General features: G+C 34.7%; 5 protein-coding genes and 1 long non-coding RNA gene across 36 annotated transcripts in view; 4 read left to right on the forward strand and 2 right to left on the reverse strand.

Moving 5' to 3' along the window:
- The first annotated feature begins 19,350 nt into the window (after positions 1–19,350).
- LOC115212798 (E3 ubiquitin-protein ligase SMURF2) lies at positions 19,351–136,493 on the forward strand. 3 transcript variants are annotated; one of them, XR_004999738.1, is made up of 19 exons: positions 19,351–19,506; positions 71,146–71,184; positions 73,986–74,094; positions 105,781–105,914; positions 109,519–109,687; positions 112,080–112,163; positions 114,858–115,225; positions 117,076–117,160; positions 118,352–118,516; positions 118,897–119,053; positions 121,252–121,355; positions 122,199–122,313; positions 123,915–124,093; positions 124,888–125,025; positions 127,560–127,680; positions 128,944–129,145; positions 131,017–131,101; positions 134,195–134,775; positions 134,845–136,493. XR_004999738.1 is itself a non-coding variant. In XM_029781499.2 (18 exons), the coding sequence occupies exons 1-18, from the start codon at positions 19,461–19,463 to the stop codon at positions 134,292–134,294; spliced, it is 2,400 nt and encodes a 799-aa protein (XP_029637359.1). In that variant the 5' UTR covers positions 19,351–19,460; the 3' UTR covers positions 134,295–136,493. The 3 variants fall into 3 exon arrangements, 2 of the variants coding, with proteins under 2 accessions (XP_029637359.1, XP_029637360.1); XM_029781499.2 differs by having other exon boundaries at positions 134,195–136,493; XM_029781500.2 differs by lacking the exon at positions 112,080–112,163 and having other exon boundaries at positions 134,195–136,493.
- Positions 136,494–138,879: 2,386 nt separating this feature from the next.
- LOC118763966 lies at positions 138,880–162,504 on the forward strand. Its single transcript, XR_004999739.1, has 3 exons — positions 138,880–139,010; positions 139,055–139,154; positions 162,461–162,504. It is a non-coding gene; the product is annotated as an uncharacterized LOC118763966 (long non-coding RNA).
- LOC115212799 (methyltransferase-like protein 9) lies at positions 142,881–156,435 on the reverse strand. Its single transcript, XM_029781502.2, has 6 exons — positions 156,195–156,435; positions 151,403–151,593; positions 149,775–149,875; positions 147,943–148,051; positions 146,251–146,435; positions 142,881–143,574 (listed from the first exon to the last, which is right to left on the reverse strand). The coding sequence occupies exons 1-6, from the start codon at positions 156,291–156,293 to the stop codon at positions 143,336–143,338; spliced, it is 924 nt and encodes a 307-aa protein (XP_029637362.1). The 5' UTR covers positions 156,294–156,435; the 3' UTR covers positions 142,881–143,335.
- Positions 162,505–174,606: 12,102 nt separating the features above from the next.
- LOC115212956 (60S ribosomal protein L14) lies at positions 174,607–185,894 on the forward strand. Of its 2 annotated transcripts, none has more exons than XM_029781809.2 (5): positions 174,607–174,690; positions 175,812–175,916; positions 177,617–177,811; positions 185,530–185,583; positions 185,760–185,894. In XM_029781809.2, exons 1-5 carry the CDS (start codon positions 174,688–174,690, stop codon positions 185,862–185,864), a joined length of 462 nt encoding a protein of 153 aa, XP_029637669.1. In that variant the 5' UTR covers positions 174,607–174,687; the 3' UTR covers positions 185,865–185,894. The 2 variants fall into 2 exon arrangements, with proteins under 2 accessions (XP_029637669.1, XP_036359928.1); XM_036504035.1 differs by lacking the exon at positions 174,607–174,690 and adding an exon at positions 174,716–174,738.
- A 10,021-nt stretch (positions 185,895–195,915) lies between these two features.
- Positions 195,916–199,766, reverse strand: LOC115212976 (60S ribosomal protein L23). Its single transcript, XM_029781840.2, has 5 exons — positions 199,690–199,766; positions 198,740–198,823; positions 198,065–198,193; positions 197,151–197,264; positions 195,916–196,026 (listed from the first exon to the last, which is right to left on the reverse strand). The coding sequence occupies exons 1-5, from the start codon at positions 199,700–199,702 to the stop codon at positions 195,944–195,946; spliced, it is 423 nt and encodes a 140-aa protein (XP_029637700.1). The 5' UTR covers positions 199,703–199,766; the 3' UTR covers positions 195,916–195,943.
- Positions 199,767–200,180: 414 nt separating this feature from the next.
- LOC115213074 (LIM and SH3 domain protein 1) overlaps positions 200,181–288,358 on the forward strand; it is a 170,360-nt gene continuing 82,182 nt past the window's right edge. For 4 of the 28 annotated variants that reach the window (XM_036504041.1, XM_036504040.1, XM_036504054.1 and 1 more), the window contains exons 1-2: positions 200,191–200,577; positions 269,090–269,184. In XM_036504041.1, the coding sequence (XP_036359934.1) occupies positions 200,509–200,577; positions 269,090–269,184 (164 nt within the window). In that variant the 5' untranslated portion in view covers positions 200,191–200,508. Of the gene's footprint in view, positions 200,578–269,089; positions 269,185–288,358 lie in introns of all 28 variants that reach the window. The other 24 variants (XM_036504037.1, XM_036504038.1, XM_029781991.2 and 21 more) reach the window with 16 other exon arrangements.

Consider the following 288,358-nt stretch of genomic DNA (forward strand, 5'->3'; position numbering starts at 1 on the left):
TTCTGCTTTCTCCTTATCTCTTTCTCTCTCTCTCTCTGTTCTTCACTCTCTCTCCTGTTGCTCTTTTCTTTATAATTATTAGTTGTTTTTTTCTCTTCTATATACATATCCCTTACTCACTCTTTCACTCAATCTCTCTCTCTGTTTCTCGCTTCTTTACTCTCTCTCTCTCTATCTATCTATTTTCCACCTGCACTTCCACCACTTCCATCAACACCATAATAACATTATCATCATTATTACCATCATCATTGTCACCATCACCATCATTATCACCATCATCATTACCACTCAAATTCACAAGCTTTATAATACCCCCCCTCTCTCTTCTAATGTACACAACAAACTGTAAATTTCTTTTTAATTCAAATGTGAATATGTCTTCTGTTGAAATGTTCTGATGCCTTTACGTATGTACATGCACATATGTGTATGCACACATGCATGTATTTGTGCACATGTTTCTGCATATGTGTACACGTGTCTATGCCTGTGTGTATATATGTGTATTCATGCATGTGTGTTAGTTAAAACCTATTGCTTTGTAATAAATGTTGAATTGTTAACTCCATCTATTTACTATGATTCAGATATACATACAAAATACATCATCTACAAACTGTCTCCATGGACCCAAATAATTTTTCTTGGTTTATTACAATTTTTTTTTCTTTTGTGGTGCTGGTGTTAGTCTTGATATTGGTGTTGTTTTATTCTGTTTTACTTTGACAATAAGAAATAAATTTTTTGTTAAAGAAAAAGAAAAAAAGATTGAATTTTAATTTGTCATGGATGTTTGCACAAAAACAACACAGCAGCATAAAGAAAGAAAACAGAAAATGAAAAGAGAAAAAGTAACAGAAAAAAAAAAGGAAGAAATATAACGTCATTTTGAAATGCAAAACAGTCTGAAATAACCAAATATTTGAATACTGTGGAAGGTATTCTTTAATGAATTACTTATCGATTCTAACATGTTCCAAGTAAAAGCTTCATCAAATAATTTTAACTTGTTCCATTACATTTTGCTATCCACATTGAGAAGAATTTTGTCTATTACACACTTGTTGATTATTTCTTTTTAATGGTCTTGAGAGAAACACCTATCTTTTGTATCCATTTACCATTTGTCATGGAGAGAGTATAGCCTGTCTATTTACTTGTGTGTGTGTGTGTGTGTGTGTTTACCATTAGTTTGTCATCAATCTTGAAGAATTACATCAATTTGGACTAAATTGCTATGGTCCTTCACACTGCCATTTGCTTAACAGCAGCCTTGAAGAAATGTTAAACCTTTAGGATGTTTACTATGTACTTAGTCTTGGCTTTGGATGATATATTAGTCATTGGTATTTATTGTACTGCTAGTACTACTATTACTAACATAACTAGTGCTTGCTATTACTGATACTGCTACCGCTTATGTTATTGTTATCTGTTACTAGTACAACTGCTATTACTACTACAACTAATAATAATAATAATAATAATAATAATAATAATAATAATAATAATAATAATAAAATATTCTGCTCAATACCACAGATTTGCTTGTCAGTTGTTTGACCTTAACCAGTTGAGCATGTCCCTTAGTGGCTGACGATATGTGCATCTCTGATCACGAGCAGAAGTAGTGGGGGAGCATCATAGCCATGTGTTGAGAGGGATTCTTTGGGGTTTGAATAATTCACCTCTGGAAACATGGATGGTTCTTTCAACATCCTTAAACAACCCTTATTCAGGGACCTTTCGAGCGGGATGGACTACTCAACCTGAAGAAAATTCTAACTGGGCCCCACCTGCAAGGTTATGTGCTGTTTATCTTGATATGAGATCACCATGTCGCACACATATGGTTGTGATGCATGTGCCTGGTGTACCCTTATCAGACGGGTAGTCATGATGGGTATATTGAGCTTCGTATATTTTACCCCAGTGTCACTTTGATGGCATGAACTGCTCTCTCACTCAATAATAATAATAATAATAACTGAGGCAGTACCAGGCAGTGGCTCTCATGGCTTCTGATCTTAACTGATTGGAAGTGTTATCATGTACATTGTTTTGTCTTGGTATAAAAGATGGGCTACAGCAAATATTCTGCTCAATACCACAGATTTGCTTGTCAGTTGTTTGACCTTAACCAGTTGAGCATATCCCTTAGTGGCTGATGATATGTACATCTCTGATCATGAGCAGAAATAGTGGGGGCGCATCATAACCATGTGTTGAGAGGGATTCTTTGAGGTTTGAATAATTCACCTCTGGAAATATGGGTGGTTCGTTCAACAACTTTAAACAACCCTTATCCAGGGCCATTTGAGTGGGATGGGTTACTCGACCAGAAGAAAATTCTAACTGGGCCCCCACCTGCAAGGTAATGTCTGTTTATCTCGATATGAGATCACCATGTCGTGCACATATGGTTGAGATGCATGTACCTGGTGTACCCTTATCAGACGGGTAGTCATGATGGGTATACTGGGCTTCGTCTATTTTACCCCAGTGTCACTTTGATGGCATGCACTGCTCTCTCACTCAATAGTAATAACAACAACAACAACAGCAATAATAATGATAATAATAATAATAATAATGATAATGATAATGATAATAATAATAATAATAATAATATAATAATAATAATAATAATAATTGTCAGGGGAGGTTATGAAGCAGATAGAAGAGATAGGCTATAAGTACTTGGGAATTTTGGAAATGGATAAATTGATGGAGAAAGAAGTGAATTTAAGGTGGAGTACTTGTGTAGACTGAGACTGATCCTTAAGTTGAAATTAAATGGATGGAATAAGATTGAAGCTATCAACACCTGGCTTAGATATGGAGCAGGGGTAATCGCATGCACAGTAGACAAATTAAACAGCTTAGACAGAAAGACAAGGAAGTTGCTAACTAGATATGGGTCACTCCATCCAAAAAGTAAAACAGATAGACTGCGTACCAAGAAAAAGATGGGGAAGAGGACTTATTGGATGCGTACACAGCATTAGAACAGAAGAAAACAACATAGCATGGTATGTAAAAAAATGCCACAGAACTACTATTATTAAAAGTAAGAAGGTCAGGCTTGTGTAGGATTGCAAAGATAAAAGATTGCAAAGATAAAGCACTGTACAAGAAACAGAAAACGAATGAAACTGAAAATAGATGGGTAAAGAAAAGAATGAAAGGTCAATTTCATAGAGATGTTGAAGATAAGATAGACAGAGAAAAAAGATGGCTGTGGATGACTAAAAGTGATTTAAAAATGGAAACAGAGGCTCTAATCTATGCTGTCCAAGAGCAAGCACTAAGAACAAACTACATAAAATACAGAATAGACAACACAGCAGAAAGTGATAAGTGCAGAATCTGTGGACAAAACGGTGAAACCGTATGGCATATTACCAGCCAATGTACACCACTAGCCCAGAAGGAATTTAAGAGATGCCACAACAATATAGACAGGCTTGTCCATTGGACACTTTGCAACAAGTATGGACTTGACAGAGCAAAACATTGGTATGACCACAAACCAGAAGGCATTGTTGAAAACAGAAATGCAAAGATCCTATGGGATTTTATGATTCAGTGTGACCATGAGATAGAGAATAGGAAGCCAGACAGAGTCTTAATTGAGAAAGAAAATGAACTATGCTGGATCAAATATATGCCCAGCTGACAACATGGTATGCGATAAGGAAGAAAGCAAAGTTGAGAGATATGACAGGTTAGCTTGGGAAGTTAAGTAGTAGTGGTCGATGAAAAGGTAGCAGTAGTACCAATAATTGTTGGAGCCCTGGGAACAGTGAGCAAAAATCTCGAGAAGTACGTGGAACAAATAGGGACTGCAATAAAGGTGGCGCACTTGCAGAAAACAGCACTACTTGGAACCACTCGAATACTCCGGAAGGTGCTCGAAAAATAAGATGTGTTACCTTAGTTCACTGGTAGTGAACAGCTGACACTGTAGCACGTCTCCAGCATTAGAAGCTGTGCAAAGGCAATGATAATAATGATGATGATAATTTTTTCTACTAAAGGCACAAGGCCTGAAATTTGACAGAGAGGGATAGTTGATTACATTGACCCATGTTTCACTAGTACTTAATTTATCAACCCCAAAAGGATGAAAGGCAGCCCTGATGCAGTACCAGGCAGATGCTTTCATGGCTTTTGGTCTTAACTGATTGGAAATGTTATCATGTACATCTTCTGTCTTGGTATAAAAGATGGGCTACAGCAAATATTCTGTTCAATACCACAGATTTGCTTGTCAGTTGTTTGACCACAACCAGTAGAGCTTAGTGGCTGACAATATGACATCACTGATCTCGAGCAAAAGTAGTGAGGGAGTATCATAGCCATGTGTTGAGAGGAATTCTTTGGAGTTTCAATAATTTGCCCCTGGAAACATGTGTGTTTCGTTCATGGTCCTTAAACAAACCTTACTCAGGGACCTTTTGAGTAGGATGGGCTACTCAATTTTAAATTTTAACTGACCCCACTTGCGAGTTCATGCACTGTTTACCTTGATATGAGATCACCATGTTGTGCACAAATGCTTGTGATGCATGTACCTAGTGTGCCCTTATCAGATGGGTATATTGAGTTTCATATATTTGTTTCCCTGCATCACTTTGATGGCACATGCTGCTCTCTCAATAATAATAATAATGATAATAATAATAACAATAATAATAATAATAATAATAATAATAATAACAACAACAACAACATTGATAATAATGATGATGATGATGATGATGATGATGATGATGATGATAGGTGCAGGAGTAGCTGTGTGGTAAGAAACTTGCTACCCAACCACATGTTACCAGGTTCAGTCCCACTGCATGGTACCTTGAGCAAATGTCTTCTACTATAGCCTCAGGCTGACCAAAGCCTTGTGAGTGGATTTGTTAGACTGAAACTGAGAGAAGCCCATCATGTGTGTGTATGTGTGTGTGTATGTATGCATGTATTTGTGTGTGTGTCTGTGTTTATCCCCCCACCACCATCACTTGACAACCGATGTTGGTGTGTTTACATCCCCATCACTTAGTGGTTCAGCAAAAGATACTGATAGAATAAGTACTAGGCTTACAAAGAACAAGTCCTGGGGTCAATTTGTTCAAGTAAAGGCTGTGCTCCAGCATGGCCACAGTCAAATGACCGAAACAAGTAAAAGAGTAATAATAATCCTTTCTATTATAAGCACAAAGCCTAAAATTATGTAGAAGAGGGATTGACCCCAATACTCTTCAACTAGTACTTATTTTATTGACCTAAAAGGATGAAAGGTATAGTCAGCCTCAGTGGAACTTGAACTTAGAACATAAAGCTCAAAGAAATGCTGCCAAGTATTTCATCTGGCATGTTAATGGTTCTTTTCTACTCTAGGCACAAGAGAGAGGCCCAGTTGATTAGATCGATCCCAATACACAACAGGTAGGCAGGTACTCAATTTATTGACCCCTAAAGGATGAAAGGCAAAGTCGACCTCAGCAGGGCATGTTAATGATTCTGTCGGCTCACCACCTTTAACAAATGTTTCAAATTTTGGCAAAAGGACAGCAGTTTCAGGGGGAATGGTGATGTTAGTCAACTACATCAACTCCAGTACATGATTGGTACTTCACTATATCAAACATGGAAAGATAAAAGGCAAAGCCAATTTCAGTAGAATTTGAACATTTGAACTCGGAATGTAAAGATCTGGAAGAAATACTGCTAAGCATTTTATTCAACACACTTATGGTTCTAGAGGAGAAGGAGGAGGAGGAGGAGGATACCAACAACAAAGGTTACAAGACATGATGATGTATACACACATGTATGCAGAAATATGCATGCTTGTGTATTCATACATACAACATATGCATTTACATACAAAGAAACATTTGAAAATCTGCACTGAATCGCAACAAATAGAGGTTAACTTGCTATAAAGCCATAAAAAAAAAACATGAATTAAGCTGTCTGGATCATCTTCAAGAACTGAGAACAAAGACAAAGTCTGAATCTAACATGCCAGCTGCTTTGTGTAACAATCCTCCTTTATGTCCAGTCTGTGGACTTGTCAGTAAATCATTGCTTACATTGAAGTCTCATAAGAGACATAGATATCAGAACTAAAAAACTTGGCTGTTTTTAAATGGCTGTTGGAACTTCTTACATCGAAATCAACAACAGAATCCATTATATATATATAAAATATACATTTTATTTATTATTTTGCACATTACTTAATCATCGGTATATTATTGTTATTTTATATTTAATATTTCTGTTATATGTAATTCTCTAGATGGTGTAATTTAATTGTTCATTTTGAATTGATAAATGGTGGTTTTTTTCTAATTTTTATGAAATTTGATTTAGTATTTCTAAATTGATGTTTTCCCTGTAAGTTAGAAATAATATTCCCTCAAATGATTATATATATATATAAATACATATGTAATCATCATCATCATGATCAACAACAACCTATATAACCTATATATATATATATATATATAGGTTATGAGAGGTAACAGTGTCAAGAAGACCCAAAGGTGTCAGGTAATGCTGAGTAAATGCTATGGACAGACTATAGTTAAGCTCCAGGTTCAGTGATCACGCGAATGAGGAGTCCAACATAGGTCATATATCAGCATGCGTATATATAAAAAATTAACAGAATGAGATAAAAATCCAAGGCTGTGAAAGATTTCAGAACATTTATAAAAGAGAAGGTCTTACAGCTGTTTCCAGAATATTTTATATATCCCTTCATCTGAAACGCTGTGAGAAAATAGTTAAGCAATAGTTATTCTAGAGAAGATATGAAATAGAGAATGAAGTGGAGGAATGAAAACAGACGTGAGATATGCAAGGATATTATTTAGGCAGAGTGGTATACATACAATTTTCCTGTACAAGAAAATTACATGTATACCACTCTGCCTAAATAATGGAACTGCAGATACAATATCCTGGGGCACTAAACCAGTACTTACTTTTAAAAGTCTGGTGCTTATTCTATTGGCCTTGTTTACTGTACCACAAAGTTACAGGAATGTAAACAAACTAACACCAATTGTCAAGTGGTGATGATAACAAACACAAGAAAACATACACATACATGTATATATGTACATAAATGTGACAGGTATTTTTTCAGTTTCTTTCTACTAAATCCACTCCCAAGACAATGGTCAAGCTAGAACTGTAGTAGATGACGGTTGCCTGAGGTGCTGCACAGTGGGGCTGAACTCAAAACCATGCGATTGCAAACCAAACTTGTTAACTGAATAGCCATGCCTGCACCTATATGTCAAAGACTGCCACATAAATCTTCTCTAACTCAATACTAATCAGAAGACAATATCCAAAATTATATTAATGACACCTAAATATTTTCATTGCTTTTCTTGCTATTTTTAACCTCATTCATATTAACGAAGTCCCAACACTTACTTTCGAAATAACATCACTTTTAATTACAGATATTGTGACAAGAATTTTCTCCTTCAATGCCCCAAGATAGTGAAATGTTCTTTTTGTTCATTTCTGGCTATCTAGTTTGATCAATATATTTAAACACCGTAACAACCATTTGTTATTCTGAAATGTCTACTTCCCTGACCCCCAACTCCACCACCCAGCCACATCTCTCTGGAGTCACTCGCATCAGTCACCATTCTTTGATGCCTATTGAACTGTAATCTATTTTGTTTTCCCATCACAACTGACTTTAAGCAGTTGTGTTAGTCTATAAATGTTGTCAGTCATTTATTTGGACGTGGAGGAATGAAGTGAGAGATAAATGAAATAAATAAATAAATAAATATAAAAAAAGAGAGGTTGGTGGGGGGGAAATGTGAAAATGTATTGCTTATAGTGTGGAATAAAGCATTTATAAATGCCTTTACTGAATAGAGATTTTGTGATTGTCCTATTAACAATGACAAGTTAAAAGTTGACAAAGAATAGAAATTAAGCAACAATTATCTGCCTGTCTAAAACTATAGACATTTAGAGAGTAAATAATTCAACACTCGTGCATGAAAAAGAAGTTTATAAACTATATAAATGGAACAAATATAACTGCATTGGTGCTCATAATTATCATTTTCATTTTAAATATTTACAACTATGCTCTTTATTGAAAATATTTTTTACACTCACATACACACGTGTTTCCTTCTTTTGTTCTTGTCCTCACTGTCCTTCTCTTTTGCTCTCTCTATATATATATACATATATATATATATATATATATATATATACATACATACATATCCTTTGTGTAAGCTAGCTCAATTCCATTTTCCTTCCCAGATTCAGCAAGTTTTTGAGGTGGGGAAGAGAAGACCATTTTTTCTTATCATTTTTAAGTGAATTTCCTCCTCCTCCTCCTCTGTCAGTTAATTCTAGTTCACTTCTTAGGAGACACACACACACATACATGTGCCAAAACACACACACACACACTTCTACATCTGCTTGTAATCTATTTGACTTCCACTTCTTCTTTCTCTTCTTCTTTTGACATTTCTTTTTATTTGTAGATCAACTTTCTCAATCATTCTTTTCTTTTTTTTTTCCCCCTTTTCTTTCATTACCATTTTTGCCAGTAGCTTCATTTTTCTCATTGTCTTTTCTTTTAATTTTTGTTTGTTTGTTTTTTTACTTATTTTATGGCAGAAATTTCAAGTATAAGTTGAACTAAGGACTAGAATTCTACCACATGTCTTTCTTTAGGCAATTAATTCAAACAGTGGTTCACCACTAAGCAGAAAACACTAAACAAATAACTTATTGTCCACTTCAATAAACACCAATTGTTTCCAAAGAATGGTGCTAACTTCAATATGGCTAACATTATATATCACTACACTACACTGCAAATGTACCAACCACTGAGCCTTCTCATAAGTTGGAAAAAAATATTTATTCATTGAGAAAACTAAGAGATAACAACACAACAAACATCATTGACAAAGAACATTACTTACTCTATTTGATAGCATAAAAGGTGCATGAGCCTATTAGATGCATTCTAATTTCGTCATCATGGATATATAGGCACAGGAGTGGCTGTGTGGTAAGTAGCTTGCTTACCAGCCACATGGTTCCGGGTTCAGTCCCACTGCGTGGCACCTTGGGCAAGTGTCTTCTACTATAGCCTCGGGACAACCAAAGCCTTGTGAGTGGATTTGGTAGACAGAAACTGAAAGAAGCCTATCGTATATATATGTATATATATATGTATGTGTGTATATATTTGTGTGGCTGTGTTTGCCCCCCCCCCCGCCCCCAACATCGCTTGACAACCAATGCTGGTGTGTTTACGTCCTAGTAACTTAGCAGTTCGGCAAAGAGACCAATAGAATAAGTACTAGACTTACAAAGAATAAGTCCTGGGGGCAATTTGCTCAACTAAAGGCAGTTCTCCAGCATGGCCACAATCAAATGACTGAAACAAGTAAAAGAGCAAAAGAGTATGTAATGTCTATTCTCCATGCTAGCATGAGTTGGATGGTTTGATGAGAGCTGGTAAGTTGAAGGGCTGTGACAAACTCTATCATCTGTTTTGGCAGGGTTTCTAAAGTTGGATTTCATCCTTCCTAACACCAACCACTTTAATGTATGTACTGGATGCTGTTTTTGCAGCACCAGCACCAGTTGGGTCACCAAATAACTTGCAAGATGAGACAAAGACCCTTTGACTGGGGGAGGGGGGTAGTATTGAAGGATGTGACTTCATGCCAGTCGATGAGAGGTTTAAAGAATGATAGAGGGATAGGTGTGTTGTTGTAGAAGCGATACAAGGATACCCCAGTAGGGGAAGAAAGGAGAAGGAAACTCTGAGAGAAAGAGAGATATGGAGAGAGTGGGAGAGATGGAGAGAGTGGGAGAGATGGAGAGAGTGGAAGAAATGGAGGGAATGGGAGAGAGGGGGATGGATTGGACTGGGTGGGTGGGCAGAGGTAACAGAAAGGAAAATTTCATAAGAATGTGAAGGAAGGTGATTTCATGGGATACAGGTAGCTGTAGTAATTGAAGGTGAAATATATAGGAGTGGCTCAGTGAGAGGGAGGGTTATGTTAGATATGTGAGGTAATTGGGGGGGGGAGATAGGTGATGAGAAAGGTTTTAAGGATAGAGTCTAGCAGAGGTGGGAGAGCATGGCCAGAGAAAGATAATGAGGAATGGAAAGTGTTCTGGGGAGGGGTAAGAAAGAGAAAGATAATGAAATGGAAGAGTGTGTGTAGCATGTGTCTGTTCTGCTCTCAGGTGATTATGGTAGCTGAATAATATCAGGGATAAAGAAGTGATGAGCGTTAGGGAATGAGTTGTGAAGGAAATTTGATGGGATAGTGAAAATGGAGGTGGGAGGAAAAACTTCACACTCCCTAAAGGATGAAAGGCAAAGTTGACTTTAGCAGAATTTGAACTCAGAATGTACAAACAGTTGAAATGATCCAAAGCATTTTGTCCGGTGTACTAATGTTCCTGTGAGCCAGTTCACCACCTTTACAGTGCAAGTAATAATAAGCCTGTTTTCATAAATATTATTATTATGGAATTAAACTAAATAGAAGAAACTGTCTGAACTAAAATTGGTCCATAGTAACAAACATCAGGAACAATATTAGCTTATTGGAGGCCCAATTTCGTTTATAGGGCTTAGGATGATTTTTCTTCTTTTTTTTTGAGACTTTTTTTGGGGGAAAAAGTGTCTTTATGCCATCAAATCTAGTGTGTTTTATGTTTTACTTGTTTCAGTCATTTGACTGTGGCCACGCTGGAGCACCGCCTTTAGTTGAACAAATTGACCCTGGGACCTATTCTTTGTAAGCCTAATATCTATTCTATCAGTCTCTTTCTGCTGAATCACTAAATGACAAATCGGTAGTTACGCGATGGGGGAGGGGGGCAAACACTGACACAAATAACAAATACATACATACATATATACATTTATACATATACATATATATATATATATATATATATATATATATACACAACAGGCTTCTTTCAGTTTCCATCTACCAAATGCACTCACAAGGCTTTGGTCATCCCGAGGCTATAGTAGAAGACACTTGCCCAAGGTGCCACACAGTGGGACTGAACCTGAAATCATGTAGTTGGAAATGAAACTTCTTGACCACACAGCCACTCCTGCACCTATGTATTTATTTTATAGAATTTACTTCAGAGGAGGTGGTGTGTCTACCTTAGCATTATCATCAACTTCATCATTTTATATCTGCTTTCTGTGCTGGCATGGTTAGATAGGTCAGTTCTAATTCAGAGTTATTGTCACACTAGACGAGTCAGAAATCCATGTCTTACTACCTGTGTGTTTCGTTTCTGACTGGGTTTCTACAGCTAGGTGCTATTTCTCTCACCAACCACTTTGTAGTGTGTACTGGGTGTATTTTATAATGATAGTAGTACTAGAGATGCTTTCATGTCCTCGCCGTGACTGAAGAGTCCTCTCAACCCAACATCATTTCTGCTCATTACAGAGAGGAGGCTATGTTGATAGAGCAGAGATTGAAGTGTATTTGTGATTAACTTCATACCAATCAAACAAGTAGATTTATTTTGGATGTGATCTTTGATGGCTGCATGAACAGTAGCAGTACCACTCCATATGTGAGAGTAGTGCATCTCTCCTTGTTTATCATTCATTCATTTATTATTGATCCAAGTAACACAACATGCTCCATTGTGAACCATGTAACTCTTATCACAAATTGATCTGTGATAACATGGGTTGGCAATCAATTAAAGATTCTGCTTGAACTGTAAAAGTGTGCTTCAGTGGACCATACACAATGCTTAGGACAACTAAGAGTCATGGAATAAACCCTAATAGAACCCATATGTTCTATTAGTCATTATTCACTAATTCATTTAACACAATGTTTTGTTTTTGTTTTGTTTTGTTCTTTTGGTGGTGGGGAGCCAAACCCCCTATGATAAACAAGGAAAGATGTATTCTCCTATGGATCTCACCTGACCTTTATACAGGGTTTGTAGTTCTAAATGGCTTAAATCTTTTCTGGGCTGGAACAGAAAGTACAGTTTTCAGGATACAGTTTTTGTTATGTTGAAGATGTATGTTTGTTAAAAGAGAAAAGTTGATCTAAAAAGGCTCTAGTTAAGGAGCATCCATATTTTGGATAAGATACAATAATGGAGAAGTTTTTTTTTTATATGATTATGTCATTGTAGTGGTGAAAGAGACAAGATTAGCCTCCAAATTGGAGGATGCTTCTAAGGTCTATGTTTATGAAATCAGTGCATGTTTAATGTGAGATATTGCATGTCAGTGACAGCTATGTGTAGGACATGAAGGAAGAATGAAAAAGGATTTCATCTATGCAGGAGTGGATGTTGTCCAAGGTGATGACAAGTAGGTTGTTGATGTACAGGAAAGTGCAGAAGACAAAATGGAACTTGGGGGTACACCAGAATTGAAAGAATTCAGATCAAAGAGAGAACGGCATTAATATGCGCTGATGTTAGATTCAAAAGATATGAAACAGACCAGTCCTATAGGTGGATGATTTGGATTAAAGATTGAAGACACAGTAAAATGCTTTAGAGCAGGCATATATAACAACATTCAATATAACAAAATTAAGTATATGTGTGTGTGTTTGTGTATCATCATCATCAACAACATTTAATGTCTCTCTTCTATGTTGGCATGGCTGGATAGTTTGACAGCAGTTGGTGCCAAGCTCCACATTACAGAATGGACACACACACACACACATTATTTGTTATTCATATAGGCTCATGAATTTACAACTGCAAAGTTTTCCTTGCATGCATGTAGGTGCACACACACACACACATACATATAAACATATGGTGGTGTGGTGACTGCAACTCAATTTCAAGTAAATATGGCCTTTTATTCCTGCTAAGAGCCTATACTCTTTTCACAGACATAGCAACAATGAACACCTCTTACAACAGGTGTTGAGAGAGCTTATCACCCATGCTGACCAAATGCCTTCATTCCATCCTGGAACTTTCATTAAACATTTTCCCTTCAGTTATGGCCAGCCATCACAGAATGCAACATATAATAGAAATGTTAACGGAGCTGTTAAAAATCAAGTAATACCTGTGTCTGAAATGTTTTAACCCTTTCGTTACCGTATTTATTTTGAGATGCTCTGTGTTTCTTTCAATTAATCTTAAATATAACAAAGAATTTAGTAAAATAACTTAATTATTTTAAATGTTAGGAACATAAATTGTGACTAAGGTTTGGTGGAAGGTTTTAATTCAAAACTTATTCAGCTGGGTTGGTATCGAAAGGGTTAAAGTGAAGGTCCTGCAAAGGGCCAATCCCACTTCCTAAACATATGCATTTGCCCCAAAAAAGAACTAGTCTACATCATTAGATGCAAACAAAGTTGCAGGTGATACGTAAGAATTTTTCTTCTCCTAGAGAAATGTCTAAATAAAAACTAGGGGGTCTATCACTCTCAACTGTTCAATGACTTTTGACTCAACTGAGTTCATCCAAACTTTGACAGGCTTTGTTTTTCATTCTGCAGGGTGTCCAACAAAAATCACCATCCTTACCAAATAGCCTTGGTAGGACTGCTGGTTTAGTTGCAGGCAGTCTGACCATATATATATCAGCCCTCACCGTTTGTTTTTACTGTTTTGTTCTTACTGTCCTATTTTTGTTACAACTTAAACCCTCTGCAAAACATCCCAAATTTTATTCGATTTGCTTTGCAGCAAGGATTGTTTTAACAAAGTCGTGTCTTGTCCATACCTTCAAAACGCGGAGAGATAAATCAAGGGACAACTGATGAAGGGAATGTTCTTTATATTGCCTGTTTCGTTTCTCTATTTCTTTCTTTAGTTGTTCGAAAAAAAGTTCGTTTATCATGCTTTTGTTTTTTAATGGTCTCGTTTCTCATTTTGTTAACGTTTTTTTGATGTCCTGTACCCATATATGCATGTATATATATATATAAATACATATATATATATAAATACATATATATTTAATACACACATATTATATAAATATACATTATATATATCGTGTGTGAGTGTTCAGAAAGTAACATCATAAGGAGAAGACTGAAGCCAGTTATTAATCTAACTTTATGTCGGTTAAGTGATTACAAAATTATCTATGATCTTCAGTGATATGTGGTGAGGCAACACTGTTAATCTATACCAGTAAAACGTTCATATAACTTAATTTGATGGCCAGGGGAGATGGCAGGTGTTCTGCAATGTAATCAGAAAGAGAGGCTGTTCTGAAAACTAAGCAGTCGTTTATATCTTTGGCTTGTCGTTGTTTAACTCCATGTTAGTTCCAACCTTTAGTTAAAGGCAGTTCCAGGCATGACATCTTGCCTTTCCCCCCCCCCACTAGACATATATACCTGGGAGTACATTATCCAATGCATCTTCACATATTTCTAAATGATACATTGTGATATAAGGGCGGTTTCATAGCTATTTTTAGCAGATCAGACTCCAATACTGATTTTCTGGTTATCTTGTCTGCAGGGATTGTTTTATTAAGCAAGGGTTTTCGGAGAAGGATACTGTCGTAGTTACACTTGTGGAGAGGTCCATCAGCAATTATTGCAATAAAGGGACCTGATGAAAATTTTCTAACAAGCGAATAGATCATAATGGCAAGTAGCTTAGATGTTTCTATAAAACTATGAAAGTTTCGATAAAAACTAGTACAGTGCTCACTGATGAAGGGAAAAGATTCAAAGTGATAGTGTTCTACAATTGTTCAATTGCCCTAAATATGTTGTTGTTGTTGTTTAACCCAAGGTCACCTCAGATTCAGCAGACTTATGATCAAAGGTAATCCAGTTATGACCATTTCATCATCTTTTTTTTTTTTTTGCAAGGAAAAATAGATTTAGGGCTACATTATCAGTTGCGTCCTTCCGTTTATAAAATCTGTAAAGTATGATTTGAAGAAACCTTTGGCTGCTATTTCTAGACTAAGTACAATTCCTTCCACAGTTACCTGGCAACTAGGGAGTTAAAACTGTGGACAGAGGGTACACATACTAAAATCTAGTATATTCCTAGATGTGAATCGAATTATGAAAGCTGGAGTAGAAGTGAAGGAGATATCTGAAGAAAATGCAGCTTATAAGCAGTATTGTCTCAAAACATGAGCGCACAGAGCAGCTGCCCAGGACCCGGTGGATCTAGAGATCAAATTCTAATCTACGTATGCTATGGGTTTTGTATGTAGTGTTCCTGATGTATTGATTTGCCCAAGGGTCCTAATGCTGTTAAGATACTTTTACTTATAAGCAGTCCATACGCGTACCTGTTGGTTATCGATAGACTTTGTTAGATTGGTTAGTGTTAATGATAACGTACAAATTTTCATCCCTTAAAGTGAGTTTTACGAATTCAGTCTGTGAGATAGTATAAGTTCAGCAAAACTTTCTAAAAAAAATTTTTTTAATAAAAAAAGCTTGGCCTCTACGAATTTATTTATTGGTGTCGAAATTTCGGTAAATGAATCCCGCTCCCACCCCACCCTCTGAAACTAGTTCTTGTTAGAACTTAAAAAGAAGGAAAGAGAAAGAAATAAGAAATAAACATATATATTGTCACAACGCTCAATTTACTCTACTCTTGTACAAAAGGACATAATTTTCTTATTTCCATTTGGTTTGGATGTTTGTTGTTAAACATACGAAACGAAAGAAAAAGGCAAATTTAAATTATTGAAATAGATTCCATTTGGTAAAGAAAGAAAAAAACCTCAGTCAGTGAAGTTTATTATCTTCGCCACAATTCATCTCTAAATTGCCTTCTCAAAAAAATAGAACTGTAATTAGAGATGCGCGGTAAAAATAAATTGACAAGTAAAGATAGAAACAATACTTAGACTAAAACAAAAACTATGGAAATAAACGAAAAATAGAAAGGAAAGAAAGATAAGTTACTTGTGTTACTGTTATTTCCTTGTTTATATATCTCTCTCTTGTGTAATTTATCAATGGAATTCATAAGATGCGTTTACTTATAAACAATAGCTCTTGTTTTTAGCCAGTTTATTAGTATGAGCGTGTATGTGTGCAAATGCGTATGTATGTGTATTTATACGTACACATACACACTTATACATATATTCGTACACATACATACATACATGCGTGCATGCATGCATGCATACATACATACATACAAGCATACACAGATACACACACACACATACGTGCATACTATGTGTATGCAAGTACGTGTGTATTTGTGCGTAAACAACAATGTGTTTTGATTCTAAAGTGATGAATGATACAAACAAAAATATATTACATATATAGTTGTTGTGATCTTTTTTTATCATTATTATTACTTAAGAGTACCATAATTTCTCCCTTCACCTTCGTCTTAAAACTCCCGGGCTTCATCTTGTAAAGCATGAAGCTACCGGCAAATCCAAATTGCGCCCGGGTTTCACTTCACTTATGTCACTAAGCTTCACGATGGTTTATTACATTTCACTTGCCAAAGACTAACGCATGAATGTTACATGATCCCGCACTCTCAGCCCCTTGCAAATCTGAAACTTCGTGCTTCAGTAACAAAAATAAATCTTGATATGTAAACCGGTTCGATTCCCGGATTGTGACATTTCAATTAATTTTACATTGCTAGTGTTCTTAGGGAAAAGGTGTCACAACCTCTTATTTCCGTTTCCCTTAAATATCTTATTCTTGACGTCAAAGGTCTTACATTTAAGCCCACAGGAGTCTTCTTTGTCTTCCTTTTCGACAAGTAGACTGATGTTAGGATTAGGGTGATGGATTGGTAGAATTGTTGAAGCATTATGCAATATTCAGTTACTACTTCTGATGTTCTGAGTTCAAATGTACACGAGGTCGACTTTGCCTTTCATCCTTTCAGAGTCAATAAAAGAACTACCAGTCAAATTCTAAGGTTGATGCAATCACTAGCTGCCTCCACCAAAATATCAGGCCTTGTATCTATGGTAGAAAAGATTATCATTATTATTGTTGGCAAATCGTTGGCACGCTGGACAAAATGCACAGCGGCATTTCTTCTGGCTTTTTCTTTCTGAATTCAAATTTCGCCGACGTCGACTTTGCCTCTCACTCTTCCGGGTTCGATAAAATATGTACCAGACATGCATTGAAGTCGATGAAATCGACTGGCCCTCTCCACTAAAAAGTGTTAGGCCTTGTGCTTATCTGTTGTAGAAAGAAATCATTATCATTATTGCTGGCAAAATGCTTAGCGGCATTTCGTTCGTCTTTTTGTTCTGAGCTCAAATTATGCGGAGGTCAACTGTGTCTTTCATCCTTTCGGGGTTGATGAAATAAGTACCAGTTGCACACTGGAACCGATGTAATCGACTAACCCCTCTCCCAAAATTTCAGGCCTTGTACCTATAATAGAAAGGATAACAAAATCGTTAGCATGCCGGGTAAAATGCTTTGCGGTATTTCGTCTGCCGCTACGTTCTGAGTTCAAATTCCGCCGAGGTCGACTTTGCCTTTCATCCTTTCGGGGGCGATTAAATAAGTACCAGTTACGCACTGGGGTCGATATAATCGACTTAATCCGTTTGTCTGTCCTTGTTTGTCCTCTCTGTGTTTAGCCCCTTGTGGGTAGTAAAGAAATAGGTATTTCGTTCGTCTTCATTTTTACAGTTCAAACGCCGCCGAGGTTGACTTTGCCTTTCATCCTTTCGGAGTCGATAAAATGAATACCAGTGGAATACTGAGATCGATGTAATCAACTTACTCCCCTCTCCCGAACTTGCTGGCCTTGTACCAAAATTTGAAACCATTAAACGCAGCGAGCTGGTAGAATCTTTAGCACGCTGGGCGAAATGCTTAGTGGAATGTCGTCTGCTGCTACGTCTGAATTCAAATTCTGCCAAGGTCGACTTTGCCTTTCATCCTTTCGGGGTCGCGACTATCCCTCTCCTCCAAATTTCAGGCCTTGGGCCTATAATGGAAAGGATTATTATTATTATTATTATTATTATTATTATTAATATTATCGTGCTCGTTCAAACCTCGCTGCAGTACATTTTACCTTTTACACCTCGGGATTGATAAAAATAAAGTAGAGTCATGTAACTAGAGTCGATATAATGGATTAAACCACCTCACCCTAAATTTCAGGCTTTGCAACTCTATTAGAAAAAAGTATTGTTAGTTGGGTCAACAGAATCAGTGGAGCATCAAACAGAATTCATTATTCTTCGTTCCGAGTTCAAATCACGCCAAGGTTGACATTGTCTTTCATCCTTCCGGGGTCGATAAACCAAAGCACTAATCAATAAGCGTAAACTTAATCCGTCGCCCGGTTTAATACCATCAACTGGTCCTTAGGGGTCGTTAACGGGCAGGGCCTTTAGTCAAAAAATTACGTAAACCTGCCAGTCACCTAATCCTTAGGCAAAAGCCACGGGCCTCACTCTTTCTTCTCCGACAAGTTCACAGAAATAGTATGTGACGGTTTAAATGACTGTCTCATCTCCGCCAGAGTTTGTGGTCTTGTATTACGAATTATTTTGGGAAAGTAATCTCAGAAAGCAAGTGAGCTCCCATTTTACGATTGTATTTCGATCCTTGTTAGAGTTGTTTCGCTTTAAAACAAAAACAAAACAAAAAATCATGATCCTAATGAATCTAGTCGCTATGGTGGTTGTTGTTGTTTGGCCCTCTGTGTCCTGTTATAATTCCATTGACATCTAGGTTTCATCATAGATAAAAATACAAATCGGCTCCTTATTTTATCGAACTCAGAAAAATGACAAAGTTAAAACCTTGACGGGATTTGAACTCAGAGCGTGAAGGGTCGTAATTAAATATTATCGAGTTGATTTCCGATCAAAGACATTCCATCCGAATGCTAATGCTCACCAATATTTTTCTTCTTTTCCTTTCTTTTTTTTTTTTCCGCAATAGTGTATCAAAAACTTAATTACGTTCTTCCTTTCCTTTAAGAATATGATTTTACGGAATTTTGACTGTTATTTCTAGTAAGTTGAGCGACCACGTAGAGTCTCTTTCGTTAGCTCATGAAGCTAACTGTAGTATTAATAAGTGAGTTTTCAACTGCAGTAGTTCTAGTAGTTTTATGTTTCTTCTTTCTTTTATCCGTTCAGATTCCGTTTCTATTTATTCACTCAAAAACATCGATGTTTTGTGTGACACAAACCGTTTATTTCCTAAACTTTTCGTATCCTCGCTAATTTGCATACACGAGAGGTCATCAGTCCGTGTCACTACGGATTTGCATACGCGAGAGGTCACCAATCCGTGTCGCTTCTCATTTGCATACGAGAGGTCATGTAGCAGGCCCAAACGAGGAAACACACAACACCACGCGCAGTAGTATATAGTGAGGAAGGAAGGATATGTTCTCTACGGATTTTCTCCGCTATCATGGCTAGTAACGGACACAGTGGCCCTATGAAAGTCAGACTTACAGGTAGGTTTACTTACATTTACTCTGTCCATCAACAAATCATATTAGCCTGAAGGTATGAAGCACTAAGTAGTCAGTCTAACTTACAATGTGTTATATTAAGTGCCTACCACCACGCATATGTATTAAAAATATGGCCGCCGCTTTTTTTTTTATTATTAGGGATAGCCTAAACTTATAACAACGTAAGACTACTAAATTTAGGCCAAGAAAAATATTAAAGGGGGAAAATTATAGTAATTCATCATTGCTAATTTTCTTTATTAGATCTCAGTTTTTATTCTACATGAATAAAAGCATATATATATATATACATATATATATAAATACGCACACATATACCCCGATCTGGTGTTCTTTTGAGGCTCTAAAAGAAAGTTCTTTGTGCCTTATTCTGTTTCCATTTAAATGAAATGGCTAAAGTGTATTGTTTATCTTAATCATAATGCTACTATTAGAAGTAATGCTAACAATAAGGTGCTTTAGGAGATGGCTTTTAACTAGTCTGTATTGAGATTATCTGCGATCATATTTATTCTTAACATACACACACACACACACCATCGTGGTTGTCTTAGTTTATAATTTCTATGAACTTACACACCCCTTCTTCACGGTTGGTAATTAGATACGTGGGTGAAAGTGTGTCTGTGTCTGTGTAATGTGTTGGTTTAGTCATATCCACGTTTGTCTCAGACAATCAGACTGCAGAAATCACATATGTGTATCGGTGTAGGTATATATAAATATACATGTATATATTTATAATGTGTAACTACGTGCGAGTTTACAAACAAGAGGTAAAAGTACGAAATATGTAAGAATGTGTGTGTGTGTATATATATATATATATATAATTTGTTACTACCCGAAGTTTTAAGATTAGTGAAACTCGGAGTATAGGGAGTGTGCACGTAATATATACATACAGAGGAAGCAGGTGTGTATGTGTGGAGCTGTACACACTAGTACTTTCTTTAATTGTGATTAAAATGAAAATTCTAATTATCTTTTATATAGTTTATCATTCATGTTTTATATCGTCTTAGGAGTTCAGATAGATTTATTGTTTTATATATATGTGTGTGTGTGTGTGTGTGTATTCTCTAAACAAGAATTTAGAATTTCTTCGGTTGTTTTTAATGTTTTCCGGCTAAAAACAATAATGCAAATGTATATGTGTGTATACAGTATCGGTGATTTTCTTTTGAAGTAGACAGATCAACATCTAAGATCGAGCTTCGAGGGAGCCTCTGCAGAGTCGCTCGATTTGCTAAATGCAGCTGCCAAATATCCCTCAAAGTCCATCTTACCGCCTTAAAAAGGAACGTTAAAGCATTGCAGTCCCTGGTGTATACAAAAAAAATTTTTTTTTTAATGGAATGGTCATGGGTGGGAAGCCTTTGCTTATAGGTTTATCTGTTCGATCAGAGTTCAGTTGGGGGCCAAGCAACAGCAAATAGATCAAGGAATAAGATTTGCCAGACCAACAAACAACAAATATTAACTAAACAATATTAATGATCCTTCTAAATTAACCGCAATTAGTAGTACATGTTCAATCAATAAACTACTTTAAAACTAACTCTCTCTTTCTGTCTGTCTCTCTCTTTCCTCTTCAGAGTTCTTAAATTTGACTTGTTACATTATATGCAACTCTTCCCTACATTTAAGGGTTCTCTCTAGCTTGTTATTACTGCTGTCTCTTCTACCATTATGTCTCTGACAAACTGCTAGATTACGATGGTAGCCTTTTGTTTCGTTGGTTTGAAAGTTATATATTATATATAAATATACATGTGTATATTATATATATACATATATATACATACACACACACAAACATACGATGTGTGTGCATAAATATATACATATATTACATTTACGTGTTTACACTATGTATATTTACGTGATTATACTCTCTATATATTTACGTGTTTAAACTGTATATATGTGTATATATATATATATATATATGTGTGTGTGTTTAAACTGTATATATGTGTATATATATATATATATATATGTGTGTGTGTGTGTTTAAACTATATACATATATGTATATTATATATTTGTGTTTACACTGTATATATATTATATATTTGTTTATGCTGTATATGCATTATATATATTTACGTGTGTATACTGTATATATTTAATAGAGGCAAATTATTTAATCTCATATGAACATGTGTTAGAAAGAATATTCTCTTTTAAATAACCTATTACATATGTAGTTATTTCAAGACGCATGCACGCCTGCAGTTGTGTGTGTATATATATATATATATATACATATATATACACACGCACAAACATACGATGTTTGTGCATAAATATATACATATATTACATTTACGTGTTTACACTATGTATATTTACGTGATTATACTCTCTATATATTTACGTGTTTAAACTGTATATATGTGTATATATATATATATATATATATGTGTGTGTGTTTAAACTGTATATATGTGTATATATATGTGTGTGTGTGTGTGTTTAAACTATATACATATATGTATATTATATATTTGTGTTTACACTGTATATATATTATATATTTGTTTATGCTGTATATGCATTATATATATTTACGTGTGTATACTGTATATATTTAATAGAGGCAAATTATTTAGTCTCATATGAACATGTGTTAGAAAGAATATTCTCTTTTAAATAACCTATTACATATGTAGTTATTTCAAGACGCATGCACGCCTGCAGTTGTGTGTGTATATTATATATAATATATATACACACACATATATATGCTCACACATTACGTGGATATATATACGTCTTATCACCTAAAACCAACCTTTCACTTATGGTTTATATTTTGTTTGTCTAATGGGCATGTCCGCTATTTCGCCTATTCATTATTCTTTAAATATAGTTTGCAAAATACTTTGTAAAATAATAACTGTGATTTATCTAGTCACTGCTTTAGTCTCACTTTGATGATGATGATGATGGTGGTGGTGGTGGTAGCCGCCGTGTTTTTATAGACAATGTGAACATTATAAACACTCGTGTTTTGTTTGGCGTTGCCGTGTACTTTCTCACCTTTTACTATCTGTTTATTCCTCAAAAGACATGACTGCATTCACACACGCTCACACCCATCCATACACACGTCAGTAGTCAACCAGTCTGATCAGTCTTGGCTATTATTATATTAGAAGTCGATTTATCTTGCAGTCGTTGCTGCTTGGCCTCCAGGTCAGCTGTAATATGACTGGACCTGTGATCAAAAGCCTTTTTGGCCATGACCATCTTGCCTTGTTTTCAAACGTAGTATGGAGATAGCTAGGACTACATTTCCTAGTACATGTGTTCAGGTTTCTTAAAACTGTCTGCGGATAATTTTGAGAGAGATTTAGCTGTTGTTTTCTGTATGTCGATTGATCAAATTCATTTATACATCTATGTATGTATTTATATCTACATAAACGCATCTGCTTGTAGCTACGAGGGTACATGATGAAATTGGCATGCTAGAAATAGCAGCAAAATTCCCCTCGAATTATGCTCCACCGTTTTGGAGAAGTAAAGGAAAGTAGTCCTCCACGTACCCATAAAAAGACAAGATGATCTCGGCCGGAATGTTTTTGATCTGCTCGTCAGGGCTAAACTATGACGCGTCCAGTCACCTTTATTCTTTACAATTCACACATAGCTCGGTGACTTTATAACTTCCCCCACATACCTACTTCTTCTTTCTATCCATTTTCTCCCACTCACTTTCTGTCCATTTTAGCTAACTACTTGGTGCATTGCATTGATCTTTGTTTACTATGATGTATTTTCATTGTGCTGATCGACAGCTGTAAAACTCAACTCAACTCAACACTTCCTTCCCAGCTCGCCATTCAAAGACGGGGATTGGCTACTACTACCACGCACCCACCGTACATTCACGCAGGCTTTAAATAAATGTGTGGGTTTTTCTTAACTCTTGTTTATGTTCTCTTTTGGCAGGGGTTTATATATTTTTTTATTACGACACTAATTTCCATTTCATTTATAATTACAACTTCAGATTTGTTAAAGTTTTAAAATTGCTCGCAAAACTTTTTTGCTACGTTAATTATATTGTATGTATTACATGTTGAACATGTAATATACTTATTTCAACGTTATACCATCTTTCCACCTACATTAGTAAGAAGCTACATTTTATTCTTTTTTTCTTTCTTTTTAACCTTTTGATGTTTATACAGTCTCTTACTGTCGTGGCAACAGATTTTTGCGAGAGGGAGGTTGTGGTGTACGCTCATTTTTCAAGGATTTAATTGGAGCGAAATAGCTCTGAATTTTCTTTAAATCTGTAACGTTCGTTCATCACCACCTTTTCTTGTTATTTAGCTCGAGATCAACACTCATAGAATAGAACAGTTATAGTTCTATATTATTTTCCAGGCATTCCAGCTTGCAATACTATCTATTTAATCCAATCGAGCCTTGAAAGATATGGTTGCTATTTCTAGCACAGAAAGCCACTAAACGTATGCTTCCTCGTTAACTCAACATTTCAACGTTTTCTCGATGTTTTGGTTGGCTCAATTCCATTTTTATTGTGGTTGGGGTTATTTTCAGTTGACTTCATTCTCGTATGTTTGTTGATAATTATTTCATGAGCCTCATAAGTTCGAAATGCAAAGCTCCACGCTGAGCAGAATATTTTGAGGACAGTGCCCCGCACGTCCACAACATACTGGTTAGAATCGGTAAAAGAACCCACAACTTTTAAAACAGAAAACTATCAGATCAAATGTTATTTAGCGTTTTCTCTTCCCTCGCCAATTCTAATGCTGCTAAAAGTATAAAATATTTTTCTTTTTCAAAAGTAGTGTGTGTGTGTGTGTGTCCACAGATATGGCTGTGTGGTTAAGAAGCATGTCCTGAAATTGCGCGGTTTCGCGTTCAGTTCAACTGCATGGCACCTTGGATAAGCGTCTTCTTATTACAGACTGGCCGATGCTTTGTGAGTGAATTTGGTAGACGGAAACTGTGTGAAAGCCCATCGTATATATGTTGTGTCTTTGTATCTGTTTCAGCAAAAATGAACCAATAGGATAAGTGCCAGACTTTAAAAAATAAGGACTAAGGTGAACTTGTGTATGTGTGTGTGTGTATATATATATATATATATATATATATACACAAATTAACAAAGTGCTTAATTCCCATAATGTGCTTTAAGAAAGTGTTTATAGATGCATCAAGTCAACAGGTTTCTTCTTTTAATTCTGAACTTATTGTATATTCAGAAAGGAAAGAACTGCAGCTAGTTTGCAGTTCATCTTAGTTGTATAAATTTACTCAGTCTCAACCTGTTGGCTCTTAGAATCATTCAACTAGCAACTCGTAGATTCAATAACATGTTCTGTTATTTTTATTTTACTCCCTCTTCCTGTATAACCTTTGTAAATTAGAGGCACAAACAAGCATCGTTCTAATTGGAAATAAACTCGAAATTTCCAAATTTTTTACTTGGGTTTTAGGACTCTTCATTTTGGACATATTGCATGCTTGGATTTTGAATTTGGATTACTCGTATTCAGTTCACTACAGGACGAGGGCCTTAGCATGTTTTGTCCATCAGAGAATGGCTTTTCTGAGCCTACTCAGTCACTCTGATTGATGGCTTGGCAGAGAGATGCAGTTTTTCTTTTCTTTTTTTTAACTCATACTAGAAGTATTTAAGTCGATTATATCGACCCCAGTGTTAATTGGTACTTATTTTATCGACACCGAAATGATGAAATGCGAAGTCGCCTTCGGCGGAATTTCAACTCAGAACCTAAAGACGAACGAAGCATTTAGCCCAGCTTGATAACGATTCTGCAAGCTCGCCGCCTTATCGCATGCTTATATATTCTTAAATTGTGGTATACACTCTTAGAATATTTGATTGGTGATCATTTAACTTTGAGCCCAGCTGCACGTTACTTAGTTGATAACTACAAACAACTTCCAGGCTAAAGAAACTTTTAAGAAATAATTCAATCGTTCACCTCTTCAGTAGTTTTATTTCGAAATCATATGGTCTCCTATTTTGTTTATATTTTACTATAACTACTAAATGGTATTTTCTTCTATCTGTCCTCTCTACATATAATGACTACATTTAGAGTCTTCTACAATTTTTAAGGCATGTCAACAACTAAATAGGAGGTAGAAGTTGTACTGTCTGGCAGGTTTCCGGAGTCTGTCCTCTACCCTTCACATGCATATACATACACTAGGAGCAACTATTAATAATTCTTAAACACATCTACTCACATTATTATTATTATTATTATTAAGGCTTCACACATACAAATAGATCACTGAAATACTTAAAGCTACTAATTTAAGAATTAACAAATCAGATATTCAAGACCTCCAGTTCTTGATATTTAAAATTAAGCATCAACTGTCTTCGTTCTCCCTCTACCGCCTACTCAACAGGATTAATTAATGACTAAAGTAAAAAAACTGCCCTTTTCCTTAAACAGTATCACACAGAAGCCACTAAAATGTTTAGTATGACTAGACCTTCAAATTCCTCCCTCTGTCCTTACACAAATGTTAGTGTAAATAATTATTCCCTGGATATTCAATGAATATTCATCTACTCTTCCACCATAACCATCAATCAAGAACTACTGGGGTTTATTGTAAAACAAATAAACCATATCTATAACATATGTATTATTTTTGTATGTATATATGTCTCTGTTTCTATGAATATACATAAACTATACACATGTATGTGTGTGTGTGTGTGTGTATATATATATATATATATAATATATATATATATATATATATATGTGTGCCTGCATATACATTAACCGATGATGACACTTACATACACAATTTTGTGTGTGTGTGTGTTTGTATAAAACTGTGCACTCATTGCTTTTAAACTGTACTACTATCTGAAAGTACAGATATGTAGCTCAGTAAAATACTTTCCATCTAATTTAATAATTTTCCTGAAGGAAAATGTTATTCTTATGTTCAAAACCTTTTATTTCTCTAAACAAAATAAATTCCTTTGGTTCTGAAAATGTGAATGTCATTCTTTTGTCTGTGTTGTAATTTTCATCCGTGTACATTGATGTTGTTGACTGCACTGTCATGAGCTTTTAAAAATTCACATTGAAGTTATTTTTAATCTCCAAATCACCTGCTTCAATGTTTCATATCCATCAAAAGATTGAATTCAAGTCACTGCAGCTGTCTGAATTTAAGGGATTAACATTTTAGAAAGATGGCAGTGTGTGAGTAGTATTTTAAAGATTCAATAGCAAAAGTCAACTTTTATATTTATTTTGTTTTGCTATTGTAATTATGACAATGTTGACATACACATTATAATGATGATTGTGGTTGTTTTAATATGGATTGCAGAGATCTATATCATTTCCTCATTTAAGCCCAATATTCTGAAGAGTAAATCTAACTGCTTTAATTCTCCTGCAAGGTGTTGTGACTAATTCATAATATTTCTTACCCTGCATGCCTCAAATTAACCTGTGCCATCCACATGCCACTACATAGTAAGCATTTATCTTCTGTAAGTCAGCTAATACCTACTGGGGCTAAACTGCAAGTGAGACCATGTGGATAAGACACGGTTCTGGTTTCAATCCTGGTGTGCAACATTCTGCTATAACCTTGGGTTGACCAGTACCTGGTCAGATAAGAAAGAGTGAGTGAATGTACATGCCTTGACAAAATTTTTTTTAAAATACCAGTAGCAAGAAAACCAATATACCAGTACTTTCAAGCAAAAATACCTTGTGGTATTTGTCCACAAGTTGCATAAGCACACACCAGTAACTCTTAACTGTAATTAATCAGTGAGTGAGCCATTTGTAAACTGTAACCAAATGACACTATTATTCACTGAATGCAATGTAAAAAAGTAAATAACTTCTCTCCCAAGTTAACAAGGCTCGTCCGGCAAAGCAATTGTAGGTTCCCTACCTTCACTGGCGATATTCTAACACTATACAACACCACACTTCTTATACTTGTCTTTTAGTTTGCCTTTATGAGAATTCTGATGCAATTCTTTGCCCTAGACTTCTGTGTACTTCAAGCCTTAGCCACCACACTTTCCTTACTTCTACTTCCTGTGCTACTTGTCCATATTTCACTAGTAGAACTTATCCACTAAGTCATCTGAGCTACCTAAGGGCTTAAATTAGCTACCCCATCACATCAAGTACATCCACAATTATTGTAAAGCTTTAAGTATAAAATGTACTCTCACCCCCACCCCCCCAACCTCCACTAAAATCACAGTTAAGATAAGAAGTACATTTAATACATGATCTGCAAGCACCTCCTACCAACTTTTTATTAAGAAAAGGACAATGTAATAAAGCTTTATAGTTTTATATCACTATATATATATATTATTAATAGTATTTTATAAGCGATCACTGCACAATGACTAAAGAAAATAATCTAATAATGGGACATATAAGCCCTTGACGGAAAAAAGTAGGTTTTTCCCGTACACATGGGACTCGAACCCACACCTCTTTGTTTTCCTGACAAGAATGCTACCATTACGCTAGTGCACAACAAAGAGGTGTGGATTCAAGTCCCACACGTATGGGAAAACCTACTTTTTTCCATCAAGGGCTTATATGCCCCATTATTAGACTATTTTCTTTAGTCATTGCATGGTAATCGCTTATAAGCTTTAAGCTTATAAAATACTATTATTATTATTATTATTATTTACAGAATTGTAAAAATTGACACTGCTTAACAAAAACTGTGTGTGTGTCAACAAAATGAAATATTAAAAAATATATTAAATTTAAAGTAGATTATCTGTTCTTGCAGCAGTTGTGTGTTCTGAGATTTCTAAGACAATTCAGGCTCAAAAGTCAAGAGATATATTATTTTACGTGAACTTTTATGGTATACTTTCTAATCAGTCTGTCTATGATTCCACTGTCCTTTTTTTCATATACTTACAATTTCCTCCCACATTAACTGAATCCATACCTCTTATTTTCCTGAGTATTCTTGAAGACAGTTTCTTTAATGCTAATGGAATTTTGTAGCTGTTGATTAGGAGTTTAGTTTTAATTTTGTTGATCTGTTTAAATGTCTTTATTAGACAATTCTTCCAAGTGTTGGATGTTATTTTTAGTTGAATTGAATCTCCAATGAAAATCCAAGTGGTCATTGTTCTCTAGGAGTTCAACAATCTAGTCCTGGTGGAATGCAGGACTAACAGAAAGAAAATGACAGGGTAGATTTCTTTACCCATGCCCTCATGTGCCCACTTTCAATTTCATTGTAAGCACATCAGTCTTGATAAGTCATTGGCTCGGAAATTCTTGTCAAGTGAGGTAAAAGGAATAACTCTAAAATTAAAACTTAATGGAGATGCAGTGATAATTACAGTAAGAACTCTGGGCATATTTTGGTCTTATTAGCATACATGAATAACTGTGGGAGGATATCGTTTTTGTGTGAAAATTATTTCCTGTCATATATTAGCCAAAAACCTTTTACTGTTATCCTAGTAGAAATATGTCTGTGATATGATATCATATCTCCGTGTACATCCTATCCAATCAAACCAATAATTTTGCTTTGACTCTTTGTACTGCTTTCAAAACTTAATCCATTAGCTCAAAACCCCATTTATAACATCCCTCTGACTTTCCCTCCTTCTCCCCATCCTTTTGTTATAGTTTACAATAATATTGCTAAATTACAACATATAAACTATCTCCTTGTACATGAGCCAACAAGAGAACTTCTACTTGGTCACTCAACCTGTTAGAAAAAGCATTCAAATCTTCCTCAAATCATGCCCTGTTGTCATGAAAAATGAGGAACATATTGAACATTCCTAGAATGGTATAGTCACCTCTGAAATGCTTTTAGTTTTACATCTGCTCAATCAGAGCTGACTTAGATTACAATAATAACTCTTTACACAAGCCCCTTTATCAAAGTAAATGATAGAATTCCTCTACTTCCAGAAAATCAGTGATTAAGCAGGATACCCTCAATTTGATTTTAATACTATTATGTCTAATTAATTAGTTGATTTTTAATTAGGATTTTAGTTTTTTTTTTATCTTGTGTGAGAGGAAGTAGTTAGATCAAATATCAAGAGCTATATTTTAGCAGAGCATTATAAGAATTATGCTGGGAATATATATTTGATGGGATTTTGCTTAGCTATTTCAAAAGTGCTTTAAAAGGTTATAATATTTTTACAAATGAAATTACATGCCTCAAGTCATTTAGTGCCTTTGGTTGTCAAAGACCAATTCACATTGAAAATGAATATTCTATAGTTTCAACTTCCTTGATGTGTGCATGCATAAAGGAAAGGCAAAATCTGCTGAACGTTACAAGTGGATTTCAAACCTGTGACCTTGGATCCTTTCCATTAGTGCTTATTGCTTATAATTGTTCATTTACATGAAAGCACTTTGCCTGAAGCTTAGTTTCTGTTTGAAGCCCAGGTTCCACCAGTTATTCATCGTAGTAATATCTCTGAGAGAAGTAGGAAGAGAAGCAGCAGTTGAGCAGTAGAAATAAACCTAGCAGTGAGATTGAAAGCCAAGTATAAATTATCAAAGATGGCAGAACATGTGAACATGAAAATAATAAATGTGTAAACTTGGTGTTGGGTGGGGTGGGGTGGGTGAGGGATTTAAAGTATTATTTGAAAGTGTATGTATATGTGTGTGTGTGTATGTGTATGTATGTATGTATGTGTTTGTGTATCCAAAACCTTTCAATATGATTGATATAGGACCCAACAGACATCTAATGTCTAATAAAATTAGATGTGAATGAATGATTACAAGGTCTGTGAGATTCATCTGTGAGGTTATTTAACAAATAAAGTAGATAAATTTCTCCAATGAGGATTTAGAATGTATAGACTAATACTTCATTTTTGTCTTTTCACTCCAAATGCTTCTTTTACAACTGAATTCACTACTGCATGGTAGATGTTCTCACTTGGTACTGGACTGAGAAAAGTCTGAAACCTGGTAGATAAATAGTTGATTCGAATAAATGGCTGGAATTGTTTTAGTGATCAAAACTATGTAGAGAAGAAATCAACAGGTTCTGAAAAGAAGCAGTAACCTTTCAGGTTGGTTAACTTATAACAATTACTTGTGGCATTGTAAGCTCTTGCAGAGACAATCTACATCTGAAGTCATTTTGTCTGTAGTAATAAATAGCTCAGTAAAAGTAATAAATTCTTTTTTTACTTGACCTCATTTCTCTTAGCAATTGATTATCTGGATATCCTAGGTTCTGTAGTCTTCAGTGAAGTGGTTCTTAAACTTGGAAGTTTCAGGATTCCACTAAGGGAATTATATTTAGGTTGAAAAATTCATTATCAATATCCACACATTTTTCTTCCCCCCCCTACTAAATTAAATTTTCCTTTAATGCATGGCTGTTACTGTTATGAAGGGGGGAAAAGAAATCAGAATGGTACGTAAAGGAATTAAGAAACACTGCTGTAGGAGTATTAGGGAAAGTTATTATTGTTGTTCAGTCCTGATTAAGTACACCTATTACCAAGGGCTTTTCAATCATGGGTTTTGTTTTGTTTTTTTTGTCCAACAAGCCTTTGATATTTAAACAGCATAGCTTTGGCTGCTATTTCTAGACTGTCAAGTGACTGCATTGAAGATTCTTCATTTGCTCAAAATATAGAGTTGCTTTTATTGTAGCTGTTCTCTCTCCTTTATCTCTTTCGTTACCTCTTCCCTCTACTGCTAACAACCCAGAAATATTGTGTACCATGCTGATGTGAGTGAGATTGTGTAGAAACAAAGGTTGAGGATCTTCAAAAGCTCTATAGAGAACACGTTAGACATGTACAATATACCTACTATAAGAGATAGACTGACTGAATCTGTGTCAAGAAAGTGCTTAATAATTAAACTTCAAATGTGAGGCAAAAATAAATCTTGGGTGTTTATGATTAGAGGAATTGGTAGAGACTTAGAAAATCTTGGAATGATGTGGTCCAGACTAAAGTAAAATAGAATTCCAGAATTTGTGATAAGAAATAACTAAGAAGGGAGTCAGTCATTAAGAAAAATGCTGTTCTGCATAACTTATAAACTCATGATAGCATAATTGTCATAAGTAAAATTTTGTAGCCTCTCAACAACAACAAAACAAACAAATATAAAAAAAAAAGCTAATGGAATGTGTAGACTCCTTGTACTGATACATTCAGTTGCTAAAGAGCTCTCTTAATGAAGCATTTTAATCTCAACAAAAGCTATAATACCTCTTTCTACTGAATACTACTAATTTAAAGATTGGCTTAATCTGTGCTTGACTACTAATCAGTCAAAACTTTAGTTGTTAGATGAAAGGTCATTAGTAAATGATCAGCTTGTATTTTGCTTTGTACATGTGTGTGTGTATCTGTGTGTGAATATATGCATGTATGTGTGTGTATATTATGATACTTTATGGTAATTATATATATATTTTTTGCCTGCCTGATGTTTTTTCTCTTTAATATCCATATATTTGTTTTACACAAGAAAATGGTATTTTATCGCTAATAGGACATAATTTATTTGCTTTAATGTAGTGATAATTGTTTGCCATTTCATTCCCAAACTATTATGTATTTGTTTTTTAAATTGTCATCGTCATAGTTTTTGATGTCTCTATTACTATGGTGCTGCATGGGTTGGATAAAGGGTATATATAAAATATATGTAAATATTTTAGTGGTGCCATAGAACTTGGTGAACAAGTGTCACATAAAGTGTGATGAAAAATTGATAGCACTAACTTGCTGAAATAATAAACTAATAGTTATTTTGTTGACAAATGTGACTCTATCAAAGCGTAGTTTCAAAACAATAATAATTAAAAAAATAATAATGATAATTTTGTATATTTTTATATTAATTTACATTTTGGAAAATGATAGTTTATTTTGTTGATAACAGAATTATATATGGTTATAGTGAAAATATCTTATTTCACAAGACAAGATTTTTTGCTTTCATTTCATAATGAGCCAACAAGGGAGCCCCTTTGTGGTCATGCTAGTTCTACTTATAGTCAAGTCTCCCACAAATCATTCTCTAACTTGTTAAAAAAAAAAAAGAAGACATTTTTGGGAATCTAGTCATTAGTACCCAAAATGGAAGCAAGATTATCATAACTATTATATAGTTACTTGAAGTGACTCACAGTAACTTTCTGGTGCCTTCAAGAAGAGAAACAAAGCTACCTCTCAGATTTGAATGAAGAAATGCAGGTCATGGAATTAGAAAGCATAAAGTATCTAGTCTGACATTACTAACACTTGTAATAAGTTCTTTGCTTTTGCAACATTTAGAATCATCATTATTAATTTAATATCTGTTTTCTATGCTGGCATAAATCAGTCAGGATCCAATGAGCTGCAAGGCTGCATCAATCTCCATTGTCATTTTGATGTGGTTTCTACAGCTGGGTGCCCTTCCTAATGCCAATTATTTTATAGTGAGTGTGTACTGGATGTTTTTTCATGTCACTGTCACTAGCCGTCATGTAATTTGCAAGAATGAAAAAGGCTCCCATTGACTAAGTAAGTGGGTGGGTGGCTTTATGGCAGTTGTTGAGAGATTAGAATATCCATAATAAAGTTATTGTAGCTTATTGTAATGAGTGGCAGTAAACGCTATTGTTGTTCCAATGTCAATGCCAAGTACATAAAATACTTCTTGTTCCAGTTGAGCAAATATCAATTTACATGAAATGGAAAGCAAATTTTGAAAGGATTTACGGTGAATCTGAACACAAAATTTTCTTTGCTACAATTGAATAAATGAAATAATGTGTTTGTTCTTTGGGTATGAATCCATTTTTGTGAAATACCTAGAATTACAAATGACTGCCAGTCTGGCTTTGCAGAGATAATCAACCATTGGCAGGAATGAAAATTTGTGAAATTTGCCAGAAATTTTTTTTTTTTTATCATTAACTTTTAATCTAAAGGTGATGGATTGACACAATCATTAGAGTCTCAGACAAACTATTTTGCAGTATGTAGTTATAGCATTCTATATTTGGTGTTCGTGTCCCACCAAAGTCAACTTTGTCTTTCAACCTTTCAGTATTGGTAATGTAAATTATCTGTCAAATACTGGGATTGATGAAATCAACTGTTCCCCATCCTCTAAAATTTATAGCCTTGCACTTATTTTAAAAATCATTAAACTATTAACTAAAGGCTATTTTCCCAGCATAATATAGCTGTCCTGGAAGGGGCAATTGTTACTGTTGTTAGCTCCCAGGAAACATCGTTTCCAACTGGCTATATGGCACAATATCTGTGTCGTTATATTTTCGAACTGGACACAGATATTGTGTTTGTATAGCCACCTGGAAACGATGTAACAGTCATCCCTTCCAGGACAGCCATATTATGTTGGCAAATAAGCCTGTTACTGAATATCTCTGAGAGATTTAGAAATAATAATGTTTCCATTATACTTTCCTCTTTTAATTATGGTATCTAGAAGGTAAGCAAGCTGGCAGAATTGTTAGCATGCTGGGCAAAATGCTTAGCAGCATTTCATCTGTCTTTACATTCTGTGATCAAATTCTGCTGAGGTTGACTTTGCCTTTCATCCTTTCAGGGTCAACAGAATAAAGTACCAATTGAGCATTGGGATCAGTGTAATCAATAAATAGCACCCACACACACACACACACACCAATTCCCTGAAAATTTCAGGCCCTGTGCCTATAGTAGAAAGGAATTTTGGTATATAGTCATTCTTTCAGTGTTATACTATGAGATAGCAGTTTAAGATTATCTTAGATATATTAGGATACTCTTAGTCCTTCAGCTGAACTGTTTGACTTTGAACTACATTCATGTTATATTTCCTGGAGGATATCGCGAGAACTGATCTTGTTTTGTTAATATCAGTAACAGTTTATATCTTAAATGCTGTTAAGCTTCCTGAAGTACTTCCTGAAGGTATCATTTTATAATTTCATTTAATTCAATTGTAATTCAACATAATTAATTTACTGTGTATACAGTGTTTGACTGACTTTCACAGGATGTCCAATTTTGGGAAAGCTGTTCTTGTAAAGTATATCATATGTAAATATGTAAAGTTATTTTAAATGCTAAGAAGATATTGCTGCTGAAATGTACCTATTAGATAAGCTTTAGCTTTAAATACACTTTCACTAAGATCACTAAATTGTTCTTGTTTTTTTTTGGTGTGTGTTTTTTTTTTTTTTTCTGTTAATATTGGCTAGAATTTTATACGGAACTTAGATATATATTGCAAGACTGGCTTAACTCATTCATAGATATATGAACTAGCTTTAACAACCAGTCTGAGAATTTGATATGTTTTTTAGGTAGATATACTTTCATCACATCTACCTTACTATCATCCTACATAAAGTTGCTGATGTAGTAAACAACGCTATATATAGTTTTTCATGCTAAAATTAGAGGAAATCTTTTTCTTGTACAGCTTTCAATAGACTTGTAAAATTTCAACTCTAGTTCAGTGATATTCTCCATTTTGTGTTTGAGGATATTTTTAATGAATTAATTTTGTTTTTCTAAGCTGTTTTAATATTAGTTTTTCTGAGTTGTTTCTTTTCGTCTTTGTTTTTACTTACTGTTCATTAGTTTAAGTTGCTTAAAAGTAAGGAACTAGATGAGTTAGAATAGATCTTTCTTTCAAAACTAGTGTTGCTTAGAGTAGGAAGGAAGTAGTTTGCAAAAAAAAAAAAAGAAAACTATCGATTGAAGGAGTTTTAAATCAAGTGAGTGATTACCTAACTATTTCCCATTCCTGTTGATGAGAGATTTTATTGCAATCTCCAGCTGTTGACTTTCTACTGGCATAAAACTTCTTATGATGTACAAATTACCACCATATAACTTCGCTTCAGTCAAACCTCATATCAGTTATCAACTTTATATATTACTTATTATGCAATATGTCCTTTTAATGTCCATGTTGCATACTACAGCAAGGAAAATGGAACAAATACTCATAATTCAACAGCTTTCTCAGACACAAAACACTCCACAAAAATGTACTTTTTTTTTTTTCTCACATTGATGCAGGATTTGACATATAATGATAATAGCAATAATCTCAATAAATTAATGTGGCTACATGCTTTAAACCATGAAAAAATGGATAGGTTATAATTGGGGCTTAAGGGGGAGGGAGGGTCCATCTCTCATTAGTTGGCATTATGTGTAGCCAATATTTGTTATTTTAAATTCTAATCTATTTCTTTCTGTCCCCATCTCTCTATCTCTGTCTATTTGTCTCTGTCCTCTATCATTTTTTATAAACTTTTTCATGTTGTATTGTTTGTTCTCTCTTAAAATGTATTCTAATGAAATATGCTTTCTTTTCTTCGGTATTTGTTTGATATTTATATTTCTTTCTGTGTTCAATAGTGGCTGGGTGGTTAAATTTGCTTCAACTGCATGGTGGCCTTTAAGTTGTGAATTACAGTATTTTAACGTGTATAAGGAGCCCTCATATATCAGGAACCTCCTAATTTTGGGGGTTTAAAATTTAGAAAAAAGACTTTGTAAAGGATTATTATACTATCCATGTATAAGAAACAAAAAAGGGATTCTTTATACACATTAAAATACGGTAAATCTTTGAATTTGCTTTGTGTCAATAAGTAGAAAATATTGATTTACTTAGACACTACTTCCCATTCATTGTTAAATAGTTTTCAATTTAAAATAGTCTGTCTCTCTAAAATACATACCTCAATAGTAGATTTCTAATGTATAAATTCATAAAAACTATTCATAACAAAATGAATCTGATGTTGAAGTCATTAAAATCTTATGTTTAAAATTAAAACTAATAGCAATTCTCTAGCTTGTTACTAAATGGGTTTTTTTTTTCCATCATTATTGTTATTTTGCTATCTTTAAGAGTTCTGCTAAAAGCTATTTATTTCAGTGTTTTTAAAGAAGACTTAGAGCTATGACACCAAAACTTAACATTAAAAAACAAAAAGTTAATCAGTATCATTCTATACTAGTAGTATTTAATGAGTACATCATTGTGAAGTTGTTTGAATAAACCAACAACTATATATGTCTGCATGGTTAAGAAGTTGGTTTTGCAATCATTTGGCTTTGGGTTTCACTCAGGGATATGGCACTATGAGCAAGGGTCTTCTATAGCCTCAAACTGTGCAGAAACCTCTCTGTGTGTATGTGTATGCGTGTGTGTGTGTGTCTTTGTATTCACACTTTCACTAACAAAAATGTTTCTTGTCTTCTGTGTATGGTTGTGGAATAAAGTTCCTTACTTGAATTTTGTGTGTGTGAGACTCTCTTTGTAACTACTTGGTTTCGGGTTCATTCCCAATGTGCTGTATGTTGGGCAAATGTGTTTGTGTTTGTTCTCCTTCCAGTATTTGACAACTAGTGTTGGCTTGTTTACGGCCACATAACTTACAAGTACCAGACTTTTTTAAAAAACTGTAAGCACTAGGGTTGATTTGTTTCAGTAAAACCCTTCAGGGCAGTGCCACAATATGGTCACACTCTAATGACTGAATCAAGTAAGACAAAATGATTATTTGTACACACACACAAACACATATATACATATATGTGTGTGTCTGTATATAATCAGTATTTTATTTGATCAATTTTAAGGAGAGAAATTCTAGCCAACAGTCTGTAGAATTAAAATTAAGTGTAATGCTTAGTGCAAAATTCTTGATAGGAAATATGGCACAAGTGATATAAGAGAAGATTCAGCTGGTAGAATCCTGAGAGACTATCCCAGCCCTAAGCTAGGCAAAAGTTTTAGAATGTCGAGGTTTTTGATTTTGTGTGACATTATCCACCTGATCAATTCCTGCTTTCTTTGCTTAATACCGTGCAGTGCCTTCATAGTTTGGAGAAACTTCATTGGATAACCATGTCTCAAACTACTAGAATAAATACGAGAGGGGTCCTCTTGTAATATTCTGGTAATCTGCACTAGAGTCTTGGTTACTTTATGTCTATTAGTTATTTGCATCACTTAGTTCTTGTTAATGTAAAACCAGTCTCCATTGTTTTTATTTATAAGGCAGTGAGCTGGTAGAATCATTAGCACATCGGACAAAGTGCTTAGTGGCATTTCTTCCAGCTCTTTACATTCTAAATTCAAATCCTCCCTTGGTTAACTTTACCTTTTAATTCCTTCGGGGTCAATAGAAAAAGTACCTGTCAAATACTGGAGTTGATGTAATCAATTTACTCCCCCTTCTCTTAAAATTGCTAACCTCAAACCCTGCAATGCACAAATACCCCATTCAGAAGAGATGTTGTAATCTCAGTCATATATCATAGAAACTAAGTGACTGGCCTTATGAATCCTTGAGCTCCAGTGAAAAAATGATTATTGCAATTTAGCTCCATGGTCAAAAATATTCCACCCATGAGCATCTCATCTTGTTTTCAAACCTTTTTATATCGAGGACTACATTATCCAGTATATCTTTTATTGAAGGTAGTAGGGTGTGGGTTTACCAGCAAGTTCAACAACCACTTCAAGGCCTCTTTTTACTCATATTTGAATTATAATGAATTTCTGATTTTTTTTCTTTGATTTACATCAAACAGTAATAATGTTCTTTTTTTGTTTATGGTTGGTCTGTTTTGTAAAGCGGGGGCTACAGTTGATGTAATGGATTCCTAGTATCTTGTTCAAATTCATATTATCAAGTCTGAGTGGATAAAAATTCAAAATGGTTTTGAATATATTTGAGCTTGAAAATGTCACCATATGAATTATCATGATTGGTAGAGTGGTGATGGACTAAATCTAAAATCCCTTGCCATATTCAGTCAGAACTCAAATCCCATTGGTAGGGTAGTTCTCAAACTGACAAATTTCAGTTCCCCTTCTCCTCTTCCTTATTCATCAAGAGACAAAAAAATTTTTTTTCATTCATATAATTCTTCATTCTTTGCTATGGTCTTTAGATAAGTTTGAAACTGTCCTAATTTTATTAAACATGGCAATTTGTCTGCTTCCTTTCAATCTTCACAGCACTCCCTGTCTGTTGGAATTCTTCCCACCCCTTATGAGCCACTGCACTAAGCTCGACTATGCCTTCCATTCATCCTTTTGGGTTAATAACATAAGTGCCAGTCAAGTACTGGAGCTGGTTCAATTGACTATACTTCTCTCTAAAATTTTCAGAGACATTGTGTCTACTTTACAAATTCTTTGAAAGATGAGCAAGTTGATATAGACATGCAAAGTAATGTAGATGACTGGATAATAAAAAAAAATTTTTTCAAGAAAAACATTGAGAGGGTAGTTATTAGGTGGTATATAAGGTAGAGACATAAGGAAAATAATTTTTTTAAAAAAACATCTCCCAACCAGATAATTGAAAGTTGCATGCCACAAATGCTGCTTTTTGTTTATATATATATATATATATATATATATATATACATACACACACACACATTAATGAAATGTGCTTCTTTGATATCTGAAAAAGTATACAGGAACTAGATTGAGTCTAGTACATGTTGAATTATGAAAGCATTTAAAATGTGGAAACCATTCCAACAAAGGGAACCTATTTGTAGTCATTCAACCTGCTAGAAATAGTAGATTGATTTCATTCAACACCTTGTTTTCTTTAAAAAAGAAAAAAACTTATATGTAGTCCTAAGTCAGTTATGGCAACCAACCTGTCAAACTTTTAATTTCTTTAACTCTTTTGTTAGCATATTTCTTTTGACACACACTGCATTTGTTTCAGTTAATTTTGAAAATAATTAAGAATTTAGTAAACTAACTTAGTCATTAAGCTGGTGTTTGGAACATAAATTAAGTTGAAAAATCTGATGGAAGGTTTTTAGACACTTGGAAACAAAAAGCTGGGTGGAATTTGGTGGGGGGTGGGGGTCCAAAACTCCATGTGTTAACTAAAAAAATCGCAGCATGTCATGTCACAGGTTTACATCCTAGGTACATTATGGAGTAGGGAGAGCCATGGGATGGTCACAGCTGGAATGCCTTTGAGCATAGATCTGCTCTGTTAACATATGAAAAATTCATGTTAAACAGATTATAATATATATAAATTAGACAATGATGTTTCAATGTTTCATTAAATAAGTAAATTAATTTTTTTTTTTTTAATGTTAAAATTAGTGTTCCTCTAGTTGCTGCACTTTATTAGTGTAGATTCTTTAAATTATTCAAAATAATGTATAAATCCAAATTACAGAAAAATAATTGCCTTTATTTACATTAGCAGTGCTTAAATAGGTCAGTTACCATTTTGTGTGTGTGTGAGTGAGTGAAGGTGAGCCAGAGAGAATTTGCCTGTTTTTGCAATCTAGTTTGTCAGAATTTACTTTAAACTGAATATTTCCCTTGGGCGTTCTCTACTTTATGTAATTTAATGTTGTCTTTGTATCATGTAGTTTAAAATTAGGCCTAAAAGACTGAAAGGTTGCACAAGTAAAATGTTTTAATACTTTATTGTTCAGTACATCATATCTTTAAATTGAAGTTTTTAGAGCTGTCTCACAGTTGGAATTGTGATAAGAAGTTTTGGTGTAGAATTGGTTGGTACCTGCTGGTAATAAATATTGAGCTTATATTTCAAACACTATCTAGGTCAGTTTAGTCTTTCATCTCTTTCAGAACTATATTGAAATATGTAGGAAATTCACTAGAAATTGATTTAAGTTGAAGGATGGAAAAACTATTTCATGTTCCAGCCGTGCCACATTTGTTGCTATAAAATTAGTTGTGGTTGAAGGTTACTATACATTCTTAAGCATTTTCATGCACTATATAAGAAATTCTTAAATGTAATGACATAAATATTCTTTCTTTTATTTCATTTCCTTGAAAAATATAAATATAAATGAATATATTCAAATATTTTGGATATAAATAAACTGATACAATTCCTTCATTTCTGATAAACATTATTACCAATGCACTATTCTGTACACCACCAAAAGCATTTTATTCCTATATATGTACGATTAATAGTAACAGAAACTGTATTAATATCAAAAGGTAATCTATGTCCAACTTAATATGGACATTTTGTTAGAACACTGAATACTGTTTTATTTACCTTGAGAGGACCATTCATGGACACATGGTTCATAAAAGCATTTGTTGGCTGACCAGAATTATCTACTATGGTCGCCAGTACTACCAGATCGTGATTTAAACCTGCCCAGTCTCCTCAGTGGCAGATGTCAGGTTATGACATAACAGCCAAATCTCACTGTCAACAATATAGAGAATTTCAGTGTCTTTTCAGGCATTGCTGTGGCAATAGCCATGAGGCTTATTAAAAAATAATTGATAGTAATAGAAGCAGAATTAATACCAAATAGCAATCTTTATGTCCAACTTAACATGGATGGTTTGTTAGAACACCAAATACTGCATTATTTATGTTATGAGGACCTCTCATATGGATGCATGGTGCATAAAAGCCTTCATATATATATGACAGTTTTGAGAAGTTTGCTTTGCAACCACATGATTTCTTTGGCTGAGTGGCTCCTGTTATAATCCCAGGCCGACAAAAGCCTTGCGAGAGAATTTGGTTGGTAGAAACTGAAAAGAAGCCTGTCGTATGTGTCTATAGCTATATAAGGAGTGAGTGTGTTTGACCTCCTTGTCTTGACCCCACATGCTATCAGTAATCAATATCATTTAAGCAGGCTATGTAATTTGTTTGCAATCTTCCATGAAACTTGTCCAAACTCAAAGAAAATATACCTTGCTTGGAAATGAAGAGCATCCAACCTTTGAAAATCTGCCTCAGTGAATCCTAGCTGATCTATACAATCATGGAAAAGTGTCATTAAAATGATAATACATATTAACTGATATATTATCTACCTTTTCTATGCTAGCATGGGTTAGACAAGACTTCTTGGGGCAGTATTCTACTGGTAGATGCCCTTCCTTATTTCATAACCCTTATATATTCTTCAGTTAGGTACTTTATTCTATGCCTTTGCATGCCACACTGCTGTGAAAACCAAAATACACACACAGATATGTGAAGACATGTGACCTAATGGTTAGGATGTTAGACTTCTAATCAAAAGGTAGTAGGTTCAAATAATGGACTGGATGGGGCATTGTGTCCCTGAGCAAGATATGTAACTTCATGTAGCACTTATCTATTCAACTGAAAATGAGTACCAGCTAACTGCTGGTGTAGCCCTTTCTCTATCCAGCTGTTACATCTAATGTGTTCCACTGGGTCAAGGGTGTAAAAAAAAAACCAAGATGCTGTCTCGATCCACTCGCATAGGCATCTAAAAGAATTTGTGAAAGTGTGAGACCAACTCCCAAGTCATGGCTTAAGGTTTTACATACACATATTTATCTGAACTGCACCTCCATTGTAATATTTTCATTTGGTTTTCTGGAGCCTTGTTTCTGGTACTAATCTTGTGTGTGTTTCAGAGAGGAAGGAACTGATCCATAACACATGCAGGTTGGTATCAAAAGATTTACTATTAGAGAAACATAACTAAGGCTGCCTCTGCTGCTATAATACAAAAATACTCACTCTAAAATTTCCATATTAATTAAAATCTTTCTTAACTTTATGATCTAAAAATCAGCTTAGTAATGAAAAGTTATTTTCCTAAATCCTTCCAAATCCTTGATTATTTTCAAAATTAATTAGAAACATATTGGAAATCTTGTTTATGGCTACAAAGAAGGTTCATAACCATTTGAAATTGTTTATAGTTTCACATTCATAAAGGGCTGTGAGAAATGGTGAAAAAGAAAATTCCAGGGTAGTGTGGTTCAAAAAAGAGGATGCATATAGTGAGTCCAAACAGCAGTAATGGGCTTAAATGCAATCTGAGAATTTGCAAGAATGGTAGAAGTACAAAGTAGCTTAGATGTTGTTTAGACCCAAGTCAGCTCTAGTCAAGCAGATCAATGTATTCATTGAGGGAGGTCTTGTTGCTATTTCTAGCCAGTTGAACAATCATGTAGAGGCTTGCTCATTAGCTTGTAGTCCATCCAGATGTTTGTTGGTAAACTTTGGTCATTTGGTTAATGGTATTTCTTTAGGAAGTGAAAACAGTGAGTCAGAAGTTGAAATCTTATAACACAATTTGACCCCACTATTCATCTTTTCAAGTATTTTGAAAAAGTTACAATTGCTTTCTTTTAACCAAAGTTTTTGTCTTTTTATATATTAACAAACCTCTTCCTGTCCTACCTACTATGCTTAAAGAATCAGTTCCTTATCAATTCAAGAATTTTTAGTACCTCCTCCTTTAATTTTCTATTGCATTCATTGTCTTTGATCTGAAATGATCTTGAACACTTGACAACATTTCCTTCCTTTGACTAATTTGCTCTTGAAATTTTTCAGGAATCAAATTGAGACACAGTTCAATGTTTCCTACATTGTTTCTATTGTTGATACAGTTCTCTGCCTGTATCTTTCTCTATGAACAAAAATTAGGTCCCATCAGCTCATTAAAGAACCAATCCTAAGCAGTTAAACAACCTACGAACTGGCAGTATTTAGTTACATCTCTGTACATCCTGAGGTCACCTATTTTTCACCCTTCCAGTGTCAGTACAAGTACCAGTCTATAAGTGTTGGGATTTGGGTTGATTAAATCTAACCTATTCTTAAAGGTGATGCCCCAGCATGGTCTTATTCCAGTGAAACTTGTGAATATTGTGTCTATCTATTCCTATTGGTTTTATGCCAATCCTTCATTGATGTTAAAGAGATGCCTAGCAAATATTTTATTTTTAATGTGTGTGTGTGTGTGTGTATGTATGCATGCATGCCTGATCTCTGTCGAACAAGCGTCTTCAAAAGTGCAAAATACTATCCATGTGAGTGCTACATTTTGTCAGCTACCTTTGCTCATGTAGTACAGTTGATCAAACCAGCATCACTTTCTTCATATCTGACTATGGCAGTCTTAGATTGAAAATATCTGTCTAATGTGTTTTTGAGAATGGTGATTTACATTTTCAATGTCCAGACGTTGCATTTAATTTGCATTAACTTACAATCACTTAACCTTTTTGACACCAACCCACCCAAGTCTGCTTCTGACTCTGATACAAAACTATCCATTTTGAAGTATTTTTGTAGTAAGTCTTTTAAGTTTTTATGTAAAAATGTTCAGTTTTTTTTCAAAATAAATTGTAATAGATAGGAGTAAATTTTTAAGTCTTGACTAAACTTGTTGGTATTTAATAGGTTTCAACAGCTTTCAATATTTCATAGCAAAGTCAGATTGCATAAAAGATGCACAAGCATATTAGATGTGCCCCAATTTCAGTAGTGCATATTCAGGAGGAAAAAAGTTTTAGTGCATTAAAGCATGTAATATAGGACCAACTTTGAATATACGGTCCAGGATGGGTTTTTTGAAACACTAATTTTTCTGTCTTATATGCCATCAAATACTATTGTGTTTAAACAGATAACAGATGAGCCAGTTTTCAATTTGCTAAATATAGCAGCTAAAACTTCTCACATTATACTGAATCAGTTAAAAATCAAAACAAAAAAAATAGGATGATCACAGCTTAAATACTTTTTGATCACTGGTCTCTTAAATCAGAGCTGACCTTGGACTGAACAGCATTTTAAGTTTCCTCTTCGCATCCGTCACTATCACTATCAATTTCTCTTGTTATGTCTATCATTTGCTTCTTGCTACTGAATGCATTGGTATGTCATAATTTCTCATCTGTAATTGTTGCATATAGTGAAGACACATGGCTCAGGGGTTAGAGCATCGAGCTTACAATCGTGAGGTTGTTAGTTCGAATCCTGGACTGGGCTGTGTGTTGTGTTCTTGAGCAAGACACTTTATTTCTCATTGCTCCAGTTCACTCAGCTGTAGAAATGAGTTGCAATGTCACAGGTGTGAAGCTGTATCGGCTGTTGCCTTTCCCTTGGATAACACTGGTAGCGTGGAGAGGGAAAGCCGGTATGCATGGGCGACTGCTGGTCTTCCATAAAAACAACCTTTCCCAGACTTGTACCTGGGAGCCTAACTTTCTAGGTACAATCCTACGGTCAGTCATGACCAAAGGGGGTCTCAGCAATTGTTGCATCTTGTGAAATCAGATTCTGGACAAACAGAACAAAAACTTAAAGCTTTTTTTTTTTTTACGACTCCTCTCAGTGAAGAAAGAGCACCATCCATGGTCCTTTTCAGGGCCTCTGAGACTAATGGAATAAAGTTATGCTCAAACTGGAAACCTGGCCCAAATGCTTGCAACAAAGTGACTTGAATGTACCCAAAGGCCAAGTAGTGATGTTAAACTGGATAATAAATTATGGTTATTGTTGATTGTGACATTCATTCCAGCTCTTTACATCCCAAATTAAAATCCTACTACGGTCAAATTTTACTTTTCATCTCTCCAGTCTTGATGAGGTCAATTAACTACCTTTCCCTAAAAACAACTTGCTTTGTTCCTCAATCAGACACCATTGTTGTTGTTATTTCAAATTCTGCCTAAGCGAGCAGGCCAATATATATATATAATGTGTGCGTGTACCAGAAACATCTTGTTGCTCAATTTTAATTTCATTTAAAAGACAGTAATTTGTTATTGGCTCTTTAACATCCTTCGAACCTTTATCTAAAAGCAGCAGAATCTAGTTTCAAACAAATATAAAGATGTGCAATTGCTTTAGATGTTTAATAATAGTTGAATGAATTATTAAAGATAAAATTTTGTCACTCTAATTAACCTTTGATTTCTGGTAGATGCTTTAAAGATCAATAATGTACTATTGAACTTTACAAGACTGAGGCTTCTACCAGATATAAAAGATTAATGGAAGTTGAATGCCAATACGAAGTGACATTAAATAGTCTTAACATATTTTTGTTACGTTTTATCACAAACATCTCATTTCATTTCTGATCAACTATTATATTCTAAATTATTGCCTACAGATGTGTTCATGAATTATATGAAATCTTTGGACATAACAATTTGCTTGCCTAAAGTTTCACACCTAATTGGGAATTATTGTTTTTCTTTTCTTTCTTTCTTTTTTTAAATACTATTTATAATGGCAAGATCAATAGATGTTTTGCAGACAATATACCATTAGATCTCACAATATTTAGACAAACCAACAACAGTGCCACTGTGTGGTCACTAGACATACTAGAAATAAGTCAAATCTCTCTTACAGGACACATAGAATAATATAGGCTAGGGTACACTTAATATTTTATAAAAAGTGGAAAGGTCACCACTGGAATATGTGATCATAAGTCTGTTTGATAAGGGCTGACTTACTACTACTAAAACTAATTTAGATGAGCCAATGCAGGAGCCACTATGTAGAATTAGCCGCCAAATTTCTCTCAAATCATACTGAACTATCCTGAGAAAGGAAAGGATGCATTGAATAATGTGATTGTACAAACCCCTAAAAAGACAAGTTCATCATAGATCTGCACAATCAGGCTCACCTAGGACTAAACAACCATCACCACAGTATTCCTTTTTTTCTTTTACTATCCGTTGACTCTCTTTATCCTCTTAGTTCATATTCTCTTTTTTCAGAATTGGATTGTTGATGTTGCTTAGCAATAGATCAATTCTGATTGGACAAACCTATGTCCTTCCTATCATGCCCATCTCATTTTTTGCAAAGGAGTGAATCTAGGACCAAATTTAACCATGTCTTTTAAAATGTTGGGCATGTGATTTGAGGAAAATTTGGCTGCTATTCCTAGCAGATTGGTTCGTCTCAGAAGTGGGCTATTTCAAAATGATAAACTCCTCGTTATTAAGTGGTTAATGAAGATATCAGATGAATTAAATAGCCAGACCACATTCTGAATTCAAAATCTACAACTGTTGTCTTTTTGTCTTTTAAGCTGTTAAAAGTTAAACTGAGCTAAAGGAAAATAGCTTAAGTGAACTAATGGTATGAATTTAGAAAAGGGGTGATATAGACAGAATAATAAAATATGGTGTGATGCAGAGAAAATAATTTTCAATTATAACTGAAATTAGCCTCTTGGTTCAGAGAAAGAAAACAAAATCTTAGTGATGAAATAATAAAGAATTCATAAAAGTAACATAGATGCTTAGGGAAAATTTCTGGTCTTTGCTGACTAAGTTACTGGTAGGTTTCAGTTTTATTGGCCCTCATCATCTAAACATTCTACTTGATTTTGCTTTAACCAGTTGACTCAGGTGAGCCTATGGTATAAGGGGTGATGCAATGAATGGCTTGTAGGTGTAGTATTGCCAAATGGTTAAGAAGTTTGCATCACAGCCACAAGATCTCGGGTTTGATCTCTTTGTATGGCATCTTGGATAAATGTCATTTTCTATAAGCATTATGTTGATCTTTACCTTGTGGGTAAAATTGGGTAGATAGAAACTGTATTGAAACCTGTTGGGTAACTAATTCAGAAAAGTGCAACCTTGTCATACACTGTGTTACACTGATTCTGCCTGGGAATTATGTTAAGAGCACATATGTCTGTAGAATGGTCAGCCACTTACATGTTAATTCAGGAACAGATAATTCAGCTGGTTGAACAAGCCAGTCCTCCTCATCAAATAACAAGGATTGACTTAAGCAAAAAATTTTAATGAATTGAAGTTTACTTAGTTGGAGAAGGAAACTCTCAAATAAAAAGGAGATAACAAGGCAATGCAATGCAATGCTGATGCAGTCCATTAAAATTGAAAAATCTGTCGTGTTTCCTTTTCTTGCAAAAAAAAAAAAAAATTCAGATTTACCTCTAAGTATATTGATTATTTTTGTGAATTTAATTGTTGACTTCTTGAAGTGGTGTCACATTTTCTTTGAGAGTCACTAGCACTTAGTGCTCTTTTTTTTTTTTTTTTTTTTTTTCCCCACATTTAAAAAAAAAAACAAATTTCAGTTACTTGAAAATATTTTGTGTACATACCAACTTAATTTGTCTTATGTATCAGTGGGTTGATTATGAAATAGTAATAAAATACACATAGTCCAAATTATAAAAAAGGTAGGGAAGGGGGTCCAATTGTCATAATCCCCACTTGAAAAATCAAATATAAAATGTTAATGATAAATGAATGAGTTGATAAATATTAAATACTTTTTTCTTTTTCTTTTCTGAGACAACTGAAATGTGAAGGCTACTTTAACCCTTTCATTACTGTATTTATTTTGAAATGCTCTGTGTTTCTTTCAATTATTTTAAATATAACAAAGAATTTAGTAAAATAATTTAATTATTATTAAGCTAGCATTAGGAACATAAATTGCGACTAAGGTTTGGTGGAAGATTTTAATGAAAAACTTATGTAAACAAGACATTTGTACTACAGAGCCAGAGCTGGTTTTGGCCGGGTTGGTAACAAAAGGGTTAAGCAAGAATGATTAAAGTAATCTATATTATTATTCTGCTTGCTGTGAAATCCATGTGTTTATTAACACTGTAAACAACCTTAACTACAGGATAAAATTGAAGACATAATTAAAATGCTTAACATAATGGAGAAGTATTATAAAAACCTAGAAATTTATTTTTCAAGATGAAGATATGATTTACAAAGCATGGAATTCCAGTGAGTCAGTTTGTAATTATAACTGAGAGACACAATGGCTGGTATGTTCAGGTACAGGTTTACTGGGTTATAGATTACAAGATCATATCTTTGTTTCAGTCATTACATTTCAACTATTGGAAGAAACTTCTCAATTTGACGAGTCTGATAAATAGGCTCCATGCTTAATTAGCTTAGTTTAGATGATAAAAGGAAAAACAAATAGTATAACAGCATATCTGTGTGTGTGTATGCATGTGTAGTGCTTGCTTTACACATATGAGGAGAGAAAAATTTACCACAATTTTCTACTTGAAATTGGTTTCTAAGTTAAGATTAAGGTACTACTCACTTCCTTGAAAGTTTGTTAAAATATCTAATACTTTATCATCAAAAAATTTTTATCTTTGTTTCTGGAGCATCGTATAAAAAACTGAATTTAATCACTTATATCTAACCTTAATTTGGGTTATTCATCATCTTTAGATCCCTAAACGTTATCTTATTGTCTTGTTTCTTCTAAGCAACCTTAATGTGTACTTTTATATCTTTTATGATGCCACCTCGCAGAGTAAGCTTTGTGGTGGGGGGGGGGGTACAAATTACATGTTAGTATTTCTTTTTTAAAAAAAATTATAATTACTTCTGCCTTGGCAAAGGCAGAGGTATTGTTTTCAGTCATGTTTGTTTGTCTGTGGACAAGATATCTCAAGAACCACTAGATGGATTCAGATGAAACTTTCAGGAATGTTTAGATTTTAGAATCGATCCTGTACCAGACAGGGATTTGGGATTATTTGTTATATTTACTTTACATGAAGTTGAAGTATTGCAAGTCTTTCTTGATTATCTTCTTGAAAGCACAATCATGGCTTCCACATAATTTATGGCGGTGTTGCTGTTGCCAAAGTTTTCTTTTCGTTTCTCTATTAATTTTACTCACATCTCTTAGTAGAAACTGGTGGATAAAGAAATGAAACTACATAAACAAATGGCAGCAAAACTATTCAGAAATTAAATAACACTAACATATTCAGTAGCAATAATAAATTTAATTTATCTTTGACAATTTTTAGTTTTACCAATTTTGAATATATCGTTTCTGTTTAAAATCTCTTACCTAATTGACAATTGCATTTCTAACTCTGCCTTGAAGGAAGCTTTACTTCTTGGACTCACGTTTTTGTGCGCAACGATGTTGCCAAACTTCCGTTAACAGCACTGTATGCAGGTCCTTTCTGTTTTCTTTCACGCACAGATAAATTTTTCCCTGTAGACCTTAATGGTCGTAAAGGCACTATATCAGTGGATAGGCTAAAAAAAAGCCTTCATAGAGAAATCTTGCCAATGTTCTCACTACAGACAACACACACACAGCATTACAAACACGGCCCACACACCCACCTTCACAATCCATGACTACCAATGGAATCAATCGGATACCAAACAAGGGTTCTGGGTTATTTTTCCAGTTTTTTACTTAACTTTTGAGAGTGGTTGGGTTCATTTTTAGTATATCCGTTTGTGAGAGCAATCAAGTTTATTTCAGATATTCTCATTTTAAAAATCATCTCCAGCTAATCGTTTAGAGGATGTTGGTATTGTCTTGATGGAAGTTTGCACTCTATGAGTGCTCTTGTTCTTTCTGATTTCATTTTGTTTGTGAAGAAGTGTTTCTCTATATGTTACTATTAGTTGTTTTAATCCTTTAGATTATTTAGCCCTTTTGATGTCAACCCATCTGAGACTATCCCTGGTGTTATGATACACCTTCATGTTTTAACCCTTTCATTACTGTATTTATTTTGAGATGCTCTGTGTTTCTCTCAATTATTTTAAATATAACAAAGAATTTAGTAAAATAACTTAGCATTAAGCTAATGTTAGGAACATTAATTGTGACTAAGGTTTGATGAAAGATTTTAATTCAAAACTTATACAAACAAGGCATTTCTACTACAGAGCCAGAGCCGGTTTCAGCCAGGCTGGTAACGAAAGGGTTAAAATAGTCTAAATTAAAACCTTCCATCAAAATTCCAAGTTAATTTATGTTCCAAACACCAGCTTAATAACAAGTTATTTTTTCAAAATTTTTCGATAATTTTGAAATTAATTGAAACAATTGCAATGTGTATTTTAACAAAAATATAGTAAGAAAAGAGTTAAGTCCACACAGCTATGGCCATACTTCAACACCACAATTAGTGGTGCTTATCTCTTGTAATGAATTAGAAATGGATAAAATGCTTTGCCGTTTTTACTCTCTCTCTCTCTCTGCATTCAAATACTGCTGAGGTCATTCATCATTGCTTCCATCTTTTGGCAGTTACTAAAAATAAATTGTACCGGTCTAGTATTTAGGTTGATCTTTCTCTCTCTCTCTCACACCCACACACAAATCAAATAGTCAGATATGAAGAAGGATGAGCTTCACCAAGTTTATATGCCCAAACATGCCATGTGTCTTGGCAGTGCTGCCTCAATTCCATCAGAAGTTGAAGGCACAAGCCATCACTGTTTTTTATTTTAAGTTATGATTTTTTTTTCCCCTGTGGATGTGCATATGTATGTTATCTAAACTTCTAGCTTTTTCGTATGTGAAAGAACAACAGAAATCCATTGATGATAGTTGAAATAGTATTTTACTGTTTTTCTTTCTTTGATTTCTAATTTCCAAAAAGCCAGTTCTAATAAAGTAAGGCATTATTTACTTTTAACTATTTTCATTGCTACCAAACATGTCAGAGGTGTGTGCCATACTCTTTATGTGGATCATAAGTTCTATAGAAACTTTCACCACCCCCTCATTTAAGCAAGCAAATAAATAAATAGGTTTTTATTATGTATTTTCTCTGCCAGACATTCAACTATGCCATTTTAGGAGTGGTTATTGCTCATTGAAACTTATAAATTGAACTCATTTCTCAACAATTAATATGAAATTCTCTCTCTCCTCTCTCTTTATTTTTGTTTTATTCATTCACAAACAGTGTATAATAGTGTCTAATAAAGTAATTTAGTATACACATTTGATCATTTTATCCAAATAATCTGCAATGGCTTAGAAATAAATGCTTAAGCAAAAGAAAAGTAGTTTCATAATACATTAAATAAAGTAGTTAATTGCCAGGTGTCTCTGTGTATGTATGCGTGTGTGTGTACATTTATATATATTTGTGTGTGTGTCTGAGTTTTCTATTATCACCAATTTATGGACAAATCTATTCACATTCAGCTTTGCCATATTAAACATTAAAGAGACAAAAATTGGAGAGCAACCATTTTTGCTCTTATCCATATCTGGTTAAACCAGTGCAGTCATACTTAATGTACTGAGCTGTGTGTGTGTGTGTTTTTTTTATTTTTGTGGCCACCCCTCCTCACTGCTGTTAGGATGGGAAACATTAGCTGAATGCTAAACTCTAATCAAAAAGACAACTCCGAAAATCCTAATTAAAACCAGAATAAGGTATGTGATGATAGAAGAAAACATTTGCTTCATCAAGGACAGTGATAAATAACTCCAGAGATGCTTCAATTTAGTTGGACAGCTATAGCAAAACATAGCCATTTTGGAACTTGCTGTATTAATGTACATAAGTTGGCTTGTTCAGAGAGTTAATTTCCATGTCATAATGTTATCTGTTTGTCTACTTATTTGTATGTCTGTCTTCATATTCATCTGTTTACCTGTCTACCCTGTTTCTGTCTGTCTATCCATACACTCATACAGATTTAAAAGGTTTCATTTGTTTACAATAGCCCAGTGTGGGTGTGTATTCATGTAGACAATTCTAGAATATGCAGAATATGTGTGGATTCAACATATATTTCCTTCAGAATATTCATAAATTGAAATATAGCAATTGTGACTCAGTTTTACGCTGGAGCAATCTCCAAACAACTGTTGTCTAGAAACTGCTCCAGCATGTAACTGACTCATAACTGCTATACAAATTACTAAAAACCTTCTTCCCCTTGTTTTCATTTTCTTTTTTCTCCCCATGCACCAACACACATATATTTGTGGTGTGCGCACACATACACATACCACTAAAGAGATATCAGAATCAATTTATATAGAAAAAAAAACTGTTTATATGCATTTCTTTGTTTGCTTTGGTTGGAGAATTATTCATTCATATTAATTATTTTACTGTTGAATGCCCCTTCCGAATGTTAATTACTTGGCTAAGAGGTGGGAGTCAGCACCTGTTTTCATTCAGGTTTTTCAGAGCCTAGGTTTTATCATATCACCTACTACCTTAACTACTCTACAATTATATTTCTGTGAAAGAATTTGTCTTAAGGAACAATGTTGCTGCCTATATAAGGCTATAGTCTCAAACTTTCCTTCAGGTTAGAACTGCAACTGGTAGTAGTGAATAGTCTTGGACTTTACTGCTTAATGGCTCATATTAAGTCACCACTATTGCTCACTTTCCTTGTACAGCTAATGAATCTATTAGGTTCATTAACTGTATACACACACACACATTTGTGTGTTGATAAACTTATGTATTTTGTGGTATGTTTGAATGTTTTAGCATAAAAACAAGGAAAGAATGTTTAATACAAAATATAGTGTTTATTAGAAGCTGAAAACATCACAAATTTTTACTTTGAAATTCTTGTTTCTGATAGGAATGGCTATAGCCCAAAGTTGACCAAAGCCTTGTGAGTGGTAATTAGCAGATGGAAACTGAAGGAAGCTCATATGTGCATTTATTTCCATTTTCACATCTAACCCATGCTAGCATGAAAATATGGACATAACAAGTGATATATATGTACGTACTAGCTCTCCAGGTTTATTGATATCTAAAATATTATCATCTGGATCCACTCTCTGTTGGAATAAGTTGGAATAAAACAATGCTGACAATCTTCAATTGGTTAGGGAATGTTGATTTGCTCAGAATTTTTGCATCCACGTAATTCAGAAAAGATGATTATGGTTAAACTTTATGAAAGTGGATAAATAAATATAGAATCTAAAGTAAAATTTTAGATTAATTATTTGTCATAACAAGAAGTTTGCTTTCCCAACCACATGGTTCTGGGTTCAGTCCCACTTCATGGCACCTTGGACGAGTGTCTTCTGCTATAACCTTGGACAACCAAAGCATTGTGAGTGGATTTATTTGACAGAAACTGGAAGAAGCCCATTGTGTGTATGTGTGTTCGTCTTTGTCCCCCACTACCACTTGAAAACTGGTGTTGGTTTGCTTACATTGCCCATAACTTAACAGTTCAGCAAAAAGAGATCAATAGAATAAGTACCAGATTTTTTAAAAAAAGTACTGGAGTCAACTTGTTTGACTAAACCCTCCAGGGCAGTGCCCCAGCATGGCCACAGTTAAATAACTGAAACAACTAAAAAAAAAAAAAATAAAAGATTGTCTTTTACCAATGTCTCATTGCAGCATTTGTGGTTAACCAATATTACTTTTCTCTCTGGAGCTAAAATCAACAAATTTCTGAAGATACATAGAGTATGACTTTCTTTGAAAAATAGTTTGGTTTTTGCAAAATTTCAGCTACCTAGGTCCAAATCCGTAACCTAAAACTTAAAACATGCATGCAGACTCATATCCATATGTACTTAGGATTACAGCAGTCTTTTTCAGTAGTTTTGGACGAGGTCCTCATGTGCTTAATTCCAATACAAGAGTTAATATATATATATATATATGTGTGTGTGTGTGTGTGTGTACATTATTTATATATATTATATTAAATTAGAAATAAAACCACTATTAGGCAAATCAAACAATGAAAAACTTAAGCCAATACATAAAATTAATTAATTTATATTATTTTAAATATATATCAAAAGTATTAAAAGTTTAATAAAAGATAATGAGTAAAACACTACGATCATTTGATGGCTGTCCAATTCGTAATAATTCGAGTTATGGTTACAGTCAATCTTCAGGTAATTGAAATATTTATCTTAGCGAGGTTTAGCTAAACCTCGCTAAGATAAATGTACAAGTAGATGGAAGGGGTACTGGAGTCTAGTTTGAAATGCTCACTGCAGTCTGAATTCTTTAAATGACACTCAAGTCCAGGTGGTGTGTTATGTCTTTTGTATAACGTTGAAGATTTCAAGTGGTGTTGCTATGACATAACCTATTACAAGAGTCACTTCCCCATAAAAATATGGTATGTGCCTAATTGGGAAGAGAAGCAACAATCTCACTTTAAAATCAAGTTACTTGCAAAGGCAGCAAGCTGGTAGAATTATTGGCATACTGGACAAAATGCTTAATGGCATTTCTTCTAACTTTGCTCTGAATCCAAATTCCACCAATGTTGACTTTACCTTTCCTCTTTTCAAGGTCAATAAAATAAGTATCGTTTAAGCACTGGAATCTGTAGTAAACTATCTTCTCCCACAAAACTCCAGTCCTTGTGTCTACAGTGAAAAGAAAGGAAATAAAAATTAGTAACTTGCCAAATATGCAAGATGTTCAATCGGCTTTTAAAATATTAGAAAATAGACACACCTGTCTGCTAGGGACAATGGAAACCCAATAAGAACAGATTCACACATTATATTGTCACATAAAAAGTAGAATTTTAAAAATTATTCTGTATTAGTAGAGAGAAAGAGAGAGAAACCAACAAGATTACTATGATATTTATCAAGTAACAATAGTTGAATTAAAATTTTCACTTTTGTCTCATTTTGCAGGTGGGTTTCTTAATATTTAGTCTTTTGCATTACATTTTCAATTGAAAATCGCAGCAAGTGCATTAACATTGCTTCCTGTTGTAAGATAAATTGAACTCTTAAATGGATTTATTCTTTTTTTTTCTTTTTTATAGTTTTTTTATTATGTTTATGTTGAAAGTAACTTTACTAAATTCCCATAGTTTATGTTAGGAATGATATATCAGAGTACATACTTGTACTCTGATTTGAATGATAAATCTTTGATTTCATGTTTCTCTTCATTTATATCATCAGTTTACATCCATTTTTCCATGCTGTTATGGGTTGGAAGGGGTTTGTCACTCATGATCCTTTTTTATTTTGCGAATACAGCTTCAAAGAAAACTTAAATATTTTTGTTGAATCCCCTCTTATCTACATCACCTCTATTCATTCCTCACTTTCATTTCTGGACTAATTTTTACCTACATATATTATTACCTTGCTGGGAAGCAAGTGAGGGTTGGCAACAGGAAAAGCATTCAGCTGTAAAAAGAAAAAAAAAATCTATGTCGTCAAATTCCATCTGACCATGCAAGCACAGAAAAGCAGGCATTGAAATAATAATGATGATGGCAAAATTAAAAGCTTGCAATAAAAAGCCTTTACTAAGAGAATCATTTGAACATCACTGATATTTGCTTCAATGAAAATAAAATAGTACATCTCATTTTACATTAGACTGAGTGGTAGTAGTGTAAGGAAGGGGAGGAATACATTCAATTGTAAAAAGAAATACAGCAAAAATGTCAACTACAAACAATATGTATGTGAAGAGGACCTCCCCCTCCCATCTGTTTTTTTCTGTTTATCAATTTTATCATATATGAGCCTTTTCCACTCAAAATGTATGTTTGTTATTACTTTATTTTTATTACTATTAATGTTTAAGTTAAACCATTTCGAATTTTGGTATGACAGACTCAGACTGGGATAATTGTTAAAACTTCAGATGTGTGTTTTCCAGATGGTTGCTTACACTCCCTGTGGGTATCATAATTACCTTTAGAGGTGGGAGTTCAAAAACATATTCCCTTAAGCATGATATTCTAAACCAGAATTTGAAAAAAAATTGTATTTTATACACAAAAGTAAATGCGCTTTTATTCATCTTTATCTATGTAATCTATGTGATATGAATAGGTTTGGTAAATAAAAGGATAGGTTGTGTGAACTTTGCAAACCTCTGCCTGAGAATACAACATGATAGATTGAAAGTGAGCAAAATTTGAGAACAGAAAGCTGTAATAGTACTTGGGTAACTACAATATGAATGTCAAAGAAAGGAATGTAAAAAAATAATAAAAATGTTGATCAAAGACAGGCAGGTGGTGTCTACAATATTAGATAGACACCATTTTTATAAAGAAATTAATTTTTATGACAGCAAATTCAAGTTTGTGGGGAGAAAGGACCATATATCTGCTATCAATGGCTTATTATTGTCTGTATTTATGTAACTACAGTCTGCTCCAAAGTTACCTGCCATGAAGTAGGCCATGGGAATACTTTGAAAAGAGAAAGTTAGGTTTAGCAACAAACAGAATCATCAAAAAGAAAATGAAAATAAGCTGGCAGTGAAATTAAAAGCCTGATTCATCATCATCATTTTAATGTCCACTTTTCTGTGTTTGCATAAGTCAGATGTAGTTCGTTGTGGCAGATTTTCTATAACCTGATGCCCTTCTTGTTGCCAAACCTCACCTATTTCCAAGCAAGGTAATGTTTCCTCATAGCCAGACATGGTTTTCAGGAACAACATTGCTTTTATCACAGTGATGCTCTTTTACAAAGATGATGTTGAGGCAAAAGTACACACACCACACATGCACATATACACATACATTGGGCTTTTTTTCATTTCCCATTTACCAAATCTACTCACAAAGCTTTGATCAGCCCTGGACTTTAGTAGAAGGCACTTGTCCAGTGTGTCACATTGGGACTGAACCCAAGACCACATGGATGGGAAGCAAGCTTCTTAATTATGCAGCCATATCTGTGTTTAATATATCTATAAAGCAATAGACCGACAAAATATGTGGAATTCATTATATATATATTCTCTTGGTATTAAATTTTCTACTAGTGCCAGATTTCCATTGATTTTTTTCAAATTGCCAATATTGTCAATTGATTGCAGCCCCTAACAGAAGTGTTATTTTCCTTGTTTCTTTTCTTTTGATGATGATTGGATTTGAACTCAGAATGCACAGAGCCAAAACAGATACTCCAAAGCATCTCCTCCAATGGTCTGTCCTTGATAGATTAATTTTTTTTCTTTTTTTTTTTTTTCAATCATCCCTGAAAGGAGAAAGGGCAAATTTAAACTCTTAGTACCATGAGACAGTCTGTCCAACACACTGAGTTTGATAGTTTACCGCATTGACTGGATAGATAAGTAGTATGCATAAGATTGAGTCTTGTCAGAAAAAAGAAAGCTATTAGAGTTGATAAACCATACTTATTATTAAGGTCACAACTGCATAAACAACATAAACTGAAATTTTAACAATAAAAGTCAAAAGTCTAGCTAACCATTCTTGTGTTGTATGTGTGCTTAAAAGTTCTGAAGTACAATTAGAAATAATAATAAATCTACTTACAAAATTAGGTAATCAGATCATGTGTAGTTGTAATCCTCAAAGATAAGCAATTAAACTCTATTGTCAATTTTGACAAAGGCAAGGGTTATTTGTGCACTTAAGAGAAACTGTAACGTTAGATTATATGAAAATTTATAAAAATGGAGGTTTTTTAAATTTTTTTATAAGGTTTCTTTTTAAACAACACAATATGTGAGTTAGTTTTGATACATGAATGCTCAACCAATAAATACTATACTTTTTAATGGAACATTTTCAGAGAAATTTCCTGTCTTGTAAATAATATATTCCTTTCTATAGAAGAGAAATTATTCAAGGGTTGGGTCATAAAAAAAAAAATTCATGTCTGAAAATGTTAAGAGGCTGGGTCAAGTTCAGCTATCTCACCTCTTGACACTCTTCTGAGTGCAGGTTTGGATATTTATAGTAACTCTTGTAATCAAAACTCTCCCAAAGTAAGAACTGGGGAAGAATGTAAAGTCAGTGAGGTGATTTCATGTTCTTTTTAAGAAATCACTACGATGATACATAAATGTCTGTTATCTGGGTTTGGTGATGGAAAGAAAACCAATCTTCTGTTGCTGATAACAAATTAGTCTTGCCACATCTTTCTGCCTCTCTCTCTTTCTCTCTCTCTCTCTCTCTCTCTATATATATATATATATATATTATATATATATATATATATATATATATATATATATAAACACTCGATAGTCAATTGCATCTTGAACAAAAGAAAGGGTTATTTCTTTCTTTTAGCTTCTTTTTTGAAAAATTAAGATACTTCAGGATTAAAACTTTGAAGAGCTGCTTTCCACGCAAAGCTTGGTTGCTAGAAATGTATGGAGAGGAAATATATATGTATATAAGGTTAGGTTAATGAACTTCTAATTACAGTCGGGCTAATAAAAAAGTAAAGTACTTTGGTTTTTCATGAAAAAACAGTTCCCTTGGTGGTAAACTAGTTATGTCTTTGTTTAAATTGTTGCAGACTACAAGATAATGAGCAAAGGAAATTTGAAATACCACAGGAACTGGAGGAAAAGAAATTTAAAATACCTTTTTTATTCATTTACTTGTATTATAGCCTCTACCTTGGAAGATTTTTGTCTATTATTTCAACCCTTATATTTTGTCTGCTAGTCATTTTATTGATCTCATTAAATAACTCAGTGGGAGACAAATGCTGGAAGGTATTTCTTTTAATGTGCCAGTTTTGTTCACCTCAAAATTAATATAAATATACACACACAGCTATGCGAGAATGAAAGACAACTCAGAATAACAAGACCCCGAGATATAAAAGATTTGCAAGCGAGCATATCAAACAGTTTTCATTTTCAGCTGCTTAATGAATATCACTACAGTTTTGACCCCTGGGCAGTACCATTTACACACACACACCACACACACACACACACACACACACACACACACACACGTATGCTTGTGTCCTCTTGTCTTGACATTTACATACTGATTGTAAACAGTCATGATTCGTTCAAAGCATGCCATTTGTTTATACTCTTCTGTGAAAACATGACCAGCCATTCAGTTGGTCATTGTTTGAAGAGCCAGGGTATTACCTTTCCTTGAAAACAGGTGAGGATTGGTGACAAGAAGAGCATTGGGCCATAGACAAATCTATGTCAACATGTTTCACCTGACCAATGCAAGCATGATAAAGTGGGCATTAAAAAGGATGAGGATAAAGATATATATATATATATATATATATATATGAGACAGGCTCAGTTTCTTACTATCAAATTTCACTCACAAGGTATTGGTCAGTCACAGGTTATGGTAGAAGTGAAAATGAAGTTGAAATTATGTGGTGCAGTGCAAACATTTTAGCCATACAGCTTTGACAACCCCACTTATCAACTTTTGTAAAATATTTTGCAATCACTGCACTCTTTTTTTCCAGAATTATAATGACTGCTATATTTTTTACCCAATGTTGTAAAATTGGTTTTCACTGAAGAAAAGAAACACCTGTTTATTTTATTGGGTTTCTAACAAACGTATGAAGTAATGCACAATATAAAATCACAGTATATATATATATAAAAAGAGGTCTGAATTGAAGAATTCACAAGGCGTTTTGATTTTAATCATTTTCAAATCCATATATTACTAGATAGGATCATGTTAAAAATGTTCATGTACACTTACTTACTGAATCTGATGCCTATATAGATTAGAAAATTGGAGACTACAAATAATTTAACTCAGTGTTGTATATAAAGGTAAAAAAAAATAGTGTAGAATATTGAGAAAAAAATTACTTCTCAGGATTGTGCATTCCAAAAATTCTTTGTTTATGTAAATTCATGTTTACACACGCACTTGATACAATCATACATACACATATCTGTACATACTCACACAAACCAGACTTACTGTCTACAGATAAAAAGCAACAAATGGTTTCTTTATTATAACTTTTAGTTATTTATTCATGTATTTTCACACAACAATTTCTATTACTGAAAGGTTTCAAAATTAAATTCATTTATATATTGACTTTCACTGATACAGAAATAGATGTTCTAAGTGATTCAACTGATATAATGCATTAATCAGGCTGGACTTTTTGAGGGGTTTTTTTTTTTTGTTGTTGTTATGATTTTGTTTTCTGTACCTTGACTATGTGAGCTGCTGCTGTTTTTGTTGTTGTTGATGATTTTTGTCTCATTTCAAAAATACATTAAGAATGTTCTTCATAACTATTTCTGTCAGTGATAAGTACCTTAGAGTAGAAGTAAATTCTTTGTAAAGCCAAGTCCATTTCATTTCAGGTTGTTAATGCCAGTGAGAATTACTCAATTATATTTATGATATTGAAGGCTGAACCAATGTTTTTTTTTTTTACCTTTGAACAGTGATGTCATTGGTTACAGTGTTCTCCAGTAGACCAATGACTGAATCACTGATGGCAAAAATGATAATAGAGTGTGCAGTTTCTGGCTCCTAAATTCCACTTACATGATATTGGCCAAATGCACAGCTATGTCCATATGAAAGTGAAACCTGTTTATATACTGCATGCCAAGTGTTCCATGCTTGAATAAAGTAGTTTTCATATTAGTGAAAAAAAATAGTATGTATCAGTGTATGTATGTGTATGTAAAGATGAAGATGTAATAATAGTTTGGCAATGAATATACTTATTCACAGATAATCTGTTCACCAGCAGTGTCAGGAATATATTTTGCTTTTAAAAAAAAAAATTCCTTTTTAGTCTCTATCCTCCAAGCTCTGAGTTTAATATTGTTTAGTCATAGAATAGTTCTTTGGGATCCGTCTTTGAACTTCTCATTTATTTTAGTTTAGCGATAGTTATGATAGTTAGAAAGTAATGATAAAGCATCATTTCTTTTGACTTACTTAGAACTAGTGAACCCTGAGCAGTCTGGTTTATACATGTATGTGAATATAAAATACATACATACATGCATGCACATACAGTATCATTCAGATGAAACAGTATTCCATTGTATGTCCTACGTGGGTTTGTAGAGCCAGTAGTTGTTCAGAGTTGAAGTATTTATTTTCTCTTTGAAGAGGAAGGCTAGTCTTTAGGATGCAGTTTTTGCTATATTATGACTGTGGAATTGTCGGTGACTGATACCTAATATATATATTAGCAGAGTTGATTGAAGTGCTACTGGTGACAAATGAATTTCTCTTGCTGAAGCAGAATCTATTAGGTTAGGTATGAATAAGGAGCATGATGTTCTCTGAAAAGTAAGGTAAGTTTGGGGAGTCTAGAAGCATTGCAACAGCTGGGAAATGTGAGCTGGGTATGTTTTACATACAAGACTTTTAGCATGTGGTAGTTGGAAAGTAATGAAGTATTGCTCCTGCCTTTATAAATACAGTTTTTATCAGCCAGAAGTGCAGGAGAAATTGGTTACATGCCAATGGAAAAGATTGTGAGTTGACAATGGAGAACAACTGATACAAAAAACAGGCCAAAGAAGCTGAAAGAATTAATAAAGAATATAAATATGACAACAGTTGAATGTGCAGATGAGATGATAATACAATCATAGAAATTAGAGATACTCTGAGTTATTATCATTGTTTCATCTCTATATCAAATCTTTTCAATTTTTTTTTATTCAAGTGTGTGTGAAGTCTTTGCCTTCTCAACAAGGAAGAGATACAATAATGAGCAAATTAACAAGTGACTCACTGTTTTTGGTTGTCCCACAATTGCAGAAATGAGGTTACCTATGTTCACATTCCATTATTAGTATCTCTGGTTAGACCAAATCAAACACGAGTTCAATTAAAAATTTCCACTCCATGCCAGCTTCTAGTCTTTTGACAAATTCTCTGCTCGTAATTATGCTCATATCACCATAATTCTTTGTAGGTAGATTCTTTGGAATGGTGGACATTATATAATTTTTTTTTTTTTTATATCTTGATTTTAATGTCCTTATTATGAACGTCTTATATAAAACATTCGCTGGCAATAGATTTTTTTTTTTTCCCCCTCCAGAAGTTAACCTGTGATCAAAACTTGATGTTGAGTTTTTGATTTAGAAGTCAAATAAGATTTGGTATCAATTAACACTATTAACCCTTTCGTGCCCAAAGCCGCCCGAAAAAAATTTTGGTTAATGTGACCAAACCGCCCAAACCCGCCCGTATTTACCTATTCATATTTAAATGAGAATATCAGAGCAAATCTCTTTAGTACATTCGTGAAAACACGTATTATACTTCGTAAACAGTTCAACTACAGTTTTGTACAACAATCGAAGTGTAATTTTAATTCCGTGAATTTTGGGAGATTTTTTTCCGAAATTTGTTCCTGTTGTGTTTTCAAAATTTGTAATTCTGACAAAAAATGGATACGAATTTCATTATATCAAGCAGCGAGTCAGAATTCGAAGGATTTTCTACTGAAGACCTTCATAAATCTAACTCTGTGACTGAAAAAGAAAAGCACGTGGTATTTGATAATGAATCTGATGTTTCATTTTCCAAAAGTGAAAACAGTGAATCCGAGAGCTCCGACAGTGATAAAGAAAATGAATTGGCACCTGAATGGAGTGAAAATTTAAGAACTGTTTCTTTCGGTGATTTTTCTGAAGAAACTGGACCAAGACACAGACTTTCCCAGGAGAGTAAAGTGATAGACTATTTCTTTTTACTTTTTCTGATGAGTCTATTTGAACTCATTACGGCGGAAACGAACCGTTACGCTAAATGTAAACAAAGCGAAAGAAAGGATAGTTTGTGGTTCCCACAACCTTAAATGAAATTAAGACTATTTTGCCATAAATATTATTATGGGTATCAGAAAGTTACCCAGAATAACAAATTCTATCGTAAAATTTTGTTGTATACCCAATTGAATATTAGCTAATAACCCATTTTCTATAGCGATGTTTGAACAAAATTTTAATAATTTTATATTTTGGTGAATTTACCTGTATCTACCTGCAATTAGAGTCACTTTGTGACAAAAATTATAGTATAGAATTGGTTGAGAACATTTCATTAAATTATCTTCCAAAAATCACTAATATATTAATAAATAAAAAGTTCTAGTTGTTTAATGAAACCAGACTAAATTTATGATTATGTTAGAAATTAATTGAAACACATAAGGGGTGTATTTTGGTCAGAAATATAGTAACGAAAGGGTTAAGGACAGAGAAATTGGACAGAAATTAGGTTTCAAGTAAATATGGTAATTGGAATGGATTTGACAACATTACTGATGGTGATTTCTTTGAGGATTGGTGTCAACGATATTGGCTTAGATGCATGTTACACAATTTCTTACGTCTAATACAATTTACAATTTACTTATTAAGTGTTAAGATTACCATCAATCTAATATTAGCATGCACACACACGCCAGCGTGTTTTACTTAGTAGTATTGCATATATACAGATACACAATATATACAGACAGATATAACAATATAAATTTTCGATAGGCATGTCTTACCTGTTTCTGACTAATTTTGACACTGGCGTTTGTTTCATCATAAACTAAAAATAGCTCTAGAGATTTCCAAACTTTCTTTAGGTTTCCTTTTGCCGTGTTTTACCTTTTTTTTTCTTTATTTCTTTTTCTTTAACTGATAAAGCAACTTGTTTCGGAAGTACGTAAACTAAAAAAGAAATTAAAAGTAAAAGCAGAAATGTGGTGATTTTGTCAAAAACAGGAAATAGAGTGGGGAGGGATTTTGTTTTTATTTACTAAAATTTTAACTAGTTCTGCTTGTAATGTTAACTCTTAGAAGATAAGATTTCAACATGTTTATATTTAAATTGTTTCAAAATCCTTTTCAGTTTTGGTACTGCCATTTGAGATTTATGGTCCCTAATGTTTCACAAATACACTTTTTCTTGTTATGCTTTTTGTTTTGCTCTTTGTCCCATTTTCTTTGTTTTCCTCTCAATGGTAATTTCTGTAAAACTTTAGGAAAGTAGGCCATGTGTTATAAAGCCATTGTCAGTTGATGGATTTGGTGGGTGGCATGTATTTTTGGGGATTTTTAAAAATTTTAATTGAAAGCTTAGCTACTTGTGTAATGCAATCAGCTCTGATAGTAGCCAATGATTCAGATAAGCATTGAGTTTAATTTAGCATGTAAAACATACTTTTTTAAAGCAGATTTTTTTTTCCATTTACTTAGTAATTTTCTTTTATTTATTTACTTTCAAATGTAGAAAGGATTTTAATGTGTGTATATCTAAGTTTGTAATTCTCGTTCTATTTTGCCAGTGTAAATGATTTCCTCTTGAGATTTTTTTCCTTTTTTTTTTCCTTTTTTTCATTGTAAATTAGTCTTTCTATTGGTACGTGCTTTATTTAGTTTCATTTGTAAGAGATAAAGTGATTGAAGTAGTCGGGGTGTGCAATGGGATAATCATGGTAAAAGTAATTAAATAGAAAACTACCCTTTATCTTCATATGCACCACAGGCAGAGTTGTGAATTGAATAGGACTGCTTGTGCATGAGACCCTTCTGCAAACTACCTCAGTGACTTCATTATCATGGCTGGCAGCTTCAACATACATGTTGGCCAACACAATGATAGCTTCTGTAACATTACATGGAAGCTATGGATGTGGTTGAAGAAATGAGGAAAATGTAAGCTCCTGGAATCTATGATGCAACTGACCTAGCAATTTGCAAGCTAGTGAATTAAGTGTCAGAGTTAGGTAGACACAAAAGAAAATGTGATAATATAGAGAAGCAAGATATGGAAGCTAATAGGTCAAGTATTTGGAAATAGGTTTAGAGAAAATCCAGTTCATATGTGGTAGAGATTTAGAGATAGCATAGATGACAACTGGTACTTCTACAAAATAATTGATTAGGATTACAGATCAGACATGTGATTATGGTAAACTCCCAACCAAACTGAAAATAGCATGGTGGTGGCATAACATGGTTGATAGGGCAGTGTGGGCTAAGAAACTGGCTTGAGAAACCTGGAAATAAGATGGTAGTAGGGAGCATTATTAAATGGCTAGAACAGCTGAGCTACAGGTATACTTGGCCATGGGTAAAGCAGAAAGGAAAACACTTGTACATGTCTTGCAACATTAGGTTCAGAGGCATAAGGTGTTCCGGATTGCAATGTTATAAAAGAGACAGAGAACCAGGATGTCATTGGTGAGAAACGGTTTATTCAAATTGATGAAGGCATATTTGCCATTGATATAGAAAACAAGGAGTGTGGGATAAAAAAGAGCTTCCTCATGCTGATGCTATTGAGAGACCAACAGTTCAAGTTGACAATAGCATAGTACATAAGAATTAAAGACCTAAAGAGAGGGATAGTTGCAGAGATACTTTAAATATCTGAAGTACAACACATGATAACCACCTGGATAGTTAATCAAGATATACAGAAAGGAATTGTATCCAATGACTGATGTGGCAGTATCATTGTAAGCTACTACAAAGGCAAAGGAGATGCCTTAAATAGAAGAAATTATAGAGGAATCAAACTACTGTATCAACTTAAGAGAGAATAATAGCACAATTGATTTTTAATAGAGTTGATATAGTTTGGTTTTGTTCAGAACATAGCTTCCAAATGTGGCAACTACAGAGAAATACTTGGTTAAGAGTAAATCACTATTTCTGATATTCATTGACTTGGAAAAGGTATTGACAGAATATTATGTTCAGTAATTTAGTGGTCACTAAAGAAATTAGGAATAGACAAATGGCTGGGGAGGGTTGTACAAGCTAACTACTATGTAGTAGTAAATAAGGTGAATGTCAACAACAATTTCAGTGATGGATTTAGCAAAAAGATAGGCATCTATGGAGGTTTAGTCTTCATGTTCATCGTAGTCTTACAGCATTACAGAAGAGTTTAAAACTGGCTGTCTATGTAAGAGAAGTCTTACATACTGATGACCTATTTTTTATAGTTGAATCTATAGTGGGGTTAGAGAGGAAGTTTCAGGAAGACCTTGAATTAAGAGGAATTAAAGTAAACTTAGCAAAGATTAAAGGTTTAGTCAACAGAAAAGATGGAACCCTGCTGTAATTTAATGAGTAGAACTGTATGCTTCACTGACTTTTGATACCACTCACCTTTCTCACTACTCGGAACCATTTCATTTGGTATCCGTCTTGCATTCTTGATACTTAATGTTTACCAATTCTGCCATGCCATCATCACCATGATATTTACACCTGCTATTTCTATGCTGGCATGGATTTCATGTGGCTTCTTGAGGCATTATTCTATAACTGGTTGCACTTCCTAACACCAGTCTTTGTTTTGATGTAAGGTATTTTAATTTCACTGGTCTTCGTATACCAAAAACACATGTATGGAACATAAAGAAATATTACCACCACCCACCCAGGTTCATGCATGCACACACACACACACACATGCCCATATATATATATATATAATGGTCTTCCATACTGTTTCCATTTTCCAGATTGTACTCAGAGTATTAATCACCCTAGTGCTATATTGTAGAAGACACTTGTCCAAAAAGTCACTCAGTGAGACTGAATTTTCCTCAAATATTATTTATCTCTACTCATTCATAAAGTAGTTGAGGTAGAGGTGTGGTGGGTACATTTCTAAAAGGTGGGAAGGAAGGAACTTGCTGTTTTTTAAAGGATGAATCATTAGTGAATGAATAGGCTGTTTGATAAGTCGGTTCCTCTATAGCAATCTGTTTATTTTTTCAGGCTACCAGATATTAGATATCTCCCTAAGTAAGTTGGGTTTAATGAACAATAAGATTCACATGGTGTGTATGTGCGTATATGTGTGAGTGTGTGTGTGTGCTGCAAAGAGAGTCCTCTTCAACTGTCTGTGATTTGGCTAATCTACACTCTAAAACCACTGGCTGGCCCTTTGTCAAATCTCTCTCTCTCTCTCTTTCTCTCTCACACTCACACACAGTTTCTGCTATCCTTTTTAAGCTTTCTTTAACTATACATCATTTAATCTCCATATAAAACTGTAGCCTACTTAGAACATTGAAAACTAAGCAAAAAAAAAAAGAGAGAGAGAGATAGGGAAATACATATATAGAAGAATTTGAGCTTTTAGACTCACATGACTATTTTAGGCTAAACATGATCAATGAAATAAGCAGAATGGCAAACCAAGAAGGGAGGCACTAAATGGTCACTGTACCTTCTCAAACCAGCAGCCAAATCTTATTCAAATCACACTGTAGTCTTAAAATGAGAGACTTATTGGGTAATGTGCTTAATCCTAGATATATTATAACTGCAAAAAATATATGACTGGTCACAGCTGGAATGACTCTTATTAACCTGCTTGATCAGGGTTAAACAAGGACTGAACAATAAGTAGAAATACTTACAGGAGGTCTAGTGGTTTTTAACCTGAGTGGTAGTACTCCTTTGGATATATTATGAGCTCATAAGGGGGTACTGGGTGTTTAGAAGAATTTTGATTTTTGTCTTAGCACTAGAATATTTGAATCGAGTACAATTCTTATATTTTAACCCTTTTATCATCCAGATTACTTTGTCAAATGTAATGCTTATTTATTCACATTGTTTGGAATTAGTCATGGCTTATCTTGTAGCATCAAGATTTTGTTGATGTGATTGTTTATTTTAAAATTGACATATTATAGAGTGTGTGATATAGACTGGATCTGGCCAGTTGGGGCCTAGTGTGGCTGGTTCAAATGCTAAAGAGTTAAACAGATTACAGACCACACTTCTTGTGTGACAGTGACATTTGTTTCCAGTTAGCATGTGATATTAAAACAAGGAAACAAATGCACATCTTTACATATGCATACACTCATGCATTACACAACATAGCAGTTTTCTCAGTTTTCACCTAAATTCTCTCAACAGCTTGGTTACCTTAGGGCTGTAATAGAAAACACTTTGTCAAAGTGATGTGTTGTAGGACTGAACTCAAAACCAATTTTGGTTTCCAATGAACTTCTTAACCCCCCCCCCCCCAGCATATCTGTACCATTAGTGTGTATTGCTTATCTCTTATCTTTTACTTGTTTCAGTCATTAGACTGCAGCCATGCAAGGGCACCTCTTTGAAGAATTTTTAATTGAATGAATCAGTGCCAGCACTTTTTTTAAAGCCTAATACTTATTCTATCAGTTTCTTTTTACTGAACCACTAAGTTATGGGGATCAAAACACTAACACCAGTTATCAAGGAGTGGTAAGGGACAAATACAGACACACATACATACAACAGGCTTCTTTCATTTTCCATCTACCAAATCCACTCACAAAGTTTTGGTCAGCTTTCAATTCCACCAAGGTCAACTTTGCCTTTCAGCTGTCATGGGTTGATGAAATATGATACCAGTTAAGAACTGCTGTTTGACAAAATTGTCTTATGCTTCCTCTTGAAATTGCATGCTTTGTGCCTAAATCAGAAACAATTATTACTTTATTTATTAAGGTGGTGAACTAGTTGAATCATTCGTGTGTCAGAAAATGCTTAGTGGCATTTCTTCTGACTCTTTACATTCTGAGTTCAAATCCCAGTGAGGTCGACTTTGACTTTCACCCTTTCAGAGTTAATAAAAATCAAGTTCCAGTCAAGTACTGCAGGTGATGCAATCAACTTAACCTTTCCTCTAAATTAACTGGCCTTGTGCCGAAATTTGAAACTATTTTTATTACTATCATTATTGAAATAGCAATCACACCATAATATAACTGCTTTAAGTGATTATGTAAAATCTTTGAAGATGTACATTGTTCAGTTAATGTCACCAATGCTCCTAATCTTTTTATATAATCTAAACTGTCTGTGGAAACTGATAACTTTTGACAAATCTGAAGACAGTTTGTTAGAATTTTTCCGTGAAGCCTGAAATTGGAAGTTCTTAAACATTCTGTTGCTCAAGAATCAAGCATTGAAGTATAAAAATAAAACTGATAACTCTAATTGAATTAAGTCAACTTACAACTTTCAATGGTTCTGCTTATCTTGTTCTAGTTTACCATTATAGGAATTGGAAGATTGTGTTATTTTCGTCAAAACTGTGTTTCTGTTTTCATTTTTGACCCATCACTTTTGAATTGCTACGGTTCTACCATCCAAACTAATATTTATATGCATTAGATTTTATAACTTTTTATGCTGAAATATTATTAAAAGAACAAACAGTTAACTTTTTTTTTTTTTTTCCTTTTAATCTTTTCTTAACTAAATGGTGTTGTTAGTCGTTCCTGAAACTAGAACAAATAATTCAGATTACACATTTATCTGCTAACTGCAGTGTAATATATTCTTGTCTACTATTCAGATTTATTTAAGAAATATTAACTTTTTGTTTTATTTTTTTCTTGATTCCTGTTGAGTTTCTACTACATTTACTACTGAAACAGATGGAATTGATAATTCTGGAACATGCCTAAACTTTTTAACCCAACCATATAATACATCACAAGAGCTCTTACTCTTTAGTCAGTGAACAACATGTTACTCTTGTTCCAATTTATCTTTCATAACATTACATAGAAGAGAATTTAAATCTGGCCTTTTCAAATATCAACAGAATTAAAAACAGTTATCCAATTCAGAAAATGTGTCTTTTAGTACCTTACTGTTGACATTTTACAACAATTTGATAATTAAATTTGAGTTGGGTTTGCTGCAACAACTGCACAGCAATTTTCAGTTGACATATTTTTTTTAAAACAACATTTCAAGAATAGATGTATTTCCATTCCATTATAGAAATCTTCTGAGTGTATTAATTTTCTTGATTTTAATTAAATATCTTAAATAGAGGTTTTAACTTATTTGACATTTAATTTGATTATCTAATTTGGATTTGCAATTGCGTAATAATTATTTGGCTCCCTGGTATAATATAAAAGATAATATATACTATATAAAAATAAAACAAAAGTGAAATAATATGAAGCTAGGTTAATGCTTGTGTAAATAATGGAGAAACTAATGTTAATCCTAGCCAATTTACTGTTAGTTTTTATTTAATTCCTACTTTTACTAGTTTACACATCTCTTCTTGTCAAAAGTATGTTTAAATAGAGAAGTTTACTATAAGAAAAACATTTGTTTATTTACTCTGTACTATAAAATCATTGTTAGATCATGCTGATATAATCCATTCCCTCAGTGAGTCATTCAGAAAAAAAATTTTATTTAGGTTTCATTTAAGTTCAGCCTACCAGAGTAAATATTTGCAATCATAAATATTATGTTTTTACTTTGATCTCCAGTTTTTTTGGGGGGTGGGGGATAACTACAATATGTCACAGATTGCACACTAAATAGTTGCTGTTGTAAGTACTAAAGTATCCCGTGAAATCAGGTCTGCAGTAACTTTGGCCTACATAGAATTAAAATTTTTCAAAAAATGACTTATATCTAGGGTTAAATGGCTGTCTCTGGAATAATGTATAGAATTTAACTGTGGTTCTTCATTATTTTGGCTTCTCTTTATAACCAGTTGGCTACTTTGTCATGGTGAATAAGTATTAGATAACATTAGCCAGGAGTAATCATTCTTCTATATAATCTGTTTCTGTTAGCACTCTACCATTCCATCTGATAGATAGCAGAATGGTGAAACCTACAATTGGCATTACAATTAAGCATTCCCCCCCCCCCCCATTTTTAATCAGTTTCTCTAGAAATTTAATGCTATGATTTAATGAGATTTGTTCCTTGAATCTTAGTTTATTCCTTAATATGTTTCTTTGATAGTTATCAGTCTTGTTAACTGCCAAACACTGCATTGATTTGATGGACAGTAGAATCCTATAGGGTTAATGTACAATAGGCATGTCAAACAGATAAGCAATATGTCAACAGTTAAAATGAATATATATATATATAAATGCTATATAAAGGGCTTCCATTTTCAATTTGAATATCTTCCTTTTCTGTGTATAATTAATCAATATCTGTTACAGACATTTTGCAGACTGCAGCTTCTTTTAGAGTCAAAGATGTTTTCACGATTATAGATTTTTGTCGTTTTAAACCAAGCATTTTTGGAGACTATTTGGATTTTGCAAGTATGATGGTATAGCTAGATAATGTTACTTTACTGAAACTAATATGAATACCTTACATTTAATAATCAATCTATACTGTTTTATATCACCATGTTTATCTTGCTTCTTTTTGTCTTTCTTTTTCAGTTCTCTGTTCTAAGAACCTAGCTAAAAAAGATTTCTTTAGTAAGTATTTTCTTTTTCTTTCCTATTTATCTCTCTCTGTCTCTCTCATACACACACAAGTGAAGAAATATTTCTATTGATTTTGGTTTTATATAATTTGGTTTACAATTTGTTTCTTATTAGCTATTTTCGGACACCAACATCATAAAAGTGCAAATGAATTGAAACTTCAGTTTTCCCCTCTTTAGAGAAAAATTTTTTTAATCTATTTGACAACAAGTATTATCCTCATATTTATATGATTATTGAACTGGAAAGTTGCAATGTTTATGGCTTTCCCAGATTTCTATGGGAAATTTCACTTTATTCTGATCTATTTTACTTCAGTCTGAGAAAGGTGAAAATATGTTAGCAATTATACCTTGGAAGAGCTATTTAACCATCATTTAAAAAGAAGAGAAAATTTACTTTCCATCTATTTCTAGAAAAGACAAAAATTTTGTTGCACTACTCTGACCTCTCTGGCACTGCCATTGCAAGTATCCAAGACAGTTCTAGATATATTTTGGTCTTCTTAGACGTTCCTCATGCAATGACTTCACTGTACTTGCTGAAGTAAGTGATAAGACACTGCTTAATCTTAGTAATCTGAGGGAAATTTGTGTTCATTATATGACCTTCAGTAAACTGATAAAATTGTTGTATATTCAATTGTTTGTTTATATCCATTTTGTTTCCATGCTGGCATGGGTTAGATGAATATATTATTGAAACTTGTGCCCTTCCTGTTGCTAACTCTTATCTTTTTTTTTTTTTTTTAAGTATGAGATCTCTTATTCCCTACATCTTAGGTACAGAGATAGTGAATGAGCTGTTTGATCAGACAAAGTCAGTTTGTAACTTATTTTCAGACGAAAGCATATGTAAAACATACTGATATGCATACCACACGCATGTGTGTGTATGTGTGTATATATGCTATAGATTACATGTACCAAATCCATTCACAAAATTTTGATAAGCCCAGGATTATTATAGTAAAGCCCTTCTGGCCAAAGTACCTTACATTGAAACTGAACCTGAAACCACATGTTTAGGAAGCAAACTTCTTAACCATACAGTCATACCTGTACCTACTATATACATATATATGTAGATATAAACAGATCATGAATATGTTGAATGCTTGCATATACGTAAAAATATTTATGAAAAAAAAAATGAACAATGAGGTTCCATTGTGCTCAGCCACTGTTTTAGGGTCACATCAGCAAATGTTCAGTTGGTTACATGTATGTATTTAATGCTCATATAAAGAATTCCTTTGATGAGATGGACAAAAAAATGGGTAGGGGGAGTATAAGCTATGAGATTCAGTCCTACTTTCAAAAGTAAATACCAATGTTGAAATGTGACTATAAAACACTTAGATACCAATACAACAGACATAATGTTATCTTCTGTAGTTATGGTTCCAAATTGTTTTTACTTGCAGTACACTTCAGAAGAAATAAAAATACTTCACTGCACTCTAGAGCAAATAAAAAATATATCAGAGCACTTTGTACAAAGAGTTAAGAGAAAATTTATTTATTCTAGCCTATATATAAACTATTTAAACCATGCAAAATTATTAAGCACTTCTTAGGATAAAAAAGTGAGTGTATTTATTTATGTATTTATGCATGCTGTGTTGTGGCCAATTGTTTTGCACATATGTATTTGAAATTTTTCTTAGGAGTTCATCTTTGCAATGAGAAAGTCATGAGCTGTGTGACTTTTAGGTTCTGTATTTGTAAATTTAGCCACATAAAAAGTACCCAGTACTCTCTGTAAAATGTTTGGCATTAAGCAAGGGTATCCACCCATAGAAACCACGTCAAAACATAATTGGGGCCTGGTGCAGCTCTCTGGCTGGCCGGCTCCTGTGAAACCATCCAACCCATGCCAGAATAGAGAATGGACATTAACTGATGATGACTATAAACCATCTTCTGAAGTGCCTGGATGCAACACAGTTTTGAGTGAATCAGCAATCCCAGATCAATGGAAAGATTTTCAACACCTTTGTAAACAAGTTATCCAAGATATATAATTGTTAGAACTTAGGACAAAATACTTTGCAGTGTTTAGTTACATAAAGCTCTTTACAGTTTTGTGTTGAAATACTGTCAATGTCAACTTTTTCTTTCATTTCTTAGCATTAAGAATGGAAGGCTGAATTCAGATGGATTTAGGCATGGCTATGTGATTAAGTTCACTTCACAGTAATGATTCTGAGTTCAATCCCCCTATTCAGTACCTTGGGTAAGTGTCTTCTAGCATAGTCCCGGGCTGATCAATAGATTTGCAAGTGGAGTTTACAAGAGGGGAATCTGCAGAAGCCAATGGTGTAAATGTGCCTTTCAGTGAAGGACAAAACATAGTTGATAATCCCCCATCACCACCCTAATAAAATGCAGTGCTCTGAAGCCTTTTGAAATAGTTACAGGCACTACTGTTTCAAAAAACACTCAGAAATACATTGAACTGTGATTGGTTCGTTGGAAGTCTATAACCAACAGTACTATTGCTTCCAAATTGCAATGTGTGTGTGTGTGGGGGGTACTCACACACATTTACATTCACACAAACAAATAAATCACTTTAGGGAGCTAGTGAACAAAGTATACCAGTCGTGTACTGTTTGATTCAATTGGCTTCATCCTTTCTCTACAAATCTGCGACCTACATCACTTCCCTACAAGAATGTTGTGGCCTATATATCTTTCTTATGAATTTTGTGTCTCAGTATCAAAGCTAGATATCTTTGTGTTATTTCAACATATTAGTAGCAATCTTTCTTTCTTTTTCTTCCACAGGGTTACCAGATCCTTTTGCCAAAATAAGTGTTGATGGTTCAGGGCAGTGCCACTCAACAGAACCTTGTAAAAATACTCTTGATCCTAAGTGGAATCAACATTATGACTTGTAAGCATATGCATGTATTTATTACATTCAATTTTCTCCCCAAATCTACCCCTGCTCTCACAATGAACTTAAGTTGCCCACCCCCTCCTTTTTTTTTTTTTTTTTTTTTTTACTCTCCTCTGAATCCAATCTGCCCCTAACCTAAATAAGCTTCCTATTGAAGTATTACATTATACTTCAGGTATTTACTGTTAAAACTGGGTCATTGTTCTTGTCCTCTATAAGTAACTTTAATCCTCCTGTTGACCTAAATTACCTTCTGCCTAATACTATACAGATAACCCCTTTTTAAGCCTGCTGCATTAATTATTAGAATTATCAGATTTCTGTTCAAAACAAATAAAATATAAAGGGGAAAAAAGCGAAGTTTTTCATGACTTGCTTTTGGTAATGAGGACGGTGATAAAACATTAGAGGTATTTGATGGTTAGGCCACTAATTTAAATTTATTAACAGTTTATGTCTAATCCTATTTCAGTGGAGGAGAAAAATACATGAAATTACATCTTGAAAGTTTTTTTTCAATATTTCTTTTCATATATATTTTATCAGTTACTTGGACTTATAAAACTTTCTTATGAACTACAGAGAAGCCAAGCAAAAGTTAAAAAGAAAGTAATATATATGAAAAATAAAAGGAAAAAAAAATCAACGGTTTCAAAAACATTTGTATAGATGTTACTATGTTTTTACTTTTAGAATAATATTTTAAAAACAAAAAACAAATATTGTTAGGTTTGTTATGTATTTTTGCTTGTTTCTTTATCTCCCCCCCCCCATTTCAATATTATTTTCAGTTTTGATTTCTTATAACTTTTCTTTATAGACACCTGAGTAGCTTTTATATTTTGCCTCTCTCTCTCTCTCCCCCCCCCCCTGTCGCCACCACCATGGAAATAATATATTCACTCTCACACTGAACAAAGAGTTTTAGTGTACTAACTGCTGCAACTATGCCATTGGTTTGAGCCAACCCCTAAAGTTACATAGGCACACATACTAGAACCATTGTCAACAAAATTTTAAGGTCAACAGGTTCTTTTTTCCCTATAACAGTTTTCATTGAGAAATTTAACTCTTAAAGTTTGGAGTGTGTAGATGTTTAATTTATGTTTTTTAAATTTTTTTATTTTCTTATATATGTTCATTTTCATTCATCAGATGCAATAAACAAGCTTAGTCACTCTAGAATGATCATTTGTAATATTATTTAAACAAGAGTAAAGGTTAATCTTATCAAAATTAATCCAATGCAGCTTCATTCATTATACTATTAAACTCCTTTGTTCCTTCAGATCAACTTGGCATTAAAAAAAAGAAAAAAAGAAAAGTATATATTCATCATTGCTAGTTTTTAGAGTTGGGTGTAAGACATTTACTCTGAATATTCACACTAACATCTGAATTTATGTAGCCATCTTAACTATACTAGCAAGAAAACTAATATAAGTTTAGTATTATATGTGCAATACACTTTTACTTTGAATTTAGCAGATGGCATGTATTTTATAAAATGTTTAGGTTTCCATTATCATAGTGTTAAGTATACCTTCTTCCAGTTATAATATGGCAGAAGAAAATACCTTCAAGGATCACATATAATAGGGTCCTGCTCATATTTGTAATATGAGCTGAAAATATTCACTCATCTATGATTATCCTTGCAATTAATAAACAAAACTCTCTCAGGGAAGTGTTTAACCTCTAAAAAAAAAATAAAGGAGAACAAACACAGAAGATAACTCTAATGAAATCATTCAAATTATTTTTTTGATAAATATCATAATCAGGTCGATGTGATTGTTTAGTACCAAAGATACTCTACTAGTAAACATTGAAGAGAACTTTGCTTTATTTTTATATATATATAAAAATAGTTTTGTGTGTGCATGTATTTGCTTTGGCTTGGGTCCTCACCTCATGATAGAATCATAGGAGTGCCATCATGACATGATGTGTGTATGACATTTTTAAGCTTGGAGGAGTCTGTCCCTCTCTGGGTTGGATGACAGCTAATTTCTTCCAGAAAGTGAGGTAAAGAAGAGAATCTACCCTAAAGCAGGAATGGTATATAATTTATCAACCCAGAAATGATGAATTGCCAACTGCAGAGAGCTGGGTTGATTACCATAAAGCAATCTATCCAGTGCTCTGTTCCTGTCAATTGTCAGCTTGTGCGTGTATATTTATCCAGAGTGAAGGCACATGGCCTAAATGGTTAGGGTATTCAGCTCACATTCATATGGTTGTGAGTTTGATTCCCAGTGACGCATTGTGTACTTGAGCAAGACATTTTATTTCACACTGCTCCAGTTCACTCAGCTGATGAAAATGAGTTGTACCTGTAATTCAAAGAACCAGCCTTGTCACACCATGCTGAATCTCCCTTAGGACTATGTTAAGGGTACACATATCTGTGGAGTGCTCAGCCACTTGCATGTTAATTTCACAAGCAGGCTGTTGTTATGTTGATTGGATCAACTGGAACCTTTGTTGTCATAACCAACAGAGTGCCAGTTTTTTTAGTTTGATTTATCCAGAGTTAAGCTTAAGTTTAAGACCTTGGTGACACCTTGTTCATTAGCAACAAAAAGCAACATTTAAAATTCTCATAATATACACTCTGAAATTATTGTTAAAGTGAATGTTTCCAACTCGAGCCATGCCAGGTTCATGAGGGCCAGTTTTCCAGTTTCCATATATTCCTCACCTGGACAGGGCGCCAGTCCATCACAGGATTACTCATTTTTGCCAGCTGAGTGAGCTAAAGTAACACAAAATGAAGTGTTTTGCTCAAGAACACAACACATTGCGATCACAAGTCCAACACCCTAACCACTAGGCCACGAGCTTCCATTGTTAATGCAGCCTTCACAAAATGGAAATGTAACAATTCAGAATGTGTATGTGAATTCCTAATACTGAATTCAACATTTGAAGTTCTAAATTTATGCAGGAACTTTTTTATACACTTTAACTAAATTTGATATTCCATATTATACAATTTTATTATGCACATTCATAAAAAGCTTTACGAAAGTACATCTTGATGTATTTTGAGAAATATGTTATGAATATGCCTGTGTTCATTTTATTTCCATTTTTTTTTTTTTATACTAGCACAGTTTAGACATGTATTATTGAGGCATTCTTTTACAGCTAGATACCCTTTTTGTTGCTAATCCTTACTTGCTTTTCCAGCAAGTAATATCATATTTTATACATCTTTAACAGTGCAAGTTGAGCAGGTGATTTGTTGGCATACATGGCAACAACAACTCACAGTGAACAGCTTCATTAAGCACAAATGTAAGCAAACACAGATATGCTGACACATACACACAACAGGTTTTTTGTCAGTCTCCACATACTAAATTTCAATCACAAGGCTTTGGTCAATCCAAGGCAATTGTAGAAGACACTTGCCCAGGGTACTGGGCTGTGAGATTGAGCCCCAAAACCATTTGGTTGAGAAATGAACTTAACATAGCCATATCTGTGGGAAGAGGGTATTTTCTGTAATAGTGGGCAGCCAGTTTTTGGTATATGTATAAGCTTTTAAAGACCAGTTGACTTAGAACAGAAGGTAGTAAGCCAAAATAGGTGTTTTAGGATGATATCTATATTTGTGTCTTATCACATAATGGCTGGAACTCAGTCTCATGTACTTGCCAAAGAAAATTCTTTTTCTGATACACAATCTGGCTTCCATGGTGAAGAGTAAATGTAGTTTTAGGTGTTTCATTATTAATTTACATCCAGTCTAAAGCAAAATTGTATTGAACTTTTTTCTTTAAGATTCTTAATCAAAGAGTTACCTTTTAACTATCTGTTTTTTTTTATTGTGCAGTGGTTCTGAGACTGTCAAATCTCAGTTGTCACCAAAACCCTACTCCTCCACAAATCAGGATTTTTGCCCACCACCTGTTTATTAATGAGAGAACAAAATATAGTTGGCATCCATATAATTCTGTCTTGTGTTGTTGGACAGGTTTTAAAAGTTTAAGACTATCTTAGTTTTATTAAGTATGACAAAATGTCTACCTCTTTATCAATCAACAGTGCCATAGTCTTGTCATATCTGCTTTGTCACTCGCTCACAACACCTCCATGACAACAAACACTTTTCCAATCGTTCCTCCCCTGGGATTTCAAACTGAACATTAACTACATTGATCAAACATCTCCAATATAAGAGATAAAAATGCAACTCAGACTGGTATTCAAAAAAATGACTTTCAATTTGTTGATGAAACATGTTACAAATACATTGATTCTGATTGGTTAAATCTGGTGCAGTTAATTAATAGAAATTATTATTTGTATATTTTTAAAATTTTATTTAAAAGAAATTAAATATTTTAATAATTGCTGCCAGAAGAAAGACTGGGTTTATATTTTTTACAAGTTTCTCTAATTATCAGTTTTCACTTTTTTTCATCTCCTTTTTTTTAAATCAAAATATATCTGTAAAATATAAAATATCACATGAAATATTTTATCATAGCCTGTCATCTATCACTTAGTTTTTGTGATAATTATAATGATAATTCTCTAGACTAGTTGCATGGTAAAAAAACAGCTGAATCTATGACTAGATTGATGCTCTAGAAATGAAACTGTATGAATGAGTTTGAGTGTATTATCACAAGTATTTTCACATAATGTTATGAAAGTGAGATTGACAAATTGAAGAGAACATTGAATTGACTGCTGTTCAGCTTAGAACTGTCCAGTGACCTACAATGAAAATTAACTGAGAGTAACTTGGCTTGCAAAAACATAAAATTGGCAGAACTGTAGGGAAGAAGCCTTGCCAAAATAATGATAATAATAATAAAGACTAAGCAAAATTAACATGGGGTAATTGTCTGTAATTATTGCTTTTGGCAACTTCAGTGACCTAATATTCCTTCAAAAATGAATATCTATTCAGAAGCACCGACTATTTCAGTTTCCCATCAATTTTGGGTTCTACACAAATTTCAGTCTTATTCTGTAGTTATATTAATGAATTCTTCTGTTGGCTCGAGGCCAGCACAAATTTGCAGTAACAGAGAGGGGGTGGTTGAATGCATCAATTCCAGTATGTTACTGATATTATTCTTTCTTTATTGGGTGCCAGAGGAATGAAACGTAAATGAAACCCAGTAGGATTTGAACGTAGAACATAGAAGGGACCTAACTGAACATGGCAAAACATTTAGTCTAATACTCTGCTGTTTCAGTCTATCTATAGTCTTTGTTATATTAACACATACATTATATATAGCCTTATTTACAAATATTGTATATATTTGTTGTGGATGCTTGGTAAGAAATTTTGCATCCTAACCACATGTGTGGTACCTTGAGCAAGTTGTCATCATTATACATTTGTTCTCCATGCTGGCGTGGGTTAGCTGGTTTAACAGGAGTCAGCCAACTGGAGAACTGCCTGGGTTCGATTTGTTTTGGCATAGTTTCTTTGGCTGGATTCTCTTCTTAATGCCAACCACTTTACAGAGAGTTTACTAGGCGCTTTTACATGGTACTAGCACCCACAAGCCTGTAAGTCTAGGATCTCTCAGCTGAGAGAGGGATATAGAGGACATGACTATACATAGACAGCCAAGTTTACAGACATAGTACAGATCAGTAATTAAATTAATCTTTATAGACACAATTATTGGCTAAATTGTACCTGTAATCGAAAGGCCCACCTTTGTTACATGCTGTGTCTTATGGACGACTTGATTATTTTAACCCTTCAACTGTGAAATTAAGTTTCATGGTTATTCTAATGATGATGTTAAATATCTACCAAAAAATAGAATTGGTATATCCAGCAAATCACATTCCTTCAGTAAACTTGACATATCTCAACAAAAACAAATTGTTTCAAACATATTCCTCAACAAAAGATGTTATATAAAACTGCTTTCTGCTAATGAAATTTTGAATGGGTACATTGGTATATGTGGAGTATTCAGCTTGAATGCTAATCCAGTCAGCCTGTATTGAATTGATCAAACAACTAAAACTTAAGGCTGGACATGTTGACTGAGATCCTTAATATTTGGTTCCTATAATTCAATCATCATCATCATCTTTAACATCTGTTGTCCATGCTGGCATGGGTTGGACACTGTGACCAGAGCTGGCAAGCCAATGGGCTGCACCAGACTCCAGTCTGATTTGGCATGGTTTCTATGGCTGGATGCTTTTATGTGATACAGGTGTGGATGTGTAGTAAGTAACTTGCTTCCTAACCACATGGTTCGGTGTTCAGTCCTATTGTGTGACACTTTGGGCAAGTACCTTCTGCTATAGCCATGAGCTGACCAAAGCCTTGTGAGTGGATTTGATAGGCAGAAACTGAAAGAACCCCATCATATATGTGTGTGTCTTTGTCTTGATATCATGTGATAGTTGTAAATGATTGCCAATGTCATTCATTTCTAATATTCTTCATGTCTAACTAAGGGGAAATATTATCTTGCTTGGAAAGCAGGTGAGGAGGATGATAGGAAAGGCATCTGGCCATAGAAAAAATTTGCCTCAAACTTTGAACTATGCAAGCCTCAAAAAGTGAATGTTAAAATAAAATGTCCTCTTATGAAAATATGAGAGAATTTCAGACATGTTTTAGTCTTATTATAAACTCATCTGCCAACCATAGACTTCACTGTATTTGCCAAAATGGTGCTGAGATAATCATTATGTAAATATAAAAGATTGGTCACTTGTTAGTGTCAGAAAACAATTGTTTAATGAGTAAATAGCTCAGAGATAATTATCTGCAAGAAAAACAACAGTTGTTAACTTAGTGTTAATATATTTAATGCAGAGAATTTTAAAAAGTTAATGAGTAATCATATGTTGAGAAGCGGTGGAGACAACAATATTAGTCAATGATTAATATTTTATTTTGGAAAGTTATTCCAAATGTACTTTGCTCTTACAACTATATCAACAAAGCATAGATCACATAAAATAACATGGTAATAGATATCATTTTGCTCTGTTTCATTATTCCAAACATAAATGCAGATAGTTCATAACCAGCATTAACTTCAATTCCCAAAAGAGTATTCATGTGAGTAAGGTAGCACTGGATGTGTGATTGATTAATTATGATAAAGATTTTTAGCATTAACACATTAGACTTAGGCTTAAGTCTGTTGTGAGCCCTAGCATTCATAATGCCAGGGCTTAACCTATTTTCCATGGAATATAACTGAGATTAAAACTATCCACCCACCCCACCAAATGAGAAACCTGGGACTACAGTAGAAGACACTTGCACAAGGTACCACACAGTGGGATTGAACCCTAACTTCCCAGACTAGTTCTGTAGCATGCCAGCAGATGGCAGCACACAATTGCATGTGCAGTGAGAGCTGACAGTGACCTTCATGAGGCAGTAAACCAAGTGACATTGCTGTGTTTACTTCACAAGTTGTGAAATTTGTGTTTTCGTGATCTTGTGTATGCTGTAGTCTGTGTGATTTTTGCCATGAACAGGAAGTTGGAACAAAGAGCCAACTTGGGAAGTCTGCTGCAGAGACATTGAGCATGCTTCAGCAAGCTTATGGCTATGGAGCAATGGGTCATACGCAATATTTCAAGTGGTACTGGTACTTCAAAAAAGGAAGACCTGCCACAAGCATCACCCCCCAGAAATGTGGAGAAAATTCATCAGCTTGTGCATGAGTTTTGTCAGAAGACAATCGATGATGTTTTGAAGCATTTGAGGAAGCAACCAGATCTGTGGAGCATGAAGAACTGGTTTCTTCAGGATGACAATCTACCTTGTCACTGAGCTCTCTTCACTCATGAGTTTCTCACCCCAAACAACATTGTATCACTTCCATATCCACTCTATTTAGCACCTGAAAACTTCCATCTCTTCCCCAAGATGAAAATGCAGCTCGAAGAACTGTCATCACTGAAAGTCCTCAAATCACTTACGGAAAACAACTTCCAAGCTGGATTCCAAAAGTGACAGGAATGCTGGGACTGCTGTATTGCTACACAGGGTGACTATTTCAAAGGAGATGATATTAAAATTTAGGTAAATAAGTTGTTTTTTATTAAAGATAACTAGTCTGGGAACTCCTTGATACCACCTCGTAGGTGGAATGATCTGTTTTTTTAGAGTAATTGTTTTTACAGCTGAAAACCCTCCCTTATTACTAACCACTCACTGCAAGGTAGTGGTGGAAACAGTTTTTTAATCAGGCAAACTGGAGTAAGCATAGTTAAGTACATTGCTAAGGTACCTTTTTAAATTAAATGCTAATAATTCAACTGCAGTCATTTTGCACCCAAGGCTTCCTAAAAGATCAAGTACAACATGGACTATACAACTGTCTAGGAGATCTATTCTGTACTTGAAGTGGGACTTACTTTATCACCTCATGATTTGGGTCAGCAGAAGCTGGAATAACAAACTGCTGGCTTTTGCTGATAATTTAGTCCTATAATCTTTTGTAATAACTCTTCTTTCAGTCTTATCTTTGTAATAACTTTTCTGTAATTAATCCTGAACAGTTTAATTGAAAGAAAAGTTAAACAAAACAAAAGCTTGAGCATCCAGAGATATTTAATAGTGTCATACAGCTGAGGATGATAAATGGGGGAACAAGATATGTAGTATGATGCATGGTAATATGGGCTCCTGTCATTATACAAAATATCTATATTGTATGTCCTAATTATCATTACCTTGTCTTGATGTATGATGCTATCATACACAAAGTACATTAGGTGTGGAATCTATTGGCAATTTAAAATGATGCACATTACTTATAGGTCATGGCTGTTTGGTGAAAAATCTTGGTTTCCAACCATGTGCTCCCGAGTTCAGTCCCACTGCACTGCACCTTGGGCATGTTTTCTACAATACACCAGGGCCCTGTGAGTGTGTTTAGTAGACAGAAACTGAAAGAAACCTATTATGTGTGTTTGTCTGTACCCTTGTCTGGCTATGTGGAAATAGGCCATGGAAAATCTACCTCAGCAAATACCATTTGATATATGTGATGAGAATTCCAGTACCATCATTTCTAAACTATTGTGCTATATCAATATTGATTTCTTGTATAGTAAGAAAAGTATTATGAAAGTATTATCACAAATAGAGTAAAGAATTCCCAATAAATGTAAAATATAGACACACACACACACATATATATACATATATATATATATATATATATATATATATATATTATGATATAGTTAAAATTTGTTCCTGTAACGAAATAGTCAATTTAACTATTATAATATATACTGTATTTATTGGTGTATAATAAATGTGCACCACTAATACTGAGCTATGAAATCTTGAACATGAAATAACCTCTTCAGTATAATACATGCTTTTTTTTTTTTCTTCAGTAATATGATCAAAAGAAAATAGATGTTTAGTCAGATAATTGCTATCTGTTTTGATGATACATATTTTGAATGTACTTTAATAGCAAATTCAAAAGTGAACTTTTAGCTTTACCAGTGTAGTCGGTAAAAGTGTACCCGTATACAAAAAGTCAACCAGTTTAGAAGGCAGGGTATAATATAAAAGACAAATTGCAGAATGTAAATACTTTCTTTACTAACAACTGAGATGCAGCACAGAATTTTGTCAGTGAACAGGTCACGGTCTCAAAGCGATGAAAATATTTCGACTAATTAAATTTAAATGTTAAAGTGAATCTAACGGATTTTGTGTTTCTTAAATGGCTTATAAACACCTTCCACGCTGCAATTGTTTTCGTCCCAGCACACGATCTCAGATCAGGTCACTTGCTATGCAAGTACATCTCTGTAACTTTTGTTCTTCCAACGGAAATATATAATAGTTCGTTATAATAATTACAGTATTTCGGGAACAGAGGTACTTATATTTTTTTCAGTTTACATTCACATCTTGATAATGACAGTATTTATGTATTATCCTTATTGATTATTTATTAATTTAATCTTCACATTGGGTCAAGTAGTATTGAAAATACTACTTGACTTAATATAGTATTTTCAATATGAAAGTATTGCATTCCATACTTAAGCCTAGCAGCAGTAATTCCAAGGGGTGCAGATGCCAAATATTTAATATATTATTACGATGATAGAAAAATGCAGCCTTGTTATTGTGAGTTTAACTTTTTGTTATATCAGTTAGATTGAACAATAAACATAAGTTAGCTGCAGCCATGCCATCCTTTCTATGGTGAAACACTTGACAGGGGAAAGGGGAGATGCTTAATTTTTAAGTATAATGCACACCCCTAATATTTGTATTTAAAAATCTAGAAAGAAAAAGCATTTTGCATGCACACAGCATTAATACATCCTCTTCAAGATAGTTTGATTGTTGTAAGTGGATTTTATATATAATGAATTACCTTACTTGGAAACAGGTAAGGGTTAGCAATAGGGAGGACATCCAGCTGTAGAAAATGTCTCACCAAATTGTGTGTGATCCATACAAGCATGGAAAATGGACAGTAAATGAAAGCATGTGTTTTTGGGTATGTGTATGTTTAAACTAAACTGACACTTTGTTGGTTACAACAAATGTTTCAGCTAATCTGATCAAAGGAACAACCTGCTCGGGAAATTAACATGCAAGTGACTGAGCACTCCACAGACACATATACCCTTAAAATAGTTTTCAGTGAGATTCAGCATGACACAGAATACAAGTTTGGCTCTTTTGAATTACAGGTACAGGTCTTTTTTTTTTTTTTTTTTGTCAGCTGAGTGGACTGGAGCAGCATGAAATAGTGTCTTGCTGAAGGACACAATGCGCTACCAGAAATCAAGTTCACGGCCTTGCAGTCATGAGCCAAACACCCTAATGACTAAGTCATGTGCTTTCACATACATATCTTTTATCTTTTACTTGGTTCAGCCATTAAACTGCAGCAGGATTTTTTGAGTCAAATGAATCAACCCCAATATTTACTTTTGTGTGTGTGTGTGTGTATGTGTATATATATATATATATATATATATATACACACAGGTGCAGGAGTGGCTGTGTGGTAAGTAACTTGCTCACCAACCACATGGCTCCGGTTTCGGTCCCACTGCCTGGCACCTTGGGCAAGTGTCCTCTACTATAGCTTTGGGTCGACCAAAGCCTTGTGAATGGATTTGGTAGATAGAAACTGAAAGAAGCCTGTCATATATATATGTATGTCTGTGTTTGTCCCCCCAACATCGCTTGACAACCGATGCCGGTGTGTTTACGTCCCCATAACTTAGCAGTTCGGCATCAGAGACTGATAGAGTAAGTATTAGGCTTACAAAGAATAAGTCCTGGGGTCGTTTTGCTCGACTAAAGGCAGTGCTCCAGCATGGCCGCTGTCAAATGACTGAAACAAGTAAGAGTATACACACAGAATGTGTTTAATCTAACTGGTCAAAAAATGTATTTTAATAAATACCTCTGTGTGTCTGCGTGTGGCATATGATCTTAAGTACAAAAAATGTTTTTTTTAACCTGTTGACCACCTGAGATATTTAATCATAAATGTACCGCTGCAAGAAAAAATTTACAAGCCCCATACCTAATTGTATACATTTTGGTCTGACTAGTTTGCAGTATATCTCTGAGAGAAAAGCTTTTATATTCGTATAATCATGCTATACAGAAAGTCAGTTAAATGTTGTCCATGAGTGAAAAATAGTATGGAAAAATGTTGATGATGATATATACATATCAATGTTGGAATGCATTGGAGAAAGCAATATTCTGTGGCTGGATGACCTTACTGTTGCTATACCTTGCTCATTTCTAAATAAGATATTTATTTCCCTGGTCATTTTCATCATAAACCATTCAATGGATGGATATGTTTTTACAACACTGCTGCCTAAGTGGACAAAATTGCTTTATGCTAATACACAAACAGTGTCAATACATACTCGTACACACATACATATATGCATTTTATGTGTATATGATGGATTTCTGTACAATTTCTGTTTATCTATTTCAATCTTAAGGCATTGATCAATCTAATGCTATAACGGAATATACTTGCCTGTGGTACCACAGTGAGAACAAACCTGAAACTTCATAGTTGCAAATAAACCTCTTAATCACACAATCGCACACCCATATATGCACATATTTCCATGTTTCTATCTTAATAGAATGTATAAGATCATCATCGTTTAACGTCTGTTATCCATGCTGGCATGGGTTGGACGGTTTGACTGGGGATTGGCAAGACAGGAGGCCACTCCAGGCTGCAATCTGGTCTGGCAATGTTTCTACAGCTGGATGCCCTTCCTAACGCCAACCACTCTGAGAGTGTAGTGGGTGCTTTTTACATGCCACTGGCACGGGAGCCAGTCAGGCAGCACTGGCATCGGCCACATTCAGATAGTGCTTTTTATGTGGCACTGGCAATGCCCCACGCATGAATGGTGCTTATTGCATGCCACTAGCACCAGCCACAAATACAATTTCCATTTTTGATTGTGATTTGATTTTACTTGACTCAGTAGAAGCACGAGATAATTGGTACTCTGCATTTGGCAAATTTTTACTATTTCATAATCAGTTATATTAGAAAGTCAATAAAATTTACAGTCTTTTAAGAGAGAATTTTTTAAACACCCCCCTCCTCATTGCTATTCTCTATTGCTGCCAAAATTCTGTATGATTATAAATATAGTAGTTTGGTCTGTATTTAATCTTGACTTTCTGCCGAAAATCCAAGATGAATTGTGCCATTATACAAATTGATTAAAATACCATGAAGAATAAAAGAGAACTGATTTTATCATATGATCAGTTTTGGGAGAGAGGTGGGAATTCATCATTGAATTGCTTATATTGTCTTTGGTTATTTAAATCACGTTTTTTTAAATTGAATTTATTTTATTAAAGATCTATTTTGATTTCCAAGCCAACCTGCACATGAAGTAACTAATTTTTAGCTCTGTCTTCTATTTTGGAATTACCATTATAAATAACTGTTGATAAAGAATAAAGGAACCTCATCAGGTTAGAAAGGAAGCTTTTTTGTAAAGATTGGTAAAAGAGGCAATGGAATGAATTAATAACTAAATATACATTTTACAATTCTTGTTTCTTTTATTTCCAAATTTCTGAAAAGGCATAATAGTTGAAATGAATTCAGAGTTGTCATCATCATCATGACCATCATTGTTTTAACGCCTACTTTCCTATGCTTGTGTGGGTCAGGCAACATTTGTTGAGGCAGGTTTCTATGACTGGATAATAATTTTTCCTAGGTTTAGACATGTTTTTAAATTGCAAACAAAGAACATCACTTGTAAGATGGTGATGTTTGTTAACAATTAGTATAAGGTGATAGAAACATTCACATACATATACTGAAAAGAAACCTTGTGTGTGTATACACACCATCTTGCAAGCAGTGTCCTTCATTTCTGGTCTTCCATATAAAAGATGCCTAGTTATAGAGAAATATTAGGTTGAGGAAAAAGTGTGTGCCATGTTAAAATAATGCTTTATTTATATATTTTTGTGGTGTGTGTGTTCATTCAGTTCATGTCATGTTCAATGGTGACTCACTGTGCACAAACTTTTCCTCAACCTAGTATTACCATACTTGGAAATAGGTGAAGATTGACAACAGGAAGAGCATGCAGCTGTGGAAAATTGAACATTAAGATAATGATGTTGATGATACACACACACACACAACCTGGAACTGTAGTGGAAGACACTTGCCCAGGGTACCACTCAGTGGGACTGAACCTGCAACTATGGAGCTACAAAGCAAGCTTCATAATCACAAAGGCTTGCTTGCATCTATGTCCTTTCTAGAAGATAATTCATGTTAAAAACATGCTGCCTTAAATTTAGCATTCTCTCTATTCTTGACCTTCTGAGCTAAGGAATAATCAGGAAACATGAATTCCTTTATTGACAATTACTAAATTTACTTATTATTGTTGCTGTTTAGTTCCAAGTTAGTCTGACTGAAAAAGTGTTCAATCAGTGACCACCCCATGTCTTAATATATCTAGGATTACATTGTTCAATGTGTCCTTTTTGTTACAAGGGTATGATGTGATTTAAAATCTTATAGAGCCTAACATTTTCTGTATACTTTAATCTAAAAGACAGCAGATGTAAAAACATCTGAAAAGATAAAATAGAGAGAGAAAGGGAGGGAGCATTGGCTAAAATCTGTAATTAGTACTATATAGTAATGAAACAAAATACTTTGGTAGAGGGAAACTGAAAGAAACCCATTGTGTATGTCTTTGTGTCTGTGTTTGTTCCTCACCACCACTTGACAACCAGTGTTGGTTTGTTTACATCCCTGTAACTTAGTGGTTCGGCAAAAGAAACTGATAAAATAAGTGCCTAGTTTTCAAAAAAATAGGTACTGTGGTCAATTCAATCAACTAAAATTCCTCAAGGAGTTGCCCCAGCATGACCATGGTCTAATGACTGGAGCAAGTAAAAAATAGATGAGCTGCTAAGAACGTTTGTTATATATTCAAATCTGTCTATCCAATTTGAGTCCTTAGTAATTGTGGATTTATAAATAGTGTTCATGAACTGTTGAAGAGGATGAAATCCCAACCCAGGACTGAAACTGGTCCAGCCAGCACCCTCTTTTTCTGCGTACAAAGACATTGTATATAAAAGCAAGATGTGTGCTTATCCTTATACATACTGCATTACCAAAATCTATAGATGTACTCTGTTGCGCAGTATAGCACTGAAACAGAACTCTGATAACACACCAGTAATTTCTAAGAATTTTTACTATGCTTCATCTATACACATGCCTAAAAAGAATATTTTTCTTAATGAATTTGGTGTTTATTCAGAAAGATGTTAATTATACAATAGCTTGTATTTATTATCAAAATCAGCTGGCATCATTCAATATTATATAGGCAGAATTATTTAATGTAATATAGTTCAATATAGAGACCTGCAAAATTAATTTTTTGTCATTGTTCTTAATAGATTGTCTTGTTATTGGCAAAACGAATTTAAAAAAAACCTGAACCATATTCTCTTACATCCAAGCTTCATATCTTCATATTTTGAATTTTTCATGCCTTGATGGTGTCTCTCATCACTCTAGGGGGCCAATATAATAAGTAGCAATTAAAGTATTGGAGTTTAGCCAGATATAGAACATTGATGTAAGTCATTTGATCTGCTTAGCACTGCAGCTAAATCTCACACAATAAATTGCCTTTTCTCTTTAAAAAATAAAATCACATGTTTAAGTTCTAAGCATGTCCCAACCTTACAGATGAGAGATGAAAGCAGCCAAAGCACTGGTGAAATAACAGAAGTTTTATTCAGACAGACTGACACACCAAACATTTTATATATGCATTATTTTTTATTCTGAAAATGTTTGGTTTAGCCACTAGACAAAGTTGACTGTGGTTACAATAACAACTTAAGTAGAATCAATCCACTGTAGCACTCCTTCCATTTACTGAAAAGATGCTTAATGCCATGAACCAATGAGGGAGCCTTTATGCCAGTGGTTCTCAATCATGCTGGAGATTAAATAAAAAAAATATAATTGGCACATTTTGCGTGGAAAGTTAAACTAATCTCTTAAAATTTAGAAGAAAAATATACAGAAAAATTGTTGCTTTTCTTGTTCTATTAATCCTATTTTTGTACAAAATTATGAATAACATGTTTATCGGGACACTCAAGCCATTACTATGGATTTTCTAAAATCTTAAGTGATATTTTTAACAATCCACAGCACACTGTTTAAGAACCACTACTTTATGTAGTCATTCATCCTGCTAAAAATAGCATTTGGTTATCCTTGAAATCATTCACTGTGTCTTACAGAAATATACAGGCATACCTGTTAATTGGTTCCAAGACATACAACTTAATTCAAAAAACAATATTAACATGAAAATCATTTTAAAAAATTTATTAGCTTATATCTGTTTTAAGAAATGTTTTGTACATATTTTCACATTTTATTTTATTTTCCATTCCGCTGTTGGTTTTTAGGTGTATTTTTTTCCGTTATGTTTTTAGATATGTTTGCTAAGACCCACATAAAATCGGATAAATTGACTGAAGTTGGGGTTTATTTTTCATTAATTTCTTTTTAAAAAAATTACGTGATGTTAAAAATGACATAACTTAAAACAACATAAATTGAGGTTTGCCATTATATTGGAGAGTGTAGTCTTAGTTACATTGCTTATCTTATCCTTTACTTATTTCAGTCATTAGATTGAGGCCATGCTAGGGAACTGCCTTGAAGAATTTTAGTCTAACAAATCAACTCTAATACTTTATTTATTTTTTTGTAAAGTCTGGTACTGATTCTATCAGTCTCTTTTGCCAATCTGCTAAGTTATGGGGGACATAAACATCCCAACACCAATTGTCAAGCAATGAGGGACAAACAAACATACACACACACATATATGACTGGCTTCTTTCAGTTTCTTATTTCTTTATTGCCCACAAGGGGCTAAACATAGAGGAGACAAACAAGGACAAAGGGGTTAGGTCAATTACATCGACCCCAGTACATAACTGGTACTTAATTTATCGAGCCCCAAAAGGATGAAAGGCAAAGTTGACCTCAGCAGAATTTGAACTCAGAACGTAAAGACAGATGAAATATCGCTAAGCGTTTCGCCCGGTGTACTAACGTTTCTGCCAGCTTGCTGCCTTCTTTCAGTTTCTGTCTAACAAATCCACTCACAAGGCTTTGAGATTAATAGCTAAGAAAAACAGTAGAATTGGAAGCACCAAGTGTATAAAATACAATATTTTTGGCAGTATATTTCATTCTGTTCAATTTTATTTCAAGGGGGCAGCTGCCGTTCTGTCTAGAAATATTACCTCTAATAGGCTGTGACTCTGTCCAGCATAAGTTTTATATCTTGTCTATTTAATACCATAAAACCAGAGCTAAAGCACCTACCTACTATCCAACCTCTCATGGTTTAGATGACATTTTACTCTGGCAAAAAAAAATATATATATATATATTGATTATCTAGATGTATAGAAGGAAGTTTGGTATGAAACTTGTTAAAAATAACAGAAACAATTGTTTTCTTTGTGTGAGAAATTGAACTTATAAATGTTAGGTGTCACTTCAGTTGATAAATACCATCTGTTTATTCTCAAGAAATCTGGAAGTACAGTGTAAATGAAAATCTTTGATTTCACAATAATAACTAGAGTATGTCTTCAATTGATTTTTGCCTCTACTTCACACACACACTCACATATACATATATATGGTGTATATTATGTATATAAGAGAGAAGACATCGCAATACAGTTTTAAGAGGGCTGGACAATTTTATCTTCTGTTCTCTCATACATAGGCTCTAACAACAGATGTTTGTTACTTGTAATTGCTCTATAAATTTTGTTGATATTGGAATCTAGTCAAGGGGTGCCAGAATGAATTTTAAAAAGCATCTAATCTGACTCTATTAATAAAGACCAAACCCACTATTATAATAGTATAACTGAATAATGATGGCTTTTGACCTGGCTTATTGCAAATTTTATTGGGACACAGATACATTGAAATAAATTCACACCAGTATCTGAAATCTCCACATCACTCTTGTCTGTTATACATGTGTTGATCAGAACAATGGCACCAATTTCACTAGTCACAGAGGGCCTGTAAAAGTTAGGGGTTCTGTCCCTTCTAGATTCAACAAATAAAAACAAAAAAGATTTTTAGTATTTACTTTATCAACATGTGGCAGAAGAAAGGTCCATTTGGATCTGTCAAGGTTTGAACTTGGAGTGGCTAGATATCAAACCTGATTCCTAGGCTAGGCTAGCTTTCTACCACATGTTGCCACGTGTGCTAGCTAGCTACATCTCAAATTAGGTCTGCTAAATTTAAGTCGTAGACAAAGTTGTTTAGTTATCCTGCTGTTTCAGACTGGAAAGTCTCCTAGAGGGGTAAACACTGTCTCGATTATTTTTTTCAATTAAGCTAAAGCTTGATAATACACACACACTCACACGCATACATATGCTCTCACACATGAACACACGTATACATGTGTGCACATGCACACACATACGTATAAGCACACTCACTTTGTCGGTGAGTATAATTGTTTATATTTTCATTTTGCTATTATTGTCTTCGACTATCAACTGACTGAATCTATAAGATGCTTGTTTGTTAGCCAAAGATTCAGCTATTAATATTTTGCTGCTGACACTGTGCTATGTCTTGGTGACCCAGGCTTCTTGGTTGTATATAGGTACCAGGATGAGGAATAACTTATCACTATAAACAGTGTAGATGAATTTTTAATTGGTGCCTAGTGTAAACTCAAACACTATTAAATATAGTGGGGGCAACAGGAAACTGTTGAATCACTGTAGAAAGAAAAGTTTTCAATGATGTCATTGATGTCAGAAGACCTCCATCCTCTTCCCCCAGCTTTATGAGATATCAGTCTGTGGGATTTTTCTACTGCTAACCACTCAGCCATGAAGTAGGAATGGGACTTAATGCCAAACAGAGAGAAGTGCCTTAGCCTGAAACAAAGAGGTAGCTTTGATCTCCTAAAAATAGTAGCCAATTCTAATCATAGTCTGTTATCTTTAAAAAATATATATCTAGGAGTTGGGGGGAGACACATTAACTATGTATAACCCTAAAAGATGGAATATTATGTCTTTGATCATAGGTATGCTTGATTAAGGTTAACCTAGGGTTAAACAACTACGTAATGCATGTAATTAGATTCAAATACTCAGCCTCTTAAATTATAAACCTCATAAAATAAATTTTTTTTTTAAATGGTCCTCTGCATATAGTTTTTATACAAATCTATCTTAAATCCTATTATATCTCTCAGCTTTAAGAAATCCTCAGGAGACTGAATCTTGGCCTAAAAATTCTTATGAACCCACCAAAAAGAAAATCCCTGTAATCTAGACTGGGGACATTTAATCCAATCTGTTGCCAGTCTGGTTGCATTCTTACACTTTCTGCATCTACCATCATCTTCAAGGGGACATTTTTTGTGGTTTAATTGCTAGAAATAGTAACCAAATCTCCTTCAACTCACACACCTACTATTTTTTTTTGTAAGAAATAAAAATTGATAATATAGTAATAGATGCATTTGAAAAAGAGAGTGATCCTGACTGGATTGTGATTTCAGGTTCAGTCCTACTGCACAGTACCTTGGGCAAGTGTCTTCTACAGTAGTACTGGGCCAACCAAAGCCTTGTGAGTGGGATTGCAAGCAGTCATCACTGTCATAGTATTGTTCATTTCTAGTTTTCTGTGATAATCTGTTTGACTATGGGGTAAATATTACTTTGCTTGGAAACCGGTGAGGGTGGCATCCAGCTACAGAAAATGTACCGCAATAAATTCTGTCTAACCCATGCAAACATTAGAAAAGTGGACATTAAAATGATGATGATGATGATACATGCATACAAATAGGTCTTGTGCTATATAACCTTGTGAGTAAGTGGGTTGACAGAAACTGAAATAAGACCATCAGGCATATGTGTGGTGGAGTACTATAATAGTATAGACCAGACTACCAAATGTTACACACTTCTAATCAAAATGCACTATGTATTGTTTCAGCTTTCAAATGATGCCACATTGCTAGCTTAGTGGATAGTCCATTCCCACTGAACAGCATGCCAGTCTGTCACAGGGTTGGTGACCCATTTGCAACATAAGAATACAATACACCACTGGTCTGGGAACTGAAACCCTATCTCGCAATTGGGAGTGCAACATCCTAGCCAGTTGTGTGTGTGGACTTACATTTTACTTGATTCTCCAAAAGTTTCTGTGTGCTGTTGTTGTCGGTCCTCTTTTCAAATGACCATCTGCTTGCTTCACATCTTTCAAGTCATGCAGAATCAGAGATCCCTTGCTGAGAAAAAAAGTAAGGGTTAGCAACAGAAAGGGGATCCAGCAGTAAAACATGTAACCCATGAAAGCATGCAAAAAAAAAAAAAACACTCTTAAACAAACAGTTGAATATACACTAATATCAAACAGTGAGAACGAGTGTTCAACAATGTTCTCATCTGGCAGCCTTGATAACTGTTGAGATTGTCTGCATGAAACCGTTGGTAGCCTTGTTAACCCACAAATAAATATGTTTCTTTATTAGCCACACAGGGCTGCGCACAGACGGGACAAATTACAAGGTAGAGCTTTTCTTTTGGGGATAAAAGGGGGGTGGGGTTCGATCAACCCACAAATGAATAAAGTATATGTTTGTGTGTGTGTGTGTGTGCGCGCCACCATTATTTGACATTAGATTAGTTTGGGAAATTTGATCAGGCGATATGAAAACGAAGGAAAATTTCTTTGATACTGTTGAGTATTCCTAAATATTCTTCAAAGTTAATAGTATATTCTGATTGCTCTTTCTTAATTATATTTCAGTATTAATTACTTCTATATAGGAGTATTAATTTTATTCTTGTTCTAAAATCATTTTAAAGAGATTTTAAAAAATTATTTTTTTACACATAATTAATTCATACACTTGATGGTATATAACTTAATATTCACATTGTTTAATACTTGTTATTTTTTTTTCTCTTGTCCTAAAAATTTTGCTTTAAAAACTTTTTCTTTTTTTTTTTATTGCTCTCATCCTGTGTAATATTTGCTTCCTGTACACATCCACTTTTCAATAGAATTCCTTAATCCTTCCTTAATTATGATCATTAATGATGGGAATTGGCTAAACACTATATTTAAGGACAGGAACTACCAGTAATATATTTGGGTTAGTTTTGTAGGAAATACATAATGTAAATGTATTTTCTAATTACCACTAGATGTTTGACTTGTACCAGTTTGAATAGCACAAAGTGTTTCCAATATAAAAACTTCAATTTTAGCATTAAAGAATATACATTGTAAGGTCTACAGTCTGTCAATTAAGACTTGTGTGTTCATTGTCATTTTACATCCACTTGGTTTCTATGGCTGGATGCTCTTTCTAATACCAACCACTTGGCAGAGTACTGCAGATATTTTTCATGGTACCAGTATGGGAGAGTGATGGATAGGAAGACATGGTTAAATGGTGAGAATGAATAATGTTGAAACTTGGGAGGCCATAAGACCTATTTGACCCTCTCACCAATCCACTCTGTCTCACACACACATTATAATTTAGAAATGAGACAACTAATAATTGTGGGGCATTGAATGTTCCAGTATCTACAATAATAGTTACTCTACAAATACATCGAGTTCTGAGACTTTCATGCCTGGTACACTGTCTTTGCATGTGTGTATGATGTTTGTCGTAATTTTTGCATCTGCTTTCCCATGCTCGCATGAGTTGGACAGATCACTTTAAGGCAGTGCTTTGCCACCGGATGCACCTTCCTGGTGTTAACCTTTTTAGGTACTTTCTGTGATATGCAAGAATATGGTGTATCTATTCTAAAAGCCAGGATACACATGGTATTTTGTCTGTATATGATGATGATGATGATTTCGTTGATGATTCAACATTAAGAAATGTAGGCATAATGTCTGAAATCTGCAAATTGATACATGTGTTTATGCATTCACATATATATATTCATCTGTTTGTTGATATATATACACACACACACACACTCACACAAATTACGTTTTTATGTCTTCTTTTCCAAGCTAGTATGGCTTGAATGAGAGATTTTAGGCAATGTTTTAAGGCCTGTCCTTCCCGATGCCAGCTCATATGTACATATGTCTGCTGTGTGTGTGTGTGCATGCATGCATGCACATGTATTCCTATTACTGTAGGATTTTAGAGAGCAAAAAAAAAAAAAACTTCACTGATGTATGGTGCTACAGTTCAGTTAAACATGCCTATCAAGACTAGCTGAAAAGTGTAGAATTTCTGTTCTCCAGCTAGCAACATGTGTAGAACGGAATGTCTTTCAGGCAACAACTTGAGTAGAAATCAATTACAGCTGATTAGGAACATATTAAAAAAAAATGTACTGAGCCCAAGTTACTGATTGGTTGATGAAAATTAATTCCTACCAAGTAAACCTCAATAGATGCTTGTGATTACATCATAGTTATGTCATAATGCTACAAAATAAATCTACCTTTTTTACATGAGATAGTCACAGTGGTTCCATTACTAGATATTTTGCAAAAATTAATATTGCCCCCATTCAAATGAAAAATGATTGTTAATAAAAATTTAATGATTCAGTAATTCAAATTTTTATATCAGTTCCAGTCACCTCATAATTTACATTCTAAAATAAACTGTAAAATCAGTCTTTCTTTTGTCTTACCATATATGCATTAGCATTCACTCTCTTTTGCTTACATATCTGGTATAAAATAATGGCAAAGTGGTTAAGCTTACTAGTGTTCAATCTAGATAGTACATTAGTTAAAACCTTGCCTATTCGGTTGTTTTTGTTTTTTAATATCTAAGCACTGAGGAAATTATTTCTAAAATTGAACACTTATTTCAGTGAGTGTCGCTAAAAACACTCATGGATCAAGGATGAAGGATGAGGGTTAGACCAGGTCATTGATTGAGCTGTTTGGCAATGTATAAAAACAACTGTTGCAACAATCTTGGTGACTGAACTGCAGACTACCCTGTGTTTTAAATGACTGTAAAATGCTCTGTGTAAATACACAGCATTTTACAATCTTTGTATACTTTCTTATTTAATAGATGTAGATTCTTTAAAAAGACCCACCTCATCAAGAAATAGGTTGCTGTGAGTTCACACATGCATACACATACATTCATGTATTGTGAAGGTTTACTGTGGTTAGTGTGTTGGGCTTGCAGTCATGAGATTGATTCCTTGACCAGGCAATGCATTGGTGTCTTGAGCAAAGCACTTCATTTCATGTTGCTCCAGTCTATTCAGCTGTAAATGAGTGCCAGCAGATTGTTGATGCAGCCCTTCTACTTCCAGCTGTCATATTCTGGGCTTCCACTTACTAGGCCAAGGATGGGATGTCTCCATAGACACCTAAAACAATTATCTAAAGCATGTTACATGCTATTAGGTCATGCTCACGAATGATAGCTTCCTGTTTTGTTTTTGTGGTTGTGTGTGTTTGTGTATCTTGATTCCAAACAAAGTGCTATTTCTGCATAGCCAGGAAGGCGGCAAGCTGGCAGAAACATTAGCATGTCGCGTGAAATGCTTAGCGGTATTTCGTCTGTCTTTATGTTCTGAGTTCAAATTCCGCCGAGGTCAACTTTGCCTTTCATCCTTTTGACGTTGATAAATTAAGTACCAGTTCCGCACTGGAGTCAATGTAATCAACTTAATTCCTTTGTCTGTCCTTGTTTGTCCCCTTTATGTTTAGCCCCCTTGTGGGCAATAAAGAAATAAGAAACGTTAGCATGCTGGGTGAAATGCTTAGCAGTATTTCGTCTGTCTTTATAATCTGAGTTCAAATTCTGCAGAGGTCGACTTTGCCTTTCATCCTTTCGAGGTCAATAAATTAAATACCAGTTGGATACTGGGGGTCGATCTAATCAACTGGCCCTCTCTCCAAAAATTTTGGGCCTTGTGCTTAGAGTAGAAAAGAATATTTCTGCATAGCCAGGTGTGTTTTCATGGCAGATTGGAAGTGAATGATACCACTTGTATGATGGTCACACTCAGAACTATCTCAAACACACACAAAACAGGCTTCTTTCAGCATCGACCTAGCAAATATACTTGCAAAGTTTTAGTTGGCCTAGGACTATACAAGAATGGTGCTCTGCAACCGATATGCTGTGACACACTGGTGTGCCGCAGTGTAACCTGAATGTAATTTTTTCCCCTATACTTTTAGTTATTTTTTAGTTCAAGTGTGTCACCAAATACTAAAAAAAATATAAGTGTACTACAAGTGAAAAAATGGTTGCAGAGCACTGTACTAGAGAACTCTTATTCAAGAGGTGGCACTGCAGTGAGACTGAACCTGAAACCATGTGAATGGACTCCACTATATACATACATACCTGTACACACACATACACTCTTTAAAGTCATAATTTTGCTTTCAGTTAGATTAAATTACTACCTACCTACCTACCAACCAACCAGCCCAAACATATCAAAATCTATGCATCCCATGTGTACTCTCTAGTGACTCCACTGTTTTAGTTATCTGATAAGAACATCCAATGCTGTGATTAATCACTCCAACATCTGTTATTCTGTGTCAACTTCTATCTTTCTAAAGTAGTTTCAGAATGAGTTCTCATTTTTTCTTGTTTTTAATTCTTTCACTAAGTAACTTTTCATTTACTATTAGTAGGTACTTAAAAATGATTAGTTAAAATGACTTCTAAATTTATCCAGACCTTGCAATTAGCTGACTATGTTGTAATTAAATATATTTATTTATTCAATAAAAAGAAAAACTTAATGCCAAAAGCAAGAGAAAACTAGAAATGTAATTTTCAAATTTAATATTTTAACTAAAAGTAATATATAAAAGTGTAGGTGGGGGGACTAATAAAAATAAATCAATATTTTCCAACCAAGTGTTTTCTGAAAGGTATTATAAGGTCCTTTTCATTTATTCATTTATTTACTTTGATAACTAACTCTTATTTCTATAGAATTTTAATCAATTACTACTGCTTGTAAGAATCCTTAGATATTAAACCATTCAACTCTGCTTCTCATAGTATTTTGAAACATTCAATGTCAGGAATGGGTTGGGTGTTAATTCCACCACAGAATTCAAAAAATAAAAGATCATTCCTTTTATTTCTTCATTGTTATCTTTCTTCATTCTTGGTGGAAATCTTAGCAGTTTCTTAAGATGTACTGAATATTTGTATATTCTCCTTTTTATCCATGTTAGTTGACTCTGCATTATAAATGCATTTTGATACTGAAATATTAAGAAGTTATCTAGATTCTTTGCCACAGCTGTCAATGGCTGGCTGACTTGTGGCTTGTAGGTGTGAGGGTTGGTGGCAGGTATTCAGATACCTGATGATGATAATTTTATTTCATACTGCCATGCTGTAGCAAGCTATTCCATTCTCTTCTTCCTCCCTTCTTTTTTCTTTCCATTCATTCATTTATTTCTCTCTCCCCCACCTTTTTTCCTGCTCCTTTTACCTTCCCTACTCAACCTTAGTTGGCTTCTTTTTTTTTTTTTTTTCTTGTGTAAAGGATCAATATCTCTCTCCAATAATTATGTACTGGAAAATATTCCAGGTTTCTAATATTACAACATTGATCTGAAGATGCACTTTTGTTTGTTTTGTTTTTTTTTCTTTCAGTTCTTCATTTATCTGGCATAAAATGTCCTATTAACAACACTAATATAAGAATATATTAAGGATGGGGGGGCAATGTATATATATATATAAATGAAGACAACTACCATAACATGTTCAGTTAACATCAATAGAGGGAAGCACCCACAGCTCCAAAGCTTTTTACCTTGATTAACTTTCATTGTAAATGGTGCCAACAACTGTTCTGTTGCCAATTTTAACCTTTTATCTCCTAATGCAGAATAAATGATGACATTGTGTGTGTGGCTTTTTTTAACAACCTTTTCTATTTTTCTTTTTTTTCTCATTCTCTCACTTTCTTCTCAAATGTAAAATTTTAAACAGTTTCAGAGAATATATAATTAGTCAGTGCAACTAAAGTGCTTAATACATTGATAAACTAATGTGACATAGTATTAGTTGTTTTGGTAATTTATATGCATATGTATTTGTCTGTGTATGAATGTGTATTTGCATCTACATGTGTATATTTTGTTTGATGTAAGTTGTTAAAGAAATTTGTTTTAAACCTGTTTCTAATTTTATAATTGAAATAGGAATTTGCTGTTATCATGGTGATATAATAATGAGAAAAAATATCCGACGGAAGAGAAACTGCTGTGAGATGGCAGCAGATGGTAGTTAAAATAGTGTTAAATTAATAAATAACCTTAGGAATAATCCATATCGATTCTCAAATAACTGATGTTAAAAGAAAAAAAAAGATGTCCAAGGTTAGGATAATCTTTGAATGGAAGCAATTTTGTAGATCTGTTTAAATTGTGTGGCTATTGAAAAAAAAAAAAAAAAAACTTCAGCTCATTGCCAAAATTATCTTGGTTCGAAACAAATATTTATTGTTTAGCTAATGTAACAATTCTACAACAAATAAAATATTAAGGAAAGTGTTTCGTTATTTATTTCATAAGTAATAAGCTGCGTCTGTCTACTAATAGATTTTAGATGAGAAATATAGTATTGAATTAAATTTACAATATGAAATGTGTTTTTTCTATAAACACTGTGTAATGTCTAAACTTTTGATTGCACTCCAGATTGGTAAGGTTAGTTTTATTTTGTTTGCAGATATTCATCTTGCAAGATTCATTTTAATGAGCTTCACATATGGCAAAATGTTAGTAGATAGTGAAGATATGAGTCAATGGATCTTTAGAAGCAGTTGGCCACTGTAGGGTTTTTTTTTCTCAAATATCTGAATTTGATCTTATAATATTGTGCTTTCGGCAGTTTAGCAGAATTAAGTTTCTCCTGAAAGTGAACCCACTCCCTTCTACAGATAAAAATCACACTGATAATTCTTTTTGCAATAACATATCATTTTGCATATAAATAAATCTAATATTTCATAAAAGGAAATTCTGTATAGATAAAATTATGCATAGATGTTAGAATCCAAGGGAAGCGAAGGACAATAGATTATTAATCTTTTGTTTTGTGTTATTGAAGATATACATATATATATATTGAGGAAAATGTCGGTAAATGATTTGTTGTTGTTGTAGAATAGACTGATATAAGCTGTTAATGTATTGATACCATATTACTGCCATGATAAGCACTTTGAATGATTAATCCTCTTTATGGTTCTTAGCCTAGTGAATTATTAACTAGTGAGTCATGTAAGAAGCCAATTGTTATATTTTAGTCATGAATTCTTACAACTCTAGGTAGACTTCATAACTTATCTTGAAGTTTGTATCATTGAACTTAACCTAGGCAGAGCGCTCCCATGGGGTTATTGCGAGTAATAGGTGTTAGAAAGGCGGCGAGCTGGCAGAATCGTTAGCACTCTAGGTGAATTGGCTAGTGGTATTTCGTCTGCCGCTACGTTCTGAGTTCAAATTCCGCCGAGGTCAGCTTTGCCTTTCATCCTTTTGGGGTCAATTAAATAAGTACCAGTTATGCACTGGGGTCGATATAATCGACTTAATCCGTTTGTCTGTCCTTGTTTGTCCCCTCTGTGTTTAGCCCCTTGTGGGTAGTAAAGAAATAGGTGTTTAGAAAGGTGGGGATCAGGATTTGTCTACAAATACAATATTCAAAGCAGATACATTACTCATATCTTAAATATATTTTCAAAATAAGTTGTGTTGGAGTTAGAATATGAGTAGGGCCAGAGGCTCAACATTGTCTTAGAGGATGCAGAGGAGCTGGCACAGGAGCACCGATGAACCTGGCCAGTTCTATACACTAAGATACCTCTCAGAGCACTAATCTGAGATGACCCCCAGCCTCATCATACAAGAGCATCAAGCAAACATTTATTTTTCATGTTGGTAACTCTGAGCCTCTTATTTGACTGGAACAGTTTACAAAAAAACTGCTCATTACTCATACATCCATATTATTCATATATATTTCAGGGATGTACTTGTTGAGCAAAAATACTTAAGTCAAACATTAAGTACAATAAATCTTAGTCATTCATTATACCACTGTCTACTTGTTAAGTGCAGTGTACTGGGCTTGGTAGAAATTATAGTTTGGTCAGTTTCTCTAGCAATGTTTAACCCATTTATAATGAACATATATTTCTAGGACTTAAAATATATTTGCTGAGGATCTAACACTACAGAGATACATGTGGGATTACCAAAGCATTTGGTAGATAATGTACTAATCAACCGAGTATCTTGACTTAGAATACTTTTTCATTACCTATGCTTTTTTTTCAGTTAGTGCAGTATTTGTTTACCTCTTACAATTTTCAAGTAGTATTGAGGGAGAAAAAAAAATTACAAGAAAGTTATTATATTAATGTAAAACAGTTTTCAAAAGCACTTCTAACTCTTATAGAAAACCTTTATAAATTCTTGGAAAACAGCTGTGCCAATAAATCTAACTCTTACTTAATCTCTTTCTTCTAAGATTACCTGATTACAAAACATTCTTTCTGATGATGATGGAATGGATGGGGTGGTAGTAACAGGAGCAGGTGATAAATAACTGAAAAAAATTTTAATCAAATTTAACTAATTTTAAAGTTTTCTTCCATATATCTCTCTCTCTCTCTCTTTCTCTCTCAGCATGTATGTATAATTTTGAAAGAGTATCTTCAAGCTTTCAGTAGTAAGTGGCAGAAACTAGGTTGAAAGGATCACAAAATAACAAAAATAATATCTATACTCTGTGTGTGTGTGTGTGTGTGTGTGAGAGAGAGAGAGAGAGCTCATGCTTACATGGAATCACATCTGTAAATATGTTAAAATTATGTTGCTCTGTTATTTGTAATCTTTTGTTACTCTCATTTAGAGATCCCCAAGGGATTTCTAAAATTTGTCTGTCTGGAGAAATTAAATTAAAATGTTGGAACCATTAGGCATCATTATAAATGAATATTATTATTAATGCAATAGTTAATTCTGTGTGACAGTCTTTTGAAACCAGTTTACAATCATTCTATTTTTATATCCTGTTCTTTGAATTTTTCTCCTTGCAACAATTTCTTTTGCCCACCTCCTAAACTATTCTTTTAAAGGTTTAAGTCTTTGGACTATAGTCATGCTGGGACAATGTCTTCAAGGTTTTTAGTCAATTATGTTGATTCTAGTACTTTCATTTATGAAATAGTTATTACCTTTTGGCATAAAGAGACACTATTCAATGCACCAATTTTACACTTGTATATACAATGTATTTGTGAGTGTACATGGCAAGCTTTTGTGCAGTTTCTAACAAATTTCACTCACCGAGCTACTACTGCTATGAAGTGGGATTGAACTGAGAACAATGTGCCTTTGAAGTGAGCTTTTTAATCATATGACTATACCTGCACCTATATACTCTTATATATAGATTATATATTTCACAATGTCAACATTGATATTTCTAGACCAATGCTGTAACTCTTGTTAGGTCAGTTGGTATATCCATAGGTATTTGTTGGCAATTAATTTCAGGTTAGCCAAGATCAAGAAGACTGATCATATATATATGATCAAAGGTATTTTAGGTGTGACCAAAACATTTTTTTCCCAGCAGTCACAGTATATTTCCGATTAAATTATCTAATGCCATGTCTTTTTATTTATTTTATTATGAAAACAGTAGGGTGTGTCATTTGACCTAATTATCTTTCATGTTGTAAGTTCTATGGCTGTAAATGCAGGGTATCTTGAGCAAGTATCTTCAACTATGGCCCTAGACCAACGAGTGAATTTAGCTAACTGAAATTATGCAGCTGTCCTTTATATATATCTTTGGCTCTCCTGGTCAGTTAGTACTGGTTTGTTTACATCCCCATAACCTAGTGACTTTACAAAGAGACCTATAAAATAAGAGAGACTTAAAACTGGGTTATGGAGTCAGTTCGATCAAGTAACCCCTTCAAGGCTATGCTCTAACATACATGACTGCAGTTCAATGGCTGATACCAATAAAATTATAAAAGACTATTTATTACATCATCATAAACATCAATTATATGGAGGTGGAAAGGTACAAAAATATGCAATTCATATTCCACTGCTAGCATTGATCTGCTTTTAGGCCAATAGTACAACTCTTGTTAGATCAGTTTGCATATCTGTAAATAGATAGTTACTGTTGGTGTCAATTAACTTCCAAGTTAACCAAAATTAAGTAGACCAATGTATAATCAGACATTCTAGCTGTGACTGTCACATTTTTTCCCAGCAGTCAGTATTTTTAGGACTAAATAATATGCCATGTTCTTCACTTTATATGTGATGTTTCCTTTCTATTTGAAGATGATAGGGTATGTCAAGTTATACACACACACACAAACCAAAATTAAATTAATTTTTAATCATGAATTCAATTACCTATTGAAATAAGTAATTAATACATATAAAGGATAAAGATAAAGGCTCTTCCCACATCACAGAGACTCATAGGGTTGGTTTCTTGGTTTCTGTGACTTGGGCCAGACACTAGTCTGTTGCAGGATTATTCATTTTTGTTGGCTGAGTGGACTGGAGCAACATGAATTGAAGTGTTTTGCTCAACAACAACACTATGTCGCCCAGTCCAGGAATTGAAACCATAATCTTACAATCATGAGTCTAACACCCTAATTACAAAGCCACATGCCTCTCCAATTAATACATATATTTATATGATGATATAAAGCTCACAAGAGACTTCTTGTCCCTTTTACGTTTTTTAAACTTTCTCTCTATAAAAATTAATTTCTAATAAATAGAATTGAAAAGGTTCAATTTTCATCTAACCATTCTTTTTAGCCCTAATTTATGAAGCAAATTATTAGGTTACTTGTTAAAAAGTTAAATATTGACACCTACTCTTCTTATTTGCTAATTATTGACTTACTATGGATAGTATATTTATCTTTCTGATTCAATTTCTATTATTGCTTTGAGACTAGATATAAGGAAGTCCCCTCTTATAAGTATTTCACATTTTCTTGGTAGGAAAACCTTCATGTATAAAAATCTATTCACATCAAGGATATAAAGAAACCTACCCTGTATTTAACTAGCTCTTGATTGCATCACTCCTCCAAAATGATTTAAAGTCAAAATTGAACTCGGGATGTAAAGAACCATGATAAAATACCTCTAGGTATATTATCTGACTATCTAATAACCCTGCCAGTCCATCACCTTCCAAAGTTTTTATCCTTTGTACTACCTATTAAAGTTAAATTTACTTAATACTTTCATTAGTATGAGTGGGGGTACCTTCATTCAAAAATATAGTATTTTTACTAAGTTGAACGTAAAAATGTGGCATTATTTTAAATATCTCTAAATACAAGTATTTAACATACCCTACCTTTCAAAAATATTATTGGCTTGTTTTATTAACTGATAAGCTCTTAGCAGCAACTCTGGCTATCAAATTGCATTGCATCCTAGAATTTGGGCTCAGTTTCCAATAATAGAACATTCAAGAAAGGAATAGTTTGCTCATATAAGCTGTTATTGCTTTTCATATTATTTGCACTTCAAAAGCAAATACTTTTAAGTGTAGGGCTTGAAATGTCAACTTGCCATTTATTCCTATTTCAGTTAATATAGTTCTTGGTGGAACTAAACAGCAAATAGATGCTTAGCAGGATGGCATACTACCAAGGGGCTGTTACTACTTTCCCAACAAGGCTCTCTCTCTCTCTACTTTTAAAGCTGTCCCTATAGAATTTGTTGTTTTCCCTTCTACTTAAGGAGGTAGAGCAAAGATAAAAAGCAGCTTATCGTAATAGTTGTTTAGTTGGAAATAATTTATTGGATTCACTCCTAGGCATATATTTGTTGAACTGTGTGAGAAAGAAACACAGATCTGGACTCATGTTACGTTTCCAGCTTCAGCCTAGCACTCCTGTCTGTTGCCAAAAAGCTAAAGAAAAAACACTATATAATTCGTCCTCTTCATTACCAAAAAAACTCCATTCTATACTTCCACTTGTTTCAGATATATCGGCCAAAAAGATTCTGTTACCATAAGTATTTGGAACCATAAAAAGATCCACAAGAAACAAGGTGCTGGCTTCTTAGGATGTGTACGAATCACTTCACATACTATCCAACAGTTGAAAGACACTGGCTGTAAGTTATGTTTTTGTTGTTTTTCTTCCTTTCAGGATTTTCTACAAATATCTAATTCTAGTTGACAATTTTTTTCATACCAAAAGTTGAACACTTATAATTGGTTTTTGTCCCATCTTTAATTCATGTTTTTGACAGATGTTGCTACAATCTTTCTCATTTAGTGAGAAATACCATGTCCAAAGTATTATAAATATTTTATTGTCTGTATAAAGTAAATATATACCAGATATTTTTTTTTCAATGTATGTATGTGTATTTTAGTTATGTTTTATCCTTCTCTTATAGATTATCAAGTACCTCCAATGTCACTTAAATCTCCACCCACTCTTTGTTTAACTCAATTGTCACCTAAAGGTGTAAACTAAGCTCATTAAACACCACCTTACTAGTTGGAAGTAACAAGCAGCTTTACTAGTGTGTGGTTGTTTCACTACTTTGAAATTTAAATCACACTGGTATTAGTCTCTGCCTGTCTGTTCAGTACTACTAATAAATTCCCTATCAGTTTAGCTGCCATTAAAGAAATATTATCTGTAGCCTGGATCTATAATTACATGACCCATTAAAAAAAATGAAAATTACCTGTCAGTTTTGATTTTTTTTTTTTTTTAAACAGGTAAGCTTGAGAACTTGTTATTCCAGTTATAGATTTTTTTTTTCTTTCTCACATTATCTTACAGGGTGGCTGATGTATTTTCTTAGATGTTGCTGCTTCATCTTACTCCTAGTGATGCATGTATTGCTAATTGCTTTAAACCTTTCTTAAATATTCAATTTTCTTAGGTTTACCTAGAATATCATCATCATCCAGTGTTTTAAATCTGGGCTTTGTCCCCGTTAACAGGGGTGGCCAGATCTACCTCAATGCCATAACAACCAAAGTAAGCAGGTGCAGCCCACCCCAACCTTTGAGCTGGCTGGTGCCCATTCTCCTTTGCTTTCATGAGGCTTTTTTTGAGCTGGATTTTCTACGAGGAGCATGCCCTTGCTTACCCCCAACTTCAGTTTCCAGACATGAGTGGTCCTGAGACCAAGGTTTCTACCATAATTTTTAAGAAATATGGTGGAAAAAATAGCTCAGGAAGGTTGAGACACTTCTCCTTGAGACTCGTTTCAGAGCCCCTCTACTATCACTATTATTTACAGTTAACAGTATTTGTTGTGAGAGAAATCATAAAGTTACAAAGCTATGAGATTTTGTAAAGAATTCTATCCTAAAGATTACTTTTTACGTATTCACACAAGTTTTGTGCTGCTCTTAGATGGGGCACAGGTGTGGCTGTGTACATATTTCCATTTTGACAACCACATGGTTCTGGGTTTGATCCTATTGTGAAGCACCTTGAACTAGTCTCTTCTACCTCAAGCTGACCAAGGCTTTGGGTGTGGAATTTGGTAGATTAGAAACTGTGCTAAAACCCATTGTATGTATTGTGGGTGGGGGATAAGAAGTTTGCCTCCCAACTACATGGTTCCAGGTTCAGTTCTACTGTGTGGCATCTTGGACAAGTGTTTTCTGCTATAGCCTTGGACTAACCAAAGCCTTGTGAATTGATTTAGAGACAGAAACTGAAAGAAGACTGTCATGTATGTGTGTGCATGTTGGTGCTTTATGTCCCCATAACTTAGCAGTTTGGTAAAAGAGATTGATAAAATTAGTACCAGACAAGTACTGGTATCAATTTGTTTGACCAATATTCTTCAAGCTTTAAGGCGGTGAGCTGGCAGAAACGTTAGCACACCAGGTGAAATGCTTAGTGATATTTCATCTGTCTTTACATTCTGAGTTCAAATTTCGCCGAGGTCAACTTTGCCTTTCATCCTTTTGGAGTTGATAAATTAAGTACCAGTTGCATACTGGAACAACCTAATCAACTGGCCCCTTCCAGATTAGTGCTAGATTAGTGGTTCCCAATGGGGGCCATATATGATTTTGTTGTTAAAAGTTACATGCAATAAATTGGTTATACTTCTTCAATATGCAAAATAGTTTTGTTTTTTTTTAACATTATATGGCTATGTATGTCCATCCAAATAGGAATCAAAGGAGGTCCATAGGTAAAAAAATCATTAAGAATCATAGTTAGCTAATCCTTTGTTTCTTCCTCTGTCTGTAATACAGTGAACTAGTGATTGGGTCATTAGAAATTTTTAATTAAAAGCAATATTGTTCACCAATTGCAATATCATCATCATCATCGTTTAACGTCCGCTTTCCATGCTAGCATGGGTTGGACGGTTCAACTGGGGACTGGCAAGCCCAAAGGCTGCACCTGGCCAGTCAGATCTGGCAGTGTTTCTACAGCTGGATGCCCTTCCTAACGCCAACCACTCCGAGAGTGTAGCGGGTGATTTTATGTGCCACCGACACAGGTGCCAGACGAGGCTGGCAGACGGCCACGCTCGGATGGTGTTTTTTATGTGCCACCGACACAGGTGCCAGACGAGGCTGGCAGACGGCCACGCTCGGATGGTGTTTTTTATGTGCCACCGACACAGGTGCCAGACGGCCATGCTCGGATGGTGTTTTACTAAATCCTGACTAATCTTATTTTACAACTTTGGTATATTCATTACTGTGCTCCAAGGTTCCAGGTCAACTCTGATCAAGCAAAAGGCTTGCATCCAGAAATCTCCTGTGATTTTGATGGGGGGGGGGATTGTAGTACATTATGTAACGTATGGTCTTCTCAGTTTTTGTGTTTGTTTTGGTTTTTATTGTAAAGGTGGAGCAGGATATCTAGCTGCTATTTCTTGCCAATCAAGTGACCATTCAGCATCTTCCATAGCATGGTTACACTAATAACTAAGTGTAGCCATTGCTTAACTCTTTGAAAGTTAAATTAACCGATTGTTCTAACAGCATGAAAGCAAAAGAAAGTATTTCATAATGGCTGATGTTTAGTAAAAAGGAGTATGCTTTTGCAATATGGTCAATTTTAGGAACATGTAAAGAACATTGATAATTGAAATTTTCAAAAAAATAATAGAATTTGATTGGGAAGAAATTATTTAACTGATTTAACCCTTTCATTACTGTATTTATTTTGAGATGCTCTGTGTTTCTTTCAATTAATTCTAAATATAACAAAGAATTTAGTCAAATAACTTAGTTATCATTCAGCTAGTGTTAGGAACATAAATTGTGACTAAGGTTTGGTGAGAGATTTTAATTCAAAACTTATGAAAACAAGACATTTGTACTTAGAGCCAGAGCCGGTTTCAGCCGGGTTGGTAACGAAAGGGTTAAAGTGAACAGAACTAACTACTACATTTTGGACATTGTCCATGAGATATAATCTCCTTGTCATCTTTGTTCAGATGTCCATTATAAAAATATTTGCTCAAAAAAAAAGAAAGAAAAGATTCAGTCTTTGTTGTATAACCCTGTCAACCCAAACCCAGCAGGGCTATGAGCAAAAAAAATTTTTTTTTTTTTTAATTTTTGCTGATATGTATCTGGGACTGCATTATACAATCTAACAGCTGTTTAATTTTTAGTTGCATTGCACACTGAAATTTGTTGTTAGAAAATGCCAGAATGTTGTGGATAGGTTATTCAAGTGTGTACTGTAAATGCTGTTTTGTGTCTTCCTCGTAGTTCAACGGTTGGAATTACAGAAAAGAAATGCAGATGACCCTGATCAAATGAAAGGCCAGATTATCATAAGCCTTATATCCAGAGACAAAGGTAGTTCAGCCCCTGCTATCACTGACACACCTTCTATTCAGCCAGTTATACTAAATGACCCCAATGAACTTCCTGATGGGTAAGTCTGTTGTAAATATACAAGTATATATAATAATTATTATTGCTGGTAACCAATGGCCTGCTCCCAGATTTTTTTTACTCATTTCCCTAGTAAAGTTCGGTGTTTATTTTTTTATCAGTATGTTTAATTGTTCATTTCTTTGACAACAAAATATACTTGTAACAATTTCAAATGTTCTCATACTTTTTCATTAAAAATCTTTGCACTTTAAATATTCTATTTTACTTTAATTGAATTAAATTTCTAAAAAGCTAGGTTTTCATCAATAAACAATCACAAAAATGGATGAAGATATAATTTGGTTATTGGTTTTAAAAGAGACTTGACGGCTATACAGCAATTCTCTAATTATGGATGATTGTCACTTTTCTTCCCAACTATTGTTGTTTAATTATTGTTTCCTATCATCATCATCATCATCATTCTCATTAAAGTCATTTTTCCAACACTCAATCATCTATATATCTGCTGAAAGCTATTGCTTAATTACTTGATGCCCTTTCTAGCACCAGTCATGAATTAGTTCTGTCTGTGAAATAAATATTTTCACAGATTGGTTTGTATTCATAATCCAATCCATGTCAATATGGAAAACTGTATGTATGTATGTATGACTATTGTTGAGTTGTTGATAGTTAAATACCTCGAAGCAAAAAGCATTGTTAACACATATGTTATTGTTAATGCTTTCAATGGCAATCTTCCTGATATCATCCCTGGTTCCATACAAAGCTTTTCATATTTAAATTAAAACTTGTAAATTTAAGAGTCTTTTATGTTCAAATCCCAGTTAATTGTGCACGAAAATCATACTTTTACTAAATCAGTCGAAATTCTAGATTATTTCTAAAATTAAAGGAAATGTATAGGTAGATGAAATCTTTAGACATCACTTATCTTGCTAAATCCTTTGAGAAAATTTTACCATCACAGTTTTGCGATTTTTCCACCTTCAACCAAGAAGCCATTAAATGTGCAATTTTTTTTATGTTTACTTCAATTATCTCCCTTAACTAAGTTTGAGGCAGTGTTGTGTGAATAGAAAATTCCCACTGCTATGCTTGTCATAAAGGAATTGTTTTATTATGTGACTTGTTGTGAAGGGTGTTTGATTTGAGTAAAGGATAGGAAAGAGAAACTTTTCCTCAAGAACATCTGACTTGCTTCAAATCAGTTGACTAATTTCCTCCCAAGCACTTATTAACTGAATGAGTGCTTTTGGGACAGATCCCTTTTTCTCTTCCCCATCCCCAACCGCCCACACACACACACACGTTAATTTTGTGGGTTAAGTAATATTACAATATCTATTTCTATGGCTTCGGTTTACCTCAGTTGTTTAGGCTTGGTTTAAGCTTCCAGAAAATAGAATATAGTGTCCTTTGCAACATGGTTGGTGCTGTGAATTTTCTATCCGCTCACCTAGACATAATGTTGCAGTGAGTGATACAAGTTTATAAAGTTTCTTCCTCTTCCTGCCACTGTAGTTGAATGATTTAGTGGTAAGGACCCTTTCATTAACTCAAAAGCTCATCAATTCAAACCCTATTGTAATTATTACATTGTACCATTGTTGAAGGCATGTGGCCTAGTGGTTGGGGATGTTTGACTCATGACCATAAGGCTATGGGTTCAATTCCTGGACCAGGCAGTGCACTTTATTTCATGTTGCTCCAGTTTACTCAGCTGTAATGGGTCCCAGTCAGGTGCTGATGCAAGCAGCCCCTCCTCTCCTTCCTGCTATCACATTCTGGATAATTTTCTGGATTAAAGCTTAGGTGGCTGAGGTGTCTTAAGGCTGTGTGAAATTTCATACACACCTAAAACAACTAACAGAAGCATGGTACATGTTTCCAAACCATACTTACTAGCTGTGCTACACATTGTGACATTACTTCAGATTCGATATTCCAGTTTCTTCAGAGACAGGCATATCATTCTCATTTGACTAAAAACTAATTCTAACAATTTATGTGTGTCCAAAATTTCAGCTTCCTTTTCCTCATTTTTACCTACCACCTTAGTCAGAAGGTGTTGTAATGTGACTTAATCAACTTAATATCTCTTCCATTCTCCCCATATAGCGCATCACAAGGTTCACTCATGGGAAAGCACTACAAGCCAATGAAACATTTGCCAGTTACATAGCCGTCCCCAGTCACTCACTACTGCTTACAGTACTTAGCTGTACCTCCTTGTAGTAATTACTTAACAGCAAACTAACTAGAGCTATTGAGAATAAAATACCTTTACCACAAAAACAGACCAGCACTTGTAAAATTCATAGGTTGAATATCGTGGTGGCGGGGTACTTAGTGATAGTAGTAGCAGTGGTGGTGTTAATTGTTATTATTACTGATATTATTATCAACTTGTTTACCTGTTCCAGCTGGGAAGAAAGGACAACTGCCGATGGTAGAGTTGAGTTTGTCAACCATGTTACAAGAACAATTCACTGTGAGCGACCTACAAGGTAATAAACTTACCTGATGGGCATTTTCCTAATCTCTCTCTCTTCTCTCTCCTTCTCTCTCTCTCTCTCCTTCCCTCTATATAGATTAGATTTAAAAGTGCACTCAACACAGATACTAGGAAAATCTCTTTAAAGATAATCCTGGTTAATCTTAACTGGTTTAAAATCTTAAACAATTATTATTAATAGATGTTCTACCCTTTATTTGCTGTTGTTGCTTTGAGCATCTAACATTAGGTTATATTTCTGAAATAGTCACCAATTTATTTATGATATATATCAGGATTAATTATCATTAGTGCTAATAAGTGATACTCTGTTCATTTTTAAAAAGGCATCTTTAATGTTGGTAAATAGTGATAAATGTTGTTATTCATCTGACTTTTAATTTTGTGTTTGTGTGAAACAGGGAAGGTTTTTTTTTATTAATTATATATATATATATTAGCATGGAAAGCGGACGCTAAATGATGATGATGATTAAGTTGTCAAAAAGACTTTCACTTCAGTCTACGGTCTCTGAAAATTTGCCCTACAATCTAAGTAGTCAGTGTTTAGTATTTGCAAGAAAGCGAAACAATCATTATATGCATCACCGTCATTGTCATCGTCTTTCATGCTTTACTTCTAATTTCTTTACAATATGCATTTGAGTATGTGTATATATGAATGAGTGTTCATAAGTGTATATTTAACTCTTTAGCATTTAAACCAGCTAGACCTGGCCTTGCACACCTACCCTACAAAGTCATTCAAAAAATAGACTCTCATCATTGAAATCTCAAATCTACAAGATAACTCGTGATTAATTCAAAACAGTGTGAATAAATAAGTATTACATTTGACAATAATTTGAATGTTAATGGGTTAAATCTATTTCTTTGTAACTAATGCAGGATGTGTGGCATGTACAAACATGGATATTAGTAAGAATTATTGGAATGTTTTACTTCCATTACTAACCAAATCATTAATTCCTTCTTCCATTCATTCATTCATTCATTCATTCATTCATATCTGTTTTCATCCAGAATAATTTAGGACGTGTAATATTTTTGTTCTTGTGTGCACTGGACTCTTGTCAGTTTTGATAGATAAGTACACCAGTTGTTTAAGCATCTTCATTTTAATGTCCACTTTCCCATACTTGCATGGGTCATACGAAATTTGTTGAGGCTGGATGTCCTTCTTGTCACCAACCCTCATCAGTATCCAAATAAGGTAATATTTACCTATGACCAGATTGGAAATGAAGGACACCACTTGCATGAAGGTGACACTTGCTTGCAACTATCACATGATCTCAAGGCAATGCAACAGTAAAACAGTAAAACCACACACGCGCATGCGACAGGTTTCCTTCTGCTTTTGTCTACCAAATCCACTCAGAAAGCTTTGGTTGATCTGGGGCTATATTAGAAGATACTTGCCCATTATACCCCTCAGCCACACCTGTGCCTATGGAACTAATTAATCATTGTTTTACAAAAGTGGCTGGGCATTCTACTGACACTTGTACTGATAATGTAGGCCCACAGGCAGAATCTACATGACACTATGAGTGACATAGCTATCTCTCTGAATTAATTATTACAGCTTTATTACAGTTTCTCTGTGCCCAGTTTCACTCACAACACTTGGGTTGGTCCAGTCTATGGTGAAAGATACTTTTCCAAGGTTCCTTGGATTAGAGTCCAAAGTGGAACCTTGTGATAGCAAAGCAAAACATAATCGCATGGTATGTATACATTCATATATGCATACAATGTACCTCAATGACTCTAGATCAGGATTACATTTGATTTGTAGATCTTCAATCAGAATAGACTAACACAGGGAGAAAGAATTCATAAACTATTCAAAATATAGGGGAAAATAAAAGCAGAATGAAGAGAAGACTCTCAACAATAGAATTGAATGTGTGATAGGAAAGATTTTTGTGTTTGTGGCCCTTCACAAGGCCTCTGAGATTTATGGGAGGAAGGGGGTTATCTTCAAACTACATGGCCTGGTACAAATGCTCAGAACAGAATGGACACTGCTAAAGGAACCTAAGGTCCAAGGTAATGGTGTTAAGCTAGGTGATAGATTGAGTCTATCACTTATATCTGTGGGGTATTTTTTCACATGTGTGTATGTGTGTATTTATATAGGTATGGCTTTGTTGGTAAGAAGCTTGCTTCCAAGTTCAGTCCTGCTGCGGCACCTTGGGCAAGGGTCTTCTATAGCCTCAGGCCAATCAAAGCCTTGGATTTGGTTGAAGGAAACTGAAAGAAGCCCATTGTAATATGTACATATGTATCTGTGTGTGTCTTTGTGTCTGTATTCATCCCCCACCGTTGCTTAGCAACCAGTGCTGGTGTGTTTATGTCCCTGTGACTTAGTGGTTCAGCAAAAAGAGAACAATAGAATAAGTACCAGGCTTTAAAAAAAATTAATGCTGGGGTCAATTCATTCAACTGAAGTTCTTTAGCTTGGTGCCCCAGCATGGTCACAATCTAATGACAGAAATAAGTAAAAGGTATACATGCATGTGTGCACACATGCACACACACACACAATATTCATTGGAAAAATATGTCTTAGAATGCCAGGTCAACATATTAAAAATTTTCCTAATTCTGAATGACACTTTGCAAATTGAACTGTTTCACTTAGATTTCCTTTCTTTTTCTTTTTTATATATATTTTTAGGCCCGCATCGGAAACACCATCCAAACGTTTATCAACCGCCGTGATCGCAGATCCAGCTGTGGTCATGTCTCCCGATAAAGAGAACACTGGCAATGTCAGAAGTAGTAATAGCCAAAATACCAGTAATACTGGTGGCAGTAATAGCAGCAGCAGTAACTGTACAAGTGTAAACCACAGCTCGTCAACAAACAACAACAACACTCCTTCTATAGCAACAAACAACAACAACAGAATGAGCAGTAGTAACAACACTGGTGGTGATGGCAATAATAGTTCGGGTATTTTCTCCAGAAGGCGGTCTACGCGGCACCGAAATTACTTGAATAGATCCCAGCTCCATAATACTCTCGAACTGCCTGGAGGATATGGTTAGTACACCACTTGTACTGTAATCAACGCTTTAGCTTTATAAAAATGAAACCAAATAGATATTAAAAAAGTATATATTTTCTTGGCCATGGTTTAATTCAAAGGAAAAAAAAAATAATCATTTTATCAATGTCATTGTATTTGAAAGCATGTCTAACTTTTTTGGCGGGAGTTCAGATTTTTAGTTTTTTTTTTAATTTTTGTTTTCTCATTTCTTTCTTTTTTAATTAAATGAACATTCTAGCCAAGAGAAATTGTCATTATAATTGAGTCTAGACTACAACTTTCTTTGATGGAGATACCATTTTCTAACAAGTTATGCACTAACAGCCAACAGGCAATTCAAGCTCATTTCATTGCTTTTTTTCTTTCCTTTTTTTTTTTTTTTTTTTTTTTTGTGGGGTTTCTTTTGCATATTCATTTTCATATTCATTTCCTTTTGATTTACATCCTGAAACTTACTCTATCACAAATTACATTAAATGATGTAATTATTTTAAAGTCTGTCTGAGCAGGATTTAAATGCTAACATACTTTTTCCTTTAAAAGTTGTGCTGCAAAGGAGTATATTTAGAATAAGATGGTAAAACAGAAAATCGGTGCATATTTCATTTCATAAAACTTATTTAGATTTTTTATTTTCTCACCTATCTGTTATCCATTGTTAAGTGCTAGCCAACTTCTTGTAGATTATCTAATCCTCATGTCATTGCAATCATTTCTTGTATGCGTCTGCTGTATAACTTTTCTTCATTCATTTTTGTATTAGTGTCATCTCATCTGTGAGGGCCAATGGCCTGACTTGAAATATTTCTTGCTGTGAAATCTCATTAGACTTTCTACTTCTGCTAAAATTACCTTACAAAAATTGTTCCATATAAGCATGTGTTACAACTAAAGATCCTCTCAGAGTTCCTGCTATCCTAGATGAGTTTCTGACACTTTGGTTTGTGGGTCCTGTGTGTGTCTGTCTTTTTTTGATTTTTAATAATACCAGCCAAATGTCTTGTCACCAATGACTTTACAGTTCTCTATATTTTGTAAGAACCTCATATTGTTTTCTCTGGGTTTTGTAATTAGACTAATGTCCAGAAATATATAAATCTAAACCTATTATTTGTTATCTATTCATTTAACTTTTGCTCGTGTTCATAAAAATATTACACCAATGACTTTAAGGTCCATACTGATTGCATATAAAGGTCATAGAATGCATTTTATCCATTCTGTCCATCCACCCTTTTTTATCACTTACTATTCCTGGAAGAGTTGTATGGTAGGGTCTTCAGACAGTGTTGCTAGACTTTTAGCCTGTACCTTTATAGCTTTTGTCTACTCATTTCCACAGCAATTCTGTTCATAGAGACAAAGGGTTTCATAGCTAAAAAAACCAGTCTCTGTTGCTTCCCTTTTGGTGTTTGTCTGTTTATAACCATAGCATTCTTGCTTTTGGGGCTACAAGAGAGTTTAAAGTTCTAGTGACCTACTAACCTTTATATTTTATTTAATAAAATTACTCTTATGCTGTCTGGAATTTGACCAGACAATTGTCTTTATGGTTTAACTTTTGCTGACTTGCTGTTGTACCTTTCACACAACTTTAACTTATCACTAAATAACAGTTACTGTGCCTTCTCTCACTCACACCAATCACACTTCAGTGCTTTACCAAATTACAGAAATATATATATTAACTGCTTCCTAACATCAATTATAAATTTGGTTCAAATAATGCAATTCTGACATTGTTTTAGTGTTTGACTTTTAACCAAATAAATATTGTGACTTTCTTTTTATTATATTTTCTTTTTCCATTCCTCCTATCCCTTCTATTGCTTTCTCTTTACAGAGCAACGAACAACACAACAGGGTCAGGTTTATTTTCTACATACACGAACTGGAATTAGTACATGGCATGATCCCAGGGTTCCAAGGTAAACATCAAAATAATTTATACTTGGTATATTTCTTGATTCTATTATCAACTGTGCATCAATTTTATTTCATTAATTATGATTCTAGAAGCTTCGGCATTTCATTACTGACATAGTAGGTGCAAGCAGAGCTGAGTTGTTAAAAGGTTTGCTTTGTTCAGGGTTTGATCCTGCTGTGTAGCACCTTGGGTATATGGCTTCTGTTAAACCCTCAGATTCATTAATGTTTTGCGGGCAAAATTTCATTGGTGAAAACTGAGAGGAAGTCTGTCGTGTGTATTTATGCACCTGTGTTTTCCTAAACTGGTGTTAATCAGTTTGTTGAGTTGTGTCCCTTTACATGAAAAGTAACCAGTTCAATCAATGGAGATCAATGAAATAAGTACTGGGATCAATATGAATGAGTAAAGCCTTGAAGACAATGTCCTAGCATGACCACAGTCCAGTGATTGAAACCATCAAGAGTATGATTTGTGCTGAATTTTTATGAATATTTAGGTCACATCAATACATATATCAATATGATATATATGAGAGAGAGAGAAAACAACTTACTATTCATGTTACCACATATGAATTGTATCATCTACTTCATCACAGCACTGATGGGTTCAAACCTGGCTATTGGTATATGTTGCTAAGGACAACAAATATTTTGAAGTGGTCGTGTTCTGTTTTTAAGGTTTTGTTTAATCATTTCATTTCTGTTATGCTATTAACCCTCATGAGGAAAACATGCTGATTTATTTAATGAAATAATTTTGAAATTTCAGTGACATATTTTATCAATTTTTACCAAATAAGGATTCATTTAATTTTACCAAACAATGATTCATTATCTTACTAAATATTCAAATGTTTCTATTATTTAATTCATTTTCATGCTGATCTAAATGTATGCATGGTATAATTCTCATGAGATCTATCAGCACTTCACAATAAAATAAATTCCCATGGCAATCTTTATTAGAAAAAATATGGTTACTAAAAATTCATCATTTTATAACCTTCTGTGGGTTGTTCAGTCCAAAAGGATCTGACAAGTTAGAAGATTGTGTCAGGCTCTTTTTTTTTTCTACTTTTGTTTAAAATTAAATTGTACTTATAGAAGTTTTTAAAATGGATAAATCTTGGCGTGATGACATTCATTAAAATTTTTCTTTGTTTCTTTTTATTAATTTTTTTATTCAGAGATCTTACAAATGTGTCTGAAGAAGAACTCGGTCTGTTACCACAAGGCTGGGAGATTAGATACACAGGAGCAGGACGCATGTATTTTGTGAACCATATCAATAGAACGACACAGTTCACTGATCCTCGCCTCTCAGCCAATATTGGATTGATACAACAGAAAATGTAAGTTAATTTTTAGAAAACTATTAAATATTGACGAGAGAGGGATGACCTCCCTTCGCAAATACCATAAGGGCACAGAAAGTGTGCCTAAAGCCAGCTGGAGACGATGATCTCCTGGGGCTAAAAGCTACAGTAACACCCACCCTTAGTGGTTAGCCATATTGAGATGGCTAGTATACTTTACATTAAATATTGCCAAATATCAATTTTTGCAGTCCAATAGCTTAGATTTTGGGGCAAGAACAGACACTTGATGAGGATTTGTATGAAAATTTTTATGGACTAGTTTGTTAGGGCAAACATCATTAACTATATGATTACAGCACGTCATTGTTTATTCATATATATTTCTCTACTAATATTTATTTATTTTTTATTAGGCAAATTGCTGATAAAGAGAACAGTGCGCCTGGGCCTTTACCAAAATATAAGCGAGACCTTGTCCAAAAGCTGAAAGAGTTACGACGTCAACTTAATGATCTTCAGCCTCAGGCTGGTCATTGTCGATTGGAAGTATCAAGAGAAGAAATATTTGAAGTAAGGGACCCTTATAATTTTTTATGATAAATATTTTGAATTTTATAAAACTTGGAACCTGTTGTTATTGATAGATCTTGCATGAAAACTGATCAGCTAGAGGTAGTTGATAAAAAAGAGGAAAGATAGAAAAGTAAGGAGATATGTCAAGAACTAAGTTTACAGAGGACAGAAATATATGTAGAAAGTTGGGTTCAACTTGACTCACTTTGAAAAACAGATATAAACTTAAATACTGAAATGTTGTGATGTGATACATGATCATCCTTTAATGTCCATGTTCCATCTTGGCAGGGGTTGCTCAGGCTGAGCAAACCTATAATCAGTGCCATTCAAACGGTGTCTATTTTGTCTTATTTTCAGACAGTCCTGGGAGTGAGGAGAAAGAATTGTTCTTATTACCATTAACTGGTCAAGTATGGTGGTGAGTTGCCAGAATCAATAGCATATTGAACAAAGTGCTGAGCAGAATTTCTTTTGATTCTTCATATTCAGAGTTCAAATCCCAACGAGTTCAATTTTGCCTTTCATCCTTCCAGAATATATACAATAAATATCAATTGAGCACTGGGGTTGATGTAATCAACTAAACCTTTCACCTCAAAATTGCTGATCTGACAAAATTCAAAACCTCTATCAGCTGGTCAAATGACTAGCAGAGTACTCCTTTGTTATGTTGTATAATCATATATCTAATATGTAGCACATTTTTAGCACAAGCATATTAATGTCATGTCATATGTTAAGATGTTTAACCCTTTAGTGTTTAAACCAACCTTATTTGGCCCAGATATTCTACATTCAAACTGGTGATATCTAGCCTCTCACACCTAACCTAGATTGACATTCTAAAAATAAACAATCTCATCATTGAAACCTCAAAGCTATAAGATAATGCCTGATTAATTCAAAACAATTTGAGTGAAAAAGTATTACATTTAACAGAGTAACCTGAACACTAAAGGATTAAGATGAAATAAATATCTTAACTGAAAGCTATATATTGTGGTACAGTCATGGTGGACTATTGGTTGCATGGTCTTAAGTTCGAGTCTTTCTTGTACCATTGTGTTATGCTCTTGAATGAGCAAGGCACTTTCAGTGTGCTCAACTGGGCAAAAAACAGGTTCTTTTAACCCAGGTTAACCCTGTCGAAATTTTGAAGATAGTTATATAAATAGGGATAACAAACATATGGAAGTGTCCAGTTAACATTTATTGCAATAAACAAACCAAATACAACTCTCCTCAAACGAGGGCAGTGGGTTGAAACAGATTATTATTTTATGATTAGTACATTCAACCATGTTTACCCTTATAAATATAGAAAAAGAGGTGTAAAACACTGATGCCTGTGTATGTTTCTGTCTAGTGTGGTTGATTGTAAATTTGGATGTCTGTATATCCTGTACTGCAACTTCAAACTGTTTTTGATAGTTAAAGCACTGGATTACTGGCTGCATGGTCACGGATTTTAATTTTGTTTCATAGCCATTATGTATGCCTCTATTCAAGGTACCTAGCATTACTCGCTTCAGCCTGCCTATCTGACAAAAAGGCTGCTACAAGAGCTTGCAAGGGTCATACAAACTGCTAGAAATAGTAGCCAAATTTCCCTTAAATAATTGACATATTGAACAGTGTAGTTCTTCATACACACAAAGAAGGCTAGTAGAATGCTTTTGATCATAGGTCCACTCAGTCATTGCTGACCTGGAGTTAAATAACAATTACAAGTAGTTCCACAGTTACTCAAACAATATGCAATTGTCCTGTTACTGTAGTGGGAAAATAGTAATAAAACAGTAATACACACACACACACACACACACACACACACATATATAATGGATGATTGGAGCAAACCTTTTTATAGCCATTGTAATCACTATGCAGTCTTGTCCAAATGGAGAGATTATTTGTCAGGTTGACAATTTTTAGCATGGGCTTTGTATCAGGAATAGCAGATTTTCATCCTAAGGTATATACACATTCACTACATAATATTAATCTATCACCGTCTTCGTTTTCATGCTGGCGTTTTTTGGATGGGACTTTTTGAAGAAGTGTCTGATAGTGAGATACTCTTCCTGACACCAACTCTTTTTAGTCACTGCTTATAATACAGGAAGATATATGTAGCTGTTCTAAAAACCACAATAAACATGATATTTTGTCTTATATCCATTTCTTTTTAGGAATCTTATCGGCAAGTCATGAAAATGAGGTCTAAAGATTTACGAAAACGATTAATGGTAAAGTTTCGAAGTGAGGAAGGCTTAGATTATGGGGGTGTTGCTAGGTAAGTATTTTGTTGAATTTGATTGGATCTCTGTCTGTCTCTCTCTCTCTCCCTTAATAACAAAAGATGTACCAATAAAGCTGTAAGGTTATATTGTTATTTAACTGTACTGCATAAAGTATTTATTTCTAAATATTGTTCTATGTCCATTGCAATTTGTAAAGGAGGAACGCTACACTTCACTTAGAATATTCCAGTTATGAAGTTGATACTAATGGCTTCATATAATTAATATATGGTGACCATAATATCAAATATGTTTGTGATATAAAAACATAGGCAAAATTTTATAAGATAATTAGATAAATAATTTACCCTTTACTAATGTGACATTGTGTAGGCGCATGGGTTAGTGGTTAGGGTGTTGGACTCATGATTGTAAGATTGTGATTTCAGTTCCTGGACTGGGTGATGTGTTGTGTTCTTGAGCAAAACACTTCATTTCATGTTGCTCCAGTCGACTCAGCTGGTGAAAATGTGTGATCCCACAATAGATTGGTGTCCTATCTAATGGGGAGTATGTGCTAGAGAAACCAGGAACCTGGCCCTATGCTCCTTATGGAGCATTGTTGACTAACCAGTGTGGCATTGAGTACTCCTTCAGTTTATCATGTTGTGTGTGTACATACACGCATTTACGTCTATGTGTGTGTGTGTGTGTATTTTTCTTGTGATTTACCTTGCATTTACTTCACATTGTTTTGGCCTTACCCACGGTCCTTTATACAATGTGCGTGTGTGTGTGTATATATATATATATATATATAATTATATAATGTAATTATAAAAAATTTTCAAAATTAAATTTTAATACATGAATATTATACTTTTATTATTTTTCAGAGAATGGTTATATCTATTATCTCATGAGATGCTTAATCCATATTATGGATTGTTTCAGTATTCAAGAGATGATATATATACTTTACAAATAAATCCAGATTCTGCTGTCAACCCTGTAAGTTACTCCTCTACAGCTATCTTAATGTCACCATTAAATTTGGCTGAATTATTTTCTCCCCTTGTCTTTCTGTTTTTCTATCTTTTTCCTCTCTTCTACACACTGTATTCTCTCATGTGTGTGCGTGTATGTGTTTATGTAGGAGAGGCATGGCTATGTGGTTAAACAGTTTGCTTCCCAACAGCATGCTTTTGAGTTCAGTCCTCACTATATAGCACCTTCAGGAAGTGTTTTCAAAGCCCCTGAACTAACTAAATCCTTGTGAATAGATTTGGTTGACAGAAATTGAAAGAAGCATATCATGTGTGCGTTGGTGTCTCTTTGTCTTGGCATTGCATGATAGTTGTAAACAGGTGTTGCTGTCATACTCATTGTTCCCAGTCTTCTATGAAAATATGTCTAGCCATGGGGAAATATTACATTACTCAGAAATAGGTGAGGGTTGGTGACAAGAGTATCAGGCCATTGAAAATCTGCCTAGTTAAATTCAGTGCAACGGACAGTTAAAAATGCCTTTGACAATAAGGAAACACTGAGAAACAGTAATCATCTACACATAGGCGCAGGAGTGGCTGTGTGGTAAGTAGCTTGCTAACCAACCACATGGTTCCGGGTTCAGTCCCACTGCGTGGCATCTTGGGCAAGTGTCTTCTGCTATAGCCCCGGGCCGACCAATGCCTTGTGAGTGGATTTGGTAGATGGAAACTGAAAGAAGCCTGTCGTATATATATATATGTATGTGTGTGTGTGTTTGTCTGTTTGTCCCCCTAGCATTGCTTGACAACCAATTCTGGTGTGTTTATGTCCCCATCACTTAGTGGTTCGGCAAAAAAGACCGATAGAATAAGTACTAGGCTTACAAAGAATAAGTCCCGGGTTCGATTTGCTCGACTAAAGGCGGTGCTCCAGCATGGCCACAGTCAAATGACTGAAACAAGTAAAAGAGTAAAGAGTATACATGTTGCCATGCTGCACTGCAGACAGATTTCTTCTACTATAGCCTCAAGCAAGCTGTCTAATGCCTTTGAGTGATATTGGTAGATGGAAACTGTAAAACCCCCATTGCGTGTATGTTCTCATTATTTTGGTATTATTTTTGTGCTATGTGAACAATGTCGTTATCATGTAGGCAGTATCTGCCATAAAAAACATGTTGAGTTATTTGTTATTCATAAGACCAGAAGAAGAACTAGTATCTTACTTGGAAAGAAGTGAGTGTTGGTGACAGGTAATGCATCTGACCATAGAATAACTGCCTTAATAAATCTTCTCAGCTTCATGCTGGAAAAGTAGACATGAAAATTCTAACAATGGATCAATGGTTGGATGGATGTGGAAATCTTTTTCTCTGTCTCTCTCACTCCATCTATCTCTCCCCCCCCCCGTCTCTCTCTTGTTCTCTCTATCATATGTCTCTTTTCGAAATTCAAATTGAAAGACTAATAACCTCATAATTATTTTTGTTATTTAATAAAAACCTGACTAAAACAAAACAAAACAATTTGCTTGCTACTGATGTATTACTCAATATAATATTTTACTCTGCTTTTGGTCTTATTTATTTAATTTTGAATGAAACAATATATTTCAATTTTCAGGAACATTTATCCTACTTCCATTTTGTTGGAAGAATCATTGGTATGGCAATATTTCATGGTCACTACATCGATGGAGGATTCACCATGCCGTTTTATAAACAGCTTCTGGGCAAACCTGTCACATTAGATGATTTAGAAAGTGTTGACCCAGAACTACACAGAAGCCTTGTTTGGATCCTGTAAGTTCTTTTTTTTTTCTTTCCATTCCCAGTAATAACAGACAAAATGCTGCTAAACATTCTGCTTGACATGCTAACAATTCTGCCAGTTCACCACCTTTATTATAATAATAATAATAATAATAATAATAAAAGATCATTTGCCAGCAAGTATGAGCTGGTTTTTGTTAATTGTTTCAGGTACCTATGTACTTGGTAACCTCACTGGTGCTGGTGCTACATAAAAAGCTTCTAGTACACTCTGTTTAGTGGGTGGTGTTAGGAAGGACATCCAGCTATAGAAACCGTGCCAATGCAGACATAGAACCTGGTGGAGCCCTCTGGCTCATCTATATTTGTCAAACCGTCCAACTTATGCTAGCGTGGAAAAAGGGACATTAAATGATTTTTTTCCATGTTTCATTTGGAAAGGAAGGTATGGTTGGAGAGACAGGTGCCCTCCTCTACTGAACCCGCTAAAAGATAGGTGAGAATGACAAAGTGAATTTATTCTGTGCCTGAAGAAGACACCTATCCTTTGTGGGCTAAGTGATCCTGGGTTTGTTGGGTTCCTTGATTGGTTTCTATGTTTTGATGAATGTGTATTTATCTCATTGAATTTCCATGTAAATCACACACAATTCATGTCACCTGTCTATGTAATCTCCTGCTTGTTTGATGCTCTTATAGCAAATAAGAGGTCCTCATTATTGTTATTATATGATAATAAAGAATATTTGTTCTAGTTAAAGAAAGTGAAAATGTAGAAGTTGAAATATATGATTTTTTAATTTTTTTTTTATCATTCTTTTCAGAGAGAATAATATTGACAGTGTTCTGAACCAGCCTTTCTGTGTGCAGCATAATTCCTTTGGGCAAGTACAAGAATATGAACTGAAACCTGGAGGAAGAGACATAGAAGTTACAGAAGAAAATAAAAGAGAATATGTTAGGTTAGTTAAGTTTCTTATGTTTTCTGTTACAGAGTTATGTTTAAAAAATAAACTACCAGACTATTTAAATTTCATTGGAGATATTTTTGATATATTAGCTTTGTGAGAAACAATGGTTACAGAAAACATTAAGAAATATGCTGCTTTGTTGTCCACTATATTGTACTATTTAGTTTTTTTTATCTTCTAACTTAAGTTTGTGCCTTAGGAAAAATAAAATAAAAGCAGTACATTCTTGTGTTTATATCTGGGGTGTGTCCTCTGCTAGTGCCACATAAAAAGCACCCAGTACACTCTGTAAAATGGTCAGCATTAGGAAGGGCATCCTGGCATAGAAACCATACCAAAACTGACAGTTGGAGCCTGGGCAACTCTCTAACTGGCCAGCTTCTGTCAAACCATCCAATCCATATCAGCATGGAAAACGGATGTTAAATGATGATGGTGGTCTGTGTTTAGGCCACTAGGGAGTTGCCATAAATGTGATCTGTAGAATATTGTTGTGGGCATCATATAACAGTGAATCACTACTTGTGCTACAGCTGTCAGCAAATGAAGAATTGCAAAACAAAATGACAGTTGCTGTGAAATAGCAAGACTTTTTGTAGTATAATTTGTGTGTTTTGCTTGGTTTTTAACCCTTTTGCCACCATATATCTGTTGAAATACACTCAATATCTTTCCTTTCTGTTCTAATTTGGTGGGATATAATTCAAGGGAGTTTGGCTTCCATTTCAGGCAGATGGAGTGACCGCTTGTTAGCTCCATCCTTAACAATAGTTAATTGTTATAACTACAATAAATATATTACAGATACTTCTTTAACCAACTCTGTTAAGGTGAAAATCAGATGGTCTTCTCTAGCTTTGTATTATCTGTACTGATTCCACTCCGTTTCATATATTTCTATTTAAGCTACATAAACAATGTTATCATCGGTGTTTATTTTAAATCTAAATAAAAACATATTGTCTAAAAAATTTATAAAATAGGTATCAGATGTTAAGAAAATCTGTTGTACACATTAGTCTGGACTTTTTATGTATGCTTAGTTTTTTATTATATTTTATTTTTTTATTTATTCTTTTGTATAATATATTGGAGAGAAATTGCAAAGGGAATTAACTTTTTAAAAATGCTTGAGATAAGTTTGGATAAATGTTATGAAATCTACTTCTAATAAATCTGGAAATGTAATTAAATCTTTTATTATTTGCTGAAGAAAAACTCATTGGTGTGTATCATTGTATGTTAACTGTTGTAAGAAAATAATTTAGAAGGCTAAATTCCAACATGACTTTGAAGTTTCTGATAATACCATTGCATTAGCGTATGAGAAGAATAAAAATTTTTATTTACAGCACTTAAAAGATTTATGTGTATTAGACTTAATCTGTTGCCTGATTTAACACCATCGCCACCTGGCTCTTGGTTGACTTTTAGAGGAGTCTCCACTCTCTTGCATGCATTTATGGTGAGATCTCTAGTTTGAGGATAAGTACTTGCCTTCCTCTCGCAAGTTTCACAGGCCTTGAAAAGTATCAAGAGAGCTGCCATTCCTCTTGATTAAACTATTAAAAAAAATACAATACTACTATTGTTTGTCATTTTATGCCCACTTTCCATGCTGTCATTGGTTTTGGCAGGTTGCCACACTTGGAGCAAGCATGTATTTGATAGTACGGCTCACATAGATGGATTAGAGGACTACATTTCATTTATCTATTTCATTTTTGACTTGGTTTCTATAACTGGATGGTTATTTGTGCTACCAAGGCTGGAGAGGTTGTCAGATCTTTGACATGACTAAAAGGAGCTTCTTACTTCATTCCTACATTTCTACTTGCTTATAAGCCATTTTACAAAGTGAGAGGCACAAATAATAGTGATAAGTAGGTTGTATGTTAGGGATATTGGTGATAGGGATACTTGATATTCTAAGACATATTATTTAATGCAACATGACTAAGGAGATGGAATGACGACAAAAGTCAGTATGACCCAGAGTGTGTTGGTGAAACAGGAACAAATGTATGATGACAGACTGTAAGGTAGGATAATGATTGACAGTTCAAGAGGGAAGGGTGAAGGTAGTTTATAATAAATAGTAATTAAACTAGCTAATAATATAAATGTAAGCATCACTAAAAATAAATTAACCCATTAGTGTTTAAACTAGCCATATCCAGCCAAAATATTCTACCTGATTTATCTTCAAATTGGTCAGATATGGTCTTTCATTGCTACCTTATAGTGTCATTTTAAAAATGAACACTCATATCATTGAAATCTCAAAGCCATGCAATAATGCATGGTTCATTTAAAATGGTGTCAATACATACGCCTTATATTTGACAATAATCTGAATGCTGAAGGGTTAAACACTTTGTTCAGAAGCATACATATATTGAGTTATACACCAGGTTGTCAGTAAGCAAGATATATGTATATACATATGCTCTTCCTGTTTTTGACATTATTGTGGAGATAACACCAAGTTTAACAACGTATTTCTTTTGTTTTGTTTTTTACAGGCTCTATGTGAATTGGAGGTTTATGCAAGGAATTGAGGCACAGTTCTTAGCTTTACAAAAGGGCTTTCACGAATTAATCCCACAGTCAACTTTGCAGCTATTTGATGAACGAGAACTAGAAGTAAGTTTTACATCCATTTCATTTCATCCATTCTTATACTTGTTTTTGACTTTTTACTGGTTTCAGTCATTGGTCTGCTGCATGAGGGCACCACCTTCAAGAGTTTTAATCAAGCCTAACATTTATTTTAGTCTGTTGCATATATTTTATCAATTTCTGTTTACCAAGTAGCTAAGTTACCTTTTGATGCAAAGAGACCGCAATACAATATCCTAAATCAGAATTCACAAATACATACAGAACAGGCCCCCACACGATTTTGTCTTCCTAATTCTACTCAAGGCATTGGTCAACTTGATTCAAAGACACTTGTCCAGTGCGCTGTATTCTAGAATCAATCCTTGAACTGCTTAGTTGTAAAGTAAACTTCTGCACCTATGCTTTATATTTTATGTTTTAATTTTATTTCTCCATGTAGATTCTTTTTCTTGTCATAATTTTAACTGAACTAGTCCTATTTAGTATCGCCTTTGAAGGAAATAGAGTTTGTAATTTGGAATTTAGTGAGGTTATTGTGTTATAGAATAGTGTCGGGGTGGTTAATTGTCAGCATCACCATTTGACATTTCTGTTTACTATGCTTGCATGGGTTGGATGATTCAACAGGAGCTGACAAACCAAAGACTGTGCCAAGCTTCAGTGTCTGCTTTGACCTAGTTTCTATGGCTCAATACCCTTCCTAATGCCATAATGAATTTCAAAAATGTCTGTTTTAGATATAGTAATACCCTACTAAATACAGGACAAAAGAAAGAAAAAGTCAGGAGCATCTTTCTTTCATACTGAGTAATCCTACATACAAAGAGTGAACAGTCATCATCATTATCATTTAACATCCACTCTATGCTGTACCAGGTTCCAGTCTGATTTGGCAAGGTTTCTATGGCTGGATGCCCTTCCTAACACTAACCACTCCAGGAGTGTGATGGGTACTTTTACATGTCCACTGGTATGGGTGCCAAATTAAAAAATGACACATTTTTGTCTTGCAAGGTGTCCAAATCTATAAACGTTGTGCACCAAATATTTCACAACAAAAGTTCGTAGGTTCAATCTCAATGAGAGAAATTTATAATATCATAAGTGAAATTACAGATTCCAAGTAAGCAGATAAAAACTGCTATTCTGACATTACGTTTCTTTTGTTTGATTCTCTTCAAGTCTAATAAATTAATCAATTGTTATAGAAAATTATTATAGAAACTGTGATTAATTTTTTTATGGAAAGCTTCTGATGACTTTGTTGTTGGTTTTGTTTTCTAGCTTGTGATAGGTGGACTTGGTAAGATAGATGTGGAAGACTGGAAGATGCACACCAGGTTGAAACATTGTACTTCAGATTCCAATATTGTCAAATGGTTCTGGAGAGCTGTAGAAGGCTTTGATGATGAAACTAGGGCTCGATGTCTCCAGTTTGTTACTGGAAGTTCAAGAGTTCCTCTACAGGGTTTCAAAGCTTTACAAGGTAAGTAGCTTTCTGTTTTTCTTTATCTTCTGTATTTTATTTGTTTCAGCCATTGGTCTACAGTCATACTGGGACGCTGCCTTGAAGAATACTTAATCCAATGGATCAACTGAAGTACTTATTTTTTTAGTCTCTTTTGCTGAACTGCTAAATTATGGGGACTTAAAATAAACCAATATCAGTTGTGAAATGGTGTTGGTGAGTTTTGAGGCAAACACAAAAACATATACATCTATATATATATATATATATACATATATATATATATATATATATGTTGAGCTTCCACTTAGTTTCCATGTGGCAAATTCACTCACAAGGCATTGGGTCAATCCAGGGCTATTTTACAAGATAAGGAATTTGAATATATTCTTACAATATCAAGCTCTGTTGACATCTTAAGCTGTAAACAAACACAAATTAATACTTTCCCTGTCTGTTTCTTAAACAGCCATTGTCTATGCCTCATGATCTGTGGATGCAAATCTCCAAGCAGATATTCCAGTGTATTTCTTTGCATTTGGGAAAGAGCTCACTTTAATACACCCCAGTTTGTTGTGGAAATCCTTTGTCACCTTGGAATATAAGAGGCCTATGCCTGATGAATTTTAATGTTACTCTGTATCATAACACACAGCCCATAATCAGAACCAAAGCTTCTATAAATCTAGTATTGTAGCAGACCAAAATTTTTGGTAAATGCTGGACTGAGGTTTAACATAACCAAATGATCTGGTTTCTAATCCTAAAAATTAGATGAATTGAAAGCAGTGCAACATTAAGTGTTCTATTCAGAAAGGCAACAAAAATCTAGTGCAGATTTGAACACCTAACTAACAAGTAGTCTAACACCTTTCCATTCAGTCCTCTTTCTCCATATCCATAACTTGCATCCTCATAATGGTTAAGAATCAGCTGTGTGATTCCTAATAGTTTGTAAAGATATACCTAATTCTCTGACTTCAAGAAATTTGTAAGTTATGCTATTGACTCTAGTTTCTCTCATAAAGACAAGTGCGCTGTAGTAAATACTTCTCTTTATCTAGTTAGTATAGCATGATTGTCTTTCATTGTGATAATCATTGGAGCTAAGAAAAGAAGAAAAGTACCATCTCCAAGAACTCATGCAAGCATTTTAATTTAAAAGCATTTTCAATCTTGTTAGTAATGGTTTCAAATTTTGGCACAAGGCCAGCAACTTTAAGAGAAGAGGTAATTCAATTACATCGACTCCAATGTTCAACACATACATATTTTATTGACTCCAAAACAATGAAAGGCAAAGTCGACCTCAACAGTGTTTGAACTTGGTGACATTCCTTTCGGCTCTTTATGTTCTGAGCGTTTTGCCTGACACACTAACAATTTTGCTAGCTCACTAAAAGCTAAAAATCAATCAATCAATCTTTCTTTCTCACTTATACACACATGCACTTGATCAGTGGTCCGGTATTTCTCTACACAATTACATAAAAATTGTGGCCTGTTTTGGCTGCACTTTTCTTTGACCCTATCTGTATTGACATGGTTTCACTTGCCTTCCTGAGTAGACAAGAAGTGTAAGGTTTTTAAAGATAGAGTAATGGAAATTGATTAGATATTTAGGAGTGTTCACTACACTGTTAGTCTACACTTTATAAACATGATAGATTGAAAGAAGTTAAGTGCACCCAGAACAATCTGAAAAGCAGTATATAGAGCAGGGTTTAAGCAGTTGTGATACTCAAAATAATCCAGGATCAAGCAAAAATTACAGGAACTACAGTGACAAGTAGGCATTAGACTAACAGTAATGATATAAAATATAACCCTCTGTTTAAGCAGCTCTTCTAATATATATGTGTCTAATTATTTCTTGCATTGTTCTACAGGATCAACTGGTGCTGCTGGTCCGAGGCTGTTCACAATACATCAAGTTGACACCAGTACAGATAATTTACCAAAAGCACACACATGGTATTGATTCTCTTTAAATTATCTTATGTTTCTATAAAACAAATAAACTCTGTGTGTGTGTGTGTATGTATGCATGTATCTCTATCTGTGTTGTGTGTGTGCAATCATTTTAATGCCCATGTTCTATGCTGGCATGGAACATTAACATATAAATATAGGTTAATGAGTGGAAATACTTGTTATATGTAATTGTGGATAATGGGTTTAGACTTCAACTACATTGTTATAAAAAGTAATATGCTAGTAATAAAAAATTTTTTAGGTATCTAAGATCTTAGCTTGATGTAAGAATCCAAGTGATAATGTAGTGCCATAGCTTAACTTCAGAGAGGATATGCATTCATCTCTACTAACTGAAATCTACGGGTCTCTCTCTCTCATAAAAAAAATTACTGTTACCTACAATCATTTCTTCACATATGTGGTCATAAACATCTTTGCTGTCTCTCCTTCTTCTGCAATGAACCTACTCCATGTCAGTTAGCCAGTTCCTATCCTTCTTCAAGCAATACTCAAAGGAAGATTTGAACTTTGATACTAGGCAACTTTGTCCAACCCATACCAGCATGGAACACGGACGTTAAACGACGATGATGACTGTGCTACCACTTTTTACATCGATGTATTGTATTACTTGATGTCTATTTAAACTGCTCGATTGGTGAACTGAGACCTTGAGCATTACATGTCTTAGTAGGGGAGACAACTCGTAATACTTAAAAGCTGCAATATTTGAAATGTTATTTACTTTATTATACAAAATAATATTCGTTAAATTTTTGTCTTTTTCCGTGTTAACATGAGATAAACGAATAAATTGAGTGCTTTACGGCCAGATGCCTCTTCTGCCACTTACCCTTCACTTTTCTTTTTAACTTGTTTACTTAGTAAACACATCTTCAAAGCCAGCAGATAATCCATTGACAAGGGAAATGACTGCAATGTCATCATATATAGCTGAGTGATTTGCAGAGAAGCTCAAATGTAAACCAATAGATGCACACGCGTGTGTGTTTGTGTCTCTTTGATCTGACTTTGTGTTACAGTTGTAAAGGAGTATCCCCGTCATACAAGTGGAAAATCTGTCCAACCAAGGGGGAAATATTACCTTTCCTGGAACCAGGTGAGGGTCAGTGATGGGAAGAGCATCCTGCTGTACAAAAATCTGCATCAACAAATTCTGTCTGGCCCATATCAGCATGGAAAAGTAGACATTAAAACGATGATAATTGTTACATACATGGTATGGTTGATGACAGGATATGCATCCGATTATAAAATACTGTCTTGAATAAGTCTCTGTCCAACCAATTCTAGCATGGTAAAAAATGGTCGTAAGATGAATGAACAGTGTATAAATATAATGCACTTTGCTATTTATTATTCTGTGAAATCAGTGCTTTTCATGGGTGGGGTGCTGTGAGGATTGTAAAAGAGGACAAGCAAATTAACATTAAACTATGCGACCATAATTCTGTGGACAGCTATGTGAATGCAAACTCTGTTTTGTTTTCTTATTAATAAAGTGGGAAGGGAAATAAAATTAATATTTTGTTAGAATAGGTTTGATGTTTTGTCAAATTGAGAACCACTGAACTAAGTGACCTGTTTCCATGAAATTCAGATATAGTGAAAGTACCAGAACAGTTAATTGCTCTTGGTCTACTTTGCAGGAACAGAGAGAGAGATGGAGACACATTGCTAATTAGATATGTGCAGGCATGTCTGTGATTAAGAAGTTTGTTTCCTTACCACATGGTTTTGGGTTCAATCCCACTGCACGATGTCTTCCACTATAGCCCCCCCACTCCAAGCTGACCAAAGCTTGTTTAATGGATTTGGTAGACTGAAACTTGTTAAGAAGCTTATGTGTATGTAAACAAGTATCACTGTTATACGAGTGGGGTCTCTTGTTTCGAATCTTCTCTGAAACATGTCTCGGAAACAAGTAAAAGGTTGGTGACAGGAAGGGCATCAAGACAGAAAATCTGTCTCAGTGAATTCTGTCTGATTCATGTAAGCATGAGAAAGTGAACAATAAAACAATGATGGTAATAATGAATTAGTTCAAATTTAAGTCAACTTGACCTCCTAAAAATAGCAACATACTGTTTTAAATGAGAAGGATACACTGGATGATTTAGTCCTGAATATACTATCTAAAGCAGTGCTTTTCAAACTTTTTGCTGAAGCAGAACCCCAAGGAAACGTTCCACTGGCTCGAGGAACCCCTGTGCAATAATTTAATTGTCTTATGCACACATATCTGCACAGGAGAATTAAAAATTACTGTCGATTTTTAGCATTTTTGTAACTTCTTGTGGAACCCCTGGACAGTACTGGCGGAACCCTGGTTGAAAACCACTGATCTAAAGACTAAAAAAAATTGACAGCATGGTCACAGCTGGAATACTTTTTATTATAGGTTTTACCATCAGTTCTAAAGCATGATACTTTATTATTCAGTATAGCAAGCGTTGCTGTTTGAAGGTGGGCCAAGGGAGCGATTGTGTTCATTGCGCTCACTCCTCCTGGTTTGAAGGCTTGTACCACCAGACAGCTTGTCAGCTCTGGTTGCTGGAACTGAAACTAACACGATGCTGTTGGAAGGTAGGTTTAGAGAGGGCACAGGCCAAAACTACAATTTCTTTGCACTCCATTGGTCAGTTGAAGCTTAGATAGGGTCATGTGACAGTTAGCTGGCGCTGGCTACTGGAGCCTACTGGCAAGTATTTAAAGGGAAATTTGGTAGGATGGTCATTCGCCAGCTGACATTTGTTGACGCTGCATCAAAGAAACCGAAGAACAAAAGGCCAAAGAAAAAAAGGAGAAAGTTAAAACACACTCAAAACCGGAGCTTAAAGACACCAGTAGAGGAGTAGGGGCCGAAACCGGACGTGGTTCTGCCTGATGATGTCTTTAGCCACTGGATCCTATAAAGGAGCTGTTGAAGTAGTGAACTACGAAACGTGGTTGGAATTTCTCCTTTAAACAAATTTGTATAAAATATAGTATTTGTTTAAATTACAAACAATTTGATTTAATTAATGAATGAAACTTGATTAATTTTATTTTATTTTTTTCTTATTTCAGTTTCAATCGTATAGATATTCCACCTTATGAAGATTATGAAAAATTCCTAAGTAAATTGACCTGCGCAGTTGAAGAAACATGTGGTTTTGCAGTGGAATAAAACAAAACATAAAAAAATTTAATTCATTGAACAGTGTTGGGGTTTTGGCCAGCTTTTCTGCTCTTTGTGTGCCAAAGGGGAAAATAGTTTTCGACAGAAAAGCAATACTTTTTTTTTTTTTTCTTTTACACAAAAGGCTGTTATTTTCTGCAAGTTAACCTCAGTATATTATGTCCGTTTGGAAGGTCACTAATTTGAGGGCTCTAAACATTTGGGTTAAACAACACCCTTGCAAATTGCATCACCTTTTGTCCTTGCTAAACAATGGCCAGTTGAGTTTTTGTTTCCTCATCTTCAAAGAACCATCTTTGGTCAAGATGACTGACTGTACATAGTTTATCATTGTGAAATGTGGTTTCATGGTTTCTTACTTACATGTAAGTGTCTATGAGTTAACATTACTTCCACATTCAGAAGTGAAAATTACACTACATCTGTACATGAAAGTGATTTTGTATGTTCACAGGGCATGTGTGTGTATGTGCATGCACGTATGTAGATTTGTGTGTGAGCACTAGTATTTGTGTATGTGTGTAATGTATGTTCACAGGGTATATGTGTATGTATGTGCATGCACATATGTAGATTTATGAGCAAGAGTGCATGTGTGTGTGTGTGTGTGTGTCCACTGAGTGTATGTGCATATGTTGTGTATTACATATGCTAAATAGGCATTTTCACTGTAAGCAAGCTATTTGATTGTATTCTCAATCATGATGACTTGACATAAAGCAACCATAAGAGTGGTATTTCAAAAATAAAAAAAGTGTGATACCCACGATGTTTTTTTTTTTTTTTAATCATTCTCTTTTCAGTCCCAAATATCATAAAAATTGCATAAAAAATTTCTCCTCAGCCAGTTACTTAACTTATTGAGTCGAAACTGTAGACTTAAGAAAAATGGAAAACAAGAAATATAAAATGAAAGAAACCTGGAACTAATGACGGACAAAGTTTTGGATTTGGTGAATGGCTACAAAAACTCCTCCTAAAACACTTCCTAAACCCCCCTCTTGTGCTCTCTCTCTCTCTCTCCTGCTCTTTCTCTTTCTCTGAAATAACAAAAAAAGCAATCAAATTTTAAAAAACAATTATTCACGCAATTACTTTGATCATTGCATATTTTATGTTAGGTTTAATTTTAAACTTTATTTCTTCACCTGAAACAAAATTTACCAATCACCACCACCACCACCACCACCGCTTGGAAATATGCAGAAGTTTCTGAACCATTTCCAATTACTTTTCCTGTTGTAAAAATCTATTTATGTAAAACAAAACAAAAAAAAAAGTACTTTAGGATTTTCTTTATTGTTTTAAGTTGTTTACCCACTTCTGCCATTTCTCTTCTACGTTTACTTGTCAGTGGTTTTATACTGACTCATCTTTTACCTCATCTTCTGATTTATTAAACCTTCAGAAATTATTATTTGTTAAAGTGTATGTGTAAATGTTGGTTAAATACCAATTGTATGAAAAATGTAATTTTATGAACATGCAAAGAAAACAATCTGCCAAAAACAAAAAAAAGTTATTAGGTTTGTTTTTGTTTTTTTTTAATGTCTTTGCATTTATCAAAAATTATTTTCGTTTTTATCAGCCTATGAATAAATCATTAATGTGATCTTTTGTTTTTAACGACGGCCTGATCCTCTGTTTACTGATATTACTAGATATTTTTTTTTTATACATCATATACATATATGCACAACAATTTAAATGGTGCCACATAAATGTCATTGCTGGTAAGACTTTTATACTCTCTCACTCTGTCACATCCAAACTCACTCCTAACAATGAATCCCTGTAGCCCGTATCAGAAATACAGGCATGGAGTTCTCTATATAATAGAGTAAAAAAAAAAAAAATGGAATAAAAAAATAAAGGAAATAAATGCTCACCAGTAAAATATACTATTTTGAATAATTAAGATGTGGTGTAAATCATTACAGTAATCAAAATAATTGAATCTGCTGGAATTTCAGATTCAGTCCACCGTTTGTCTAGCAATGGAGTGTGCCTGCATGTACGTATGTATGTATGTGTGTGTGTATGCATGTGCGTGTTCATACATCTGAGAGAATGTACTCCAACTGACTGACACACTGTATCAGTTTTTATAAATAAATTTGTACAAAATGTCTTGTGATGATTTCTAATATAAAAAGAAAAAAATAAATAAAAGCATTTTAAGGTTAATCACATTGTTTACTTTCATTTAAGGAATATTTTTCCTTGTGTTCTGTCTCTTTCTCTGTAAAAGCTTATACAGGGTGTTCAAAAAGTCTCTCCGCAGTGAATTTTTTTTCATCCTGCGCATCACCATGGCACTACTTCAAGAGTTTTCTGGTGAACGGATTATTTCGAAGGGATTTTGGCCACCAAGATCACCAGTTTCTATTCCCAAGATATATAATGTGAGTGCACAAAAATATATACATATACAGCTCTTCAATATCCTCCTGAAGAACCTGAGAGACCTGCATGGGGTGGATGCAGATGTCTTTAAAATAAAACTGGATCTCTTCCTGTCAGGTGTCCCAGATGAACCAACTTCACGGCAGGAGGTGCAGATGAGGGCAGCTGCATCGAACTCTCTCATGCACCAAATGGCAATTGCTAAAAAGCATTCGTGAAGTAAAATCGTGCAGCAACACTAAATGGCGGTGCCACAGCTCGTGAGCTGAAACTAAATAAAATAAGAAAAAAAGAAAAAATACAATAGCTGAGTACCTTGTTGCTGGGTAATTTTCACAATAGAATGCCTTGGTGGACTTTTGGAATAGCATACCCACATAAGCGGGATTTTCTCTGTTTTGATGGGGAGTTTTCAAATTTTTCTCACTACACCCCAGCAGATGATGGGTGGGGGAAGATTTTTATGAAAAAATTTTGGAAAATTTGATTCTTCACCCACTGGACTTTTTTATGTATATTTTTCAAACCCCCTCCCTAACTCGGTACCAATTTTGGCTTTTTTTTTTCTTTTGCACTGTACGCTTTAAAACAGTGAGAAAAACTGTTGGTTTAAAAAAAAAAAAATGGGAGTTTTGGGAAATCGACAATCACCACTTCTTTTTATTTTCAAATAGAAAATTAAACGCAGGAGTGGCTGTGTGGTAAGTAGCTTGCTTACCAACCACATGGTTCCGGGTTCAGTCCCACTGCGTGGCATCTTGGGCAAGTGTCTTCTGCTATAGCCCCGGGCCGACCAATGCCTTGTGAGTGGATTTGGTAGACGGAATCTGAAAGAAGCCTGTCATATATATGTGTGTCTGTGTTTGTCCCCCTAGCATTGCTTGACAACCGATGCTGGTGTGTTTACGTCCCCGTCACTTAGCAGTTCGGCAAAAGAGACCGATAGAATAAGTACTGGGCTTACAAAGAATAAGTCCCGGGGTCGAGTTGCTCGACTAAAGGCGGTGCTCCAGCATGGCCGCAGTCAAATGACTGAAACAAGTAAAAGAGTAAAAAAGATAGATCATAGTTTTAAAATACAGATAGTCCAAATCTATAATTTGTTTCTTTTTATAATTGTGAAATGATTTTCAGACAGAAAGATGTATGATTTGAGGAAGATAAAGCTATTGTTTGTAGCACATTGCACAGCCACCTAGCACCTTACTTACTTCTTTGTCACTCAGACGTATTGATATTTTTCTCCCCATAAACATTTTATGGAATGAGGATGCAGAAGTAACTGCTGTGATTTAAGCAATAACAAAAAAAAGTTTATTTAAATCTTTAACCCCCACCCTGCAACAAGTGAGTCTGTGTGTGTGTGTTTTATGAGAAAGCATTTGCTAACTGAAAAGTACTCTATTAGAATAAATTATATAGCCAGTGCCACCTCGACTGGCTTCCGTGCAGGTGGCACGTAAAATGCACCAATCCGACCGTGGCCGATGCCAGCCTCGCCTGGCACCAGTGCAGGTGGCACGTAAAAAGCACCCACTACACTCACGGAGTGGTTGGTGTTAGGAAGGGCATCCAGCTGTAGAAACATTGCCAGATAAGACCGGAGCCTGGTGCAGCCTTCTGGCTTCCCAGATCCCCGGTCGAACTGTCCAACCCATGCTAGCATGGAGAATGGACGTTAAACGATGATGATGATGAATAATAAAACATTGTGTACAGTGCTCAGGTGCACTACAACTCATCTAAAGTGTATGTATAGTACATAGGGTAATGTACAAGCGTCAGGAAAAGAACAGTGCATGAGTCATGACATACACATGTGTATGAGTATGGAAGGGGGACAATCAGGTGTAGTTTCGGCGGATTTCGGAAAGCATGAGGGCCTTAAAGGATGCAGTGTCATGGCAGTCAACAACTGACGCAGGCAATTTGTTCCATGCTTCAGCAACTCTGAGCGTGAAAAAATGTTTCCGAAAGTCATGGGAGCTGTGCTGTTTTCTAACTTTGTAGGCATGTCCATGTGTGTTGGACACATGGAGATCAAAAAGGTGTTCAGTGTTGTTGGTGGTGAGGTGGTTGATAACTTTGTGGGTGTTTACCAAGTCCATCGCCAGACGCCGGAGCTTCAGTGAATCCATGCCCAGGAAAACAAGGCGCTCAGAGTATGGTAGGTGTCTGATGGAGGGTATGCGTTTGGTTGCATGTCTTTTACATTTTTTAAAATCACTGTTGCCCTAATGAAATTCCTTAAACATGTGTATACACTGTAAGCAATGTACATATACAGAGTGAGAGAGAGTGTGGTAAATATATATACAGAGAAGAGGAAAGTTTGCAATGAGAAGTGAAAAATGAAAGAGATACAAATAGAGAGATAGATCTTTTCAGTTGCTGTCACAGATTTTGAAATTTGAAAATTTGCGAACTTGGTATATTGATATAGTTTGTCATGCTTAATCTGACTTTGATTCATTTATTCTAGAAAAATGTTACAGAGGTTTAAAGTTTGATCATTTTTACCCAATCAGACAATAGGGTTTGTGCATGATAGCAGTGTATCATAAAATGAAAGTAAACGTTAGAAGACAAAGTTTTAAACAAAAATGAAAGCAATTGCATGCTATATGAAGAGAGTGGGGAGGGGCAACATGTGTGAGAGATAATACATATACAGAGAGCATGATCTATAAGTTGAGTTATTTCTCAAAGCAGATTTTTTTTATGGACAACCTTCTCTTCAAGACGGATTTCAAAAATCAAATTTGCTTTTCTCAACAACACACCATTTCAGAGCCTTTTGAGGCTAAACACACATATACTTTCAGTTAGATATATAACTGTATATGTATCTATAACCCATGCTAGCATGGAAAACGGACATTAAACGATGATGATAATGATTAGATATATAGATAGATATACACACAAACACATATACATACGCATGACTTCCATAGGATTACAGCTGCTTTGCAACTTTCATCATGTGTTAATTTCAGTGTGGAAGAAATTATGCATAAGTGTCTGCATTAATATGCATGCTCAACATTATACAATTGTATATTCACAAGGGCACTCTACATTACACCATAATTGTAGACTGATACCCAAGTCAGTAAGAAGAGCTTTCTGTTATAACCACACAGTTCTCTGAATCCTTATACTACTTATATACATGTGTGCATATGTATATATATATTATATATTTTTTTTCAGTTTCCATCTACAAAATCCGCACACATTTTTGGTTAACCTGAGGCTATAATGAAAGATACTTGCCTAAGGTGCCACACAGCTGACTGAGCCCAAAACCATATGCTTAGGAGGCCAACTTCTTAACCACACATACACACATTGTGTGTGGCAAGGGGATGCAAACACATATATACATTGGGTCATCCTATAAATAATGCAGTTTTTTATACTTCTTTTATTTTTCAAAATTGGAATAAAGAAAGTTCTTTTTTAATCTAAAATATACTCTCCATTTTCTATAATGCTCTTTCCTCTATCTGGTAGACTTGTAAGGCCTCTCTTCCAAAATTCTCTTGTCTGTGATGAAAAATACTCCTCCAGTACTATTCTGACCTCATCTACGAAATTCATATTTTTTCCATCCAAATGATTTTGAAGACTGCAGAATAAATGATAATCAGATGGGGCAATGTCTGGTGAATATGGTGGGTGGGGCATTTTTTCCCAATCAAACTACTCCAGCCTTTGGAATGTCATCCTCACTGTATGTGACTGAGCATTATCCTGATGGAAGAACACCTTTCGTCTTGAAACCAAAGATGGTCATTTTTCTTTAAGTGCTGACTTAAGCTGCTCACGGTAGATCTTCATTGTTATTGCTTGGTTTGGGTTTAAAAGTTAAAAGTGGACTAAACCTTTCATATCCCACCAAACAGATAATAACACCTTATGTGGGTGAAGACCTTCTTTAGCCTGGAGTGCTAGTGTTTCTCCTTTCCCTATCTCCTGTCTTTGGTGCTTGACATTTTTATAGAGAACCCATTTCTTGTCACCCTACAGTCAAAAAACATTTTCGCTTGTGAGACATAACAGCAAAGAAGAGCATGCATTCACTCTCTGCATGCAATTATACTCAGAAAGTTTGTGAAGAACCCATTGATCCAATTTGCTAACTTTTCTGATGGCACACAAATATCGATGAATGACCAAATCCAAGGTTTTCTGCTAGTTCCTCAACAGTTACAATGGGATTTCATGCCACCAAGGTTTGCAAGACATCCTCGACTGGTTTTACAGATTCTCCAGGACAAGGCTCATCTTCTCAGCTGTAGTTTCCAGATCAGAATTTCTGGACCCACCATTGACAATGTCTTACACTTAGTGTCCAATCTGCATATATTGCATTAATATTCCTTGCATTTTCTGCTGCATTGTTGCCGTCATTGAACTTATAAAATAAAGTAAAATATGCCGAATATGCTCCTTTGTTACTTTCCATTATAGCTTAGCTTTGAAAAAATAACTGTTAAAATCGAGCTGCACTCTTCAAAAGTTGCACTAAAAATAAGGAACAAGGTAAAACTACTACCTACTTTTATAGCAAGTTGATGCACGTAGTTTATCCTGTCTCCCTCCAGCTTTTAGTTCATACAATTGAAAAAAAGCCATTATTTATGGGATGACCCAATATATATATCTTTTTTTCGGTTTCCATCTACAAAATCTACACACATCTTTGGTCAACCAGGGGCTATAATGGAAGACACTTACCTAAGGTGCCACACAGCTGACTGAGCCCCAAACCATATGTTTAGGAAGCCAACTTCTCAACCACACATACACACGTTTGTGTGTGTGTATCAACACACGCCTATAATTGCAAAATGAATACCTTGTGTGCGTTCAAAATTGTTTATATCCCTTGGACTGTTTCTCATTCATATTTAGATATATATATATAACACACATACATTCTTTTGTTTTACTCATTTGACTGCAGCCATGCTGGAGCACCGCCTTTAGTCGAGCAAATTGACCCCAGGATTTATTCTTTGTATGCCTAGTACTTATTCTATCGGTCTCTCTTGCCGAACTGCTAAGTTACAGGGACGTAAACACACCACCATCGGTTGTCAAGCGATGTTGGAGGGACAAACCCGGACACACGTGTGTGTATATATATATATATACGACGGGCTTCTTTCAGTTTCCATCTACCAAATCCACTCACAAGGCTTTGGTCGGTCCGAGGCTATAGTAGAAGACACTTGCTGAAGGTGCCACGCAGTGGGACTGAACCCGGAACCATGTGGTTGGTAAGCAAGCTACTTTACCACACAGCCACTCCTGCGCCTATATATAATACATACGCACATATAACATACATATACATAGACACACGCAACAAGCTTCTTTTAGTTTCCATTTACCAAATTCATTCACAAAGCTTTGATTGGCCTGTACTTAAAGACACCTGCCCAAGGTGCTACACAATGGAACTGGACCCCAAGACTACCATAGTTACAAAGCAAAGTTTTGTACCATGCAGCCATGCCTATGCACATGTGTGTGTGTGTGTGTGTATATATATATATATATATATATATATATATGTAATCTGTAAATAAGTGTTGTGTCTCTATATAAACAAAACTAAAAAGTTTGGCATGTGATAAACAGAAACAAGAAATAAATAGAAGCTATGTAATCATTTCATTTCATTTGAGTTTGAGTCCATGCTCAGGCCAAGTCGAAGACTCCACCCTCAGAGTCTGGTGTGGTTGCCAGGTTGTATTCTCTGTTTAATTTTGACATGTGTAGGAGCGAGTTTGAGTCAGTTTGTGCTCATTGTGTATATCCTGGGAGATGGGGTTCATCTCTAATGGTGCTTAAGTATCTATCCAACTGCAATTTGAATGATTCCACACTGCATCCTGATAGATTTCTGACATGTACCGGAATGGAGTTGAATAATCTTATTAAAACCCTTAAAAGCAGTGCCCTTATATATGTACAATCCTTTTGAGTGAAACAAATAATAAATAATACAAACGTTTGATAAATTTTATAATAATACAACCATTTGAATGCATCGCGAAAGAATTCTTTATTATTAAACAAAAATAATTTTTTAAAAGTAAAATTATTTTTTTAATATGTTAATTATATTTACCAATAATAATAATTGCATGATTTTTTTTTTTTTTTTTTTTTGAAGAATGTAGATTTGTATAATTTCCACTATGATTCAGTGGCTTGGTACAGTTGAAAAATAATTAAATAATTTCAGACCCAATAGAAGCCTTATACGTAAAATGGCCATTCCTTAGAATGCTTCCCATTTTGATGCTAGCAACATTTTAGATTAATATTGCCCATTATTTAGATTAATACTGTTTCAGTATCATACCCAGTTTCCATCACTCAGTTTTTATTGAAATTTTAAACAGATTTCATCCCACTTATACTTTGTTGACAGGGATGAAATTAGTTCTGACGTTTTATATCCATTGGAATCTTTTGCATCGTATAACATGAGCCAAATATGGTCCATTATATTTTATATATATATATATATATTTTTTTTTTTTTTTTGCTTTTTATATATAAAATTAGATATTTTGGTCTTCCTTTTTCGTTCATCAATGTTATTTGTCATTATTGCAGTATTCTGTAGTATTGTCAGCGAGTTTCAAAATGAATATGGCATCATCAATTACATAAAAGGATGTTGAAATATCACCTTCTGATATATAAGGAGCACGTGAAAATGTTATCAACTCATAGCCGAGGGGCTCTAAGACATTGTCAACAAAACTTACAAGTTGTTCTTCAAAACCAGAACCTTTAATGTCTAATTTCTCAGCAGAAGTATGATCCACAGAATCTATAAAGTAAATTCAGCATAGTGAGCAATACGTTACCAAATTTTATTGTATAAATTAAAAATTAAATTCTCATGAAAATGTCTAGAAAAAAAAAAAACAATTGTAGATGTATTTAAATTATGTAATACAAGCAGCTCTGTATTAAAACTCATTCAATACAATGTACCTAATGTGTGTACTTGAAATGTTAGAAGCTGTTGTTTTTGTCCAGGAAAAATCCCCTTTTAGATATATTGTGTGAAAAAAACACAATATACTTCAGGTAGTTTCTGGAGTGATTTTGTTTTGCCTAGCTCTGAAGCATATTTTGTGTTTTTAACAATGCATCTATAAAGGGATTTTCCCCAGATGAAAACTGCAGCTTCTGCAAACAGGGACACCCATATAAATATACATGCATATGCATGTGCACACATAGGATGGGCTTCTTTCAGTTTAAATCAACCAAATCCTCTCACAAGGCTTTGGTTTGCCTGGGGCTATAGTAGAAGACATTTGCCTAAGGTACCTTGCAGTAGGACTGAACCCCAAACCAACTGATTGAGAAGCAAACTTCTTCACAGCACAAGCATATATGCACTTTCTATAAAAACAAACCTTAATGAAATACAGTTGAAATTTCTCATGAAATTCATTTAAAATTTATTACTGTTTATAGTAAACGTTATCCCTGCAAACCAAATTATTAGCATATTAAAGAAAGTTGAATATAAGATTATTTGTGCTGGTCAACTGATCTCATAATCATACAACAGTCAATCTGTTATAAAACACTTGACATTATTCCTTATCTCAGTCAGTCTGCCTGCTTGGTACCAGATGAGAGGTTAGTGGTACAGAGAACAAACACATCTACAAAACAATTGTTCCGGTAATATAATAAATACAATACATTCATTCATTTTCACTGCCCTCTATTCCTGAGATGATAATGGAACTACAGTCTTCAGGCGCCTCCTTTCATAGGGTCTGATCAGAAGCAACTGTCATATATACTTACTGACCAGATTCCCAACAGCGACTGACTGAGGCTATGAATATCATCCAACCATCTTGTTCTTAGTCTACACCTAGGTCTCTTGCTAGCTGACTTCACTTGAAGAATCCATCTTTCAATTCTTTCCTTCAGCATTCTTATCACAAGACTGCAGTACCAGAGCTATGACCTGTCGATGTGAAGAAGTAGGCAGCTCAACCTATGGAGACTCCCTGATCTCAAAGTTACGCAAAACAAAAGCAATTTCTGAATTATTTTGTTTCTCCTTTTTACTTCAACAAAGCAACATATAATGCAAGAGTTGCACTTTTTTTATCCAGGTAGCCTGATGCAAGCAGAATATTGTCTTATATCTTTCACATTGTTCCAGTCATTGAACTGCAGCCATGCTGGAGCACTGTCTTGAGGGGTTTAGTCGCTCAAATCAACCCCAGTACTTATTGGTCTTTTTTGCTGAACTGCTAACTTATGGGGACATCACATAAGTGATGGTTGAGAACATACACCCACATCCACACACGCACTTCTAAATATATATATATATATATATATATATATATATATATATATATCATCATCATCATCGTTTAACGTCCGTTTTCCGCGCTAGCACAGGTTGGACAGTTCAACCGGGGTCTGGGAAGCCAGGAGGCTGCACCAGGCTCCAGTCTGATCTGGCAGTGTTTCTACAGCTGGATGCCCTTCCTAACGTTAACCACTCCGCGAGTGTAGTGGGTGCTTTTTACGTGCCACCGGCACAGGTGCCAGGGGAGTCTGGCAGCGGCCACGATCGGTTGGTGCTTTTAACGTGCCACCGGTACAGAAGCCAGTCAAGGCGACGCTGGCATCGGCCATGTTCGGATGGTGCTTTTTTATAATATATATATATATAATATATATATATATATATATATATCATCATCATCATCGTTTAACGTCCGTTTTCCGCGCTAGCACAGGTTGGATAGTTCAACCGGGGTCTGGGAAGCCAGGAGGCTGCACCAGGCTCCAGTCTGATCTGGCAGTGTTTCTACAGCTGGATGCCCTTCCTAACGTTAACCACTCCGCGAGTGTAGTGGGTGCTTTTTACGTGCCACCGGCACAGGTGCCAGGGGAGTCTGGCAGCGGCCACGATTGGTTGGTGCTTTTAACGTGCCACCGGTACAGAAGCCAGTCAAGGCGATGCTGGCATCGGCCATGTTCAGATGGTGCTTTTTTATAATATATATATAATATATATGACGAACTTCTTTCAGTTTCCATCTACCAAACCCACTCACAGGGCTTTAGTCAGTCCAGGGCTCTAGAAGACATTAGCTCAAGGTGTCACATACTAGGAGTGAACCTGGAACTATGTGGTTGGGAAACGAATTTCTTACCACAAAGACAAAAGACAACAAAGGATGCAGTGCATTAAATCACACTCTGTACTTATTTCATCAACTGTTGGAAGTATGAAATACAAAGTCGACTTAGGCAAGATTTGAACTCAAAATCTAATGTCATCTAAATACTGCACAGCATTTTGCTTGACATTAATGACATTACCGATTATACAAATCACTATTCTAATGTATTTTAATTATGACAGCCATAGAAGAGCTTGCAATATAATGAAGAACCATTTTATATTTAAATTACAGCGTAAAAATGTAGGGGTAAAAAATTGAAAACTTACTTTCTTCCACGTAAGGACTAAAAGGGAAAACAAGGGCGATAATCAGTATTCCTGATCCTGGCCGAAGAACACCTTTTATTTGTTTCAAAATGGTGAGTGGCTCATTACAGCGATCAAGCAGGTTCAGACAGGTTACCACATCGTAAATTATGTCTCCATTTGCCCACCTATCCAACGCGAGGTTTCTAATAGGTATAAATAAATAAATATTTTCAACATGATACACAAAAATGTTAGCATGCATCTTGTAGTTCTCAAACATATTTTCAAGGGAGATAACTTTGCAGCACACTGACAATTTCAAATAACTTTATTTTTTTTTCAGAAAATTGAAAAGCTAAAAAGGAAATTATTTTGTTTAACCATATCTTATGTGGACTTTATTTTGTTTAATATATGGCAATTTTAATATATATACTTTTATATCATCCTCATCATTTAACGTTTATTTTCCACGTTTGCATGGGTCAGTTGGAATAACCTGAGGGACGTTTTCTACAGCCAGCAGCCCTTTTTGTTGTCAACCCTCACCTGTTTCCAAGTAGGATAATATTCTCTCATAGCCAGACATATTTTTCAGGAATGACTAGAAACGAACAACCTCGCTTGTATGACGATGATGCTCATTTACAACAAACATATGATATCTAGAGAAAGGTACACACACACACATATATAATGGACATCTTTCAGTTTCTATGTACCAAGTCCACTCACAAATCTTTGAATAAACCAGTTCTTTGGGTTATTTAAAGAAGATGCTTGCCCAAGTTGCCATACAGTGGGATTGAACCCAAGATAACACAGTTGGGAAACAAGCTTCCTAACCACACAGCCATCCTGCACTTATAACTGTCTTATCACTCAGGACTGAACTTCATTCATCAGAGATATAAGAAAATATGCTTTGAAGTTTTTACTTCAAAATCTGTTCATTGTTACACTAAGAAAGTTACCACCAGTGAAATAATTTACAACCAAGAAATACAAGATCATTGTATTTATTTTTGAAAAGGGAATTATAACAAAGCATATTTTATACAGAAAGCATTAACATTTCACCCTATTTAATACAAGACTAAAACAGTAACACCATCTGAAAAATTCTATTTTGATTACATCAAAGTTTAATGCTCTTATTGATATCAGTTCTGTAATTAATTTTAATTATTGTTTATTAACGCTTGGGGAAGCATAAAAGCTGAAATAGACAAAATAGGGAGAGCAAGAGAAAGAGAGAGAGAAGATAATGAGAGAAAAAGCAAGTTTGTGAAAGACACAATTCTAGAGATAGCTGTTTAAGCCCTGATTGGGCAAATCTAGGATCAAACGTGTTCTAGCCGTGATCATCCTATCATTTTCAAGACTGCAAGTATAAACTACATTACTTAATGGCCTCCTTTTTCTAAGATGGTAAAGAGTTATTTAAAAGCAAATTGGCTGCTGTTTCTAGCAGGTTAAGTGTCCTATGCACTTACTGGCAAGTGATAATGAAAAACATGTTTTTCAGATTGGTTGATCCGAAGGAAAGAATGCAGAGTGTACGATTCATGAATAAATATGATATAGTAACAGACTAGTTTTACAAAGTTAATCAGCTATATAAATTGTTTTATGAACCAACTGTGAGGCATTGATTCAGCCCAAATAATATTTACATAAAATAATAAAACCATAAAATTAAATACGAACATGAAACCTTTTTCTTTTAACCGTATTTTCATCTGATTTGAGACTTCTGTTACATAAACATTTTTAAAGTAGCTAGCCATTTTTTTGGTAACCATTCCATCACCGGCTCCTGTATAACAGACAAATTATTATGTTCTTTCATTCCATTTACAAAGAGAGAAAGGCAGAAAGGGTTTATATAACACATGTTTATACAAAACAGGTATTTGTGTTTTTTATATGCTTTTCTATACTAGTGTGGTTTAGACAAATTCATAATCCTAAAATGTATTACAGATAGATGGATTTATTTCCTGTTGCTATTCCTTGTTTTTCCAAGTAAGGAAATTTTCATTCCATTCCATTCACCTTCAAAAGAACAGAGTGAATGAACAATTTCTTCACAGGGAAATGACAATAGACAATATTAATTGTAGTTCAGCAATTTTTTGTGCAATCATAAGATATAAACACACACACAACAAAATTTACTCACAAGGAATTGGTTCAAGTAGAAAATATTTGCCCAAGGTGCCATGCAGTAGGACTGAACCCCAAACCACATGGTTGCAAAGTGAAATTCTCAACTGGCCATATCCGGCCCAAATATTCTGCCAGATCCAGCTTTTCACACCTACCCTAATATGTCATTCTAAAAATAAATAGATATCACATCATTGATATCTCAAAACTACAAGATAATGCATGATTAATTCAAAACAATATGAATAGATAAGCATTACATTTGACAGAATAGTCTGAATGCTAAAAGATTAAACAAACAAGCCTGTCTTGACCTATATACATATTAGCATTTATTAGTAATAATTTGATAAATATATTTGAGAAAAGCATACTGTTATACTTGGGGATGGTGGGGTTTTTCATCTTGCCAAATTAACACCTGCACTATATATTCATTCTTCACTCACTTATTATTGTTCTTATTTGATTATTTTTGTCTAGAAATCTTTTGTCACACATCCTGTGACCTCCCAGCAACTCCTGTTTAGTCCATAGAGAATGGACTAAACAGAACAGGATGGAGAGTTGCTGAAGGAGTCACAGGTGTGTGACGAAAGATTTCGAGACAATGGACATAAAATAAGAACAATAATGAGTGAAGAACGAAAATATAGTGCATATGTTTATTTGGCAAAAAAAAAAAAAAAAAAATTACCATCCCAAAATATAACAACATCTGTTTCAGCACATGATTTCACATCAGGAATCTTGCAAAACAAATCCATTTGAGAAACATTTTGGGGAAAATTAAATACTAATGCTACTATTTTAATAACAACTAGCAGATTGACCTGGCTTAGCTCGGGTGGATAGAAATTTGATGAATAACTTGTTTAAGCGTTAATTTTGACGAAATTGCATTCCATTCTATCCATACTTTTGGAAAAATCAAAACAAAGATATTGTCCGCAACAACGCATATTTTTATAAATTTGAAGAAAACAGCAGAACTTACGAAATCTGCTATTCAAATAAGGCTCAAGACACATAACAAAGTACAGTGTCAAAAGAAGACAAAAAGATGTAAATGTTTGACAGATACAAGGGAAATAACTATATAAGCATTTTTAGAGAGTTACTTCCCTTATATAAACCGAGCAAAAATGCATTAAGTGCAAAAAAGTGATGGTAAATTTTTTTTTATCATCGTAGACTCATCGTAGACACGCACTAATACCCACAAGGGCTCGATATGAATCACGACTATAAGATACCCACTTTTGGTTAAACTGCACCGCAAAATGTGGGAGTAGTTAGGAATCTAAATTGGAGGAGACAGACTCTCACACACATAACTTCAGTTTTATATATAAAGAAGATTAACTTACCTAAATCGATTAAATTTTCAAAAACTGTTGTTTCCTTTAACCCTAACAATTTCATAAAATGTGCTTGAGAATAAACAAACATTGATCCGCGATTTAAATACCTGAAAATAAATAACAAAAATAAAACCAACATACGTTTGATTAACAGTATACTCACTACTGATTTAATAACAATTTTTCTGGCTTCCATATGCAGGATAAGCATCCATAGTAAACTACCTGTGAAAGTCACCGTTCACTAATTCTAAAGTAACGTTATTCAATTAATGAGATACAATCTTTTAGCATTTACCTGTTTAAGTCATTAGGTTGTGGCCATGCTGGGACACCACTTTGAAGGGCTTAGCTGGACAAATCAACCCCAGTTCTTACACTTTTTTTTTAAAGCCTAGTACTTATAGAATAGTGAAGGCGTAAAGCTTAGTGGCTAGGTTGTTACACACACGAATGCTAGATCATGGGTTTGATTCCCAGACCAGGTGGCATGTTGTATTCTTCGGCAAAACACTTCATTTCACATTGCTCCAGTCCTCCTTTCGATCGGGGGGGGGGAATGTTGGCCTGCTCACCTAACCAGTGGAGTGGTGTCATTTGCAGGCTAAAACGATGCAAAGCACATTATGACTGGTGATGTATAACAACATCTGATAATCTGGATGATCACGTGATCACTTATAGAATAAATACCAGGCTTTAAAAAGTACCAGGCCTCTTTTTTGCCGAACAACTAAGTTACAAAGCAACACCGGTTGTCAAATGAAGGAGAAGACAAGCACAAAGATACATAAACATACATGTATCTGTATATGTATGTGTGTGTATGTCTATATCTATTATATAAAATCTGTTCTGTGTGTCTGTGTGTGTCTTCTAGAATCTCAGGCATCTTCCATCCGTTCGCGCTCAAATTTGATATGTAGATACCGACGGTATCAGAGTGTGTATAAGTCTTGAAAAAATTACAAAAATCGATTTCAGGTAAGAATGCGATCGATAAAGCCGTTTGTGTCCTGCTTTACAACCTGTACATAACTGCACCTTCCATTTTTTGTTGTGTTTGTACTGCTTAAAGGCACGTTTTTTTCCTGCCAAGCTTACTGTTTAAAATCGTTTTTCTTTGGAATAGAAAGAAGTCTATCGTTATTTCTTCTTTTGCTGGTGTCTCAAATTCAGGTTAAATCAGTGTTTCTCAAAGGAGAGGTCTATGGGACAGTCGGACAAGTTGTTTTGAGAAAATTTGGTTTAAATGTTTGAGAACTCAGCACTGTCCATTGGACGGGGGGCGTTTTGCTTGTATGTATGTATATATATATATATATATATGAGTGCAGAACATGCAAACATGAAATATGTAAACAAATGAGTTAAATACATAAACAACAAGAGAAAAAAATGGAAAACCGGACAAGTAAACCCAACACACAGCCTGGTCCGGAAATCAAACTCACTATCTCATGATTGTGAGCCTGACGCTCTAACCACTGAGCCATGCGCCTTCACAATATAAACAGTATACATAATATAATCCTCATCTTACAAATACAGAATGAAAATATAACACTGATTTTTTTTCTCTTTTTTTTTTGTAAAGGAAAATACAGCAGGATAAATACAAAACTCTTACTTACGCATTAATTGAAGTATTGGTCATAAACCAGCTTAAAACTGATCGAAATAGGGAGTAAAAAATCTGAGTAAAAATCCAGTCAGCTTTTTCATAACAACCTTCTAAGAATTCTTTGGTTTCCTCATCTTGGTGCAAACAGTAAAATTTCTTGTGCATGTGTTCAGGAATTCGTTTTAGGTTCACTTTATACCACTGGAAAATTAGTAAATAAATAAATACAATCTTTTAAACATTTCAGAATTTTAAATCAATTAAAGCACATTTCCTTCCCTATACAACCAAATAAAATAGTGTGGGATGTATGAGTGCTTGGACCACACAAATATTCTCCAGGTTTTATTTTCAATCACATCATCGTGAAGCTATGAGATAATACATGAATTCAAAACAAAATGAATAAATAAGTATTACATTTGACAGAGTAATCCAAAAGCTACAGGGTTAAGAAAGAAGGTGATCAATATGGCTACCACACAAGGCAACCAAAATCTATGCTATGCCACTGTACACAAAGCACATTAACTCCATTTCTTCCAGACTAAAATTAACTTACACGCATAGAAATGTTCAAATTTGGGAAAATTAACCTCAATGCCTGTACACACAATTTATTAGGGTTTTTATTTGTTTTTTTAAATGTTAAGAAAATAAAGTCAGCAAGAAATATAAGAGAAAAGTACAAATGAATACACCGTATAATAGATTTGAGAGATTGTTAATGACTGATGAATTTCTTGATACATGAAAGGTGACGAGTTGGCAAAAACGTTAGCAAGCTGGATGAAATGTTTAGCAGTATTTCGTTTGTCTTCACATTCTGAGTTCAAATTCCACTGAGGTCAACTTTGCCTTTCATCCTTTCAGGGTTGATAAATTAAGTACCAGTTGCATACTGGCCCCCTCCCCAAATATTTCCGGCCTTGTGCCTAGAGAAGAAAAGAATATTTGGTACACGAATATCTTGTACACATAGCCTATTGGGCTGAGTAACAATGAAATATTTTAAGGTGACGAGCTGGCAGAATTGTTAGCACACCAGGTAAAATATTAGTGGCATTTCATCCGTCTTTACATTCTGAGTTCAAATTCCACCAAAGTTGTCTTTGCTGTTCATCCTTTCAGGGCACTGGGGTGATATTATCAACTTACCCACCTCCCCTGAACCTACATGGCTTGTGCTAAAATTTGAAACCAGTATATGGTACATGAATATAACCATCTTTTTCAGTTTTTAACAACATAGTCAAATTTGTAAGAAATTTTAGTTATGTTCAAAATTTAAGCTAGTTGTCTCTTACAAAATCAAAAATAAATTAAATTCAAATTATAAATATATTTAACAGTTTTATTTCACTAGTTTGCGCTATTTTTATGCCAGTATTATTTCAATGGTTTAGACTTTGGACGTATGGATATTGTTGAAGTTGCTGTTTTTATAGCTGGCACACCTTGCTAAATACAGACCAGTCAACTGTAAAGATGTGACCTGTCTAACAGCAAAGTTATAGAAAACATGGTTAGTTCACATTACTCCATAAGGAGCATAGGACCAGTATCACGATTCCTCTGGCATATATATATATATGATGGACTCTCCCATTGAAGATGTCGTATGAGCATTCAGCTGTTGCCAAGCGACTTGCACAAATGATTTGTTTATAGTGACCAAATGTTCATGCCACACATCAGCTCATTCTCTCCATCAATTAACATTATCTGAACAGGTACACTGTGTGTCATGTGTCGGGTGTCGAAGGGATCACAGAGCAAAGTGAGATGAAGTGTTTTGCTCAAGAAAACAACACACCACTCGGTCTAGGATCAGCATCATCATCTAACATCCACTGTCCATGATGGCATGGCTTGGACCAAGGATATATATATATATATTCCTCTCTGAACAGGATGCCAGTCCATTGCAGGATTACTCATTTTTACCAGCAGAATGGGCTGGAACAATGTGAAATGAAGTGTTTTGCTCAAGAACAACAATGTATCAGCAAATCCAGGAATCAAAACCACAATCTTACAATCATGTATCCAACACCCTAAACACTAAACCAGGCGCTTCCATTATAAAAAAAAATGCAAACCATTATCTAAACTACAAAGGACCCTCCCTGCACCACACAGCCTTCAAATTCTCCCAAATCCCAAACTATAACCAATCCTTTTGATCCCTTGCCAAAAGGATTTCTACCAACTTCTCAACCATGGTGCTTTTCTAGAACTCTTATGGATAAAGTGTGGAGGTGCAATGGCCCAGTGGTTAGGACAGTGGACTCGCAGTCGTAGGATTGTGGTTTTGATTTCCAGACCAGGCATTGTGAGTGTTTATTGAGCAAAAACACCTGAAGCTCCTCGAGGCTCTGGCAGGGGGTGGTGGTGAACCCTGCTGAACTCTTTCACCACAACTTTCTCTCACCCTTTCTTCCTGTTTCGTTGTACTTGTATTTCAAAGGGCCAGCCTTGTCACACTCTGTGTCACGCTGAATCTCCCTGAGAACTACGTTAAGGGTACATGTGTGTGGAGTGCTCAGCCACTTGCACATTAATAAATGAACTGCAACATAACTGGTGCCAAGCTATATCGGCCTTTGCCTTTCCCTTGGATAACATCAGTGGCGTGGAGAGAAGCTGGTATGCATGGGCAACTACTAGTCTTCCATAAACAACCTTGCCCAGACTTGTGCCTTGGAAAGTAACCTTCTAGGAGCAATCCTATGGCCATTAATGACCGAAGGGGGTCACAATGGATAAAGTATCCACAGTTGCTGTTTACCTTGCATTCGGTTCTACACAGTACACTCTTGATAATTTTCCTTCAAGTCTATCCCCTTTCACTCCACCAGGCTTGCCACCATGCACATATACATGCCAAATGCTCATAAAGCACCACTGTTTTCAAACCAACATGGCCACACACCCTAACAATTTTTTTTCCTTTTTGGGGGCTTTAACTTTAAACAATACACCTCAGAGACAGACCCTCTTTTCACTGAACTTTTCAATCATTCTTTTCTCAAAGGATGTATCCCAGTTGGGAAACATACAACAATATGTTTCATTCCCAAGGAAGACAACCCCTACCAATTATCATCCTATTACATTTCCTTTCAATATAACAGAAGTGATAAGGTGGCGAGCTGGCAGAAACCTTACCACACTGGGGGAAATGCTTAGCAGTATTTCATCTGTCTTTTTATTGTGAAAATGTGTTTCTGAGGGTGGGTTGATGAGACGGCTTTCTTTACACATAACTTTCAGAAAAATTGGTAATCTTTCATGAAATTTTCTATAAATACCTTTCAGGATGTGTAGATTATGATTATATGAAAAAACATGTTTACCATGTGGTCTCGTATATATATACATACTGACACACATCACATATATCTAGAAAATGAAACTCGAAATTTCGAAAAAATTGTGATGCGTGTCAGTATGTATGTGTGTGCTCATTATTTTACTTTTCACATCAAATTCCGATATATTTGTAGAAATTTTCATTAAATATTACCTATTTTCCTTAAAGTTATGAATAAAGAAAAACGTGTCGCGTGAATTTCCCGAAACTCCTCACCCCACTTCGGAAAAATATTTTTACCAAATACTCCGATATAATCAGAATCTACATCCTCTACTCTTACTCTTTTACTTGATTCAGTCATTTTGGCTGCAGCCATGCTGGAGCACCGCCTTTAGTCGAGCAACTCGACCCCGGGACTTATTCTTTGTAAGCCCAGTACTTATTCTATCGGTCTCTTTTGTCGAACCACTAAGTGACGGGGACATAAACACACCCGCATCGGTTGTCAAGCAATGCTAGGGGGACAAACACAGACACACAAACACACACACATACCTATATATATATATATATATATATACGACGGGCTTCTTTCAGTTTCCGTCTACCAAATCCACTCACAAGGCTTTGGTCGGCCCGAGGCTATAGTAGAAGACACTTGCCCAAGGTGCCACGCAGTGGGACTGAACCCGGAACCATGTGGTTGGTAAGCAAGCTACTTACCACACAGCCACTCCTAAGCATATTCGTAAAAAAAATTTCATTTAAAAATATCCATTTTTCTGGAAGTTACGAAGTAACAAAGTCGGTGGTGGGGGTACACATCTGTAGGAATACCAGAAAAAAACTATTTCTTCACTAAAGTGTAAAAAATCAATATCCTGACGTAGTTACTGTTACACGGCTTAAAAATACTGAACAAACGTGGGAACCTCTACGTGGTCAATCATCCGCTAGAAAAAGAAATCAAGTCTCCTTTAAACCACACTGCCCATCTTAAGAGGAATACATGGGATATCATGGCAGGGTTGCTTCTGATCATAGGTCTGTTTATTCAGAGTTAATTTAGGACTAAACAACTACAAACAATATACATAGCATTCATTCCAAGAAACTGAATAAACACATAAATTAACGACTACGATTTTAATACAAATTAGACATTACAAACACCAGTATGAGACAGTAAAAGACATCAGTACGAGACAGGCACATGAGTGAGGGTGGTCGCCCGATAAACAACTTCTAAGTGTTTTGAGAACTGTCAATGGATTTGCTGTTTTTCTAAACTTCGGTCTTCTTTCTTCAGTTTAAAATTGACGATTGTGATGTCTAATATCGAATTATATATAATGTAATATGATATAACCTAACACACACAAAAAAAACGTACACACAAACACTCGCACCACATATATCAATTTATGTAGCAGAAGTACAAGGAATCTACTAAATAGAAAGGGGACTGATTTGTGTCACGTACATAGGAATGATTACTGTTACGGTGCATTTCATCATGTTTCATCCGTAGTAAAATTGCTCCAGCAAGTGATGAACGGGCGCTATATCTCATTAAAGACATCTTTGCGGTAAAGCAAATAGTAGAAAAAACTTCAAATTGGAATTTGTTTGGTAAATGAATCGAAAAAAAGACCACGTTAATGTTTTTAAAAAACGTGCATAAATCCGAAAGTCAAATGAAAACAAAATAATATTAACTCCTAACGTTGAAGAGTTACCACCCTTGAACCATCGTAGACTTCCGGTTAGCCACGTGAAATTCTCTTCCGGAAGATTATGGTTTAAAACTCAGATTGAGGAATGTTCGCTGATAATAATCCTTGATAAACCTTGTACACAAACATATGCACATAAATATATTATCATCTTAGCATATTGTTGTTACTTAGATTTTAGAGTCACCACTATTCATGAACATCGATAACGGCAAACTCTTAGTAACAACAATGTGATATTTCAAATTTTAATGAAATATACAAACTCTACTGCTGAGTACCATTTTATTTTACATAAGATGTTGGGACTCACAGAGGGGATTGACAGGGGACCGAGACTCCTAGCGGTTTACTGTGCTTGAAAAGACACTTCAACCGAAGTAAAAGCGTGGTTGTCCTTGTCCCCTGCATTCCTTATTTTGCAGGCGCGTGTGCTGGTGTCACGTAAACAGCGCCCGTACCGGTACTACGTAAAACATATGCCAGTGTTGCGTAAAAGGCACCCAATACAATCTGTAATGTGGTTGGCGTTAGGAAAGGCACCCAGCCGTAGAAACTATGCCAAAACAAAGAGCCTGGGCAGCTTTTCCGCTGGCCATCTGTCAAATCATCCAACCCCATGCCAGCATGGAAAGCGGGATGGATTGAAGGATGTAAGGGTGGGTGGATGGGTGGACGGATAAATGGATGGTATGGTATGATTGGATTGATGGATATTTATTAGTTAAAAACAAAATGCCTGATACAAATTATTTGTGTTTGAATTTAGATGGATGGAGAGGGATGTTATGGATGGATGGTATGGACTGAATGGTATCGATGGATGGAGGGTATGGTATGGATGGATAATTACCATTTTAAAACAAAATGCCTGTTAGAAATTATTTGTTTGAATTTAGATGGATGGATGGATGGTATGGATGGGCTGCATAGATGGTATGGATGGATGGGCTGCATGGATGGTATGGATGTATGGCATGGTATGATATGGATGGGTGGGGGATGGTAAGGTATGGATAGTATAGTATGGATGGATGGTTTGCATGAATGGGAGGGATGGATGGTATGGTATGAATGGCATGGTATGGGTGGTGTGGTTTGGGTAGTATGGAATGGATGGTGTGGATGGCATAGTATGGATGTTATGGTATGATATGGATGTTGTGGTTTGGGTGGATGGATGGATGATATTGATAAATGGTATGGACGGTATGGATATGTTGTATGGAGGAAAGGTGTGGATGGTATGGTATGGATGGATGGGAGGCATGGATTGATGGTATGGTGTGGATGGATGGATGGATTGATGAGTAATTATTAGTTTTAAAAAAACACCTGTTTGAATTTAATAGATGGGTGGATGGATGAATGGTAAAGATGGATGGATGATATGGATTGATGGCATAGATAGTATGGATGGTATGGTATGGATGGTATTGTGTGGATGGTATGGATGGATGGTATGGATGGACGCTATGGATATGTAGTATGGATGGATGTTATGGTATGATATGGATGTTGTGGTTTGGGTGGATGGATGGATGGTATGGATGGATGGATGGTATGAATAGATGGTGTGGATGGATGGATGGATGGGTGGATGGAAGGTATGGTATGGTATGGATGGATGGATGGGTGGATGGAAGGTATGGTATGGTATGGATGGTATTGATGTTGTAGTGCGGATGGATGGTATAGATGGATAGAGGGTAAGGTGTGGATGGTAATGTATGGATGGATGGTATGTTATGGATGATGTACATGGACGGATAATTACTATTTTAAAACAAAATGCCTGTTAGAAATTATTTGAATTTAAATGGATGGATATGGTATGAAGGGATGGATGGTATGGTATGTTATGGATGGTATGGTATGGATGAATTGATGATTATTATTTTAAAACAAAATGCCTGTTAGAAGTTATTTGTTTGAATTTAGATGGATGGTTGGTATGAATGGATGGTATGGAAAGATGGTATGTATGGTATGGATGTATGGCATGGTATGGATGTTATGGTATTGATTGTATGATATGGATGGGTGGAGGGATGGTATGGTATGGATGGATGGTATGGCTGAATGGGAAGGATGGAAGGTATGGATGGTATGGTATGAATGGTATAGTTTTGGTGGTGTGGTTTAGGTAGCATGGAATGAATGGTATGGATAGTATGTTATGAATGGCGTGGTATGGATGGATGGTATGAATAGATGGTGTGGATGGATGGTTTGGATGGTATGGATGGATGGTATGGTGTGGTATGGATGGATTGATTGTATCGATTGATGGTATTGTACGATGGTATGGAAGGATGGTGTGGATGGTATCGTATGGATGGATGGTATTGTACGGTTGGTATGGATGGATGGAATTGATGATTGGATGGTTGACGGATGGTATGGATAGATGGTATGCATGGCTAGGATGGAGGGATGGTATGGATGGACGCTATGGATATGTAGTATGGATGGATGTTATGGTATGGATGGTATGGATTGATGGTATGGGATGGAGGGAGGGATTGATAGGTAATTATTAATTTAAAAAAACAACGCCTGTTAGAAATTTGTTTGAATTTAGAATATATATATATACATATATATATATATATATATATATATATATATATATATATATATATATATATATATATATATGTACTCTCCGCGAAAGGCGGCGACCTGGCAGAATCGTTAGCACGCCGGGCGAAATGCTTAACCGTATTTCGTCTGCCGTTACGTTCTGAGTACAAATTCCGCTGAGGTCAACTTTGCCATTCATCCTTTCGACGGATGAAATGGATGGATTATAGGGATGGATGGTATGGATTGTATGGTTTGGATGGTATGGGAAGGATGGTATGGTATGGTATGGTATGGAAGGTATGGATGGATGATATGGTAGGGATGGATGGATGGTAAACATGCTTCAGATACAAACATTTATTCATACAAACATAAGTAAATGGATGGATGGATGGATGGATGGATGGTTGGATGGATCGATGGATGGATCGACAGATGGTAAACTTGCTTCAGATACACTTGTTTATTCATACAAACATAAGTGAGATGGATGGATGGATGATTCGATGGTAAACATGCTTCAGAGACACACATTTATTCATACAAACATAAGTGAGATGGATGGATGGATGAATGAATGGATGGATGGATGGATGGTTGGATGGATGAGGGATGGATGGATAGATGGTTGGATGGATCGATGGATGGATCGACGGATGGTAAACATGCTTCAGATACACTCGTTTATTCAAACAAACATAAGTGAGATGGATGGATGGAAGGATGGACAGATGGTTGGATGGATGGATTGATGGATGGATGGATGGATGGATGGAAGGTAAACATGCTTCAGATACACTCATTTATTCATACAAGCATAAGAAGATGGATGAATTAATGGATGGATGGATGCATAGATGTATGATTGGATGGATGGATGGATCGATCGATGGAAGGATGGATTGATGGATGGTAAACATGCTTCAGATACACTCATTTATTCATACAAAACAAGTGAGATGGATGGATGGATGGATGGTTGATTGGATGGATGGATGGATGGATGGATGGATCAATGGATGGATGGATGGTAAACATGCTTCAGATACACTCGTTTATTCATACAAACATAAGGGAGATTGATGAATGGATGGTTCGATGGTAAACATGCTTTAGAAACACTTGTTTATTCATATAAAAACAAGTGAGATGGATGGAGGGATGGAGGGAGGGAGGGAGGGATGGATTGATGGTTGGATGAATGGATGGATGGATAGATAGTTGGATGGATGAATGCATGGATGGATGGATGGACGGTTGGTTGGATGGATGGATGGATGGATGGTGAACATGCTTCAGATACACTCTTTTATTCTTACAAACATAAGTGAGATGGATGGATGGATCGATGGATGGTAAACATGCTTCAGATACACTCATTTATTCACACAACATAAGTGAGATGGATCGATGAATGGATAGAATGATGGATGGATGGTAAACATGCTTTAGAAACACTCGTTTATTCATATAAAAACAAGTGATATGGATGGAGGGATGAAGGGATGGATGGATGGATTGGTGGTTGGATGAATGGATGGATGGATAGATAGTTGGATGGATGGATAGATAGTTGGATGGATGAATGCATGGATGTTTGGATGGATGGATGGTTGGTTGGATGGATCGATGGATCGATGGATCGATGGATGGATCGATGAATGGATAGAATTATGGATGGATGGATGGATGGTAAACATGCTTCAGATACACTCATTTATTCATACAAACATAAGTGAGATGGATGGATGGATGGATGGATTGATGGATGGTAAACATGCTTCAGAAACACTCTTTTATTCATACAAACATAAGTGAGATGGATGGATGGATGGATGGATGGATTGATGGATGGTAAACATGCTTCAGATGCACTCGTTTATTCATACAAACATAAGTGAGATGGATAGATGGATGGGTCGATGCATGGATGGATGGATGGATGGACGGATGGATGGATAGATGGATGGATGGGTGGATGGATGGATGGATGGATAGATGGATGGATGGATGGGTGGATGCATGGATGGATGGATGGATGGATGGGTGGATGGATAGATGGATGGATGGATGGGTGGATGCATGGATTGATGGTAAACATGCTTGAGATACACTCGTTTGTTCATACAAACATAAGTGAGATGGATGAATTGATGGATGGATGGATGATTTGATGGTAAACATGCTTCAGATACACTCATTTATTCATACTAACATAAATGAGATGGATGGACGGATGGATGGATGGTAAACATGCTTCAGATACACTCGTTTATTCATACAAACATAAGTGAGATGGATGGATGGATGTATGATTGGATGGATGGATGGGTGGATGGATGGATGGATGGATGGAGGGATGGATGGAGGGATGGATGGATGGTTGAATGGATGGATGGATTGATGGATGGTAAACATGCTTCAGATACACTCATTTATTCATACAAACATAAGTGAGATTGATGGATGGATAGATGGCTGGATGGATTGATGGATGGATGGTTTGATGGTAAATATGCTTCAGATACACTCATTTATTCATACAAACATAAGTGAGATGGATGGATGTATGATTGATTGGATGGATGGATGGATGGATGGATGGATGGTAAACATGCTTTAGAAACACTCTTTTATTCATACAAACATAAGTGAGATGGATGGATGGATTGATGGATGGTAAACATGCTTCAGATACACTCGTTTATTCATACAAACATAAGTGAGAAGGATAGATGGATGGATGGATGTTTAAAATGCCTCAGATACACTCATTTGTTTATACAAAAATAAGTGAAATGGATGGATGGATGGATGGATGGATGGAACGATGGATGGATTGATGGATGGACGGATGGATTCAAAATAAACTACTTCACTCTAGAAACATCCTTATCCGTTCATTGAGATCAATGTAGGAACACACACACACACACACACACACACTCACACACACACAGATATATGAATACCTTCTGGGAGAAAATGAGCTGTGAACTTTGTTCTGTCTATATTCTTCTATCTACTATTTTGTTTCTTATAAACTGTGAATTTCCCTGTCTAGATCTTTCATACATTCTCACCTTGTCTCTGATGATGGAATACCCAGTGTACAGACATGCTAGCCTGTCACTTGAGATATCCCAGTAACAGCTGTAAGACTTCAAATTCTCCTAATTAAATATTCTAAATGACTTGAGATACCTGTCCTGCCTTGGGGTTTTTCTTGTCGTTTTCCTCTAATATAATATATATATGTATATACATACATATATATGTGTATGTGCATGCTTGTGGAGACCTTTTGAGTCAAGTACATCCACATTAAAAAATCAAATGGAAATTGTAGTTGTGATACCTGTGCCAGTGGCATGTAAAAAGCACCTACCGATCATAGCCGTTGCCAGCCTCGCCTGGCACGTAGAAAGCACCCAGTACACTCAAGGAGTGGTTGGCTTTAGGAAGGGCATCCAGCTGTAAAAACACTGCCTGATCAGACTGGAACCTGGTGCAGCCTCCTGGCTTCCCAGACCCCGGTCAAACCATCCAACACATGCCAGCATGGAAAACGGACGTTAAACAATGATGATGATGATGATGATATATATATATATATATATATATATATATATATAGGCTTAAACACTGGGTTGCTTGTATTGTTGGGAATCATGTGATCTTTGGTTCATTCCCATAGTACCTTGGGCCTGTGGCATAGATAAAAGAGAAACAAGGGGAGCAAGCACTCCGCCAAACAATTTTTTTAAATTGGCGGCTTTTATAAAATGTATAATCAATGAGTTAAAAGTTGGTTGGTGTGTGTCACAGTGTCTTTTATGTACTTGCTCCCCCTAACTTTAGAACTTGGCTACACCCCTTACTTGGGTAAGTGTCTTCTACTATAACCCAAGTCAACCAAAGTCTTGTAGGGGGATCTCGTGGACAGAAATGAAATGTGTGTGTATGTATATATATAAATACATATGTGTATTTACTCTTGTCTTGTCACCATGTGATGCTTGTAAGCAAACTTCTCCATCATACAAGTGACTCTTATTTCCATTCTTACATGAAAAATCATGTCTGATCATGGGAAACATTGGCAACAGGAAGGGCATCCAGCCATAGAAAATCTGCCTCAACAAATTCCATATGGCCCATGCAAGAATGGAGAAGTGGACATTAAATGATGATGTGTGTGTGTACACACATATGTTTGGGTGTACAAACAGGTGATACAGTATTTCATACCTATAGAAATTATCCTCTAAAAGCTGATGTCTCATTCCATGGTTACTATGTGAAACATTGCACTTAATAAGAAACTCTAAGTAGAAACAGTGTAAATTATCCGCACCTACATCTTTCTAATTGGAGGTACATAGCCTGGTGGTTAGAGCAGTGGACTCATGGTTGAGGGATCGTGGGTTTGAATCTCAGACCGGGCAATGTGTGTGTTTATGGGCAAAGCACCTAAGCTCCACACGGCTCCGGCATAAGGTAATGGCAAACTTCTGCTGACTCTTTCGCCACAACTTTCTCTCACTCTTTCCTCCTGCATCTTACAGCTCACCTGCGACAGACCAGCGTCTTGTCCAGGTGAGGAACCTATACACGAAGGAAACCGGGAAACCAGCCCTTTTGAGCCAGGCATGGCTCGGGAAGGAACAAACATCTTTCTAAGCTGATTCCACTCAAATGCAGAAAGCTCTCCTCCAATGTCTTGTCCTTGATATTGGTGATCAAAAGAGTGCATATGAGCATAAAAATGTGTTATGTCCCACATTACGACAACATATTTCATTGTCTCTGCGGGATTGGCTCGAACAGCATACCTTGATGACTGCTATTCCTTTATTAATCACACAGGGTCAAACATAGAGGGGACAGCACAAAGACAGACAAAACACAAAAGTGGGGAAAAATAAAATCGAATGAAAAAAATGGTAATGATAAATGAAAAGATAGAATGATGTCAACTCTAACACCACACTCCAGATAATGTCGTTGAACATTTTTCGAAAAAGTTTTTAAGCAGTTCTTTTATTTTTGTCTCATTGTCCTTGCTGTGTGTTGCTTGTATTGTATATTCAGTATTCTTTTTTGGGATAACTTTTTTTTGCTGTCTGTGTTTGTAATGTTTTTCTCTGCATTCGTATCTGTTCTTGTGCATTTACTTTTGTCTCTTTGTACTTGCTGCATGTTGTATATTCAGTGTTCTTTTGCGGGGTATCTTTTTCCTTTTTGCTGTCTGCGTTTGTAATGTCTTTTGTCTGCATTCGTATCTGTTCTTGTGCATTTGTTTTTAAGCTTTGTGTTTGTTGGAGGAAGAGAATGAGAACTTTTTTTCCTCTTCTTCCCTGCAATTGATCATTCCTCTTCACTTACCTCAGTAGATGTGAACGGTCCGGCTTCCTCCGGCACACAATTCTCTTCTTCACCTCTTCCTGCTCCCCTTCCTTCTCACCTGGAGCTTCCTCATTGGGCTTCTCTTTCTGTTCCTTTTGTTTATCCTGTTTTTTACCTTGTGCTTCAGGTTGAAGGACCTGGGGAAACGTTTTCCTTATGTGTCCCTTCAGCCCACACGCAAAACGTCCTAGGATTCTGCTCTAGACCAAGACTCTCAGTTGTGTCTCATCTGACAGAATTATAAATTCTGGAGTTTCCTCCAGTTCCACTGGTGTGGCTTGAATTGTCACCCAAAGACTCCCACCACACCAGTTCTACACTTTTTTCTCCTCAAACTCCAGCAGTATCACCTCCTCCTTGATATTGAAGCAAGCAGCTGCCAGAAGCCACATTGATCTAATTTCAGGTGGATAACCTTCTATTGTGATTTTTGTGGTTCATTTGCCAAGGTATGACGGCAAAAGAGTCAGCTCATTTGTCTGCAGGGTGATCACGGAATCATCCCTAGCATCATATTCTGACACAAATTGTACCTACACAGTACCAAACTTCTTCCCTCTTTTCATATATGCTACCTTGAACAAAATAGGCTTTAAGGCCTTTTCAATTTCTTTGGTAGATACAATCTCTATCTTCTTTGTTTCAAGAGATAGTGTTCTATAAACGATCCTCTGTGGCTTCTTTGGGGGTAGTCAATCTCACTTTTACTCCATCTCCCTGCAAAATTGGTTGAAATGTTTCCACTGCCTCTGGCATGATGCTGTATCTTTTTTGCCACTTACTGACTGCTACTGCATAATCTTTCACACTTTCTTCCGAGTCACTTTCGTACTCCGAGTCAATGCTCTCTAGGAGCTCCAACACATCATACAAATCACTAGTCATTTTGTGCAGGCACAATTCCCATACAAAATGCAAACAATTCACCCCTAATGAAGGAACAACATGAAAATCAAGCCTGTTCAGGCAAACAATGTGTCAAAAGACATTAACAGTTTTTAAACACGAGGCAGTCCCATGGAGAACAACTGCAACAAAACGACGTCAAACAACCAATAAATAACCAACCGCAACTCAAAGGCGTACTTCGCTGACTGGCATTACTGACTGTGTCAGTCCATTATTTATTAGTAATGGACCAGCCCACTTCTCACCTGGGGTATCTGCCACAACACCTCCCACCTTCGAGATTTTTTTCAACACAACATTTTTTTTTATTTCCATTACTTTTTCTTCTAACCAAGATTATTTTTTCTTGTTCCACACAGAATTATATATATATATCTTTCTCTTTCAACACATTTTTTTCTTCATTTCTTTTTCTTCTAACCAGAATTATTTTTCTCTTATTTAGATTATTTTCTTGTTCCACACAGAATTATATATATATATATATATATATTTTTTTTTTTTTTCAAAAATTACATGGTTTAATATAAATATATTTTTCATTTCTACAACTTTTCCTTTTGTTACACTTTTTTCAGCAGAAACTGGAATGGTTACCTGCAAACTTACATTATCTTTTAAAGTATTTGCATTAGAACGATTCCTCAATGAAGCATTTTCAATAGAAGGACCTTTTCCTGTAACAGATGACTCAGATTCCCTAATTTCAGAATTTTCTACGTGTTCTTCACTAGTCACTTCCATCGATATTTTATCTGGAGTCTTTTCAAGGAGGACTTGTTTAGTATCCTCAATCACAAAATGGCTTGCATTTTCTTTGTCCATTTTAACTTTCTTAGCAACTGGTTTGTTTTCAATTTCAACAGATAATATCTGCTTACATTTGAAATCTTCTTATATAACTCGCTTTAAATAAATTGTTAATTCTTTTTCATTTTTTTTTCTTCTAAGCAGAATTATTTTTTGCTCCATACAGAATTATTAAATCCTTCGCACAGACTTATCATTATTATTATTTTTTGTTCCCCACAAAACCCCTTTTTTTAAAATGCCTTTGGTAGTACCAAGTCTACATTATTACTAGTAGAACTACTAAATATAGCAACTTGACTTATAAATCCTTCAAACGAACTTATCATTATTATTTTTTCTTCAGGATCCTTTTTTTAAATATATATTTTTCAATGTGTGTAGTTCAATTCTGTGTTTGAGTTCAAATCTTTCGAACTTTCTTTCTTGAATGTAGGTCTTCCATTTCGATACTCCTACAAGCGTTCGTAAACTCGTTGCCACTGTTATAACGACATTATTATACAGTGGGAGGTATCCTCGTCATCACTGTTATGTCCCACTACTACACATCAGTGGCTGTGTGAACTACGAATCCTCGTTGCCACTGTTATATCCCACATTACGACGACATATTTCGTTGTCTCTGCGGGACTGACCTGAACAGCATACCTCACTGACTGACATTACTGACTGTGTCAGTCCACTATTTATTAGTAGTGGACCAGCCCATTTCTCATCTGGAGGTGTCCACCACAATAAAATGAAAGTTCATATGTAAGATCATCTTTATTTATTGCCAGCATAACTTTGAGTTCTATTGGGTTTAGCTTGTATGCATTGTACTGTTGTTGTAGCGACCTATCTCCTGAGTTGTAGACTGTCGATGATAAGTTATGGGTGCAACCTCTGTGCCATCAACTGTGAGGGTTCTGGGAACTTTCTTTTGGACAGATTACACTTGGTGGAGTATGTTATCTGAAGCATTTGTCTAAGATACAGGGGTATACTCCATGATGCTTCAAACTCATAAATAAGTACTCTTCCCAGAAATTTTGTTTCTTTTTATGGAGATATTACTCTTTACTCTTTTACTCTTTTACTTGTTTCAGTCATTTGACTGCGGCCATGCTGGAGCACCGCCTTAATTGAGCAACTCAACCCCGGGACTTATTCTTTTGTAAGCCCAGTACTTATTCTATCGGTCTCTTTTGCCGAACCGCTAAGTAACGGGGACATAAACACACCAGCATCGGTTGTCAAGCAATGCTAGGGGGACAAACACGGACACACAAACACACACACACACACACACACACTCACACACACACACACACACACATATATATATATATACGACAGGCTTCTTTCAGTTTCCGTCTACCAAATCCACTCACAAGGCATTGGTCGGCCCGGGGCTATAGCAGAAGACACTTGCCCAAGATGCCACGCAGTGGCACTGAACCCGGAACCATGTGGTTGGTTAGCAAGCTACTTACCACACAGCCACTCCTGCGCCTATATGTCCTGTTCAAACCAGTTTTTTTTTTATAAGCAACATATAGTTGTTAAAATTGCTGCTAAAAAGTTTTATATACTTTTTTTTTTTTTGATAAAACCACTACTTTGAATTTTGTTGGTGTAAATAGCACTTTCAATCATCCAGCTAAGCTTCTATTTTGACAAGATCTTGGTGTAAGCAGTAAAGAATAACCAGCTAAGAGTACAACATATTTTCATAAAACATTCACAAAAACATCAACATCAAAATAAAAATCAAATGGAAATTGTAGTTGTGATACCCGTGCCGGTGGCATGTAAAAAGCACCATCCGAACGTGGCCAATGCCAGCGCCACCTTAATTGGCTTCCGTGCCAGTGGCACGTAAAAAGCACCAACCAATCATGGCCGTTTGCCAGCTTCTTCTGGCCCCTGTGCCAGTGGCATGTAAAAATCACCCACTACACTCACAGAGTGGTTGGCATCAGGAAGGGCATCCAGCTGTAGAAACACTGCCAGATCAGACTGGAGCCGGGTGCAGCCTCCTGGCTTCCCAGACCCCAGTCGAACTGTCCAACCCATGCAAGCATGGAAAACGGACATTAAACTATGATGATGATGATGATGATGATTCACAAGGTCATCTAAAAAGGTAGGAAACAGGTCAAGTACTGAACTTTGTAGGACTGATGCAGTGATTTATAGTTCCTCACATATCTCCCAGTTACCCAGCTCAATGCTGAGTTCACTGTACAATGCCCTGCAAAAGACTATAACATGTATTTCTTGACTCATGTCCAAATAAGTGATCCATATCAGGAAGAGACTGATCAAAAGTTCTATTATGGTTTTATTAGAATCCCAATTTCCTTTTATTATTGGTGCCTTTGGTTATATTCATAAACATCTAAAAGTGATAATCTGGAAAGCTAAGGTTTTCAAGCAAAGAAAGAAACAAGTTAAAACACACTGCGGATACAATCTGTAAGCAGAAAAGTAACGATATGCATGATCGTTCTAAAGTTCAACAGGTCACAATTTTATTATTATCCAAATTCTAGTGTAGGGGCATTGTTTCTTTGTTAAAAATCAGCTCCTTCTTTCTAGGAAGAATTCTAATAAATATCTTTAAAAAGTAAAGAAATGGACACAGGTTTGGCTGTGTGGTAAGAAGCTGGCTCCCAAACCACATGCTTCCAGATTCAGTCCCACTCTGTGGTAGCTTGGGCGAGTGCCTTCTACTATAGCCTTAGGCTTAATAAAACCTTGTGAGTGGATTTGGTAGACAAAAACTGAAAGAAAGCCCATCCTTTTAGTGTTCGTCTACCAAATCCACTTATGTGGCCTCATTCGACCCAAAAGAGTATAGTAGAAGACACTTGCCCTAAGTGTCATAAGAATAAACCATTGTATTTGGCATTTATTGACTTAGAAAAAGCTTTTGACATTGTACCCTTCTGTGTGATATAGTGGGCTCTGAGGAAGTTAAGGGTAGATGAGCAGTTTGTGAAAGCTGTTCAAGCCATGTACAGAGGTGTTGTCAGTAAGGTGAAAGTTAACCATGAATATAGTGATGAATTTAGTGTAGATGTAGGCATTCATCAGGGTTCGGTTCTCAGTTCTCTCCTATTCATCATCATCCTCCAGACCATAACAGAGGAATTCAAGACCAGCTACTCCAGGAACTATTGCATGCATGATGATCTTGCTCTTATAGCAGATCTTCTTACAGAACTAGAAAAGACATTCCAGTTGTGGAAGTAACACCTGGAATCAAAGGTCCTTAAGATCAATTTAGTAAAGACTAAGGTTCTACTAAGCAAGAAAACAGACAGGACCCATCTCCCCTCAGGTAAATGGCCCTGCTCAATATGTAGAAAAGGTGTTGGCAAGAATTTTGTATGATGTACCCAGTGCAAGCTATGGACATACAAAAGGTGCCATGGTTATCAGAGAAAGTAGTATTTGTATGTGGAAGATGCACAGGAGCCATAAAAGCTACAGTTATTAGGGAAATTGATTTTCTTAAATGCCCCAGGGGGCTCTTTACAAGTAGCAGATAATTCCTGCTACCTAGGGGACCTAATTAGCAGTGGGGGAGGATGCACAGAAAGTGTCATCACTAGAATAAGAATAGAATGAAGAAAATTCAGAGAATTTTTACCACTGTTGGCAACCAAAGGTCTCTCTCTCTCTCTCTCTCTCTCTCTCTCTCTCTCTCTCTCCCAATGCAAGGGAGATTGTATGATGCATGTATATGGACAGCAGTTCTATATGGTAGTGAGATGTGGGCCCTGAATTCAGATGACATGTAAAGGCTAGAGAGGAATAAAGCTAGTATTCTCTGTTGCATGCGCAATGTCAGTGTACATGGTTGACAGAATGCTAGTATTTCGAGGGAAAAGTTGGACATAAGAGGAATTAAATGCAGTGTGCAAGACAGAAGACTGTGCTACTTAAATCATGTGATGCATCTGGATATAGGCAGTTGCATATAGAAGCGCCAATCACTTAAAATGGATGGAACTTGAGGAAGAGGGAGATCGAGGAAGTGGATGCTTGAGGTTGAGTTATTGTGTGAAAAGGGGGCAGGGAACCATATCACATCATATTTCATGCTAATTGATCCATTTGTGGATTAATCACGTGGAACTGTGGTGGTTTACTCATGATCCCTAACTTAATATCTTGTAATTGAGGTTTCATTGACAACATCAGGTTCATTGACAACAGAGTAGATTTACTGAAGACATCCCTGTCCTCCCTTTTGATATTTTTGAGCCACTGCTAATTACATGTGTTATGTGTTATGTATCATAAAAGAGTGAAATAATCGATGTTTACAGTTGCATCATTGGAGTTTATGGGTTTCAGCATCTCATTCACTAGGTATTTCATAACTCTCTCCTTTTCTTGGATTATATATCCACAAATGTTATCCAAGCAACGTTTATGGAAAGTATTGTCTATAAGAAATCCAAGTTTTGGTTTTGTAAAGCAAGATAGAAAGGATTACAGCTGAATACACGTCAATTTTGTTGAATAACTTCCATTTGCTTAAAGTTTTATGGTTAGATCAAAGGCTTACCTACAAGGTATTTGTCAAACCGATGTTACAGAAAATAACATGGCGGCTGTGAAGCAGGTTCAAATCTAGAACACTGTAGCTCTGTAGCAAACTACTTGACTACACAACCTTATTGGTTTGTGATTTGATTGATCACCTCTAGATTACCACTTATATATATAGTTATCACAAAGGCTGTCTTCCTCTAGTTTCAAAATATATTACAGCAAATGAAATAAGTAACACTTAGAGCTAGTTAATTTCTTGCAATATACTATGGTTTTGGCAGGATTTAATTCAGACAGGTGAGTTTAACAAGATAGCTTCATGATAGCTTTTTGTTGGGAAATAAGGAGATAATTTTTGTAACATTGTATCAAGAGATTGCCTGATGTTTAACTCTTAAATAGCAGGAAAGGGTTGCATGAATGTATCTGCTAAATGAGCAAATGATATTTAACTCTCTTAGATTATATAGATAAAGACAAAAAAGGCAATAAAATCGTTTGAGCATGAATTCATTTAAGATACCCACATTGTGTTGTCAAAACAATGGAGAAATGGAGAAAAATTGGTGCACTTTTTCATTCAAAGTTAATTGAAGCATCACTTCCTCCTGTGCTCTTTAGAGCATCATCATCATCATCATCATCATCTACTTCATCTGATTATAAAGGAAAATCAGAAAGACCTTCTTCACCACTGTATAAATTTTCCATTTGTGACTTGGCTTCCCCCATTGACAAGGGTAACTTATGCTTAGGTGCATTTGATGAAGGAGACACTTAGGCATTAATGGATGATGGCTCTATCCATGTAAATTTCTTGCAACATCAATTGATGACGTCTGCTATAAAATATATTCAAGCTACAGTTTATGGGAATTCAGAGTAATACTGTCATTACAGTATGAAAGGATCTTATGTACAAGAATGACTTAGTTTTACAACTGTATATACCTTCTCAATGTCTGGTGACATGAGTCAGGGATTGAAGGGGAACTTCCTGACTTAACATAACTGAAACCATCTTATTAGATGAAGTGTAGGCGTTCAACAGTTGTGTGTACAAACATCTCATCACTCTCACACTCAACAATGCAACAATTGGCTCATTGGACATTGTTTGGACTTTTATATGTCCAGCTAGGCTATTGGTCATGAGTATATGTACAATATTCATTTGCATATAAGATGCACTTTTTTTTCATGTAAAACATGATTATGTGATTTCCACATTGCTGGCACTACATCGTATGTATTTATATGTATTACACTGATAAAGTTCAAAATTTACTTTTGAATTTGCTTTGTTGCACTAGTATGCAACTGCACATTATTTGAGAACCACAGATATAAGATTTCACTCTGGTACTCAGCTTGGTGCATGCTTACTTATAGCAGGAATAGTTGTAAGCTAATGAAAGTGTTTATGTAACTCCTGTTCTTTTATCATTCTTTACTAATTGATGTTACACTCTGTACTTAGCTGATGCTTTACTGTAAAGTATTAAGTACAAGGTGGTATCAAAAAGTTCTCAGACTAGTTCTGATGCCAAGTGACATCATTGTGTTTACTTTGGAAGTTGTGAGATATGTGTGCTTGGGATCGCATGTATGCTGTAGTCAGCAATTTTGTCATGGACAGAATCAAAGAGCCAACATGACATTTTGTGTTAAACTTGGGAAGTCTGCTACAAAGAGATTGGGCATGCTCTGGCAAGCTTACGGTGATGAGGCAATGAGTCATATGCTATGTTCTGAGTAGCATGGATGCTTCAAATGAGGAATAACGACCCTGGAAGACAATGAGCCCTCTGGAAGGCCTGCCACGAGTGCCATCCTCAGAAATGTAGTATTCTTTTACTCTTTTACTTGTTTCAGTCAGTTGACTGTGGCTATGCTGGAGCACCACCTTTTAGTCGAGCAAATCGACCCCCAGGACTTATTCTTTGTAAGTCTAGTACTTATTCTATCGGTCTCTTTTGCCAAACTGCTAAGTTACAGGGACGTAAACACACCAGCATCAGTTGTCAAGTAATGTTGGGGGGACAAACACAGACACAAACACACACACATACATATATATATATATATAATATATATATATATATATATATATATATATACATATACATATATACGTCGGGCTTCTTTCAGTTTCTGTCTACCAAATCCACTCACAAGGCTTTGGTCGGCCTGAGGCTATAGTAGAAGACACTTGCCCAAGGTGTCAAGCAATGAGACTGAACCCGGAACCATGTGGTTGGTAAGCAAGCTACTTACCATACAGCCACTCCGTGCATTGTGAATTTGTCTCTCCGGGCTGGACGATCAATTGAGAGTTCTAGTACTATGTTTTGAAGCATTTGAGGGAGGAAATTCAGCAAAAGCAACTGGATCTGTGGTGCACAAAGAATTGGATTCTTCACAACAACAATGCACACTTGCAGGTTTCTTGCCAAAAGCAACACGGTATCACGTCTGCACTTGCCCTATTCACCCGATTTAGCACCTGCAGACTTCTATATTTTCCCCAAAATGAAAATGCAGCTCAAAGGTCATCATTTTAACACTGTTGTTGAGATCAAGATTGAATCACAGAAGGTCCTTGACTCACTGGAAAATGACTTCCAGGCCAGATTCCAAAAGTGGCAGGAATGCTGGGCAAGGTTACTCTTTTGAAGGAGATAATGTTAAATCTTAGGCAAATAAGTAATTTTTTAATTAAACATAACTAGCCTGGGAACTTTCTGATACCACCTCATATATTAGAAGTTATTACTACAACTACATGGAATCATAATATATATTACACACACACACACATGCTTTAAATTCTATTTTCCATGCTGGCATTGGTAGGATGGTTCAACAAGAGCTGGCAAGCCAGAGGATTGCATCAGGCTCCAATAAAAGTCAAAAGAATTATATTTAATAGTTTCACTTTAGGAAACATAAAAACTTTCCCTTACCATCTTCATCTTCATTTTATTTTTCTATTTAACAAAGCTATATTTAAAAATCCCCCACCCCATCCCTTGCACAAATGATCTTCAATGTATACATGGTCTATCAACCACTATTTATTAAACAAAACTCTTCAATCAACCATTGGCAGGAGAGACACAGAAGTTCTTTACATCATTGATTCTTCTTTTATTCTTTAACTTGTTTCAAGTGTTTGACTGCGGCCATACTGGGGCACCACATTGAAGAATATTAGTCAAATAGATTGAACCCAATAATTTTATTTTTTAAGTTTGGTACTTATACCATTGATTCCTTTTGCCAAACTGCTAAGTTACAGGAACATAGACACACCAACAACAGTTGTCAAGCAGTGATGCAGGACACAGACAACTACACACACATATATACGGACAGCTACTTTCAGTTTCCGTTTACTAAATCCAATCAAAATCTTGGCCGGCCCGAACCTATAGTAGAAAACACTAGTCCAAGATGCCACGCAGTGAGACTGAACCTGGAACCATGTGGTTGGGAAATAAACTTCTTATCAGACAACCACTCCTGCGCCTCAACCCTTAACAAATATACATTCCCATGTTTACCGCAAAAAAAAAAAAGGGAAAAGAAATGGGAAAAAAAATTGATTATTTTAATCAAACAAATAAACTTTGTGCAGTGGTATATTATCCTGCAAATGGGGTGCATCACAGCCTGCTCGTGATAAAATATTTTATGCATTTTATATTCACGTTGTCGAACTGTCATTAATAGCAGAAAACGCAGCTAAGTCCATAATCACTCTTGCAACATGAAAAAAAAAAAAGAAAACTAAAAGAAATAACATGGGATACAAAGATTCCCCCCCCCCCGCAATGTATGAGAAACTTCTTGTTATTCTTCTTTAATCATGCAAGGAAAACTTAATCCTTAAGTCTAGTCTCGTTTTGAAATCTAAGTAATAGGCATGCGCAAAGTGCTACTTCCTTTACGCGCTGCGGTAACGCCATGGTAAGTAATGTGGAATTATTCTGTCGCTAAAATCTGCTCTAAAAAATGGTATTTGAGTTCTAAATTATGTTTATTTCTCCTTTGGCTTTAACTGGGGGAACTTAGAACGTGATTCTGTTATATAAACCTTAGTTTTAATCTTGTGAAATTGTTTAAAATGTAAAATTTATTCCCATCATATTTCAACATGGCGTGATAGAAATCTTTCCTAATGTATCGTAACCACGTTTATCTTATAATAACTATTTCCTTTTTGTCTCTCACGCGATTTCTAGTTAGTAAATATGATGGTTCTCCAAAGTCATGAATATTTGTTTAAAATTGATGTTTAAAAAAAGATGGTATGTGAAAATCCTAATTTTAAACCTTAAGCTTTAATCATCCACGTGTTATCAACTTTTTTTTTTTTTTTACCAGCCACACTCGCTTACCAATCAAGTGAAAGGCTTTTTTTTTTTAAAGTCATATAAAGTTGTTGCTTAATTGTATATTCTAAATTTTTTTTTGGCAAACCCCCCCCAAAAATGATCTTTATGAAGGTAGATTTATGAATTTAAGCATCGCCTCTCGATCTGCACTTGTAATTTATCGAGAGTATTTTGGAAAAAATGAAATGAGTTTTATTGATAATTTAATGGGGTGGGTCTATACGCGCATCTTTCCAGGCGGTTAAGTTTTTATTTACAGCTTACAATCCTGAAAATGTGTAGATTCTTGAAATATATATTTATATTTTTCAAGAATCTACACATATATATATAAAGTTGATTATGTGGCATGCTTCGGTAAAAATATATTCAAACGACTCCCTTCTGAACCCTCTCCCTTTTCTTTGAGGATCCAAATCTGCCGAAATTAATTAACTAGTTCCTAAGTTCGGATGCATCCTAGAACTTAAACCAGTCACGCATCCAGGATTTTAAAAAACAGTTACGATCTAAGATAAGAAGTGAAATTATTGTGTAAAAGGTTAATACGAAATGTTTTTATCCTGAAAGATGAGCCGTCGTCAGGAAAATGTTATTAATTATGGATTCTAATTTTTATGAATACTGCATTGCTTGCTCTATGTTTGAAAATATAAGTTACACGTGCATCATTTCTTTTTTTTAATTCTATAGGTGTTCAATCGGAAATTCGTGGAGGTGGGTCGTGTGGCCTACATCGTGAAAGGCGTAGATTCTGGGAAATTGTGCGTCATTATCGACGTTATTGACCAAAACAGAGTAAGTTAAAGTTTTTCTGAAGTACATTCAAGGTTTTGTAAAATACTATGTTGTAATGTTCTTTTTGTAGTCTGAAAATTGGTTTTCGTGCAGTTTCAAAATTATTGAACATGATGTTAAAATACGGAAGTGGTCTGATTGATAAGGAAGACAATTTTCTTTACTGATATCATTAGTTTTGAAACTGAATGCTACAAAATATAGCAAATTATCTGATAGTTTAATGTAGTTTATCGGTATATTAGCGCTAAAACTCAAAAGATAATGTTTTCACAGTAGCGTGTTTTATACAGTAATAATTTATATATACTGGTTTGTTTCTTATATTCATTTAAGAAACCATGACATTTTGTAGATATGAAACCGCGAACTGAGTAAAACACAGGTGAAAGGATAAACGTGTAAAATGCGTTTGATTTATTATTTTCAATTAGTAAACTGGAATACAATTTATGCAAGATATTAATAATATCTAATGCATTTTTACACATATAATCTTTGCTTTCGGAGAAAAAACATTAAAACCGTGTTACATATGTTTATTGATGTATCTTTGCTTACAGAGTGCTCCATTTCAATCGATTGCATAGATAATCTTCGAAATAATTAGAAAATTGCAGTAATACTATTATATATTTTTTTACGAAATAACATGTAACTACGTGAACGTTTGTTTTATATATGCTTTGTAGTTGGATGTCCTTCCTCTCGCTAACCCTAACATGCTTTTCAAGGGATTTATCATTCCATTTGTGTTTCAAAGCACAGCTAGTGAACGGTTTGTTGACAGTGAATTGTCAGCAGACGAAACTGCAGCGCAGCACTTTTCACACGAGACATATCGACATGTATAACTATATTTCATATTATTTGTCCAAATAAAGCTATCTATGATAATTTCATTACAATCCTGTGTAATTATATTTTGGTTTACTAACTAAAATAATAGATCAAAATAGTTTCACAATTATTTAGCCACGAAAAAGCAAAGAACAGACAGTTTTCTGCACATATTGATGCAACAATCGAGTACTTCCTCAAACTAGTTTTGTTGTATAAGTAAAATTATCATAAGTTACATTGTAGCAGCATATGTACTTTCATTTAGATTTTTCAATGTTTTTTTTTTTTTTTTTTTACTTTTTCACTCAGATAGTAAAAGCCATATTATATTACTGGTTTCAGTCATTTGGCTGCAGAGATGCTGAGACACCCATTTGAAGAGTTTTGGTCATATTGATACCCTACTTACAATTCAGTCTAATATTTTATCAGTTAACAAGATTATGTTTTGATAGAGTATTCACAGAGACAACACAGACCTTTGAATATTTTGTGTATATCCTTAATATTTGTCAAGTTTAAGTACTATCCTAATATATGCTTGGCATCTTAGGTAGTTGTCTTCCATTATATCCTTGGGTTAAATATATTGTGAATGAGATTTGATGGAGAAAGAAAATCTATCAGACTTGTGTGTGCCTGTGTTTTTTTATATGTCCTTTGACTTAGTGGCTTAACAAAAAGTGATTGATAAAATACCAGACTGCAATAAATACTGGGGTTGATATGATTGACTAGAACTGTTGAAGGTGGTGTCCCAGTATGACTGCAGTCTAAGGATTGAAGCTAGTAAAAGAATGTCAAAAGAAAACTTCTTTTTTTTAATTTTCTATCTAACCATGTTTTCATAATTATAGGCTTTGATTGATGGACCATGCAGTGGTGTCTTAAGAAAAGCTATCAATTTCAATAGTGTGCATCTGACAAGATTTGTCATCAAGATCAGACACTCTGCAAGAACCATTGAAGTGAAAAGAGCTTGGGATACTGCTGACATAACTGGTAAATGGTCTCAGACGAAATGGGCTCAAAAGATTATGGCAAGACAAAAGGTTTGTTTTTATATATTGTGAATTCATTGCATTCAGAACAGATAAACAAGAAGTGTTCTCTGGTATTCCATTCTTGGGATCCTTTAGATTTTAGTGGGTTAGCATTATAGAACCAGAAGTGACCAAGGAATGAGTTGGTGTTAAAAAGATCAATCCACAGAATTCAATCTTTCTGGAAGTATGTTCATTATAAATTTTCTTCAAAATGTTGAAATGATGCTTTGTTTTTCTGTGTAATAAAAGTAGGTAATTCTGTACAAGTAGAGGATCAAAGTGTTTATAGTCATTTTATTTCCAGTTATAAACCTCCATTCCCAAAACTATATAGGCAATGGTGATTGTATATATACGACATCTGATTAAATTGAATCTAGTAAATGCTTCAGTGTTTATTTCAGTGAGGCAAAGGCATCAAATGGTTTGCAATAAGACGTGGATTTAATGTGTTTAGATGGAACATGCTATGATAATTTCTGAAAACTAGTCAAGCTGATTGATATGGAATGAAATAGCTAAAGCAGTATAGACATGCAGATTAGTGGTGCATGCTGAGGAAAGTCTAGAAAATACTTAGATGTGATGAAAGTGGTGAGGTTTATCCAAATTGGGTTATAAGATATCTATGTTTTGCATGCATGATGACTGGGTTTAGATGATAGTGCCAACCATATGAATATTTTTTTTTGTCTCTGAAATCTAGTCTTATGCTTTGAAATTAGCAATACAAAAATGCTTCACTTTACAAGGACTTGATTTACGAGTTCTACTTTTCAAGCACAAGATTTAAATTTCGAATGAAGTGCAACAGTTTCTACTATCATAACAAATCCTTCTGTGTGTTACTGAGAAATTTATAGTGAAAAAAGTCTCAGCAAACAACTCTAGACTTATTTTTTAAAAAGAAATCCACAAGTCCATCTACAAGTGTTTGTGAATCAGCAATCATGTGTGCGAGTCAAATGCGACTGGAAGTTATTCAGAAAATAATTATAATAATTTTAAAATTTTTTTATGAATGATCTTGTTATTCCCTTTACATAGAATATTCTTTACATTCTACTGTTTTATTGCCATTTATTTATGAGTATTATAAATTTTATAGGTAAAATATTTTGTTTTGGAAACAAACGACGATTTATAACTTTGCTACTATGGGAAATTATTTCTATGCTTTATGAATGGTCTCTGGGAATAAAGTAACTCTTATATAGAGGCATTACTGTAGAAACTCGTGTATAAATAGGGAAATAAGTATCAAAAACTGAATGCACGTGTGTAATGAAGTCAGTATTTTTCTAAGTTAATACAACAATTCAAATGCATTCAACAATTCAAGACAGAGAAAGACAATAGGAGACGCATTGCTTTAATATGTATGGATTATCTTAACATTTTATTATAGTAAAAACCTACAAATATTTTTGTTTACATTGTTATTTGGCTTAAATATAATTTCCTGTAATCTAAGTCTTCATTGTTTCAAAATTATTGAACATGATGTTAAAAATACGGAAGTGGTCTGATTGATAAGGAAGACAATTTTTTTTACTGATATCATTAATTTTGATACTGAAGACTAGAAATATCTGATAAGTAATTTTAAGGGTATAATAATTGGCACAAACAATGGGAGAAATGTCAATGAAAAAGATTTTGCATCTTAGGTATTGATGATTATAAAAAATATTTTAAAGATAAGTAGTGGGTATATCTACAAGGAAGACATTTTTTCATGAAACATAAGTGTCAATTTGAAACATACTTAGTCTAATAATCACCATCAGAAACGTATAATTTGGTGGGTGTTTTATGCCATTTAGCGAATTAATATGTAACTTGTACATTACTGACTAAATTTCATAGTAATTTAAACTAATTTTGGTTACAATTTTGCAAAGTGTTAACAAAGGTAGTTATCATAAAAACAAAACAGATTTTTACACAAGTAATCAGTAAATCTAGTGTTAGGCGTTGAAATTCCATTTTTGGCCTATAACTCCCACCCTGTGTTAGTTTCCAGATATTTAGAAAAGAATGGAATAGGAGACAGAACTACATGGTTATGAAACATAATCTGTTAGCTACACATGCATCAATTAATTATACACAAACACAAACCCAATTAGAACATGATGAGAAATGGAAGTGCCGTCTGAACCCTCAGGAAGATGCTTTCAAATCTGAGTCTATAAGGGCATATATTGTTAATAGCTTGAAGAGGATTAAATAAAAACTACTTATAGTGTTTTGGTGGGTTAAAAAAAAATAAAAATGTTAATTTTTATTGCTATAACAACAAAAATATTAATAATATTGCACAGATTTGTGGATGTTTGAGGTACTCATTATGAAGATGGTTTTATTGGTCTCCTCCTTGTAGTTCCTGGCTTTAGTTGGTACCAATCTGTTCAGCTTTGATATTGAAATGTTAGATTAGTTGAGACATGATGCTCCAGTAATATCTGCTACACATTGTAAAGCCTATGTATTATTGTTGTTGGGTAAAATTTCTGACAGTCCGGCGCATGCAAGTTGCTGATGGTCATACAATAATTAATGAATGAAAAAGATAATAGCACTCTCATTGCTATAATATGTATGGATTAGCATAGAATGTTACGGTAAAAACCTACAAATAATTTTGTTTACATTGTTATATGGCTTAACTATGATTTCTTGTAATTTAAAAGTGTCTTCAAAGTTTCAAAGTTATTGAACATGATGTTAAAAATACGGAAGTGGTCTGATTGATAAGGAAGACAATTTTTTTTACTGATATCATTAATTTTGATACTGAAGACTAGAAATATCTGTAATTTTAAGGGTATAATAATTGGCACAAACAATGGGAGAAATGTCAATGAAAAAGATTTTGCATCTTAGGTATTGATGATTATAAAAAATATTTTAAAGATAAGTAGTGGGTATATCTACAATAAGACATTTTTTCATGAAACATAAGTGTCAATTTGAAACATACTTAGTCTAATAATCACCATCAGAAACGTATAATTTGGTGGGTGTTTTATGCCATTTAGCGAATTAATATGTAACTTGTACATTTACTGACTAAATTTCCCAGTAATTTAAACTAATTGTGGTTACAATTTTGCAATGTGTTAACAAAGGTAGTTATCATTAAAACAACAGATTTTTACACAAGTAATCAGTAAATCTAGTGTTAGGCGTTGAAATTCCATTTTTGGCCTATAACTCCCACCCTGTGTTAGTTTCCAGATATTTAGAAAAGAATGGAATAGGAGACAGAACTACATGGTTATGAAACATAATCTGTTAGCTACACATGCATCAATTAATTATGCACAAACACAAACCCAATTAGAGCGTGATGAGAAATGGAAGTGCCGTCTGAACTCTCAGGAAGATGCTTTCAAATCTGAGTCTATAAGGGCATATATGGTTTATAGCTTGAAGCGGATTAAATAAAAACTACTTTTAGTGTTTTGGTGGTTTTTTTAAAAAATAAAGATGTTAATTTTTATTGCTATAACAACAAAAATATTAATAATATAGCACAGATTTGTGGATGTTTGAGGTACTCATTATGAAGATGGTTTTATTGGTCTCCTCCTTGATTGAAATGTTAGATTAGTTGAGACATGATGCTCCAGTAATATCTGCTACACATTGTAAAGCCTATGTATTATTGTTGTTGGGTAAAATTTCTGACAATCCGGCGCATGCAAGTTGCTGATGGTCATACAATAATTAATGAATGAAAAAGACAATAGCACTCTCATTGCTATAATATGTATGGATTAGCATAGAATGTTACGGTAAAAACCTACAAATAATTTTGTTTACATTGTTATATGGCTTAACTATGATTTCTTGTAATTTAAAAGTGTCTTCAAAGTTTCAAAGTTATTGAACATGATGTTAAAAATACGGAAGTGGTCTGATTGATAAGGAAGACAATTTTTTTTTACTGATATCATTAATTTTGATACTGAAGACTAGATATAACTGTAATTTTAAGGGTATAATAATTGGCACAAACAATGGGAGAAATGTCAATGAAAAAGATTTTGCATTAAGATAAGTAGTGGGTATATCTACAAGGAAGAATTTTTTTCATGAAACAAGTGTCAATTTGAAACATTCTTAGTCTAATAATCATCATCAGAAACGTATAATTTGGTGGGTGTTTTATGCCATTTAGCGAATTAATATGTAACTTGTACATTTACTGACTAAATTTCCCAGTAATTTAAACTAATTTTGGTTACAATTTTGCAAAGTGTTAACAAAGGTAGTTATCATTAAAACAACAGATTTTTACACAAGTAATCAGTAAATCTAGTGTTAGGCGTTGAAATTCCATTTTTGGCCTATAACTCCCACCCTGTGTTAGTTTCCAGATATTTAGAAAAGAATGGAATAGGAGACAGAACTACATGGTTATGAAACATAATCTGTTAGCTACACATGCATCAATTAATTATACACAAACACAAACCCAATTAGAACATGATGAGAAATGGAAGTGCCGTCTGAACCCTCAGGAAGATGCTTTCAAATCTGAGTCTATAAGGGCATATATGGTTAATAGCTTGAAGAGGATTAAATAAAAACTACTTATAGTGTTTTGGTGGGTTAAAAAAAAATTAAAATGTTAATTTTTATTGCTATAACAACAAAAAATTAATAATATTGCACAGATTTGTGGATGTTTGAGGTACTCATTATGAAGATGGTTTCATTGGTCTCCTCCTTGTGTAGTTCCTGGCTTTAGTTGGTACCAATCTGTTCAGCTTTGATATTGAAATGTTAGATTAGTTGAGACATGATGCTCCAGTAATATCTGCTACACATTGTAAAGCCTATGTATTATTGTTGTTGGGTAAAATTTCTGACAGTCCGGCGCATGCAAGTTGCTGATGGTCATACAATAATTAATGAATGAAAAAGACAATAGCACTCTCATTGCTATAATATGTATTGATAAGCATAGAATGTTATGGTAAAAACCTACAAATAATTTTGTTTACATTGTTATATGGCTTACCTATGATTTCTTGTAATTTAAAAGTGTCTTCAATGTTTCGAAGTTATTGAACATGATGTTAAAAATACGGAAGTGGTCTGATTGATAAGGAAGACAATTTTTTTTACTGATATCATTAATTTTGACATTGAAGACTAGAAATATCTGATAAGTAATTTTAAGCGTATAATAATTGGCACAAATTACCGTCAGAAAGCTATTTCATGTCATCTAGCGAATTAATATGTAATTTTTACATTTACTGACTAAATTTCACAGTAATTTAAACCAATTTTTTAGAAATTAGTTAAAATTTTGCAGTGTTAACAAATGTACTTTCATTAAATTAACTAGTGAGTCTAGAGTTTTCTCCCTTCTGCAGCGATTTAAATCTAGTGTTGGGCATACATTTTTGGTTTATCAACATATAATGCCAACTCTGTATTAGCTTCAAGATATTTAGAAAGGATTGGAAGACAGCTACATGGTTACAAAACAATCTGTGGACATTTGACCATGCCTACATCAATTACACACAAACCCAATTAGAACGTGATGAGAAATGGAAGTGCCGTCTGAATTCATAAGAAGACAAATCTTCATCTCTGAGTGTCTAATTGATGTATACAAAGAAAAAATTTTGCTACCTGTATATGTCCAGTGGGGTGGGTGGTACCTAGCTATTTTAGAATTGTTTGTCAAGCCCATTATCAATCTGTTTTTTTCTTTCTGATAGATAGCTAAATATCAGGGGAAAGGTAAGGTGGTAGTGATCGGGATTCCAGAGCAAATTCAACAAATAGATATAGATTGCAGATCAGGAGCAGGGTGATTAAATATGGGTGGGAATGAAGGGTACAAAAGTGAAGGTTTGGTTTGAAGGAATATATCTGGGTGGCAAAGATTATGAGCAAGGCATATGAACAGTGTAGAGGATGAGGAATTACATTAGAGATGAAGTAAAATGAGACGAAATCACTGTGTTGTAATTGGTAGTTAGCATTTACTTGCATGACTTCACAGTTGCTTGAGAGCTATTTGGTCAGTTCTTAAAGGCTTATGGTTATTTGATATTAATTATGCTCCCTGCATTTATGTGTGTAGCATAAATAAATTTCATTAGAACATGATGAGACATGGAAGTGCCGTCTGAATTCTCAGGAAGACGCTTTCAAATCTGAGTCTATACTCTTAGCATTTTGGTATTTTGTTTTTATTTTTATAGCTTTGACTTGATTACTGTTGTTGACAACGAAAATGTAACTAAGTAATTGCACAGATTTGTAAGTGGTGTACTTATTATGAAGTTAGTTTTATTTGTTTCTTCCTTGTAGTTCTTGGCTTTAGCTGGTACCAATCGGTTCAGCTTTGATATTGAAATATATTAGATTGAGACATGAAACTTCAGTAATATCTGGTACACATTATTGTTGGGTAAAACTTTGCATTGTCAATGAAAGTATGGATCCTGTTATTCTGTTAGAAACTAGATTACTTTTGTCTATATGGTATGTTTAACAAAAAAAAAAAAAAAGATTTAAAAAGCCAGTACGTACACTTACCTCATGAATGAAATAATGTTGCTAGAGTTTCTACACTATCATTTTTACAATTTTCTCCCCTTCCTAGTTGAATCTTCAAAAATTTTCAAATTTTAATTTGGGCATTTTCAGTATTGGAAAGGACAATGTTCTTGGTTCTTCCCTTGTATCAGTTTGTATTTCCTTCATTTCTAATTAATACTTCAATACTCTTGCACTATAAGTATTACATTCCATCCTTTCTTGATCTCCATTGCTTCATAATTACTATCAAAGCTTTCCTTATAGTAATTTAGTGTTAAACTTTAGAACATGAAATATGAAGCACATGAACGTCTGTAATTTTGCACCTAATGTTTACAGAGAACTGCTGGCATGTGTAGTGAAATGGAAGTGATTCTGTTAAAAATATTTTGAATATTTTGTAATATGATTTAAAACTAATTAGAACGTGATGAAATTTGGAAGTGCCGTCTGAACCAGTGTGATGACGATCTTCAAACCTGAGTAATCTAATTAGTGAAGTCATATTCATTTGAAATATCTTTAATGGAGTGTGAAATACTGATAATCTTGAAATTACAGGTTTTGAAATTCCGGCTCCTTTATATGGGGTTTGTGTCTACAAATAAGGGTGGCGCAAAACAGATACTGTCTTGAAATTGTGCATTTTTTCAGAAATGATCCTCAGTGATGTCAATCAGCATTTGGATATGAGGCTTTTTGAAAATCATGTTGATGTAACATTGGTTTTTATCCCTCTCTCTATAAACAAAGTTTTTGCTAGGATGCATTTAGTCTTCTATCTTTCAAATTGGCCAGTGTTTTAATTTTTCTTTAACCCTTTCATTACTGTATTTATTTTGAGATGCTCTGTGTTTCTTTCAATTTTAAATATAAGAAAGAATTTAGCAAAATAACTTAGTTGTTATTAAGCTAGTGTTAGGAACATAAATTGTGACTAAGGTTTGGTGGAAGATTTTAATTCTAAATTTAGGAAACAAGACATTTGTACTACATAGCCAGAGCTGGTTTCAGCTGGGTTGGTAATGAAAGGGTTAATCATTAGTTATATATGATACATGGTTATTAAGTCATTTAGAAATCTGGTAATTTCCATATGAAGAAGTGAAGTGTAAGGTCATGTCCTTTTTTTTTTCTCTTTGTAGCGAGCAATGATGACAGATTTTGATCGATTCAAGCTGATGCGGGCTAAGCAGGCGGTAAGATAATTATTTTATACATTTCTTTCTCTAGTTAGGGCCATGGGCCAAATGTTAGTGCTTCAAATTTCTCATATTTCACTGTTTTGCTTTTTTAGAATAAATACTATGTATTTTAATATTTGTCAAATTTATTCCATTTAATTAATGGAAAAAAATTTTTTTTCTTTTTTCAGAGAAATAGAATTGTTACTCAAGAATTTAAAAAGCTTAAAAAGAAGCAGAAGGTTGATAGAAAACTCAAACTCAAATCGAAGCCCAAGACAGTTGTAAAGCAATAAAGTTATATATGTAATAAGTTGCTATGAATACTTCTGGTGTTTTTCTTCTTTTTTTCTTCTTACGAAATCTAACAAACTGCAGTGATAGTGGAGATACAAGTGAACTAGATATTTTTGTGATATTGTAGTTTCTTATCTGAAAGCCATATGAATTGTTGTGTTGTTAAGAAACCTGTGGGTGGGTGGTGGAGGCTCCTTGTCTTGATGTCACATGACGGTTGTCCATGTCTAACACTTCAATTTAAGTGATGTTCCTTTCTGATCGTCTGTAATAAACAGGTCTGGCGATGGGGAAATACTACTTTAAAGACAGGTGCGATTTGCTGTCAAGGATGGCAATCTGACTATAGAAGACCTACCTCGAATTCTTTCTAACCCATGTCAACATAAGAGTTTAAAACTCTGGTTTCTATGTATACGACAACTGTGTCTGATGTTACAGAATCCTTCATATTGTATTAGTATTACAAGAGAATCGGCTTCATGGCCTTTGTAGACCTTCCCAGATTGATGTGGTTGATATTCTGTTTAAACATTTGTAGTTCAAAGTTGAAGTAATTTCGGGTTTGTACACTTAGAAGAAAAGTATGAAAAACGACTGGTGGGCTTGTAAGTTTGTCCTCATCTTTGTTATTAACACAATGTTTCGGCTGATATATCCTTCAGCCTTTTTCAGGTGTCTTGGGGAAATTTCGAACTTGGGTTCCCATTCCCAAGTTATTTTTCGATATTATTATTGTTATTGTTCAGGTCACTGCTTAGAATAGAATTCAGAATCTTGGGGTTAGCCTGCGCTTTTAACTACTACACCATATGCCGTGTGTTAACAGCAAAGAAGATGAGGACAAATATCTACCAAATGTACATAATTCCTCATCTCTTAAATATAGAAATGTTGATATTTTGTCTTACTATTTGAGCAAAGCAGTTCTGGTATTGATTTCATGACTGAAAAATCTATGCTTCTGAAGACCTATGGAATATGATTATCTCTTACCAGAAAATCAGGTTTAAGTTTGGAAGGAAGGGCAGCATGCCTCAATCACTTCCTGTTCAATACATGCTGGCATGGAAAAACAGACATGAAGGGAGGAGTAAAAATTTCATGTGACAGTAGTCATCTGGTAAGCTTGTAAGCCAAGTATGGCATGATTATGAAGTTTCTTCTACATCCCTTTGGTTCTGTCTGGTGCTTTGTTTCACAGCCTTAGGGGTTGAACAATAAATACCTTGTGATTAGGATTTGGTAGGCCTGTTGTATGCGTGTATATATGTATGCTTGTATGTTTTGCTGGAAACTGTCTAGATGATATTTGAAGAAAAAATATCTTGTATGATATTTGTTCTGTACAAGTTGCACAGAAAATCCTCTGTCAGAAATGGAGGTTAAACTTGTTGAAAACATCCATTAATGCTATGGAGTATCAAATGTGATAAAATATACTATAAGAAAATTTCACTTTTGGCTTGAATGAAAAAAATTTGATATATTGTCACAAAAAAATCTACTTTGGCTTTAACTGTTGGTCAGCTTGATCCTCACTTGAAATACACTGTTTCAATTAATTTTGGAAATCATGAATTTGGTAAGAATATTTTGATAGATTAATATAGATCATTTTAAAACATGAAATTCACACCATACATACAGGATTGTCATTTATATGAGGATGGGCTGTAAAGTTCATGGGTTGACTGAAGGAGTGCCGGAAGATGTGGCAGATCTGCAGGCATTCATTGGAAACACAGCTAGGGATCTCAGCTGTGTCCCTCCAAAAAGTGCTTCCCGACTTGGCCGACCGGGATCCAAACCCAGGCTGTTGTTTACGGGCTCTACTGAGGCGCGGACATTCCATCTGGCTGCTGACAGAGCTCGGCATGACAACATTATCAACTTTAGAACACGTCCTGGCCTACCACCCGATGTACGCCCAAAGATAAGATCCGTGGCTTCCCTAAATCGCAACTCTGTGCCACGGGAGAGTTTTAGCCTCCGCGATGATGGGCAGATCTGGAAATTTGTCAAGTCTGGTGAGTCGTGGATAAGGGATGCCAGTTGGACTGAGCAGGCTACACCCACAACAACTGGCAATGCAAAAATCTTGGGAAACTAACCAAGAACAATCAGCCATCCCCTGTATATCATCATCTGAAATCCAGATATAAACTGCTGTCCTTGAATGCCCGTAGTTTATGTAACAAGGTGCATCTTTTTGTCTCCTACGTCAAAAGTATCAACCCAGATTTCATCACAGTCACGGAAACGTGGGCGCACTCTGTGATGGAGTTTTCAGCATAGCCGGCTACAACCTGTTCCACAAAGACCGCATTAATCGCCATGGAGGGGGTGTGATGATTTATGTTCGATCAAGTCTATCGGCAATCCCCTGTGATGATTTGAACCAATCTCAGTAGGAGGTATTTTTCTGCAATGTACACATGACCATGTCAACACTTCTGCTCGGAGTCGTTTACTGTCCTCCAAATTATCGGCAAGACGCACAGCTTTTTGATATCCTCAGGGCGGCTGCCATGAAAACAGCCACATGTGTATGTTGCGGGGCACTTCAATTTCCCTGAGATTGACTGGGAGGCCTTCCGTTGGCCGCAAAGTGCAGACGATTTCCTTGAACTGGTGCTGAATTCGAATTGGTCCCAAGTTGTTACTTCCCCCACAAGGGGTAACAACACTTTGGATCTGCTACTTACCGCTTCTCCTGAAACAATCATTAGTGTCACTATCGAAGAACCTTTGGGTGACTCTGATCATGGCCGACTTGTCTCTGATTGGTTGTAACAAAAAACACAACCATCTTCAGATTGCCCGCTTTGACTGGAATAAAGCAAACTGGAGCTCTTATTGTACTGAGCTGCAACGCCCGAACTGGCGCGAATTTTATACCTCTGGAGATGTGGACACTATACTCCAGAACATTCTGAATTCAATATGGGCAGCATGTGCAGCATCAGTACCACACAAGCACAAAAAAACCACCCAATAGTGCAATTTGGGAGACTGCAGCAGTCCGACTTGCCAGGAAAGAACGCCGTAATGCTGAATGGGAATACAAATTGCACAAATCAGAGAGCAACAGGAAAAAGCGCAATAGGTCAGCCAACCACCTCAAGCAGGTGACAAAAAAGGCAGTGCTTGAATTCGAACAACGCATTGCAGCTAACCCTGACAGCAAAGGGTTCTGGAAGCATGTGCACTCAAAGCAGAGACCCCACTCTCCTGTTGGTCCCCTTCGCAATCCCCACACAGGACAGATTACTGGCAATCCCAAAGAATGTGCAGAAATCATTGCTGGATGCTATGCCGGTATCTTTACTGTCGAAGACCAAAATGTTCCATCATCATCACCACTGACATCGGACTCTATATCTTCTATGCAATTTACACCAGCAATGCTGCAACGCCACCTAAAGAATAAACGCAATTATGCCTCTCCTGGTCTCGATGGTGTTACATACCTACTTCTCAAACGCGGTGGGTACTTTCTTCTAAGCCAACTTTCTCTATTCTTCCAATTCTGTCTTGACAATGGTGTTACTCCAGAACAGTGGAAAACTGCCAGTGTCATCCCTCTGTTCAAAAAGGCGACCGCACATCGCCTGTCAACTATCGCCCCATCAGTCTTACCAGCTGCATCGCCAAACTGATGGAATCCTGTATCAGAGAAACCTTCTGGAAGTCTCACAGCCTCATCCAGCCGTCACAATTCGGATTTATTCCTAACTCCAGCTGCTGTAATCAACTCATCGAGTTTCTTGAGGATGTTACCCAAATCACTGATCGCGGATCTTGGGTGGATGTTGTTTACCTGGACTTTGCTAAGGCTTTTAACTCTGTGCCACACAAAAGACTTATGGTGAAGCTTTCTGCGTTGGGTGTAAGAGACAAACTCTATAACTGGTTAAAGTCCTTTATTTTCGTCCGAAAAGAGGTTGTCACAGTTCTAGGACAGCACTCTTCGCCCTATGAGATGGCATCTGGTGTGCCGCAGGGATCTGTTCTTGGCCCCCTTTTATTTGTTGCATATGTTAATGACATAGATGCCAACTTAAAGAATGCCACAGTGCTGAAATATGCAGATGACATCAAGCTGTACCTCGAAATAAAGAGGTCAAATCCTATACACTATGGATCTCTATTGCAAGCAGACCTGGACACAATGCAGCAGTGGATCATGGACTGGCAACTCAAGCTGGCTGTGGAAAAATGTACCACCATACATTTTGGGAGGAGAAACCTAGCGTCCACCTACTCCCTCCACAACACTAGTTTCAAAAAGTCTTCAAGTGAACATGACCTGGGTGTTATTGTCGACAGTGATTTGCGTTGGACAAAACACATCGCCAAAATTGTTAAGAGGGCTGAGGGTGTCTTGGCATCACTCACCAAATCCTTTGTGAGCCGCTCTCCGGCTATCTATCTGCGGCTTTATATAGCTATGGTAAGACCTCACCTGGAATTTGCATCACCGGTCAGGAACCCCTATCTTGCCCAGGACATCAATTGTCTGGAAGCTGTTCAGCGACGTGCAACCAAAAGAATACCCTCCATCAGGCATTTGCCATATCCTGAACGCCTTACTTCCCTGGGCATGGACACATTGAAACTCCGACGTCTGGCAGCTGACCTGGCAGACACCCATAAAATTATCAACCATCGCACAAACAATAACACTGAGCACCTCTTCAAACTCCACCCATCTAACACCCGTGGACATATTTACAAAGTAAGAAAACAGCACAGCTCCCATGACTTCAGGAAACATTTTTTCACGCTGAGAGTTGCTGAAGCGTGGAACAAACTGCCGGCGTCAGTTGTTAGTTGTCGGAGCACTGCATCCTTCAAGACTTCCATCCTTCCTGAGATTCGCCAACACTACACTTGATTTTCTCCCCTCCATACACACACAAGCATGTTCACTTTCCAGACATTTCTACATTACTGCATGTACTTTATATGCACTTTCTGACAAGTTGTGGTGCACCTGAGCACTGTATACAATAATTTCATTATTATTATTATAGATGACATGCCGGATATTTACCTTTTGACTGGCAGATTTAGAAAATAATTTTTTGTAGCTAAACACTTTCAAACTTGGGTATACTGGTAGACAGTGTCATATAAAACATCTTTTGCTCTTAGCGTTTTTGGGAAAAGTTTATATTTATGAAGTTATTTTGTGTTAAAGTTGTCGTATTTCAGTAATTTCAACCAATCAATGACCTGTATTCAGCTGAATAAAATTACTGCTGTTGTTTGTCAACAACTTCCAGCGGTGTATATTTCGTTTGTCACTGTTATTTATGACATATTTCATCTCATTTACTTTTGTATGAATAAATGAGTGTACCTGAAGCATGTTTACTTCATGGCACCACCATAGTTGTTCGAGCATTTCTACTGCTTTTAGTTTCTTCTTGTTTTGCAGCTACTATTTTCGGAAATACTTTTTTGCTTCCCAAACCCCTACCCCTCCAATTTCTTCATTTTTCATTTTATTCCATAACTCTAACCCTAACTCTAAAACCAGTACAAACGCACAAACGATGTTATAAATAACAGTGACAAACGAAATATACATCACCGATAGTTGTTGACAAACAATGGCAGTAATTTTATTCAGTTGAATACATGTGATTGATTGGCTGAAATTACTGAAATATGACAACTTTAACACAAAATAACTTTGTAAATATAAACTTTTCTCAAAAACGCTAAGAGTAAAAGATGTTTTATATGACACATTCTACCAGTATCTGAAGTTTGAAAGCATTTAGTTACAAAAAATTAATTTCTCGATCTGCCGTTGAAAGGGAAAAGTTCCAACATGCTTAAAGTGTTGTAAAATGACATGAAACTTCGAACCACATGGTTGCAAAATCCATTCCTGTGCCTTTCATCATAGTCTGGGTTTATATATTTTCCAGAAAGTACCCCTGCATTTGCCAAGTGGTGTCCAAAAGATTGGAATAGCGGATCTTTTCCTTTTGAACGACAGACAATTTCTAGTTAACTAAACATTTTTTTCTCTTGGCTTTTTTGAGAAAATTGTAATTTGTTTGTTTAACGTAGTTTAATTTTTCGAATTTTAACCAATCCCATGCTCTCTTTTGAGCTAAAATCATTTGCTGTGTCTAAAACTGAGACAACATCCTGTAACTAACCCTAAATATTTTTTTTCTTAATTGTTACGTGTGTAAAAAAAACTAGAGCAATGGAATTAAATTAATTTAACAATTAAGAATAAAAAAAATTTAGGGTCAGGGTTAGGGGGGAGGTTTAGGGTTAGTTACAGGATGTCTCAGTTTTAGATGCAGCAAATGATTTTAGTTGAATGGTGGTAATCGATTGGTTAAAATTGCTGAAATGCTCGGATTTTCAGACGAAATATCTTTCAAACCATAGAATTTTCTCAATAAAACCAAGAGAAAACGATGTTTTATAAACACATTCTACCAGTATACGAAGTTTAAAAGTGTTTAGTTAACTAGAAATTGTGTTGACATCTGCCGTTCAAAAGGAAAAGATCCGAATAGCCACTCAGAAGGACCCTATGATGATAGGAAGATGATTTAAACAATTTGGGGTAAGATGGAAAACAGGTTGCAATAAAAACCTTCAGTCAATACTATTGACTGAAGTATATAATGTAGTTGAATTCAATGGTCATATATGAATTGAGAAGTTAGATCTGATGATAATGAGTTTTGTTTACTCTGTGACATAAAATGAAATTAACATTACATTATTCATGTTGCATATTACACTTGGTGAAGAACATTATTGAATCTAACAATTCAATAAAATATTTTGAGATTCAATTGTCTTTAATACTTACTGCACTACTGGAATAGACATAAGTTACAGGGACCTAAAAACACCAGCATTGGTTGTCAAGCGATGTTGGGGGGACAAAAACACACATATATATATATATATATATATACATACTTTGCCCAAACGACCTGAACATTAGCTTCAAGGTTCATCCAAGACTGGGACCACGGGCCATACGTCCCCTGCCCAATTCAAGATCACAGCATACACGTACACTGCAACATAATTTCTTTTCCTCATCAGGCCCTGCCCTATTTAACATTGTCCCGAAAGAGATCCAAGAAGAAAAGGATCCCATCAACTTTAAACGGAGTCTGGATAGATTCCTTCAAAGAATACCAGATAAGCCACCCATAATTGGATACAACTCACTACTTGAATGGACCATAAACAAAACTTGACTTAAACAGGATTCGAATAATCCTATCAGGTGGTGCTATTAAGTTAGACATGGCCTGGACCAATCATTGGTCGAAACATATCTAAGTTTATATACGATGGGCTTCTTTCAGTTTCTGTCTACCAAATCCACTCACAAGACTTTGGTCGGCCCGAAGCTATAGTAGAAGACACTTGTCCAAAATGCCACACAGTTGAACTAAACCCGGAACCATGTGGTCGGTGAACTGCTGTCTCTACAGTAGTACTTTCCAAACATTTTAACTACGATGCTCTTTATTTGACTAAACATAGAACACTAGATATACTTATTTTTACAATGAAATATTAAACAGCTGTTCATTGTTTATGTGCACATCAGTCTGTCTTTGGAGAGTTAGCAGTAGAATATCCATTTTTCTGAGAAGAGGTTGCTAGTGTCTTACATAACTCTTCTCTCTTTTTGGAGAAAGAGTTGCTGAGTGACTTTCACAACCCTTCATACATTTAATATAGCTAAATATGAGAGATCATGAAGTGATGAAAAGCAAAGTTGACCTGTGTAGTACTTGAACTCGGAGTTTAAAGTATGAATGCTGCAAGGTACTGTATTCTGAGGCTCAAATGATTGTCAGCTCAGTCTTCAGATGTTTAGCTAAAAGTGGTAATCTTACAAGCACGGTTCTGTAAAGAAGCTTCCTTCCAAAACATTTGAGTTCAGTCCCATTGAGTGGCACCTTTGGTAAGCGCCTTGTGACTGGATATCATAGATGGAAATTAAAAGATGCCTCATATATATATGTGCATGTATCCTCATCTAGACAATATGGGATGATTGTAAATGAGCATCATTATCATACAAGTGGAGGTTGTTCATGAAAAACATGTTTAGCTATAAGAAAATACCTTGCTTGGAAACAGGTGATGGTTAGCAACAGAGGAAGGGCATCCAGCTGTAGAAAATCTGCCATAAATTCCAATTGATCCATGCAAGCAGGGAAAAATGGACATCAGATGGTGTCATTATTTTTACATTCATTCTTTCATTATTAGTTGGCTGGTTTACATGGTCAAAGTTCATATTTGGAGTTACCACTCTCTTAGGCAGATCAATGATCTCATCTTTTTATATTATCAATATAATTTGTATGGCTAGATGTCCTTCTTATTCAACATTTTTAATCTTCAGATGTGGGGAAAATTTGGTTAAACTAACTTCAGACTGCAATTCAGGTTAAAAAAATACTGCTCTATTATAGGTAACAAATTTGAGATTTTTCTAATATGAACTTTATATGCTTCAAATCAGGCCTCAGTGCAATATACTGTATAACACATTGTATACCCCAATATTCCCTTGACATGGAGTGTTCTATATCTATGTCTTACTTTTAGAGACGAAGAGTATTTTGATTTATAAGTTGCTCTGCACAATGTGGTCCTTAACCCTTTAAACTGGCCTCACTCACCTTCCCAGTAATCATCATCATTGCTTAATGTCCACCTTCCATGGGTTGGATGGTTTGACCGAGGACTGGCAAGCCAGAAGGCTGTACTGGGTTCCAATCTGATCTAGCGAGGTTTCTACAGCTTGATGCCCTTCCTAACACCAACCACTCCAAGAGTGTAGTGGGTGATTTTTACGTCATTCTAAAAAACTATTGCATCATTGTGACTGTTTGCCTAGAAGATAATGCAGGTTTAATTCAAAACAATGTGAATATTACATTTGACAGAGTAGTCTGAATAAGAAAAGCTGACTTATCAGTTGCAAATTATCTGGCAAAACAAATTTTGCTTCGTCTTCATTGTAACCAATGAAATGTTCTCATGATCAAAATCTTACCAGCACTTTGGATCCCTACCTCTTATATGAATAAAATCATCAGGTAATTGAATTTCCAACCTTGTGACATTGTAAAATATGACCAATGGTTAAACCTTTTACTACATTGGTGTGGTTTCGAAGTTATCACCATCTATATATCAACAACTATACATTATTTACACAAAGTGATTATATTTCAAGCTGGTATTACAACCCAAATTATTGCACTATTAAACAAGACAAATCATTTCTGACTTCTCCATCTTCAAATTAAATTGTCACTGGCTTATTTGGTTGAGTATTTCATTTCAATATCTTTGCAATAGTGATCAAAATCTGTAGTGTTAAAATTTAATGGCATTGCAGGAGTTAAATGCACAAACCTTGAATACGAATTAGCTTTGTATATTTTTACTGTTATTCAACAGAAAGTTAATACACCAGCCCAAAACTTCATTAACAATAAGCTTAATGGTTCAATGCAAAGGAATGAATTGAAAAAAAAAAAAGCGTTCAATAATATACTGGTTAAATATTAGACTAGTATGCTTAAACCAGAAACCAATTTTGCCTTGTTTCCAAACAAAACCATTCCATTACCTAGCTAATTCAACAATTTTTCAGAATACAGGTTAAAGTCATGAATTTGTAAGAACACATGCATATCTCATTTACTCGTTTCTATTTCTATTGCAAACAATGTATTCCTTGTACAGAATACTTCTTTCCAATGGGACTGTCATAATTTCGACTTGATCCATTCATAACAAAACAATGTGGAATTTACCACATGCAGAGTATCAATCACCCTTTCATCAACTGACAGAGGTAGCTAAGCATATGTCCCTGGTGTGTTTCACCTTCACTAATACAATATCAACCTAACCAGCCATTTTTCAGGAGTCAAAATCCAACAATCCCATTCATCACTGTGAAGAACATATTCACCATAACTCAATATTTATATAAAAAAACCACACACACAAATATCAATTTAAAATATTTATTACAGTGTCTTTAAGCAATGGAACTAGCATTTGAAGCAATACGGGGCCATAAATCTGCACATTCTTTAGCAACTGGTCCTGTGATGGCTGATCCTGAAAGAGAAGAAAAAAAAATTAACCTAAATAATTTATATATTACAAGTAACATAATCAAGCGATCGAGATGTCCTCAGCATCTTAGGCCAACCATTTATAGTCTCTCTGATATAATAAATGTGAGTGAGTGTCACACCTTTTCAACTTTACTCCTACAGGCTGTAGCCCAACACATCATATCACTTTGGATTCCCAAGTTCTTATTACTTTTATTTTTTGTGTACCATAATTTTTATAATTGAAAGGCCGACTCCATGAGTAAATTAAAAACATCCTGGGCCAAATCTAGACCAGCTATCCTGAAAATTTGGATTCTCAAGCTTTTGTCAATGCGATTGTTTTTGGCGATATTTTTACATGATAATTTTTATAACCTGGAAATAAATTTTGGGAATAACCGAAATTGCAACAAATTCTCCAAAACAATCCTAACCTAAAATAAGTCAAGGATCTGTTAGCAGATCTCATTTGGGGTCAGTATAGCTAGTTACAAATATTGGGACTAGTAAAATTGGTCATGATGTACCAGAATTAGCATTCTTGCCAGTAAGTTCTAAAGCTTACACTCTGAACCAGCTAATTTTGTTGAGGACATCAACTGAGAAACACCAATGAAATATTTAAACAAAACCACCAGCCTGATTTTACCAATATAATTACCTCCCTTATCATTAACACACAACCCCATGAACCACCTTCAGTGACTTAGGCAAAAACCTTAAGGCGCCTCATACCAAGAGGATAGAAATCCTTTCAAATAAAAATTTTTGCTAAGCCCGTGCTACAAATTTTAGAGGCAGTCACCCATTCATAATTCAAGCAAAAAACCGCCACCAATCAAACGGTTGTCCAAACCAGTCTGTCAAGGCAGAGAGTGGGTCACTTTAGAACAGAACATAAGCAACAAGTAAACCAAACTTTCAAAAACACTTTACTCTTTTTTGAAAATCAAAGAGGGGTGGGGAAAAAAAAAAACCGCATTTAATAACACTTCGTCTAACATACGAACCAATAGTATCAGGTGATCGAAGAAACATTTAAAGAAAGAAAATGTATATTAACACTTAATACAGTTAACAATACAAAATTCTAACAGACATATGAAGCAACAAGGAAGTTACCTTTCATTTCCCCTTTATTGTTGACAATAACACCAGCATTGTCTTCAAAGTATATAAAAACACCATCTTTTCTCCGTAGAGGTTTCCGTTGCCGAATCACCACCGCTGGCATTACTGGAATTGAAATTAATAAGAACAAGATTATTATGTGCATTCTTACTGCGGCAATACAATACTCTCCACCATTAAATTATATCAATTTATGAGCTATTTTTCACTGCCCCTATAGAATAAACATTCAATAGCCACACTTCATGGTGTGTCTTTCTTTGGCATGGTTTTTATGGCCAGATGCCCTCTCTAATGCCAACCACACAACATATACTGGTTACTTTTTCCATGCTACTGTCAGCATTAGACAAGGGGTAAACAGGCCCTTGCCGCAGAGCAACCGCAATTACATTTAGTAGAAAGCGAATTTGATCAGTAGGGGCTGCAAGACAGGGTGATTTCTCAAGGTATAAGGTGAGTAGAATGCAATTAGACATGCAACATTCAAATTAAGATATAAGTGACCGATTCAAAGTTGGACTTCAACCATAACAGAGAGCTAGTTACAAGTTCTGACCCGAACAGTTATTGGAGTTTATCCAACCCATGCAAGAGCCTAACCAATGTCAAGCACTTGGTGCAGTGAGTTTTGATTCACAGAATGGGTGACACATTGTGTTGAGCAAAATAATTCATTTCACATTGCCCTTGTCCACTCAGGTGTCAAAAAATGAATAAGCACATTGGCGTCGCGTCCAGGGGGGAAATATACACCCGATGGAAACTAGCTCTATGAGCCTACATGACCCAGGAAGGAGCTAATACTATTTCGTAAGTATAAAGCTATACTACTTGTAGGACCCAAGTGAGAGAGTGAAAGAAAGAAAACAAACACATTTTAGTCAAGAGAATACAAAACCTACCCTTTTTCCGTAACTCAGGTTTGCCTTTCTTTACTGTGGCTACCAACATGTCCCCACATCCTGCAGCAGGTAATCTATTTAAACGTCCTTTAATTCCACTTACAGCTATTACATACAGGTTCTTTGCTCCTACAAATAAACGGACAAAACAGAAGATTATCAATGAAATTGACGTCTCCCCACATATCAACATTTTAAGCATGCCCACCCCATACATCAATTACCAACAAAATGACAGTCATCTATATTGGGTACGCCAGGAAAATTAATTCTTCTATTACTTTTCCGCAACATCGATTAGTTTTACTATTGTTTCAAATCTTGACACAAGGATAGCAATTTCAAGGGAAGACAGTAGGCCTGTTATATAGACTTACCTCTTGACCGACCCCAAAAGTATAAAACGTTAAGTCGTCTTCGACGGCATTTAAACTCAGAAACCAAAGTTGACTTTGTCTTTCATTCTCATGGGGTCCATAATATAAATAAAAGTTGAGCACTGAGGTCGATGTAATCTACTTTCCCATCGTCTCAAAATTGTCAGCCTTGTGCTAAAATTTGAAACAACTATTCTTGTAATATGCATTCGTTAACAACAGTTTCTGTTCATTGGCGTGAACGGAGTAATCAAATTATATAGTTGCAAGTTGGTTCAACATAAAAACGGACACTTACCGGTATTGTCAGCGCAGTTAATGACTGCTCCGACAGGAAGAGCAAGAGAGATTTTGAATTTGCCTCCGGCTGTACCACCACGTCCTTTAAGGAATAAATAAATAAACCAGTTACTACTAAGTTAAAAATGAACACAGAGTGTAAAAAACAAATTTAAAAAAAGAAAGAAAAGTGTGCGGAACAAAGTTGAAGCAAGATCTTAAAGCTTACGTTGAATATGCAGCAACACATGGAGATGCGGAAACTAATTTCCTTAGAGAATGAAAACACTACCTTCAAGATAAAATTATATCATTCAAAAGCTCAACCAAACGCATAAAAATCTACTAGTTTCCTTAAGTAGAAACCGTTCAACTGATCACAAATATTTCATTAACCAGGAGTTTTCACATGATCAGACACACATCGGATTCCATTGTATATTGTACACATATGCATACCATTATGAATGTACACGCTCACGTGTACAGATAATTCTAAGAGTAAAACTCGCATCCATAATAGCTAGCAGTTGATTTAGAAGCATTGGTCTTTTTCAGTAATTTTAAATGATGACCTAAACAGGTTTCCTCAATATATTAACAAATATATTAAACGAGCCAAATTTTATTTCAACGCGAGACATTTCAATAGTCATTAATTGCACACACTCTGAACAACGTTAGCAATTTTAATTCAGAATTTTATTCGATTAACTAGGTGTAAAAATACCCAAAGTATTCAGTTGATCTAGTTGACTTAAATTAGTAAATATAACCAAAGACCTCGTGCACGTACCAAGCAACTTGCACGGATTATTTAAACTTGTTTTAACAGTAAAAATCGGATTAATAATCAATGTAATATTTCATAGATACAACAAATTAATAAGCTAAACATATTTAAAATAAAAAGATCAATTCAAAACAACGATTTATAAAGATTATAATTAAAGGAAATTTAACACGTACCTCTCTTCGACATTTTTAAACAGGAAAAGGAAGATGGATTGAACGCAAGCGCAGAGAATAAAATGTTACCGGAAAAAGATACTTCACAGATTCAAAGCTTGAATTATTTCGAATAACTAAAACTGCAAAATAAAATACTTGTTTCATTATTTATATTCCTAAAATATTTTATTAAATGTATTAGAAACATTTCCGCTTTGAATAATGCATAAATAATAAATATGTTTACAATTACCATATAAGGTCAGAAAGCACGCTCAGCGTGTCAGATTTTCACATCGAAACTCTTAGTAGCATAACTATTTAAAAAAAAATATTTCACAAACTGTTTTATTCAGAATATTAAAAAAATAAAGCGAGGTTTTAGAAAAGAAACACAGATAAAATATTTTAAGCTGATAAATTTAATAAGAATAATTATAAAAAAAGAAGTATTTTTATTTATTTGTTATGATTTCTAAGTGTGTAATGTGAAGGCGGTGGTCGAAATGAATTAGTAGAGAATGTGGATCTAACCAATGAAATGTAGCGTTACATGTGTGTTGTGTTGAGTCAGTTGCGCTATCTACTAATAATACTAGCGCTAAAACAACAGCAGCAGTACAACATATCTACTGCTTGCTTTATTACACTACTTAATACTACTACTACTGCTTGATATAGTTGTGTAGAGCGAAGCTTGCATTTATTTGTATTGTTACCTTTCGGAGGGCACCACGCAACGGGAGCAACACTTACTAAAAACAACACGACTACCAACCTAAAACAAAACACAAACACATTCAAAATCTTATTGAAAGAGACAATTGGGGAAGCAAAATGAATAAACGTTGTGGAAGGTGTTCGAAGCCCGTCTATCCCACAGAGGAGTTAAAATGCTTAGACAAGGTAAGTTTCTTTCTATATGCGTGGGTAGGTTTTTTTTTTCTCTTAAAGGGTAGGTTGTAGTTAATTGATTGATTAATTAATAATATTCGTTTTTCTCGTCTGAATTTTGTGTGTGTTTCACTTTGTAGAAAACTGAATAAAAAGATCTGGTCGGAGTTTCAATAAAAGTAACTGAAGCGAAAAAGATCATGACTACAACTTTATTATAGCAGCCTTACAGTTTCTGAATAGTTTGAGTCATGCGGGGGGAAGAGTGGGGAAATTTATTCTTGGCTACATACAATCTGTAATTCCTTTTTAAGGGATCTCTTGACTCTTTGGATTATTTGGGTCTACTTTGAATTGGTGTAGATTTCCAAGGTGGGAAAGTTGTTGTTTTGACTTATATACTTATTGCTACTAGTTTTTATCTCTATGCTATCTATGATTGTAATAAATTGTACAGTTCATTGCGTTATAAAAATTGATCAATGATAAATAAAAAACTGTCAAGCGAATACTTGTCAAATTGCTATGTTAAGGGTTTATTAATCTGATGTGTCTTACTGAACATAAACCGGCAGTGATGAAGGGTTCTTCTGCTCTAAGCGTTAGAACTTCTCATCTTCTTCATGGCATCAAAATGAATTAACCGTTTGAACTATCTGTGTTACAATTTGCCGACAGAGAACATTGCCAGTTTCTTCAGATTTTACTAGTGCTGTGTAGGCTTCAACACACGAATAGTGTGAGTGTGAATAAATGACATGGTGCTCTGTTAGTTTGGTGTATTATAATATGGTCTCGCTACGTTGGCGCTTCTTAGCAACATTACTCACACAACTCGCCGGTAGCACTGCATTGTGCATACACACGCACTGGACTACAAATATTGCACATTGCGTTACACATGCTATTACTACGTCTACTACTACTACATAGATTAATATATATATATATATATATATATTTATATTAAGGGAACCTCTACGTGATCTTTCGACCTACAAGAATTAGATTCTGAATTTCCTTTAAATTCCACCCTACCATCTAAGGCAAGAATATAATCTAAGTCTACGTTGGATAACGTAGTTATTAGATACACGATGCTTGAATAAAAGGAGGGTTGATCATGGCTAAAATGCTTTGATCATAAATCCTACTTAAGCAAGAATTGTCTAGGGTTAGCATTGGACTATGCAGAGATTTTGAAAAAGCCGCACACATATTTCGTCAACCTCTTTTACGAGGGCGGGGGAAGGACCTTGTATGGTCGTTTGACCTGTTAGAAGTAGCAGTCAATTCCCCTTAAAACCACACCCTGCCATTTAAAAAGAAAAGAGACGTTATTATATAGTCCTTGTTTTATAAAGGTTTGAAATAAAAGATGAAATGGTCATGGCTGGAATGCCTTTGATGAAGGCTGACTTAGGGTGAAACTATTGCTGCTGCTGCTTCAAATGTTTTTCATCTTCTATCCTCTTGTTCTTCAATCGGGTTATACTGACATTTAAGCAACTACATATGTTTCTTGTAATGCTCATATATATGTGTGTGTGTATTTATATATGTGCATATATATGTATATGTGTGTATTTATGTATATGTGTGTGTATATACCTATACATGTGTATCTCCTCCCTTATAACGTATATATGTATATGTGTATGTATATATATCTCATGTATGCACATATACACACGCAAGTTATCTATCTATATAAATACATACACACATGTATGGATATGCAACTTTTAGAAATATAATTTTGATTTTTATATGGAACACTGAATAATTAATAACCGTATCGAGTTGATTTTAATGGAACCCGTTCACTCAAAAAGGCATCATAATGCCTCCCTTTTATTGCAGAGACAGGGAATGAAAACTATGTATCGTTTTGTTTCATTCATACCTTTCTTAAGGATAGGAACAAACGAAACAATATCAACAGATTCTACATAATGTTAAACTTTTATCTTTGGCATCAGTCTAGTTCTTTCTCTCTCTCTAGAACTCCACTCCCCGGGTTCTTTCTACTTAGCCTGCTAAAGACGGCAAGCTGTTTTTTTTTTTTCCCCACACCTTTTTTGGGTAGCAGTAAAAAGACCGGCAATTCTTCCTCAGCGGATTCTGCTAGAGTAATATAGAAAGATAGGGGGAAATAGAGAAATCTTCTCTTTCTATCTTTCTCTATCTCTCTCCTGTCACCAGACGTAGATGTAAGATGAGTGCTATTTGAATAGTTTCGTTCATTTTTAGTTGGAGAGAGAGTTAGATCATTTCATTTGCCAATTAAATAGTGTGGGCTTCTTTTTTTATATACTTCTTTCACATTTTTCTTTTATATTTCTGTTTTTGCCTTTTTAGGGAAAAAAATTTTTTGTTTCATTATTAAACAAATATTTATATACTACTTCTAAGGCGTATGTATATGCATGTTTATATATATATATATATATATGTAAGTAAGCATGTATTTCTAAGGAAGGTTGTATTGATATTAGTCATTGTTGAATGAAGATATCAAAAAAAAAAAAAAAAGCCGGCTTTTAAAAATTATATATATTTATAAATCAAAACATCTAAGTTAATCAGAATTCACATCATTTATTCTTTTATTACCTATTAATTTAGTTTATAAAAGCTTATATATTTTAGTTTGAATGAAGTTTTCTTATACTCTTGTCTATTCTCGAAGTTGGAAGCATTGTAAAAAAAGAAAAAAAGAGAGAGAGAAAGAGAAATTCATCACATGAATTTGTCTTCAGATGTCGTCGAAAACAGCAATACCATTTACTACTTTAAACTCTTTGTCTGGTAATCAGAAGTGGGAGAAGATACAGGAGAAAACGAAACTGTACAAAAGGAGAATTGTCATGTTGGAATGATGGTGGTATTCTTGGTGCTCACACAAGTGTCAGATATGTATTTTAGTTTACAAACCTAGGCTGCCCACGCTCCTTTTGTATATTTGAATACTTAAAATAATAAAATAAAGTTTATTAATATTTATTATATAAGATGAGATAAAACTGCTTGAATTGATGTTGACACTAGGTTATACCCTTTCCTTCTTTCTGTTTTCTCTACTGATGTTTTTCTCTTCTTCTCTATGGGGGCCGCTAATTCTGATGATAGAACAGCAGACAGAAACTAATGTTAGTCATCTGGTATGCCAGAGACCGCCTTTCCATTCCCTTCTACATTCTCTCAGCGAATCTTCTCTCTAGTTTTGTTGTTTTCTTTTATTTCTTTCATAGAAAAATAGGGTGTGTAATCTGTATTATTGGAGTGTATGTGGGGGTTCGTATCAATAAGTAGTAGTATGTACATGTCAGTATTAAATGTGTGCATTTTTTTCTTTTCTAAAACGGTAACGGTAATTATTAAACTAATTCCGATATTATAGCTTAATTTGCTCCTTGTTCATTGAGAAATTTTCCTTTTTTTCCCCCTTTTTATTAAGCCTGACTGCTTTTCCTGTTTATTATCATGCCGCTAATTCGATGCCTCTATGAACATTCTTGTCTATTCATTTTATCACATCCTCTCCTCCCTCGCTTCATTCTTTGACGATATTTGAACAAAATTCGACCCTTTTTTGAAGGTCTATTGCTCGTTACAAAACACGAGCCACACATCATCTTTTCGATTTGATAACATCTATTCATTTTTCTCTTTTGTCTTTAGAGTTTCCTTTCTCAATTTCTCTCACAGTTTTAGTTGTTAGAAGAATTGAATTTAACAGTAGGAGAGATGACTTTCGTTTATAAACCGCCCACCCAAAACGCGTATAGTCTTCCGTAAGGAAACTTGTAACACTTAAAGTATTTAGCATTAACAAAAAATCCGGACTATTCCCGGTAGCGGAATTGAGTGGAATGTCCAGGAAGTTATTTATAATGCAAAATATGTAACATCAAGGTTAAATGCTCTTTTTGTCTTGTGCAACTTGTGTTGGTGATTTCTCACTCTCTTTCCCTCCACTCTTTTCACTTGATTTGGTTCACTGGTATTTATTTCATGTGATGTAACTCCTAACCTTTTGCTGGCATGTGAATCACTTTTTCAATATCTCCTTGTCTGAATAGCAAGCTAACTGTGTACCTGTCTGAGAGCCATGCTTGAAATGGAATATTGCCAGGATATTGTATACTTTGCACTGCTACCTCTCCTGCTTTACATAGGAGTACTACACCGAGTTATTACCTAGAGTTTGTCATACCAACCAATTCATGTATCTATTCTACTAACTTAAGCAAAACCACACGATCCCGGTGAGCGGTCTCTTGAAATGCAAAATTATATACATGGTCGTGTGTGAGCGAACGTAAATGCTTGTTCTCCAAAAGCATGATTATTTGTCAATGGGTTATTTGTTCACTTAATTGTAAAGAAATGAAATGTAACGAGAACAATGATGAGGTAAATGAAGTGAGATAGCTACAACTGGGAATCAAAACTGGGTCACAGTCACGGCTTGCAGATGGAGAGGGGGGTGGCGCTTACCCTCTGCTCAGTCAATAACCTACCCACATACTTTTGCATTCTCTGTTTTTATGCATTTTGTTTTACTGTCTTCAGTTTATAATTTTCTTTTGTTTTGTAAGCTGAATTGATTTACTTAAAGGTTACTTACTTATTCTCAACTATTTTCTGTCTCATTAATGTTTTAAATAGGTAATTAGTAGGATAAATTCAATAAGCATAAAAAGAACCTAAATTAGATTCTTTGTATTTTTACTTTCTTTCTTTTACCATTTATTAAGATTTTTATCAAAATATATTAAGAAAAAGTTTATCTAGAAATGTCTATAACAGTCAATATAAAGGAATAGTGTTTTGATTTTCTTTTAAATTTCTGAACTTTGATTTGTGAACCAAGAGAAATACATATGTATGTGGCCATGTTCTGCAGTGCAATCTTGAGGTAAAGGAATGATTAGCCCACAAAAGCTGTTCAGACCAATCTCTTAGGATGTGAAAAGTAGGTTCTTCTATCTATCTGTCTTAAAAAATCTTTTTTTCATTACAGTCTATAAAGGAGTCTTGAAACAGTTCAAAATGGATTGCCCCTGAGTACATTTATATGCTAACAGCTAATCTCTTATTGCAATATCTGCTAAATAACTGCAGAATTTCAGTAGTGTAGAGGTAAGCAGTGTCATCAAGAAGTATCCTTATGCTTGTATTTTAAGTGGGCAGGTAGCAACTATACGCAGGTATAGTCACTATAAACATGAAGTACACAAAGATGTTGGGAATTTATTTAGATTAACAGATAGCTGAAATTTTGGGTATACCAGATGTTCTGAGGTAACATAAACAGTCAATGACTGCTTAAGACACCCTACCCACGTTAGTTCTGTTATCTAGCTGGTGTAATTAACATTAGAAAGGAACTATTATCTTTGTTAGTAGCTGAGGATTTCTTTTGTTTCTTTATGTAAACTACATTAGATGAGGATTTGTATAAAGTTTGATATCGTATGGCAGTGAAACAGTTGGCTGGGGAGGCAGAATTAGACCACAGTAAATTTGAGAAGTAGATGAACTCAAAATGAGAAGATTGAGTCTCATAGGAGTAATGATGGCATGAGATCAGAAACAAAGCTGATCTGTAAAATTTTCTAATCTATTCCATTCCACATCTATACTAAAACAAATATCAATGTTCAGATTTATTTGTTTATGAAATATCTTATTTCTAAAGTGTTTGAATTAGTAGTGTTAATTTTCCCTAAAAGTAAAGTTTCTGACAATTGTCACTATTTTTGGGTGGTAGCCAATGAAATTAATTGTTAGATTGTAGAAATACTAATTAAAGTATGATTGATATTTATAACTTGCACTAGTGAGTAAAATTCTCTGACCATGGGTTGTTGAACCACTGAAGGCATGTATATTTACATAATACATAAGGCCTTTTTTGAATTATTGTAAAAAAGAAAATGTAAATATTATCAGAGCCCTCTTTAGAAGCTTAACAGTGCTGTAGGCATTGATGGCTAATTTCAGCATATTACTGGTACCTTATCAATCTTGGGTGTTGGAAAGTTACTGTGATCATTGCAGAAAGGTTTAAACTAAAGAATCATAGTAAATGATAGTGTAGTACAGTATTGAACAATTTAAAGTTTAGCATGTAGAGTAGGTGAAACTACATTTTTAACAGCTTACCATTTCAACTTTACCTTTCAATTTTAGTTATGTTCCAAGGTAAGAAGTTGGTCAAACACCTGTCATTTCTCTTTGCGCTTGCTATCAGTTGTTTCTAGTACATGATGTTTTAGAAATATGTCCTGTATACATCTTATCTAAAGATTTTATTTGAACTGAAGTCCAATCATAGAAAATACTTTAACTGTTTAAATGGTTTCTCAAATTAGGAACACATGTGACTTTTTTTCCAGGTTGAGAAACACCTTGATAAACTTAGAAAGATACATACTATTTCCAATACCAATTAGGATTCAACATTCATACACAATTCTGCAAATTAAACACCTTATCAGTAAATCTAATATTTAATGTAAGTTATTTGAGTAAACTGTTATCTATTTCATTGGTTTATTGCCTTAAATGGTTCTGATTCAATAATCTACAGTTGATCAAAGTTTAATGTATTCAGAGAATACATAGTTTCTTATTAAAAGATTATCTTTACTGATTAATTTTATAAGGTTTGTTAGTAAAGTTCTCTACTCAATTAAGATTGTTCAAGTTTAACAATGTATTTGAATACACTTGATCAAAGTTTAAAGTTTTATGACAGTATGCATTTTCTTGTAAAAAATGTCTTGCATGGTCAATTTTATAGTTTGTAACACTGAGAGAAGTGGCTAGGGAAACAGGTTTCATGTTGGAAAGGAGCTACATGACTACCCTTTGTCATTATTTATTTTTGGCACAAGAGTTGTTAGAAAGGCTCTTTTATATATCCATATAATATCAAAAGGTTAAATCAGCTTGCCAAATATGTTTTTGAACTATTGTAAAGTGAAAATATAAATGTGACCTAAAACCCATTGAAGCTCAGGTAGCATGTATATTATATATAAATGTGTGTGTATATAGTGCAGGCATGCCTGTGTGGATACAGACTTAAATTTATTACAATGTGGTCTTGGATTCTATCTCTATATATCATCATCAGTTCTTTTTTCCATGCTGGCATGGGTTGGATGGTTCAAGAAGAACAGACAAGCCAGAGGGCTCCACCAGCTTTTAAGTTTGCTTTGGTATGGTTTCTAAAGGAGGGGTGAGGAAATAGGTTTCTTGCTGAAAAAGAGCTACATGACTACCCACCATCATCATTTATCTTCTCTGTTCCATGCCAGCATGGGTTGATGGTTTAACAGGATCTGATGGGTCTGAAATCTGCATCATATCCCAGTGTCTACTTTAGCATGGTTTGTATGGCTGGTTACCCTCCTTAATGGCAACCACACTAAGATCTCTTTTGACTGAGTGGGGATACATTGGAGAAGAGGATGGATGATGAGGGGCTCATGTGTGAGAGAAGTGGCTAAGAAAACAGGTTTCTTGTTGAAAAGGAGCTACACGACTACTTATGTTATAGTAGAAAGAGTGGGGGTGGGCTTGGTTGAAGCTGGAAAGAGATAGAAATATTAGTGACAAGGTATCGGTACATCCTCAAGGTGAGTGTGGTCAGGGGAACATTGTGTGTGGGAGTGGGTAGAGGTTGCAAGGAAGTATGGGGGAAGTGAGAGGGATGGGAATGGGTGAGAGGGTGAATATAAGGAAGAACAAATGTTGAGGGATGATATAAGTTGGGAAAATAGGGAGAGAGTAGGTGACAACAGTAGGAGTTGTGTCTGATTGAGGGCTGGATGGTGTGAATGGGGATAAGGAATGAGTGGGGGTGGTCTAATCTATAAACAAGTTGCAGAGGTAGAATACAGGAGATGACTAACATTGCCGAAAGAGGTAGGTGTGAAGAGCAGCAAAATAGCGATAATGATACAGTAGACAGGGGAAGGATGAGAGAGAGATGATATATGGTTGCATGGGTTGTAAGAGTGTGATGGGGAGAGATAGGCGAGGTAGGCACAAGTGGAGGGAGATAGGGAGAAACATTGTGGTGGAAGAAAATAATTTGATGACTTAGGAGGATAATTAATGTAAAATGTGGGTAGAGTGGACAGTACTAAGAATGTCATATGGGTATCAGGTGAAACGGTTCCAGGTAGTGAGGAAGATAAGTGGTATCGCTGATGAGGTGATGAAGTTGGCAGTTTTACTTGCATTTAACTTTAATTGCAGTAGCAGAATACTGCGGTCAGAAATATAAGTAGTTTGGACATCTTGAGGAGGAAATTGAGTGAGAGAACACACTTATGCATTCATATAAACATTGTATTTCCAAAATGTCTTATAGAGATGGATAGGTCTTCTTGAGAACTGCTAATCACCCACCATTCTGGTCCTTTACATACATACATATTTAACATGGCCTATGCCAGGGGTGTAACCAGCCCATTTATGCTTACCTTTCCTTCATTGGACACTAAACTCTGCTTGCGAAGACCTGTTGAGGCAAGTGAAATCGAAATCAAATTCGATGACTGGCATCTATGCTAATGGAGCGCTAAGAGCACCATCCAAGCGTGATCATTGCCAGAGCGATTAACTGGCTTCTGTGCTGGTGGCATGTAAAAGGCACCATTCGAGCGTGATCGTTACCAGCGTCGCCTTACTGGCACATGAAAAAACTTTCGAGCCAGGTCATTGCCAGTACCACCTGACTGGCCCTTGTGTGGGTGGCACATAAAAGCACCCACTACACTCTCGGAGTGGTTGGCATTAGGAAGGGCATCCAGCTGTAGAAACTCTGTCAGATCAAGATTGGAGCCTGGTGCAGCCATCCGGTTCGCCAGTCCTCAATCAAATCGTCCAACCCATGCTAGCCTGGAAAGCGGACATTAAATGATGATTATATGTATATGTATATCATGAGCCCTAAGGCTAATCTTGGAGATGCACATTGCACTATTCATATTGAATGATTGTAAATTCAGTGTTTATTATGATACATTTCAATTTCAAAATTTAATGGAATCTACAGGCAGAATTTAATTTTTGGGGGAAACACCTGTATGCTGAGAAGTTTGCTTTCCAACCACATGGTTTTGGGTTCAGTCCCACTGCATGGCACCTTGGGCAAGTGTCTTCTACTATAGCCTTGGGCCAACAGAAGCTTTGTGAGTGGATTTGGTAGATGGAAACTGAAAAAATCCCATTGTATATAAGTGTGTATCTGTGTTTGTTCCCATCACTGCTTGACAACCGGTGTTGGTATGTTTATGTCCCCATAGCTTACTAGTTTGGCTAAAGAGACTGATAGAATAAGTACCAGGCTTTAAAAAAAAAATTAAGTACTGGGATCAATTCATTTGGCTAAATATTCTTCAAGGTGGTGCCCCAGTGTGGCTGCAGTCTAATTACTGAAACATATAAAAGATAAAGATAACCTGTTTTCAAACTGATGACTATTCAGGCACTCCTGATAACATGAAGCGATAGCATTACAAACATCAAGAAATATTTCATTCATTTTCTATGCACATAGGCGCAAGAGTGGCTGTGCAGTAAGAAGCTTGCTTCCCAACTACATGGTTCTGGGTTCAGTCCCACTGCATTGCACCTTGGGCAAGTGTCTTCTACTATAGCTTCGGGCTGGCCAAAGCTTTGTGAGTGGATTTGGTAGACGTAAACTGAAAGAAGCCTGTTGTGTGTGTATATATATATCTTAGACTTTTTCACTTCCTGAGCATTATACTAATACTTCTGTTTGTTGTCTACACCACCTGTCTTCATCTTTTGGGGTTTTTTTTGTGAGTTCTCCTTATATATATGTTTGTGTATCTGTGTTTGTCCCCCTCCACTATCGCTTGACAACTAATGTTGGTGTGTTTACATCCCCGTAACTTAGCGGCTCGGCAAAAGAGACTGACAGAATAAGTACTAGGCTTACAAAGAATAAGTCCTGGGGTTGATTTGTTCGACTAAAGGCAGTGCTCCAGCATGGCTGCAATCAAATGACTGAAATAAGTAAAAGTATAATACTCATTCAATGGCTGTTTTCAATTTGTTGACTTTTGCTGGTTTTGTACAGCAAACTTTAAGTATTCCCATACAATAAGTCAAATGGTGAGTTCCAGTGAATGTAGTGGGTATACTACTAAACTTCATCTAATCTACTCATTTGGCAAAATTACATCATGATAGGCCTTTACAATACTATGGCTGCTTGTTTGGCAAAATTTCCATCTTGCTGGAAATAAAAAAAAACTCCATATCTTCAAAGTCCTCTTGAATGCTTGGCTTGGCAGACTGTCACAGCAAGTTCATGGCACCAGTCACAGTACCACCAAAAAACGAGGACTCAACTAATCCTTTTGATGATAAGCTGCACCATATAGTATGTAACTCCTGGAAAATTAACATGATGTTCTTTTATAAAATGCAGATCCTCAGCTACCCAGTAGGTGTAACTGGTGGTTAATTGAGTTATTTACCTTAAATCCTCGAGTATAATCCGCATTTTTTCCCCCAAAATTTAAAGGTCAAAATCCCTACTGCGTACTATATACGAGGTTAAAAATGAAAAAGATTTTCTAAGCAATGTCCGAGTCTCTATTTGCTGTCCGGCAATATTTATTCAAATACATTTTGTGATGTCAGGCGGGAAAATACCTTAAGCTAAACCTGAAAGCAATGAAGTCATAAAAGGATCATCCATAACTTGCAATAAGCAACATTTATTAAAATAAAAGTATTCAGAACACAGAAAAACATGTAACAAAAAGAATTTGCAAACATATTTACATTCCCATATAACAGTTAAGAACATCACCATTATTGTATTGTGCATGCACAGAAGCGTTTGTTCGACTAGGTGCTGCTGGCTTAATTACGCACGACTCAAGTTAGAGAAGGGGTGCATATTATACATACGGTTTAGGTTTTTCAGACGTACAGCTCCCTAAAAATCCGCTGCGTATTATACTCGAGGATTTACGGTAATTTATATGTAGTCTCATAGTTCTGATCAACTTTAGTTGGAAAGTATGCATCTTCTACATGATTTGACAAGTACCATTTGCAAAAGTTCACTCTTCAGTATCAATCATCTTCATTGAGAACTTGGAATATAACTTCCCACTGACAATGCTTCAAAATGCAATGAATATTTGATTTTGAAATTCCTATTTTATGACTCTGGCAATACATTTATTAGTTTACCTCTTCCTGCTTTGCTGGACTCATTGATGCTTTGTTCTTCTGGAATGTTTCATGTGGACATTCTGAACTTTTTCATCTGCTTCAAACTCATCACTAATTTCAGCGATGGCAAGTCACATAAGTGGATCTGTTTGAAACTCCTCTCTCTCCTAAAATGTCTTTGCACTTCAACTGTGTTTTCAAACTTCTAGTAACACTAAGATAAGCTTCCATTGTTCAGAGCTTACGTTATTTCCATACATTATCTCTAATGGGTATCTAGAAACAAATGAAAATGAAGTTATCATTTGTTGAAATGTGTGTGTGTATATATTTTTTCTTTTATTTATTTATTTATTTTCTTTCTTTTACTTGTTTCAGTCATTTGACTGTGGCCATGCTGGAGCACCGCCTTTAATCGAGCAACTCGACCCCGGGACTTATTCTTTTGTAAGCCCAGTACTTATTCTATCGGTCTCTTTTGCCGAACCGCTAAGTAACGGGAACATAAACTCACCAGCATCGGTTGTCAAGCAATGCCAGGGGGACAAACACACACACGCATATATATATACATATATACGACGGGCTTCTTCCAGTTTCCGTCTACCAAATCCACTCACAAGGCTTTGGTCGGCCCGAGGCTATAGCAGAAGACACTTGCCCAAGGTGCCACGCAGTGGGACTGAACCCGGAACCATGCGGTTGGTAAACAAGCTACTTACCACACAGCCACTCCTGCGCCTATATATATATATATATATATATATATATATATTCAATCAAACAGAGCCGCTTGAAATGGTCATATTGCATCACTTCTTGATATCCTGTTGCTTATTTTGGTTTTATATATATATATATATATATATATATATATACAAAATAAGAAAATGGAGAAATACAAATGAATTAATTGCATTGCAATTCTTAACATTTATGTATTAACTTTGTTGGGTGCTTTACTGGCAGTATATTGGATATATGTTATCCCATGGTGGGTTGCACTCACAACCCCTATCTCAATTTGTATATATATATATATATATGTATATACATGCATATTTACAAACTCACACACATCCAATAGGCTGCAGAAGATTGGATGTATATGTCTGATGTGCTTGTTTATTTTTGTGGGTTGTTGATTGTGAACCTTTTACATTTTCATAGTTTCCTAGTTATTCTCTATGGAGATTCTGGCTCTTGTAGGGTTAAACATATTTAGGGAGTTATTAGTTTCTTATTGATTTTGTTGTGTGTGTGTATGTATATATATATATATACCATGCACTGTTATTGGGATTCTATTTCTGATGAGGCTTCTACTTGTTTAGGGGGTTTATATTTTGTGGAGCTTCTGTTGCATATAATGTATATATGTTTATGTGTGTGTACATATGCAAATGTATATATATATGTTTGTTTTCATATGTATTTATATACACAACTGTGTGTGTGTGTCATCATCATCATCGTTTAATGTCTATTTTCCATGCTAGCATAGGTTTGACGGTTTGACTGAGGGCTGGCGAACCAGATGGCTGCACCAGGCTCCAGTCTTGATCTGGCAGAGTTTCTACAGCTGGATGCCCTTCCTAACGCCAACCACTCCGAGAGTGTAGTGGGTGCTTTTATGTGCCACCGGCACGGGGGCCAGTCAGGCGGTACTGGCAATGGCCTCGCTTGAATCTTTTTACATATGCCAATATATTAATATATAAAGTCAACAATGAACACACATTCACAAGGTATGTGTTTTGCCAGTTTGTGGGTAGACTATGATTTGTAGGCATGAGAGAAAATTTTTGCATCAATACACCTGATATAAAAACACCTAGAAGTCATGGACAAGTGAGATAATTCACACCAGGTCCCATAGCATGGGTAGTAGACCTTTGTGTTTTATCATCTTCCTGACTTATTAATACCATGTACCTAGAATGAGGTCAGATGTAAGCTAAATCACTTTCTATGAATTGGTAGCTATTGCTTGCCACCACATATAATTTCTATAGTATACACTACAGGTTTTTGTTGTCTAGATATTACCTCATAACACTAGAGATAATAATAATATTATTTGATCCTTGTTCTACAAAAGCAAGAATCAGGATCTTTTAGATGTATAAACATATACATATAAAAGTATATATTACATACTTGGGTATTATATATTATGAATGTTTAAATATAGCTGTACTAAGAAAAGGTCATCCTCTAAAAATTACCCAAATCGGTGAGTGAGCTCTTGAATATACAGTGACTAATAATTCATAGCTGACACAGAGCTATAAGAGCAGTGGATATGAATAGTGCTGAGCTCCAATTCGTCAGTCTGACTCAGTTTTTCTTGGTATTGTGTTTGATAAAACAATTCACTGTTATTTTGTAATCATAAATTACATCAACTATATCTTTTTCATGTAAAATCTCTTTAATATGCCTGTGTAAGAATTCTTTAATAATTCAGAGGTGATTGGAGTGACAATAATGTTAAAGTCTCAGACTAAATTACATACTAGTGTTTAGTTATAATAGGTATTATAAACACTAATTTCAGAGAAAGAACTAACCCATTAATGTCACTGAGCCTATTGCTTTATTCCATCACAAATTAGTGTTTATCATACTTAAGATCTTAACAGCTAATACATATTTAGTTACATTTAGTCATGTTCTGAGTTAAAATCCTATCAAATCACTTTTACTTTTCATCCTTCCAGTATCAATGAAATAAATGCCAATACTTATACTAGGAGATTGATGCATTCCAATATATTTTTACCCTACAAAATGTGTGCCAATTTAAGAAATCATTATGTATTGATTCACAAAAGAGGGATAAAAGAAACATAGTCATCAATCTTTGATGTTAAATTGAAGTTAGTGGTGTGTTCTTTGGCATGTTAATGAAATAATGAGCTACATCAAGTGCAATTTGCTGTTGGTATTTAGCATTCTGTTTCTATTTTTGAAATATTGAATTAAAATGATTAGAGTGCCAGCTGCTGGTCAAGTGAATAGGGTATTATTTAACCAGCTGAAATGCTTGTGGTTCATATCATTTGTGAACAGTTTTTTGAGAAAAAAGTTTGCTTCACAACTCAATTGTATTCACTAAATTCCACTGTACAGCATCTTGAGGAAAAGTCCGCTACCATAACCTTGAGTGAATGAAATTTTGGATGTAAACTTTGTAGAAGCTCACTGAAGGGGTCATTCCTGTTTTTGGGTGGTAGACTTAATCATGGTTCTTGGACACCTTTATCAGGGCAAACTCTGTTGTAAACATTCAGGTCAGGTCTCAAGTTGGAATAACTTGGTCCCTTCCTGCCACTGGGTTTAGGAAGTTCTGAAAAGAGTTGTGGTTGTTTTCCTTCTTCAGATGACTGGGCAATAAAAATAAATATGTAGCTAGTGAAAGCACTTTACTTGCATTGCTGTAGTTGAACTAGCCGTAAATAGATATATGTAGTAAATATAGTTTGCTGGCGGAAGCAGCAAAAGAAGTGCGTAAGTAATGCTTGATTGGTTAGCTGGCAGTTCATCTCCTGTCTGTCTATAGAGTTAAGCACTGGCTGACTGATATGCCTTTGATATTTCATATGGAGATGAAATCTTCACTGATGTCCCACTTATCTAATGAGTCATAGGACTTGTCATTGTCCGGTTCATTATGATACTAGATATAGGTTTAAATTCATAGCTGTTTCCCCAATAAGGTAAACTATCTACCTTACAATATAATACTGGTTCTTCTCTTGATCATATTTCCATTAAAACTTTTTTTTTTGCTTTAGTAAGAAGTGACTTGACTTGAGCTTAATCTACCAACACTTCTGTATTTTAGTATACTAATACTTCTTTTAAGGTAATGAATTAGCAAATTTATTAAAATAAATATTTTCAACTGCTTATGTATGCATTGAGTTAAAATCTCCTGAAGTTAACTTTGTAGACACCCTTTCAGGGTCAATAGAAAAACAAAACCCCCAATCTTGAGATTTGGATTGTAAGAACTGTTCAAGGATGGGATAGAGGTACCTTGTTCTTTCTGGTTCTTTGTGATCCGACAGCAATGACTGTGATAAATCTTTAACCTTGTCATTAGACAACATTGGTGCTATGGAGAGGGTAAAGTTGTATACATGAGCAGCTACTAGTCTTCCACAAAAGAAATCTTGTCTAAGTCTATACATACAGGTCCAGACACATGGCCAATCCTGTTAAACAGAGGCCTTATAGTATTTTAAAAAATTCTTTTCCCTGGATATGAAAGGTAACATCATCCATGATAGGGATTGAATTCATCATCATTTAACGTCCGCTTTCCATGCTGACATGGGTTGGACGGTTCAACTGGGGTCTGGGAAGCCAGAAGGCTGCACCAGGCCCAGTCTGATCTGGCAGTGTTTCTACAGCTGGATGTCCTTCCTAACGCCAACCACTCCGTGAGTGTAGTAATTCAGTTTATTAAATATCATAAAGCCATACTCTAGTCCTTTCTTTACAATTCCCTCTGATCAATAGCAAGAATATTTAATATAAAATCAGTTACTTAAAAAAAAAAAAGGATCCTGATTCTTGCTTTCATAGAACAAGGATAAAATAATATCTCTAGTGTTATGGTGACGTCATAGATAATAGAGAACTGCAGTGTATACTATGGAACTTCTGTGTGGTTACTCAGCAATAGCTCCCAATTCTCTCTCAAATCACACCCATCTTCAAAAAGGAAGAATGTATAAGACAGTGTTATTCTAGATATACACAGCTGGAACACTTTTCATTATAGACCCTGTTTAATCCCAAGGGGAAATGACAAAATTACAGTTAGATCCTCACACATTTGTGCTAAAATCATACAGTGAGGGATTTTTATTTTAATAATAATTGTATGCTGAGTCCACTCAGTAGCTAATTCATCCAGTGATGAATAATTTCATTTGTGAAACATTACTCTTTTACTTGTTTCAGTCATTTGACTGTGGCCATGCTGAAGCACTGTCTTTAGTCGAGCAAATTGACCCCAGGACTTATTCTTTGTAAGCCTAGTACTTATTCTATCGGTCTCTTTTGCCGAACCGCTTAGTTACGGGGATGTAAACACACCAGCATCGGTTGTCAAGCGATGTTGGGTGGACAAACACACACATACATATACAATGGGCTTCTTTCAGTTTCCGTCTACCAAATCCACTCACAAAGCTTTGGTCGATCCGAGGCTATAGTAGAAGACACTTGCCCAAGGTGCCACACAGTGGGACTGAACCTGGAACCCTGTGGTTCGTAAGCAATCTACTTACAACACAGCCATTCCTACACCTATCATTGTGTATGCTTGTTAAAAAAGTAATATTGTTATCTACCCAGCTTAACTTCTGTAGTTGTTACAAGACTGAAATGCTATAAAGCTGACCTCGCTGTTGATTTGAACTTATTGATAAGATAATGTTTTATGGATGAAAGCCTTTTTTTTTTTTTTTAAAAAAAGAGAAAAGCTTGCTTACATTAAGGAATTAGTGGTGTTTTGTATTTTAATGTTTAGACGTATTAAATTCTGATTTTGAAATGAAGTATAAAGTAGTAGAAAAATTCTGGTATTAATATCTGTGAAAGAGATTAGTTACCACTTAACATTTCAGAAATTCATTTTGTTAATTTCTGTTTCTAAGTTGGGTAGTAATCTTGTTTCTAATATTGTGTGACTAATGTATCAAAGATGAAATTAGTCTATATTAATATCATTGGTGCTGTTTGAGTTAAGTTTTTTTAAGAATTCAGAGCTTTCTCTTTTACTTGAAGACTCGTTTTGTAATTCACTATGTTTTTTGGTTTTTTTTTGATAACTAGTTAAATTCTATGTCTCTTGTCTCTCATCTAAAAAGTTTGTTCTATCTTTACTTTCCAGAGATTTAAGCAACTGAGATAAACATGCCTTTATGGCTTGTTTGTTGTCTTATTTACATATATTTTTTTTTCCATCGTGGTAAATTACAGTACCTTGTTAATACTTTACAATAGATAAACATGAACCTGTATTACAGGTGTGTTACTTATGGTGTTAAATGTAAACATCTAATCCATTGTCACTAAATAATATTGGCTATTTTCAATGTGTCTTTCAGTTAGATCTCCAAATTACTCTAGAATCAGTTATTAAAAATATTGGTTAATATAAGATACACTAATAAAATGAATATGAAATTGATTACTTTTGGAGTTTTGGAATAACAAAACAATGTCGAACAAAATATCGTACAGTATTTATATCAACTTTACCATGAGAGTTCAAATCCTTCTTTGCTTAACTTGTCGCATTCTTCCAGAGTCAATAAAATTGACTCTTGTATTGGGGTTGATTGAGCTTATAATTTGTGTCCATTTGACAATGGGATTAACTTAGAATAAAAGATTGTCTGGCTACTGTTCAGTAATTAGCTACTGATGTATGGATTATTGTTGAATAGTTTTAGAGCTGAGTTGATCTGCGTCGATGAACTGCTGACGTTTTTTGGTGATTGCTTGGTAGAGATCTTTATCTCCAACAGCAGAGTTGTAAAACGTAACTTAGAGAGGATGGGTGACTTATGAACGTGCTGTACAGATATGAAAATGATACCGTGATGCTTAGGCTAAAGTTATATTAATGTCTACTTTATTTTAAAATAGGTAGACTGGTTAACATGGTGTAATCATTGCAAAAGAATGACTGGCAAAGAGCTTGTAAACTTATATTAAACAAAAGAGAGATTTCTTACATAGGCATGTAAGCTTGTGTTTGAGAGGTGGTGGTAATGGGAAGTTGCTTCATATATGCCTACTTCGTGTGTATTAACTAAGTGGTTGGTTTAAGCTAAAAACTGAAAATGCTTTACACATTCAGTCTGCCATAAGTTCTTGTTTGTAACTGAACTGAAAAACATTGAGGTGTTTGTATGTGTGTGGAGGAGGAGGAGGAAGCAATGCTTCCTATTTGCTCATTTTATGCGTTTTCTTTTTTGTCTAAGCTAGTATGGCTTATTACTGAGGCATTGTTTTTAAAGGCAGGTACCCTCCCAGTCGCTGACCCTTGTGTTAGCAGGAAATGTCATCAAACTTTATTGCTTTTTTTTTTTCTAGCTCAATATTTTACTTTCATGTAAACATTCACACATACAAACTTGCATACACACTCATATAAGATGGTAATATTAAGGACAGAGTAGAGTGGACCTTGGCGGAGTATAAGGCTGCTGTATGAGACCTCAAGTATGCGGTGAAGAATGGTTGGTGTGTTTGAACTCTCTCCCTTTGACGCTCAACTATGAGGTTGTTCATTAATTTAGTTTTTATTGATATTAAGAACAAATAAGTGTTCTCATATAAATCTAAATTGCCAGTCAGACCTTAGAATATTGGACCTTGTTACTGACAACAAAATATTGAGATGTTGTGTAATATACAAGGCTGGCTTGTGTAATGTATGCCAACAGAGTTGGGGGAAAAATGGACATTAAAATGGTGATAATGAGGAAGAGTTATACATGAGTAAATTTGAAATTAGTTTTTATTGTAATAAAGATTTTTGTTTGGCATCTGAATAAATGGGTTACAAGATTTCTTTTCAATGTTAAAAAAAAAGTGGCTGTTAAAATTATGAAGTTTTCTTTTTCTCATTGCAAATCGAGTTTTAATGTAAAATTTAGGTGTTATTCATTTTGTTTAATAATAAAAAAGATGTATTGGCATATTGTATATGTGTGTTCTGAACAGAGACAAAAGAGGAGAAATAATTAAAACAGTATACTTAAAAGATGAAGTAGTAATTTTAGGACTAAGCTTTGCACACATGTACTTTGACTTCTTTATATACTAATGGGTATATTTATATACGCATTAGGTATATAAATACACCTAATAGAGTGGGCATAATGAAGTATGTACATTTAAGTATATCCAAAGCAGTCGGTATTGTTTACTTAACATTGCAAACAACACCACATCCAAATGAACCAGTGAGGGAGCCTCTACATAGTTGCTTACCTTGCTAGAAATAGCTGCCAGATTCCTGAATATCATATGCTACCATTTCAAAAATAGGAAGAATTGTAGTCTTAGATAAAAAAAACAAAAAAAAAAAACAAAGACGGTGGTTATGATTGTGTTGCCTTTGATCGTAAGGCTGTTTGATCAGTACAGGTGTGAAACTGAACACCATCACCACCACTACATCCAGATGATATTTCAATTATACCCAATTTTTGCATATTTGTATCAGATGTAAAGGGTAAGCATCCATATGCTGTCAGCAAAAAAAGATTTCTCAGGTGCGTAACAATTAAGTTTTCACATGCCCACAATAAATAACTAAATATATATAAACCTCATCAGTAGGGTCATCTAGGACATTCAAGATTGATGAGAGTGGAATGAAAAGAACCAAACAAAGACTATACCAGCATCATCAATAGCTTTTCCTTCAACTTGTCTTTACTGTTGACCTACTTTTCTTGGTTGCCTGACACTTAGTCCTGATACATTGATCTCTATTATTCCCATGCACTTATATCACAACTATAACTAACGAATTACACCTCACTCACTTCTATCTACTGACAAAAGTTAATACCTCTCTCTGCAAATATGGGAAGTAGAAAAATAAAATGGATACTAATTGAAATCTTAGCTGTAAAGACATATCAGTTGTGCTGTAACTAAGTTGCCATTTATATTTTAATTATATATAAACTGTCCAATGACAGGTCCTTGTGTATATCAAGAATTACATGATAAAAAATAGATATTGCTTCCACAATGCAAGTTTACAGTTGCTGAATATATAACAGCATGATGTATGAAAAGAACAACAAAAAAAAAAACCTCCCAAAAGCAGTAAATAACCAAACAGACGCCAATGGTTTGATTGTAAGTTTCATTTCAGAATATAACTTATATAAAACTCATCTAATATATAATTTATATCCTATTCACTTGCCATGACACTAAATTGAATAGTATTGAAAAGAGCCTGAATCTATAAGCCAAGAATTATTGTGCAGTTGTTTGGAAAATCTCCATTAATAGTAGAGATTATTGACTTATTAATTAGCAAAGTTAGATAGCTTCCCACCCTAATAAATGAGTCTAAAAATGTAATTTTATATATATATATATATATATATATATATACACACACATGCATATGTGGATACAGGACATAACCAACAGTGCAAATATCATGAAATATGTAAACAATAAGAAAAAATGGAAAATAGGACAAGTAAACACAGAGAAAGGACCCTTCGTCAGTTGTTGGCTGTCTATCTACTCCTCATTTCAAGCATTCGATATATATATATATGTATGTATGTATGTATGTATATTTGTTAGCTGCTGCATCATCTGCTTATTATTAAGGCAATGGGATTAGTAACATCATTAGAGCATTGGACAAAATGCTTTGCCTTTTGGTATTTCTTCTGGTCCTTTATATTCTAAGTTCAAATCTTGCTGCGGTTGCTATTGCCTTTCATCTCTCTGGTACCAATGACAAATTACCAGTCAAGTGCTGGGTTAGTGGCATTGATCAATTCCTTTTCCATAAAAATCCTGTTCTTGTGCCAAAATTTGAAATCATTATCATCATCATCATCATCAATGTTGCAATTAAAGTTCATTGCCAAAAGCAAATGGAACTTATCACTATTTTGTCCAATAAATATATGCAATAAAACAAAAAAAAATGTATTTGCTTTGATGCACGAACAGAAAGCAAAATGCTTCAGTGGCAGTGTAACAGTGGATCTGATAAAAAGCTGTTGATGTTAATGGTTCATAGTTGCAACTATTTTTCCATATGCCGATTAAAAGCCTAGCAGGAATTGCCAGATTGGAGAAAATAGATTTTTATAGATCTGAGAGAAGAGACAGAATATTTTAATGAGTTAAGAGATGAAGCCATATTTTGTCTTTTGATGAAAATATTTGTTTAGCACACAAAATATTCTCTGTGTGATTATTTCTTTTAAAGATCATTTAGTCTTAACCCTGAGGAAAAAGGGTGTTGAATTTATAAAGAATTATGAGCTTATATACCTGAATATAGGATTTCCTAGGAAGGAAAACTGTCAATATTATCATAATTTTGTATCTTATCATTCAGAAATGTTGAACATTTTCCATTTGAAACTGTGTTCAAATTTTGGAGAAATTATCTAAAATAGTTGTAGACCACAATCCTTTTGAATTCAGGTACAAAGAGAGGAAAATCAGACACAGAATTTGTGTATCCAACTTGGCTGACTGTGTCTTTATTTACTTGGTCTTCAATATTGAAAGCTAATTCCTATATTCAGCTCTATATTTAAGAGATGAGGAATTATGTACATTATTTACATTCGATGGATATTTGTCCTCATCTTGTTTGTTAACACAACATTTCGGCTGATACACCCATCAGTCTTCTTCAAGTATCTTGGGGGAATTTCAAACCTGGGTTCTCATTCCTAAGGTATTTTTTGATATTATTATTGTTATTATTCAGGTCACTGTTTGGAATCGAACTCGGAATTTGGGGGTTAGTAGCTCGCGCTCTTAACCACTACGCCATATGCCCAGTCCATGCTCTTAACCGCTACGCCATATGCCCAGGGGCATATGGTGTAGCGGTTAAGAGCGCGAGCTACTAATCCCAAGATTCCGAGTTCGATTCCAAGCAGTTACCTGAACAATAACATTAATAATAATAATAACATTGAAAAATACCTTAGGAATGAGAACACAGGTTCGAAATTTGCCCAAGACACCTGAAGAAGGCTGGAGGGTATATCAGCCAAAACATTGTGTTAACAACAAACAAGATGAGGACAAATATCCGTTGAATGTAAATAATGTAATTCCTATATGTTATGGAGATTTTGGTAATTCTGAGTTTGAAATTACTCAAGACAAATGCATGTAAGATCTTTTTTGGATTGGTGTAGGATGACCAACTAAAAGGGGTTGAAAATTAACTGCATATTAGTTGACTATTATGCTGGGTTAAATACTAAAGAACAGATTTCACTATTCCGATGTGGGAAAGTAGAGTACTCAGACATGAAGAGTTTTGAGACTATTATTGAAATAATGTCTGTTCAAACAAGGTTTTAATTTTTTCTATTGATTGAAGAATTAAGAAAAAAATAGAGGTGGGAAGTTTTTAAGCTCATTATATTGCGTAACTTTTGAACTAAACTGTTATAGATTTTGTAGAAATATTTTTGGCTTTGATTTATCTATATAACTTTGAAAATTTTAATTAGATATTCATTTGATAAAATATATGACCATAATGGTTTTAATGTTAAAATTCAGAGTGGCAAAAAATCGTAGTTGTTTGCATGTCAGATCTCAGTGTTTACTAATTTGTTTGGAGAGATAGATTCCACTGTGATGCTTAAATGTTGGTTATATCAGTGAAAGACTATCCAGCTGGCATGTACTATAAACTTGACACATTTTGTCCATGACACCTCAAATTGATATGTAGTTGTGAAGGTCACAAGTCTAGGAGAGGACTTAAATCATTGTTAGTTACATCATAAACACACTTGTCCATGTTTGTCCCAACAGTGGATCATAATGAGAACAAATTGTAAAACTCCAAGCTGAAAACTCTTATATAATGTTAATGTAAGAAAGTAGGATGTCATTTTGCAGGCCTTTTATAAACATGTTTGCATGCTGGCAAATTGGTAGTCATTAGAGGGTCAGATAGAAAGTCTTCTGGTATTTGTTTACACTCTCTGCTCTGAGGTCAGATTTGCCTTTCATTCTTTACAGCTCAATAAAAAATAGTATCGGTCCAGAACAGTGGCTTGACAGAACTGTAGCTGTGTTGGACATGGTGTCTTGTTGTATTTGTTCTAGCTCTTAGCATTCTGAGTTCATTTCCCCCCATGACTTACTGGGTAGTACACTTAGTCCATCACCCAGTTTAAGGCCACCATCTGGCACTTTCGGTACCTTTACTGGAGCCTATTTTGTTGCAAGCCATCGAACTAGGTTTTTATCTTGAGGATAACCCACCACCACTTCTATAAGTCTCGGGCAATGTAAAAAGAAGTGGGCATTGTATTGCCGCCTAATTCTTTTACTAGTTTGTCATTTGACTGTAGCCATGCTGGAGCACTGCCTTTAGTTGAATGAGTCAACCCCAGGACTTATGCTTTGTAAGCCTAGTACTTATTTTATTGGTCTCTATTGCTGAGCTGCTATGTTACGGGGGACATAAACACACTAACATTGGTTGTCAAGCGATGGTGGGGGGACAAACACACACACAAACATATATATATATACACGGCAGGCTTCTTTCAGTTTCCATCTACCAAATTAATTCACAAGGCTTTGGTTGGCTAGAGGTTATAGTAGAAGACACTTGCCCAAGGTGCCATGCAGTGGGACTGAACCCGGAACCATGTGGTTGGGAAGCAAGCTTCATACCACACAGCCACGCCTGTGCCTACTTTTCACCTACGTGAAAGATATACAGGAAAATTAAAGAAAAATGAAGGCCATTGATAATGATGAATGTTTAAGTTCTTCAAGCCAATGTTACATAGAACATTAGCAAATGAAGAAGCATTAACTTTTCGTTTTATTTGGATTAACTTTTCGTTTTATTTGGATTAATTTGCATATTTATTTTTGTGTGATTAATTCCCAAAACTGGGAAATTCTCGTCTAGATTAATTTTCATGTTATATATTTTGTATGATTACTGTCTAAAACTGGGAATTCTTTTATTTTCTAAGAGTATGTCAGTCTTTTTATCCAGTTATAGATTACAAAATATGTAAAGTGAACAGAATCATTCTAATCTGAATGCAGTCTCGATTTTATAGTTTTTTTTTTCAATGGAATAGAGGATATAGTTAAGAGAAAAGATATAGTAAACAAAAAGAAAAAAAAGACTATAAGATAGAGTAAAAATCACTATAAAGTTTGTTAATGCAGATACTGCATAGCATTGTGCTTAATAGAGGATATCACTGCTTATCTATATACAACAGTATAATTTTGTGATTTGAAAGAATGATTTTTTTTTTATTATCATCATTGTTATATGCATATAGAAAAGGCCTCATGAATGAATCCCTTTAAATTGATTTATATTTAGTGGATGAATAAAGGACAGCATTTTAGGTCACTTAACTTGGAAATTGTGAATGAGGGTTGCAGAAAGGTTGGAAAACTATTTGAGTGAGTCTGAAATTTAATTGTTTTTTTCTTATATTAAATTTGCAGTTATGAAAAGGAAATCAAATTTAAAAAAATTTTCATTGAAATATTTGCCTGTAAAACAACCAGTGATATATTTTTAAATTCAAAATATAACTGGTTACAGGAGTTAGTCATCATTGGAAATTGTGTCCATCTGGAGAATTATTTGCTCCACTAAACACAAACCAGAAGAGAAACCAAGTGTAAGGGTGTTATGATTTGAGCATCTTTGAAAATGATTGATGGGAGTTTTTCTTTTCTCTTATATCATTGAAAAGAAAAGAAAAAACTTGGATAACTGTTTGGATGAGTAACTAAAGTGAAATTCCACAGATATGTTATTACAAGAATTTGTTGATTACTGTTTCTTCTGTTGGTTGACTCAAAAGGATTGTCATTTCAGCAACTGCCCTTCCATTGATATGATGGATTTGCAAAATAGTATCTTTTCAGATGCCATTATATTTGGCCATTTCTTGGATTAATCCTAGTTTTCTTAGGTTTAACCTAAATACCCCATTCTAGGGCTTTGTTGACACACTTTTTTATTGGCTTTATTCATTAACAGTTTACATTCTTAATCACTATTCACTGTTGGTTTAATATTACTCATTTATAAATTATTTCTGTTTGTCCCACATAAATCTTCTGGTATTTAAACAATATATTGTCTGTGAAATTCTTCTCAGTTTTTTTTATTTTTTTTTTTAACTAGGTTGCCTTAGCCTATGTTGACTGTCACTTCATTTCCCTAGTTCAGTTAATGTTGTTCCTTGGTGGTATTCAGTAAAAAAGACCTAGGAAATTATCAGACGAACACACGACACTTTCGCAGATTGGTAAACTGAAGAGCAAGTGGCATATTCAGATACTGAATTATGTAAATTTGTACCAACAGAGAAACATGCTCGAATATTCTATTAAAAAAAAACAAAAAAAAACCCCTCAGAAAATGTGGAGTGCTGGCAGAATTAATCTTAGATAAGATGACAATTTCTCTGATGCCTTCACTCATTTATTAGTCTTTCTACATTAGATAGTATGGCTAATTGGCAGTTGGAAGCAGATTGTTACCAACATGGTAGGTAGCTTACTTTTGGATTCCGTCCAAACTTGAAACTGTTGAAGCAGCATTCTAAATATATGACATTCCCATATTGTTTTAGGCCAACACATCTCGGGTGTGATATTAATAAAGGATATTGGGAGTGTTGGGTGTGGAGTTGCTGGTTTGATATGTTGATTATAATTTATGACAAAAACAGCATATCTGTAATATTTTAAGTGCCATAGATGTAGTTTGTGTGTGTGTGTATATATATATATATATATATATATATATATATATATATATATATATATATATAGTTATTCAGTTTCACCATGTTTTAAAATAGAACATGTGACTAGTCTTAACATCTATAGCTTATATGGTTCAGGTGAGTCATAGATTGTTGAAGAGACTTAATCAATTTTGCTTGCTTATGGAATTGAAGAAATTACTGAAATGCTGTATCATGATATGTGTTCTCTACACATTAGATATGGCATCTTTTTTTTCTTGTTGATTTATCCCAATTTTCTGTTTTATTTGCACTTCTTTTGGGCTAAATTTAAACCTTAGCCATATGCTATTGTCAATTATCTAACCAAGTAGGTGAGTTAATCAGAGGGTGATTTTAAATAGATAAATTATTAAATATAATAGAAAGTTGGCTGATAAATAGGCCATGGCTGGATATATATGCTTTTCAGGAATTTTTACTTATCCTGACAAATTCAAGTTTTAAAATTAAAAAAATTTAATCTAACCTTTTAAAAACATGTTGTTGGATGCTAGTTTTTTGTTTATTGTAACATCTCTGTTAATTAGATATGATGGCTTTATAATGAATAAATTCTGTCTAATGCAACTGTAATTTAGAATGTAGCTTTTTATTTGGAAAGGGACAAAAGCAAATTTCTAAATTCAAAGACTTGACAACCCTCCCCACCTTCTTAATAATTTTTTTCTAATTTAGGCATGAGGCCAGTAATATTAAGGGGAAGAGTACCTCTTGATTACATCAGTCCCATTCTTTGAGAGATACTTTACTTTATTGACTCTTATGAAAGGCATAGTTTACCTCAGTGGGATTTGAACTCAGAATATAAAACACTGGAACAAATACCACAAAGCATTTATTCTAAGGTTCTAATGATTCTGCCAATCCACTGCCCTTTGCCAATTATAATCAGATCAGGTGTGGGGGCATGCACTGTTGTAGCACATTGCTGCATTTATCATTTGTTGGTATATTCCGGAGTCCTCCCAGGCAACCCATTGAGCAGAGTCCAACTCAGTCCCCATCTCCATGGAATGCCTCCTCATCTGCCTCAGACTGTGTCCAGGTCTCACAATTATAGAGTAGGATAGGGAAAACCAGAGACCTAAAGACCCAAACTTTTGTCTTCCTGCACAAAACTTGGCAGTGCCAAACAGCCTTGTCTAATAAGTCCACAACTGCAGCAGCCAATCCAAGTCTTAAGACTTCAGACTCGCAGCTAATGCCACCATGAATCTCACTGCTGAGATAAGTGAAATGATCAACAACTTCATCATTCTCTCTCACAACAGAGACAGCCAAGGTGGAGTCCTTCAAGAAGCCAGCTAAGGACTAGATCTTTGTCTAAACCTAAGAGACTCTAAAGCCAAAAGCACTCTTTAAGACATCCAGAGACTTAGCAAAAAAAAAACTGCATCATCAGCAAAATCTAGGTCTGTAATCTTAATTTCACCAATAAGTGCACCAGAACTCCAAGCAACCATCTGGCCAAGTTACCTGAGCAGGCATTGAACAGAGTAGGAGCAAAGACACAACCTTGGCAGACTACAGATCTAACTGGGAAAAAGTTAGATGTTGAATCTATCAAAGCACATTGCTGTCCACCTACTCAAATGCTTAGGCCCAATTATGTTAATGGTTTTAAATTTTGGTTCAAGGCCAGAAATTTTACAGGAAGGTTAAGTCAATTATATTGGTTCCCCAGTGTTCAACTGGTACTCATTTTATTGATCCCTAAAAGGACAAAAGTCTGAGCTGGAAGAAATGTCTGAGACATGCCATAAGTGTTACCAAAATGTTTTTATGTGGTAAATAACTTTTTTAAGATCATAACATCAAGCACTCAATTTTCATGAAAGAAAAAAGGAAAAAGAGAAGAAAAAGAAAATCTTCACTAACAAAAATGACTCTACTTAAGTTTGTTCCTTGCGTTAAAGGATCACTTTGAGTGATAGAAATATGATAGCGAAAAAGAAAATAATTTTTCTCATATGCCTTCTCTTGAGTTTTCTTCTAATTAATTTTGAACTTATCAAAAATAACTTGTGTGTGTGTGTGTGTCTTGAGAGAATTTTTCTTTTTCATTCTGTAAGTTTGCATGTCAATAAAAAACAAAATTCTCATGTTAGCTTTGTATGATTGTTATTGTTTCGTGGGTGGAGTATAAAATTTTATAGTTGTTTTATTAGTGTTACATCTTTTAGGCCTGAGAGGGACCAATTTGCTTGTCTTTCTTCAACAACACAAATTTCAAAAGTAGGATGAATTGGCAGAAAAGGGTTGTAGAAGCTGCCCCTTTTCCAAATAAGTCTTATAAAAAAAAAACATTGACAGTATTACTTACAAACCTAACATGCTAATTTGTCAGTAATTTTTAAGCCTAAGTTTTGGCACCTAATTCAATTAACCACAATTCCTTTTTTGGTAATGTACCTAAAATTATTAAAAAAATAAGGATTGTGCCAAAATAGTTGGTCTAGCTGGTGAGCTAATGATATTTTCTTAAATCATAGAATTTAGTTATACTGAGAATTGAACAAGAAACTTTATTTTACAGATTGCATATGTTGAAAATTCCAGTATTTGAGAGAGCAGATAGCAATTTAATATTTTTCTTGCCTCACAATTCTTGTGTTATTTTTGAGTTCTGTCTAAGGGGTGATAGTGTTTGAATATATTTATTTAGGTCAATGACTTCCAGCAGTTTCTCTCCTATTTTATAGTCCATAGATAAAGCCTGTCCTCATGATTATTTTCAATAAAACATTTTAAACTTTGAAACTATGCTATTATTGTTGCTGATTACTATGTCATTCTAGTAGATATCTATCATATTAGTTAGCAATGAGCTCATACTTAATATGTAACAGAGTTTTTATAAATTAGCAGTAGCATCATTCTCTTTGCTATTCATTCTTTTACCCATTTTTTTCTTCTCCTTCATACTATATTTACTCAGAATTTTAATTACCTCTTGGAAGAAATATTTGTTTTTCTTTCTATCTCTACATACATGAACGTGCACATGTGCAAAAATGTGAAATGCTTGTTTAAAGTTGTTAAAAAGCATTGGTTGTATTTGTAGTATTATTTTAGAGTGGAAATTAACTGCATAACAAACATTTGTAAAGTAAATCATATGTGATGACATGTTAATTGACTTAATGCTCTGAATTTTGAAAGGAAGCATTTAATTGACATACTTTTAATTTATGATACAGATCATTGCCTAATTGGTTCACATATGGCGGCATTATTTTGATGAATGAATTTGTCTCTTTTCTCCCATCTTGTTCTGTTAATCATGTTGGTTTCTCTTCTCTGGTTTAGGATCTGATAAGCTTCTTTCCCTTCAAATCTTTAATCCGGTGACCATTCTTATGTGCTAATCTATTTGCACTTGCCATGTATTCCTTTCTATAATGTTAAAATATACAGAATTTTCATTAGTCTTGTGCAGGTCTTTCATAAACTGGGGAATAAATCTTTTGTATTGTGTTTTTACAGTTGTTGTTTTTCTATTATCAAATGATTCTCAAAAACTTTAAAATTCATTCCAATATTGCACAAGAATGAATCACTTAATTCTGTAATGTACACTGACTTTTTGGGTTTCAGGTAATCAGGAGGATGGAATAATGTAGTTGGTGATTAGTTTGAACATCTGTTGGTTAACATTGGTAGGGAAAATGTAGATGGAAAGGAACTCTGAGTGTTTTTGTTGTAATAGTGTTCGGAATAATAGAGAAGCACCAGCACATCAGTGAGCCAGATGTTTGGTGAATGAGTCTTTTACTAATTAGTCAAATGGTAGTTTTTTTTTTTTTTCATATGGCACCCAAGTTATGGATCACTCTTGAGCTTTGTAAAAGATTGATAATTTATTGGGAGTGAAGTTTTTTTGAATTAGGAGAGGGGGCCTGGATTTTGGGATGCAGTTTTGGCTTTGTTATACATGTAGGGTTGCCATAAAAGATTTTGCAGTGATATTGAGATCTTTAAGTGTGTTGGTTGAGTCTAGGGAAGGTATGGAATAAAACTTCTTTTCTACATGCATTGACTTGGTGATTTTAAAGGAGATAATGTCCTCATTAGAAGATATTTATGAGGTCTCTGTTTATGAAGACATTGAAAATCAGAGATAAGACTGCATGTGGGTGATGTCTGTATGGAGAAGTGAAAGATAGTATCATTTCTATATGAATTTGCAAGTGGTTAAAAGTGAAGTAAGTTGCTACTAAGGTAAATTTTGGGGTTGTGTAGACAAATAGAATGGTGATCAGAAGAGAGAGCCAAGCAAGCACATGCTGCAAAATTTGTTGGTTTTAAATTTAAGTGCAATCAAAATTAAATATCAGTATCATTTAGGGTTGAATTAAAATTTTACTCACACTCAATAAATGGGTATTATATGAAGTTGTAATACTAATTTTTTTTCATTAACAAAAGGGCAGATTTATAGGAGAGAGGTATTTATATTCAATTAAATTGGTTACTAGTATATTGCTAGTACTTAATTATTTTGGTTTTGGATAGATGAAAGATAAATGTGTAAGATGTGGCATTAACATAAATGGCTGTAACTAAACACTATAAGTTATTTTGTCTGGGGTCTTACTAAATTTGCCATTCATTCCGCTAATATTTCTTGTATTAGTGCAAGGAATATATTTTCAGGAAGTGGTTGTAATTGTTTGAAATGATCTCAGTAGTCCTCTTCTGTGTATTTTTAATGAACCTTGGATAACGAAAAGCAAAGTTGTCTCTGGCAAAATTTGAATTTGTTATATAAAGTGGTATGCAATACAAGGTGTTATTTTCAAAAATTTATTCCTCCTACCATCTACTGTATCACTTTAAGCTTTTCAAATGTTTGAGCTTTGAAGCCATGGATTTGATATGCTACTTTCTTAGTTTCACTGATCTTCTATATAGCATTACCATTTACAATTGTGTTTTTAAGGAATGTCTCAAGACTTCAGCTATTCAACATTAGCCTATCTTGGAACATTGAAACTAATCCTTTGAATTGCATAAATCCGTAGCATCAGAGCTCTGCTCAGGTTTTATGTACTATTAAGTGGGTGATAGATAAATTGCTATGGAACAAAGCACTAGTTTGTTGCAGAATAGATTTGTATCTACTTATTTCTCTTAGCTATTTGAACTGTAGTCATGAAAAAAAATGTAATCAGCTATCCAGAACTTGACAACATACTTGCTTGTGTAAATAAATATGTAAGGCAAATTTACAGATATTTGTTTTCTAGTAAAATAACAATTTTAGCCTAACTGTGAAAAGTTGATAATTAACATTTTCGTCTGAAGTTGCTGCTCATTTGTCAGTACTCCTAGTATTTTAGCCATATCTAACTATTTCACTTCTAATCGGTAAAATGTAAAAAAAATACTGCCTTGAATTCCAGAACTCATAGGACTGGTTTTCTAGTTTACATGGAAACTGAGATCATAACATTCCTTCTGAATAGGATGCCAGTCCTTTGCAGGGTTACTTATTTGCTGCTGGATGATCTGGGAAATGTGAAATGAAGCATCTTGCTTAAGACACGCCATCTAATTTGGGAAATGAAACCATCATCTTGATCTTGTGATCACGAGTGCAAAACCCTGTTAAGTCATGCAGTCAATTGATAAAATGATAGACTTAAGAATAAGTTTTCTATAAGCTTTAAACATAACATTGGCATCAATGTTTTAGATATATGGCATTGGGTGGTAGCACTGAAAACAAGGGCATTGTTTTCTGAGTTTTTGAAAACATTTTTTGCTTTTTGAACTTGAATTATATATCCTTGTTTCCATTGTTGCTTTGAAGTGAATACTTTTACTTTGTCTGAATATGTCATGTGGTGGTTGTGTGTGTGTATATTTGTGTGTATGTGTGTTTTGACAAGTGATTTTGCTGGAAATATGACTTTAGATATTTTAATTTTTGTATGTAGGCATATAGGTGCAGCTGTGATTGTGTGGCTAAGAAGTTTGCTTGCATCCCACATGGTTTTGGATTTAGTTGCACTGTGGAGCTTTGGACAAGTGTCTTCTACTATAGCATCTGGCTGACCAAAACCTTATGAATGGATCTGGTAGATGTAAACTAATAGAAGCTTGTCATATATATATGTGTGTGTGTGTTCTTGTCTTAATATTACTTGATAGTTATAAATGTAAAAGAGCAAACAGCTGTGGAAAATTTACCTCAGCATTTTTGGTGTGACCCATATGAGCATGGAAAAGTGGACATTATAGTGATAATGACATTTTTTCTTCTAGTAAATGGAAAACATTGTTAGAAATATAATGGTAAAACACTTGCTTATATCATAGCGCAATTTGTGTGGAAATCTATTTAATAATATCATTGCTCAAATTAGTATATTCAGTGGTCCTTGATTGTTGATGCAGTAAATTCTAACTAAATGGCATTCTCCAAGTATTGGAGCTTTGCATGACCACAATAGCTGTCTACAGCTAGAAGTAGATGAATAATGACTGCACTTGTTCTTGAAGAAAACCACTTCTCATACTTACTTCCTCTTCCATAAATATTATGCTTTTGCTACTAGTGCTTGTAGCTACTGCTGGAATGTTGTTTGTTATTAACAGAGTTGTGAAAGAGACTAAGCAGTCCTTACAACTGAATTCTTTGAAGAATATATTTCTTGGTAGCTTGAATTGTGGCATAAAACATCTTAGACTTATATGGTAATTCTTCTTGTCACTGGTTTGTTCTGTCTGTTTGAAGCCTTAGGCGAATAGCTCTTTTTTCTTAATATCTCCTTAAAAAAAAGACTGGTTCTTACACAGCTTTAAATAGATTTTTCTTTAACTTCTGACGAGTTTTCTGTAAAATACGTGGGCCAATTAAAACAGCTTATGTCAGATATAAGATTAAACTTTTTCTAGATATTTTTATTTATTCACTAATTCACTTCAGAATTTTTATCAGTCTGAAAAAAAAAGAAGAAAAATCAAATTTCAAATTTATTATTTCTGTTTAATTTTCTTTCTTGGCATGAATTGTATGAAATATCTCATTAGTTTCTACTTTGTAAATTTCTATCCCACTTGAAGCACTCTGTTTGTTTTGGTGAAGAAATCAATGGAATTTATTTACAATGGACCAGTATCCTATTTTGGGATGTAGTAGCTGTTTAATACTATTGAAATTACCCTGTTTTATCTTTTAAGTCATGCTTGAGAAAGATTCACTAAAAAAAATTAATTTCAAACATTTTATTTTATTTTCTTAAACTGTATCTTTAATAGCTAATACCTTTATTATTAATTTTTTTATTTTCTGAGACCAACTGTAAAGTTTGGACTTCTTCGTGCTTATAATTTAGGATTTTGCAGAAAAGAATAATTGTTCTTTCCTTCATAGTTGTGTAGTTAAGAGGTTTGCTTTGGAATTGTATGGTTCTTGGTTTAATTCCTCTGTGCTGGACCTTGGACAAGTATCTTCAATCATAGTGTCATGTGTTGTTTTACTCTGAATTCTTGAAAAGGCCCTCTTTTAAATTATTAACCTTTTTTGTTATCATATTTCTGTTGAAATATATTGTCTTTATTTCAATTAATTTTGAAAATAATGAAAAAGTTGTAAAATAACTTTGTAATTATTAAACTGATGTTAAATTAACATGAGATTTTGATAGCAGGTTTTAATTTAGATCACTTTAAAACAAGAACTTGTTTCATACAACTAGTGGCTGTCTAAGTGGGTTGGTATCAAAAGTGTTAAAGCATAAATTGATTCTGTTTACTCTTGGTAATTGCTGATTGTTTTGTATATGGCATACATTTCCTACTTTATCAGTCATTCTATCTACATTCTGAGAACTTAAAATATTGCATATTTTCCAAATTGATTTTTCTATTAGAAATTGAAATTGAAAAATCAGAAATTTTGAAGACTCAGATTTTATATTTCCTTTCATTACATTACAATGATATTAGAATTATCACTGTTCAATCAGAAGGATGATGAATTTAATTCAAAATCTATATTTTCTATCAACATAAAGACATGGTATATATACATAGTGAATGTAGAACTAAGAGGGACTAATGCAGGAGTCTCTATACAGTTGCTTAAGCTGCTAGAAACGGTAACTAAATCTTCCTCAAATTAAACACAATACTCTCTTAAATAAAAGATGCTTTGAACAGTATAGTCTCTGATGCATAAAAATACAGGATGGTCATACCTGAAAGTTTTTTCATCTCGTTCACTCAGGGCTGAGTTAGGGCTATGCAACAATAAACGGAGGACATTGCAACAACAAACAGAGGCAATATTTAAATCTTTAAGCTGAGACAATGCACAAGTATTAAAATATATAAAATAAGTCACTGTGCTGTGATTAAAGGTTTGTCTTGATGTTTGGTTTGCAAAGTCCCTTTCTTCTTCTTGGAACTTGAAGTTAACTTAGTTTATTAACTGTCTTTTGATGATGCAGACCATCACTGGTACCTTCAAATTCTAGTCTTGTTTTCAAAAAGTTATTGTACATTCATGTAGGTGTGTAGTCAGAAGTTTGCTTTTCATCCATATGGTTCTGGGTTTGGTTCCACAGCATGGCATCTTGGGCAGGTGTTTTCTATTATAGCCCCAGGCCAATCAAAACCTTGTGAGTGGATTTGGTAGATGTAAATTAAAATAAGCCTGTTGTGTGTATGTGTGTGTGCGTGTGCATGTACACAGTCACTGCTTGACAACTGGTGTTGGTTTGTTTAGATCCCTATAACTTTGCAGTTTCGCAAAAGATCCAATAAAATAAGTTCTTAAAAAAAAAGTACAGGAGCTGATTTGTTTGACTAAAATACTTCAGGGCAGTGCCCTAGCATGGCCATAGTCCAGAGATGGAAACAAGTAAGAGATAATGGATTTTCTCCAGAAATGTCACATTTTATTACCAGCTAATAGGTGAATAGTCAGTATTAGTTAGCAAGGGTATCATACTTGTGGACAAATTATAAACTTATATTCACGAATTGTTTATCTCTTTTTTCAAATTTGCAGTGAAATAAATAACACTCCAAAAATAAACTAAACTATAATAAAAACCCATGGAATTTGACAGTAACTACCAGTCTCTTGGTTTTGTTTACCATACAGATGGCAAGTGTTCTATTTCTCAGCTTTTGGGCTTTGTCCCTCTCCCTCTTTCTGTGTGTGTACACACACACACACATACATACACACGTGTGTGTGTGTGTGTGTATATATATATATCATATACTATACTTTGTTCTTGACATTTTAGATTTAATAATGCCTATTTATCTGTTTCTAGGTTTTTATTTCTTTATTCATTCTATAGTTTCTTTTGGCTTCTCTGTCTTTGCAACAAATAAGTCAGCTAACCTCCAGTTTATTTTTAGCTTATTGCTCACAGCTGTTCAAAATATTTGATCAAAATGGCTGAGAGTGAGTTGTTAACTTGATATCGCTGTTGCACAAAAATGAGTATAGATAAGGAAATTATTATTATCATTATTGAATGTAAGCATTATTGGTAGTAGTCCCCGTCCTTGCCGGCTCTTGTCAAGCTGTCCAACCCATGCCAACATCGAAACCTGACATTAAATGATGATAATGATTGAAGGCAGTGAACACATCTGACAAAATGCCTAGTCATATTTCTTGTGGCTCTTTATGTTCTAAGTTTGTATTCCACTAAGGCCATCTTTGCCTTTCTTCCTTTCAGAACCAACAAAATAAGTACTAATTGAGCACTGGAGTTGATGTAATCAGCTAATCCTCTTTCCCCAAAAATTACTGGCTTTGTGCCAAAATTTGAAATTACTATATCTTTATTCTGAAGTCAACTTTGCCTTCCATCCTTTGGGGGTGGATGTCAATAAAATAAGTACCAGTTGAGCACTGGGGTCAATATATTTGACTATCCTCCTTCCACCTCAAATTTCTGACTTTGTGCATATTGTAGGAAGAATTCTTGTGTAAAATGTAAATCATAAAATCCCAAATGTAAAATTTGATATCATTATCATCGTTTAATGTCCGCTTTCCATGCTAGCATGGGTTGGACGATTTGACTGAGGTCTGGTGAACCAGATGGCTGCACCAGACTCCAATCTGATCTGGCAGAGTTTCTACAGCTGGATGCCCTTCCTAATGCCAACCTCTCCGAGAGTGTAGTGGGTGCTTTTACGTGCCACCGGCACAAGGGCCAGTCAGGCGGCACTGGCAACAATCTCGCTCGAATGTTTTTTTTCCTGTGTCACCAGCACAAGTGCTAGTAAGGTGACGCAGGTAACGATCATGCTCAAATGGTGTTTTTAATGTGCCATCGGCACGGAGGCTGGCTTGTTGCCCTGGCAACGATCTCACTCGTATGGTACTCTTAGCGTTCCACTAGCACGGATGCCAGTCATCGAATTTGATTTTGATTTCACTTGCTTAAACAGGTCTTCGCAAGCAGAGTTTAGGGTCTTCACAAGCAGAGTTTAAAAAAACTTTTTTCACAAACAATATTGCATCGTTTTTGCATGAACATTACACACGGATTACTATTTTGATCTAATACTGTTTTTGTTGAACATAACAGATACATGCATTTATATATTTCTGCAAATAAATTAATAAATACACACACACATAAAAGAAAAGTTAGATGATTCTGCAAATCTCAACCAGATGTATATTATCCTCATATAATATACCAAATGTATATTATCCTCATCATTTTCTCATTACCATAATAACTTAGACATTTTATAAAACAGCACCATGAGTTGACTTTTTATTTAGTTTTCTTTGCCTGAGTTGTTTTATTTTTCATTATGTATCCTCATTTATTTTAAATGCATTTAAAATTTTTTTTTATTTAAGGCTATTTTTAGATTAAGATGTTAGTGTGGTGGATCTGATATGATGGCAAATCATGTTCCCCATTGGAATGGTTTTCACACTTGTCACTAATACCCTATTAAGAAAGGAAATTTAGGGACATTATAATTACACTCCCTTTACTTCTGTTAATGCCTAGTTTCACATAAAATCTGCAACTTAAATTACTTAAAATTTTAGTCATAAATTTTTTATCAACTCCATTTAAATGTTGGAGTAGTTTGTAAATATTAAGTTTTCACTCATTCATTAATTTATAACTTTTTAAAATTCAGTGTTGTTGTTGTTGTTGTTAGGAACAGTAGCACTACTAAAGACTAGATCTTTTGGCTTTGTTTGCATTTCATTCATGGAAAATAAAAATCTGTTATCTTTATCTTTATCTTATACTTGTTTCAGTCAATGGACTGTGGCCATGTTGGGACACTGCCTTGTTAGGCTTTAGCCTAACAAATTAATTCCTTTACTTTATTTTTTTAAAACTTGGTACTTATTCTATTGGTCCCTTTTGTTGAACTCCTAAGTTAGGGAGTACAATGAAAACAATACTGGTTGTCAGGCAGTTGCAGGACACACACATTCACATAGTCAATGAGTTTTTGTTTTTAAAGCTTTTCTAATTGCAAATAAACTCATGAAATCTATTTACTTTCTGCCAAAATATAAAGCAGTATCTACTCTCAACCAAATAATTCTTTCTGCCCATCAATCAAGTTTCATTGTCTTACTTGTCAACTTTGTAAAGTTCTTCGTTACCTCTTGTGAGATTATATAACACTTTCTTCAGTATCTGAACATATTAAATTTACCAAGCTTTCTAACAGTTACTATTTATCCTCATCATATATATATATATATATATATATATATATATTTCTAGTTGGCTTCATATATGGGAGATAAATACACTTATGTCATCATCACATTTACTTTTCTATGCTTGCATGGCAAGACTCCATTAGGGCAGATATTTCTGTAGCTGGATGTCTTTCCTATCACCAATCCTCACCTGTTTACATGTTCTGTTGAACAATGGAACAGCCTGGACATGCTGTTTGTATGAATGCTGATGCTTTTTTATATAACTGGTATGCACATGTCAAAAAGACAAAAGAAATGTAACACACATTTACAATGGACTTTTTCCAGTTTCCATTTTTCAGATTTCAGTGACAAGGTGTTGGCCAACCTGCAACTATAGTAGAATACACCAACTGACTGTGTCCATGTGGTGGGATTGATCTCCAAACAATGTAGTTCTGAAGCAAAATTCTTAACCACAGAGCCACACCTGTGCTTATATGTAATACATTTTCATCAGATAGTGTCTTAGAATTATTTAATTTCAAAACAGTTTTAGTTTCCTTCTTCGACAACTGTACAATTTTGTTTACTTACTTAGTGACTCCATCACTACTTTCAGTAAATAGCGTGAAAGATGGTCTTCATTGATGAGATTAAAATAAAACTGAAACTAGTCTAGATTTATCTCTGTTTTTGCTAGATAAAGAAAAATAATATTAGTCATTGACTAATATTCTTCTTACATAGAATATTTATTTCCAGCTAGCTTTTTAATGCTCTATGAATTAGATATGTTAACATCAACTTACTATTAGCTATTTATTAGTTTGCAAAGTTATGCTGCTGCAATTTATATATAGAAAATTGCCATAATGGTTTCCTGATGTTTCTTTTTTCCTCAGTCTAATGAAAAATACTTGTTAAAAATTTATTTCTATACTAGAGATCAATGCAGCAAAGTTTTTCTTCATGTACACACACACACACACACAGAGATTCAGATTAAAAAAAATTTCTCTGGAACAATGAATTATAACATATTTCCATCCTAATGAATTATTGATTATGTTTGTGCTTAAAGGTCATTAGTTCAAATAATACTTTAGCATTGTTCCCTTAAGCAAGACACCCAATACTCTACATCTTTACTGAAAATAGACATCATTCTAATTTTTCAGTTGACTTGTTTGGCATTGGAAATTACAATTGAAGCCAATGCCTAAATTTCCAGAAACACCTCATTCATGTTAACAACAGGATGGGGGAGAAGGGTGTTATTATACCCTTAGGCAAATTATATTACTTGCTTTAGTCAACCTAGCAGAAAGAAGATATTGCTTCAATATCACTTGGTATTTAAAAAAAACAGAAAGAAAAAATGCAATTGCTGCAATAATTGTGCTGGAGTCGACATTTCCAAAACCAGGTCACTTGTAGTGTTAACATGTGAAAAACTATTTTATTTGAAGGCTTACTTTTGGCTGTTTTCTCAGTTTATTGTAATTTTGTGAACAGCATCAGTGGTTACGAGTTTCCAATGTACCTATCATTGATTCAATGTAGTTTAGACAGCAAGAGGGACAAGGAAATGTTTGTGCAAGTTGGGATGCAATGAATACCATGGCTTTCTGTGGTTCATTATGTTTTTTGTTTGACGCACTGATTTATCAGTTTTCTCATTGATGTTTAAATCTATTGCCAATATACCTAAGGGAGATATGTATATCATCATCATCATCACTATTAAAGTCTCCTTTATTGTGCTGGTATGGGTTGGACAGATGAGCAAGAAGACTGCACCAGATTCTATGTCTGTTTTGGTATGGTTTCTTCAGTTGGATGCCCATCCTAATGTCAACCACTTAATACAGTGTACTGGGTGCTTTTCATACAGCACTGGTGAGGTCACCAAGTACCCACAAGAAAAGACCCCTCAGCTGAGTAGGGTATAGAATGGCAGGATAAGAAACTATAATAGAGAGATATGGATCAGGTGTTTTGTTGAAGAGGTGAATACATGGCTTGCTCACTTGGAAAGAAAGAGAGAGAGAGGGGGAGGTTCAGGTACAAAATGAATGAAGCAGAATAGGATAAAAGAGCAGAAAAGGTGTGTTTGTGCACTGAATGGAAATAATGCGACAGAAGATTCTGTGGTTAAGAAGTTTGCAGTGAAATGGTTTTGTGTCTGGTCTCACTGCAATGCACCTAGGTAAGGGTCATCTATGAGATTCCCTCAGATGGCATTGATAGGCCCTGGTCTGATCAAGGAATTTGTTGATGAGAACTGTAGAAAGCTCATTGTGTATATGCACACATGTGAATATGCATGAATATTTATATTGCATGCTTGTCAACACCCTAAGTGTAATAGTGAGTGCTGACGTTGACATTATGACTAGTTGCTGTAGGCTTTCAATGACTTGTGGAATAAAGAAATCTCTGACTTGAAAAGCATGCAAAGATTAAAAGCAAGAAGAGCATCAGGTCAAAATCCTGTCACAAATAACTCTATCCACATCCTTTGCTAGCATGAAAAAAGGACATTAGATAAATTAATGGAGAGCGAGAAAGAGAGAAAGAAAGAAATATGACTGGGATTGAATCCACATTCACACATATATGCAAACCAAAACTCTGAGCTACATAGCTATGCTTATACCCTTGTATTTTAGGAATTCATTACAGCAATTATTCTAATTATTATTAATGATTACAATAATTATCATAATTAAAATATATAATTAATTTCATTATAGTGGATAATAATGAGATTAAATTCTTTTGTTTGTTGTTTTTTTTTCACATTTCAAGCTATCTGGATTGATAATATAGGTACCATTAAAAACAGATGATTCTGTTGATGATGTTCCTTTCTTATAAATTGGTTCTTGTGCCTTATCAAAACAATATCATTATGTTAAAAATACATTATCAGCAGCAGCTGCTACTGCTGAAATATAAAATGAAGTATTAAAAAAGATTAAAAAAAAAAATTCCCCAACTTCCAAATTAGGGTAAAGAAAGCTCTCCAATTTACATAAAATAAATATTAGTTTTCTTATTTCAGTTAACATGCTGGTTTGGTCGTATATTTATAGCCTGATGAGTCTTGATAAGAGCATAACATAACCTATGTTTGCTTGAGAATTTACTTGAGGAATAAAAAAAAAAAAAAAAATTCTTGTTAATACCAAAATTATTTTTGTTCAGGCAGACAAAAATATTCGAGAGACTTTTGAATGGCCTACTAGTAGCATTACCAATATGTTAACAGTATATGATTTGTTCACAAGATGTAACTTTTATCTAAGAATATTTATCAGTTTTCTTTTCTGAATACAGCCAGTTTGTGAAGCCATTTGTCTCTGGCAACAAAACAAAATCAGATTCTTTGAAAATTAGTCAGTGAAGATGAATGTCATCTGAGTAAACTCTTCAATGTGTAGATCTCACTGGCTTAGTCTCTTCACTGTACATTTGTCTTGTTACAATATGAGTGTTCGTGTTTATTTTATTTTCTGTTGTGCATTTCTGGTTTGAGTGCTGCAAACGTGTTTGTGAAGTGGTGTAAACCAAACAAAATGCTTATGCTACAGCTAACTGAGGATTATTGTCTCTTTTGGAGTCTTTTGTATTTATAAAACTAATTTATTCAATAATCCAGAGATTAAATACAGTTTTCTGATCTAGTTTACCCCTACCCCATTTCTGAATAAAACAATTAGAAAACAAACATGTTTCATTGTGAAATGAATGGTATTTCTTCCATAGATCTCCTCTTAATGTTCAGAGAAATTGTTGTATTTTTGACTCAAGATTTGTTGACACAAGTCAGCTTTCATTTGTAATAAAGAAAAATGGCTCACTATGTAAAGTATTTACTGTCTTTTTTCTTTTTTGATTTGTTATATTATATAAAATCTTTTAGGATTTTAAAAATCTATTTCAGTACATTTCCTTATAACCTATAATAATAATGATGCTTTACTACTCTACAAATTATATTTTGATTGTTGCCAACTACGCATATAGAGAGATGTAAACACCTTATCTTTATATAACATCTTGATAAACAGGAAAAAACAAACAAACAAACCAAGTTTAGTAAGTAATATTGTAGTATAGTATATTTTTGAAACCAAAAGTGTACTATACTGTGCAGCAGTTATTTATTAGTTGAACTAGCTGTCAAGAATGTATTTATTTGTTTTTATATCTACTTTTCCATGCTAACATGGATTATAAATGACTTTATTATTGAGATATTGTCTTACAGCTGGATGCTTTTGTCATGAACTCCTTGTTTTCCAAGTGAAGAAACTATTGTTCTACATGTTTTTGAGGGTACAAAACCCATAGATGATTTGTTGACAAGAGAAATGACAACATAAATGCTTCTAGCTTGTTAATTTTCAGACAAGTGTCGTAAACACACACACACACACACACACGGCTACATATGTCAAGGTTCTTTCAGTTACCATCTATCAAATCTGCTCACAAGGCTTTGGTCAACTGAGGGCTATAATAAAAAATACTTAATCAAAGTATTATGCAATCAGACTGAACATGAAAGCATGTGGTTGGGCAGCAACATTGGTGCCTTGCCTGCACCAATGCTATATATGCAAATTGGTCTGTCCAGTTTATTTGAGCTCTTAATAATAGAGGAATTATAAGCATTCTCCCCATGAACAGTCAAACAAGGTACTGAGTTGCTGATGAAATTCCAGCACAGGATTGGAACTAGTCTGCTGATCCTGCTTTTTCTGTCCTCAATGATTTTGTATATAATGGAAAGGTGTTTACATCTGACTATTACAGACAGCGTTGGCTAAAAAAATTCTATACATATATTTTGCAGTACTGTATAGCATTGAAACAAACCACTCTAATTCAAGTATATTCACGTGAGCGCGTTCACACACACACACACACACACACACAGAGTATTTGTTTGTCTGTTTATCTCTGTCTCACTGTGCATTTTGTTTATTGAAGTTTAACCCCTGAGCATTTAAACTATCCATATCCAGCTCAAATATTCTGTCAAAACTAGCCATATCCATCCTCAAGCCATCACATCATCCAAATCTTGAAGCTAAGGATAATACTTGTTTAACTCAAAACAAAAGGAATAAACAGGCATTACATTTGACAGAGTAATCTGAACGCTAAAGAGGTAAACCTATAATTTTTTTAGGCTACTGGCTGTCACTATGCCACAGACTTGCCACCCCCATTAGAAATAGAAACGTGTCAAAATTTTAAGTGCTTAAACTTTAGTCAATAAAAGAAAATCTATTGAATTACTAACTGACTGTTAAATGCTCTGTGAACTACAGCCATTGTGATTCTTGTTATTGGAAATCCCATCCAATTAGACTGGCATAAAATTTCCATTCTCAATTCATGTGTGTCCTGCCATTTTTGAATATTTGTGTGTCTGCTTAATCTTTTATCTTTTACTTCTTTCATTCATTGGACTGTGGCCATTTTGGTGCACTGCCTTCAAGAGTTGAGCAAATCAACCCCAGTACTTAATTTTTCTGATTCTAGTATTTATTCTTTCATCTCTTTTGCTGAACGGCTAAGTTACAAATAGTGGTGATGGGGAGGGGCAAACAAAGGCACACTAACATATACTTGACAGGCTTCCCCACAGTTTCTGTTTATGGAAGTTACAAGGTACTGGTTGGCTCAGGGTTACAGAAGACATTTGTCCAAGGTACTATACAATGGAACTGAATCCCAAATCACAAGATTTAAAAAGTGACCTTAACTACACAGCCATATCTGTGCTTCGACAATTTCTTTTTTTTTTTTTACATTCTTCATTTCTTAACCTTAACAATCCTTTCCTTTCACCTTCAGTAGAATGATATGCATAAACTGAAAATGAAGAATTGTCACGATACTCTGGGATGAGAATTTCTATTCTAAGCTAAGAATTACAATAAAATCAATCAAAGAAACAGTACACAGCACTGAGAACTCAACTTGTAAGTCCTCTGCAAAATTCAATCCAGTATGGCTGCTCTTGAAAATTTAAATACCATTCAAATGAATACATTTCTTTCTAGACAGTAACAGTGATTAAGAACATTAAAGCCATTGGGATAAGCGATAGTTTCAATTTTAATTCAAGGAAATGAATGCAAAAATGTCATGTGACAATGATCTAAAGTGTAGTGTAATTAATAATACAAAATGATTAGCATAATAGTCTGATCGATTGTTGCAACACGATATTATTCAAATCCTATATTTTTAGTCAGTTGATGACTATATTAGCTTGATTTGTAATGATGAATTAACTGTTGACTGATTGCATCCAAAGCACAACTTGATTTCTTACACAGCCTAATAAATCAAAGCCCAAAATATTCTTCCATATATTAGATGTTTCTTTCACTCAGCACTATTCTTATCAAATATGAATTATTTATTAACATTCCATTTCTTTATATAATTTTCTTTCATCCCATTTTGTCTGTCAGTCTATGTATGTATAATATATATATGTATAATGAATATAGGCGCAGGAGTGGCTGTGTGGTAAGTAGCTTGCTTACCAACCACATGGATCCGGGTTCAGTCCCACTGCGTGGCACCTTGGGCAAGTGTCTTCTACTATAGCCTCGGGCCGACCAAAGCCTTGTGAGTGGATTTGGTAGACGGAAACTGAAAGAAGCCCGTCGTATATATGTATATATATATATGTGTGTGTGTTCGTTTGTCTGTGTTTGTCCCCCTAGCATTGCTTGACAACTGATGCTGGTGTGTTTATGTCCCCGTCAGTGGTTCGGCAAAAGAGACCGATAGAATAAGTACTGGGCTTACAAAGAATAAGTCCCGGGGTCGAGTTGCTTGACTAAAGGCGGTGCTCCAGCATGGCCGCAGTCAAATGACTGAAACAAGTAAAAGAGTAAATAGTCAGAGTATATATGTATAATGTATATATGTGTGTGTATGTATGATGTTGGTGTAATAAAAATTTAGCGGCTTCAAGAGAACGTGAAATAATTCTTTTTTCAAATGGTGAAATTTGAAACCGATAAAGCTATAAAATATTACCATGTACTTATTGAGTTTTAAAAATCCTTTGGATAGAAAAAAAAATCAAAGGCTATGGGAGTTCCAATGGTTGAACATCTTTCATGTTTACAGATGTGGCTTTGTGCCCCACAGACAGCCTTTGACTTTTTCTATCCAAAGGGATTTTTAGCTCCAAATTTACATATTATTTATAAGCTTTCTCTACTCTTTGAGCCTCACCATTCTCAAAAAGATACATATGTATATTGATATATTTTGTTTGTATTTTAATTTCTGAGTTTTGCAGATGTCAGTGTTTTTGAGTTATATACTTGTGATTTGTGTTCCAAGCATACATATTTCTATATATTCATAAATAATGTTACATTATATTTTTAATGCTCTTTGATGTTGGAAGTAGTGAACTTGCCTTAAAAGTGTTGAAATCACGAGGATATTTGATTGCCAGCTGATGAGGGGAAATTCCTATTTCCTCACCTACGTAAAATGTGTTTTTCATTCTCTTGGTAATGCCTCTGCTCATTGTCACTGTTTTGTTTGATATATTTTACATTACCTGGAATAGTGCTGGTTCCTCTTTATTGGTCGTTAATATACTATATAACAGGTTAGTCAAAACATTTTATACTAGGGTGAGACTTTTTTTCTAAATAGATATAGCTTATCATGATTGTAGAATCATTATGCAGGAGATATAAAGCGAACACACAGCATATATATATATATATATATATATATATATATATATATTATATATATATATATATATATATATAAAGATGTGGTTAACTCCATGCATGGTGATGTGGTTGAGAAGATTGCTTCCCAACCATATGGTTTTGAGTTCAGTCTTACATCATAGCACCTTGGGCAAGTTCTGTTATAGCTTCAGGCCAATCAAAGCCTTGAGTGAATTTAGTTGATGGAAACTGAAAGAAACCCATTGTATGTGTGTGTTTGTGTGTTAGCGATAGCATCACCTTAGTCTTCTGTTAAAATATTTCTTGCTTTTGGGAAATATACCCTTACTTGAAATAGGCAAAGGTTGGTGTTAGGAAGAGCATCCAGTCATAGAAAATTTGCCCCAGTGAATTCCATCATGCCATGCATGCATGGAAAAATGGATGTTAAAACAATAATGGTGTAAATATATATATCACCTGGATCAGCCAGGCTGTCTGGTGCCAATTCGGCTCTGCTGGCTACAGCGTTCACTCCCTTGCCCTTGTGCTCTCCTATTCTCCTCCATGTTGCTCCAAACATTATTCTTAAATCATCTTCTCACCTGATAAGAAGTCTTTCAAGTAGTCTCTTCCACTCATGTGGGTACCACCATACGACAACTGCACAGGTCCACTGATCATCTGTGAACCTTGCAACATTGTAGCTTCATGTGGTGGTATTCTGCAACAACATTGTAAGAGATCACATCCGGAACAAGGAGATCAGGGATAGAACTGGAGTGAATGTATGTATATATATATATATATATATATATATCATGAAGGCAAAGTGGCCGAGTTCCTTTTGGGCATTGGGCCTCACAGACGCAAAGTGGTCAAGTTCCTTTTGAGCATTGAACTTCGCATAGGCAAAGTGGCTGAGTTCCTTTAGAGTGTTGGGTCTCACAGAGGCAGTTACTGAAGCCTTTGGCATTACTTCATGCTTGAGAAGACCAATCAAGCCAAGCAAAATTGCAGTCATGGCGGATACTGGTGTCACGCAAACGTCACCTGTGCCAGTGGCACATAAAAGTACCCATTACATTCTCAGTGTGGTTGGTGTTAAGAAGGGCATCTAGCCATAGAAAACCATGCCAAATCAGACTGGAGTCTGGTGCAGCCTTTCAGCTTACCTGGTCAAACCGTCCAATCTATGCCAGCATGGACGAACGAATGACACAGTCACACGACACACTGACATACACATACATACACACACACACACACACACACACACACACACACACACACACACACACACACACACACACACACACACACACACCCACCACACACCCAACACACACACACCCCACACCCACTACCTACTAAACACTACAATATACTTGCAGCAGTTTTTTTATCGTTAATGTGTATTATAAATTTTAATGTTGACATGTAATAATTGAATATATTGTAGAAAATGCAAAAGAAAGAAGATACATATATATCTTTTATCTTTTCACTAGTTTCAGTCATTTTTTACTGCAGCCATACTGGGGTACCGGTTAGTAGGGTTTTAGTCAAATTAACCTCAGGACTTATTTTTGTAAAGCCTGATACTTATTCTATCAGTATCTTTTATTGAACTGCTAAGTTACGGGGATGTGAATACACCAACACTGGTTGTTGAGTGATGGTGAGGGACAAACACAGATACAAAGACGCACACAGATATAAACATATCTATGTGACAGGCTTTCAGTTTCCATCAGTCAACTCCATTCACAAGGTTCTGGTCAGCCCAAGGCTATAGCAGAAGACACTTGGCCAAAGTGCCACAGAGTGCGACCAAACCTGGGACCATGTGGTTGAGAAGCAAGCTTCTTACCACACAACCATGCCTCTATGTTGATTATTATAATTGTTTAATATTCAAATATGAAAGAAATTCAGATATTAATTCTTAACACCTTAATTATTAATATGCAATATATGTGCGCAAAAACATGCTTTTCCTCTGCTTATTTTAACCCTTTAGCATTTAAACCGGCCATATCCGGCCAAAAGTATTCTGCCTGTTTTATGTTCAAATTGGCCAGATCTGGTCTCTCACACCAACCTTACAATATCATTTTAAAAATTAACAGCTACCTCATCAAATTCTCATAGTTACAAGATAATGTTTGATTAGTTCAAAACAAAGTGGATGAAAAAGCATTAATTTTGGCAGAATAATGCGAATACTAAAAGGTTAAGATAAGATGAATGTTTGAAACAAAAAAAAATTTTCCCAAGTTTTGCTTGTTTGTCATATGACTTGGTTAAATTTTCATTATCATCATCACATTTCTTGCAACCATACATTGGACGAAGGCTATTAAGGCAGTTTTTTGCAGCCAGGTGCTCTTCTTGTAACCAATCCTTCTTTGTGTTTCAAGTAGGGTACAAATGTCAATAATCCTGCAACAGCTATAAGATGCTATAGTTGTTTGTTTGTGAAGATAATGTTCGGTTGTAAAGGTGCAGGAGTGGCTGTGTGGTAAGTAGCTTGCTTACCAACCACATGGTTCCGGGTTCAGTCCCACTGCGTGGCACCTTGGGCAAGTGTCTTCTACTATAGCCTTGGGCTGACCAAAGTCTTGTAAGTGGATTTGGTAGACGGAAACTGAAAGAAGACTCGTGTGTGTATGTATGTATGTATGTATGTATATATATATATATATATATATATATATATATATATATTTGTATCATCTGTCTGGATGTTTTGTTGTCCCTTTTTTTGTATCACCTAGTTGTTCGAATGTCTTGCGTTATTGTCCCATTTGTATTTTATATACACACACACATATATGTTGTATATATGTTTGTGTGTCTGTGTTTGTCTCCCCACCATTGCTTGACAACTGACGTTGGTGTGTTTATATCCTCATAACTTAGTGGTTCAGCAAGAGAGACTGATAGAATAAGTACTAGGCTTACAAAGAATAAGTCCTGGGTTTGATTTGTTCAACTAAATGTGGTGCTCCAGCATGGTTGCACTCAGATGACTGAAACAAATAAAAGAACAAAAGAATCCTCAGAGCTTGTCCATGCTTTCAGTTTTGCTTTTTTTTTCTTCTTTCCATTAGAATGAAGTGTCAAGAATTGTCATAAAGTGTCATAAGTTCAAGGTTTTTCTTTTTTTTTTTTTTTTTTTTTTCTTAAATGAAAAACAATATTGTTTACTTGCTTAATCTTAAACATATTTTAAAAAAGAAGCAAAGGTCATGTAAATTTATTTCCAAGCACTAGTAATCTATACGAAGAAAATAGGGTGCAACTGAGAACTGAATTGAAATGCTGGTCACTAGCTTTCTGTAGTACACCTTGACAAAATGCCATTTTAAATAAATACAATACAGCCATGAAATTAGCTGACTTAAACACTCAAGATGGTGAACAGGTTAACAGCTTAAGTGATTAAGATCTCATTGATGGCAGAAAAATCTAGAGCTGAATATCAGCTAATTAGTAAAGGTAAAATTTCAGCTTAAATTCTTTAATTTCTCCAAATTAGTAGTGGTGGTGGTGGTGGTGGTAGTAGTAATAGTAGTAGTAGTAATTTCTTGCTTTATTAAGTCCCCTTCTCCTGATTCATTATAGTAATATGAGTTGCTTGCTGTTAGGGGTTATATTTTCTTTTCTTACTCATTAGATGTCTGTCTTGTTAGTCAGCCTGAGATGTGCACTAATTTTTTCGTCTTTTGAGAAATAAATAACATTGAATGCATTTTATATAGTAGTTTTTGTTTCTCTATCATTTCCATCTTTTATCTCTTCATATCTATACAACCTTTATCTGTAGGTTATGCATTGTACTCTGTGTCATACTTAGGCTTTCGGTTTGACTTAGCTGTAAAGCTTTTGATTCAGATATTTTGCTTTTTTAATTTTCAATGACTTGCATTAAAAAAATAAAGCTCATGTTTTAGGTCTCTCTAAAATACACACCAAAGCTTTAGATAGATACATTCTTATGGTTATCTTAACTAATGACTAAACAGGATATTTTTGTTACTTGGAGGAAGATCTGCAAGAGATCTTTAGTTTAGATTTCAACAAAGAACATATGCTGTGTTTTTTTAATTACAAATTATCAACCAAAGTGTATTGTATGAGGAGATATAATCGTAACATTTTAGCTATAGCAAGAACAGAAGGAATTCCTTTTCTGGAAGAATAGCGATATGCACTGCTGCAAACTTGTTCAACTGATAGTAGCATATAAAAATAGGCATTAAATGATACCATTGTGTATATATGTGTGTGTGAGTGAGTGTATGTGTGTGATTTTGAATTTTACTTGAAATTTTTATTTCAAGGAGATTTTGAAAATTTCTGGTGTATTTATTTTCTGACAGTTTTGTGTTTATAAATACTGGTATTACAATTCCAAGAGAAACATATGTGGAAGAATTATTCGTTTATTTCAGCACCTTTCTTATGTGATGTAATACAAGGGACTAATATAAATAATGAATAAAATGTTTAAGTTACTTGTTGCCCAAATTTAGTTGCTGCTGTCAAAATAGATGAGATGTATTTGAAAAAAAAAAAACTTTGTATTTTAATTCAACTGAGTAAGTACTTCAGATAATATATTTATCTGTTAAAAAAAAATATATTAAACGGCCATATTTTTTTGTTCAGTAAATGAAGTAAATTAGATAAAAACTTGTATACTCCTTGGAGTAAAAATCTACACTTTTAAGCTAAACATGGCCAAGAATTTTAAGAGAATAAGTTAGCTGAAGACATGCATAGGCTCGAAAGAAATGAAGCTAGCATGATCCACTGGATGTGTAATGTCAGTGTGCACACATGGCAGAGTATAAGTGCCCTGGGAGAAATGTTGAACATAAGAAGCATCAGATGTGGCTTGCAAGAGAGACGTGTGCGTTGGTATGGTCATGTACTATGGATGGATAAGGAGGGCTGTGTGAAGAAGTGTCACTCCCAAACAGTGAAAGAAATCCGAGGTAGAGGGAGACCCAGAAAGACATGGGATGATGTGGTGAAGCATAACCTTTGAATGTTGGGCCTCACAGGCAATGACAAAAGACTGAGACCTCTGGAGATATGCTGTGACGGAGATGACCGGGAAAATAAAGTGAGTTTACAGCTGTAACCTACACCAGTGTCGCATAACCAGCCCACTCAAAAGTACCTTGGATCATAGGGTGACATGCCATGCTTGAGGAGACCTATTGAGTCAAGTACATCAAAATCAAATCAAATCACAATCAAATGGAAATTATAGTTGTGATCCCCATGCTAGTGGCACGTAAAAAGCATCATCCAAATGTGGCCAATGCTAGTGCTGCCTTGACTGGTTTCTATGCTGGTGGCACGTAAAAAACACCCTCTGATAGTGGTCGATGCCAACTCTCTCTGGCCCCTGTGCTTGTAGCATGTAAAAAGCATCCACTACACTCTTGGAGTGGTTGACATTAGGAAGGGCATCCAGCTGTAGAAATACTGCCAGATCAGACTGGAGCCTGGTGCAGCCTCCTGGCTTCCCAGACCTCAGTCGAACCATCCAATCCATGCCAGCATGGAAAACGGATGTTAAACAATGATGATGATGTTTCATATTTGATTTTGTGTTGGTCACAGTTTCCAGTATTCATTTAGCTATTAGTTTCCCTAAAATTATTAAACCATCTTATCATTAATACAGATGTTGTATTATTTATTTATTTGCTTAATTTATATTTAGTGAAATATTCTAAAACTAGAGTAATTAGTGAAACTAACTTGTTTGGCAAGAAACTGATAAATATAATGACTGGAGACGTAGCACTATGGAGAATGAAAGCTACTTGGATAATTAAGTTTAATCTATTCTAGCAAATTTAATACCACCTTTTAATTTTTTAGACATTTTATCAATGTATACATTATATATGAAAGAAGATTAACTTGTAATTTCTGAGGAGGATGTAATATGAAAGCTCTAAAACATTGTTTGGTGAGAAACCATCTTGAATTTTAAAACAATGTGAAGTAAAGCTTGGCTATTTCCTAAAGGATTTTACTTTACTTGAAGGTTATCACGAACCACACCGTTGCCAGACTGCTTTCTTCATCTATGGATATCTTCATGAAGAGTTCCTATCTTCTAGAATTTATTTCAGTCAATATTTTCCTATGATCTTTCACAATTGACAGCTGTAGATTCAACTTTTGCAACACTGAAACAAAAAGCTTATTCTTTCTCTTAGTTTTCGATGGCTTCTTTTTAATTTTTTTAAACATTTTTGCTTTAGAATTGTTAATTTTATTAACAAGAAAATTGATTTAAAAATATCAATTCTATTCTTCTCAAAACACAATTAAATTGTTTTGTGTTAAGATAATTTACTGATGTAAAAGATATATTTTTTGTTGTTGATAATTTAGAACTGAAAACAATAGCTTAGTTAGTGGGTTACGTTTTGGCTAAACTGATAAAGGGAGTACAATTCTTTAGTTTTAAGTCTTCAGTTAGTTTAATATACACCAGATCAATCAATATCCCTGTTTAACCTCAGTGATAAAACTACTTGAATGATCAGACACAGTCGCTAGATTGATGGAAAGAAATCTCTGCTGTGACGGTAGCGCTATAGTGTTAGTGTAACACGAGAAAGTCGTTTTATCGAATACTTTATTGATTTGATATCAATCATGTTGAAATTTAGCTGAGGCCATCTTGAACAATGTCTGTTTGTGTTTTTGAACAGCTGGTCTAGTTGATTAGAAAATGGTGCTCAGATGATTTCTTTGTTACTCTAACTGGTATTGATTACTTAGTTAGCTTCAAGGTCAGATGTCTGTCTCATTAATTTATTTCAACTAAAATAATGCTATTTTTTTTCTCTGATGACTAGCTGCTTGAGTATGGTGTGTGTATGTATATCTTTGTCATCATCATCACCATTTTTTTTTCCACCATACTCCCATAGCGTTAAGGTCTATTTCCCATATTAACATGGATTATCTTGCTTTGCATTAAGATCTATCACCACCTGTCTTAAGTTTGATTTATTTCTTTAATTAATTCCAGGTTGGTTGTGTTGGCAGAAACATTAGAACATGGTAGTAAATTGCCTTACTATATTTAGTTTTTGTCTCTATGTTCTGGGTTCATATCCTGCTGGGATCAACTTTGCTTTCCATTTCACTGTAGTTGGTTAAATAACTTATATATTGAGTCATATATGTACGTGTGTATTTTCTAATCAATTAGGTGCATATGTGACTGTGTGGTTAAGAAGCTAGCTCTCTAACCATGTGGTCTTGGGTACAGTCCCACTGCCATCTACTATAGCCCCGGGCCAACCAAAACCATGTAAATAGATTTGGTAAAAGAAACTTAAAGAAGCTCATTGTGTGTCTGTGTGTTTGTCCTTTTGAAGACATCATGAGATAGTTTTAAATGAGCATCATTGTCATACAAGCAGGATTATTCATTTGTAGTCTTCCATGTAAAACATGTCTAGCTATGGAAAAATAATACCTTTCTTGCAAACAGGCAATGACAGGAAGAGCATCTAGCTGTAGAAAATCTGCTTCAACAAATTCCATTTCACCTACATAAGTATGGATGTTAAATGACAGTAATGATTATATATATATATAATTTTTATTGACTCAAAAAGCAAAAGCAAGGCCATGTAGGGGGACAGGGAGTTATGTACAGGGAGGGTGGTCATACAAAGAATTCAGGCCATTTCTGGTCAAGAGAGACTTTGAATCGAGTGGTCGTCAGCATCTTCACTATCTCGTCTGCTAGCTTATTCTACGGATCTGCAACCCAGACGGAGAAAGCCCCTCTCCTTCGATTGAGATGAAATTGTCGTAGATAGAGCTTTTCGGAGTGACCCCACAGCCCACACTCTAGAGCAGGAGTGAAGAACAGCTCTTTCAAGAGGTTACACTTTCCGCTAATGATGTTGTGAGCGAGAATAAGATCACCACGGCGGCGGCGTTTTTCGAGAGAATGAAGGTCAAGCGTCTTCAACCTTTCTTCATAAGACAAATGCTTGAGACCAAGAACCATGCAGGTAGCCAGCTTCTGGACTCTTTCAAGATGATGTATGTCTTTGAGGAGATAAGGAGAAGAGGCTTGAATCCCGTACTCCAATATGGGTCTCACCAGCGTGACATAGAGCGGTAGGAATATGGCTGCTGTGAGCATTCCGAATAACTGTTGAATCAAAAACAGAACTCCGCGTGCTTTGTTGGCAGCATGGACGCATTGGGCCGAAGACGAAAAGGAAGAATCCACCAAGATACCCAGGTCCTTTAATTGGCCGGTCTTCTCCAGCAGCAGATGACCTAGCTCGAAATCAAGTTGAGTTGCTGGAGAGGAGCCAACAGGCAGATGACAGCACTTTGACACGTTCAGACACAGGTCCTATTTGTTTGACCATCTCCAAACTTGGTGGAGGCATTGACGAAGATCATCTGGAAGAAAACAAGAACTTTCAGATAGGGACTGTTGGACTCTTACACAAATTGTTAGAAAGGATCACAAAAGTACAGCTCTCAAAATTACTACAGAGCTTAATGACCACCCCGAGAACCCAGTTTCCACAAAAACTGTTTGTCAGGAGCTGCACAAAGCCGGATTTCACAGGAGGGTTGTAATCAGAAAACCACTACTTTCAAAAACAAATGTTGCAAGCGTTTAGAGTGGAGCAAAAACCTACTGAATTGGTCCCTAGAGCAGTGGAAGAGTGTTATTTTCTTGGACGAGCCATCCTTTACTTTATTTCTGACCACTGGCCAAGTATACGCATGGAGACAGCCAAAAGAAGCATTTGACCCAGCCTGCCTTCTTCCAACTGTTAAACATGGAGGAAAATCTGTGATGATGGGGGGTAGGGGCTATATCTTGGAAATCTGCTGGTTTCCGTTCATGGCAAATTAATAGTCAAGACTATTTAACCCTTTTGTTACTGTATTTATTTTGAGATGCTCTGTGTTTCTTTCAATTACTTTTAATATAACAAAGAGTTTAGTAAAATAACTTAGTTATCACTCAGCAAGTGTTTGGTGGAAGATTTTAATTCAAAACTTATGAAAACAAGACATTTGTACTCAGAGCCAGAGCTGGTTTCAGCCAGGTTGGTATCAAAAAGGTTAAGCATTTTATCTGATGAAATTCATCCTATGTTTGTGGAACTGTTTCTGGAGGGAAACAATCATTCAGGATGATAATGTACCAATTCATAAAACTAAAGTTGTTACTGAATGGCACGAAGAACATTCTAGTGAAGTTGAACATCTTATCTGGCCACCACCGTCCCCAGATCTCAATATTATTGAACATTTATGGTGCATTTTAGAAAAACAAGTAAGGAGTCGATATCCTCCACCATCATCACTACAAGAACTGGAGACTTTTTAGCTGAAGAATGGACACGATTTAAACTTTGTATGAGTCCATACCTTGTAGAATTCAAGCTGTAATTACTGCCAAAATCAGTCCTACCCCATATTAAAATAAATTTACATTATTTATATTTGATAGATATTTGTCCTCATCTTGTTTGTTGTTAACACAACGTTTCAGCTGGTATACCCTCCCAGCCTTCATCAGATGACTTGGGGAAATTTTGAACCTGGGTTCTCATTCCTAAGTATAGAACGGTAAAATAAATTTGTTTGAAATTTTAAGCTGTTTCCATTATTTTGTCCAACCACTGTGTATGTGTATATATATATATATATATATATATATATATATATATATATATATAATATATATATATATATGTGGCTCTCCTACAATAAATTTGTCCTTGTTCCTAAACTTAAGAAATCGTTTTAATACTGAATTAGTTTCCAATAACAAAAATCATCACTAATAAATAACTGATTATTAACTAACATTGTTTTGAAGCAGGAAACATTTTGAATCTCAATATGAATAGTGCTAATGTTGATTTGTCTATATTATTGACTCAAGGGGTTTCCCCAGGCTCGAATATATCAATGATGAAATACTAGAAACTAGACAGTATTTTCTGTTGCATATAACCATTTACGTTGTTGGTGAAATGTAGTCTGTAGTTATTAATACTTTCATTGATTTTACAAATATATGTTATATACTTACCAGCAAAATATTACAAGGTGTGTGTGTGTATTAACATAAGTTTATATATGATAAAAATTGCTTGTTTAATGGAATCATTATTTTTAGTTCACTGATATGTTTTGACTATTATAATTTCTACTGTGAAAATGGAGGTTTTTATTTAACTTCTATATTTTTTTAGGGTTTTGCCATCAGGTTATCTGTTAGTCAAAAGTTTTTTCTTTGAAGGCAACATATAAGCTGTGAACACAATATATATATATATATATATATATATATATATATATATATCTACTATAGAACTATATTGCTTTCAAACCCCACCTCCTGCTCTATTGCTAATGTTTGTTGCTTCGAACAAAATTGATTTTTGTCTTTTTTAGGTGAGCACAAGGCCATAGATTTTTATACTACTGTACTAAACTTACTCATCCATCTCTTGTCACTTATCTTCTCTCTCACTCCAGGAGGGCCTATACAGTGTAAGAACATTAATTTTCTAGTGTTGATGGATGTGCAAGTGTTAGCAATAAGTAGCAGTACCTGAAATAAAAATATCTTATAACTCTTAATGGGTGGTTGTGTCACCACCAAGGACATTGACTTTAAGTAGTGAGTCAAGGCAAGTCAGGTGAGTGACTGCAGTTTGTGATTTGCGGGTAGTGGGGTTAAGAGTGGTGGAATAGCTTACCTTGGAATGCAGTGCAGATTGTGTTGGTTGAGAAAAAGTTTAAGTGGAGTGTGAGGGAGCTGATGTTTTAAAAAAAATTCTTAAAGAAAATATCTTAGGATAACTATTAATTATGGATCTTACAATCTGAGATAATTATCTTGAGTCTATTTTTTGTTTTTGAATTAGAACTTGTAAATAATGGATATGTAGATATGTAAGAAACATTATTCTGCCCACTGGCGAGTGTGCTATATACAAGGTCCATTTTTCCTGGGTGACTACCAATAAAATGATATATAAAATTCTTTTTTGCTTTTAGTTGACATTTTATAGTTGGTTGCAAATAACTTTGTAATATTTAATTTCAAAAGTTAATCAATTAAAAATTAAAAATAATTATCTTAAGTTGAGCATAATCGTTTACAAGTAGCTTAAAAAATTAAGCTATATGCTTCCAATTTAATCAGAAAGATTGCTATTATTTTACAGATTAATTTTATGGTTTTTCAACTGTATTTAGTACTGTTATGTTTACTTATTAAAAAATATTAGCATAATTTTGAAAATTATCTTTCAAGTTTTTTCTCTATTCTCTAGAACATGTAGGCTGCCTTGTCAAAGATGAAGTGTGAGATTTTTTAATCTTTGATAAAGTGTTATTTATTTATTTTATAATGTATTTGAACGATCTCTCATCTGGATGGGATGACAATCTGTCTCTGGTAGCTGTTAAGCTCCAGGTCATCCTGGATTGAGTAAACCTATGATCAAAGGCTTTCTGGCTGTGACTATCCTGTCTTTCTGTTGCAGGATTTATCTAGGAATGTATTACCTAATGTATGTTCCTGTTTTTTAAGGTAGTAGAGTGTGATTTGTGGGAAATTTGGTTGCTTTCTAGCAAGTTAAGTGACCTCAATAAGGCTCTCATGTTGACTCTGGTTTTACCATCTGGATAGATTTGAACTCAGCACTGAAATATATGGAAACAGTTAATCAGCATAGTAGTACTTTGTACTTCAGTGAATTTTATCTACTCACAGTATCTATTTGTTGTTATATCCTATTTTAGTGCTTTTTATATGAGCATTAAAATATGATTTAATCTCCCTTTGCCCAGCAAGCCTGCACTTAATCAGTTTTTGTCATTTAATTTTTTTTTTGTGAATTAATGTCATTAAATTCTTAGTTGATTTTAAAAAGCCTTTCCGTTGAAAATGAACTGAAATCATCTTCATCATCATCCACTCACTTTTCCATGCTTGCATGGATGAGAAAGCATTTGTTGTGATAGATTTTCTCTAGCTGGATGCCCTTCTTGTTGCCAACTGTTACCTTTTTCCAAGTAAGGTAATATTTCCCTATGGTCAGACATGTTTTCATAGAAGACTGGAAATAAATGACACTGCATGCATGAAAATGACGCTTATTTATGACAGCCATGCAATGTTAAGATGAAGCAACACACACACACCACAAACTTTTTTTTACTTTCCATCTACGAAACCCACCTACAAAGGTTTGGTTGGTCCAGAGCTATAATCAAAGACACTTGTCCAATGCAATAGGACTGAACATAAAGCCATGTGATTGGGAAGCAAATTTCTTAACCATGCAGCAATGCCTAAACATAGACTTAAATTTTCTGATCAATTATTTCTGACGTGAGATATTTCTTTTACCATAGCTGTTATTTAAAGAAACCTTCTATTTTGAATCTGGCTATAACATAGTTGCAATTTATGCATATTGTGTTTCTTTGATTTTGATTAGAAGCTAGACTAATCGCTCTATTTGCAAACATTGCCACCGCTTTGATTTGATTGAGACATATTGATTATGTTTGTTTCTTTTGTTGCACAACTCGGATTAAAGCTCTTAACATTTTTTTTTCTCATCTCACCTTGGCATTATTTTAATTTTTTTTTTTTAGCCATGGGCTGGGTTTTAACCTACTTTGCAATTCTTCAGATTTACTCATGCCTCCACAGGTGTTAAGTAATTCAGGCAGTTATTCTCTCTTAATTGCAGGTAGAAAAAAAAAACAAGACAAAAATACTATTTACTCATTTTTATTAGTAGGTGTAGGAGTGGCTGTGTGGTAAGTAGCTTGCTTATGAACCACATGGTTGTGGGTTCAGTCCCACTGCATGGCACCTTGGGCAAGTGTCTTCTGTTATAGCCTTGGGGCCGACCAAAGCTTTGTGAGTGGATTTAGTAGACGGAAACTGAAAGAGGCCCGTCATATATATATATATGTACGTGTATATGTTTGTGTGCCTGTTTGTTCCCCCCCCCCACACGCACACATCGCTTGACAACCAATGCTGGTGTGTTATGTCCCTGTAACTTAGCAGTTCGGAAAAAGAAACTGATAGAATAAGTACTAGGCTTACAAAGAATGAGTCCTGGGGTTGATTTGCTCGACTAAAAGGCAGTGCTCCAGCATGGCTACAGTGAAATGACTGAAACAAGTAAAAGAGTAAAGAGACTGTTACTTATGAAACTGAAACATTTAAAATAATTATTATGAACATCTTTAAAAAATATTTTATTTATATATTTAATGTGTGATTGGGGCACTTATTTGTAACTATCACGTGATGCCCTTGACAAGGAGACACTAGCACTCTCTCTCTCTTTCACACGCACACAAAATATTCTTTCAGTGTTTGCACAGCAAATCCTCACATAAGGGTTTGGTCAGTCTGAGGTTGTAGTAGAAAACACTTGTCCTAGGTGCTGGGTCTTGTGTTGCAAGTTACTTGGTAACCTCACTAGTACCAGTGTCATGAAAAAAAAAAAAAAAAGCACAGAGCATACTCTGTAAAGTAGTTGGCATTAGGAAGGGTATTCAGCTGTAGAAACCATTCCAAAATTGACACTGGAGCTTGACAGGCTCATTAGATTCTGTAGAACTGTCCAATCCATGCCAGCATGGAAGACAGAAGACATTAACCCTTTAGAATTTAAACCAGCCATATTCGACCCAAATAGTCTATACGTTTCATGTTCAAATCTGACCTCTTACGCCTATCCTACAATGTCATTCTGAAAATAAACAATCATCAAAATCTCAAAACTTCAAGATAATGCATGATTCAAAACATTATGAATAAATAAGCATTACATTTGACAAAATAGTATGAATGCTAGAGTTCAATGATGATGATAGTGATGATTGGGAATATGGAATATTTCACATTTAGAATTTTTGAAGAGCTCTATCACTTTTGAAATGAGATAATTTTGAAATTTTATACTGCGGTATTAGACCCCCCCCCATATATTTCCTCTCTAAATTTCATTCTTTCAAACTTGTGTTGGAGCAGTTTTTTCTGTTGTTGCAAATTTGGATATTTACATTTTGTTGAGACAGTTATTTCAAAACTTCAGTGGCCTTCCTTTAGCTAACCAGAGAAGAATGAGCACTTATTGTTTTCAGTCATGCAGACTAAAGCCATTAGTTATGTACCTTGGCAAAGGACACAATACTAGTAGTAGTAACATTTGAATGTATAACCATCAGGTTATTGTTCATCATCTTAACCCTGTCATGTTGTATTCCTACTACAATTGAATTAAACTAAACATCTCTGCCGGATTCCCAGTAAAGTGGTAATGACCATCACACATAGCAAAAGATGCGGCTGATTCTGTTCATTATTTTGCTTGCAATCATTACTCTTGAGCGGTACATGCATCTCTTGATTTATTTTTTCTTGAGAAGCCTAGTCTGAGAGGGTTAAACTTAAAGCTTTTGGAAACTATTTCTTTAATCCTTGGGAGCCCAGGTCTGTGAGAGTCCAACTCAGAGCTTTAGGAAACTTGTCTCTTTAATCCACTCCTGTTGTGTATTATACTTATGTGTATTATACTCACTGTAAAATAAGCTTTTTTTGTTTTTTTTATTCGAATATGATACTCCTTATTTTTTCTTCTTCCTGTGCTTGAAGAAGCAAGGAGGATGCCTATGACCTTTATTGGTCCTCTGAGACAGATAAATGGTGTTGATGTTCTACTTAAACTATTGTAAGTCTACCTACAAGAAAGATTTGAACAGGGAGTTAACTCAGTTTTTCTGTGATAAACATTAAAGTGATCATTTTACTGATTAGTTTTTCATGTTCTTCCTTATCTCTAGTAGTAAGAGTTTGGAGAGCAAAAAAAAAAAAGTTTTGGATATTTATCATCTAGTTTGTCAGAAGTAAGATTAATCTATTTTAACTTATTTATTATATCTACCAATGGATTCACTAATATATTCACTATAAATTCTAGTGAATTTAATTTGGCACATTGTGAAAATTTTAATTTCTAAGAGCTCTACATTAGAAGTTCTAGTCATGTTAATGGTTTGATGTATTTTAGTCTTGTGATTGATTTTAAAGCAATTTCTTCATCTGTATCAGATCTTTTAATGCAGTGACTAATGTATATTAAAATTTTTAGTGAACAGTCTTTTGATAAAATTTTGAATTCTAGTTGAAATTAACTGCATCACTAACTTCTGTTATGTTCTTCAGAAAGAAATATTAACACAACTTTTTTCCTTTTTTGCATCCAATAAATTTGAGACATTATTATTATTATTATTAGTTTTTCATAGGAAAATAATTCTGCTTTGTATGCCTTTGCATGCAGGTTGTGGATAGTTTAGCTTTTACAATAACAGAATCATGGTTTCTTGTCATTGAATATGCTGGATTTACCCCCTCCCCCCCCCATCAGTTAGAGCATACTCAATGTTGGTTTCTCTTTTTATCTCCATATTTTGTAAGTTTCAATTTTCAAAAAAAAATTTTTAGTAGTGATATTTTGATCTTTTAATTAATTGGTTTGGTGAAGTGGCAAGCTGGCAGGATCATTGGAACACCAAACAAAATGCCTTGCAGCTTCAAATGCCACCAAGGTTAACTTTGCCTTTCACCCTTTCCAGGTTGATGAAATAACTACCAGCTGAGTGGGGTCGAAGTAATCGACTATCCCCATCTCCCAAAATTTCAGGCTTTCTCCCTGTTGTAGAAAGGTTTGGTAGTTTCCAACAATGTTAAATCAGTTTAAACATCGGTTCTTTTTCAATGAAGTTTGGTATGTCCTCTTGATATGGTATGCCTGTAATTTTCTACTATTCCTCATAAAATGTATGCATGAATAACATTTCTTATCCCTCAAAGTTACTTTTACACTTATTTAGGGGTGGGAGTATTATTGAAAGAGAAAATTTTCTTGTAAAATTTCTTAACATTCTAGGATTCAAAATGTTAGCTATAATAATTATAAATGTATAAAATATGTATGAAATTTATATATATAAAAAAATTACATGTAATATAAGTTACATTTTAGATAAAAGGAATATTATTTCAAGTGAGATAAGATGAATTTCACATCAACAAAATGTGATTTTCTAAAAAGGTGCTTAACAGTATGCCCATCTTGTGTTCAGAATCCAACTGAAAGCATAATTTTTTAGAAACTTTGTTTACTCTGTGTGTGAGTGAGTGAGAGAGATAGATATAAAGTACTACTAGAAAAACTGTCTGAATCTGAAAGCTTTCATTTTTCTAAAAATTTTAATGCTTTTCTGAAAATCTTTCTTCTGAAATGAGACAGTATAAGCTGACAGTTTGTGCAAAAAGAATTTCAATTTTATTAGATTAATTTCTTGTTTGTTTTTGTCAACTAACTTTCATCTTTGGATGCCAGTCTTTACATATTTCTGTTTAAAATAAAGTGAGGTTCTGAAGAACTTTAACATTGCTCTATAAGAATTATGGATTTTACTAATTTACTTACCAAGTAAAGGCGCAGGAGTGGCTGTCTAGTGAGTAGCTTGCTTACCAACCACATGGTTACAGGTTCAGTCCCACTGCGTAGCACCTTGGGCAAGTATCTTCTATAGCCTCAGACTGACCAAGGCTTTGTGAGTGGATTTGGTAGACGGAAACTGAAAGAAGCCTGTTGTATTTATGCTGGTGTGTTTATGTCCCTGTAACTTAGCGGTTCGGTAAAAGAGACTGATAGAATAAGTATTAAGCTTACAAAGAATAAGTCCTGGGGTTGATCTGCTTAACTAAAAGCAGTGCTCCAGCATGGCCGCAGTCAAATGACTGAAACAAGTGAAAGAGTAAAGAGTAAGTGTGTTTGAATTATTTAACTTGAAAAAATACCAAGATCTCTGTATTTATTTCTTTTGTGTTGAGCAATGTTTACAGATAGGAAGTTGTCAAGAACATATGATGAGAAACTGATTTTGTTTAAAACTATAAGCATTTTCAATGTTAAAAAGAATCTTTGATTTTGGTAAACTCAGTGGTCTGAGAAGGTTACCGTTCTCATATTTTCAAGTATCTGTCACCACAGCTCAATTACTATGCTATGTATTTGTGTGTGTGTATGTAAATATTGGATACATGAATAGGTAAAGAATACTTTTAAATGTTTAAAATTGCTCTCTCTCTCTCTCTCTCTCTCTCTCTAATTAAATAAATAAATAAATAAGATATATATATATATCAGCAGCAGCAGCATTATTTAACATCCATTTTTCATGTTGGCATGGATTACATGATTTGTTAAGAATTATCAAACCAAGGGATTGTGCCAAGCTGTATTGCCTATTTTGGCTTAGTTTCGATGGCAGGATGCTCTAAACTTTTTGCTGTCAATTCACCTAAGGTATAGCTCTGACCTATTATAATTCAATGGTTTTACAGCTGTTACTTCATATTGTGTATCAATATATTGATTCTCCTAAGAGAATTTGGCAAACATGGAGATAGCTATGTTGAGGAGTTTGAATGAAACAGAAACGTGTTCAAAGTTATCACTCAAACTTTTCAAAATCAAATTGAAATAATGTTCTCATTACTGAGCTCATGTTTTCTTTAATTAATGTTCTAATTACTTCAAATTTTTTTTCTCATTACATTAAATATTATGGCTCTCACTGGACTATTACTCCCTCTAAGACTGTTTTAACTAGTATATGTTTTTTTGGAGAGCGTGGCAAGAAGAGGAGCAGGATTTATTTTTGTCATTTCCAGCAGGTAGAGCAACTGCATTTGATGAATATCCTCTTGAAGTGTTTTCACTAATACTGGTGGGACAAAATTAAAAAAAAAAAAAGGAAAAAACTTTCAGTTAATCATCTGAGAATTGGAGGAAAATATAAAATAATTACAATATTGATTATTCAAGAATATTACCAATCAAGTTGAGAGTTGATCTTATTTATTATTTAAATATTTCATCATAATAAAACACAACTGCATCTTTCTTTCTAACAAAGACTGTTAATGATATCAGACTTGTGTTTGATATCGTGCGTGTGTAGGTGTGTTTGGCATATTGTGTGTGGTCATTAGGCTTCAATTATGAACTTCTCAAATGTCTTGCTTTTGAGCGAGATAACTAAATTTGTGTGTTGTGGATAAATCAACTGTTTCTAGATGACTGAATTAATATATTGTCACGTAGTCTAGTGCCCCTGTGTCTGGTTAGTAATAGGAACCTATTGTCAAACTACAATAACTTTTAAGTTCTGCATCAATTTGGTTATTAATGTTCTACATCACATTCACAACAACTGGGGCATTGACTTAGCTTTCAGATTCTAAAAGTTTACAAGGTCAATATTTACAATATTGAATTTGAGGTTAGATCTTTTTTTTTTTTTGTGTTTGTTTGGTTCCTATTCCAGAGAACAATATCTATTTATTGTTTGCAATTAATAGCCATTTTTCTTTGCATAGTTCATCTCTCTCTCTCTCTCTCCTTTACTTTTCTTTTTTTTTCTTTTGACTCCCCAGGTCAGCCCTGATCAACACTCATAATGGAAGACATTCCCAATGAAGCCTTTCCCATATTTTTTTTTTTTGCATGCACACACACATACACATGTGACAGTCTTTTTTCTGTTTCCTCTACCAAATCAACTCATAAGGCTTTTCTTAGCCTATGGCTATAGTAGAAAGCTCCTGGTGCCATGCAGTAGGGCTGAACCTAGAACTATGTGGTTGGGAGGCAAACTTATCACAGGGCCCCACCTGTACCTTGGCATTAGGAAGGGCATCCACTTGTAGAAACCATGCCAAATCAGATTGGAACCTGGTGCAGCTTGCCAGTTTTCAGTCAGTCAAACCATCCAACACATGCCAGCATAGAAAACGAACAGTAAATGATGTGTGTGTATGTATATATATACATACATACACACATACATACATACATACATACATATATATATATATAATATATATATATATTATATATATATATATATATATATATATATATATATATTCATCATTTTGAAAAAGTGAAATGGGTAAGAATATTAGGAATAATGAGTCATCTACTGATTTGTAATTCTATCAAATTTTACCAACAAATACATAAACCCTGGCTGGATTCCATATTATGTCAGAAGGCTTGTGACCAGGTATAATTGTTGGTTGTCACTATAAATGTTAGTAGTCATAGTTAAAATTATTTGTCCTAGCTGTTGTCCCAAACATCTGCAGTATTTAATAGAATTCACTGTCACTATACTTGTTAGTTCTCTTCTGAATGGTGGCTCGCTTGGCCAAAATTCAGTTTAGATGTTAATTGACTATAATTATTGTGGTGTTGCCAAGTCGTGATGATTCTTGTATCCAAAATGGTATTGAACACATAGATGTTGTTTAATTTTGTTTCCTCCAGAACCAATATAGGAAGGTGTCCTTGTTTTAAGGTATGAACTGGTTGAGGTATCTCTATAACTGAATACAGTTTCTAGGGTGGGTGGGTTATGGGAATATTTAATTCTAATGTAGGAAAATAATACAGTCCATGTTAAGTTGTTTGCCCTTATTCTACAGCTTGGATAAGTGAGAGCTTCACCATGAACAGGGTACCCTCACATACAGAAATTCAAATACTGAACATCCAGACTGGCTTGCCAATTATTTTACAGGCTTGTCCAGCTGTTGTAACCCTGTGCCCTATTGTTTACTAAAACTGTTGCTGTGATTTTCATTAACTGTTCTTTTGTTATAGTTGGCTATTGGGAGATATTTAGCTAAGCAGCTTCCCACTCTTAGAAAGAAAAGAAAAGAAAAAAAAAACACTTGGACTTATTGCTTAACTCTCCATCTCTTTCTGTTATATTTTTTTTATTAGTAAGAATAGGTGTGTGTGCATGCACGTGTATACACACCCTCTCTTTTTTTCTTTATATTAGTTAGAACAGGTTACTTACTTTGTATCACACATGTGTGCATGCACATCATTTACTTTCACACATTACTCATTCTTGAAACAAATTTAATGAAACAAAAGAAATTTTGCGAGTGCTTCATGAGTGTGGATTGTACTGAAACAGTAATTCTGTTATTGCCTGTGATACTACCGTGTTGCATAGCAATCCTATTAATGCAGATGGCAGTAATTGAGGTACTAAAATACTATAAAAAAAAAATAATCAAAATATGAAGTATTATAATACACTTCCTTTCATTAACTTCTGTGTCATTAATGTCAAACTAGTACTAGACAAGTCTTTTGCTTGGTTGAGGATGTTTTGTATTTATACCTTGTTTGCCTGGGTTGAATATGTTTTAACAATATATATTGGTGGAAAATTGTATTGTGTGCGTGTGGTTGCTATTAACTGTCATATATCTAAATTAGGTCAAATATGTTTTTCTCAATATTTAATTTTGCTCGGAATAGCCGGTTCTTTTGGTCAAACTATTGTATCTCCAGCTGCTTCAGATGCCAAGATATGAAAATTGTCAAAATATAGTACAATGGTGTAGCATTTTCCAAAAGTGTTGTAAGTCCCACATACTACAGTTTTGCAAAAATATTTCTGACTGAAAATATCATACATGCATGCAGTGACTATTTTATGCACCCAACAAACTATTATTGTTAAGCTGAAACTGTTGCTAATGTAAACAGAAACGAAATGGTGAAACTATTTTTTTTGTTTTCTGTAAAAGCAATGTTTTGGACTTACAGCACTTTTGCATAATAGCAATATTACTTTTATTCAGTCATAGGACTGGCTATGCTGGGGCACCCCTCAAACGATTTACTAGAACAAATCCAGTACTTTTTAAGTCTGTGGAACTGCTAAGTTACAAAGACATAAACAAACCAACACTGTTTGTGAAGGGTTAAGCTGTAGGGATCACAAAGACACAACACACACACACACACACACACACACACACACACAGATATATATATATAAGCTTCTGTGCAGTTTCAATCTACCAAATTGACTCATAAGGCATTGGTCAGCACAGGACTATAGTAGAAGACACCTGCTTCTGGTGCTGAACTGTGGGACTGAACCCAAAGCCATGTAGTTGCAAAGTGAGCTTCTTAACTACACAGTTGTGCCTGTGGCTGCCATATGTTGTTTTTGTAACAATGTTCTTTACATTGCTATGCTCTCTACTTCCATTGTGGTCGCTAATGTAACAGATTTAGACATCCAGGATCAGACTAGAGACATGGTACATCTGAACCTGTTGATAGTACCTAATCATTGGACTAGCAAACCCATGTCATAGATCTACTACAGAACAATATTTCCATACTGTTATCTGTAATAGGACTGTGTCTATTTTCAAATGGGCAGATTAAAGTCATATACTGAATGTCACAACATCCCACACAACTATTTTACCTTTAGTCCAATGCCTTAGCTTGCTAGCAATTCTTCCTGGTACTAAGCTATCTCTGTTGATTCACAGTTTAACTTTAGACAGTAGTCTTTAATGCTGTGTTGATTATTTTTCTCTCTTGTAATCAAAATTATTAACTAGTTCCCATTTATCTAACAAATATGAAAAATGTAAATATAAACATAGTTATAAATGTCGATGTCAGGAAAATCAAGACATGGGAATAAAATAGATTTCCATCTGTTTGTTTTTAGTCATTATCTTTGAGTTCAACGAAAGCATCACACCATTCATTGGTTCATAGGAATGTCACTGAAAAAGAGGGTGCTTGTCCCTCTCTTTAATCTTTTTGATACCAAGACAACTTCTAGTTTATTGATACAAAACCACATTTCAAAGTGTTCATATTTAATTTAGAACTCATCATAATTTGTGTGCCAAGCTTTTTTTCAATAATGACAATGAGTTATTTTACTGATTATCCTTCCAAATTATTGATTTTTCAAAACTATGCACTGGTGATGGTGCTATATAAAAAGCACCCAGTACACTTTGTAAAGTGGTTGGCTTTAGGAAGGGCATCTAGCTGTAAAAACCAAGCAAAAACAGACTGTGGAACTTGGTGTGGCCTCTGGTTTTGCCAGCTCCTGTCAAGCCATTCAACCTATGCTTGCATGTATAATAGATGTTTAAATGATGACAATTGTGAGTGAAACTCGTATTTCATTAGAAATATGGTCACAAAAGGGTTGTTATATCTATGAGTGGAGTTGAATTCAATAGTGTAAGCTAATAAAGCAGTTGTCATTTATACAATGTTGCAGCTACTTATAGAATCTCTTTGATCCTATGCTACCTCTATGCAGCTAAGTAGGTCATTGGCAGTTAAATACCTTAGTCAGGGGCACATTTCAGCCCTGGTAACTGGATATTGATTGCTAGTCCTTTTGGTGGTTATCTTGTAGGCACTATCAAGTCATTATCACTGTCTGTTTTTCCATGCTAGCATGGGTTGAAGGAGTCTGCCTCATTTCTCTATCACCTGACTCACACAATAAAGGAGTCATACACACCCTATTGCTGTGTATGACTTTTGTTTTCCCTTTTGGCTTTGTTTTTATGGTTGGATGCTTTTCTCATCAACCATTTTACAGAATGGATTGGGTGCATTTTATACCACTGACATGGAAAAGGTTATCTGCCATAACAACTCAGCCATTGCATATCCTAAATAAGGAAATTAATTTTTACTCCGTTCTACATAAAACAAGTTGATTGAGTGCAGCAGTAAAATTTCCAGATTATTGCTTGATAATATTGCATTCAGAACTATTGACTTATGCATCGTATTTTGTGTAAGTCTTTTGCATTTTTTAATAAGCTTTCATATTTCATCTCTATGTATGAACGTGTCTGTGAGTACAGTTTGAAACACTGTCAGAACACATCATACAATATTTACTGTATAAAAGTTTTCCTGCATTTATTTGTTTGTAATTGTAATGCTGTTAACTATAAAAGCATTATGGAGGAAAGTAAAAAGTAATTATCTCTTTACATATCAGTTTGATTGATTAGTAATGGTTTGTAATTTACTATTATTTTGTTATTATATTTGATGAAATATTTTATAAATATTTTTACAGACAGTTCGTTACAGATAATTTATGATATTAAATACTTATTTCTAATTGTTACTTCAATGTATGTTTTTGTTCATCAATTGTACATTATTTCAAAGAATAATTTATCTAATATGATTATTTTAAAAATACTAATGTAATGTAATATTTTTCAGGTATGGCACAAAAGTTGCTTCAAATGCGAAGTCTGTGGAATGACCTTAAATATGAAGAATTACAAGGGATATGACAAAAAACCATTTTGTGTGGCGTAAGTATTTTATTCTATAACAAACATCTTTGCCCAGGTTCCTAATTTTATCATCCAGTTCTTCTTATTTGTAGCAGAGATAGTATGGTCTTGCTATGATATCTTACCCTTTTGGACATTTCCTTCTAACATATGGGTGCGGGTGTGGCTGTGTGGTAAGGAGTTTACTCCATGATCGCATGGTTCTGGGTTCAGTCCCACTGCGTAGTACCTTCGATAAGTTTCTCCTGCTATAGCTCTGGGCTGACCAAATCCTAGTAAGTGATATGGTAGACAGAAACTGAAAACAGCCCATCACACACACACATATGTGTGTGCACACGTGTGTGTGCACGCGTGCGCGTGCGTGAGGTTTGGGGGTTGAAAATGCACCTGGGCCTCAAAACATGTAGTTTTATATTACATATTTTGAAATTTATGAAAGTAACACACTGGTTTCAACAATTTTTTTTTTACTGGTAAATAAAAGAAAAAGAAAATAGAAGTTAAAAAAGTGAATGTACTGGAGAAAATTCTATAGTAATAAAATTGTTCAAAAGAAAAAAATCAAATGTTCAATAGGTTTCTTAAGAACACTGTACTTTTCACATAATTTAGACAAATACAAAAATCACCATGCATAAAAATAATAACAACCATAGAAAATGATGAAAGTTCAAATTTTCAATAAATTTTGTAGCAATACTACATGAAAAAAAATTGAAAGTTCAATAGATTTCAAAGCAATAAGTTATGTTAATTAGATATGAAGATTTAAAAAAAAAAAATTTTTTTTTACATGTTCTGCTGTGTTGTTTGAAGAGAATTTTTCATCGTTTGCTTTCTTGGTGGAACTTGATCTAGGTTTCAGGCTGATATTCTTTGTATCTATGGGTATAAGACATACATTCAAGTCCTGATTGTTTACTTGCTCATATCTACCTGTAGCCTAGCATCCTGGTTGACTGACTGCCTGAGTACATCATTTGTTTATCAAATGTTCTGGTCACTTATTTTTGCTTGGTAGTATTCCAGTAATTTGGTTGGTTGATTTTCTGTCGACATCATTGGTTATCAAATGTCTTGGTCACTTGTTTTTGCATGACAGTCATTCAGCATTCTTGTATGTTGAGCATTTGGTTTTTTTTTTTCTCCCCTGAGGGCCTGATTTTGACCAAAAGCTGGTCAATTTTAGGGCAACATCAACACATAGTGTTGAAAAAGTGTAATATGTAATTACACAATAGTTTGAAGTTAGTTTCAAATTCCAGAGGAAGACTGTTACTCTAGCTTTTCATTTACCATTATCATTTTTGTTACATCTAGTTGCTTTTAGTTAACCCTTTCGATACCAACCCAGCTGAAACCGCCTCTAGCTCTGTAGTACAAATATCTTGTTTTTATAAGGTTTAAATTAAAATCTTCCACCAAACTTTAGTCACAATTTATGTTCCTAACACTAGCTTAATGATAACTAAGTTATTTTACTAAATTCTTTGTTATATTTAAAATTAATTGAAAGAAACAGAGCATCTCAAAACAAATATGGTAACGAAAGGGTTAAACTGTTTTTTTTCCTCATTCTATTGTGTGGTAGAACATTTAGTTTTAGTTTATATTTCTTAATAAACCTAGGTTCCTTATTTAATCAGAATTGGATTGAGGTGTTCTTGATGCATTTGCATAAAGGGAAAATTTGGTATTTGGGGTGTGTATTTGTTGTGCAAAGAGATATTTATTTACAGGTATTTTCCTGGTCTCGGGATCTTGTATCTTTTGGCAGTCTACCATCGTTCTATCCTTCAGAATTAAACTTGTCCTATGTGGTCTTCACCACATCCACAGCATTTGATTATCTAAATTAGATTTCTTGATGCAGAGGTGAAATTACTTGCTCGATATAAATAATATTGAAGGCAGTGATCTGACGGAAGCATTAACATGCTGGGTGAGATGCTTAGCAGTATTTTGTCTGTCTTTATGTTCTGAGCTTAAATTCCGCCGAGTTCAACTTTGCCTTTCATCCTTTTGTGGTCAATAAATTAAGTACCAGTTGCATACTGGGGTTAGTCTAATTGACTGGCCCCCTCCCCCCAAAAATGTCGGGCCTTGTGTCTAGAGTAGAAAAGAATATAAATAATATTGACAAATAATTATTATCAGTAAAAATATTCCTTTCACTGTAATTTAATTTTAAAAAAGTTTAGTTCTTCATTTGTGCTTTGTTAGTCAACTTTTAAATACATCTTTTATCAACATACCTGCCCTTTTTTTTTCTTGAAGTCTGGTTTCTACTCATCTAGAATGCCTTTCAGATATAAACTACTATTGACCAGATGTTAACAATAGATCAGTCTTCATAGTGTTTTATTTATTTATTTTTGTGGTTTCTTAGCATTTTAAAAAAATTTAAAGAATCATAATTTTGTTTCTAAAAAAGATATCTATCTTTTGGAAAAATTGGTAGCATTTCTTTAAAGCAAGTAGGATGATTGTATAAGAGTGAAAACAAATGTCCATTAAGTCTTGAGGGAATTTAATTGTTAGCTTTGGCCATAGTCATGTATTAAACAAATGAGATACATCCATTAAACAGATTAGATACCTTTCCCTCTGGATAAGATAAGACACTGCTCCAAGATGGTCTGATTCCTATTTCTATCAGCTTGCTAAATGTTAGTGTGTCAACTTAAGAGTGCCTCTAAATTCACAAATCCTGCAGAAAATTTGAACTCAAATGACTTATGAGTCAAAAGTGAATAGCATACATGTGTATGTGCTGTTGCTACTGCATATCTATGTATATGTTGTTGTCAGTGTGTGATTAGGTTAAATCTGAGAATGGTTTCATAATAAAATAGCTCTCAAATTCATGGCCAATGATGCTTAGAAGTGTTGAGGAAGAAAACTCATTCATTGAAAAATTCAAACTACTTTTCTGTTTTCTATTAGCTTTCCTATTACATTTGTAATCTGGATAAGTGTGGTATTAATTCAAAAGGTTGATTTTTTTACTCTTGTTCACTTGAGCCTGTCAATGTTTTGTTTCTTTTCTGTTATTTAGTTCTTTAGTAGAGAGTAAGATCTCTATCAAATATTAACTCAATATGGCTGCTCCATCAACTGGATAAAATAATGGTAGATTCTGCTTGTTTCATTTTATCTCTTTATTTACCGTTGGTTAACTGTAGCATATTTGATTTCCACAAGGTTCAATAAAAGCAAATGATGATGTGAAGAGCCCAGTCATGTAGACAAGCTAAAATAGACTTTTATGTTCCTTCTGATTAGAATAATAATAAACTAATAGATATTTTATTTTTTTTATACATGTTTTTATGCATAGAAATGAGATATAGATTTGGATAGGAATCGTAAAAAAAAATAACAATGAAATACAGTGTACAATTTTTAACAATTGAACATTTGACAGTTAAACAATATTGCTGCATAAGCTGGGGTGGGTGGGGGGTACAGCTTGTGATGATGCAAAGCATGCGATTTTGTGTTGTTTGTAATTTATTATGAGAAGATTTGAGAGCTCAGACAAAACAGGTATAATCCATGACAGATTTCATTGTTTAAAGACAATGAAACTAAAATACTCAAAATAAACGAGCACTTGGACATGCAAGATGCACCATTCATTTACACAGAACCCAACCCACATAGTTCCTGTCACAACATGTAAAATTACCCTCAAATGTCCAAACATATAACATCATCTTAAGAACACTGTACTTTTCACATAATTTAGACAAATGCAAAAATCACCATGCATAAAGATAATAACAGCATTAGTAATCTTGTTAATACTAAACACACCACCAGAAGTAAGTGCAGAAGAACAGTAGTAATTATTGTATTCCAACAAAGTTCATCTTCTCTGCCTCCATTTTGGCAACCACTACTTTATTCCTATTGTAAACCTAGGGGAATAGATTAGAGAGGAAAGAAAATACATGCCCAGACTGTCAAACTGTCCTCCCTATAATAAAGTATATTTCCATGCTGGCATGGGTTAGACTGTGTGTGTTATATAGGGCACTTGATCTGTGGATCATATTTAGTTTAACCTACAGCCTATGAGCCAACAAGGGAGTCTCTACATCAGGGGCCAGCAAAGTGATTTGTATTGGCCTCTGGGGTTCTTGTGGCTCTCCAAGGGGTTGATAAACACCTGTAATGATTTTGAAGTTTAAATGTATTAAATTATTATGAATATGACTGAATTTTTATTGTTCTTTATCAGTTTCAGAAAATATTTTTCATTGTCTATTTTAAATTTACTTATTAAAAAGCAGTAATGACACACACATGCATGCACGCACGCACACACGCATGCACACACATGCTGTGTGGGGACCAGCTTGTCAAAAAGCCATAAAAAGCAACTAAAAGAGGTTAAGGTAGGATTTGCACTCTGACCTTGTAAAACCCTCACCAGGAATGACTACCCAATCAGAGCCATGGGTTTTGGAGGATTGTCACCTGAGTGGTCTAGAGGTGTCATTTGCCAGGAATAGGGATTCACCAACAAATGGTGGATGCAGCAATGCGCTGTTATACTACTACTACTGATGACACAAAAGGATGAAAGAATTGTTCGTAAATCAAGAAGTTTTTTATTATATTTAAAAAATTTTATTTTAGAACTTTGCTATGGGAGTTTTAAAAGTTATCAATGATTCCATGAAATGGTTGGTGATATGAGATATTTACTAAACCTTGCTTTATATATAGTTGCTTGTCCTGCTAGAAATAATAGTCAAATCTCCCTTAAATCATATTCTACAATTTTACTGCAAGGACACATTGGACAATATAAGTCTGGATGTACAAAAAAAAAATGAGGTTTTCAAAGCAGGAATGCTTTTGATCATAAGTTCTGCTTGTTAAGTCTGAACTGAGGCTATAAAAACAAATTAGTGACAGGAGTCTGCTACACAACTACATTTTCACACACTAGCTAAGTTAGAAATACCATTCTGTATTGATACAATTACTTTAGATGAATGAAAATGGAGTTAATAAAAAATATACGAATTGGTTCTGGTGTCTGGCAGTAAATAATGAAATAGAAAAGAACGTTGAGTAAATATGAATTTGATGTTTAATTTAATTGAGCATGAATGAAAGAGCCAACCAAACATCATTGTTGGCAGGGGTTGGGGTGATGCTTTCAACAGATGCTTATATGGTAATTGGTATTAACCCTTGAAATAACCATTACCCATGTAATTCTTTACAGAGCATCCTACAAAATATTCTGTATTGTAAAACTAGTTCTAATTTTGATAACTTGAGGAGTAAAATCGTAAGCCTCGTTGTCATCAGGTTGTTATTGTTTAGCTCCAAAACAGGGTTGACTGAGCAGATTATGATCAAAGACATGCTGGCCATGACCATCCTGTCATTATCTTAGGCATTGCATAAATGTGTCTGTCCCTTTTCAAGTTGGTAGGGTGTCATTTTAGAAAGATTTGGCTGTTATTTCTAGCAAGTCAATTGATCATGTAAAACAGTGGTTCTCAACTGTGGTCCATATAAGACTTTTGGGGGTCCACACAACAACATAATAAATTAGGGATCCACAATAGGGCCTCTGAAAAAATTTCGATTTAGATGTATGTATCGGCATGTATTGCAAGAAACAGCTAGGTTTCTTTCTCTAACATTTTACATAATTCAACCTACACAAGTTAATGTGTGAAAAACAAAATAGGAATTTTGAAAGAAGTTTCTATAAAACCAGTTTTTAAACATCATATCAGAATAAAATAACAATCAAAAAGGATCCATAGATAAAAAATGGTTGAGAACTCCTGATATTAAGGTTCTCACTTGCTCATCATGTGTGTAAATGAATAGTAATGATGAGTCTCATAAATCCAAAATACTGTTGGGACAATGGAAAAGTGGGACAAGTTGTCCTAACAGCCGAGTCATCATCAAAATTAAGTATTGTGATATACCAAAAATGCATGACTAAATAGATCAGATGTTTCATATTGAAGTGAACTGTACTTCTTCCTGGTAACTATTTTACAAGTGTGTGAATTGGCATTCAAAGTTGCAGCTCTTTTCCTACAAACGATGCAAGTATGATAAGAGATAAACTCCTATAATAGTAGTCCAACACCCTATTGCCTTGGTCAGTTAAAGGAGGGGAAAAACTCTTTTTTGAATGCACTCTAAACACTGCTAATCATTCATTGTTTTGCCAGGGAGATGCTATTCAGCACTTCCATTGATTATGTTGACTTTAGAGAGCATTAACTAATTCTATTTCCAAAGTTTTGGCATCTTTTGTTGTTTCTTTATCGAGTACCTTTAAAATTAGTTTCAAGCACATTTTCCCTCTTTTTAGATAAGAAAATAGCATCAACTTGTCTTTTAAGTCTGTAATCCTTTATTAAAGTTATGAATCTTAAACTGAGCTGGCTATAGAAAGTAAACAATTTTTTTGTTGTCTCTTGTTAAGAATTCCTAAAATTTAATTTCTTCCTGCTATCTTACTACTCAGAGTTGTTGTTGTTATTATTGTCTCTTAAAGAATCTAAGCAACCCCTTTGCAAGTAGAGAAATGTTCTAAAGATTGAATAAAATATAAACATTTTTGAAGATACGGAGGGAAGGTTTTTTAAGAATTATTTTAAGATTCATAGTTATTTTTTAAATCTTTATTAAATTTCCTAGATTAATGTGCAATAATTTTATCTTTATTGGAAGAACTGTGAAAAATAATTTCTAACATATAGATGTTTTAATTATGGTATGTTGTGTAAGGTGTGTGATATAGCAGTAAATTCAAAGCAAAATCAGAGTTCTATTAAACTTTACTAAACACCGTTGTGAAAAGCATGAGAATAGGAGAATGTCTATGTGGAAAATAGGAAATTATCATGATTAAGATATCATACTAATTAAGAAATTGCTATCATCATCATTTGCTCTCGTGTTGTGAATTATTACCCAACTCTAGGCATCATGTTTCTGTTCAAGATATTTTAATCATAGTAACATCAATTTTACTAAGCATTCTTGTTACCTCCATATTTCTGGTCGGTGAAGTGTAATGATCTCCAACAGTCATCTCAAAAACCGCTGATTGTAATATGTGACATGTATTGATGTCTTGTGATGAATTTTTTTAATAGTGTGGCTGTGTGGTAAGAAGTTTGTTTTTCAGCTATGTGATTTTAGTTTCAGTCCCACTGTGTGGCATGCTGGGCAACTATTTTCTCCTATAGTCCCAGGCCAACCAAAGTTTTTTGAATAGACTTAGTAGGCAGAAACTGAAAGAAGCCCGTTTTGTGTGTGTGTGTGTGTGTGTGTGAGAGAGAGAGAGAGAGCATATGTGCGTGTGTATTACTATCTGTTTGCCTTGACATTGCTTGATAGTTGTAAATGAGTGTCACTATTATGCAAGAAGTGTCTTTCATTTCCAATCTTCCCTTGAAACATGTCTGGTCGTTAGGAAATATTATTACCTTACTTGGAAATAGATGAGGTTTGGTGATAGGAAGGGTATCCACCTGTAGAAAAATTTTCCTCAGCTAATTCTGTACAACCAATGCAAGCATGGAAAAGTGGACATTGAATCAACAATGATAATGGAACATGATAGGTTAAAATTGACCTTACCCACTTTAGGAATCTTTACAACAGCATTTGTCTATTGGCAAGAGTAAGTTTCAAAGATGAATTGAGAAACCCTTTGGGAACAGATTGAGATGACATTTGAGTGTTGTTGCTGCTGTCTGTAATAAGTCTAATTATTCTCTGTGATGTCTGGTGGAAATATCTTAAATAAGCAAATTGTCTTGTTTCTGGTAAAATGTCAGCTGCAGAGAAAATGATTTTCTTCAGAAAAATACTATAACTGGAAAACAATTATTCCTTTTCTGGTTTTTAACTAAAATATAATTTTGACTTTGTTATTGATACTGGAGCTACTGGAATATTGTTCTAGCAAGAATTATGCAACAGCTCTGTATAATGGTTTCAAATTTTGGTACAAGGCCAGCAATTTCATGGGATGGGATTAGTTGATTACTTTGGCCCCAGTACTCAACTGGTACTTATTTTATCGATCTCAAATGGATGAAAAACAAAGTTCAGCTTGACCGAATTTGAACTCAGAACAAAGATGGACAAAATGCCTCTATTTTAAAGTTTCGGCTGTAAATGATAACTCTTGGTAAGCTAGTAAGCCATTATTGAAAGTAGTCTTCACTTTGGTTATTTACTTACCTTTTTTTTCTTTAATGATTTAATAGGTTTCCTTTGGAGTTATTGCATATAACGTTAAGTCTCTTTTAAACTTATAATTATCATACTTTTGAAATCGGTTTATAGGTAGATATCTAATGCTGTTTATTTAACTTGCTTCGTTAAGAATTTATCGTGTATAATTATTTGGCATTTTAAATGGCTCATCACTTCTTTTCAGTAAGGCAACTTATGCTGCTATTTTGATCAAATTATAGCATAATTATTAATGTATGGTAAACACCTCAGGAGCCAATTGTCTGAGATGAAATTATCTTTTATGGCTTTTAGGCTTCATGAAACAACCTATGCTACTAGTTTTAGTTATTTATTTATTATAAAAGAAAACAACTTTGCAGAATGTAGATGATTACTACTCGTTTCATTGTCATTTTATGTCTGTTTTCCATGCTGGCATGGGTTGGACAGGTCACCGCAGTCAAAGCCAGTTTTTATTCAGCATTAGTGTCTTCATGAATAGGGCTACCACATCTTGCGTGTGTGTTTTTAAATTAAGTATGGTTTCTATGGATGCTCTTCCTAACACAGCTATTCCCAAATTATCACTGGTTTTAATTGTTGGTTTAGTTGTCTATTAAAATTGCAATTATCAGAAATTCAGAATTGGTGTGTATTGTACTTCTTATGGAATTTCTGAATCATTGGAAGTATTCGGAACCAAAATTGTGCTTAATTAGTTAAATGACAGTGCGCAATTTACGAGGTCTTTATTTTTAATGATTTTTTTCTACCGGCTGAAGGTATTTCAGAACAAAGCTGATTTTACTTTTTGACTTCTTATATTAACTAAATTGCAAACATTGCTTTAATTAAACCTATTTTATGAAATTAAAGCAGAAAAAATACTTCACTTTAAATTATAGATTTCAACAAACAAATTAAGATTTAATTTTATTCTAGTTTTGAAATTTCCTGAAGCAAGGTTATACAATTACTAAATTAATAAAACATTTCTTTGCCTAGTTAGAGAGTAGAGAAGGACACTGAGAGTTCAAACATGTAGTTACTCACCTTTATCTCAGTCCAAGTCCTGCATTTTGCTCAATTTGTATTAAACAGGTAGTTTGTCCTGATATAACTTAGCAGTTCAGAATCCATGAATCATCATCATCATCACTGTTTAACGTCCGTTTTCCATGCTGGCATGGGTTGGACGGTTTGACTGAGGAGTGGCAAGCCAGTAGGCTCCATTCTGATTTGGCAAGGTTTCTACAGCTGGATACCCTTCCTAATTCCAACCACTCTGAGTGTAGTGGGTGCTTTTAATGTGTCACCGGCACGGAAGTCAGTCAAGCAGCACTGGCATTGATGATGTTTGGATGGTGCTTTTTATGTACCAGCGGCACAGGAGTCAGCTGGGTGGCACTGGCATCGACCACGTTTGGATGATGCTTTTTACGTGCCACCGGCATGGAGAGCCAGTCAGGTGGCACTGGCACTGACCTACACTTGAATGGTGCTTATTATGTGCCACCAGTATGGTATTAGCCACAACTATGATTTTGATTTTGATTTTACTTGACTCAGTAGGTCTTCTCATGCACAGCATATCACCTGACGATTCAAGGGTACCATTTGTAAATAGTATTGTAATGAGATATTTCATTGATCTAGGTTACAGTATATTACATAGTGTGTGTGTGTGTGTGTATACCAGGTTAAACACTCAAGTAAGTCTCTTCTAAAACTTGAGAGCCATTCTATAGATGAAAGAAACTATTATAAATCACCATGTTTACTTAATTGGGTTTCTTACAAATATGGATTAGCATGGTCATGGAAGATATATAATTTGAGTTTCAGATTGTAGCAGAGATAAAAGAGAAACTAGTTTCTATTTGTTACGTTATATAGTTACATAGTTATGTATCTTTTGTTATTTGTATGATTTATTGTGTGTAATCGACTCCAAGTGAATCATTCCAGAAAATTTACATCAATGAAATTATTACCAATTTAATTGGGTAATTCTTCATCTGTTCCTTTTTAACACTTTGAAGTTTACTTAGAAATGTTGTTTTTGATGAGCTGCAGGTTAGCCTAACAGAGGAGACCAGTGATCAAAGACATTCCATCCATGACTTTCACATATTTCGTCCATAGCGTATTTAGGATTACAATATCTGATATATACTTCCTTTTTTTTAAAATGATAGGATGTAATTTCATGGGGATTTGGTCACTACTTCTAGACAAGTAGCTGAAAGGAGTTTCTTTTATTAACTTATCATTAAGTTTATACAGATGGTAGAAGGCTATATTGAATGATTTGTTTACTTTTTGTTTCTTAACTAACTTCTACTGCATGACTCAGAATCCATAACCTGTCTTATCAAACATCAACTCTATCTTATATATTACATAAAAAGAGCGTTGTTTGTAGAGCAGGCTTTTTTCATTTACACTTCAATGAGCTACAGTGCCACATAGGACTTGCATTCCTTTGGGGACTGATAAAATACCCAGTTCTGATAAAAACTAATATTTTCATAAAGTTATTTGAAAAACATGGTGAACGAGAACCCCCTTTTCCATGCTGGCAGGGATTGGACAGATCTTACAGTATCTTATTGCTCATCCTTCATCATCTACCACACATGGTAAGAGAAAACTGCACATCGTTGTTGCACTTGAGCAGTTGTCTGCAACTGAGCCAAAGAGTCTCTTCTATGCTTTGTTTGTGTCTTCCTTCTTGCCACAGTTTTTTTACTGCATGGGCCACGTTCATTTTATCATACTACTGCCACTAAAGAGGTTGTCTCCTACAAGATTAAAATGTCTTCCTTAACCTTCATTGCCTTTAAAAAAAAAACAAATACAAATGTAGTCCTAGGAAATTAGAAATGGTTTGTGCCAGTAATAATTAGTCTTCCCTCTGCACTGTAGTGGAACTTAGTTTTTGGACCCATGTTCTTTGTCTGAGAGTGAGGAAGAGAGAGACACTGTTAGTGTAAAATCAAAGAGCAACTACTTGGAATGTTAGGTTTATAAATCATCGTTCTTATCATTATATGTTTGCTTTCCTTGCTGTCATGGATTGGGCCGGTCATTTCTGTTCTCCAATACGGGCCAAGGGACTGCATCTAACTCATAAGTTTCACTTTTGGTCTGGTTTCTATGGCTAGATGCCTTTTCTAGTGTTAATCTCTTTACAGAGTGCACTGGGTGCATTTTTTTGTGTGGCACTATTGTAACAAAGGTTATGTCTTCAACAAGACAAAAGGGTTTTCACATCCCTCAGCAGAGTAAACTGGGTGCATTTTATTGTGGCACCAGTACTAAACAGAATAAGGTTGAGAGAGTGATGGATAGCAAGAGGTGGATTTATAGTGTGAGTGAATGATGGATGTTAGTACCAAATGGCCAGTAGGAATATAGCTAGAGTACATGAGGTACATGCAGTTCTCGTGTGGACACTTAAGTATGTACCTCAAAACTGAGAAAGAGAGTTAGAATAATGAGGATGAGAGAGAGAGAGAGACGAGCAGAGTGTAGGTGAAAGGGAAGGGTGATGTTGGAGATGTCACACCGTCAGTTATTTTTTCGTCATAAATTGTTTAAGAACTTTGCCATAAATTGAACTGAGGTTATAACATTGTAAAAACACTGTACAGTAAATGTACAGTGTTTACAATGTACTGTACATAAATATTCAGTGCATTCAGCCAAGTTTTATACTTGGTAAAGTTATTTGGACTGCTCTTTTTATTTTTGTATCCAATAAAAAAAAAAACTTGATTTATGATAGCTTCAATATGTAACCTCTTAGTTACATATTGAAGCAATCACAAATCATTTTTTATTATAAGATATCTAGAAATATATTAAATGAACTAGATGATGATGAAAAGGATTCTTGAGCAGTGATTTTTGGCAGAAATTTTTAAGGGGTTATTGTTGGTGGTGGTGGTAGTAGTAGTAGTATGGTGGTGAGCTAGCAGAATTATTAGCACATTGGACAAAATGCTCAGCAGTATTTTGTGTTTTGATGTTCTGAGTTCAGATTCTGCTGAGATCAACTTTGCCTTTCATCCCTTTTGGGGTGAATAAAAGAAGTACCAGTTGAGCACTGGGGTTGATGCAATTGGTTAATCACTTCCTCTAAAATTTCAGACCTTGCACCTATAATAGAAAAAATTATTATTATTTTATTTTTTTAACTTTTGCTTTTTATTTGTACAAGTTGACTCCAAATTTCACCCAGAGACTTCAAGAGACTTCAAGTTTGTGTTATGCCAAAGGTGTCATATATTTGGTTTTGCTCATAGTATTGTTCTGGAGAATGTTTAAGAAAACCTAAGAAAATTATAAGTTTGTTTTCAAATTTGAGGTTACATAGGCAGTATTTTACGTAGGATATGGGCAGTTCCCATGAGCACTGTCTTTTGAATTTCTGCCATTTTGGGGTTTCTTTGTATCTGAGCTAGGTAGGGATCAGTTCCTTTTGGTATCATTTCTAGGGCACCTATAACAACAGGCATAGTTTTAGTCTTGAGGTTCCACATTTTGCCAATTTCTATTTCAAGATCTTTATACTTGCTCAGTTTTTGGTAAGTCTTGACAGATGCATTTATATCGTTTGGGACAGTCATATCAATGAAGAGGCATGGTTTTTGTCTGAAGTCTTTCAATATGATGTCTGGCCTATTTGCATCTATCTTTCTGTCAGTTTGAATGCTGAAGTTCCAAAGGATTGAGATGTGATCATTTTCAAGCACTGGAGGTTGTTTGTATTCCCACCAGTTTTTATCATGGGGCAAGTCCAGATTTTTGCAATTTACCCAGTGAATATATTGTGCTGCTCTATCATGCCTATTGAGAAACTCTGTAGGTGCAAGAAGACTGCATATGGAGACATGATCAATGGTTTCATTTTGTTGTTTACATACAAGACAAGTTGGGCTACTGCCATTCTTTAATATGTTGGCCTGGTAGCTCCTTGTAGGTAGGCATTGATCTTGGGCTACTATGATAAATCCTTCTGTTTCTAATTTTAAGTCAGAGGACACTAACCATTGATGGGTAAGGGCTTTGTCAACATCATCTTTATTAGCTTTCTTTGTGTATTTTCCATTGAGAGGGTTTTCTTGCCATTTATCAGTAAGAATATCTAAGGCAGCAGTTTTAGCATGGGTTTTCATACTCTTAGCTTTTTCTGTGCTTGTTTCCAGTACGTCTAATTCTTGGATTTGTTGTATTTTATTATTATTATTATTATTTACTTTTAATCTGCATGTTTGTTACAATCACTTGCTGAGACACAACCAGCATTCTAGAGCAAATGAAGGATAAAAAATGTTACAGTATGATTGAAAGCTTGGGGAGGACAAGTGGTAGGGGCAGTAGCAAAATATCTTCATGTAATACAACACATACATTAAAATTGATAGGGTTCTTCTAAGGATGTGGGTAGTATTTGTCAGCACAATCTTTTGGATTTCTCTGAGACATGGTTCTCCTGGGATATTATCTAGATGTTTCTGACATCCCTTTCTTATCATACCAAGGACACCCACAATAACAGGAACAGTTCTCGTTTTAAGATGCTATATCTTTTGTATTTCAATTTCCAGGCCCTTATATTTACTTAGTTTGTCAAATCCTTTTACAGATATATTATTACTAGTGGGAACACTTATATCTATTAGTGTACAAGTCTTTTCTTCCCTGTCTTTTATGATTGAATTGTTCTGTCAGTGTTGACTGGAAAATCTCAGAGGATAGTGAAATTTTTGTCTTCAATGACTGGCTCAGGATGATGTTCATACCAGTAAGCGGGAGTGCTGATTTTGTAGTGTTTACATATTTTCCAATGTAAATACTGTTCTACTCTATCTTGGTGATTTTTGTATTTGTTTGGCGTCAGGGCACATGGCATAATGGTTAGGGTATTGCATTCATGATTTCAATTCCTAGACTTGGTGGTGCATTGTGTTCTTCAGTAAAATGCTTCAACTCACATTGCTCTCTGCGATCACTTTGACACCTGACGTGTTGTACACTGTGATGGAGAGTGAGCTAATGTACAGCCTGAACATTTGATCACTATAAACAAATCATTTGTGCAGGTCATTCGGCAAAAAGTTGAACGCTTATACGTTATCTTCAAAGGGTCCATCATCATTATTGAAGGCAGTGAACTGGCAGAAACATTAGCATGCCAAATAAAATGCTTAGCAGCATTTAGTCTGCCTTTGCATTTTGAGTTCAATTTCTACCAAGGTTGACTTTGTCTTTCATCCCTTCCAGAGTCAATAAAATAAGTACCAGTCAAGTGCTGGGTTGATGTAATTGACTTCCCATCCCCTCAAAATCTTCTGGTTATGTACCAAAATTTGAAGCCACTGTTTTTGTTGTTGTTCTTCTAACAGAATCTAGTTATGGTTGCCTACTAATATTAATAATATATGGTACCAATTAATATTTGGCATCTCATGCATGGTATTGGTTGCTGTGAATCAGATATTAAATCCTATACTGATAAGCAAGGGAAAAAATGGAGTGCTGTCAAGCTTATATCATTCTGAAGCTTATGAGCAATATAAGTGATGAGAAATGGCCCTCAACTGGGAATTGAAACTAGATTGTATATTCAACTCGCCAAGATTTTACCTCTTGATCTGCTCTGCTTGCCACAGCTGATGTATATTAATGAGACAGAGTTTAGTTTTAATGTATTTTTAAGCTGGTAGACATATGCGGTTCATTTTATTTTGTTTCACTTTTCTTTAAAGCAATTTTCACTTATCTTTTTATTTGCAAATGTAAACTTTTTTTGTATTGGACTGGAAGAATGTATTAAGTCCTTAGTATAGTAGAAGTCCTTCATCAGATTTCAAATTCCTATTTTATCTTTTAGCTGCTAATGTGGAGTAAAAAGAAAGAAACAAAACAAAAAATAAAAAACCTCAACTAAATATGAGGTGTTTTACAAACTTTTATTCTGTCCTTTCCCCTTCAGTTTTTGTGACAAAAGTATGTTTGTATGTCACAGGTCAAGATGTGAGCAGTTATGTAGGAAGTTGTTTGAAAAGCACTCTCTCTTTCTTTGCATGAGAGAGAGAGAGCGAGCTAAGATTAAAATAATAAGATATAAACATTACTGTTCTAATTTCCATTGTATATATGGTAAGAAAATTGTGGAAAAGTAAAAATTGAAAACATATTTTGGTAACATGTCTCAGTAATATCCATATTTAGTTTAGGTTTGAATGGACTGGTGGATACACACTTACATGTAGTTTAGTTTAAATTTTTTTGTGTTGGTTTGATCTTTTTTCTTTCTTTTCTTTTCTAAAGTGGAGGCGTTGGTGGGAGAAGGCTAATTGGATGAGGTGACTACTGAGTTTGAACTGATGCAATGTTGTGATTGGTGGGAAAATGAGGATGTGAATGGATGTTATAAAAGGGAAGCTTATGGGAAAAGGGAATTGGGGGAACTGTTTAATATGGTGGTGTGGATTTTAAACAGAAAATTAGTAGAGATGATGTATGGAAGAGAAGAGGCAAAATGTATCAAGTGAAGTCTTGGTGGTAGTGATGGTGGTATAAAGTAAAAAAAAAAAATACAGCAGAGACTGTTGTAGTAGCAGTAAAAGAGAGAGAGAGAAGATTATTTGGTAGTGGTTGAAATGTTATAGTGATTTGTGGTAAGATGTCAATCAGCTTTATAATGTGTATTTTTTTTTTTATGAAGTTTAAAAGTGATCTCCCTAAGTGGAACTTGGGACTGATTAACCCTTTACAATTCAGATTACTCTGTCAAATGTAATGCTTATTTATTTATTCACATTGTTTTGAATTAATCTCACATTATCTAATAGTTTTGAGATTTCAATGATGTGATAAATTTTTAGCATGACATTGTAAGGCAGGTGTGAGTTGGATTTTGTTAGTTTGAACGTAAAACTGGTCAAAGTTTTTGGCCAGATTATAGCCTGTTTAACTGCTAAAGTGTTAAGGAGGAATTACAAGTGAAGGTGTTCCCAAATAGGCATTAGATGTTTTGGTACTCCTTTCAAATCTTCTGCAGAGAATGTGACTAGCTGAGTTAGTACAATAATGAATAGCAAAGATTGTTGGGTCTATCCTGTTACTGGCATTGAGTTATATCTGTGACTAAGAAAACTCTCAAATAGCTGAAAGTAGGTATTGAGGGCTAGAAATAGCTTGCTACTGTTGTTTGTTAGAGCTGGATTGCACTTGTTTCTTCTGAAGGTAAATAGGACTGGTCCTTCATTTATAAATTTCTTTCATTATGAAATCTCAAGTAATTGATTAAATCAGCTGACAATGAATGGATTAATGCAAGAATATTGAGGTGGAGGGGAGGTGTCATTGGAAGAAAGTGTAAAAGATGAAATGAACTTAAAATGTTTGAGAATTACTGGTCCTGCAAGTTTTGGTAGTATTTATTTATTTCCCCACTTTTTACAATGTTTCAGATTTTTAGAGAAGAATAATGGGAAGTTGTGACTGTCATGACTTCTCCCCTATTAAGTATATTGAAACCTTTTTCTGGTAGACTTGATTAACTGAGAACAGCAGTGTTCAACAGCATAGACTATAAAATGCTTTTTGCTTTGATATGAAATTATTTTTTTAGCTTTGTTTTCTTGTTTATTACTGCTACTTATTTTAGAGACCCAGGAAGGATGACAGTGAAGGTTGATTTATGTCACTAAAATAGAGATCAAAAACACTAAACAACGAAGGAAGATTTTGTTTCTACTACCTTGAGATAATAAATACTTATTTCATAGTCAACAATCAATAATGATTAGGGAAAATAACTCCTGTCTATTGCTGGCTGTAGTTTTGACTTGAGTCTTAAGAAAAGAACTAGAAGTTGCTTCACTGGGAACTGAGTATGCTTTGGGATTAAACTCATTAGTATTTCAATGTCTTGAAACTCTGCCTCCATATATTGTATAGGTGTTCAATAAAATAAAATAAATGCCAGTGTCTGGTTGCCTATATCAGCACTTGATAAACCATGCACATGACCATTTTATCTTCTTTACCTTTTTATTTGTTCTGGCTATTGGACTGCAGCTATGCTGGGGCACCAACTTAAAGGGTTTATTCAAACAAATTGATCCAAGTATTCTTGTTTGTCAATCTAAGTTACAAGAACATAAACTAGCACTGGTTGTTAAATGGTGGTTGGGAGAACCCCCACCCACCCACAGATATATATATATATATATATATATATATATATATATATATATATATATATATGATGGACTTCCATACAGTTTCTATCTACCAAATTCACTCACAAGACTTGGGGCCATAGTAGAAGACAGTTGCCCAAGGTGTTGTGCAGACTGAGCCTGAATCTATATGGTTGCAAAGGGATCTTCTTTACCACACAGCCATATGGTTACCGATGAGATCATAACTTCATTGTATTGTACCCTGAGTAAAGCACTGAACAAAAACAGTTTACATCTGTTTCACAGTTGAATGGTTATTAACAACAGGGAAGACATTTAACTGAAAAATCAGTTGCTCCAGCAAATATACTCCTGCTCAAATAAGTATTGTGAAGATAGGCTTAACCTTTTTGACATGGACTGCTACTGCTTCTAACATACAAAATCTGGTTTTAAGAATTGTGCATAATAATGTCATATTTAGCTAGAAACACCTGACCTAATAATGCAAGAAACATCAGCCTAATAGTGACAAAATTATTTTACTAAGTCCTGATAAATTGTTGGTTATTTTCAAGATTAATTGAAACACATTGGCAAATATATTTTAATAGAAGCATAGACGCTTTTTAAATTTTTTAATTTTTTACAGCTTAAATAAAAGTTAGTAAAACATCGAGTTTAACAACTCCTATCATGTATGCTGAGTCAATAGCTCCAGCTAGAATAACATTTGAAATGTAAAAATAATTTTGAAATGACTATCCGGTGTATTTTTAAGAGATTATGCCATTGAAATGGTTGTCTTTGATAAATTATTTCACTCATTGACCCTCTCCTCCTGTCTAAAATAAGTGTTTTCACACTAATGATGTCTAAACTGTATTAGAACCTTTGTAGCTAAGGACCACTTACATTGCATTTAAAATGATGTTTGTCATGAGAAATATCTGAGCAGTATTTAATAGGTTACATTTCTACTTCTAGTTTTAGTGGTTTCCTTTCAAATAAACAGCCAATTCTTTGGACTTTCAGGCTTTGCTGCCATTCTAATTTAGTTTATAACTATTTTCATGGTGGAACAAACTTTAACACTATGTTCGTGTGTATGCATGTAGTTACTCCTTGTAATATCTGGTCATTGGGTTTCTATAGAAAATTACAATCATACATCCTCTTATGAAATGTTAAGATATTCTGTTGAGAGTCTATAGTTTTTTTTACAATGTGTTTTATTTGGGGTAGTGGTGGGGTGGAGAGTTTATTCTTCCTTATTTAAAAAGAAAAATTTTTCTCTTCAAAATATCTAACTAGTATGACAACAATGTTTACAGTTTCCATTTTTATTCAGAAAGTAACATTAATACCAGAAATTCCTTGTTTACCAACAATCTTTACACACATGCTCCACATTGCCACACCCCACACATACACAACACAGAGAGTAAAGACCTCAATTCAGCATTCAAAATTTGTTTTGAAATTTGTGAATGTGTATGATATGCAGTGTAATTTACAATAATAAACCAGTTCTTGAGCATGAAAAGCGCTGTTTGATGTATACAGGAGAGCAAGAACATAAAATGCAAATATCTCACGAGTTTGATAATGAAAAGAGTCAGGTAAAAGGAAAGCAAGAAAACAAGAAATTGAATGAGATCAAATGATGGCGAAATTCTTCCAATCAAGCTCTCATTTCATAGGTTGTGAGTTAATTTTGCTCCAGGTTGATTGTATAC

This window comes from Octopus sinensis, linkage group LG6, assembly GCF_006345805.1.
Source record: "Octopus sinensis linkage group LG6, ASM634580v1, whole genome shotgun sequence".
Taxonomy (NCBI): domain Eukaryota; kingdom Metazoa; phylum Mollusca; class Cephalopoda; order Octopoda; family Octopodidae; genus Octopus; species Octopus sinensis.

What these genes read in the sequence shown, in the direction of transcription:
- LOC115212798 (XM_029781499.2), top strand. Translation starts at nt 19,461, where the DNA reads ATGGCTAGTAACGGACACAGTGGCCCTATGAAAGTCAGACTTACAG. An exon ending in TATGAAAGTCAGACTTACAG is followed by an intron (nt 19,507 to 71,145) that starts GTAGGTTTACTT and finishes TTTCTTTTTCAG; the next exon opens with TTCTCTGTTCTAAGAACCTA. An exon ending in CGAACTGCCTGGAGGATATG is followed by an intron (nt 115,226 to 117,075) that starts GTTAGTACACCA and finishes TTCTCTTTACAG; the next exon opens with AGCAACGAACAACACAACAG.
- LOC115212799 (XM_029781502.2), bottom strand. Translation starts at nt 156,293, where the DNA reads ATGTCTTTAATGAGATATAGCGCCCGTTCATCACTTGCTGGAGCAATT. An exon ending in GTAACAGTAATCATTCCTAT is followed by an intron (nt 151,594 to 156,194) that starts GTACGTGACACA and finishes CTAATTTTCCAG; the next exon opens with TGGTATAAAGTGAACCTAAA. An exon ending in ACCAATACTTCAATTAATGC is followed by an intron (nt 149,876 to 151,402) that starts GTAAGTAAGAGT and finishes ATTTATTTTCAG; the next exon opens with GTATTTAAATCGCGGATCAA.
- LOC115212956 (XM_029781809.2), top strand. An exon ending in AGATTATGGCAAGACAAAAG is followed by an intron (nt 177,812 to 185,529) that starts GTTTGTTTTTAT and finishes TTCTCTTTGTAG; the next exon opens with CGAGCAATGATGACAGATTT. An exon ending in TGATGCGGGCTAAGCAGGCG is followed by an intron (nt 185,584 to 185,759) that starts GTAAGATAATTA and finishes TTCTTTTTTCAG; the next exon opens with AGAAATAGAATTGTTACTCA.
- LOC115212976 (XM_029781840.2), bottom strand. An exon ending in TAACTGCGCTGACAATACCG is followed by an intron (nt 198,194 to 198,739) that starts GTAAGTGTCCGT and finishes GTTTATTTGTAG; the next exon opens with GAGCAAAGAACCTGTATGTA. An exon ending in ACCTGAGTTACGGAAAAAGG is followed by an intron (nt 197,265 to 198,064) that starts GTAGGTTTTGTA and finishes TTTCAATTCCAG; the next exon opens with TAATGCCAGCGGTGGTGATT.